We start from the raw sequence: 288,358 nt of genomic DNA, 5'->3' as shown, positions 1-288,358 counted from the left end.
AAGTATTGCAACTCTCAAATACCTTAAACAACATAGAAATATCATAAATCTTACCTTAGGTGTCGTAGGAACAAGCCTTCGTTGATAATACTCCACTTGAGCAAAAACCCTAGTTTATCTCCAATGAGATTTTTTGACTTGTATGATCTTTAATGGGTTTTCTTACACTTGATTCACTTGGTTTATGTTGTTGATCACTATTAATCCTTTAATTCATGTGGAATAAATGTAGAGAGATGTTTTAGAGAGAAGGGGTGAAGTGTGGAAATTAAAAAATAATAAACTTGGTCCCCTTTTTAATAACCCAAAATCTGATATGGAATGAACAGTCGTCGAAAGTGCAACAGTGGTCGTAAACTCAGTTTACGGTCCGTATTCCAGTTTACGGGCCGTATTTAATCATAACTTAACCAGAAAGTCAGGCTAAGACATGGTGATTTATGAACACAGTTTACGGGCCGTATTTCAGTTTACGGTCCGTATTTCAAGTCGTCTTTCACCATTCAAGCATTTGACAGAAAGTTGAAGTTTTGGAGGTTGAAATACGACATGGCAGTTTATGGGCCGTATACATCGTTACGGTCCGCATTTCATTTTACGTTCAACTGGCCAAAGTGCAAATCTACAACTTTCCACATTTTCAGAAACTATATTTAGTCATTATGGAGCATAACCTATCTCTTATTGCAAATGCCTTTGGAATCTTTCTTAGGGTCGTCAAACGTTGTTCCCTTCTTATTAAAACATCGTATACGCTATGCCCTTGTTAGCCTATCTAATGTACATTTGCGGGGAAAATTTCGCCAGAGTTTCCCCTGTAATTTGGCACTACCAACCTGCCACAACAACCCATATTATCATCACCTCACAGGGATACATCAGAATATCAACATATCTATGGCCACACATGGCCAAAAGCATGAAAAGTATGTATATATGCCTTATATCGTTAGCGTTTCATCTTGAATCTCTTCTGGGGGTTGGAATAAATGCGGGTATCTGGATCACATACTTTCTTCCGCCTCCCATGTCGTTTCCTCTCATTTACTACTCCTCTATCGAACCTTAACTGAGGTCACCTCTTTGTTTCTAAGCCTCCATACTTGCCTATCTAGTATGGCAATGGGTACTTCTTCATAAGTCAACTTTTCTGTCACCTGCACATCACTTATTGGCACGATCTTAGTAGGATCTCCAACACATTTCCGAAGCATCGAAACATGAAAAACTGAATGGACTGACTCCAAATCCGGAGGTAAATCTAGCTCGTAGGCCACTTTTCCTATCTTCCGTAGAATCTCGTAAGGCGCAATGTACCGGGGACTAAGCTTCCCCTTTTTGCAAAATCTCATGACGCCCTTCATTAGCGACACTTTCAAGAATACACAATCTTTAACCTTGAACTCCAAGTCCCTTCAACGATTATCCGCATAGGACTTCTGAAGACTTTGAGCTGCTAATAATCGATCTTGTATTAGCTTGACTTTCTCTATGGCTTGCTGGACCAAGTCTGGTCCTATCAACTTAGTCTCTCCTGGTTCAAACCAGCCAATTGGGGATCTACACTTCCGCCCATATAGGGCTTCATACGGTGCCATTTGAATGCTAGAGTAATAGCTATTATTGTAAGCAAATTCAATGAGCGGCAAATGGTCATACCAATTACCTCCAAAATCTAATAAACATGCCCGTACTATATCTTTAAGAGTTTGAATGGTGAGTTCAACTTGCCCATCGGTCTGCGGGCGAAATGTCGTGCTAAGGCTCACTTGGGTCCCTAAACCCTCCTGGAAAGACTTTCGAAAATTTGTTGTAAACTGAGTCCTCTATCAGAGATAATAGATGCAGGAATACCATGGAGTCTCACTATCTCTTTAATATAAAGCCTTGCATAATTTTCTGCCACATAGGTCATTTTGACCGGTAAGAAATGAGCTGACTTTGTGAGCCTATCCACAATCACCCATATAGCATCATACTTACGTTGAGAACGGGGTAAGCCTGCAATGAAGTCCATGTTAATTACTTCCAACTTCCAAGTTGGAATTTCTATGGTTTGCAACAATCCACCCGGCTTTTGGTGCTCGATTTTCACTTGCTGACAGTTGGGACATTGAGCTACGAATCCCGCTATATCTTTCTTCATTCCATTCCACCAATATATATACTTAAGATCACGATACATTTTCGTCGCAACTGGGTGAACAGAATAACGGGAACAATGAGCTTCTCTCAATATTTGGTGGCGTAAATCTGCCATATTGGGAATGCATAATCTGCCTCGACATCGGAGAACTCCTTCTCCTGAAAGCTCAAATGATGACTCCTCTTTCTGAGGGAGTGTATCCTTGTAATGCATTAGCATGGAATCTTCGTATTATCGCTTCTTCTTTTCTGCTACTAGCGATGAGACTGCTGAATTCTGAATAGTAGTTCCCTTGCTACCTGAGTCCACTACTCGAAATCCTAGACTAGCTAGTTGCTGGAGTTCACGAGCCATTTCTCTTTTCTCTGGTCGTACATCACATAAACTTCTGATGGATCTGCGGCTAAGGGCATCAACCACAATATTTGCCTTTCCGGGGTGATACATGATATCGACATCGTAGTCTTTTAACAACTCCAACCATTGTCGTTGCCGCAAATTCAACTCTTTCTGCTTGAAGATATACTGAAGACTCTTATGATCTGTATAAATATCCACATGGACACCATATAAATAATGTCTCCTTATTTTTAAGGCATGAATAACCGCGGCCAATTCTAGATCATGGGTTGGATAATTCCGCAATTGCCTTGAAGCATACGCAATCACTTTACTGTGTTGCATTAATAAACAGCCTAGCCCAGCACCTGAAGCAGCGCAATAAACAACATATCCTTCCAATGCCTCTGGAAGTGTCAAGACTAGGGCGGAAGTCAATCTACCTTTTAACTCTTGGAAGCTACGTTCACAAGCATCTGTCTATTGAAACTTTGATGATTTCTGGGTCAACTTTGTGAGCGGGGCAGAAATAGAAGAAAAACCTTCAACAAATCTCCTATAATAACCTGCTAAGCCCAGAAAGCTATGAACCTCCGTAGGAGTTGTGGGCCTTGGCCAAGTCTTCACGGCCTCAATCTTTTGACTATCCACTCGAATACCATCTGCGGCAACACCGTGCCCCAAAAACGTCACTGAGTTCAGCCAAAACTCACACTTAGAAAATTTTGCAAACAACTCTCAAGTTCGAAGAACTCTAAGGACAGTATGCAAATGATCTGTATGTTCTGCATCGGATCTAGAATACACCAAGATGTCGTCGATAAATACAGTCACAAATAGATCTTGGAAGGCCTGAACACATTGTTCATCAAATCCATAAATACTGCTGGTGCATTAGTTAGCCCAAACGACATTACTCGGAACTCGAAATGACCATATCTTGTTCTGAAGGCTGTCTTAGGAATATCTTTCTCCCTAACTCTCACTTGATGATACTCGGACCTCAAATCAATCTTTGAAAATCATTTGGCACCTTGTAATTGATCAAATAAGTCATCAATCCTCGGGAGAGGATATTTATTCTTAATAGTCACCTTATTCAATTGCCGATAATCAATGCACATTCTTAAGGAGTCATATTTCTTTCGGACAAACAATACGGGTGCTCCCCATGGGGATGAACTAGGCCTAATAAAGCCTTTCTCAAGCAAGTTTTTCAACTGCTCCTTCAACTCTTTCAATTCTGCGGGAGCCATTCTATAAGGAGGAATAGATATAGGCTTAGTGCCTGGCAGCACATCAATAGCAAAATAATCTCCTGCTCGGGAGGAAGGCCGTGAAGTTCTTCCGGGAACACATTCGGAAATTCATTTACTACAGGAACTGACTGAAGGGTCGGTGATTCAGCTTCTACATCTTGAACCCGAACTAGATGGTAAATGCAACCTTTCGTGATCATTTTCTTTGCCTTTAGATAGGAAATAAACCTACCTTTTGGTGACGCCGTATTTCCTTCCCATTCTAAAACTAGTTCTCCCGGAAATCGGAAACGAACCATTTTCATTCTACAATCAACATTGGCGTAGCAAGAAGCCAACCAATCCATGCCCATAATAACATCAAAATCCACCATTTCTAACTCATGCAAGTCAATCATGGTACGACGATCACAAATCACAACTACACAATTTCAATATACTCGGCTAGCTATTACCGATTCACCAACGGGTGTAGACACCTCAAAAGGTTTGATCGACTCCGGTTCGACTCTAAATCGACCCGCAATATATGGAGTAACATATGATAATGTGGAACCCGGATCAATTAAAGCATATACATCACAAGGGAATACCGATAATATACCTGTGACCACGTCAGGAGAACACTCAAGATCTTGGCGTCCAGTCAAAGCATAAACACGGTGCTTGTCACGACCCAAACCCCGTGGGCCGCGACTGGTACCCTAACTGGGTACCCATACGTACCTACCTGATCGAATTCGAACCATACAATTTTTTTTTTTATTTTTTTTTGTGTTTCAAAACAGAAGTACAGAAGTAGGCCGATACAAGTACGGCACGCGCGTAACATACGTATATATACATATATACCTGAACATACAAATATTTACAAGTAAGCCGATAAGGCTAACATACAGACGAAACCCGTAACCCACACATCTATCTACAGGCCTCTACAGACATACAAAATCATATGGCGGGACAGGGCCCCGCCGTACCCAGAATATACACACATACGGAGTACACAGAAGACAGAAAATATATACCAAAAGATATGCTCCGGGTCAAAGGAGCTCTTCAAAAAGCAGAGTCGGAAACCTACGCGGGCGGCGTATCACCTGGTGCGTCTGTACCTGCGGGCATGTAGCGCAGCCCCCGAAGAACGGGGGTCAGTACGGAAAATGTACCGAGTATGTAAAGCAGAAACGTAACAGATATAAACATAGTCCGAACTAGAGTCACAGAAATATAACGGGCAAAATCATAAGTCAAACTAACGGACAGAGTTATGATCCAGACAGACATACAGAATCGTGTTACACACAAATGAACAGAATTATAGTTCGGACAGACAGAGGGAATCATAATACGGACAGACGAGCAGAATCTGAATCCATACGGACAGACGAGCAGAATCTGAATCCATACGGACATACAGAAGCAGAAGCCATACGGACATACAGAAATAGTCGTAACACAGACGGACAGACAGTAGTATGACGGACAAAATTATGCATGCAGAGTAGCACAGAGTCATACAAAATCATACAAAGGCGTGTGCTTTATAAATACAGATGGCACACACATATATTCATACAGATCCTGGCCCTGTCTGGGGGCGCGGTAACAGAACCCGGCCCTCTTAGTACGGGACGCGGTGGACAGACAGAATCAAATCAGATCATATGCCATCCTGGCCGCCATCCCCATACACAGATCATACAGACATACAGATCCCGGCCCGTACGCCGAGGGACGCGGTGAACAATGCAGAGAATTATGCACGATAACAGAACCTGGCCCGGGTCGCAGTGAAAGAATGCATTGAGACAGACACGAATCGATAAATGAGAAACCACCTACCTACAGACTCAACATACAGACTCGATAAAATTGAAGGGTGCCAAACGGCGAGCCAAAATCAGAATATCCAGATAGTATGCATAGTACGCGCCTATATCCTAGTTGGGAAGGCACGACAGATTATTATCAGAATGGGATTCTCAACTGTTCAGAAATCATATTGTATAAATTACACAAAAATAGCCATAATATACATAAAACAATAGTTCAGAAGTTTTTGGAGAACATCGGACCAAAACAGATGTATTTTAAAATCGTACCGGGAGTATCGGGCCTTGTGGGCCCACCTCGGACCCACCCGAGACTACATACGTAAATTATTGATAATTGACCTTATGAGGTCACCCACCCATACTCATTCGGAAGTGTTCCGACTCCGTTTGGGGAAATGTTTGTGCAAAATCTCACTTTAAGGACAATTTGTAAGAAAATAGGTTCAATTGAATTGAAGGAATTGGAGCGGTTTTCCGTCTCGAATTCCGGGGAACGGAGTCGGACTTAAGGCTCGCGGCCGAGCCTACCACATCCAGAACATGCCTAGGAACGTAGAGAAGTGCTTCACATACCTTGATGGCGCCTTATGCTCGCTTGGCGTCAATCCAAATTTCGTCCAAAATCTGGAAATGGTCAAGTTTACCATTTGGTTAGTTCCATTCTTTCAATACTCTAACTTTACACATAATTGCCTACCGAAATTTTGGCAGCATTTCCTCTGTATATACGACATCCCCGAGGCTTAGCTCGGCTCAATTTAGCAACACAACAACCCAGAGGAGACATCCAAACAACAACAAACATCAATAAACACTAAATCATACGCTATGGCATTATTAGCCACCTTTCGACACGACGAATCATCTTTCGTTTCAAGCTTACATTTCCAACCAAAACTTATTATTTTCATATCCATTATCCATCAAAATCATTACGACACACATCGGAGGAATCCATAACATGTTCACATAATATTCATAAGATATTCATAAAATTCACAAACATTCAACTTTCCATCAAGTCACTACTTTTCCAATCCCTTCCTAACTTTCAACAACTTAATAACCAATCTTCCATAACAACACAATTAACATGCTAACAAGATTCAATTCACCTTCCAACACCAACACACACCACACGGCCACACCTCAAAATTCTCAACTTTCCTTAATTCATTCAACTTTCATTTCTAATACAATTCCTACCACACTACAACTAGATTTCAACATAGTTTCAAGTCACCATAGATATGCAATATACATATATGCATTTCGGCCACACACCCCAAATTCCAACACACCAAATTTCCATATTTTTCATTCATTCACACATACTACAACATACATACATCATTTTTAACACAACAAAAGCATGAAATCCTTACCTTTCTTCAAGTTCTACACTTGGAAGATGAAATTGTTTTCTTGCCACAATCTTTATATCAACTTGTAGAGAATCTTGTGCTTAGCAATAATCTCTCAAGAGATGAACTTTTTAAACCAAAGGATTGGCTCCAAAAATTTTTCTTTCTTTTCTTTCTTTTTTTCTCTCCAAACCCGAAATGCTCTCTCTTGCTCTCTACTCTTTCTCTTTGATATTTTTCTTGAATGTTCTTAAGGATATGGATGATATATATTTAGCACATGGAAATTAATTAATTCCATGGGCCTTGGGTTGGTCTTGGCCGAATGGGCCTCTTAAAATTGGGCCTCACTTCACTTATTTTTTTTGAGCCCAAAATGGTTGGTTACATATGGTAATTCATGGAACAAGTTTCCAAAATTTCAATTTTGCCCTTGGCCACCTTTCGTAATGCCACCCCATTGAATTCATAACCTACACATGCATACCAAGTAAGGCCCAATTGTGGCCTTATTCATCACAAGTCAATTTATCTTGAATTTTTTGAATAAGCGAAAATGTCGGATGTAACATCCTCCCCCCCTTTAAAAACATTCGTCCTCGAATGTTAAATTGACCTTATGGGGCGTCATACTACTTCGGGAGGGTTCCCTTTATAGTCGTCCTTTACTGACTTTCCGACATGGCTTCTTTACCAACATCATGGGGTAATTTTTCACATCACTGATTCAAATGCCTTCGTAATATATTTTCTCGTACCCCACGTAATTGTCGAACCATAAGCTATATTCTTGTAACAGACGAACGCTTTCCAGACGTCATAGTCCATACTATTCCTTGTTACACTCCTGAGATCCCTACCGCATCAATATAATCCCACTTCATACCAGACACTTCTTACCAACAGATTCAGGACTGGAACCGGACGCGTAGAAGCATATCGGACGGATTCGTAATCGGAAGCAGACATGCCAAACTATGGCGGATAGATTCATACTCAAAAGAAGAGATACGGAAGTATGTCAGACAGATCTGAGATCAGAGTCAGATGTATAAAAAGGTATCGGACGGATTTCGAAATCGGAATCAGGCTTACAGAAATGTATCATACAGAGTCACACTTAGAATCAGACATGCGGAGATGTATCAGACAGATACGTGACCAAAATTAGACGTACGGAGGCACACCAGACGGATTTATATCCAGAGTCAGACATACAGAGGTGTGTCAGACAGATTCGTAATCAGGGTTAATCGTACAGAGACATGTCAGACAGGAACGTATTCAGAATCAATCATACAAATCGTCTTGGGTGTCGCTTATCGACTTTTTTCAAAGTTTCTGCTTACTCGCTCTACTTATCTCTCTCCTTCCCTACTATCCATACTCTCTTTCCTTTTACAACCATCGCCATACCAGACTAACTTATGATGTAATTGGGCTTTTTCTATCCCCTGACAACATTCGGGTCGTCGCTGACTGTTATCCAGATTCGCTAAGTTTTCCGAGTGGTATCGCACCTTTCCTTTTTGCCCATTTAACCCGCGTCGGTCTGTGTGGTATCTGTAAAGGCGCTAATTACTCCATACATTCTCTTTTCCTTTAGATTACCCCAAGTTTTCATTTATATCGGTCATACCTACACTTGAGCAAAACTTTGCATTACTTCCCAGGGGGTCACCCATCCCAGAATTGCTATGGCCTAAGCACGCTTAACTCCGAAACTTTCATGCATTTCGACACGTTAGGGCTAATATAATTTCGTCGATTGCCCTCACGACCTTTGTCACGTAATTTTAGAGTAAATCGGGGTCTTCGCAGATTTTCTGAAAATTTTTGGTAGCGGGTCCCACCCCCGGCTAAGTCATACCATTACCATATTGCTTTTCTGAATCTCGGTATCCACCAAATTAACATTTATCTTACTATTTCCAATACCCAGAAGTATAAGATCACGTAATTCAGCAAAATACAAACTTATCCATACATACATTTCTCAAAAAGGATTGGCTGGCGTACCTGGGCGTGCACTCGAAGACGCTCCTGGGTCCTGCCGGCCGGTTAAAGCAAACACGCGGTTCGAAGGACCGCTGTAACCAGAAGCTGCACCACGTCCTCTGCCACGACCCGCTGGCGCTGGTGCGGGTGCTGGTGCTGGTGCTCCTCGCCCCGCAGGGCGCATGGCCGCTGAAGGAGAAGATGAGTCTGCAACGGACCCAGCAGGCCGGGCTGAACCCGAACTGCCCTTAAGTGGGCACTCTCTGACTCGATGGTCTGGGCTCCCACAAAAATAACAAGCGCCCGTAGCGCGGTAACACTCCCCCGGGTGGGGCCTCCCACAATAAGAACACGGGGGTATGGGTGGCCTCGACTGACCGGGACCTCTGGAGCTCTGTCCTGCGAACTGTGGGGGCGTACTGTAGGCTGGCTGGGACGAATACCTATTTCTCTGCCGCTGGGAAGGCTCGCTCTGAAATCCCTCTGAATACCCAGTCCATCTGGCTCTCTTAGGCTGGCCCCTGTCGTAACCCCTATCAGGCCGACGTTCCCTACGTCGGTCCTCCATGCCCTGGGCGTGTGCCTGTACCCGGGCTACATGCATCCCTGGCTGAGCAGCCACAGCCAAACAACCATCAATCAGATAAGAGTCCAGTCCCATCACATACCTGTGCACCCTGTCGGCCATCTCAGCTACTATGGTGGGTGCATACCTAGCCAGTGAATCGAACTCTAGGCTGTACTCGCGAACACTTCTACCATTCTGTCTCAAGTTCAAGAACCGATCGACCCTAGCTCTTCGTAGCTCTGGTGGTAGAAAATGGTCAAGAAAGGCCTTAGTAAATTCGGCCCATACCGCTGGGGGCGCGTCGTCGCCCCTGGAGAGCTGCCAAGACTCATACCAATTTGCTGCCACCTCATACAATCGATACAAAGCCAACTCCACAGACTCAGTCGGCGAAGCTTTAATCAATCGCAGTGTGCTCTCCATCTTTCTAATGAACTCCTGGGGGTCTTCCTCAGACTTGGTCCCGGAGAATTCTGGAGGACCACATGTCAGAAACTCGCGAGCCCTGGAGCTCTCATACCTGTCCGTACGACCACCCCCAAATCCATGCCTGCGAACCTGCTCCGCCATTAATGTGGTCAATAGCTGAACCGCATCTCGCATGGCCCTACCTTCCGCCCCTACCTGTGGAGATGGAGGCTCGGGCACTGGAACCTCAGGAGCTTGCGGTGGAGCCGTCTCCCGATTAGCAGCTCCTGCTGCTCTGATGTCCTCCCGCAAGGGGGGTGTAACAGACCCAGACGACGGGGGCACATCCTCAAGTGCAGGCTGTACACTGGCCCTGGTAACCCTCGGGGCCTGGCTGGTCTCTTCTGCCTCAATCCTCGCCTTGCCCTTCTGGGCAGCTGTTGCCTTCCTCGGAGGCATCACTGAAACATAACAGATCGTTAGGAAAGGATCATCCTACTAATACAGTTCTATCGCACGATCTAAGAATCCAAAGAAGGGTAACATCCTAAATGCCCTGTAGCTTCCTGTTTATAGATGTGGTGCACAACACATCGATAAACAAGACTCTACTAGACACGGCCTGTAGACATACCGAGGACTAACCGCTCTGATACCACTTTTGTCACGACCCAAACCCCGTGGGCCGCGACTGGTACCCTAACTGGGTACCCATACGTACCTACCTGATCGAATTCGAACCATACAAATTTTTTTTTTATTTTTTTTTGTGTTTCAAAACAGAAGTACAGAAGTAGGCCGATACAAGTACGGCACGCGCGTAACATACGTATATATACATATATACCTGAACATACAAATATTTACAAGTAAGCCGATAAGGCTAACATACAGACGAAACCCGTAACCCACACATCTATCTACAGGCCTCTACAGACATACAAAATCATATGGCGGGACAGGGCCCCGCCGTACCCAGAATATACACACATACGGAGTACACAGAAGACAGAAAATATATACCAAAAGATATGCTCCGGGTCAAAGGAGCTCTTCAAAAAGCAGAGTCGGAAACCTACGCGGGCGGCGTATCACCTGGTGCGTCTGTACCTGCGGGCATGTAGCGCAGCCCCCGAAGAACGGGGGTCAGTACGGAAAATGTACCGAGTATGTAAAGCAGAAACGTAACAGATATAAACATAGTCCGAACTAGAGTCACAGAAATATAACGGGCAAAATCATAAGTCAAACTAACGGACAGAGTTATGATCCAGACAGACATACAGAATCGTGTTACACACAAATGAACAGAATTATAGTTCGGACAGACAGAGGGAATCATAATACGGACAGACGAGCAGAATCTGAATCCATACGGACAGACGAGCAGAATCTGAATCCATACGGACATACAGAAGCAGAAGCCATACGGACATACAGAAATAGTCGTAACACAGACGGACAGACAGTAGTATGACGGACAGAATTATGCATGCAGAGTAGCACAGAGTCATACAAAATCATACAAAGGCGTGTGCTTTATAAATACAGATGGCACATGCATATATTCATACAGATCCCGGCCCTGTCTGGGGGCGCGGTAACAGAACCCGGCCCTCTTAGTACGGGACGCGGTGGACAGACAGAATCAAATCAGATCATATGCCATCCTGGCCGCCATCCCCATACACAGATCATACAGACATACAGATCCCGACCCGTACGCCGAGGGACGCGGTGAACAATGCAGAGAATTATGCACGATAACAGAACCTGGCCCGGGTCGCAGTGAAAGAATGCATTGAGACAGACACGAATCGATAAATGAGAAACCACCTACCTACAGACTCAACATACAGACTCGATCAAATTGAAGGGTGCCAAACGGCGAGCCAAAATCAGAATATCCAGATAGTATGCATAGTACGCGCCTATATCCTAGTTGGGAAGGCACGACAGATTATTATCAGAATGGGATTCTCAACTGTTCAGAAATCATATTGTATAAATTACACAAAAATAGCCATAATATACATAAAACAATAGTTCAGAAGTTTTTGGAGAACATCGGACCAAAACAGATGTATTTTAAAATCGTACCGGGAGTATCGGGCCTTGTGGGCCCACCTCGGACCCACCCGAGACTACATACGTAAATTATTGATAATTGACCTTATGAGGTCACCCACCCATACTCATTCGGAAGTGTTCCGACTCCGTTTGGGGAAATGTTTGTGCAAAATCTCACTTTAAGGACAATTTGTAAGAAAATAGGTTCAATTGAATTGAAGGAATTGGAGCGGTTTTCCGTCTCGAATTCCGGGGAACGGAGTCGGACTTAAGGCTCGCGGCCGAGCCTACCACATCCAGAACATGCCTAGGAACGTAGAGAAGTGCTTCACATACCTTGATGGCGCCTTATGCTCGCTTGGCGTCAATCCAAATTTCGTCCAAAATCTGGAAATGGTCAAGTTTACCATTTGGTTAGTTCCATTCTTTCAATACTCTAACTTTACACATAATTGCCTACCGAAATTTTGGCAGCATTTCCTCTGTATATACGACATCCCCGAGGCTTAGCTCGGCTCAATTTAGCAACACAACAACCCAGAGGAGACATCCAAACAACAACAAACATCAATAAACACTAAATCATACGCTATGGCATTATTAGCCACCTTTCGACACGACGAATCATCTTTCGTTTCAAGCTTACATTTCCAACCAAAACTTATTATTTTCATATCCATTATCCATCAAAATCATTACGACACACATCGGAGGAATCCATAACATGTTCACATAATATTCATAAGATATTCATAAAATTCACAAACATTCAACTTTCCATCAAGTCACTACTTTTCCAATCCCTTCCTAACTTTCAACAACTTAATAACCAATCTTCCATAACAACACAATTAACATGCTAACAAGATTCAATTCACCTTCCAACACCAACACACACCACACGGCCACACCTCAAAATTCTCAACTTTCCTTAATTCATTCAACTTTCATTTCTAATACAATTCCTACCACACTACAACTAGATTTCAACATAGTTTCAAGTCACCATAGATATGCAATATACATATATGCATTTCGGCCACACACCCCAAATTCCAACACACCAAATTTCCATATTTTTCATTCATTCACACATACTACAACATACATACATCATTTTTAACACAACAAAAGCATGAAATCCTTACCTTTCTTCAAGTTCTACACTTGGAAGATGAAATTGTTTTCTTGCCACAATCTTTATATCAACTTGTAGAGAATCTTGTGCTTAGCAATAATCTCTCAAGAGATGAACTTTTTAAACCAAAGGATTGGCTCCAAAAATTTTTCTTTCTTTTCTTTCTTTTTTTCTCTCCAAACCCGAAATGCTCTCTCTTGCTCTCTACTCTTTCTCTTTGATATTTTTCTTGAATGTTCTTAAGGATATGGATGATATATATTTAGCACATGGAAATTAATTAATTCCATGGGCCTTGGGTTGGTCTTGGCCGAATGGGCCTCTTAAAATTGGGCCTCACTTCACTTATTTTTTTTGAGCCCAAAATGGTTGGTTACATATGGTAATTCCTGGAACAAGTTTCCAAAATTTCAATTTTGCCCTTGGCCACCTTTCGTAATTCCACCCCATTGAATTCATAACCTACACATGCATACCAAGTAAGGCCCAATTGTGGCCTTATTCATCACAAGTCAATTTATCTTGAATTTTTTGAATAAGCGAAAATGTCGGATGTAACAGTGCTCAGGACCGCTAGAACTGGGAATTCTCCCTCTGCCTCTACCATGGCCGATTGGCGCATGTAAACCTGGCCCCATAGGGCGCACAGATGCTAAAGACCCGGCTGCCGACCCTGAAGGCTCGGTCCTACCTCTACCATGAACTGAGGGGCAATCACGCATGATATGGCTTGGTCGACCACATGAATAGCAAACATCTGAACCCAATCAGCATCGACCCCAATGAAACTTCCCACACTGGGAACATCGTACTGCCGGTGGCCTCCCCTGACCCGAATCATCTCTGAACTGAGACCCCGAATAACTCTGACTCGGCCCGGAATGAATGGATCTATCGAATCTCTAGCCGGAAAACCGGGGAGGCGCACTAGTCATAGAATAGCCTGTGTTCCTGGACATTTGCTGTCTGTGCCCACCTCTGAACTCACTCATCGGTCCAGATGATCTGGACCTCCTGCCATGACCCCTATCCTGCTCGCGTTCACTTTTCTGCTGTTGTAAACTTTCTTCTAAGTTTCTGAGCATGAGCCAGAATGCGTGCAATATCCATGTTGTCCTAAAGGGACGCAGTCAAGCACCTATCCATCAAATGCGGCCCTAGGCCTATCACAAATCGGTGCACTTGGTCACCCATATCCGCTACAATGGCCGAAGCATACCTAGCCAAGGAATTGAAGCGGAGACTATACTCTAGAGCACTCATGCTACCTTGCCTCAAATTTAAAAACTTATCGGCTCTAGTTCGCCGAACTTCTGGAGGCATATAGTGTCGGAGGAAAGCATCAACAAACTCTTGCCATACCGAGGGAGGTGCATTGGCCCCACGTGAAGCCATCCAAACCGTGTACCACTGGATCGAGACATCTCTCAGCCTATACGACGCTAACTCCACCGATTTGGTGTCCGAAGCATGTATCAAATGAAGTGTCCTCAACATACCATCAATGAAGTCCCGAGGCTCCTCCTCTGGCTTGGATCTAAAGAATTCCGGAGGGTTTATGGTAATGAAGTTACGGGCCCTTACACTAATAACCCTATCACCCTGCCCTGTACATTGCCGCTGAGTCTGGGCAGCAACTAACTGAGTAAGCAAATGTATGGCCTCTTTTACATCTTGGCCTGAAGCATCCGGTGGAGGAGTTGGAGGTGCTCAAGCTGGGGCTAAGGCTTCCTCATGCTCTTCTAATATAGGTACTGAACGAGAGGACTGAGATTGAGCCGCACTCTGGGACTCACTTTCCTCTACTACCGGTGGCGGTGCTCTTTCAGCCCGCTTTTCTGCCACCGTCTTGCCCTTTTGGGTTGCTGTAGTCATTCTCTTTATAGGCATTTCTGAAATACACAACACACGGTTAAGGAACAAGAAGTTCTTATATCATAGCTCTATCGCACGATTCTTATGAAGAAAGAAGGTAATTTATTCCTAAAATGCCCGCAACCTCTTGTTTATAAGTGTGGCACGCAACATACCCATAACCAAGATTCTACTAGACACGGCTCGTAGACATACCCTAGGACTGAACTGCCCTGATACCACTTTTGTCACGACCCGTCTAAGGGGGCCGCGATGAGCACCCAGTGCTAGCCCACCCAGGCACCCCTAGACTTACACTTACTTTTATATATACGTGAGCCACATAATTAAACATACATTTCTATTCATCAGTCATACTAGTCCCATTGGACGACAATGCCTTTATATCATCATTGGCATCTATACCACGTCAATGTACATGAGCCGACAAGGCTAACAAAATGATTCCAAACACATCTAACCACGTACACATGTCTACGAGCCTCTAAGGAGAGTATGTCATATCACATAAACGGGACAGGACCCCGCTATGCCCATAATTATGTACACAAAAGAATAAGTACCCAAAAGCTATAGCTCCGAATGAAATGGAGCTCCGCTATATAGTCCCTGAGAATGTAGCTATGGATCAAGTCTGTCTCCCTGCGCACCTACGGGCATGGCGCAGAGTCCACAAACAAAAGGACATCAGTACGAAGAATGTACTGAGTATGTAAGGCATGATCAATATCAATGTAGAAGAATAATAAGCCACATGAAAAATAGCACAGGATGGGAGATGGTAATATCATCGTCATAAGCACTTACTTGCCTTTCATTGCAACTTTCCATTCTAATGCGTATTTGTGTACATATATCTGTATTCGTATCCATTCCATATTTATACTCATATTCACATACATACTCGTATCTATATCATATACATATTCATATCATATACATAGCATTTACAGAGCATACCCGACCATGCCGGATCGGTGTTTCATACATACTTGGCAAACCAAGGCTCAAGGTTACACATACCTGGCCCTACCAAGGCGTTAGGGTTACATATACCTGGCCCTACCAAGGCGTCAGGGTTATATCTACCTGGCCCTACCAAGGCGTCAGGGTTATCCGTACCATCTGCAGAGGTGTGCGCGTGTTACATAATCATATACATACTTATTTACATATCCTACCCGGCCTCATAAGCTCGGGGTTCCATAATAATCATACATAGATACATATACATAATAGCTCATAAGCATCTTTACTATTATCATTACTATCATCATCGTCATCGTTATCATCATCGCTACTGCCATCATAGTCGTCATCAATATCATTATCTCTATTACCGTCATTCATCTCATCTGCCTTAATAGGCCTACTCGGCATACGAGGAACTTAGTACAATCGTAACATATCGAGAATCATAAGCTTAGTAGCTTTGAAGATAGAGGCATTTGGAGAATGTCATAAGCTCGTAGAAGATTTAGATGATTGGCTAAAGAACCATGCCTTATGAAAGAAGGGTTAGCCTTATATACCTTTCCATTGAACTACTCTACACTTGCACGTTCTCCTCCGAAACTCACGTCTCTACCTTCATTAAAGTCATATTATCATTAAAATCGATAGCTAGCATACATGACAAAAACTAGAGAAAATCGGGCAACGTCTCCTCCATTTATACGTCATTCCTCTATAGCGTATATCAACTCTCAAACGTCAATAATACATTCACAATACTATAACAATAGTCATTAGTCATCTACATTATCCATATTTCTAGACTTACTTTCAATCATCCATATCCATGGCCATAACGCACGACGACGTCTATTCTCATACATTTCTTATCTCATGTTCTCAACATCATTTATAACATATTTACATCACAACACATCAAGAATCGTAACTCAAGTTAACCTATTTCTCAAAATTGCACTATTCCACATTCATGACCCATTTTTCTATACCCTTCTACAATCCAAGTATTGCAACTCTCAAATACCTTAAACAACATAGAAATATCATAAATCTTACCTTAGATGTCGTAGGAACAAGCCTTGGTTGATAATACTCCACTTGAGAAAAAAACCCTAGTTCATCTCCAATGAGATATCTTGACTTGTATGATCTTTAATGGGTTTTCTTACACTTGATTCACTTGGTTTATGTTGTTGATCACTAATAATCCTTGAATTCTAGTGGAATAAATGTAGAGAGATGTTATACAGAGAAGGGTTGAAGTGTGGAATTGAAATAATAAACTTGGTCCCCTTTTTAATAACCTAAAATCTGATCTGGAATGAACAGTCGTCGAAAGTGCAACAGTGGTCGTAAAATCAATTTACGGTCCGTATTCCAGTTTCCGGGCCGTATTTCATGGACGTATTTAATCATAATAGAACCATAAAGTCAGGCTGAGACATGGTAATTTACGAACCCAGTTTACGGGCGTATTTCAGTTTACGGTCCGTATTTCAAGTCGTCTTTAACCATTCAAGCATTTGACAGAAAGTTGAAGTTTTGGAGGTTGAAATACGACATGACAGTTTACGGGCCGTATACCACTTTACGGTCCGTATTTCATTTTACGTTCAACTGGCCAAAGTGCAAATCTGCAACTTTCCACATTTTCAGAACCTATAATTAGTCATTATGGAGCATAACCTATCTCTTATTGCAATTGCCTTTGGAATCTTACTTAGGGTCGTCAAACGTCGTTCCCTTCTTATTAAAACATCGTATACGCTATGCCCTTGTTAGCCTATCCACTGTACGTTCGCGGGGAAATTTTCAAGGTGTAACATAGAGTGTATGTAGGTGTGAACTCTAAGTCACATGGCCAATGGAAGCCTTTTAAAGGCACCTTAGAGTAGGGATTGGGAAGAACCAAGGAAAACTCGGCTCATATTACCTTTCCCTCAAATAAAAGGTGTCGTGGTATGTCTTATGGTCTATGGGATATGTGTTTTCTATGAGCACCTCTCTGGTTCTTACTCTTATCAATAGACCAAAGATAAAAGGGGTGAGACCAAAGCTGTCTTTGTGTGAATTATGCTTGTCAAATCCTAATAAAGAAACTGCGTATATAGAGCTGGTTAATTTTAAACTAAAAAATGAGAAGAGATTAATTAAGGATGGGATCTGAATGCTAACCTCATTTTGGGATAAGGGACTAGATGACCAAGAAATCACGGAAACCTCTTGAATTCCTCATGTTGTTATTTCTGATATGAGATCTTGCTAAAATTTGAAAACATGATTGTTGTTCCTTTTCTTTGCACTTTCTCAGAATTATAGCATGCCATGAGCTTTGAATGTTTGTTTATGCATTGTCCCTCATTCACTCAACTTGATTATGCTTTAAAGATCATGTCTATGCCATTTCTGAAAAAACTCAAGCATGTCTATATTCTGTCATTGCTAATACTGCATTCTACCTGTTCAAACTATATGTCCCATGTTATTATATCTTGTTTCTGAACATCTGGTTAGCTCAAAATATAGTATTGGCATATGTTGTGCTTCCCTATTCAAATCATAGGCTTAATAACTGCGAATGCTGTTGTTGGTTAGCATGACAAATCCCTCCCAATGATTCCCTCTTTGTTCTTTCTTGAAGTTTGCCTTCTCTATGTGTATGTGTCCATCTGTACCCTCATCATGAAAATGGTTAATACATCAAACTAATATGCCTATATGTGTTAACTGCTAATGCCTAGGAACCTGATAGTTGTTGATATACAGTTAAGTAGCCTCATAAATAAGAGGGAAGAATCTGATCAAAAGAATAGAATCTGACTTAAAATAGTATAATTGTATCAATAGAGACAATTAGAACCATGTGGATCCCCAGAGATTCTGCCAAAAAAACATGTTCTTTTCCCTCTATATTCTCTCCATCTCCCCCGAGTTGCATTTATGTATAAGTCCTACACATTTTTCTATACGGTGTCATCACAATGTTAAATTTAACAGGATTTGAAGAGTAATCCTGTATCATCTTTATGGATCTAACCCTGCATGCCTTTTATCTTGTCTATACTGCTCTTGTTTAATTCAAGCTAAATCTGCTCTATACGTGTTTGGTATCTTGCATATTAACACATACACTCATAAAGAGCCCTGCTCTGTCTGTGTGATGCTTGTTTGTTTAGCTTGTAAATCCTGTTGTCTTATATGTTTCATTCCTGATTAGCATGATGACTGTTTCCTATGGTCTCCCCTATTTGGCGTTTGGTGTCTTGTATGAGTATGTGATTCTCCTTTCCATCCCTCGCATCATTCAGAGTTGAGAGGTAATCAATGTGTCCAAATTAAATTCTCCTCTCTTTCTGTCACGACCCAACCAGAGGGCCATGACGGGCACCCGGAGCTAACCTACCGAGCGCTACTGAACATACATCTCATATTTATTTCTAGGTGGGACACAAAGCTAGCTCATGGGTGTCATAATCTATAAGGGCATATATCATAAGATAATGAGACATCGCTATATAATTGTCAATAACTATGCCTATAAGCATAAGCTAACAAGGCTGCTAAAATATAATACAACAATATGAACTGATAACGATATAATACAACAGTATGAACTGATAACGATATGGGACTTCTAGCTACACACATCTATCTACGAGCCTCTATATAGAATACATGAATCCATGAAAATGGGGCAGGACTCTGCCATGCCTAAATATATATATACACAAGAGTAGTACCAATAAACTGGAGCTCCGAAGCAACTGGAGCGCTTTTGAAACTCCGCTAATGAAGCTCCTAAGGGTCAGATCCATCACCCTGCTTTCCTGCGGGCATGAACGCAGCGTCCACAAGAAGGGACGTCAGTACGAATAATGTACCGAGTATGTAAGGCATGAATAACGACATAACAGGATATATGGAATATAACATGAGTCAAAGAGATAACCTGCACATTTGATTTCCTCTTGAGGTGAATATCATGCATGCTTAGCTTTGTTTTATAGAAAAAAATATTTTTTATACATATATAACTTAATAGTGCTACGGAACGTGCATCGATCTATATATCATATCATCATTACAAATGTTGTCGCGGAACGAACGAACCGATCCATTTAACCATATATCCCGCATCCGGGACGATATCATAGTATACCAGCTGATCAGGTGGTTATGCATATATAACGCCTCACCTTTCCCCATATACCATATATACATATATAATATAAGTAGCATGCATGAGAGCCCAAATAAAAGCTACAACTTTATCAGAGAGACATAAGGTCGGTAACCTCCGATTTATATTATGGAACAATCATTATCGCTATATCTCACCTTAAAGGAACAAGTAACACAAGGTGAGATCAACAACAATGAATAAAATCAAGAAAGTCATGAAATAAACTCAATAATCTCATAATAGCATTAAAACCATAAACGTTAGAATCTCCAAAAATGGAATCATCATCATCATCATTATCATCATGGAACATGCTTATCTTTAGCTTCATAAGAAACTCTAAGAATCATGAACTTCTACCTTTTTGGGAACAAGGATGTTATGGAAAACATGTATGGAATCATAACATAGGAATCATGCCTTTTGAAAGAAAGGGACGACCTTAACATACCTTTTGGGTCTCCTTAACTACTTAACGCTTATCCTCCCAAGATCGTAAATCTACATTCAAGAGAATTCATATTATTGTTAGGCTTATCGTCATATGCTTGTCTTAAGCCTTCAAATTAAATCCTCTTAGAATCTGCCAGAATTCGGGCAGCATCTCCTCTGTTTATATGCCTAGCCCGAAATCACCAATACCAACAAAACAATAATAATAGCAACACCAATATCAACAACAAAATCATCAACATTTATATGCTCAATAAAACATCCCACACGATGTTTCCCCAATTTTTGAACCAATCACTAGACTTTACGAAGCTTTAATAACTAAATTTCCATGATACAATTCATAATATCCATAGTAAAGAATATCCTTACATCAATCAAGGTTGTTAGAGCTTGAAATCTTATTTATCTTCGGTGGCCTCCTTTGATTCGTCGAGATTCGTTGTTTAGAACAAGAACTACAAGACCTTATACGCTTCGTGAGCCTAATTCTCGGGGTTTCACTTGATTTGGGCTAAAATTTTATTGAGGAAGTTGGGAGAATGTTCTAGGGGGTAGGGAAGGTTTGGAGAGGTGGTTGAATGAAAATAGGGGTAAATCCCCTTTTTATATTGTTCTAGGGTCGGCTTGCACTGACCTAGAGCGTGTCGCGCACTGTAGCTGCGCGTTTCTGCTCTTCCCGCCTGACTTGTAACGTCTATAACTCTTTACTCTGATGTCATATCGATGAGCGATTTGTTGCGCTGGAAACTAGACTCAATGAACTTCAATTTAGGTTTTTGTTTTACCTCAAAACTCCTGATATACTAGGAGATATACTTCTCTAAAGTTGACCCAAAATTTCTGCCAAATTCTCCCAAATTTTTGACAAACTTATTTTCTTCGATTTGCTTAATCCCAGAACCTTTAGAAACTTGCTTAACACTTGTTAAGAGTATTCCTTAACCTTATAAGGGTTCCATGACCTCTCCGAGATTAAGTTAGTTTACTCACGACGCAAACGACGTAAAAAATTTTGAGGTGTAACATTCTCCCCCCCCCCCCCCCCCTTTAAAAACATTCGTCCTCGAATGTTAAACTCTCAGAGATCTTATAGAAGTTTGGTTCCACAATCCTAGAACTTTGGTGATTTGAAGGTGTTGTAGGGACTTCCCCATACGATATTTGTTCTACACTCCAATTATCATTAATTGGTACAACAATGGGGGGATTTCTCAATACCCTTGCGAAGCATAGACATGTGAAAGACTGAATATACAGATTTCGATTTTGAGGGTAAATCTAGTAGGTCCTTCGACCATCATCTTGTGAAGTCTAAGATATCCAAGGGTCATACTTACCTTCCTTATTACTTTCGTAAATTTCTTTAGGATGAGATTCCAAATTTCAAACAATCTGACATTCTCCTATTCTTATAGAACTTCATATGAGCCATATGGATAGTGGAATGATGACTATGCAACTTCAATCCATACTAACTAGTCATCCTAATTTTCTTCGAGGTTCTAATACACATGCTCATGACATATCCTCGGACGTTAGAAATGTGTGCTCTACTTACCCACTTATCTCAAGGTGGGAAATAATACTGGAGTAATCTATATTCTTTAGTTTTCTCTGTAGATACTGATCCTCATGTGCTAGTAGAGAACTGAACATCTTAATCGGGTAACCAAAACTACTAGATAATCGAATAATTCCATGCTGATAATTTCCTAAATATTCTATGCTTGGAATTCTTATATCATCATCATACACATTTGTATCATCAAATAATCACGTTCCTCTGAATAGTTCATTTTTATTTTAGTCCTTCTCAATTGATAACTCCACCTCTTTCCATTGACAAGATGTTACTAGATTCTGGCTCGAATACTTTTCCCTTGAAGGTTTCCCTGTACAATGCTTTCCTAACTGTTCTGTGATGCTTGAACTTTTTATTCACACAACTAGCTCGCGGTGGCTATTTCACTTAACTTTTGTCTTACTCAACTATCTACTTCGAATACCATCATACTCAATCCTCCTCTGCTTCTTCCTTTCTGAATTTCCTATTACACTCTTATATTGAAATTCTGAGTAATTTCCTACTTTGTGTACTCCCTTTCAAACTTTACTTAGTCATGCACATGACTGACTGGTTATGCTTATCATCAAATCTTCCTCACATCTTATCGGTCCGTTAGTGTAATATCCCTTTGAGGTAGTTTCCAATTCCTTTATTATCATATTTTCATCTTTTAACAAGGCCTGCTGCTGATCCAATACTTGTTTGTCTCATTTTCCCCCTTTAGGGTGTTAGCCCATTATTCTATATTTAACATCCCACTAGCCGCTGTCTGGCCTGAGTGCATGGAATGCTGCTTTCTTTGCCCTCCTCTGTACCCACTGGCAGCACCGGAAGATCTAGCTCTTTTTATATACCCTCTATCAGAATCACGCTCACCCCTTTTCGGCCGTTGTTGTTCTTCTAAATTTTGGGCATGGGCCTGAATACGAGAAATATCCATCCCATCCTGAAGTGAGGCCGTCAAGCATTCCTTAATCAAGTGTGGCCCCAAAGCGCTCACAAATCGATGTACGCGGTACCCCATATCGGCTACCATGGCTGGAGCATACCTTGCCAAGGAATTAAAGCGAAGACTGTACTCTCGAGCACTCATATTCCCTTGTCTAAGTTTCAAAAACTTGTTAGCTCTAGCCCGTCGGACGTTTGGTGGCAAATAATGTCGGAGGAAGGCATCTACGAACTCTTGCCACAACCGAGGAGGTGCATTTACCCCTCTAGAAGTTATCTAAGCCGTATACCAATGAACTGCCATAATCTATAGGAGGCCAACTCTACTGACTCTACATATGAAGCATGCATTGTTCGCAAGGTTCTTTAAATTTAATCTATAAAGCTTTGCGGGTCCTCATTCGGGTTTGACCTAAAGAATTTCGGAGGGTTCAGACTAAGAAAATCACGGGCTCTTGCACTGACCGATCTATCACCCTAGTCTGCACCCTGCCGCTGGGCCTGGGCGGTGACTATCTAGGTCAGCAACTGGATGGCCTGTCTCATCTGCTGGCCTAAGGCATCTGGTGGAGGGACAGGGGGTATTCGAGCTGGAGCTGAGGCCCCTTTATGCTCCTCTAAAACGGGTAGAATATGAGAGGTCCGAGATGGAACCTCATTTTGAGACTCACCCTCCTCTATATATACCGGCGGCTCCCGTTCAATCCTCCTTCCGGCCACTGCCTTGCCCTTTTGGGCCGCTGTTGCTTTTCTGTTCATAGGCATCGCTGAAATCATAGCACATGATTAGGAAAAAGGGAATCCTGATAGCATAGCTCTATCGCACGATCTAAGATGCGAAAGAAAGGTTAATTATTCTTGAATGCCCTGTAACCTCCTGTTTATAAGTGTGGCGCGCTTCACACCCATAAACAAGACTCTACTGGACACAGCTCGTAGACAAACCCTAGGACGAACTACTCTGATACCATTTTTGTCACGAGCTAACTAGAGGGCCATGACGGGCACCCGGAGCTAACCTACCGAGCACCACTGAACATAAATCTCATACTTATTTCTAGGTGGGCCACAAAGCTAGCTCATGGGCATCATAATCTGTAAGGGCATACATCACAAGATAATGAGACATCGCTATATAATCGTCAATAACTATGCCCATAAACATAAGCCAACAAGGCTACCAAAATATAATACAACAATATGAACTGATAACGATATAGGATTTCTAGCTACACACATCTGTCTGCCAGCCTCTATATAGAATACATGAATCCATGAAGATGGGGCAGGACTCCGCCATGCTCAAGTATATATATACACAAGAGTAGTACCAATAAACTACAGCTCCGAAGCAACTGGAGCGCTTTTGAAACTCCGCTGATGAAGTTCCTAGGGGTCAGATCCATCACCCTGCTTTCCTGGGGGCATGAACGCAGCGTCCACAAGAAGGGACGTCGGTACGAATAATGTATCGAGTATGTAAGGCATGAATAAAAACATAACAAGAGATATGGAATATAACATGAGTTAAAGAGATAACCTGTACATTTGATTGCATCTTGAGGCGAATATCATGCATGCTTAGCTTTCTTTTTTAGAAAAAACTTTTTTCATATATATATAACATAATAGTGCTGCGGAACGTGTAGCGATCTATATATCATATTGTCACGCCCCAAAACTTACCCTAGACGTGACCGGCATCCGACGTCATGAATAACATCGGAAGAACCTAAAAGATGCAATAATAACACTTGAACCCGCGAGGTTCAATAATCACCTCTAACCGTTTATAAAATAAATTCAAACGAATCATGAGATATGAATTAAATTAGCGAAAGTCTTTAATATTATAAAACTAAATCAAACGTATCACGTGCCCCAGAGTTAAATAACATGACAACTACCCACAAGAATGTATACTATCTATGGAGCTTCTAAGATAATAAAGAGTGTCTAAAACATCGGAACGCAGCCCGAAACTAAAATTCGAAAAAAATAAAGATAGAATGGTGCCCCACGAACAATCATGTGGGCTCTCCGAATAGTCTCGAAAGCAGCAAGTTCTCTTAAGTCGTCGGCTTATCACGATCCTGCTCGTCAATGATACCTAACATACCATAAAAAAAACAACCTGGGGGCATGAACGCAGCATCCACAAGAAGGGACGTCGGTACGAATAATGTATCGAGTATGTAAGGCATGAATAACAACATAACAAGAGATATGGAATATAACATGAGTTAAAGAGATAACCTGTACATTTGATTTCCTCTTGAGGCGAATATCATGCATGCTTAGCTTTCTTTTTTAGAAAAAACTTTTTTCATATATATATATATAACATAATAGTGCTGCGGAACGTGCAGCGATCTATATATCATATCGTCACGCCCCAAAACTCACCCTAGACGTGACCGGCATCCGACGTCATGAACAACATCGGAAGAACTTAAAAGATGCAATAATAACACTTGAACCCGCTAGGTTCAATAATCACCTCTAACAGTTTATAAGATAAATTCAAATGAATCATGAGATATGAATTAAATTAGCGGAAGTCTTTAATATTATAAAACTAAATCAAACGTATCACGTTCCCCAGAGTTAAATAACTTGAAAACTACCCACAAGAATGTATACTATCTATGGAGCTTCTAAGATAATAAAGAGTGTCTAAAACATCGGGACGCATCCCGAAACTAAAATACGAAAAAAAATAAAGATAGAATGGTGCCCCACGAACAATCATGTGGGCTCACCGAATAGTCTCAAAAGCAGCAAGTTCTCTTAAGTCGTAGGCGTATCACAAACCTGCTCCTCAATGATACCTAACATACCATCAAAAAAACAATGGTATGCCTGAGTACTGGGTACTCAGTGAGTGTCTAAGGGGCAGTTAACAAAACAAGATATGATGAATAAAATCAATAAAATGATATCATTGAAAATAGCAGTTCCAAACCCAGGAATAAAGTAAGTCAGCAACATTAAAGAGTCATCAAAGTATCCAACAACGACGGACACATTAACTTAACTCCTTACAATTTACCAGGCCAAGTATTTCACTTACGAATTCACTATCACCATAAGCCACTCACAGGCAACAAGATTCAAAACAAGCCACTCAAGGCTAATCGAAGTGCGAAACAAGCCACTCACAGGCATATCAATCAATCGATACTCCGGATTAGGAAACCACGGAGGCTAATCATCCTCTGGACTACCACAACAATAGATACTCCAACGGAGGCTAATCGTCCTCTGGACTAGCGCAGTAACAAATGCACCGGGCGACATACCTGTAACGACCCATTTTGTTGTTACCGTGATTCTTCCATTTTTTCCATCGTTGACCAGTTCCTAAGTCTCGTTAGAACTATTTTGACCTGAGAAGACAGTTGGCATGACTTCCTGGGCATCCTTTTGGGCTTTGGAATGTTTTCTAGGAAAATTTGGCTTTAAGCGAAAACAATTTGACCGCGAGTTGACTTTTGGACGAACGGATTTCATTCGGAGATCCATCAATTTTGAGAGGTTCATAGACTGATTTATGACACATTCGTGGGACTGGTTTGGCTCCCAATGCACTCGGGTGCATTTTGGGACTTGGTTTGGGAATGGTTATTGAGGTTTGTGAGTTGACATAGTCAATGGTATCTTTGTTGGGAAATCCTAAGTTATGGGTGCGTTCATAGCGTGTTTTTACATATGGATGCATATTTCGTTTGTTGAAATCGGACCTCGGATAATTATCGAAAATCAGGTTGGAAAGTTGGTTTTTGGCCGCTCGGGAGTTGACTTAGTCAACGGCATATCCGTTGGGAATTTCAAGTGATTTAATGAGTTCGTAGCGCATTTTTATCTATATCTACATATTTGGTTTGTCAAAATCGGGTTCCGGATGAGCTTTCAGAGTACCGGGGGGAAAAACCGAAAAACCGGGGCCTTTGGTGTCTGGTGACCGCTTCAGCGGACCCTTTACCGCTCAACGGACCCTTTACTACTGGGGAAGCACTGCTACAGTGCCCTTACGACTGCTGCAGCAGTTTGACCTCCGAAGCAGTAGTGGTTGCCGCTATAGTGGTCCCGCAGAAAACTGAAGTCGGGTCCAATATAAAAACCCTCATATCTCCCTCATTTTAAGTCCAAATGAGGCGATTCAAAATCCAAAATTGAAGGAAATTTCATTAGGAATACAATGATTCCATCCAATCATCATTTTGAGGTCATATGGGCACGAAACACGAGGAAAAACAGAGGCAATGTCGGATTTGGACCTCATTTAGGATACCTTCTCTCTTGGAAGCTTGGGGATGAATGGATTCTTGGTTATTTATCATTATTGTTCCAAGGAGTAAGGTATGAAACTCATGCTTAATAGTTTCCATTAATTAATACATCATTTTTGTTTTGTAAAACCTTTCCTCTTCCAAAAATCTCTAGGCAAAACCTAGGGTTCTTCGACCCAAAATTGGGGTTTTTCATGAAAGTGTTCTAAAAATAAATTGGCTTCCTAGATTGTGAATAAATGATGTTAATGTTGCTATTTATTCTAGATAATGATATATCTAGGCTTGTTAACCAATAATCTTCCATTCTAGAGTTGAAATTCTTGAATCAAAGTTAGGGTTCTTAGACCCAAATTTGGGGGTTTTCTTAACAATGATGATTTTAAGAATTAGCTGAGTATTCCTATGATTAAAGTAATGGGTTTTTCCCTTTTGGTATTGAATTTGGTATTTTGGTCACAAAATTCCCGTTTTGCCCTTGAGACCCGTTTTTCCTAAATTAAGTGTTGGAATTTGACCCGAATAGAAAGTAGCCAATATGGGTATCATTATTCATGGTTTCTTACATAGAATTCATATGTGATAGATTTTGGTTATTTGGAGACGCTTCGAAAGACAAGGCAACATATGTTTGTGTCACCTGTTCGGCTGCCGGGTAGGTTATGACTTCCCTTTCAGTAGACTCTGGTTAGTTTCGTATATTCGTGTATTAGAAGGTATGGAGAATGCATATATAGGGATTGGAAATTTGGGATGGAATCTTAGGATGGTGTTGTTGTGTGATTTGTGTGATCGGGCTTATGGCCTGTAGATTCCTTAGGTTGTTGGATGTGGTTTTTCGTTAATATCAGCGGATATATGTGACTTGGAAGTAGCAAGTAAACCCTATTATTGTGTCTAATGATGAGAAATTCTCGTAATATGTGATTATTGTGTTATGCCATTACTAGTGAATCTCGTGGATAAACGGGAGGGTAAAATACACCCACGATTGTGATTGAGTTCTAAAAAGAGTTGTGACAAATTATTGTAAGTGTAAGGTGAGATTTCTTATTCTAAAATAATAGGCTTATTTAAGGAAGTGGTAATAATGTAAATTGACTTGTTGTGTGTTTGGACTAGCAACCCTGTTGTGTTGTGCTTGATAATTCTATTGTGTTAGCTCGATGCCCTGATTTGTTGATAGAGATTAGACCTCGTTATCCGTCTTGGTTAGGATATATTATTGGCATACCCACTGTGGTATTTGTGATATTGATATATTGTTGGCATACTCACTATTGGTATTGTGATATTGGCATATAGTTGGCATATCCAGTGTTGGAATTGTGATATGATACATTATTGTCGTATCCGCTGTTGGTACTTGATCTATATATGTTGGTATACCCATTTTTGGTATTGTTATGTGATGCATTATTGGCATACCCCGTTGAGGTACTTGTGATATTAAGCTTGCTTGCTGATGATTGACATATGCATTGCACGCATTCTCTCATAATTATCATGCATGGCCGATACTCGGTGATGATCCGGTATTGTTGATTGAGCTAAATAGATATTTGATAAACTCGTTTACTTGAGTGATTGTGAAAAAGGCCGATGTCCGAAGATCCATTCCGAAATTGTTGTTTATATGAAACTGACACTTGATAAACTCTTTTACTTGAGTGATTGTGAGGAGGCCGATGTCCGAGGTTCAATTCCGAAATCGTTGATTTATGAAACTGATATTTGACAACTCTTTTGAGTGATTGTAAGGAGGCCGATGTCCGATGGTTATATTCGGGCATCGTTGTTGCATGACCGATTCCGATGTTTTTCCGGAATCGATTGTAGTGCATGGGCTCCGCGGGTCCCCCATAGTGGTGCCGGTGAGAATTCCCCTGTGAGTACTTAGACTTCGCGAGTTACACTGGGTTGTGCTGTCGAGACGTCGATATTTCCGTCTGCAGTGAATGTGTACACCTCATTTGCATGGCATTGCATTGCATCCATACATCTTGCATTGCGTTGTATTGATACATCTTGCATTGTATTGCATTATGGCTTGTTTGAGATGATTTGGTGTTTACTTGTGATGATTTGATTCAGATTGATTTATTCAGACTTGGCACATTTGGGACTAGATGCTTTACTTAGGCAATGACGTGTACTTGGATTTGGATTTATTAATTGAACTTATTGAGGTATCCTATAGACCGTCCGTAAGATTAGTTATATGTTTGGTCTCTACGTGTTGTAGGATAACGAGTGTCTTAATGATGAATTGACTACTAGACTGAGACAATTGATTTAATGATATGTGAGTTTCGATATCCTTGTGATTTTGACTGGTGAATCATTAGAGTGAAATTAATGCTTAAGGGTATTGATATACAGTGTGTGGTAGATAGCCGTATAACTTGATTGAGTTGTTATCATGTTTATCTATGAATTCTTTTACTGATATGTGTTACTAACCATTGTCGGCCTATGATACTTTCTCAGTACGTATGGTTGTACTGATGTTGCACTTGCTACACCCTTTTTGTGGTGTAGATTTGTTTCAGGTGTTTGATCGAAGCATATGTGGAAATACGCGGTGCTTATCTGGAAGACCTCCTCCCATTTCATTTCGGGACGGAGATTGAGTCTTAGAATGTAGTGGTAATTCTGAAATCATTAGTGCTCTTGTACTAGTCTAGACCAGGTCATGGGAAGTGGATCAAGTCTGTATGTGTTACATCGTTGTAAATATATTAAATCTTGAGTTTATTGAACGTACTATGAAGTTTCCTGTGAATTTCTATGTATCTATTGATTTAAATGAATCGCCTTTACTTGATTGATGTGTAATCAATGAGACGGTTTGCCTACCAGGGTGGAAAAGGTTGGTAGCCGCGCGACCCCGAAATGGGTAGTGACAATACCTCGTAGGTCGATCGTCCTCTGGACTAACACAAAATAGATACTCCGGGCTAGGAAGCAACGGAGGTCAATCATCCTCTGGACTGACACAACAATACTCGTATTGATACGTTACAATCCATAACGGCTAATCGTCCTCTGGACCAGCACAACTTGCTCATACTGGCCCAAACACAAACAAAATACAAATCATGGCATATTACTGAATCATCAATCATGGCTTAGAGCCGAATCTCACCCCTCAAGTCATCATCTCAAAATTGGGACATTTCAAGTCATAACTGATTTAGAATCTTATTCAAATCTCTTATTCAATTTTCAAGTTCAAGAAATCCATTCAACAGCAAAACAAGTTTAAGGTCCAACCTTTAGAAAAGTGAGTTCAAGCATTCAATAATGGGAAAACAATGAGTTTAACAAGTAGCATAAATCGTATAAGATTCGATGCGGGCTTTACCCTACACACGCATGACGTTGTCTAAAAGCAATCATCTTTAATTCCAAAAGAACTTCCACCAAACAAGAGTAATATTCATGTTCATCTTCCAAAGGAAGATTTCAAGTCACAAACCATCATCCACACGTTTCAAGCAAGATAACATACTTCAAAGAAGGGTTTTGAAAAGTTGACATACTTCAAGAAAGATTTTTGGGAAAATCTAGACATACTTGAAAAGACGATTTTTAAAATATAGACATACCTCAAATACCGCTCAAACGCGCTTTCCTTGATTCAATAATCGCACTACAATGGTTTTAGATGATAAAGATTAGAACTTGAATAGTTTCTTGAAGTTTTCTTGGAATTTCAAAAACTAGGGTTTTTCGCAAGCCTTAAATCTTGTTCTTGAATCTTATGGAAATCATTGGTGGATTCTAACCTCTTTGTTTATTCTATACTAGTTCAAACATCAATAATAATCTCATAAAATCAAGAGTCTTACCTTTTGATGGAATCCCACACGCCTCTCTTCTTCCTCTTCTTGGATTTGTCAAGAACCTAGGGTTTGGAGAGATGATTGTTGATCAAGAAGAGATGAACTTGGTGTATGATAAATGGAGATTGAGTATAGACTCACCTTAGGGATGTTTTCTCTCAAAAGGTCACCCCTCAATGGTTTCCTATGAAGTTGGAATGTTTGATAAATGAATTTTTGAGTTAAGTGCTGAATTTATAACATTGGGTAATTGGACCCCCTAGCTCGCCTAGCGAGCCCCAAATCCAGGGGTGACCTCACTATGGGCCGCGCTCAGCGAGGTCCTACCTTGATTTGAGTCGCGCTCAGCGAGTTCCCCTGTCCATTCACACCTAGCCAAAATTTTAAGATTTTTGATTGCTTCGACACCGCTCAGTAAAATGGTAATAACTTCTAGCACAGAGCTTTCTTTGGGCTTCACAATATACCTTTTGAAATCTATTTCAAAGGGCTACAACTTTCATGTTTTATGTTTTCTCAAATTCGTAACACATGTTCACGAAAATGTCCTAGAAGACAGACCTACTGAAACTTAGGCGAGTTTAAGAGCCCTTCAGCACTTCACTAGTTGGTCTGACTTCAAAACAACTACCTACCACCCGAATTCATCCCGAATGGATTCATATGGATAAAATATCATCTTAATACTAGTTTTTACACATTCACACCTAACTTAAATTTACGGGGTGTTACACATATCATCATTAAATATGTTGCCGCGGAACGAACAACCTGATGCATTTAACCATATATCCCACGTCCGGGCATCCCGCATGCGGGACGATATCATAGTTTACTAGCTGATCAGGTTGTTATGCATATATAATGCCTCACCTTTCCCCACATCCCATATATACATATATAATATAAGTAGCATGCATGAGATCCCAAATAAAAGCTACTACTTTATCGGAGTGACGTAAGGTCGGTAACCTCGGATTTATATTATGGAACAATCATTATCGCTATATCTCACCTTGAAGGAACAAGTAACATAAGGTGAGATCAACAACAATGAATAAAATCAAGAAAGTCATGAAATAAACTCAATAATCTCATAACAGCATTAAAACCATAAGCTATGGAATCTCCAAAAATGGAATCATCATCTTCATCATTATCATCATGGAACATACTGGAATCATTATAATCATGGAACATACTTGAATCATCATCATCTTCATCATTATCATCATGGAACTTACTTATCTTTAGCGTCATAAGAAACTCTAAGAATCACGAACTTCTAGATTTTTGGGAACAACCCTACCTTAGTCCTATTTTGTGTTATGAAATGAAAGTGAAGAGGCATAATAGAACCTAGAGCAGGTTTAATTTTGCATCTACTTACCTAGATCAGGACAATGTGATAATCCAACTTCTTCCCTCATTCCTAGTTATTCTCTTAAGATAACGTATCGTTCACTTCACCTTACCTCCTTATCTTTGAACAAGATCTTGTAACGCGCAGACGTCCCTCATCGGTTCATTAGGCTGTAATACTCCTGGGGCATTGCAAGCTTCTGGTAACCTGTAGACCCTTCGCAGGTGCTACGAGTAAAATGAAACTTCCCAGAAGGTGATATTTTTCCACTCCAATATCCTTGCTTCACTCTGTTGTCATAGCCCGTATTCGGGAATCCTCAGCATCATGTGTCACTTTCTGACTTTCTTTTAAAGGTCTTCAACTATCACTCATCTTTACTTCTTGATCTTGATCTTTAGGGTTGGCTATCGAATAGCGCTAGGGTCCTCTTATGTTATAGCTTTACTGTCATCCCGTCATCAGTAACCTGCTTGTTCCGATCGTCTCGGTTAGATCATTTCGTAATTTCCTTTACTCTAACTGGTAATACTTTAGGCATATTATCTTGTGGTTTCTTTATTTTTGACTCAAATTCTTCTATTGCCCCTTTGCTCAAATTTACTCTTAGCTCTCCTTTCACGCATCCTATTGCAATCTTTACACAAGTATGTGTAGGTGTTCAAATCAGCCCGAAAAATACCTTAGCTTTGCCTCGCTAGTCTTTATGCAGACCCTATATTCTTCTCTTATATCTTTCCATTGATATCAAGGCTCAACTATGGCTTTAGCCCTTAGTACTAATCTCACCTCTGTAGTCTTGCTTCAAACCCTCTTACACCTTTCTTTGATGCACCCAAAATATTGCAACTGCATTGTTGTTACTGAATTCGTACTCTTCTTATCAAGTACTCACTTGGTCTCATTCTTAGTATACAAGTATTCGTATGTTGCATAACTATTCCTGTACAATTTGTACAAAATGCATCCAATCTTGGTCATAGTCTTTCCTTCTCCTGGCTTATTCTGCTCTACATATCTTATTGTACTATCAGTCACTTGCTGTCTATTTCGCCATACTCTTTCCCCTTCCTCTATTCATCATTTAGTTTTCTCATATCCCACTATAGGAGAGATTTCCTATCATTTCTCCTTTGCTACTCGTGTGTCACAATATCATTAGCCAATAATTCCGTTGTCAACATCTTAACCTCTAATCCAGTACAGCCTGGCTATTCTTTATAACATCCTTTTAAGTTATATGTCACCATTCTCTTGTCGTATTCCTCATCTTTGTAAGACTCCACCTTCTGATGTCATATTATCCAAGGTCCTTATCCATAATTCTCAGCACTGTCTCAATTACCGACTTGGCTTCTATCTGTTTATTGCTGGCTTTCAAATCTTACTAACTTGTCTCAGCAAGGGATCTCACTTGAAGTTAAAATATCCACATTAAATGTGTTGTAGTGTCAGTTGATTGCATCTTACACTTGCATTTCTCTTATCTGCTTCCCCCCTTTTGGGTGTACTCACATCATTATCTATTTATATTCCGCTTTATGCCCCCATTTCCAATTTTTAAATTCCTATGATTTTTTTTCCAATACATTTGGTATACTGCGCCATATCCATGTCTTTTCTTTATCATCTATAACTTAGATTACCCATGTACGAAACCTTAACACAATCACGAGGTGATGAGAACTCTCGATATATAGTGCAAAATCTCGTTTGACGGTTGGTACGCGAGTAATATAATTAATGTAGCAATTTATCCAAAGCCACATTCCATTCCTTCCGGTCAGTAATTAATTAGTACTTGTAGTCATTCCAATTCTCAATTAGGTAGCACTTATATTCTGACGATAAGTGTCCCAAGCTTTCCTATAAAACCGTCTTTTATCCCAACGGATATCATCTGTTCTTTGTAGTAAATTCACAATACATCAGTTGTTTCACAATTCCACAATCCTTGTCCTTAAATGATCTCACTATTCCCGAGGTGAAGTCACATACACGCAGTACTCCTTTATGTCTCATGCTCTTTCACCCTTGTTGTATATCCAACGCTAATTACTAACTTACTCAAAATCATATCAAATTCGTTTTAATAATGGTCTTGTCTTATCACTTTTTCATCGTACTACACCTTAAGTTTGTAGCTATACACTTTCCCTTTCATCCTATACTCATACTCAATTAATTACATCTGTCTTGAGTGCTTCCTTTAGTATTCTTTTCATTTCTCCAATCTGTGTCCATATTATATTCTGTGCACGAGGAATCCCATGCTACCTCTATATCCTTCGAAACACTACTTGCACATAATCTCTTTCTCATTTTCAAAACGCATTCTGTTCATCCCTATTTATTCTTATCATCCCAGTCATTTCTGGCACTCATTCTGCCTCGTTGCTCATCTTCCTTTAGGTTGGTCTTTCACCATTCTATCACTTGTATTACTCGTTTTTGAAGCTATATATGTTATAGCGTATCGCTACACTGTAATCCGACTCGCTTTCACTTTTGTTACCACTTGACTTTTATTCTAGACTTTCCCTATTGAACTTTGTAAGTCTTTCTTGTTCGTTCTACATTTTCTTTTGCTTTTCACACTAATCACATCGTATTCTTTAGCTACTTCCTTGCTAGGCTTAACTCATTTCTATGGCAATCCTTATGGTGTTCACATTACATCCTGTTCATCATCCATCCGATAACGTAACACTTCTTAACCTTATTCACGATTCTTAACATGTTTTAATTACACTCTGTGAACTAGGCGTACTTAACCCTTCGCCCTTTCTGATCGATTTTACTCTTAGTATCTCACAAGCTGTCTTATCAATACTTTCATGACTTGTCATAACTCTTCCTTCTCCGTACTTTTATCTCAATCATACTACTACTTCTTTTAACTGTAAACTCGCCGTAATTTATCCCCACTTATCGATTCACTCGATATCTCAATAAAATGTTCTGTTACGAGTTACCACCTTTTCCAAATCATCCCTTAGTATCACAAGCCCTTCCAAATACATGATCCTAGACAGCCCACAAGTTTAAGTTTTCCTTCCACAGATTCCATCTCCAATTAGTTGGTTAATGAACTAATAAAAGGTTACTATGAAATATTCTCCAACCACCAGCAGAAGAAAACTAGAACCACAGGACTTCTTAGTGCTTGATTCGCATAGTTTACCTCCATATTTGTCCTGGGGTCGTGAGCGAACCATTTAGTTCACCAACTACTTGTTATACGCTTTGTACTCTTCCAATAAAGTGAAACTTAATTGCTAGGCGTTTTTGCCCTTCAACATGAGCCTTTTTCCTAGGCAAAATGTGGTTCGAAGATATTCTGGTCCGTCCAAATGAATTCTAAACTTTGCTGCTCATATATGCTTTTTCGAAATAAGGTTTTCCAGATAAGAACGGTGCCTCTTACGGATGACATGGAGGGTATCTCTTAAAGCTTGAATCCAACATAATAAATTTTCCCCAGTCGGTATCGACTTTCAAGACATATTATGGACTCATATCTCATTCTTTCCTTTTTCTATTTCTGGGAAATTTTGGGCAGAGTTTCCTCTGTACTTCTTACTATCCCAAAACTTGCACGCAGGAAATACCAACAATGCCTCACAGGGCCGACATATATACACATATATCATATCGTATCATAGCCACACAGGGCTCCCAACTTCGAGTAAAAGGTATAAAGGTGTCGGAACTTACCTCACATATCGCACCTCGAGACGTACCTGATCCTTTAACGATTTGTTCTGTTATACTTTCCTATCCACCTTTCCTTTCATTCTCCAACTTTACATTTAAACCATATTTCAATATTCCTACCTTATCCGACATGCCTCTTCCGCACCCTTGCTTACCTGCGTACTGGGTAGCTTCCAATATCATCAGTCATTTTCTTCTGTCGATGTCGTTCTTCACCTGAAATCAAAGATTAGTATAAGGAATTTCATTTCCTATGGTTGGGCTTTATCGCAAGATCTTAGATATGAAAGAAAGGTAACATCCTAAATGTCCTGTAGCTTCCTGTTTATAGATGTGGTGCACAACACATCGATAAACAAGACTCTACTAGACACGGTCTGTAGACACTCCGAGGACGAACTGCTCTGATACCACTTTTGTCACGACCCAACCCCATAGGCCGCGACTGGTGCCCGAACTGGACACCCGTACCTGAACCAGTTAAATATAACCAAACTGAAATTACGACAATACGGAAACTTATAAAGGAACTCCAAGTTCGTAACATCGTCATATATATATATATATATATATACTTCCAGATCAACGGTCTCCTGAGGAGTCACAACTAATCATATCATGAAATAATACGCAAGCCGACATGGCTGCCATCACAAATCAATATCGTATGCAAGCCGACTAGGCTGCCATCACAAATCAATATCGTATGCAAGCCGACTAGGCTGCTACTAGAGACGAACATCATACCACAACACATCGTATAGACACAGCTGAACAGAACCCATACACAACCCACACATATGTCTATAGACCTCTAAGAGTACGTATATCGAAATATGACGGGACAGGGCCCCGTCTTACCCCTGGATATCATATACACACACACACACACACACACACACACATATATATATATATATATATATATATATATATATATATCATAAGATCTGTACCACAATCTAGGCTCCGGAACAATGGAGCTCTCCAAGACAGCAGGAAGGGAATCCTAAGCTAGCGGATCACCAAAGCGAGTATCTGCACCTGCGGTCATGAAATGCAGCCCCTCGAAGAAAGGGGGTCAGAACGGAATATGTACTGAGCATGTAAAGCATAAAAAAATAATAAACAGGATCATTTCTGAAACAAAAGTATAGAAAATAGGTACAATGTCCAGAATACCAAAACACTTGCCTTTGAAACATAAATCATGCATGTCAATATCATATATCATATATATACATACCGTACCCGTCCCTCTAGTGAGGGACTCTGTGAATGAAGTCATCATATGCCCTTCTGGCCGCCATAACATATCATCATATCATTATATATATATATATATATACATACCGTACCCGGCCCTCTAGTGAGGGACTCGGTGAACAATGCAGTGAAACTGTGCACGAAAACATACCCGGCCCGGGACTCGATGAAAGACATATTGGGGCATGCACGAGCAGAGTAGTGAGAAACCATATGCAATTTAAATCATTATCAAGACTCAACAGAATAAGAAGAAAGACTAGCGCCTGAGTGTCAATAGCGGCAATCATATCAAGTATCCCTCGGATATCATTATAGAATATATCAAGAGGCTTAGGAATCATAGACATGTATCAAGATCATATGAAACAGTTTATAGAAGTCTAGACATTAGTTATTACAGATTTCCTGAGAATAGGAGCTTATGTATCGACAGTTATCCAACGTACAAAAAACTGAAGAGGAAGGCTCAATCACTTGAGAATTGTAATATCAAGAAGCGAATAAGGATCATAAATATCACTCGAAGTCTATGAATGGAATTACCCCAAAGTTCTTATCATTCATCACTTAAATCTAAGACATGCCAAAAGAAAGAAGGGACAGCTTTACATACCTGTTAGCGGCTATTCGTAACCTGTTCGTCTCGTCGCTCTTTTAGCCTATTTAATATAAGAGTAACGTTATCGTTAGTAACTATATTTTCTAGTCCACAAGTCTATAGCCAATTTATTATAGAACCTATATTTCAGCTTATATATTCTCATTTAGGGTTTTTGTTAGTTAGGGACTTAATGAAAATCGGGCAGCATTTCCCCTATATGTTCGCCTAACCCGAATTTCTAATTGTCCTCCTGTCAAAACAGAAATACCAACAACAACAATACTTATAATAAATTCTCCCAATTCAGCCCATAACAATTCTAACAACCCAACAACTTTTCTTAATCCATTTCAACCCACAATTTCGCATAACAACGATTTTATGCATTTTTTCTTCTTCCAATTTCGTCCAATCCAATTTTAATAGCTCCATTACAATACTATTAACACAATTACACCATAAAACAAGAAAATCTTACCTTAATTTTCTCGGAGGAATTTCTACTCTTAATTGCTCCAATTTCGCAATTTCTTCTTCTCCAACTTAATGTCCAATGTTGCTATCACCTCCTTAAACTTGCATATTACTTGGGACTTGATCAATGAGCAACAAAATCAATTGTTTTCCTCCAACCATGGCTGGCCGAGCAGCCATGGAAATGTTTCTTTCCTTTCCTTTTTTTTTTTCCTTGTTGTTCTTGTTTTTTTTTTTTTTCAAATGAATGCATTTGTGAATCACTCTCCTTGCTTTATATATTTTCTCCCTAGAGGTTACACGTGTTCCTTTATATTGACTCATCATTTGCTGCCCTTTTTTTATTTATTTAAAAATCGGGTGGGCCCCACTAGATGATATAATTAATTAACATAATTCCTTTTAATTAATAATTAATTCCCACTTAACAATCTAATCACAATTAATTAATCCCCAATCTCCAATAATAATATTTTTACACTAAATAAAATTTATAAACAATTTATGTTTTTAATTAAAATTGAAAATTAAGGATTTCTATCTCGTGTCCGAAAATAATTCTGCCTTTAACTTGAGTCGATTTGCTTGCGGATAATTCGACGTATAAATATACGGGGTATAACGTACTTGAAATTGAAAGTGGTTTTCCTTATGACTAGAAGTGTGAGGGTAATAGATAATTGCAGTATGAGTGGTGCTCGGTAGTCAGCTGCGGGTACCGGTCATGGCCCCCTAGTCGGGTCGTGACAAAAGTGGTATCAGAGCAGTTCAGTCCTAGGAAGTGTCTACGATTTGTGTCTAGTAGAATCTTGTTTATGGTGTGTTGCGCGCCACATCTATAACAGGAAGCTACAGGGCATTTAGGAAAAATGACCATTCTTCATCTTATTAGATCGTGCGATAGAGCTATGCTATGAGGTTTTCCTCCCTAATGGTGTGTTGTGATTTCAGCGATGCCGGTAAAGTGAAAAGCTACCGCCGCCCAGAAGGGCAAGGCTACGATAGAAAGGCGGGTAGAAAGGGAGTCGCCAACCATTGTAGAAGAAGGTGAATCATAGAATGAGGCTCCATCTAATAGCTCTCTCACTCCGCCTAACTTAGAAGAACAAGAAGGGGCTTCAGCTCCAGCTCCTATGCCTCCAGTCCCTCCACCGGCTGCTTCAGGTCAACAAATGGCCGATGCTATTCATCTATTGACACAGTTGGTTCCCACTCAGGCACAACGGCAGAGTGCAGGTTCAAGTGACAGGGCAGTTAGTACCAGAGCCCGTGACATTATAAGTTTAAACCCTCCAGAGTTTTCCGGGTAAAAGCCGGATGAAGACCCGCAAGGTTTTATTGATGAGATGTTGAGGACATTGAAAATTATTCATGCCTCCGAAACCAAATCTATGGAGTTGGCATCTTATATACTCCGGGATGTGGCAGTTCTTTGGTATAACAATTGGGTATCTTCCAGAAAGGAAAATGCACCTCCCCCGGTTTGGCAAGAATTTGTAGATGCCTTTATCCGCTACTATTTTCCACCCGAGGATCGTCGGGCTAGAGCAGATAGATGCTTAAATTTGAAGCAACGAATTATGAGTGTCCGGGAGTATAGCCTTCAATTTAATTCGTTGGCTAGATATGCTCCGACCATGGTGGCTGATATGGGAGATACAGTGCACAGGTTTGTGAGGGGCCTAGGGCCGCATTTGTTTAAGGACTGCTTGACAGCTTCATTGCAAGAAGGGATGGATATTTTATTACACCTTGAAAATTTCCCTGCGAACGTACAGTGGATAGGCTAAAAAAGGCATAGCGTGTACGATGTTTTAATAAGAAAGGAACGACGTTTGACGACCCTAAGTAAGATTTCAAAGGCAATTGCAATAAGAGATAGGTTATGCTCCATAATGACTAATTATAGGTTCTTAAAATGTGGAAAGTTGCAGATTTGCACTTTGGCCAGTTGATCGTAAAATGAAATACGGAGCGTAAAGTAGTTTACGGGCCGTAAACTGCCATGTCGTATTTCAACTTCCAAAACTTCAACTTTCTGTCAAATGCTTGAATGGTTAAAGACGACTTGAAATACGGACCGTAAACTGAAATACGGACCGTAAACTGTGTTCGAAAATCACCATGTCTCAGCTTGACTTTCTGGTTTTGTTATGATTAAATACGTCCATGAAATACGGCCCGTAAACTGGAATACGGACCGCAAACTAAGTTTACGACCACTGCTGCACTTTCGACGACTGTTCATTTCAGATCAGATTTTGGTTATTAAAAGGGGGACCAAGTTTATTATTTCATTTCCACATTTCACCCCTTCTCTCTAAAACATCTCTCTACATTTATTCCACAAGAATTCAAGGATTATTAGTGATCAGCAACATAAACGAAGTGAATCAAGTGTAAGAAAACCCATTAAAGATCATACAAGTCAGGAAATCTCATTGGAGATGAACTAGGGTTTTTGCTCAAGTGGAGTATTATCAACCAAGGCTTGTTCCTACGACATCTAAGGTAAGATTTATGATATTTCTTTGTTGTGTATGGTTTTTGAGAGTTGATATACTTGGATTCTAACAGGGTATAGAAAAATGTGTCACGAATGTGGAATAGTGCCATTTTGAGAAATAGCTTGACTTGAGTTATGATTCTTGATGTGTTGTGACGTAAATATGTTATAAATGATGTTGAGAGCATGATATGAGCAATGTATGAGAATAGACGTCGTCGTGCGTTATGGCCATGGATATGGATGATTGAAAGTAAGTCTAGAAATATGGACAATGTGGATAAATAATGACTATTGTTATAGTATTGTGAATGTATTATTGACGTTTGAGAGTTGATATACGCTATAGAGGAATGTCGTATAAATAGAGGAGACGTTGCCCGATTTTCTCTAGTTTTTGTCATGTATGCTAGCTATCGACTCTAATGATAGTATGACTTTAATGAAGGTAGAGACGTGAGCTTCAGAGGCGAACGTGCAAGTGTAGAATAGTTCAACGGAAAGGTATGCAAGGCTAACCCTTCTTTCGTAAGTTATGGTTCTTTGGTCAAACGTCTAAATCTTCTATAAGACTATGATATCCTTCAAATGATTTTATCTTCCGGGCTTGTAAGCTCACGATTCTTGATACGCCACGATTGTGCTAAGTTCCTCGTATGACGAGTAAGCCTATAAAGTTACATGTGATGAATGACGATAATATTGACAATGATATGGAAGACGACTATGGTGGTAATAGCGATGACGATGATGATAGTAACTATAATAGTAAAGACGCCAATGAGCAATTATGTATATGTATCTATGTATGACTATTATGGAACCCCAAGCTTATGAGGCCGGGTAGGATATGTAAATAAATATGTCTATGATTATGTAATGTGGGCACACCTCTGCAGATGGTACGGATAACCCTGACGCCTTAGTAGGTCCAGGTAGATGTAACCCTGACGCCTTGGTAGGGCTAGGTATGTGTAACCTTGAGCCTTGGTTGGCCAAGTATGTATGAAACACCGATCCTGCATGGTCGGGAATGCTATGTATACGAATATGAGTACAAATATGGAACGGAAACGATTATGGATATGGATATGGATATATGTACACAAATACGCATTAGAATGGAAAGATCCTATGAAAGGCAAGTAAGTGCTTATGACGATGATATTGCTATCTCCCATCCCGTGTTATCTTTCATGTTGCTTATTATGCTTCTACATTGATATTGATCATGCTTTACATACTCAGTACATTCTTCGTACTGACGTCCTTTTGTTTATGGACGCTGCGTAATGCCCGCAGGTGCACAGAGAGACAGGATTGATCCATAGCTACACTCTCAGGGACTACATAGCGGAGCTCCATTTCATTCGAAGCTATAGTTTTTGGGTACTTATTATTTTGTGTACATAATTAAGGGCATAGCGGGGTCCTGTCCCGCGTCTGTGATATGACATACTCTCCTTAGAGGCTCGTAGACATGTGTACGTTGTTAGATGTGTTTGGCCTTGTCGGCATATATTTTGTATATCATTTTGTTAGCCTTGTCGGCTCATGTACATTGATGTGGTATAGATGCTAATGATGATATAAAGGCATTGTTGTCAAATGGGACTAGTATGACTGATGAATAGAAATGTATGTTTAATTATGTGGCTCGCCTAGATGTAAGTGTAAGTGAAAGCTAAGGGGTGCCCGGGTGGGCTAGCACCGGGCACTCATCGGGGCCCCCTCGTCGGGTCGTGACAAAAGTGGTATCAGAGCAGTTCAGTCCTAGGGTGTGTCTACGAGCCGTGTCTAGTAGAGTCTTGGTTATGGGTGTGTTGCGCGCCACACTTATAAACACGAAACTGCGGGCATTTTAGGAATGATTGACCTTCTTTCCTCATAAGAATCGTGCGATAGAGCTATGATATAAGAAATTCTTGTTCCTTAATCGTGTGTTGTGTATTTCAGAAATGCCTGTAAAGAGAAAGGCTACAGCAGCCCAAAAGGGCAAGATAATGGCAGAAAAGCGGGCTGAAAGAGCACCACCACCGGTAGTAGAGGAAAGTGAGTCCCAGAGTGCGACTCAATCTCAGTCCTCTCGTTCAGTACCTATATTAGAGGAGAGTGAGGGAGCCTCAGCCCCAGATCTATCACCTCCGGCTCCTCCACCGGATGCTTCAGGCCAGAATGTGAAAGAGGCCATACGTTTGCTTACTCAGTTGGTTGCTGCTCAGACTCAGCGGCAAAGTGCAGGGCAAGGTGATAGGGCAGTTAGTGCAAGGGCCCGCGACTATATTACTTTGAACCCTCCGGAATTCTTTGGATCAAAGCCGGAGGAGGATCCTCAGGATTTTATTGATAGTATGTTGAGGTCGCTTCGACTGATACATGAATCGGTGGAGTTAGCGTCGTATAGATTAAGAGATGTCTCGATCCAATGGTACATGGTTTGGATGGCTTCATGGGGAGCCAATGCACCTCCCCCGGTATGGCAAGAGTTTGTTGATGCTTTCCTCCGACACTATATGCCTCCAGAAGTTCAGCGATCTAGAGCCGATAAGTTCTTAAAGTTGAGGCAAGGTAGCATGAGTGCTCTAGAGTAGAGTCTCCACTTCAATTCCTTGGCTAGTTATGCTTTGGCCATGGTAGCGGATATGAGTGACTGAGTGCACCGATTTGTGAAAAGCCTAGGGCCATATTTGATGGATAGGTGCTTGACTGCGTCCCTTCAGGAAAATATGGATATTTCACGCATTCAGGCTCATGCTCAGAACTTAGAAGAAAGTTTACAATAGTAGAGAAGTGAACGCGAGCAGGATAGGGGTCATAGCAAGAGGGCCAGATCCTCAGGTCCGATGAGTGAGTTTAGAGGTGGGCACAGACAGCAAATTTCTAGGCACTCAGGCTATTCTATGACTAGTGCACCTCCACGGTTTTCCGGCCAGAGATTCGATAGATCTATTCGTTTCGGGCCGAGTCAGTGTTATTCGGGGTCTCAGTTCAGAGATAATTTAGGTCAGGCGAGACCACCCGCACTGCAATGTTCCCAGTGTGGGAAGTTGCATTGGGGTCGATGTCGATTGGGTTCAGATGTGTGCTATTCATGTGGTCGACCAGGACATATCATGCATGATTGCCCCTCAGTTCATGGTAGAGGTAGGACCCAGCCTTCAGGGTCGGTAGCCGGATCTTCAGCATCTGTACGCCCTATAGGGCTAGGTTCACATGGGCCAGTCGGCCGTGGTAGAGGCAGAAGGAGAATTCCCAGTTCTAGCGGTCCTCAGCACCGTGTTTATGCTTTGGCTGGACGCCAAGATCTTGAGTCTTCTCCTGACGTGGTCACAGGTATATTATCGGTATTCTCTCATGATTTATATGCTTTGATTGATCCGGGATCCACATTGTCATATGTTACTCCATATATTGCGAGTCGATTTAGAGTCGCACCGGAGTCGATCAACCCTTTTGAGGTGTCTACACCCGTTGGTGAATCGGTAATAGCTAGCCGAGTATATAGGAATTGTGTAATTGTGATTTGTGGTCGTCGTACTATGGTTGACTTACATGAGCTTAAAATGGTAGAATTTGATGTTATTATGGGCATGGATTGGTTGGCTTCTTGCTACGCTAATGTTGATTGTAGAATGAAAATAGTTCATTTCCAATTTCCGGGAGAACCTGTTTTAGAATGGAAAGGAAATACGGCATCACCAAAAGGTAAGTTTATTTCCTATCTAAAGGCAAGGAAAATAATCAGGAAAGGTTGCATTTACCATCTAGTTCGGGTTCAAGATGTCGAAGCTGAATCATCGATTCTTCAATAAGTTCCTGTAGTAAATGAATTTCCGGATGTGTTCCCGGAAGAGCTTCCAGGCCTTCCTCCCGAGCGGGATATTGATTTTGCTATTGATGTGTTGCCAGTCACTAAGCCTATATTTATTCCTCCTTATAGAATGGCTCCCGCGGAAATGAAAGAGTTGAAGGAGCAGTTGAAAGACTTGCTTGATAAAGGCTTTATTAGGCCTAGTTCATCCCCGTGGGGAACACCCGTATTGTTTGTCCAAAAGAAAGATGGCTTCTTGAGAATGTGCATTGATTATCGGCAAATGAATAAGGTGACGATTAAGAATAAATATCCTCTCCCGAGGATTGATCACTTATTTTATCAATTGCAAGGCGCCAAATGGTTTTTGAAGATAGATTTGAGATCCGCATATCACCAAGTGAGAGTTAGGGAGAAAGATATACCTAAGACGGCTTTCAAAACAAGATATTGTCATTTTGAGTTCCGGGTAATGTCATTTGGGCTAACTAATGCACCGGGAGTGTTTATGGATTTGATGAACAACGTGTTCAGGCCCTTTCTGGATTTATTTGTGATCGTATTCATCGATGATATCTTGGTGTATTCTAGATCTGAGGCAGAACATGCGGATCATTTGCGTACTGTCCTTGGGTTCTTCGAACTCGAGAGTTGTTTGCAAAATTCTCCAAGTGTGAGTTTCGGTTGAACTCAGTGGCATTTCTAGGGCACATTGTTGCCGTAGATTGTATTCGAGTGGATAGTCAAAATATTGAGGCCGTGAAGACTTGGCCAAGGCCCACAACTCCTACGGAGGTTTGTAGCTTTCTGGGCTTAGCAGGTTATTATAGGAGATTTGTTGAAGGTTTTTCTTCTATTTCTGCCCCGCTTACAAAGTTGACCCAGAAATCAGCAAAGTTTCAATGGACCGATGCTTGTGAACGTAGCTTCCAAAAGTTGAAAGGTAGATTGACTTCCGCCCCAGTCTTGAAACTTCCAGAGGGATTGAAAGGATGTGTTGTTTATTGCGATGCTTCAGGTGTTGGGCTAGGCTGTGTATTGATGCAACATGGTAAAGTGATTGCCTATGCTTCAAGGCAATTGCGGAAAAATGAGAGGAATTACCCTACCCATGATCTAGAATTGGCCGCAGTGGTTCATGCAATAAAGATATGGAGACATTATTTATATGGTGTCCATGTGGATATTTATATAGATCATAAGAGTCTTCAGTATATCTTCAAGCAGAAAGAGTTGAATTTGCGGCAACGACGATAGTTGGAATTGCTAAAAGACTACGATGTCGACATCATGTATCACCCCGGAAAGGCAACTGTTATAAATGATTCCCTTAGCCACAGATCTATGGGAAGTTTATGTGATGTACGACCAGAGAAAAGAGAAATAGCTCGTGAGCTCCAGCAACTAGCTAGTCTAGGAGTTCGAGTAGTGGACTCGGGTAGCAAGGGAACTACTATTTAGAATTCAGCAATCTCGTCGCTAGTAGCAGAAGTGAAGAAGCGACAATACGAAGATTCCATGCTAATGCATTACAGGGATACACTCCCTTAGAAAGAGGAGTCATCATTTGAGCTTTCAGGAGACGGAGTTCTCCGATGTAGAGACAGATTATGCGTTCCCAATGTGGCAGATATACGCCACCAAATATTGAGAGAAGCTCATTGTTCCCGTTATTCTGTTTACCCCGGTGCGACGAAAATGTATCATGATCTTAAGTCTATATATTGGTGGAACGGAACGAAGAAAGATATAGCGGGATTCGTAGCTCAATATCCCAATTGTCAGCAAGTGAAAATCGAGCACCAAAAGCCGGGTGGATTGTTGCAAGCCATAGAAATTCCAACTTGTAAGTGGGAAGTAATTAACATGGACTTCATTGCAGGCTTACCCCGTTCTCGACGTAAGTATGATTCTATATGGGTGATTGTGGATAAGCTCAGAAAGTCAGCTCATTTCTTACCGGTCAGAACGACTTATGTGGCAGAAGATTATGCAAGACTTTATATTAAAGAGATAGTGATACTCCATTGTATTCCAGCATCTATTATCTCTGATAGAGGGACTCAGTTTACAGCAAATTTTTGGAAGTCTTTCCAAGAGGGTTTAGGGACCCAAGTGAGCCTTAGCACGACATTTCACCCACAGACCGATGGGCAAGCTGAGCGCACCATCATACTCTTGAAGATATGTTACGGGCATATATGCTATATTTTGGAGGTAATTGGGATGACCATTTGCCGCTCATTAAATTTGCTTACAATAATAGTTATCACTCTAGCATTTAAATGGCACCGTATGAAGCCCTATATGGGCGGAAGTGTAGATCCCCAATTGGGTGGTTTGAACCAGGAGAGACTCAGTTGATAGGACCAGACTTGCTCCAGCAAGCCATAGAGAAAGTCAAGCTCATACAGGATCGGTTATTTGCAGCACAAAGTCGTCAGAAGTTCTATGCGGATAATCGTCGAAGGGACTTGGAGTTCCAGGTTAAAGATTGGGTATTCTTGAAAGTGTTGCCAATGAAGGGCGTCATGAGATTTGGCAAAAAGGTAAAGCTTAGTCCTCGATACATTGGGCCCTATGAGATTGTACGAAAGATAGGCAAAGTGGCCTATCAGCTAGAGTTACCTCCGGATTTGGAGTCAGTCCATCCAGTTTTTCATGTCTCGATGCTTCGGAAATGTGCTGGAGACCCTACTAAGATCGTGCCAATAAGTGAAGTGCAGGTGACAAAAAAGTTGACTTATGAAATAGTACCCATTGCCATACTAGATAGGCAAGTACGGAGGCTTAGAAACATGGAGGTGACCTCAGTTATGGTTCTATGGAGGAGTAGTAAACGAGAAGAAATGACATGGGAATCAGAAGAAAGTATGCGATCCAGATACCCGCATTTATTCCAACCCCCAGAAGAGATTCAAGATGAAACAATAACGATATAAGGTATATATACTTACTTTTCATACTTTTGGTCGTGTGTGGCCATAAATATGTTGATATTGTGACGTAGCCCTGTGAGGCAATGATATTATGGGTTGTTGTGGCAGGTTGGTAGTGCCAATTACAGGGGAAACTCTGGCGAAATTTTCCCAGGTTACTGAGTGTTTAACATTCGAGGACGAATGTTCCAAAGGGGGGGGGGGGGGGGGGGGGGAGAATGATACACCTTGCCCCGCGAACGTACAGTGGATAGGCTAAAAAAGGGCATAGCGTGTACGATGTTTTAATATGAAGGGAACGACGTTTGACGACCCTAAGTAAATTTCAAAGGCAATTGCAATAAGAGATAGGTTATGCTCCATAATGACTAACTATAGGTTCGGAAAATGTGGAAAGTTGCAGATTTGCACTTTGGCCAGTTGATCGTAAAATGAAATACGGACCGTAAAGTAGTTTACGGGCCGTAAACTGCCATGTCGTATTTCAACTTCCAAAACTTCAACTTTCTGTCAAATGCTTGAATGGTTAAAGGCGACTTGAAATACATACCGTAAACTGAAATACGGCCCGTAAACTGTGTTCGTAAATCACCATGTCTCAGCCTGACTTTCTGGTTCTGTTATGATTAAATACGTCCACGAAATACGGCCCGTAAACTGGAATACGGACCGTAAACTTTGTTTATGACCACTGTTCATTTCAGTTCAGATTTTGGTTATTAAAAGGGGGACCAAGTTTATTATTTCATTTCCACATTTCACCCCTTCTCTCTAAAACATCTCTCTACATTTATTCCACAATAATTCAAGGATTATTAGTGATCAGCAACATAAACCAAGTGAATCAAGTGTAAGAAAACCCATTAAAGATCATACAAGTCAGGAAATCTCATTGGAGATGAACTAGGGTTTTTGCTCAAGTGGAGTATTATCAACCAAGGCTTGTTCCTACGACATCTAAGGTAAGATTTATGATATTTCTTTGTTGTGTATGGTTTTTGAGAGTTGATATACTTGGATTCTAACAGGGTATAGAAAAATGTGTCACAAATGTGGAATAGTGCCATTTTGAGAAATAGCTTGACTTGAGTTATGATTCTTGATGTGTTGTGACGTAAATATGTTATAAATGATGTTGAGAACATGAGATGAGCAATTTATGAGAATAGACGTCATCGTGCGTTATGGCCATGGATATGGATGATTGAAAGTAAGTCTAGAAATATGGACAATGTGGATAAATAATAACTATCGTTATAGTATTGCGAATGTATTATTGACGTTTGAGAGTTGATATACCCTATAGAGGAATGTCGTATAAATAGAGGAGACGTTGCTCGATTTTCTCTAGTTTTTGTCATGTATGCTAGCTATCGACTCTAATGATAGTATGACTTTAATGAAGGTAGAGACGTGAGCTTCGGAGGAGAACGTGCAAGTGTAGAATAGTTCAACGGAAAGGTATGCAAGGCAAACCCTTCTTTCATAAGGCATGGTTCTTTGGCCAAACGTCTAAATCTTCTATAAGACTATGATATTCTTCAAATGATTTGATCTTCCGGGATTTTAAGCTCACGATTCTTGATACGCCACGATTGTGCTAAGTTCCTCGTATGACGAGTAAGCCGATAAAGTTAGATGTGATGAATGAAGATAATAGTGACAATGATATTGAAGAAGACTATGGTGGTAATAGCGATGACGATAATGATGACGACGATGATAGTAACTATAATAGTAAAGACGCCTATGAGCTATTATGTATATGTATCTATGTATGACTATTATGGATCCCCGAGCTTATGAGGCCGGGTAGGATATGTAAATAAATATGTATATGATTATGTAATGTGCGCACACCTCTGCAGATGGTACGGATAACCCTGACGCCTTGGTAGGGCCAGGTAGATGTAACCGTGACACCTTGGTAGGGCCAGATATGTGCAACCTTGATCCTTGGTTGGCAAGTATGTATGAAACACCAATCCTGCATGGTCGGGTATGCTATGTAAATGTTATGAATATGATAGGAGTGTGTATATGACACAGACACGAGTATGTATACGAATATGAGTACAAATATGGAACAGATACGATTATGGATACGGATATGGATATATGTACACAAATGCGCATTAGAATGGAAGGTTCCTATGAAAGGCAAGTAAGTGCTTATGACGTTGATATTACTATCTCCCATCCCGTGTTATCTTTCATGTTGCTTATTATGCTTTTACAATGATATAGATCATGCTTTACATACTCAGTACATTCTTCGTACTAACGTCCTTTTGTTTGTGGATGCTGCGTCATGCCCGCAGGTGCACAGGGAGACAGGATTGATCCATAGCTACACTCTCAGGGACTACATAGTGGAGCTCCACTTCATTCGGAGCTATAGTTTTTGGGTACTTATTCTTTTGTGTACATAATTATGGGCATAGCGGGGTCCTGTCCCGCTTATGTGATATGACATACTCTCCTTAAAGGCTCGTAGACATGTGTACGTAGTTAGATATTATTGGCCTTTTCGGCCTATATTTGGTATATCATTTTGTTAGCCTTGTCGGCTCATGTACATTGATGTGGTATAGATGCCTATGATGATATAAAGGCATTGTTGTCCAATGGGACTAGTATGACTGATGAATAGAAATGTATGTTTAATTATATGGCTCGCCTAGATGTAAGTGTAAGTGCAAGCCAAAGGGTGCCCGGGTGGGCTAGCACCGGGCGCTCGTCGGGGCCCCCTAGACGGGTCGTGACAAAAGTGGTATCAGAGCAGTTCAGTCCTAGGGTGTGTCTACGAGCCGTGTCTAGTAGAGTCTTGGTTATGGGTGTGTTGCGCGCCACAATTATAAACAAGAGGCTGCGGGCATTTTAGGAATGATTGACCTTCTTTCCTCATAAGAATCGTGCGATAGAGCTATGATATAAGAAATTCTTGTTCCTTAATCGTGTGTTGTGTATTTCAGAAATGCCTGTAAAGAGAATGGCTACAGCAGCCTAAAAGGGCAAGACGGTGGCAGAAAAGCGGGCTGAAAGAGCACCGCCACCGGTAGTAGAGGAAAGTGAGTCCCAGAGTGCGGCTCAATCTCAGTCCTCTCGTTCAGTACCTATATTAGAGGAACGTGAGGGAGCCTCAGCCCCTGCTCCAACACCTCCGGCTCCTCCACCGGATGCTTAAGGCCAAGATGTGAAAGAGGCCATACGTTTGCTTACTTAGTTGGTTGTTGCTTAGACTCAGCGGCAAAGTGCAGGGCAAGGTGATATGGCTGCTAGTGCAAGGGCCCGCGACTTCATTACCTTGAACCCTCCGAAATTCTTTGGATCAAAGCCGGAGGAGGACTCTCAGGATGTTATTGATGGTATGTTGAGGAGGCTTCGACTGATACATGCTTCGGCCACCGAATCGGTGGAATTAGCTTCGTATGGATTGAGAGATGTCTCGATCCAATGGCACATGGTTTGGATGGCTTCACGGGGAGCCAATGCACCTCTCCTTGTATGGAAAAAGTTTGTTGATGCTTTCCTCCGACACTATATGCCTCCAAAAGTTCGGCGAGCTTGAGCCGATAAGTTCTTAAATTTGAGGCAAGGTAGCATGTGTGCTCTAGAGTAGAGTCTCCACTTCAATTCCTTGGCTAGTTATGCTTCGGCCATGGTAGCGGATATGGGTGACCGAGTGCACCGATTTGTGAAAGGCCTAGGGCCGCATTTGATGGATAGGTGCTTGACTGCGTCCCTTCAGGACAATATGGATATTGCACGCATTCAGGTTCATGCTCAGAACTTAGAAGAAAGTTTACAACAGCAGAGAAGTGAACGCGAGCAGGATAGGGGTCATAGCAAGAGGTCCAGATCCTCAGGTCCGATGAGTGAGTTTAGAGGTGGGCACAAACAACAAATTTATAGGCACTCAGGCTATTCTATGACTAGTACACCTCCACGGTTTTCCGGCCAGAGATTCGATAGATCTATTCGTTCCGGGCCGAGTCAGAGTTATTTGGGGTCTCAGTTTAGAGATGATTCGGGTCAGGCGAGGCCACCCGCACTATGATGTTCCCAGTGTGGGAAGTTTTATTGGGGTCGATGTCGATTGGGTTCAGATGTTTGCTATTCATGTGGTCGACTAGGCCATATGATGCGTGATTGCCCCTCAGTTCATGGTAGAGGTAGGACCCAGCCTTCGGGGTCGGTAGCCGGATATTTAGCATCTATACGCCCTATGGGGCCAGGTTGACATGCGCCAGTCGGCCATGGTAGAGGCAGAGGGAGAATTCCTAGTTCTAGCGGTCCTCAGCACCGTGTTTATGCTTTGGCTGGATGCCAAGATCTTGAGTCTTCTCCTGATGTGGTCACAGGTATATTATCGGTATTCTCTCATAATGTATATGCTTTGATTGATCCGGGTACCACATTGTCATATGTTACTCCATATATTGCGGGTCGATTTAGAGTCGCACCAGAGTCGATCAACCCTTTTGAGGTGTCCACACCCGTTGGTGAATCGTTAATAGCTAGCCGAGAATATAGGAATTGTGTAATTGGGATTTGTGGTCGTCGTACTATGGTTGACTTACATGAGATAAAAATGGTTGAATTTGATGTTATTATGGGCATGGATTGGTTAGCTTCTTGCTACGCCAATGTTGATTGTAGAATGAAAATGGTTCGTTTCCAATTTCCGGGAGAACCAGTTTTAGAATGGAAAGGAAATACGGCGTCACCAAAAGGTAGGTTTATTTCCTATCTAAAGGCAAGGAAAATGATCACGAAGGTTGCATTTACCATCTAGTTCGGGTTCAAGATGTAGAAGCTGAATCATCGATTCTTCAGTCAGTTCCTGTAGTAAATGAATTTCCGGATGTGTTCCTGGAAGAGCTTCCAGGCCTTCCTCCCGAGCGGGAGATTGATTTTTCTATTGATGTGTTTCCAGGCACTAAGCCTATATATGTTCCTCCTTATAAAATGGCTCCCGCAGAATCGAAAGAGTTGAAGGAGTAGTTGAAAGACTTGCGTGATAAAGGCTTTATTAGGCCTAGTTCATTCCGTGGGGAGCACCCGTATTGTTTGTCCGAAAGAAAGATGGCTCCTTGAGAATGTGCATTGATTATCGGCAATTGAATAAGGTGACGATTAAGAATAAATATCCTCTCCCGAGGATTGATGACTTATTTGATCAATTGCAAGGCGCCAAATGGTATTCGAAGATAAATTTGAGATCCGGATATCACCAAGTGAGAGTTAGGGAGAAAGATATCCCTAAGACATCTTTCAGAACATGATATGGTCATTTTGAGTTCTGGGTAATGTCATTTGGGCTAACTAATGTACCGACAGTGTTTATGGATTTGACGAACAACGTGTTCAGGACCTTTCTGGTTTATTTGTGATTGTATTCATCGATGATATCTTGGTGTATTCATCGACGGAGTTCTCTGATGTTAAGGAAGATTATGCGTTCCCAATGTGGCAGATTTACGCCAACAAATATTGAGAGAAGCTCATTGTTCCCGTTATTCTGTTCACCCCGGTGCGACGAAATTGTATCATGATCTTAAGTCTATATATTGGTGGAACGGAATGAAGAAAGATATAACGGGATTCGTAGCTCAATGTCCCAACTGTCAGCAAGTGAAAATCGAGCAGAATAATCCGGGTGGATTGTTGCAAGCCATAGAAATTCCAACTTGGAAGTGGGAAGCAATTAACATGGACTTCATTGCAGGCTTACCCCGTTCTCGACGTAAGTATGATTCTATATGGGTGATTGTGGATAGGCTCATAAAGTCAGCTCATTTCTTACCGGTCAGAACGACCTATGTGGCAGAAGATTATGCAAGGCTTTATATTAAAGAGATAGTGAGACTCCATGGTATTTTAACATCTATTATCTTTGATAGAGGGACTCAATTTACAGCAAATTTTCGGAAGTCTTTCCAAGAGGGTTTAGGGACCCAAGTGAGCCTTAGCACGGCATTTCACCCGCAGACCGATGGGCAAGCTGAGCGCACCATTCAGACTCTTGAAGATATGTTACGGGCATGTATGCTAGATTTTGGAGGTAATTGGGATGACCATTTGCTGCTCATTAAATTTGCTTACAATAACAGCTATCACTCTAGCATTCAAATGGCACCGTATGAAGCCCTATGGGCGGAAGTGTAGATCCCCAATTGGGTTGTTTGAACCAGGAGAGACTCAGTTGATAGGACCAGACTTGCTCCAGCAAGCCATAGAGAAAGTCAAGCTCATACAGGATCGGTTATTTGTAGCACAATGTCGTCAGAAGTCCTATGCGGATAATCGTCGAAGGGACTTGGAGTTCCAGGTTAAAGATTGGGTATTCTTGAAAGTGTCCCCAATGAAGGGCGTCATGAGATTTGGCAAAAAAGGGAAGCTTAGTCCCCGATACATTGGGCCCTATGAGATTGTACGAAAGATAGGCAAAGTGGCCTATGAGCTAGAGTTACCTCCGTATTTGGAGTCAGTCCATCCAGGTTTTCATGTCTCGATGCTTCGGAAATGTGCTGGAGACCCTACTAAGATCGTGCCAATAAGTGATGTGCAGGTGACAAAAACGTTGACTTATGAAGAAGTACCCATTGCCATACTAGATAGACAAGTACAGAGGCTTAGAAACAAGGAGGTGACCTCAGTTATGGTTCTATGGAGGAGTAGTAAACGAGAGGAAATGACATGGGAAGGGGAAGAAAGTATGTGATCCAGATACCCGCATTTATTTCAACACCCAGAAGAGATTCAAGATCAAACACTAACGATATAAGGTATATATAGCGCGTGTGTGGCCATAGATATGTTGATATTGTGATGTAGCCCTGTGAGGCGATGATATTATGGGTTGTTGTGGCAGGTTCGTTGTGCCAAATTACAGGGGAAACTCTGGCGAAATTTTCCCAGGATCCCGAGTGTTTAACATTCGAGGACGAATGTTCCAAAAGGGGGGGGGGGGGGGGGGGGGGGGGGGGGGAGAATGATACACCTTGAAAATTTTCCCGCGAACGTACAGTGGATAGGCTAAAAAAGGGCATAGCGTGTACGATGTTTTAATAAGAAGGGAACGACGTTTGACGACCCTAAGTAATATTTCAAAAGAAATTGCAATAAGAGATAGGTTATGCTCCATCATGACTAACTATAGGTTCTGAAAATGTGGAAAGTTTCAGATTTGCACTTTGGCCAGTTGCTCGTAAAATGATATACGGACCGTAAAGTAGTTTACGGGCCGTAAACTGCCATGTCGTATTTCAACATCCAAGACTTCAACTTTCTGTCAAATGCTTGAATGGTTAAAGACGACTTGAAATACGGACTGTAAACTGAAATACGGCCCGTAAACTGTGTTCGTAAATCACCATGTCTCAGCCTGACTTTCTGGTTTTGTTATGATTAAATACGTCCACGAAATACGGCCCGTAAACTGGAATACGGACCGCAATCTAAGTTTACGACCACTGCTGCACTTTCGACGACTGTTCATTTCAGATAAGATTTTGGGTTATTAAAAGGGTGACCAAGTTTATTATTTCATTTCCACATTTCACCCCTTCTCTCTAAAACATCTCTCTACATTTATTCCACAAGAATTCAAGGATTATTAGTGATCCGCAACATAAACCAAGTGAATCAAGTGTGAGAAAACCCATTAAAGATCATACAAGTCAAGAAATCTCATTGGAGATGAACTAGGGTTTTTGCTAGAGTGGAGTATTATCAACCAAGGCTTGTTCCTACGACATCTAAGGTAAGATTTATGATATTTCTATGTTGTGTAAGGCTTTTGAGAGTTGAAATACTTGGATTGTAGAAGGGTATAGAAAATTTGTCACGAATGTGGAATAGTGTCATTTTGGGAAAAAGCTTAACTTGAGTTACGATTCTTGATGTGTTGTGATGTATATGTTATAAATGATGTTGAGAACATGAGATGAGCAATTTATGAGAATAGACGTCGTCGTGCGTTATGGCCATGGATATGGATGATTGAAAGTAAGTCTAGAAATATGGACAATGTGGATAAATAATAACTATCGTTATAGTATTGTGAATGTATTATTGACGTTTGAGAGTTGATATACCCTATAGAGGAATGTCGTATAAATAGAGGAGACGTTGCCCGATTTTCTCTAGTTTTTAGCTATCGACTCTAATGATAGTATGGCTTTAATGAAGGTAGAGACGTGAGCTTTGGAGAAGAACGTGCAAGTGTCGAATAGTTCAACGGAAAGGTATGCAAGGCTAACCCTTCTTTCTTAAGGCATGGTTCTTTGGGAAAACTACTAAATCTACTATAAGACTATGATATCCTTCAAATGATTTGATCTTCCGGGCTTGTAAGCTCACGATTCTTGATACGCCACGATTGTGCTAAGTTCCTCGTATGACGAGTAAGCCTACAAAGTTAGATGTGATGAATGATGATAATAGTGACAATGATATGGAAGACGACTATGGTGGTAATAGCGATGATGATAACGATGACGACGATGATAGTAATTATAATAGTAAAGTTGACTATGAGCTATTATGTATATGTATCTATGTATGACTATTATGGAACCCCGAGCTAATGAGGCCGGGTAGGATATGTAAATAAATATGTATATGATTATGTAATGCGCGCACACCTCTGCAGATGGTACGGATAATCTTGACGCCTTGGTAGGGCCAGGTAGATGGTACCCTGACGCCTTGGTAGGGCCAGGTATGTGTAACCTTGAGCCTTGGTTGGCCAAGTATGTATGAAACACCGATCCTGCATGGTCGGGTATTTTATGTAAATGTTATGAATATGATATGAGTGTGTATATGACATAAACACGAGTATGTATATGAATATGAGTAAAAATATGGAACGCATACGATTATGGCTACGGATATGGATATATGTACACAAATGCGCATTAGAATGGAAAGTTCCTATGAAAGGCAAGTAAGTGCTTATGACGTTGATATTACTATCTCACATCCCGTGTTATCTTTCATGTTGCTTATTATGCTTCTACATTGACATTGATCATGCTTTACATACTCAGTACATTCTTCGTACTGACGTCCTTTTGTTTGTGGACGCTGCGTCATGCCCGCAGGTGCACAGGGAGACAGGATTGATCCATAGCTACACTCTCAGGGACTACATAGCGGAGCTCCATTTCATTCGGGGCTATAGTTTTTTGGGTACTTATTCTTTTGTGTACATAATTATGGGCATAGCGTGGTCCTGTACCGCTTATATGATATGACATACTCTCCTTAGAGGCTCGTAGGCATGTGTACGTGGTTAGATGTGTTTGGCCTTGTCGGCCTATATTTTGTATATCATTTTGTTAGCCTTGTCGGCTCATGTACATTGATGTGGTATAGATGCCAATGATGATATAAAGGCATTGTTGTCCAATGGGACTAGTATGACCGATGAATAGAAATGTATGTTTAATTATGTGGCTCGCCTAGATGTAAGTGTAAGTGCAAGCCAAGGGGTGCCTGGGTGGGCTAGCTCCGGGCGCTCGTCGAGGCCCCCTAGACGGGTCGTGAAAAAAGTGGTATCGGAGCAGTTCAGTCCTAGGGTGTGTCTACGAGCCGTGTCTAGTAGAGTCTTGGTTATGGGTGTGTTGCGCGCCACACTTATAAACAAGAAGCTGCAGGCATTTTAGGAATGATTGACCTTCTTTCCTCATAAGAATCGTGCGATAGAGCTATGATATAAAAAATTCTTGTTCCTTAATCGTGTGTTGTGTATTTCAGAAATGCATGTAAAGAGAAAGGCTACAGCTGCCCAAAACGGCATGACGGTGGCAGAAAAATGGGCTGAAAGAGCACCGCCACCGGTAGTAGAGGAAAGTGAGTCCCAGAGTGCGGCTCAATCTCAGTCCTCTCGTTCAGTAGCTATATTAGAGGAGCGTGACGGAGCCTCAGCCCCAGCTCCAGCACCTCCGGCTCCTTCACCGGATGCTTCAGGCCAAGATGTGAAAGAGGCCATACGTTTGCTTACTCAGTTGGTTGCAGCTCAGACTCAGCGGCAAAGTGCAGGGCAAGGTGATAGGGCTGTTAGTGCAAGGGCCCGCGACTTTATTACTTTGAACCCTCCGGAATTCTTTGGATCAAAGCCAGAGGAGGACCCTCAGGATTTTATTGATGGTATGTTGAGGACGCTTCGACTGATACATGCTTCAGACACCGAATCGGTGGAGTTAACGTTGTATAGATTGAGAGATGTCTCGATCCAATGGTACATGGTTTGGATAGCTTCACGGGGAGCCAATGCACCTCCCTCGGTATGGCAAGAGTTTGTTGATGCTTTCCTCCGACAATATATGCCTCCAGAAGTTCGGCGAGCTAGAGCCGATAAGTTCTTAAATTTGAGGCAAGGTAGCATGAGTGCTCTAGAGTAGAGTCTCCATTTCAATTCCTTGGCTAGTTATGCTTCGGCCATAGTAGCGGATATGGGTGACCGAGTGCACCGATTTGCAAAAGGCCTAGGGCCGCATTTGATGGATAAGTGCTTGACTGCGTCCCTTCAGGACAATATGGATATTGCACGCATTCAGGTTCATGCTCAGAACTTAGAAGAAAGTTTACAACAGCAGAGAAGTGAACGCGAGCAGGATAGGGGTCATAGCAAGAGGGCCAGATCCTCAGGTGCGATGAGTGAGTTTAGAGGTGGGCACAGACAACAAATTTCTAGGCACTCAGGCTATTCTATGACTAGTGCACATCCACGGTTTTCCGGTCAGATATTCGATAGATTTATTCGTTCCGGGCCGAGTCATAGTTATTCGGGGTCTCAGTTCAGAGATGATTCGGGTTAGGCGAGGACACCCGCACTACGATGTTCCCTGTGTAGGAAGTTTCATTAGGGTCGATGTCGATTGCGTTCAGATGTTTGCTATTCATGTGGTCGTCCAGGCCATATGATGCGTGATTGCCCCTCAGTTCATGGTAGAGGTAGGACCCAGCCTTCAGGGTCGGTAGCCGGATCTTTAGCATCTATACGCCCTATGGGGCTAGGTTCACATGCGCCAGTCGGCCATGGTAGAGGCAGAGGGAGAATTCCCAGTTCTAGCGGTCCTCAGCACCATGTTTATGCTTTGGCTGGATGCCAAGATCTTGAGTCTTCTCCTGACGTGGTCACAGGTATATTATCGGTATTCTCCCATGATGTATGTGCTTTGATTGATCCGGGTTCCACATTGTCATATGTTACTCCATATATTGCGGGTCGATTTAGAGTCGCACCGGAGTCGATCAACCCTTTTGAGGTGTCTACACCCGTTGGTGAATCGGTAATAGCTAGTCGAGTATATATGAATTGTGTAATTGTGATTTGTGGTCGTCGTACTATGGTTGACTTATATGAGGTTAAAATGGTAGAATTTGATGTTATTATGGGCATGGATTGGTTGGCTTCTTGCTACGCCAATGTTGATTGTAGAATGAAAATGGTTCGTTTCCAATTTCAGGGAGAACCAGTTTTAGAATGGAAAGGAAATACGGCGTCACCAAAAGGTAGGTTTATTTCCTATCTAAAGGCAAGGAAAATAATCATGAAAGGTTGCATTTACCATCTAGTTCAGGTTCAAGATGTCGAAGCTGAATCATCAATTCTTATGTCAGTTCCTGTAGTAAATGAATTTCCGGATGTGTTCCCGGAAGAGCTTCCAGGCCTTCCTCCCGAGCGGGAGATTGATTGTCCAATTGATGTGTTGCCAGGCACTAAGCCTATATTTATTCCTCCTTATAGAATGGCTCCCGCAGAATTGAAAGAATTGAAGGAGCAGTTGAAAGACTTGCTTGATAAAGGCTTTATTAGGCCTAGTTCATCCCCGTGGGGACCACCCGTATTGTTTGTCCGAAAGAAAGATGGCTCCTTGAGAATGTGCATTGATTATCGGCAATTGAATAAGGTGACGATTAAGAATAAATATCCTCTCCCGAGGATTGATCACTTATTTTATCAATTGCAAGGCGCCAAATGGTTTTCGAAGATAGATTTGAGATTCGGATATCACCAAGTGAGAGTTAGGGAGAAAGATATCCCTAAGACGGCTTTCAGAACAAGATATGGTCATTTTGAGTTCCGGGTAATGTCATTTGGGCTAACTAATGTACCGGCAGTGTTTATGGATTTGATGAACAATGTGTTCAGGCCCTTTCTAGATTTATTTGTGATTGTATTCATCGATGATATTTTGGTGTATTCTAGATCCGAGGCAGAACATGCGGATCATTTGCGTACTGTCCTTGGAGTTCTTCGAACTCGAGAGTTGTTTGCAAAATTCTCCAAGTGTTAGTTTCGGTTGAACTCAGTGGCATTTCTGGGGCACATTGTTGCCGTAGATTGTATTCGAGAGGTCAAAAGATTGAGGCCGTGAAGACTTGGCCAAGGCCCATAACTCCTGCGGAGGTTCGTAGCTTTCTGGGCTTAGCAGGTTCTTACAGGAAATTTGTTGAAGGTTTTTCTTCTATTTCTACCCCGCTCACCAAGTTGACCCAGAAATCAGCAAAGTTTCAATGGACAGATGCTTCTGAACGTAGCTTCCAAGAGTTGAAAGGTAGATTGACTTCCGCCCCAGTCTTGACACTTCCAGAGGGATTTGAAGGATATGTTGTTTATTGCGATGCTTCAGGTGTTGGGCTAGGCTGTGTATTGATGCAACATGGTAAGGTGATTGCGTATGCTTCAAGGCAATTGCGGAAACATGAGAGGAATTACCCTACCCATGATATAGAATTGGCCACACTGGTTCATGCATTAAAGATATGGAGACAATATTTATATGGTGTCCATGTGGATATTTATACAAATCATAAGAGTCTTCAGTATATCTTCAAGCAGAAAGAGTTGAATTTGCGGCAACGACGATGGTTGGAATTGCTAAAAGACTACGATGTCGACATCATGTATCACCCCGGAAAGGCAAATGTTATGGCTGATACCCTTAGCCGCAGATCTATGGGAAGTTTATGTGATGTACGACCAGAGAAAAGAGAAATGGTGTGTGAGCTCCAGGAACTAGCTAGTCTAGGAGTTCGAGTAGTGGACTCGGGTAGCAAGGGAACTACTATTCAGAATTCAGCAATCTCGTCGCTAGTAGCAGAAGTGAAGAAGCGACAATACGAAGATTTCATGCTAATGCATTACAGGGATACACTCCCTCAGAAAGAGGAGTCATCATTTGAGCTTTCAAGAGATGGAGTTCTCCGATGTCGAGGCAGATTATGCGTTCCCAATATGGCAAATTTACGCCACCAAATATTGAGAGAATCTCATTGTTCCCATTATTCTGTTCACCCCGGTGCGACGAAAATGTATCATGATCTTATGTCTATATATTGGGGGAACGGAATGAAGAAAGATATAGCGGGATTCGTAGCTAAATGTCCCAACTGTCAGCAAGTGAAAATCGAGCACCAAAAGCCGGGTGGATTGTTGCAATCCATAGAAATTCCAACTTGGAAGTAGGAAGTAATTAACATGGACTTCATTGCAAGCTTACCCCGTTCTCGACAAAAGTATGATTCTATATGGGTGATTGTGGATAGGCTCACAAAGTTTGCTCATTTCTTACCGGTCAGAACGACCTATGTGGCAGAAGATTATGCAGGGCTTTATATTAAAGAGATAGTGAGCCTCCATGGTATTCCAGCATCTATTATCTCTGATAGAGGGACTCAGTTTACAGCAAATTTTTGCAAGTCTTTCCAAGAGGGTTTAGGGACCCAAGTGAGCCTTAGCACGACATTTCACCCACAGACCGATGGGCAAGCTGAGCGCACTATTCAGACTCTTGAAGATATGTTACGGGCATGTATGCTAGATTTTGGAGGTAATTGGGATGACCATTTGCCGCTTATTAAATTTGCTTACAATAATAGCTATCTCTCTAGCATTCAAATGGCACCGTATGAAGCCCTATATGGGCGGAAGTGTAGATCCCCAATTGGGTGGTTTGAACCAGGAGAGACTCAGTTGATAGGACCAGACTTGGTCCAGCAAGCCATAGAAAAAATCAAGCTCATACAGGATCGGTTATTTGCAGCACAAAGTCGTCAGAAGTCCTATGCGGATAATCGTCGAAGGGACTTGGAGTTCCAGGTTAAAGATTGGGTATTCTTGAAAGTGTCGCCAATGAAGGGAATCATGATATTTGGCAAAAAGGGGAAGCTTAGTCCCCAATACATTGGGCCCTATGAGATTGTACGAAAGATAGGCAAAGTGGCCTATGAGCTAGAGTTACCTCCGGATTTAGAGTCAGTCCATCCAGTTTTTCATGTCTCGATGCTTCAGAAATGTGCTGGAGACCCTACTAAGATCGTGCCAATAAGTGATGTGCAGGTGACAAAAAAGTTGACTTATGATGAAGTACCCATTGCCATACTAGATAGGCAAGTACGGAGGCTTAGAAACAAGGAGGTGACCTCAATTAAGGTTCTATGGAGAAGTAGTAAACGAGAGGAAATGACATCGGAAGGGGAAGAAAGTATGCGATCCAGATACCCGCATTTATTCCAACCCCCAGAAGAGATTCAAGATGAAACACTAACGATATAAGGTATATATACTTACTTTTCATGCTTTTGGTCGTGTGTGGCTATAGATATGTTGATGTTGTGATGTAGCCCTGTGAGGCGATGATATTATGGGTTGTTGTGGCAGGTTGGTATTGCCAAATTGTAGGGGAAACTTTGGCGAAAATTTCCCAGGATCCCGAGTTTTTAACATTCGAGGATGAATGTGCCAAAAGGGGGGGGGGGGGGGGGGGGGGGAGAATGATACACCTTGAAAATTTCCCCGCGAACGTACAGTGGATAAGCTAAAAAAGGGCATAGCGTGTACGATGTTTTAATAAGAAGGGAACGACGTTTGAAAACCCTAAGTAATATTTCAAAGGCAATTGCAATAAGAGATAGGTTATGCTCCATAATGACTAACTATAGGTTCCGAAAATGTGGAAAGTTGCAGATTTACACTTTGGCTAGTTGATGGTAAAATGAAATACAGACCGTAAAGTAGTTTACGGGCCGTAAACTGCCAAGTCGTATTTCGACTTCCAAAATTTCAACTTTCTGTCAAATGCTTGAATGGTTAAAGACGACTTGAAATATGGACCGTAAACTGAAATACGGCCCGTAAACTGTGTTCGTAAATCACCATGTCTCAGCCTGACTTTCTGGTTCTGTTATGATTAAATACGTCCACGAAATACGGCCCGTAAACTGGAATACGGACCGTAAACTGAGTTTACGACCACTGTTTCACTTTCGACGACTGTTCATTTCATATCAGATTTTGGGTTATTAAAAGGGGGACCAAGTTTATTATTTCAATTCCACATTTCATCTCTTCTCTCTAAAACATCTCTACATTTATTCCACAAGAATTCAAGGATTATTAGTGATCAGCAACATAAACCAAGTGAATCAAGTGTAGGAAAACCCATTAAAGATCATACAAGTCAAGAAATCTCATTAGAGATGAACTAGGGTTTTTGCTCAAGTGGAGTATTATCAACCAAGGCTTGTTCCTATGACATCTAAGGTAATATTTATGATATTTCTATGTTGTGTAAGGTTTTTGAGAGTTGAAATACTTGGATTGTAGAAGGGTATAGAAAAATGGGTCACGAATGTGGAATAGTGCCATTTTGAGAAATAACTTAACTTGAGTTACGATTCTTGATGTGTTGTGATGTAAATATGTTATAAATGATGTTGAGAACATGAGATGAGCAATGTATGAGAATAGACGTCATCGTGCGTTATGGCCATGGATATAGATGATTGAAAGTAAGTCTAGAAATATGGATAATGTGGATAAATAATGACTATCGTTATAGTATTGTGAATGTATTATTGACGTTTGAGAGTTGATATACGCTATAGAGGAATGCCCTATAAATAGAGGATACGTTGCCCGATTTTCTCTAGTTTTTGTCATGTATGCTAGCTATCGACTCTAATGATAGTATGACTTTAATGAAGGTAGAGACGTGAGCTTCGGAGGAGAACGTGAAAGTGTAGAATAGTTTAACGGAAAGATATGTAAGGCTAACCCTTCTTTCATAAGGCATGGTTCTTTGGCCAAACGTCTAAATCTTCTATAAGACTATGATATCCTTCAAATGATTTGATCTTTCAGGCTTGTAAGCTCACGATTCTTGATACGCCACGATTGTGCTAAGTTCCTCGTATGACGAGTAAGCCTATAAAGATAGATGCGATGAATGATGATAATAGTGACAATGATATGGAAGACGACTATGGTGGTAATAGCGATGACGGTAACGATGACGACGATGATAGTAACTACTATAGTAAAGACGCCTATGAGCTATTATGTATATGTATCTATGTATGACTATTATGGAACCCTGAGCTTATGAGGCTGGGTAGGATATGTAAATAAATATGTATATGATTATGTAATGCGCGCACACATCTGCAGATGGTATGGATAACCCTGACGCCTTGGTAGGGCCAGGTAGATGTAACCCTGACACCTTGGTAGGGCCAGGTATGTGTAACCTTGAGCCTTCGTTGGCCAAGTATGTACGAAACACCGATCCTGCATGGTCGGGTATGCTATGTAAATGCTATGAATATGATATGAGTGTGTATATGACATAGACACGAGTATGTATACGAATATGAGTACAAATATGGAATGGATACAGATATGGATATATGTACACAAATACGCATTAGAATGGAAAGTTTCTATGAAATTCAAGTAAGTGCTTATGACGTTGATATTACTATCTCACATCCCGTGTTATCTTTCATGTTGCTTATTATGCTTCTACATTGATATTGATCATTCTTTACATACTCAGTACATTCTTCGTTTTGACGTCCTTTTGTTTCTGGACGCTGTGTCATGCCCGCAGGTGCACAGGGAGACAGGATTAATCCATAGCTACACTCTCAGGGACTACATAGCGGAGCTCCATTTCATTCGGAGCTATAGTTTTTGGGTACTTATTCTTTTGTGTACATAATTATGGGTATAGCGGGGTCCTGTCCCGCTTATGTGATATGACATACTCTCCTTAGGGGCTCGTAGACATGTGTACATGGCTAGATATGTTTGGCCTTGTCGGCCTATATTTTGTATATCATTTTGTTAGCCTTGTCGGCTCATGTACATTGATGTGGTATAGATGCCAATGATGATATAAAGGCATTGTTGTCCAATGGGACTAGTATGACTGATGAATAGAAATGTATGTTTAATTATGTGGCTCACCTAGATGTAAGTGTAAGTTCAAGGCAAGGGGTTCCCGGGTGGGCTAGCACTGGGCGCTCGTCGCGGCCCCCTAGACGGGTCGTGACATATTTCCCGTAGTTAGGCTCATGCACAGAATTTAGAAGAGCAACAACATCTGCAAAGGGGTGAGCGCGATAGTGATATAGGGACGAGCAAAAGGGCCAGATCTATGGGTACCGGTAGTGAATTTATAGGAGGATCAATGCAGACACATTTTAGATATTAAGGCCAGTCAGTGACTAGTGTACCTCCTCGAATTGCCGGCAGGAGATTTGATCGCTCCATTCATTTAGGACACTGTCAGATTCGAGAGCCTCAGGTTCTTAGTTTGGGGGTGATTATGGTCAGAGGAGACCACCAGTACCGCGATATAGCTAGTGCGGTAAGTTGCATTCTGGTCAGTGTCACCAAGGTTCAGATTCTTGTTATGCCAATGGCAAGGTCGGGCATATGATCCGAGATTGCCCATCTGTGAGCGGTAGAGTTGGGGTTCCGCCCACAGGATCAGCGGCTGGTTCTTCTTCTGTGCGCCCGATAGGGCAGACTCCCCATGTCACGACCCAACTGGAGGGCTGCGCACCCGGTGCCAGCCCACCCGGGCACCCGGTGCTAGCCCACCCGTGCACCCCCTTAGCATACCTTTACATTCACATCTAGGTGAGCCATATAATAAATCATACAGTTCTATTCATAAATCATACTAGTCCCATTGGACAACAGTGCCTTTATATCAACATTAGCAACTATGCCCATATCAATGTACATAAGCCGACGAGGCTAACAAAATGACATCCCAAAATATAGACCAACAAGGCAAAACACGTCTAACTGTATACATATGTCTACTAGCCTCTAAGGAGAGTATATCATATCATATAAGCGGGACAGGACCCCGCTATGCCCTTAATTATATACACAAAAGAATAAGTACCGAAAGCTTTAGCTCCGAAAGAAATAGAGCTCCGCTATGTAGTCCCTGAGTAATGTAGCTACGAATCAAGTCTGTCTACTTGGGCACCTGCGGGCATGACGCAGCGTCCACAAACAAAAGGACGTCAGTACGAAGAATGTACTGAGTATGTAAGCATGATCAATATCAATATGGAAGCATAATAAGCAACATAAGGAATAGCATAAGATGGGAGAAAGTAGAATCATCGTCATAAGCACTTACTTGATTATCATAAGGACTTTCCATTTCTAATGCGAGGTTGTGTACATACATCCATAACCGTTTCCGTATTCGTATCCGTACTCATTTACATTTCGTATCCATAATCGTATTCATATGCCTATTCTTATTCCTATTCGTATCATGACCGTATTCATACTCTTTTACATACCATATACTTATTTATTGTTATACCCTGTATGTTTATACGTCGAATTATTCGCAAGCAAATCGACCCAAGTTAAAGACGGAAATATTTTCGGACACGAAATAGGAACATTTAATTTCCAAGTTTAATTATCACATAAATTGTTTATAAATTCTATTTAGTATAAACATATTATTGGAGATTAGGGATCAATTAATTGTGATTAGATTATTAAGTAAGAATTAGTGATGAATTAAATTAATTAATTTAATTTTTAGTTTGTGGGTCCCACCCGTTTTAATAAAACAAAAGAGGAAAAAAAAAACAAAAAAACAAAACAAATCAGCAAAATGTTTGGTGAGTCATGGTAGTGGACAAGGACACGTGTCCAATAAATGGACACCATATAAAAATACATGGCAATGATCAAATTGTTGTCATTTTTCATTTGCAAGTTGAAAAGAAAGAAAATAAAAGGGGCAACACTTCCATGGCTGCTCGGCCAGCCATGGATGGAGGAAAAAATTCACTTTGTTGCTATGTTGGATCATGTTCAAGTGATATAAAAATTCAAGGAGGTGATAGCAACATTGGATATTGAATCGAGGAAGAAGAAATTGCGAAATTGGAGCAATTAAGAATAGAAATTCCTCCGAGAAAAATAAGGTAAGATTTTCTTGTTTTATGGTGTAATTGTGTTAATAGTGTTGTAATGGAGTTATTAAAAATTGGATTGGCCGAAATTGGAATTAAGAAAATGCATGAAATCGATGTTATAGGGAATTGTGGGTTGTTGTTATTGTTATGGGCTGAATTGTGAGAATTATATATATATATATATATATTTCTATTGTTGGTATTTCTGTGTTAACAGGAGAATAATTGGAAATTCGGGTTAGGGGAAATGCTGCCCGATTTTCGTTAAATCCTTAATAATGAAAAACCCTTAACGAGGAATTATAAGTTAAAGAATAAGTTCTATAAACGATGGGCTACGGACTTATAAACTAGAAGGTGTAGTTACTAGCGATAACGTTACTCTTGTATTAAATAGGCTAAAAGAGTGACAAAGCGAACGGGTTTGCGAATAGTCGCTAACAGGTATGTAAAGCTGTACCTTCTTTCTTTTGGCATGTCTTAGACCTAAGTGATGAATGATATGAACTTTGGGGTAATCCTATTCATAAGTTTTGAGTGTGATTTATGATTCTTATTCACTTCTTGATGTTAGAACTCCCAAGTGATTGAGCCTCCCTCTTCAGTTTTCTGTACGTTGGATAATAGTTGATATGTATCTATTCCTATTCTTAGGAACTCTATGATAACTAATGTTCAGACTTATATAAGATGTTTCTTACTATATTGACCTATGACTAGGATTCCTAAGGCTCCTTGATATACTTTATGATGACATTCGAATGATGGTTGATATGGTACCGAGTGACATTCGAAAGATATTTGATACGACTATTGTCTTGATTTTCAAATGATAACTCGTCTTGATTATTCCATTGAGTCTTTGGAAATATTTTAAATTGCATATGGTTGCTCACTACTCCACTCGTGCATGCCTCAATATGTCTTTCACTGAGTCCCGGGCTAGGACATGTTTTCGTGCACAGTTTCACTGCATTGTTCATCGAGTCCCTCACTAGAGGGCCAGGACACGTTATATATATATATATATATATATATATATATATATATATATATATATATATGATATGATGATATGGTGAGGGCTAGGGAAACTAGGCCCGAGGCAGAGGCCTCAGAAGCTATGATCTCAGGTACCATTTCTATCCGTCATAGAGCAACATCTGTGTTATTTGATCATGGATCCACTTATTCGTTTGCATCTGCATTTCATGCCGTTGGTTGGGATTTTCCATGTGATAGCATAGATATACCTGTTCATATATCTACTCCGGTTGGAAATTCAGTGGTTATTGATCGTGTCTACCAGTCATGTTTAGTTACTTTTATGGGGTACGACACTTGGGTAGATTTGATGATTCTGGATATGGTGGACTTTGATATTATATTGGGTATGTCCTGGCTTTCTCCTTATGATTCTGTTATATCCCGCATTTTTCGCATTCGGATAATTTAACGTAATTGCGGGAGATTAAGAGCAAGATTATAATTTTGATCTTGTTTGGTGTACAAGTTGTTTATAAAAATTTTGAAGTGGAAATATGGAGAAAGGCGAACGGAAAATTTGGAAGCTGGAAAAATGCTTCATGAATTACATAAACTAGCTAAAAATTCAAGTGGGCTTGAAACATTTTTTTAAGACAAAATTGAGGCCCAACCGGCCATGGCAAGCAAAAATTGGCCCAAGCCCATGTCTTGATTTAATCCAAGTGAATAAATAAATTAAGGGAGGCTTATCACTTAACATTATTCAAGAACTTTCAAGAAAGAAGAAAAAAAAAAGAATTGAGAGCAAAAGCCTTGGAGGCTTTCGGCCATAGAAAATTTTTCCAAGAAGAGTTGATAAGAATTTCTCCAAAAATCATTTCCTACCAATCTAAGGGTGCTTAACAAAGTGGAGTGGTTATTGAAGCAAGAAAAACACATATTCATACAAGATGTGGATTCTAGTCAAGTGGAGAATTGAGGAAAAAGGTAAGGTTTAATCTTTTTTATGTTATGGAGGCTTGTCCATGTTGTAGTGTATGAAAATGAATGGAATTCATGAAGAACATGAATATAGAGGTGGTGGCCATGTGGTGTATATTATATGTATAGACGTGTGTGTGTGTTGTGTGTTGTGTGTTGTGTGTTGTGTTGTGATATGTTGTGTGTTGGTTATTGTTGTAAAGTATAGAAAATATGAAAATTCATGAAAATATGTATATGGGGTGTGTTGGCCGAATGGTGTATGCTATGGAAAGGTGTGGTGAATTAATTTTACTTAGTATGGTAATTGTTGTTATGGTTGTAAATGATATGCGGAAAATGGAAGTTGAATGAAATTGGATAGAATGCAGCTGTGTGTGCATGATATGGCCGTGTAGTGTGTGGTGTGTATGTGGTTGTGTATACTTAATGTATAGTCGTGTATATTGGTGAGTTGTGAAAGAATAATGAGCGAGTTGTAATTAATATCTTAGTCGTTGTGTTGTAGATGTTATATCGCAAATAAAGGGTTGATAACTTTGGTGAAGTATTGATAATTGGGAGATTATGTATATTGAAGGAAATATGTGAATTGTTAGTGCGATTGTTGAATTATGTTGATAGTTTGGCCGGGTTTGAATTCCCGGATTGTGTTTGATGAGAATTTGACTAAATTGCATGTCGAGGATGGTATATTTACAGAGGAAATGCTGCCGAAATTTCGGTAGCAAAATGTTTCCTTAAGGTTTTGACTCTAAGTATACTAATGGAAGTTTTGGTAAAAATGACCAATTCGCAGATTTTGACGAAATTGTGACGTGAATTTGGAATAGCTAAAGGAGCGGAAAGAGGTATGTAAGACTTCACCTTTCTTTCTATGGCATGTCTTAACTAAAAGAAGTCGGGTACGAGTCTCGGGGACAACCCTAATCCTCGGAATCCGTACCTAAAGTTTTCAACTTCTCGTTCAATTGAATTGAAGTAAAAAGTGTGCAAAATGATGAAAAGACCTTCTAGACCCCTATAACTTGCCTAAGTGGGACCCGATTACCCTAAGACTTATACAAGTAACGCTATGACACGTAATATGGGTAAATTGTATACGCTACCTCGTCCGGCCCGAAGTGGGCCCGTTACTCTCGGATCTTCCTATAATCTTGGTTAACGTACTTGAAGTGAATCCAAACGGGGCCTTCGATCCCGATTTCGTCACCAAGTGATAAGTACTATGACTACTCCAGCGGGAGTGTTTCTATGATGATAATGATGATGACAATGTCGGACAAGAGAATGTAGCTATGATAAGTACGACCGGAACGACTCTACGACTAAGCCAAGTACTTCATATAAACATGAAAGCGATAAACTAATTTTTGAATCATATTTATATTTTCTAGTTATAACTTTATTTTCTAAAATACCGAAGATTTCATTTTCGGTTACTGTAACACTATTTTCCGTTGACAGTTTCGCCTTAAAATACTTGTTCCTTCAAGGTGAGACAAAGCTATCACTAGCATTCCGTAATGTAATCGGAGGTCACCGACCTTATGTCACCCCGATGGATACATGATTTTCCTTGGCTCTGTTGTGCGCTTATATGACATATATATATAAAACGGGTATACGTGTATGGGTATGTATATATATGTTATGTCCCGTGTTTTCGTATAATTGGAAATCGAGGAATAATTACGACTTGTGTGTTATAAGGACATAATTTGATTTTAGTGAATATGACTATGTTGGTTATGGAATCTTTAATGTTAAGACATCGGGAAAGGCCGAGGGTAAATTTGGAATTTCGGAAATTAGTTTCGGGAATTACAAAACGGGACGTTTAGTGAATTGGGCCAAGAAAGTTGAAGCAAAAATTGAGGCCCAAAGTAGTGGGGTGGCCGGCCAAAGGCCAAAGCCCAACCCATTTTTAATGTCATGTGTTGAGCACATGACTTACACAATTGGATATAAATCACTTCACACATAGAATTTTCAAGAACAAAAATCAAATTCAAGAACACCACAAAAAAGAGGGTTCGGCCGAAGCTAAGAAAAAGGAGAAAGAAAAAAAAAATTCAAGCTTTGTTGTGGATCAAAAATTCTTGTCCTTCCCATAGTTGTGAAGTGCTCAAGACCCTCTTCAACGGGGTATAATTAGTTTGGCACAAGAACCTCGTTTGCGACAAGTCGGAAATTCAAGAAAAGGTAAGAATTTTGCCCCTCTAATGTTATAGAATTGACATGAATGTGTTAAGGATTGGGAATAGACGAGAATCCCGTAACTTTGGGGTATATAGAAAGTCGTGGGTGTGTGTGTATATTGTATGTTGGCCGTGAGCCTAGGAAGAAGAAAGTGGTGTGAATTGATCTTGTTTAGTTTGTATAATGTGTTGTTGTGATCTTTATGTCGTAAATGATTGATTGATGAATTAAATTGGCGTTGGAAAATGATTTCGGACATTATCGGAAAGTGCATACCTTTGGTATAATTGTGTATGTCATTGTATATTTAGGGTGCTAAATACTTTAAATATGAGTTATAGTTGATATTAATGAATTCGGAATGAAACGACGCAAGTTAGAATGTTCGTCGTGAATTTTCGATGTTTTGAAGAATTATGGAAAGTAATGGATTTTGGGGCAATTTCGTGTATGGCTTGGATTGTATTTGGGATGTGATTGTATAAGTTTGAATGAGGAAATGAATACAATTATGTAGATATAGAGTTGGAGTTTTGGAAGTTTGAATGAAAGTTGCCAACTTAGGTAACAAAGTAGAACTTTGAAGCTAGAGTGGTTTGATTATTACTTGTGTTGTTTGTTGATGTGTGGGCTGTTGTATTGATGTATTTTGAGCCGAGCTAAGTCTCGGGGATGTTAGATTTTTAGGGGAAATGCTGCCGAAATTTCGGTAGACAAAAATGAAGTTAAGGCATTTTTAAGCCTAAGAATCTCAATTGGTAACTTTGACCATTTGCAGATTTCAGACGAAACGGGACTTGACTTTTGGGAGAGCGTAAGACGTCTGTAAGGTATGTAAAGCTTCCCACTCCTTCGTTTGGCATATCTTAGTATGATAGGCGAATATGAGAACTTCCGGTGCATTTCTGCTCCTCGAAACCCGATCCAAAGAAAAGTTACTATTCATTCAATTCAATTGAAGCCTAAGGGCTCTATTTTGGCTAGAATGCCACCACTCGTCCGAAACCTATCGAAATGTGGTCGGGTAACTTAGAAATGATTATGTATGACCCTTTGGCCTATAAATGTTCGGAAAAATATGTTCGCCACCTCAATTTGACTCGAGGTGGGCCCGCTAACCCCGAGACGCCCTATTTGTCTTATTGGGCTGTCCTTTTGAATAAAGTTTGAAATGATACTTTCGAATTTGGAACTTCCTCCTACGGGATATGTTTTGAATATTACGATACGCTAAGTTACGTTTTGAGCTATACGTACTATTTTGGAAATGTTTTGTGAAATGAAACTTTATATCGACTAAGTATGCGATTATTTTGTATTATGAAATGATTTATGAGATTACTATGTTTTGAAAGACTATTTTGAAATACGATTTGCATTTGTCTGCTCACGACTCCGCTCGTGCCTTGTTATGACTTCGTTCACCGGTTCCCGGGCCGGTTTTGATTCGTGCGCCTTATGATAATTCGGCCGTATGCTGTGTTACGGTTCCCGAGGCTTCGCCATAGGGCCGGGTTCCGTTTGGAGTTATGCTGTGATATGGCTCGTGATGCGATACGCTCACCTATGATTATGTTTGTGTTCGGGGATGTACGGAGATTTGAAACCTTCTGGTGTTATGCTGTGTGTGGCGCCAGCGTCGGAGTGGCGACCACGTTCTTAAGCGTTTGCATGATTTCGTTTGCATTATGTATACGTATATGATTTTGATACGGATTTGTACTCCATTTTGTCATCTGATTTGCTTTTGGTTTTGATCTATATTTCTGTACTCCGTGCTTTACATACTCAGTACATATTTCGTACTGACCCCCATTCTTCGGGGGCTGCGTTTCATGCCCGCAGGTGCAGATATTGGTGATCCTCCACTGTAGGCTTCCCCCTTTGCTACTTCGGAGTACTCCTTCTTGACTCGGAGTCCCCTTTTTGTACAGACTCCTTTTTGCTATGTATACTCTGTGCATTTGACTATTTGGGTACGGCGGGGCCCTGTCTCGCCATATGTCTTTGTTTTGAGTTCGTAGAGGCCTGTAGTCATATATGTGGGGCGAGGGTCCTATATATGTTTGTTTGATTTTGTTTTCTGGTCTAAAAGCGGTCCGTTTGTTTTGATGGCCCGGAATGTCCCTTATGCTTATGATTGCACTTTTGACCGGCGATGTCTATTCCGCCGCTCAGTTTGGATCCGATATGACATTTTGATTTGTGCGACCGCTTAAGACATATTTTGATATAAACTATGTTTGATATAACTTTTATGAGATTCTGAAATAAGTTGGATTTGGTAATGAATATATAATTTGGTCTGGGTACCCAAGTAGGGTGCCAGTCGCGGCCCACGGGGCTGGGTCGTGACAAAAGTGGTATCAGAGCGGTTTGTCCTCGGAATGTCTATAGGCCGTGTCTCGTAGAGTCTTGTTTATCGATGTGTTGTGCACCACATCTATAAACAGGAAGCTATAGGGCATTTAGGATGTTACTTTCTTTGGAATCTTAGATCGTGCGATAGAGCTGTGCTACTAGGATGATTTTGATCTGACTCGCTATTGTGCTTGCAGTGATGCCTCCAAAGAAGGCAACGGCGGCCCAGAAGGGCAAAGCGAGGATGGGAGAGACTAGCCAGGCACAGCGAGCTACCCGGGCTCGTGTTTATTATTTGCCTGAGGATGTGCCTCATTCTGAGGGGTCTGCCACACCCCCACCAGTACAGCCTGGAGCAGGACCTTCAGCAGCTCCAGAGGTCCGTGTACCCGCACCTGAGACTCCAGCTCCTCAGCCAGGGGCGGAGGATAGGACCCTGAGAGAGGCTGTACAGTTGCTGACTACACTGGTAGCAGGACAGGCTCGCAGACGTGGGCGGAGGGACGATGATGACGATGACAGGCGGGACAGACTGAGAGTTCGGGAGTTTTTGTTATGTGGCCCTCCAGAGTTTTTCGGGTCTAAGCCCGATGAGGACCCCCATGACTTTATTCGGGGGATGCGGCGCTCACTGGACTTAGTCACGGCTTCAGAGACCGAGTCGGTCGAGCTGGCTTCGCACAGACTTCGAGATGTTGCTACCCACTGGTACGAGACTTGGGAGCTGTCTAGGGGAGAGGGTGCCCCTCCAGCCACTTGGGATCAGTTTGTGACAGCATTCACCCGCCACTTTTTGCCCCCAGAGTTACGACGGGAGCGAGCTGATCGGTTTTTACATTTGCAGCAGAGGGGTCGAAGCGTTCGTGAATATAATTTGGAGTTTGATTCCCTGGCCCGGTATGCCCCTGCCGTGGTAGCTGATATGTCTGATCGGATGCATAGATATGTTATGGGGTTGGATCGTTACCTGATTGACGACTGTATGGCGGTGTCATTGCAGACAGATATGGACATTGCCCGTCTACAGGCCTACGCCCAGGGGATGGAGAACCGGCACCGAGCAGATCGGCCCAGTAGAGAGTATGATGGTAGGCGGCCCAAGAGGGCCAGATCAGTGGGGTATTCTGGAGATTCTCGGGGCGGGCAGCCTCAGTATCAGTCCAGTGGATACTTCTCTCCGTCAGGCCAGGATACACAGTCTGCTAATAAGCGATTTGATAATGCGGGACCGTCTGGGGCCGGTCAGAGCCCCAGAGTGGCAGGTTCACAGGTATCCAGGGGTCCCAGCCAGGCCAGACCACCCAGGCCCCGTTGTTCTCATTGCGGGAAGTCTCATCCTGGGGAGTGCTATCGAGCGATTGAAGCTTGTTTTTCTTGTGGTGGTCAGGGCCACTTTATGAGAGACTGTCTGTTGGCTAGCAGTTCTAGTAGTGTGGCTCAGCCGACAGGGTCAGCCGCCGGTTCATCATCTGCTCCATCTGTTGCACGCCCTGGAGGGCGAGGTATGCCAGCACCGGTAGGACGCGGTCGAGGCCGCGGTGGCGGTTCAGGTTCTAGCGGTCCCTCGAACCGCATATACGCTTTGGCTGGTCGGCGTGACCCAGAGGCATCACCAGACGCAGACCCAGGTATACTACTAACCGTTTTCTGAATGAACGTGTGCAATGATAGGTCTGTATTTCAGTATATTATGCGATATCCTCTTTCTGCGTGTCAGTAAAAGTAGGGTAAGAATCCGAATCAATGAAAATATTTGAGGCGGCTATCTATGCATGTGGGGGGCGAATATAGGGAGTTTGGCAGGCTAAAACGAGAAACCACATAGCCAGGAGGGCAAACGACCTATTAGGGTCGGAGTGGGACCCGCTACGAAAACTTCCCGAAAAATTTGCTAAAACCCCGATTGGCCCTGAAATTACGTGACAAAGGTCGTGCGGGGCAATTGATGAAATTATATCAGCCCTAACGCGTCAAAATGCATGAAAGTTCTGGGGTTAAGCGTGCTCAAGCCAGAGCAATTCTGGGATGGGTGACCCCTTGGGAAGTAATGTAAAGTTTTTCATAAGTGAGAGTGCGATAAATATAAATGGAAATTTGGGGTAACCAAAAGGTAAATAGAATGTGTGTGGAGTAAGTAGTGCCCTTTCGGGAGTCGCGCAGAACGAGGGGGACTAAATGGACAAAAAAGAAAAGGGTACAACACCGCTTGGGAAATTGAACGAATTTGAATAACAGTCAGAGACGTTCGCCAGTAAGGTATTAGTAAATGTGTATATGTATGTGTATGTGTGTGTGTATGATTTTCGTTTGGTGCCCATGTGGGTTGAGAGTCGAGCCCCGATAACTAATGTTATGATAGACGAAAGGTTTTACTAAACCGAATACATGAAGCGAAGCGGGGGCGACGATCCGAATGTTGTCAAGGGATAGAAAATCCCCAATTACATTATAACTCAGTTTAAAATGACGATGTCTGAAGGAGAAAATGAGTATGGAGGGTAGGAAAGATGAAAGATAGGCAGTGTAAATAAGTGGAATCTTTGAAAGAGTCGATACGTGAGACACAACACAAATTGTGTGACAATTGGGCGAATAAGTTTACCAATAAAGGGGAAATTCTCATGAATTATTGGAGCCTTAATAGGAGCGATTTGATTCTAATTCGACACTCTATCTGTTGTGCGTTTGCACTCCCGATTCCGATAAGGCTCTGTCTAGTACGCCTCTGTATTTCTGAGTTCGATTATGTTCCCGTCTGATGAATCTTTGTGCGTCTGATTTTGGATACGTTTCTGTCTGGCACACCTCTATATGTCTGACTCTGGATATAAATCCGTCTGATATGCTTCTGTGCGTTTGATTTTGATCACGCGTATGTTCGCTACATTTCGGTCTGTTTGATCACGACTCTGTATAATACGATTCGGTACATTTGATTCTGATTTCGAATCTGTCCGATATGATCTTGTACGTCTGACTCCGATCTCAGATTTGTCTGATATACTTCCGTACCTCTGATGTTGACTATGAATCTGTTCGATATGCTTATACGCGTCTGGCCCTAGTTCTGAATCTGTTTGGCATAAAGTATCTGGTATGAAGTAAAGTGGGATTACGACGATGTGGTAAGAAACTCAGAAGGGTAACAAAAAAAAATGATATTGACTATGATGTCTGGAAAGCGTTCGTCCATTACAAGAATATAGCGTATGGTTCGGTGATTACTTGGGGTATGAGAAAATGTATTGTGAAGGCATTTGAATCACTGATGTGAAAAATTTACCCCCCTAAAGTTAGTAAAGAAGCCGTGTCGGAAAATCAATAAAGGACAATTATAAAGAGAACCCTCCCGGAGCACTATGACGCCCCATAAGGTTGATTCAACATTCGAGGACGAATGTTCTAAAGGGGGGGAGAATGTTATGTCCCGTGTTTTCGTATAATTGGAAATCGAGGAATAATTACGACTTGTGTGTTATAAGGACATAATTTGATTTTAGTGAATATGACTATGTTGGTTATGGAATCTTTAATGTTAAGACATCGGGAAAGGCCGAGGGTAAATTTGAAATTTCGGAAATTAGTTTCGGGAATTACAAAACGGGACGTTTAGTGAATTGGGCCAAGAAAGTTGAAGCAAATATTGAGGCCCAAAGTAGTGGGGTGGCCGGCCAAAGGCCAAAGCCCAACCCATTTTTAATGTCATGTGTTGAGCACATGACTTACACAATTGGATATATATCACTTCACACTTAGAATTTTCAAGAACAAAAATCAAATTCAAGAACACCACAAAAACGAGGGTTCGGCCGAAGCTAAGAAAAAGGAGAAAGAAAAAAAAATTTCAAGCTTTGTTGTGGATCAAAAATTCTTGTCCTTCCCATAGTTGTGAAGTGCTCAAGACCCTCTTCAACGGGGTATAATTAGTTTGGCACAAGAACCTCGTTTGCGACAAGTCGGAAATTCAAGAAAAGGTAAGAATTTTGCCCCTCTAATGTTATAGAATTGACATGAATGTGTTAAGGATTGGGAATAGACGAGAATCCCGTAACTTTGGGGTATATAGAAAGCCGTGGGTGTGTGTGTATATTGTATGTTGGCCGTGAGCCTAGGAAGAAGAAAGTGGTGTGAATTGATCTTGTTTAGTTTGTATAATGTGTTGTTGTGATCTTTATGTCGTAAATGATTGATTGATGAATTAAATTGGCGTTGGAAAATGATTTCGGACATTATCGGAAAGTGCATACCTTTGGTATAATTGTGTATGTCATTGTATATTTAGGGTGCTAAATACTTTAAATATGAGTTATAGTTGATATTAATGAATTCGGAATGAAACGACGCAAGTTAGAATGTTCGTCGTGAATTTTCGATGTTTTGAAGAATTATGGAAAGTAATGGATTTTGGGGAAATTTCGTGTATGGCTTGGATTGTATTTGGGATGTGATTTTATAAGTTTGAATGAGGAAATGAATACAATTATGTAGATATAGAGTTGGAGTTTTGGAAGTTTGAATGAAAGTTGCCAACTTAGGTAACAAAGTAGAACTTTGAAGCTAGAGTGGTTTGATTATTACTTGTGTTGTTTGTTGATGTGTGGGCTGTTGTATTGATGTATTTTGAGCCGAGCTAAGTCTCGGGGATGTTAGATTTTTAGGGGAAATGCTGCCGAAATTTCGGTAGACAAAAATGAAGTTAAGGCATTTTTAAGCCTAAGAATCTCAATTGGTAACTTTGACCATTTGCAGATTTCAAACGAAACGGGACTTGACTTTTGGGAGAGCGTAAGACGTCTGTAAGGTATGTAAAGCTTCCCACTCCTTCGTTTGGCATATCTTAGTATGATAGGCGAATATGAGAACTTCCGGAGCATTTCTGTTCCTCGAAACCCGATCCAAAGAAAAGTTACTATTCATTCAATTCAATTGAAGCCTAAGGGCTCTATTTTGGCTAGAATGCCACCACTCGTCCGAAACCTATCGAAATGTGGTCGGGTAACTTAGAAATGATTATGTATGACCCTTTGGCCTATAAATGTTCGGAAAAATATGTTCGCCACCTCAATTTGACTCGAGGTGGGCCCGCTAACCCCGAGACGCCCTATTTGCCTTATTGGGCTGTCCTTTTGAATAAAGTTTGAAATGATACTTTCGATTTTGGAACTTCCTCCTACGGGATATGTTTTGAATATTACGATACGCTAAGTTACGTTTTGAGCTATACGTACTATTTTGGAAATGTTTTGTGAAATGAAACTTTATATCGACTAAGTATGCGATTATTTTGTATTATGAAATGATTTATGAGATTACTATGTTTTGAAAGACTATTTTGAAATACGATTTGCATTTGTCTGCTCACGACTCCGCTCGTGCCTTGTTATGACTTCGTTCACCGGTTCCCGGGCCGGTTTTGATTCGTGCGTCTTATGATAATTTGGCCGTATGCTGTGTTACGGTTCCCGAGGCTTCGCCATAGGGCCGGGTTCCGTTTGGAGTTATGCTGTGATATGGCTCGTGATGCGATACGCTCACCTATGATTATGTTTGTGTTCGGGGATGTACGGAGATTTGAAACCTTCTAGTGTTATGCTGTGTGTGGCGCCAGCGTCGGAGTGGCGACCACGTTCTTAAGCGTTTGCATGATTTCGTTTGCATTATGTATACGTATATGATTTTGATACGGATTTGTACTCCATTTTGTCATCTGATTTGCTTTCGGTTTTGATCTATATTTCTGTACTCCGTGCTTTACATACTCAGTACATATTTCGTACTGACCCCCTTTCTTCGGGGGCTGCGTTTCATGCCCGCAGGTGCAGATATTGGTGATCCTCCACTGTAGGCTTCCCCCTTTGCTACTTCGGAGTACTCCTTCTTGACTCGGAGTCCCCTTTTTGTACAGACTCCTTTTTGCTATGTATACTCTGTGCATTTGACTATTTGGGTACGGCGGGGCCCTGTCTCGCAATATGTCTTTGTTTTGAGTTCGTAGAGGCCTGTAGTCATATATGTGGGGCGAGGGTCCTATATATGTTTGTTTGATTTTGTTTTCTGGTCTTAAAGCGGTCCGTTTGTTTTGATGGCCCGGAATGGCCCTTATGCTTATGATTGCACTTTTGACCGGCGATGTCTATTCCGCCGCTCAGTTTGGATCCGATATGACATTTTGATTTGTGCGACCGCTTAAGACATATTTTGATATAAACTATGTTTGATATAACTTTTATGAGATTCTGAAATAAGTTGGATTTGGCAATGAATATATAATTTGGTCTGGGTACCCAAGTAGGGTGCCAGTCGCGGCCCACGGGGCTGGGTCGTGACAATATATATGACAAAGTAACTGTATATAAGACATGTATATGCATAAGGGATGAGTAAATGTACGTGTATGTGGGGAAAAAGGGAAGGGCCACTGTTATATCACCACCTGATTCAGCTGGATTCCATCCTGGACGCGGGATGCCCGAACGCGGGATATGGGAAGAGCCGTACGCGGCGACTGTATACATATATATATGATGTATGGTACATATGTAATGTAATGTGTTGGGTCACCGTTGGGGAGGGGGTTGGGAGAGCCGATGTATTCGGCGCCTGTAAATGTGAATGAAAGATACCGTTATTGAAATGTACTGTTTTCTGCACACGAGAATAAGAAATATAAAAATGTTGACCCCTGTGCCCATGAAAAGAAACGTTTCAAAGATGAAAAGACAAGCCTACATGACAGCCGGCCTAAAGAGGGGCCTTCCTATGTACAGGTTACGTTCTTGCCTCGTTATACACCCTATGGCTCCGTGATATTATTATTGATTGTACTCTATGTTACTGCTTGCATTGTTTTCCATGCCTTACATACTCGGTACATTATTCGTACTGACGTCCCTTCTTGTGGACGCTGCGTTCATGCCGCGCAGGTTAGCAGGTATACGGACCGGGTTTCTAGGGCTCTATCTACAGCATTGGGCAGCGCTCCAGTTGTTCCGGAGCCTCATATCATCGGTACTATTTTGTGTATGTATTTTCGGGCGCGACAGTACTCGGCCCTTCCTATGTATAAATGTACTATGTCTAGAGGCTCGTAGACAGATATACACAGTCAGCTATGTACAGTTAAACGTATTGTGTTTTGAATGGTTCGCGTCCCTGTGTAACGCGATATTAGAAAGTTTACTGCTAATGTTAATGCAAAAAAAATGTGCCACTGTTCATACAGGATAGCGAACGGGTGCTCGGTACAAGTATCGGGTACTCGTCACGGCCCCTAGTCGGGTCGTGACAGAAGTGGTATCAGAGCAGTTCGGTCCTAGGGTTTGTCTGCGAGCCGTGTCTAGTAGAGTCTTGTCTATGGGTGTGTAGCGCGCCATACTTATAGACAGGAGTCTACAGGGCGTTTAGGAAATATGACCTTCTTTGTGTCCTAAGATCGTGCGATAGAGCTATGCTATCAGGCTTCCACATTCCTTTCCTAATCCTATGCTATGGTTTCAGTAATGCCGCCGAAGAGAAAGGCTACGCCGGCCGAGAAAGCCAAGAGGGTGGCGGGCAGCAGAGTCGAGCGGGAGCTAGAAGAAGGAGAATCTCATAATGAAGCTCCCCCTCAGACTTTTCCTGCTCCCCCTGCACCGACAGAGCAGGGAAGAGCTCCAGCTCCAGCCCCCGCACGTCCAGTTCCGCCGCCAGCAGTTCCGAGCCAGCAAGTGGCAGAGGCCATCCAGTTACTGACCCAGTTAGTCGCCACACAGGCTCAGCGGCGAGATGCAGATCCGGGAGATAGGGCGGTAAGTACAATAGCCCGTGACTTCATTACCCTGAAGCCGCCAGAGTTTTATGGGTCAAAAAACCAGAGGAAGACCCGCAGAGCTTTATAGATGAAATGCTGAGGACTCTGGGGATAATGCATGCTTCAGATACAGAGTCAGTAGAATTGGCATCGTACAGGTTGCGGGATGTAGCAGTATTGTGGTATAACAGTTGGATATCCTCTAGGGGAGTAAATGCCCCTCCCCGGGTCTGGCAGGAGTTTACGGAGGCATTTCTACGACATTTCCTACCACCAGAGGTTTGACGGGCTCGAGCCGACATGTTCCTGAACCTTAGACAGGGAAATATGAGTGTTCGGGAATACAGCCTTCGTTTCAACTCGCTAGCCAGGTATGCCCCCGCCCTGATAGCGGATAGGGGAGACCATGTGCACCGGTTTGTAAGTGGGCTAGGGCCACATTTGGTTAAGGAGTGTTTGACGGCCTCACTCCAGGACGGGATGACTATTACCCGCATCCAGGCCCACGCCCAAAATCTGGAAGAGCAGTATCAGACACGGAGAGAGGAGAGCTATCCAGATAGGGGTTCTAGAAAAAGAGGCAGATTTTCCAGGGGTAGGAGCGAGTATAGAGGGGGGCAGGCACAAGAGCAATCTGGGTATTCGGGCCAAACAGCGGCCAGTGCACCTCCTCGATTTGCGGAATGGGGATTTGACCAACCTACCAATTCAGGAACAGGACAAGGCTCTAAGGCTTCAAGACTCCAGTACAGAGCCGATTCTAGCAGGACGGGGCTTCCCCCACCACGATGTGCTTGGTGTGGCAAGCCACACTCTGGGCAGTGCTACCTAGACACCGGTGGTTGTTTTTCCTGTGGTCGGACTGACCATTTTGTACGTGATTGCCCACTAAAGGACGGAGGAGGCCAAACTCAGCCAGCCGGCTCAGCGATCGGTTCATCGTCGACCGTGCGCCCTCGTGGACAGATTTCTCAGGCCCTAGCGGGCCGCGGCCGAGGTAGAGGAGGGGCACCCAGTTTAGCTGGTCCTCCGCACCGCCTATATGCACTGACAGGACGACAGGACCCTGAGCCTCCCGCAGACGCGGCCACAGGTACTTTTTCCGCATTTTCTATGATATGTGTATTAATTGATTCAGATTCTACCTTATCCTACCCTGCCCTTTGTATTGTCGAACATACCAAGAATTTGGAAATTTGAGTGAAGGGTAGCCACCCGCACAGGTAAAAAAAAACGTGAATATTTGTGATCACGAAAGCTAAAATAGTCATTAAAAGAGAAATACGCGCTATGAGTGCGTTCGAATATTGCCGAGACCCCAACTTGCCCCATTTTATGTGATATAGGTAAAACGGGGAAGCGGAAGTAAAAATGCTAATACCGAGAAACTGAAATGCATCAAAGTTCCAAGGTTAAGCGTGCTCAGGTGGGAGTAATTCCATGATGGGTGACCCCCTGGGAAATAAGCTGAAAATTTCATAGATGCGGAAACAAGAGACGAGTGTAAAAGTAGGTAGCCCAGAGTAAATTGGGGTGTGGGTTAGAAACCCCACACGAGTCACATAGGCCGAGCCGGACTAGACTAACAGAAAAAGGGAAGTCGTGACAACGGAAAGCTTTGGGAACGAAGGAGAAAAGTACAAATGTCACAGGGTGAGGCCAATATTGAGTCCACACTAGCTAAGGCAAGGAATCCCTAATATGGCGGTATACGGGGACATGTCTAGTGAGGGGATAGACGCGGCAGACGCCACGAAGGAGGAATTACAACTGTGAAGATCGCAAAGAGAGCAACCTAAGCTCCGAAGATGGACATGCTAAGTGACATGAGGTATCTACAAGGGAGACCTCCCCGAAGTACTATACTATGTTATGAGGCCAGTTTAACATTCGAGGACGAATGTTCTAAAGGGGGGGAGGATGTTATATCTCGCATTTTTCGCATTCGGATAATTTAAGGTAATTACGGGAGATTAAGGGCAAGATTATAATTTTGATCTTGTTTGGTGTACAAGTTGTTTATAAAAATTTTGAAGTGGAAATATGGAGAAAGGCGAAGGGCAAATTTGGAATTTGGAAAAATGCTTCATGAATTACATAAACTAGCTAAAAATTCAAGTGGGCTTGAAACATTTTTTTTAAGACAAAATTGAGGCCCAACCGGCCATGGCAAGCAAAAATTGGCCCAAGCCCATGTCTTGATTTAATCCAAGTGAATAAATAAATTAAGGGAGTCTTATCACTTAACATTATTCAAGAACTTTCAAGAAAGAAGAAAAAAAAAAGAATTGAGAGCAAAAGCCTTGGAGGCTTTCGGCCATAGAAAAATTTTCCAAGAAAAGTTGATAAAAAATTCTCCAAAAATCATTTCCTACCAATCTAAGGGTGCTTAACAAAGTGGAGTGGTTATTGAAGCAAGAAAAACACATATTCATACAAGTTGTGGATTCTAGTCAAGTGGAGAATTGAGGAAAAAGGTAAGGTTTAATCTTTTTTATGTTATGGAGGCTTGTCCATGTTGTAGTGTATGAAAATGAATGGAATTCATGAAGAACATGAATATAGAGGTGGTGGCCGTGTGGTGTATATTATATGTATAGCCATGTGTGTGTGTTGTGTGTTGTGTGTTGTGTTGTGATATGTTGTGTGTTGGTTATTGTTGTAAAGTATAGAAAATATGAAAATTCATGAAAATATGTATATGGGGTGTGTTGGCCGAATGGTGTAGGCTATGGAAAGGTGTGGTGAATTAATTTTACTTAGTATGGTAATTGTTGTTATTGTTGTAAATGATATGCGGAAAATGGAAGTTGAATGAAATTGGATAGAATGTAGCTGTGTGTGCATGATATGGCCGTGTAGTGTGTGGTGTGTATGTGGCTGTGTATACTTAATGTATAGTCGTGTATATTGGTGAGTTGTGAAAGAATAATGAGCGAGTTGTAATTAATATCTTAGTCGTTGTGTTGTAGATGTTATATCGCAAATAAAGGGGTGATAACTTTGGTGAAGTATTGATAATTGGGAGATTATGTATATTGAAGGAAATATGTGAATTGTTAGTGCGATTGTTGAATTATGTTGATAGTTTGGCCGGGTTTGAATTCCCGGATTGTGTTTGATGAGAATTTGACTAAATTGAATGTCGAGGATGGTATATTTACAGAGGAAATGCTGCCGAAATTTCGGTAGCAAAATGTTTCCTTAAGGTTTTGACTCTAAGTATACTAATGGAAGTTTTGGTAAAAATGACCAATTCGCAGATTTTGACGAAATTGTGACGTGAATTTGGAATAGCTAAAGGAGCGGAAAGAGGTATGTAAGGCTTCACCCTTCTTTCTATGGCATGTCTTAACTAAAATAAGTCGGGTACGAGTCTCGGGGACAACCCTAATCCCCGGAATCCGCACCTAAAGTTTTCAACTTCTCGTTCAATTGAATTGAAGTAAAAAGTGTGCAAAATGATGAAAAGACCTTCTAGACCCCTATAACTTGCCTAAGTGGGACCCGATTACCCTAAGACTCATACAAGTAACGTTATGACACGTAATATGGGTAAATTGTATACGCTACCTCGTCCGGCCCGAGGTGGGCCCGTTACTCTCGGATCTTCCTATAATCTTGGTTAACGTACTTGAAGTGAATCCAAAGGGGGCCTTCGATCCCGATTTCGTCACCAAGTGATAAGTACTATGACTACTCCAGCGGGAGTGGTTCTATGATGATAATGATGATGACAATGTCGGACAAGAGAATGTAGCTATGATAAGTACGATCGGAACAACTCTACGACTAAGCCAAGTACTTCATATAAATATGAAAGCGATAAACTAATTTTTGAATCATATTTATATTTTCTAGTTATAACTTTATTTTCTAAAATACCGAAGATTTCATTTTCGGTTACTGTAACACTATTTTCCGTTGACAGTTTCGCCTTAAAATACTTGTTCCTTCAAGGTGAGACAAAGCTATCACTAGCATTCCGTAATGTAATCGGAGGTCACCGACCTTATGTCACCCCGATGGATACATGATTTTCCTTGGCTCTCTTGTGCGCTTATATGACATATATATATAAAACGGGTATACGTGTATGGGTATGTATATATATATGACAAAGTAACTGTATATAAGACATGTATATGCATAAGGGATGAGTAAATGTATGTGTATGTGGGGAAAAAGGGAAGGGCCACTGTTATATCACCACCTGATTCAGCTGGATTCCATCCTGGACGCGGGATATGGGAAGAGCCGTACGCGGCGACTGTATACATATATATATGATGTATGATACATATGTAATGTAATGTGTTGGGTCACCGTTGGGGAGGGGGTTGGGAGAGCCGATGTATTCGGCGCCTGTAAATGTGAATGAAAGATACCATTATTGAAATGTACTGTTTTCTGCACACAAGAATAAGAAATATAAAAATGTTGACCCCTGTGCCCATGAAAAGAAACGTTTCAAAGATGAAACGACAAGCCTACATGACAGCCGGCCTAAAGAGGGGCCTTCCTATTTACAGGTTACGTTCTTGCCTCGTTATACACCCTATGGCTCCGTGATATTATTATTGATTGTACTCTATGTTACTGCTTGCATTGTTTTCCATGCCTTACATACTCGGTACATTATTCGTACTGACGTCCCTTCTTGTGGACGCTGCGTTCATGCCGCGCAGGTTAGCAGGTATACGGACCGGGTTTCTAGGGCTCTATCTGCAGCATTGGGCAGCGCTCCAGTTGTTCTGGAGCCTCATATAATCGGTACTATTTTGTGTATGTATTTTCGGGCGCGACAGTACTCGGCCCTTCCTATGTATAAATGTACTATGTCTAGAGGCTCGTAGACAGATATACACAGTCAGCTATGTACAGTTAAACGTATTGTATTTTGAATGGTTCGCGTCCCGGTGTAACGCGATATTAGAAAGTTTACTGCTAATGTTAATGAAAAAAAAAATGTGCCACTGTTCATACAGGATAGCGAAGGGGTGCTCGGTACAAGTATCGGGTACTCGTCACGGCCCCTAGTCGGGTCGTGACAGATTCGATCTTGGAATGTCACGCCAAGACAGTCACTTTGGCAATGCCGGGCATTCCTAGGCTTGAGTGGAGAGGTACTCCTAGTCCCGCTCCGAAGAAGATTATTTCTTTTCTTCGAGCGAAGGAGTTAGTAAGTAAGGGGTGTTTAGCATATTTGGCGTATGTTCGTGATACGACTTTTGTATCTCTACCCCTTGAGTCTATCCCTATTGTGAGCGAGTTCGCGGCGGTGTTTCCGTCAGATTTACCGAGTAGGCCACCTGATCACAACATTGATTTCTGTATCGACGTGGACCCAGGCACTCGTCCTATTTCCATCCCACCATATCGGATGGCACCTGGCGAGTTGACGGAGCTTAAGGAACAATTGTAGGATCTATTGAGCAAAGGGTTCATTAGACTGAGCGTCTCTATTGGGGTGTCCCAGTGTTACTTGGAAAGAAGAAAGATGGGACCACGAGGAAGTGTATTGATTACCACTAGTTGAACAAGGTCACCATTCGAAACAATTGCCCTATGCTTCGTATTAATGATCTGTTTGACCAACTTCAGGGTGCTTCGGTGTTTTCGATGATTGAATTGCGTTCCGGCTATCAATTGAAAATTAGGGCGGAGGATATTCTGAAGAAAGCATTTCGGACGAGATATGGCCACTATGAGTTTTTAGTGATGTCTTTTGGGCTTACCAATGCCCCGACTGTATTTATTACTTTGATGAATGGCAATTTTAGGCCGTTCCTTGATTCATTTGTGATTGTATTCATTGATGACACCTTGGTGTATTCCGAGAGTATGGGGGGGGGGGGCATGAGAGCCATCTTCGCACCGTTCTTGGGTTGTTGAAGAAGCATAGCTTGTTTGCTAAATTTTCCAAGTGTGAGTTCTGGTTGGAGTCAGTAGCATTCTTAGGCCAAGTGGTGCCCAAGGAGGGGATTATGGTTTATCCATAGAAGATTGAGGCTGTGAGGGGTTTTGTGGGTTTGGCAAATTATTACTGTCCCTTTGTGAAGGTTTTTGCTGCCATTGCTTCATCTTTGACCAGATTGACTCAGAAGCATGTTCCCTTCCAGTGGACAGATGATTGTGAGGAAAGCTTCCAAAACCTCAAGCTTCTTTTGACCACACCCCCGATCCTAGCCTTACCGGTGGAAGGTAAGGACTTTGCTGTCTATTGTGATGCTTCTTGTATGGCTTTCGGTGCGATGTTGATGCAAGAGGATAGAGTGATAACTTATGCTTCCCGTCAATTGAAAGTTCACAAGAAGAATTACCCTACCCATGATTTGGAGTTGTTGGCCGTAGTCTTTGCCTTGAAGCTTTGGAGACATTACTTATACGGTGTCCATTGTGAGGTTTTCACTGATCACCGTAGCCTTTAGCAGGTGTTTACCCAGAGAGATCTTAATTCCAGGCAGCGCCGATGGATGGAGATCCTGAAAGACTATGACATCTCTATTTTGTATCACCCTGGTAAAGCCAATGTGGTGGCCGATGCATTGAGTCACAAGGCAATGAGTATGGGGAGTTTGGCTTGATTGATTGTTTTCGAGCGTCCGTTGGCCATGGAGGTTCAGACTCTGGCCAACGGTTTTGTCCGTCTTGATATTTCAGCCCCAGGCAGGATTTTGGCTTGTATAGAGGCAAGGTCATCGTTATTGGATCGGATCAAGGCTCATCAGTTTGAGGATGATCAGTTGAGCAAGATTCGAGATAGGGTTTCGAGGGGTGATGCCAAGGAGGCCGTGATTGATTCTAAGGGCATACTGAGGATTAGAGGATGCGTGGGTGTTCCTCGTGTTGGTGATCTGATTCAGTTGATTTTATCTGAGGCCCATAACTCTCGCTATTCCATTCATCCAGGAGCGACCAAGATGTACCGTGATTTTAGACAGCACTAATGGTGGCGTCGTATGAAGAGAGATATAGTTGATTTTGTGGCTAAGTGTGGAAATTGTCAGCAAGTAAAGTATGAGCACCAGCGACCCGGTGGAGTGCTTCAGAGGATGCCCATTCCCGAGTGGAAGTGGGAGAGGATTACTATGGATTTTGTCACGGGTCTTCCAAAGACCCTCGGCAATTTTGATTCTATTTGGGTGATAGTTGATCGGTTGACTAAGTCCGCTCACTTTGTTCCAGTTCAAGTTTCCTATATCGCGAAGAAGTTAGCCAAGATGTATATTCGGGATATTGTGAGATTACATGGGATCCCTATTTCGGTTGTATCTGATCGGGGTACTATCTTCACTTCCCAATTCTGGAGAGCCTTTTATGAGGAATTGGGTACCCGATTGGACTTTAGTACAACTTTCCATCCCCAGACCGATGGCCAGTCCAAGCGGACCATTCAGGTGCTCGAGGACATGTTGAGAGCATGTGTTATTGACTTTGGTGGTCATTGGGAACAACACTTTCCTTGGTAGAGTTTGCATACAATAACAGTTATCATTCGAGTATTGGTATGGCGCCTTTTGAGGCCTTATATGGTAGGAGGTGTAGATCTCCAATTTGTTGGTTTGATGGGTTTGAGGCACGACCTGGGAGCACGGATCTATTGAGAGAGTCCCTTGATAGAGTGAGAGTTATTTAGGCCAAGCTCGTGGCAGCTCAGAGTCGGCAGAAGATGTATGCTGACTGGAAGGTTTGGGATTTGAAGTTTGCTATTGGTTACCAAGTTCTATTGAAGGTTAAGGGTGTTGTGAGGCTTGGTAAGAGGGGCAAGTTAAGACCCAGGTGCATTGGTCCGTTTGAGATTGTAGTTTGTATCAGCGAGGTAGCTTATGAGTTAGTATTACCGCCAGGCTTGGCAGGAGTTCATCCAGTCTTTCATGTTTTGATGCTGAAGAAATACCATGCTGATGGTACCTACATTGTTTGTTGGGATTCTATATTGCTTGATGATAATTTGACATATGAGGAGGAGCCTATCGCGATCTTAGATAAGCAAGTTCGAAAGTTGAGGTTAGAGGAGATTGCTTTTGTGAAGGTGCAACGGAAGCACCGTCCTGTTGAGGAGGTTACCTGGGAGACTGAGTCCAATATGCGCAGCCGTTAGCCCTAGTTGTTCACTGATTTATGTATTTCCCTACTTTCCTTTTTTCCTTTGCTCGACGATGACCAACAGTTCAATTTGTATCTGATGTAACGACCCATTTGGTCGTAATAGTTATTTCGGCATTTTCGCCCATTCCCGAGCATTGATTTTCTCGCTTTTGACCCGAGGGCACCGTTGATATGCTTTCCAGGGCACCTAGACCGAATTCGGGCAACTTTGGTGAAAATATAGGCTTAAAGTGAAAAATGGTTGACCTAAAGTTGACTTTGGGCAAACAAACCTTTTTCAAAATTTTGTCTATTTCGAGTGGTCTGGAAGGCCGTTTAGAACCTGTATGAGTATTTAGTTCAGTTCCTAATACATTCGGATGCATTTCGGGACATGGAATGGGAAATTGGAATTAAGGCATTGGGGGTTGACTCGGCCACCGAGGGCTCTGTTGGAAATTTCGATACCACGAGCGCATTCGAAGAGTAATTTTGTGTGGGTTTGTGAGCAGATGGTCTCGGGAATGACCCAGGATTTCAATTGAAGACTTTGAAAATTCGGGGATTTCCGGTGTCTGGTACCCGCAATAGCGGCACCAGAGTAGCCCCAGCTGCACCGTTGTGGCGGTGTCATGACCACTGAGCAGCCATGTGTAATGTTGACCCTACCGCTGTGGCAGCATCGGGCAGTTAATTTACATTTAATGTGTCTTAAATAATTCCTAGACCCTCATTATTTCTCATCTCAATATTTGAGTTTGGAGAAACTTTTCTTGGAGATAATTTGAAGAAATTCTTAGAGGTAAAACTTGCCTAATCCTTTACCCTTCCTTAATCACAATCATCTCAGATTTCCCCCTTCCTTTTAACAATCCCTTAGAGATGGAATTTGAGAGAGGGTTTTGGAAGAACATTTTCCTAGATTATTAATGATAAATTGATGATGGTTATGCCAAAACTTGATGAATCTAAGCTTATTAATCACGTCTCTTCCACTTTTAACGTTGAATTTCGAATATGGAGATTTAGGGTTTATACCTAATTTGAGGGTTTTTGCTTGAAATCAGATTTTGCCCTATCCTTGAGTTAAATCAACAATTAGTGGTTGGGTTATGACCACCTCATACTTAATTTGGTATTTTGCCCCCGAATTTCCCGTTTTGCCCCTGTGGGCATGTTTCCCCAAATTCTAGGGTTAAAGTTGACCTAATTGATACCATAGCAATATTAGTATCATTCTTCATGATTTCTAATATAGAATTCGATTATGCTTAGAATACTTTGATTCGGAGCTTCAGAGGAAGGGAAAGGCAAAAGAGTGGCTTGTTGGGGTTGCGGTTCGACAGTCCAGGTAGGTTATGGTTTATCTTTGGTGAAACTTCGTATACTGAATCATATATTTAGATTATAATGTCAGAGAAAGCATGTGAACCTTCAGGTATGAATTTGGGATTGATATTACCTTAGGTTGGGCCCTGATGTGTGTTGGGACTACCCACCCCGTTATGTGTGCTTTATTATTTATTTGTGTTAGCTTAATGCCATGTGTAGTTGGTAGATATCGAGTTATGTTTTTTCGTCTTGATTTGGTTAGAATTGACATACCCGTTGTTGGTATTTGTACTCGATATATGTTGGCGTACCCACTGTTGGTACTCGAGTTATTGATATATGTTCGCGTACCCACTGATGGTACTTGACTTCATATATGTTGGCATACCCACTACTGGTATTGTGATGTGATACATTGTCGGCATACCTCGTTGTCGTACTTGTGACATTGAACTTGATTGTTGATGACTGACATATGCATTGCACGCATTCTCTCATATTCATGCATGGCCGATACCCGGTAATGCTCCCGTACCGCTGACTGAGGGAAACTGATATTTGATAAACTCTTTTACTTTAGCGATTGTGAAACGGCCAATGTCCAAAGATCAATTCCAGAATCGTTGATTATATGATACTGATATTTGATGAACTCTTTTACTTGAGTGATTTTGAGAAGGTCGATGTCCGAGGTTCAATTCCGAAATTGTTGATTTGTGTGAAACTGATATTTGACAGACTCTTTTATTTGAGTGACTGTGAGGAGGCCGATGTCCGATGAGCTAGTTTGGGCATCGTTGTTAGTGCAGGGACTCCGCGGGTCCCCCAGGGTGGTGCTAGTGAGATTTTCCTCCTGTGACCAATTAGCCAGGATCCTGTCTGCCTGTTGGGAAAATATCCGGGATCGGTGGCTTTATGACTTTGAGAGTCACGCTGGGTTGTGCTACTGAGACGTCGATATTTCCGTCCAGAGTACATGTGTAAACCTCATTTGAATGGCATGGCATCACATTCATACCATTATTGCACTGCATTACATTATGACGTGATTGAGATATTGTGCTGACTCTGTTGTGATGATTGGATTGTGATGATTCTATTGTGGTGATTGGATTGGATCGGATATACTCAGACTTATCATATTTGGGTTTAGATGCTTACATAGGTGATGATGGATATTCGATCGCGATTATATTGTCTCATGCTTGGTTGGATTATTTGCTTATCCGCTTTATTTTCTGAATTGTGTTAACTATGCTTATCGGCCGATGATGCCTACCCGTACTGTTGTTTTCACTTACCTGCACTTGTTGCATTCTTTTATTAATACAAAGTACCAGGTTGGATCTACTTCTCTGACCCATGGCTGATCTAATCTTCCGTTCCGCTCGAGTTTCCAGGTTGAGCATGGCGTCTGCTGACCTTGAAGACTTTCCTATTAAATGTCTTACTTTTATTCCAGAGACATAGACATTATGTATTAGTACTTCCAGACTGTATTATTCTTCTTAGATGCTCTTGTATTATTCAGACTAGACCTTGGGGGTATTTGTTGTCTTCCGCACTTTTTACTACTATCTATCTATATATATATATCGAGACTTGCGTATTTATTGACTTTCGCTACTTAACTCTCTTCAATTTATGTATTAGTTCGTTGTTGAGATGAGGGTTCGCTTACCGAGATGGGAAGGTAGGTGCCCATACGGCCCAGGTTAAATAGGCCCTGACTGACCAAGTCCTGTTAGCTGCATATGAGGTAGGAAACAAATGTTGGATTGTCTCTTCCTTAGGATTACAACAACACCAATACCAACATCTGGATGCTAGATTATAATGCATTTTCTTCAAAACATCATCCAATGGTATCTTGTATTTCAAACATCTCCATAAGAAAAAAGATATCTTGAATGGAAACCCTATAATCCATATGTTCTTATAAACATCCATAGTTTTCCCTCTCAATATAATATACTCCCATGCTGATTTTACAGTAAGTTCACCCGTAGTATCCATAATCCACCATGGCCCGTCCATTTCCCTTTCTATCATTATAGGTCTAATTCTGTTGCTCATATGCTGCACTATATCATCGGGAAGTAATTCTGTTAATCTCTCAAAATTCCACTATCCCTGATCCACCACATCAGTAACATTTTGGACATTCTCATCATAACCTTCTACAGAGTAGTACAGAGCACCCATTCCTGTCCAATTATTAAACCAAAATTGAGAATTTCCTATACCTACTTGCCACTAAATGTGCTATTCTATCTGATCTTTAGCTTGCAACAAGTTCTTCCAGGTTTGAGATCCATATTTCCATTGAATAATAAGAGGATTCTCTTTTGTACAATATTTATTGATCATAAAGGCACTCCATAAAGAAGGTTTTGATCTCAGATTCCACAACAATTTACAAAATAAAGCCACAGATACATCATGTAAATATTTAAAACCCATCCCACCTTCCACTAATGGTAAACATAGGTGCTTCCATAAATTCCAATGTCTACTTTTAACTCCCACTGTACTGCGTATTGCTAAAAAAACGGAGCAAACATTTTATGCATTTGCCTGATTACACCTATAGGAGGATTAACTACTGATAATAGGTGGATTGGCATACTTTGAAGCACATGCTTAATAAGGATAGCTCTAACCCTAAATGATTAATGTTTTCCTTTCTAACTCTGTAGTCTATTCATTATTTTCATCAAGATGTGAGTGAAAATATCTTTCTTTCTCCTACTATGGTACATAGGACAACCTAAGTAAGTGAGAGGAAAATGTTTCCTCCTAATTCCGGTAACAATTTCTATAGTAATGCTTATATCACCGGGTACATTTTATGCAAGTAAACTGCACTCTTCTCCCTATTGATCTTCTACCCTGATGTTTTCTCATACTTCTTCAAAATTTCCATAACAACCTGTAAGGATAACGCCTCTGCTGAATAAAAAATGATCATATCATCAACATAAGTTAGATGATTCACTTTAGGACTCCATTTAGGCATACGATAACCTTTAAATTGATGAATCTGACGAAGAGCATTAAGTTTTCTAGTCAAAACCTCTGCAGCTAGAATGAACAAAGTAGGAGATAAAGGATCCCCGTGTTGGACACTTCTGGAAGATTGAAAGAATCTTTGTTGTTGCCCATTAATTAAAACAGAATACCAATTGTTGCTAACCAGCCTTAAGATCATGTCTATCAAGACTTCTGAAAATCCAAACTTTCTTAATATCCTTCTTAGGCAGTAAAACCAGATTAGTATGTGTAATAAATCTAGGTAACTCAGCTCCACAAAAAAATGACTTCACCATGTTTGTGACATATTCCATTATGATATCCCAACAAGTTTGATAGAAAACTACAGTGAAGCCATCTGGCCCAACTGCACTTTCTCCATTGAAACTAAAAACCACTTTCTTTACTTCCTCCTCAGTTGGTAATCCACTCATGAAGATATTTTGTTCTGTAGTAATCATTTATGGAACATGATCCAATATTTCAAAATCAGTTGGATCTTGTTCCTTAGTAAACTGGTCTAAGTAAAATCTGATTGCCTTTTATGACAATTCCTCCTTAGCTTCTATCCAATTACCATTCTGATCCTATATTCTCCTCTATTGCATCCTGTTCCTTCTTCCCTGTACATAAACATGAAAAAAGCTAGTGTTTTTCTCCCCATCCTTGAACCATTGCATTCCTGCCTTTTGCTTCCAAAATTCCTCCGCTAAGTGCAAGCACTTGTTTGAGTGTGAAGTACTTGTTTAAGTCATCTTGTACTCTGTGTAATCTCTCCCTATTTGCTGGTGTAGGTTGAAGTTCAACCTAAAATTTCATGCACTTTAACCACATTCTCAAAGTCTCAATCGCCTAAAAAATATTCCCATAAGTGTCTTTGTTTTTACTCCATTTAGTTAAAGCAGCTTTCACTTTCTTCAACTTGTAGCTAAACAAATAAAAAGGATTAGCCATAAAATAAGCTTTCCAATGCTTCTTCACAGTTTCAACAAAAGTACCGTGTTTAGCCCAGAAGTTGAGAAACTTAAAAGATTTTCTTAAAGTTTCAGTCTCTCCAGAATAGGAAATTAATAGAGGTGCATGCTCTGATCCTATTCTTGTTAAATGTGACACCTCCTGGCTAGGGTATTTATCCTACAAAGCCTGATTCCCCAAACATCTGTCTAATCTCTTAAAAATACAATCTTCTCCACTTTGACCATTCCACCAAGTAAATTTTCCCCCTTTAAATCCCAGGTCAAATACTGAACAATTTTGAATACAAGTTTTGAAGTCATGTACTTCATTCTTGGTGACTGTTAAGCCTCCATATTTTTCTTCTTCAGAGGTGATGACATTAAAATCCCCACCAATCATCCATGGTACATGAGTTGTAACAGCCAGATTCTCTAAAGAGTCCCACATTTCCAATCTTTTAACTTGAGTACACTTTTCATACACCAATGAAATAACCATCTTATCCATAGTACCTTGAATCTTCAATTTGAGAGTTAATTGTTGTGGATGAACTGCAATTGATACCTCAAACATATCATCCATAAAAGCCCAAATTTTAGTTGTACAGTTAACAAAAGCATGTTCCAAACCTGTTCTCCTACTGTACTCTTCTACCCTGTCAGCATCTTGAAAAAGTTCAAATAAACCAATGAAACCAAAATTATATTTTGATGCATCTTCATTAACCTTGTATAAGCCTCCATACTATTCATAGATCTAATATTCCAAATGATAGCATTCATAAGGCAACATTAGGTTTCTGCATAGTTCTTCTTATTTAAACCCAACCACTTGGTGCAACATTATTATCTCTTACATGCTTCTTCTTACCTCTCTCTATTGCTTTTTCCACCCGCTTAGGAGAAATAACTACAGCTCTAGCGGCTTCTTGTATGTTATGATCAATTGTATGAATATCCAGATCCTTTCATCCTAAAGTTTATGTTCGTACAGGTCCTGTATCATGCTGAGTATCAATCACTTCTAAAGCTCTACTTTCACCTTTGTCTCCACTTACAACCTTCACCCCTTTTGATCCACCATTTGTTTTATTGGTAGATTCTCTAGCTTTGTGTGGTGTGGTAATAATATACTACTTACTTTTAGTTGAAGAATGTGTAGAATTATTTCCTTAGGGTTGACTTGCATGCTCCTGAACTTGAATTACTACTTCTGGCCTAACATTCTCCTTATGTGTACTGGTTATATCATTTGGATGCTTGCAACTTTCCCTATTAATTGTACCTTCACTGAGCTTTTGTTGCTTGCTGAACTAATGTCCGCTTCTTCTCTTATTCTATGCTCTGTGTTATTGCTTTCAACTAAATTTTTCTTAGGTGTTACCTTCTCCTGTTCCATTATTGGATTTTTTACTCTTCACTGGACTTATTACTGGAGATTTATCATCTTTCTTTTCTTTTTCTTCATCATGCTGGGCTGCTATGCTTTTCTTCTGACATATTACTTGATCTTTTTGTGTCCCAGCTGCTTCATGTTCATCAAGTGTCTTCTCTGCTGCAAGTCTATCTGCATCCAGCTCTTGCTCTTCATTTTCATAATTTGCCAAGATATCAAAGGTTTTATGAGTGTCTACCTTGTCTTTATTCTCTTGTGACCTCGTCCCTTATTTCTCCTAGTATGACTCCACTTGAATCCTTAATATATTTATTCTTCCTTCTCGGCATCCATTCTGGTTTTGCCTGATAATAATCTCTACCTCTTTTCCTCCATGTGCACCATTCTTCTGATCATGTTAATCTCGTTAGAGTTGTCCTCTTTTTTGTTTTCCTATCTCAGTTCCTCCCTATATTATTTTCCGACTCTTGATGTAAAGCTCTGGATTCTACCTCATCAGGGCCTTGTAATTTGAAATGCTTGCAGTATTTATGTAAGAAATCATAATTGATTTGCACCCATTTTGAAAGAGCTTTCCCAGTTTGTTCATCTCTCTCTGTTATATGAATTCTCTGAGGGCGTGTTGCTAACAAATCTAATTCAACTACCAAGGGCTTGCCAACTGCAGATGCCAAAGAGAAGACAGCTTCCTTAGTAAAAAGGTTTGGAGGACGTTCAGGAAAACTTATCCATGCAACTACCACAGAAGTGTCCACATCTTGCTTAAACCAAGGGTATAATGACCCGTTCGGTCGTTATAGTTGTTTTGGCACTTCCGCCTACTTCCGAGCATTTATTTACTCATTTTGATCCAAGGTTGACTTTTGGGCAAACTGATAATTTTCGGAGTTTCGTCAACTCCGAGAGGTCCGGATAATTATTTAGAACTTGTATGTATGATTGGATCGGTTCCCAATGCATTTTGGTGCATTTCGAGACTTTGGATGGGAAATGAGAAGTAGGCACCAGTGGTTGAATCGGCCAACGAGACCTCCGTTGGAAATTTTGAGACCACAAATGCGTTCGTAGCGTATTTTTGTATGGGTTTAGGCGGTCGGATTATGAGCAGATGGCCTCGGAAATAACCCAAAAATTCGATGGAAGACTTAGGGAATTTAGGGGATTTCTGGTGTCTGGTATCTGCAACGGCGGCACCAGAGCCGCCCCGGCGGTACCCCCGTGGCGGTGTAGTTACCGATGGGGCGGTCATTAGTAAAAAGGGCCTTCACCGCTGCATCGGTGTCCCCGACGCCACAGCGGCGCCGCTGTAGTGGCAATACCTTCGCTGTGGCGGTCACGAGCAGGGGAATTTCATTAAAGGTGTCTTAAAATAAGACCTAGTCCCTCATTATGTCATAACTAAATATTGGAGCTTGGGAAGGCTGTGTTGGAGGGTAAATTGAGGAATTTCTTAGAGGTAAAGCTTTGTCTAATCACTTTCGTCTCTTTAATCATTATCATATTAGAATCATTCCTTCCATTTCGAAGTAGAATTTGAAGAAGGGGTTTGGGAGACTTCTCCCTAGTGTTATAATTGATAAAATTGATGATTCTAATACTAAAATGTGACGAATCTAAGCTTGGTAACCCCATATCTTCTACTTTTAATGTTGAATTTCAGATTTAGGGAATTAGGGTTCATACCTAATTTGGGGGTTTTACTAGAAATCAGATTTGGGGATAGTTTTTGAGCTAAATCAATAATAAATGATTGGGTTATGATTAACTAGGATTCAATTTGGTATTTTACTCGTGAATTTCTTATTTCGCCCTTGTAGGCCCGTTTTTTCAATTTCTAGGGTTAATTGGACCTAATTGATATCATAGCAATATTAGTATCATTATTCATAATTTCTAACTCAGAATTCGATTATGCTTAGACTACTTTGGTTCTGAGCTTCAGAGAATGGGCAAGGCGATAGAGTGACTTGTTGGTGTTGCAGTTCAGCAGCCTAGGTAGGTTATGATTTAGCTTTAGTGAGACTCAGTATAGTGAATCACATATTTAGATTATGATGTCAGAGACAGCATGTGAACCTTCGGGTGTGAAGTTGGGATGGATATTGCCTTAGGTTGGGCCCTGATGTGTGTAGGGACTAGACACCCCGTTATATGTGTTTAATTGTTTAATGGTGTTGGCTTGATGCCATGTGTAGTTGGTATAAAGCGAATGTCTCTTGTTGTCCTGATTGGGGAGAGGATTGGCATACCCTTTGTTGGTATTTGTACTATGATACGTTATTGGCATACCTACTGTTGGTACTTGAGTTATTGATGTATGTTGGCATACCCACCGTTGGTATTGTGATGTGATGTATTGTTGGAGTACCTGTTGAGGTACTTGTGATATTGAGCTTCTTGTTAATGATTGACATATGCATTGCATGCATTCTCTCATATTATCATACATGGCCAATATCCGGTTATGATTCGGTATCGTTGATTGAGCGAAACTGATAGGTGATTAACTCTTTTACTTGAGTGATTATAAAAAAGGCCGATGTCTGAAGATCCATTCCGGAATCATTGTTAATATGAAACTGATACTGAATAAACTCTTTTACTTGAGTCTATTCGCCCTGGTGATGGATGAATTAATGCGACAAATACAAGGTGAGGTGCCGTGGTGTATGTTGTTCGCGGATGACATAGTCTTGATTGATGAGACTTGCAGCAGAGTTAACGATAAGTTGGAGGGCTGGAGACAGACGTTGGAGTCTAAAGAATTTAAATTAAGTCAGACCAAGACAGAATACTTGGAGTGCAGGTTCAGTGGCATACCGCATGAGGTTGACGAGGAAGTGAGTCTTGGTACCCAGGCCATTCAAAAGAAAGTAAGTTTCAAGTATCTTGCGTCTATTATACAGGGAGATTGGGATATCGACGATGATGATTCACATCGTATTGGTGCAGGGTGCATGAAATGGAGGCTCTCTTTCGGAGTGTCGTGTGACAAGAAAGTGCCACCAAAACTTGAAGGCAAGTTCTACAAAGTGGTGCTTAGACCGATTTTATTGTACGGGGCGGAGTGTTTGCCAGTCAAGAACTCTCATGTTCAAGTTGAAAGTCGCGGAATTGCGAATGCTGCGATGGATGTGTGGGCACACTAGGAGGGATAGAATTAGGAATGAAGATATTCGGGACAAGGTGGGAGTGGCATCGGTGGAGGACAAGATGCGGGAAGTGAGGTTGAGAAGGCTTGGGCATGTGAAGAGGAGAGACACAGATGCTCCAGTGCGGAGGTGTGAGAGGTTGGCTGTGGATGGTTTCAAGAGAGGTAAAGGAAGGCCGAAGAAGTATTGGGGAGAGGTGATTAGACAGGACATGGCACAGTTTCAGCTTACCGAAGAAATGACCTTAGATAGGAGGTTGTCGAGGACTCATATTAGGATAAAAGGCTAGGTTGCTTATCCTTTCACCCTAGTAGTTGTAGTTTTGCTCATTCATTTATTGCCATTTGATTTCTGCTTATATTTGTTAGGCCTTGTACTTTGATTATCTTATTTATCTATGGTAGCTAATGCTCCTTTCTTTCCAGACTTTTCTATCATGACTTTCTCGCTTTTGTTATTTCTCATTTTCATAGTGCTTTTGATATGCTTGTCCCTATCTGACTTTTTCTCTTGTTTTCTCTCTTGAGCCGAAGGTCATTCGAAAACAGCCGCCCTACCTTTCAAGGTGGGGTTAGGTCTGCGTACATTCTACCCTTCCCAGACCCCACATTGTGGGATTCTACAGGGCATGTTGTTGTTATTGTTGTTGATTGTGAAGAGGCCGATGTCCGAGGTTCAATGCCGAAATTGTTGATTTATGAACTGATATTTGACAACCCTTTTGAGTGATTGTGAAGAGGCTGATGTCTAATGGTTATATTCGGGCATCGTAGTGCATGACCGTTTATGATGTTATCCCGGATTCGATTGTAGTGCATGGTCTCCGCGGGTCCCCCAGAGTGGTGCCGGTGAGACTTCCCCTATGAGCAATTAGCCAGGGTCCCGTCTATATGTTTGCCAAAGATCCCGAATTGGTGACACTTAGACTTCGCGAGTCACACTGGGTTGTGCTGCGGGGACGTCGATATTTCCATCCGGCGTACATGTTACAGTTATATTGTTCCATGCGTGATTGGTTTACTTGTTTATCGGCGTTATTTTCGGAATTGTGTTAACTATGCTTAGTCGGCCTATGATGCCTACCAGTACTGTTTTTTGTACTGACCTGCACTTACTGCATTCTTTCATGAATGCAGAGTATCAGGCCGGATCTTCTTCTCTGACTCATGGCTGATCGATTCCTCAGTTTCTACTTGAGTTTTCCAGGGTGAGCATGGCGTCCGCTGACCTCGAAGACTCTTCTATTGTTTGTCTTACTTTTCTTTCAAGACATGATATGAGACATTTTATGTATTATTATTCAGACCAGAGTTGTTTGGATTTAGATGCTCTTGTATGACCAGACTAGATACTGGGGTGGTTTCATTTACTTCCGTACAAATCTATGTTATATTATATTGTGAGACATACATCATTTACTCTTCTACTATTTTATTATATTTATTAATTATGAACGATGAGTTAAGGGTTCGCCTACCTAGAGGGGAATGGTAGGTGCCCATATGACCTAGGATAATATGGGCTGTAAAAAGTTGGTATCAGAGCCCTAGGTTATCCGATTTTAATACAAGAGTGTGTGTAGTAGAGCCTCGTGGATCGGTATGATCAGCTCCGTGCTTATCTGCAGGAGGCTATGGGACATTTAGGAAATCTTATCTTCTTTCTTTCTATCATGCTACTTTATTCAAATTTATTCAAATTGGTACTCGTCCTGTTTCCATCCCACCATATCGGATGGCACCTGCTGAGTTGAGAGAACTTAAGGAGCAATTGCATGATTTATTGAGCAAGGGGTTCATTAGACCGAGTGTCTCCCCTTGGAGTGCTCCAGTGTTATTTGTGAAGAAGAAAGATGGGACCATGAGGATGTGCATTGATTATTGCCAGTTGAACAAGGTCACTATCCGGAACAATTGCCCTATGCCTTATATTGATGATCCCTTTGACCAGCTTCAGGGTGCTTCAGTGTTTTCTAAGATTGATTTGTGTTCCGGCTATCAACATTTGAAGATTATGGTGGAGGATATTCTGGAGACAGCATTTCGGACGAGATATAGCTACTATGAGTTTCTAGTGATGTATTTCGGGCTTACCAATGCCCGGCTGCATTTATGACCTTGATGAAAGGCATCTTTAGGCCGCTCCTTGATTCTTTTGTGATTGTGTTTATTGATGACCTCTTGGTGTATTCCAAGACTAGAGTGGAGCATGAGAGCCATCTTCGTACCGTCCTTGGGTTGTTGAAGAAATATAGTTTGTTTGCTAAATTTTCTATGTGTGAGTTGGGTTAGAGTCTGTAGCATTCTTGGGCCATGTGTTATCCAAAGAGGGGATTATGGTTGATCCACAGAAGGTTGAGGCTGTGAGGGGTTGGGCGAGGCCTACTACTGTTACCGAGATTAATAGTTTTGTGGATTTGGCCAGTTATTACCATCGTTATGTGAAGGGTTTTTCTACCATTGCTTAGTCGTTGACCAGATTGACTCAAAAGGATGTTCCCTTCTAGTGGATGGACGATTATGAGGAGAGCTTTCAAAAGCTCAAGCTTCTTTTGACCACAGCCCCGATCCTAGCCTTACCTGTGGAGGGCAAGGACTTTGTGGTCTACTGTGATGCTTTCCGTATGGTTTTTGGGTACGGTGTTGATGCAGGATGGTCGGGTGATAGCTTATGCTTCCCGCCAATTGAAATTTCATGAGACGAATCACCCTACCCATGATTTAAAATTGTTGGCCGTAGTTTTCGCTTTGAAACTTTTGAGGCATTACTTGTACGGTGTCCATTGTGAGGTTTTTACCGATCAACGTAGCCTTCAACATGTGTTTACTCAGAGAGATCTTAATTCCAGGCAGTGCCGATGGATGGAGCTCCTGAAGGATTATGACATCTATATTCTCTATCACCGAGGTAGTGAGTATGGGGAGTTTAGCTCGATTGATTATTTTCAAGCGTCCGTTAGCCATGGAGGTTCAGACTTTGGCTAACTATTTCGTTCGTCTCGACATCTCGACCTCGAGGAGGATTTTGGCTTGTATAAAGGAGATATTATCGTTATTGGATCGGATCAAGGCCCATCAGTTTGAGGATTCTCAGTTGAGCAAGATCCGAGATAGGGTGTCGAGAGGTGAGGCCAAGGAGGTCGTGATTGATTCTGAGGGAATTCTGAGGATTAGGGGACGCGTATGCATTCCTCGTGTTGGTGATCTGATTCAGTTGATCTTATCTGAGGCCCACAACTCTCGCTATTCCATTCATTCGGGGTGACTAAGATGTACCGTGACTTGAGACAGCACTATTGGTGGCGCCGTATGAAGAGGGATATAGTTAATTTTGTGGCTAAGTGTGGAAATTTTCAATAGGTAAAATAAGAGCACCAGCGACCCGGTAGGGTGTTTCAGAGGATGCCCATTCCCGAGTGGAAGTGGGAGAGGATTACCATGGATTTTTTCACGGGTCTTCCGAAAACCCTTGGCAAGTTTGACTCTATTTGGGTAATAGTGGATCGATTGACTAAGTCCTCTCACTTTTTTCCTATTCAGGTTTCTTATACCGCGGAGAAGTTATCCAAGATGTATATTCGGGATATTGTGAGATTACATGGAATCCCTATTTCTGTTGTATCTGATCGGGGTACTATATTCACTTCCTGATTCTGGAGAGCGGTTCATGATGAGTTGTGTACCCGATTGGACTTTAGTACAGCTTTCCATCCCCCTACCAATATCCAGTCCGAGCGGACTATTCAGGTGCTCGAGGATATGTTGTGAGCGTGTGTTATTGATTTTTGTGGTCATTGGGATCAGCACTTGCCCTTGGTGGAGTTTGCGTACAACACCATTTATCATTCGAGTATTGGTATGGCGTCTTTTGAGGCATTATATGGCAGGAGGTGTAGATCTCCGATTGGTTGGTTCGAGGCTCGACCTGAGAGCACGGATCTATTGAGAGAGTTCCTTGATAGAGTAAGATTTATTCAGGCCAGACTCGTGGCAGCCCAGAGCTGGCAGAAGATGTATGCGGACCGGAAGGTTCGGGATTTGAAGTTTGCTATTGTTGATTAGGTTCTATTGAAGATTTCACCCATGAAAGGTGTTATGAAGTTTGGTAAGAGGGGCAAGTTGAGCCCTAGATACATTGGCCCGTTTGAGATCGTGGATTGTATAGGTGATGTAGCTTATGAGTTAGTATTGCCACCAGGTCTGGCGGGATTTCACCCAATTTTCCATGTTTCGATGCTGAAGAGATACCATGCCGATGGTACCTATATTATCCGTTGGGATTCTATATTGATTGATGAGAATTTGACTTATGAGGAGGAGCCTACCGATCTTGGATAGGCAGGTTCGAAAGTTGAGATCCAAGGAGATTGCTTCTGAGAAAGTGGAATGTAAGCACCGTCCTGCGGAAAAGGCTACTTGGGAGACTGAGTCTTATATGCATAGCCGATATCCCCAGTTGTTCACTGATTTAGGTATTTTCGTACTTTCCTTCTTTACTTGCTCGAGGACGAGCAACGGTTCAATTGGCATTTGATGTAATGACCCGTTTGGTCGTTATAGTTCTTTTGGCACTTTCGCCTGCTTCCAAGCGTTTGTTTACTCATTTTGACCCAAGGTTGACTTTTTTCAGAGTTTCGTCTACTCCGAGAGGTCTGGATAATTGTTTAGAACTTGTATGTATGATTGGTTCTGTTCCCTATGCATTTTGGTGCATTTCGGGACTTTGGAAGGGAAATGGGATGTAGGCACCGGTGGTTGACTCGGTCAATGAAACCTTCGTTGGAAATTTTGAGACCACGAGCGCGTTCTTAGAGTATTTTTGTATGGATTTAGGTAGTTGGATTATGAGCAGATGGCCTCGGGAATAACCTGAAAATTCGATGGAAAACGTAGGGAATTTGGGGGATTTCAGCTGTCTAGTGTCCGGAACGGCGGCACCAGAGCAGCCCCGGCGGTATCGCCGTTGCAGTGCAGTGACCGCTGGGGTGGTCATGAGTAAAAAAGGCCTTCACCGCTGTAGCGGTGTCCCCGACGCCGCAGCGGCGCCGCTGTAGCTGCAATACTCTCGCCGTGGCGGTCACGGGCAAGGGAATTTCACTAAAGGTGTCTTAAGATAAGACCTAGTCCCTCATTATGTCGTAACTCGATAATGGAGCTTGGGAAGGCTGTTCTTGAGGGTTAATTGAGGAATTTCTTGGAGGTAAAGCTTTGTCTAATCACTTACTTCTCTTTAATAATTATCATTTTAGAATCATTCCTTCCCTTTTCAATCCCTTATAAGTAGAATTTGAAGAAGGGTTTTTGGAGACTTCTCCCTAGGGTTATAATTGAAAAAATTTATGATGCTAATACTAAATTGTGACGAATCTAAGCTAAGTAGCCTCGTATCTTCCACTTTTAATGTTGAATTTCTGATTTAGGGAATTAGAGGTCATACCTAATTTGGGAGTTTTTCTAGAAATCAGATTTCGGGATAGTTTTTGAGCTAAATCAACATTAACTGATTGGGTTATGATTACCTAGGATTCAATTTGGTATTTTACCCGTGAATTTCCCGTTTCGCCCTTGTGGGCCCGTTTCCCCAATTTCTAGGGTTAAATTGGACCTAATTGATATCATAGCAATATTAGTATCATTATTTATGATTTCTAACTTTGAATTCCATTATGCTTTGACTACTTTTGTTCTAAGCTTCAGAGAAAGGGCAAGTCTATAGAGTTACTTTTTAGTGTTGCAGTTCGGCAGTCCAGGTAGGTTATGATTTACCTTTGGTGAGACTCAGTATAGTGAATCACATATTTAGATTATGATGTCGGAGACAGCATGTGAACCTTCGGGTGTGAAGTTGGGATGGATATTGCCTTAGGTTGGGCCCTGATGTGTGTTGGGACTAGCCACCCCGTTATATGTGTTTAATTGTTTAATGGTGTCGGCTTGATGCCATGTGTAGTTGGTAGATAGTGAATGTGGATTGTTGTCCTGATTAGGGATATTCGGGCATCGTTGTGTATGGTCGTTTCCGATGTTATCCCGAATTCGATTGTAGTGCATGGGCTTCGCGTGTCCCCCCAGAGTGGTGCCGGTGAGACTCCCTCTGTGAGCAATTAGCCAGGCTCCCGTCTGTCTGTTTGGCAAAGATCCGGGACGGGTGGTACTCACACTTCGCGAGCAACACTGGGTTGTGCTGTTGGGACGTCGATATTTCCGTCCGGAGTACATGTGTACATCTCATTTGCATAGCATGGCATGGCATCACATTGATACCATCATTGCGTTGCATTGCATTATGACTTGAGTGAGATGTCGTGATCACTGTATTGTGATGGATTGATTTTTTGATTCTATTTTGTTAATTGTTCCAGGATTAGATATACTCAGACATATTATCTTGGGGGTTTGATTCTTACATAGATGTTGATGGATGCTCGGTTACAGTTATATTGTTCCATGCGTGATTGGTTTACTTGTTTATCTGCGTTATTTTCTAAATTGTGTTAACTATGCTTAGTCGGCCTATGTTGCCTACCAGTACTGTTGTTTGTACTGACCTGCACTTGCTGCATTCTTTCATGAATGTAGAGTATCAGGCCGAATCTATTCTCTGACTCGTGGCTGATCAATTCCTCAGTATATACTTGAGTTTTCCAGGGTGAGCATGGCGTCCGCTGACCTCGAAGACTCTTCTATTGTTTATGTCTTACTTTTCTTTCAAGACATGATATGACACATTTTATGTATTATTATTCAGACCATAGTTATTTGGATTTAGATTCTCTTGTATGACCAAACTAGATACTGGGGTGGTTTCATTTACTTCCGCACTTATCTATATTATATTATATTATATTGTGAGACATACATCATTACTCTTCTGCTATTTTATTATATTTATTAATTGTGAACGTTGAGTTAAGGGTTAGCCTACCGAGGGGGGAATGGTAGGTTCCCATATGACCTAGACTAATATGGGCCGTAACAAGTTGCTATCAGAGCCTTAGGTTATCCGGTCTTAATACAAGAGCGTGTCTAGTAGAGCCTCGTGGATCGGTACGATGAGCTTCGTACTTATCTGCGGGAGGCTATGGGACATTTAGGAAATCTTATCTTCTTTCTTTCTATCATGCTACTTTATTCAAATTGGTATCTGGAAAGATCAATTGTTATCTGACTCTTATCTCTTCTCTCACAGATGGTGAGGACTCCAGCTGCTATAGCTCGAGGTTAGGTGCCGGAGCCCGCAGCTACGGCTGGCACCAGAGGGTGCGCTATAGTCAGAGGACGCAGCAGAGCGAGAGGCCGCGGGACTACCCCAGCTTGGGGTAGAGGTCCGACGGTGGGTTAGCTATAAGAGAGGTCTACATCTCCCAAGCCTGAGTACCAGCCGGGTAGAGACCAGACCGTAGCGGATGGCGTGACCCCAGCACGGACACAGCCGGAGGTTACTTATGACCAGGCTGTGCATGACACTATGGCCAGCATCCTACATCACCTTGATGCTCAGCAGGCGGCTGTCGGTGCTACAACTCCCGGTGGGGATTCACAAACTAGAGTTGGGGCGCAGACCCCTGAGCAGGGACCTACACGGGTAGCACATCCCGCCGTAGGTATGGCTCCCCGCATTGATGCTATACCCTCCCCTGGGGAGGATATTAGGCCCATGGATGGCGCCGTTATGACTGCTGCTGATCAGGACCTAGTGGGGAGGTTCAGGAAGTTAGAGCCACTGAGGTTCTCTGGTACTTCGTCTGAGGATGCCCATGAGTTTATTCTTGATATGCATGAGTTGCTGCACCATATGGGGATAGTGCAGACCCACAGCATTTATTATGTGTCTTACCAGTTTCGCGGTGACGCGAAGACGTGGTGGAGGTATTTCGTGTCATGCAGACCTAAGGCTTCTTCTCTGTTAACTTGGACTCAGTTCTATCAGGCCTTCCTTGAGAAGTATGTGCCCCGGTCATTGAGAGAGGCTCGTAGGGAGCAGTTTCTAATCCTTGACCGGAGGGGCATGTCCTTGGAGTCTTATGTGACCTGTTTTCTCTATTTGGCCCGATACTCTACTCCGTTGATTCCTACTGAGGCGATAGGATCAGACGCTTTGTTGGAGGACTAGTGGGCTCTCTACAGATTCCTTGCCTTCTGATGGAGTCTATGGGGGCTTCTTTCCAGTCCATTATTGAGCAAGCTTTAATGGTTGAGGGCGCCAAGGCCCGTGTTTTTAGTGGTAGTGACAAGAGGCCACTTCAGACTGGCAACTTTGGGGGTTCTGGTATAAGGGGCGTCGGTTAATTTTCGAGGCCACCGCAGCCCTATTCCGTCCATCCCATACATTCAGCATTACCGGCTTCCTCTAGTGAGCCACCTAGACAGAGACTTCCTGAGAGCTCGTCCACTAGACCAGTGGACAGGACTGCTTCATCCGGGTCTTCAGTTTTCATGTTTCAGCATTCGACTCCACTTATCTCTTTCACTTATGGGGAGGTTAGGCATATTGCCAGGAGATGTCCCCGACCTAGGCGAGATTATCAGTCGCCGAGGACTCCTGTATCATCCGGTGGTTGGGAGGACTTCTCAGAGAGGTGAGTCCCAGTCAGCTAAAGGTGGTACTCAGAGTTTGAGATGGGGATCCCAGAACTAGGCTGGTGGAGCCCATTATTACTCATATCCTAGTAGGCCCGAGGTAGAGGCCTCAGATGTTGTGATCTCAGGTACTATTGTTGTCCGTCATAGAGCAGCATCTGTGATATTTGATCCTGGATCCACTTATTCGTATGTATCTGTATTTCATGTCGTTAGTTGGCGTTTACCCCGTGATAGTATATATATACCTGTTCATATGTCTACTCCAATCAGAGATTCTGTGGATGTTGATCGAGTCTACCGATCTTGTCTAGTTCTTTTATGGGGTATGACACCTGGGTAGATTTGATGATTCTTGATATGGTGGACTTTGATATTATATTTGGTAAGTCCTAGCTTTCTCCTTATCATGCGATCTTGAACTGTCACGTCAAGACATTCACTTTACCCATACCAGGCATCCGTAGGCTTGAGTGGAGAGGTACTCCCAGTCCCACTCCGAAGAAGATTATTTCTTTCCTTTAGGCGAAGAAATTAGTAAGTAAGGGGTGTTTAACATATTTGGCGCATATTCGTGATATGACTGTTGCATCTCCATCCCTTGAGTCTATTCCTATTATGAGCAAGTTCGCGAAGGCATTTTCATCAGATTTGCCGGGTATGCCACCCGATCGTGACATTGATTTCTGTATTGACATGGACCTGGGTACTTGTCCTGTTTCCATCCCACCATATCGGATGGCACCTGCCGAGTTGAGAGAACTTAAGGAGCAATTGCAGGATTTATTGAGCAAGGGGTTCATTAGACCGAGCGTCTCCCCTTGGAGTGCTCCAGAGTTATTTGTGAAGAATAAAGATGGGACCATGAGGATGTGCATTGATTATTGCCAGTTGAACAAGGTCACTATCCGGAACAATTTCCCTATACCTTATATTGTTTATCCCTTTGACCAGCTTCAGGGTGCTTCAGTGTTTTCTAAGATTGATTTGCGTTCCGGCTATCAACAATTGACAATTAAGGTGGAGGATATTCTGAAGACAGCATTTCGGACGAGATATAGCTACTATGAGTTTCTAGTAATCTCTTTCGGGCTTACCAATGCCCTAGGTGCATTTATGACCTTGATGAATGGCATCTTTAGGCCGTTCCTTGATTCTTTTGTGATTGTGTTTATTGATGACCTCTTGGTGTATTCCAAGACTAGAGTGGAGCGTGAAAGCCATCTTCGTACCGTCTTTGGGTTGTTGAAGAAATATAGTTTGTTTGCTAAATTTTCGAAGTGTGAGTTCTAGTTAGAGTCTGTAGCATTCTTGGGCCATGTGGTATCCAAAGAGGGGATTATGGTTGATCCACAGAAGATTATGGCTACGAGGGGTTTGGCAAGGCCCACTACTGTTACCGAGATTCATAGTTTTGTGGGTTTGGCTAGTTATTACCGTTGTTTTGTGAAGGGTTTTGCAGCCATTGCTTCGTCGTTGCCCAGATTGACTCAAAAGAATGTTCCCTTCCAGTGGACGGACGATTGTGAGGAGAGCTTTCAAAAGCTCAAGCTTCTTTTGACCACAACCCTGATCTTAGCCTTACCTGTGGAGAGCAAGGAATTCACGGTCTACTATGATGCTTTCCGTATAGGTTCGGGTACGGTGTTGATGCAGGAGGGTCGGGTGATAGCTTATGCTTCCCGCCAGCTGAAAGTTCACAAGAAGAATTACCCTACCCATGATTTAAAGTTGTTGGCCATGGTTTTCGCTTTGAAACTTTAGAGGCATTACTTGTACGGTGTCCATTGTGAGGTTTTAAGTGATCACCGTAGCCTTCAACATGTGTTTACTCAGAGAGATCTTAATTCCAGGCAGTGCCGATGGATGGAGATTCTGAAGGATTATGACATCTATATTCTCTATCACCCAGGTAAAGCCAATGTGGTGGATGATGCCCTGAGTCGCAAGGCAATGAGTATGGGGAGTTTAGCTCAATTTATTATTTCTGAGAGTTCATTAGCCATGAAGGTTCAGACTTTGGCTAACAGTTTCGTTCGTCTCAACATCTCGACCTCGAGAAGGATTTTGGCTTGTATAGATGAGATATCATCGTTATTGGATCAGATCAAGGCCCATCAGTTTAAGGATTTTCAGTTGAGCAAGATTCGAGATAGGGTGTCGAGAGGTGAGGCCAACGAGGCCGTGATTGATTCTGAGGGCATTCTGAGGATTAGGGGACGCGTATTTATTCCTCATGTTTGTGATCTCATTCAGTTGATCTTATCTGAGGCCTACAACTCTCGCTATTCCATTCATTCGAGGGTGACTAAGATGTACTGTGACTTGAGACAACACTATTTATGGCGCCGTATGAAGAGGGATATAGTTGATTTGGTGGCTAAGTGTTGAAATTATCAACAGATAAAGTAAGAGCAACAGCGACCCGATGGGGTGTTTCAGAGGATGCCCATTCCCGAGTGAAAGTGGGAGAGGATTACCATGGATTTTTCACGGGTCTTCCGAAAACCCTTGGCAAGTTTGACTCTATTTGGGTGATAGTACATCGATTGACTAAGTCCGCTCACTTTGTTCCTGTTCAGGTTTCTTATACTGCGGAGAAGTTAGCCAAGATGTATATTCGGGATATTGTGAGATTACATGGGATCCTATATTGTGAGAATTTGAATAAAGTATCTGATTGGGGTACTATATTCACTTCTCGGTTTTGGAGAGCGGTTCATGATAGTTGGGTACCCGATTGGACTTTAGTACAGCTTTCTATCACCCTACCTATAGCCAGTCTGAGAGGACTATTTAGGTGTTCGAGGACATGTTGTGAGCGTGTGTTATTGATTTTGATGGTCATTGGGATCAGCACTTGCCCTTGGTGGAGTTTGCGTACAACAACAGTTATCATTCGAGTATTGGTATGGCGTTTTTTGAGGCATTATATGGTAGGAGGTGTAGATCTCTGATTGGTTGGTTCGATGGGTTCGAGGCTCGACCTGAGAGCACGGATCTATTGAGAGAGTCCCTTGATAGAGTGAGAGTTATTCAGGCCAGACTCATGGCAGCTCAGAGCCGGCAGAAGATGTATGCGGACCGGAAGGGTCGGGATTTGAAGTTTTCTATTAATGATCAGGTTCTATTGAAGATTTCACCCATGAAGGGTGTTATGAGGTTTGGTAAGAGGGGCATGTTGAGCCCTAGATACATTGGCCCGTTTGAGATCGTGGATTGTATAGGTGATGTAGCTTATGAGTTAGCATTGCCGCCAGGTTTGGCGGGAGTTCACCTAGTTTTCCATGTTTCGATGCTGAAGAGATACTATGCCGATGGTACCTACATTATCCGTTGGGATTCTATATTGCTTGATGATAATTTGACTTATGAGGAGGATCCTATCTCGATCTTGGATAGGCAGGTTCGAAAGTTGAGATCCAAGGAGATTGCTTCTGTGAAAGTGCAATGCAAGCACCATCCTGCAGAAGAGGCTACTTGGGAGACAGAGTCTGATATGCATAGCCGATATCCCCAGTTGGTCACTGATTCAGGTATTTTCGTATTTTCCTTCTTTACTTGCTCGAGGACGAGCAACGGTTCAATTGGTATCTGATGTAAAGACCCGTTTGGTCGTTATAGTTCTTTTGGCACTTTCGCCTGCTTCCAAGCGTTTGTTTACTCATTTTGACCCGAGGTTGACTTTTGGGAAAACGGACTTTTTTCAGAGTTTCTTCTACTCCGAGAGGTCTGGATAATTGTTTATAACTTGTATGTATGATTGGTTCAGTTCCCTATGCATTTTGGTGCATTTCGGGACTTTGGAAGGGAAATGGGATGTAGGCACCGGTGGTTGACTCGGTCAATGAAACCTCCGTTGGAAATTTTGAGACCAGGAGCGCGTTCTTAGAGTATTTTTGTATGGGTTTAGGTAGTCGGATTATGAGCAGATGGCCTCGGGAATAACCTGAAAATTCGATGGAAGACTTAGGGAATTTGGGGGATTTCTGCTGTCTGGTGTCCGCAACGGTGGCAACAGAGCTGCCCCGGCGGTACCGCCGTTGCAGTGTAGTGACCGCTGGGGTGGTCATGAGTAAAAAGGGCCTTCACCGCTGCAGCGGTGTCCCCAACGCCGCAGCGGCGCCGCTGTAGCGGCAATTCTCTCGCCGTGGCAGTCACGGGCAAGGGAATTTCATTAAAGGTGTCTTAAAATAAGACCTAGTCCCTCATTACGTCGTAACTCGATATTGAAGCTTGGGAAGGCTGTTCTTGAGGGTAAATTGAGGAATATCTCAGAGGTAAAGCTTTGGCTAATCACTTACTTCTCTTTAATCATTATCATTTTAGAATCATTCCTTCCCTTTTCACTCCCTTAGAAGTAGAATTTCAAGAAGTGTTTTGGGAGACTTGTCCCTAGGGTTATAATTGATAAATTTCATGATGCTAATACTAAAATATGATGAATCTAAGCTTAGTAACCTCATATCTTCCACTTTTAATGTGGAATTTCATATTTAGGGAATTAGGGGTCATACCCAATTTGGGAGTTTTACTAGAAATCAGATTTCGGGATAGTTTTTGAGCTAAATCAACATTCACTGTTTGGGTTATGATTACCTAGGATTCAATTTGGTATTTTACCAGCGAATTTCCCGTTTCGTCCTTGTGGGCCCATTTCCCCAATTTTAAGGGTTAAATTGGACCTAATTGATATCATAGCAATATTAGTATCATTATTCATGATTTCTAACTTAGAATTCCATTATGAAGACTACTTTTGTTCTAAGCTTCAGAGAAAGGGCAAGGCTATAGAGTTACTTTTTAGTGTTGCAGTTCGGCAGTCCAGGTAGGTTATGGTTTACCTTTGGTGAGACTCAGTATAGTGAATCACATATTTAGATTATGATGTCGGAGACAGCATGTGAACCTTCGGGTGTGAAGTTGGGACGGATATTGCCTTAGGTTGGGCCCTGATGTGTGTTGGGACTAGCCACCCCGTTATATGTGTTTAAATGTTTAATGGTGTCAGCTTGATGCCATGTGTAGTTGGTAGATAGTGAATGTGGATTGTTGTCCTGATTAGGGATATACGGGCATCGTTGTGTATGGTCGTTTCCGATGTTATCCCGGATTCGATTGTAGTGTATGGGCTCCGCGTGTCCCCCAGAGTGGTGCCGGTGAGACTCCCTCTGTGAGCAATTAGCCAGGTTCCAGTCTGTCTGTTTGGCAAAGATCCAGGATGGGTGGCACTCAGACTTCGCGAGCAACACTGGGTTGTGCTGCCGGGACGTCGATATTTTCGTCCGCAGTACATTTGTACATCTCATTTGCATAGCATGGCATAGTATCACATTCAGACTAGATACTGGGGTGGTTTCATTTACTTCCGCACTTATCTATATTATATTATATTTTGAGACATACATCATTTACTCTTCAGCTATTTTATGATATTTATTGATTGTGAACGTTGAGTTAAGGGTTTGCCTACCGAGGGGGGATGGTAGGTGCCCACATGACCTAGGCTAAAATGGGTCGTGACAAAGGGTTTCATATGATAGGTCTCATTTGGAAATATCTTTAATGCACTTTGCTATAATATGCTAGTGTAGATAATATTTTCACATAATCCTCCAACAAAGATAATCTCATCAAAATGTATTTGTCCTTTATTAGTCCAATTCACAATTACCTTTGATGCCATATTGATCCGAAATAGTAGTCCTTAGTTCCTTAATGTTTATTCCATTCCACATGGCATTCTCCATTGATGAAAGTAATAGGTTTTATAGGTATCAAGGGTTGATTTGTTCCTACATTTGGATGTAACAGATTAGCAAAAGTCATTTTTCTAGGCAACTGTTAGGAACATTTTGTTTTGGGGTTTGGGTAGTGGATGTTGAGGCTTTAGTTGTAGGATTTGATAAACAAAATTGTGCAGGATTTTGTTGTTCTATTTTCTATTTCGTATCTGGAGTTGGATTTGGTGGAACAACCCCAGGCGGGGGCTATCCACCGGCGAAATTGGCCACAGTCAGCGGCCGATTCGTAGGTTTAGGGTTTTAATTTTTGAAGAGAGAGAAGTTTTCAAAAGTATTTTGTTGGATTTGATCCCTTGCATAAATAGCACAACATTCAACCAAGTGGATCATTTAGCTCTCTTATTTTTTTTTAAAATTGTTTTATTACATAGGGGGTAGGGAAAGGGGAAGGGGATATGGGGAGGCGATTACAAGGTGGGAATCGAACCTAATCTAAATTGACTAAGTACTTATAAGCTGTATAATTTTTTACTAACGAAGTGTGGAGGTGAGCATCAGAAGGATCAACCCTCGTCATTGCTTCAGTTTAGGGTCATTCAATGATGCTACTGAGTACATGTGTTTCCCCGTACTCACTCTACCCTTGTTGCACCTTGTTGTAGGTTTTGTTCCAAGTTCGAGTAGTGGATGAGTTCTCGCCAATCGTTGTGGCATTTCTTGGAGTTTAGGGTGAACTGTTGGTTGCTCCACAGCACTGGACTCCATTTCTATCTTACTTGTTTGTCTTTACCTTTCAGACATTATCTGTAGTATTTCAGATTGTATTCTGGATTTAGAAGCTCTTGTTCTTATAACTTCAAGATTTTATGGAGATGTATGACTTACTCATTTATATAATAAGATATGAGACTTATTACTAACTAATGGGTTGTGTTTCTTCAAATTCTGCTTTTAATTTATGTGGTGAGACTTTAGCTTTCATTTGGGTTTGCCATCAGGTTCTAGATAGGTTCCATCACGACATGTTGGGATTTTGGGTTGTGACAAATTTAGTATCAGAGAGTTAGGCTCACTCATCTCATAAACACTAGAGAAATGTCTAGTAGAGTCTTGCATATAGGTACAATGACGGTTGCATCTATCTTCAAGAGGCTATAGGGCATTTAGGGAATTTTTCTTCTTTCATTCTTATAGTGCGTTCATGACTTTATTGAATTCTCAGTTTCCATTTTCATTCTTTCTCATAGATGGTGAAGACTTGGTCTACCGCTGCTAGAGAGCAAGAGCCAACAACCGCACCTGCACCTGCTGCCGGGACTTCTATACTGGGCAGTGGTAAAGAACGAGGTAGGCGTAAAGCTTGAGCTGCACCACCAGCCTGAGGCCAAGCACCAGGGGCTGTCCAGGGTCGTACTAGGTTGTATCTCCTTAACCGGATGCTATTAACAAGGATGAGCCCCTTTAGACTGAGGAGATTTGATCGGGAAGGGCACCTCAGAGTTTCATTGCTACACCTCTACTTCGTGATATTTTCCTTTGTCTTCTGTTATATCCCGTATTTTTGTGCATTCGGATAACTCAAGATAATTGCGGGAAGTTAAGGACAAAGTTATATTTTAATTTTGTTAAGCACACAAGTTGCGTATGAAAACTTTGATGTGGAAATATTAAGGAAGGCTAGGGGTAAAAAGGGAAATACGCAACATGACTCATGGAAATATGGAGGAAGGCTGAGGGCAAATCCGAAATTTGGAAAATTATTTTTCATGAATTACAACACTAGATACAAAAAAAAAATGTGGGCTTATTGAATGGGCCAAAGTGGCCGGCTAAACATGGGTGGGCATTAGCCCACATGGATGTTTAAAAAGATGATTAATTCATCATAATTTTCATCTTCAACTTAAGAAGGTTCAAGAAGTTTGGAGAGGAGAAAAAAATAAGAGGCCTATTCGGCCATAGAGCAAAAAAATTGAACCATTGGAAATCTTGATCAAAAAATTATTTCTTCTAGTATTCCTACTAATTCAAGGGTCCTCTTTAACGTGGTATAATCATTGGAGCAAGAAAAACATCTATTCTTGCAAGGAGCAACTTTAGCCAAGAAGGAAGATAAGTGGAAAAGGTAAGATTTAATCTTCTTTTATATGTTATGGAAGGTTTGTGTATGTTGTAGTATGTAGAAATGAATGAAATTCATGAAAACATGGAAGTTGTGTGGTGGCCGTGTGTGTGGGTGTTGGCCATGTATGTATTGTAATGTGTAGGGATGATGAACTAATTTTATCTAGTATTTTGGTTGTTGTGGTCATGAATTCTATGATGAAAATGAATGCTTAATGATTCTAGTGAAGTTGTAATGGTTGGAGAGTTGTTTTAGAAGTTAATGTGATTTGAATATAGCCTTCTTGTAATTATGGAAAACAATGTTGTTGGTGTACGAATTGTTGGTATAATTCATGAATTTGAAAGGAGAAAATGTGTTGTTGTTGTTGTTGTTATTGCATGTGGGAAGTTTCGGGTGGAATGGCATTTTGGTTGGATTATTTTGAATATAGTATGGATTGTTTGAAGTATCCTTGAATATTGTTTGAATGGTTTCAGATTAATACTTGAATATGTGAGCAATTATGAATTGAACTTAAATGGAAAGTCGTCAAAGTTTGTAGAAAGAAGTTGCTAATGTTAGTATGCGTTTTGAATCGATTGTGGATATTGCTAGAATAATCGTTGGTATTGTTGTTGATAATTTGGCCGAGTTAAATTCTCGGATTTGTTGTTGATGATATAGCCTAGTTGGATTCTCGGGGATGGTAGTATTTACAGGGGAAATGCTGCCGAAATTTCTGTAGACAAAGTGTTAGTTAAAGATGAGATTCTTGGATATCTATAGCTAATGTTTGTTATTCACTAACATTGTTATAGATTTTGGAAAGGCCAAGACCTAAGTTGGATTAGCTAAGGAAGCGGGCAAGGTATGTAAGGCTTACCCTTCTTTCTTTTGGCATGATCTTTATGAAACGAACAAATGACGTATATGTATGATTTCAAAGAAACTCCTATTCTTAGAGCCACTAGGATGGCTACTATCCTTGATTTCCATAAGTTGTTTCATATGATTTTGATGCGTATCTATGTTGTCCGAAGATCTACTTGATATGTTTCCGATTGGCATTCAAGGGATAAGTGATACGGCTAATGTCTTGGTTTTCAAATGATAGCACGTCTGACTATTCCGTTAAGTCTTTGATACATTTTGATATGTACATATGATTCCAAAAGGTATATTTTATTTGATCCATACGATATCTGAAAGGTACCTGATATGATTGTTGCCTCGATTTTCAAAAAACGACTCCTGAAACGTTCATAGAAGGTTCTGTACTTCAAACGCTCATAACTTTCTTATACTAAATCGGATTGACCCAAAACTTGTCTCTGAGCCTTCAGGTGTTGGAAAGTATACGTGTCCATCGAGCCTTAGAATTGACACATTATGACATATGGATCGATCCGTACGTTCCACGGCATTATATTAATACGTTATGATAAATGGATCGTGCCGTACGTTCCACGGCATTATATTGATACATGACTTTCATTTATAATTTATGCTGATGACATACATGATTTTCGTTTTTTTTTTTTAAAAAAGGCAAGTGCTTTGATGTTTGTAAAGATCATGCTTGGTTCTGGTAAATCTCTGTTTCAGTTATGATCCTCAAGTGTCAATTTGCGCACCTATCTATCGAGTCTTGATTTATATGCATATAGTTTCTCACTACTCTGCTCGTGCACGCCTCAATATGTCTATTCACCGAGTCCCGGGCCGGGTATGATATCGTGCGCACTCCACTGCATTGTTCACCGAGTCCCTCGATAGAGGGCTGGGTACGGTATATGCATATGATTATGTGATGAGATGATGATACGTTATGGTGGCCAGGAGGGCATATGATGATTTGATTCACCGAGTCCCTCACTAGAGGGCCGGGTACGGTATGTATACATGTATATGCATGATGATATGATGGCATACTGATATGATGATATGACTTCACTTACCGAGTCCCTCATTAGAGGGCCGGGTACGGTATATATATGATATATAATGTTGACATGCATGACTTTGTTTACCGAGTCCCTCACTAGAGGGTCGGGTACGGTATATATATGATATATAATGTTGACATGCATGACTTTGTTCACCGAGTCCCTCAGTAGAGGGTCGGGTACGGTATATGTATACATGTATTCATGATGATACAATGACATGATTTCATTCACCGAGTCCCATAATGGGCCGGGTACGGTATGCGATATGAAAATGTTTGATTCTGTTCCGTACTACACAGGTACAGTGGTTTCCTTATTATGATACTTGACTCCCGGAATCTCTATTTCAGTTATGATCTTTCCAGTTGTATTTCATGCCTTACATACTCAGTACATATTCCGTACTGACCCCCTTTCTTCGGGGGCTGCGTTTCATGCCCGCAGGTACGGATGCGCACGTGAGTGGTCCGTCAGGTTAGGCCATCCATTCTGCTGTGTTGAAGTGCTCCCTCGTTCCGGAGCCCATACTTTTGGTACAGATCTTTCTGTTGTACATGCTTATGTATATATGACTATTTAGGGGTACGACGGGGCCCTGTCCCGTCATATGATTCTGCTGTATTTGTTAGAGGCCTGTAGACATATATGTGGGTCATGGGTCGCTATTGTTCGGCTATGTCTGTGATTTGCGTCTAAGCGGTCCTATTTGCTATGACAGCCTTTACGGCTTCTATGTATATATATACTTATGTATATGCTTTGGACGATACATTCTACGACAGCCTTGGTGGCTCCTGTATGTTGTGCTTGATATATGCGACCGCTTAAGATAACATCTGCCTTTAATATCTGTAATAATTAATATATGTTGGATATGGATAAGTCGTTGATATGCTGATTTGGTATGTAAGTGTGTATGGGTGTCCAGCTCGGGTACTAGTCACGGCCCACGGGGTTGGGTCGTGACATATTCTAGTATCAGAGCGGTTTGTCCTCGGAATGTCAACAGGCCGTGTCTAGTAGAGTCTTGTTTATCGGTGTGTGGTGCACCACATCTATAAATAGGAGTCTACAGGACATTTAGGATGTTACCTTTCCTTCGCTCTTAGATCGTACGATAGAGCTGTATTTATTAGGATGGTTCCCTTCCAACGAATTGCTGTGTCTACAGCGAGGCTCCAAAAAGAGCGATAGCATCAGTATTTTGGGAAATTGTTTCTGATCCTTTTCCTGCAGGTGATTGTAGATTGACGAAATATGAAGAGGACAACTTCTGATAGTGGGGGTGCTAAGAAGGCCCCTAGGATATCTCTAGGACCGAGTAAGAGCAGCCTCATCTATTCGATTGAGACTGATCCTTTGGAGGACCCAGCAACAATTCCTCCAGAGTTTTTGACCCCAGGGAAGAGGACCCTGCGGAGGGTAGTTACGATACAGATCCCTCGGAGGACCCGGCGACAATACCTCCAGAGTTTCTTACCCCTAGGGAGGGGGATAGTTATGATACAGATCCATCAGAGTATTCTTCTGGGACACCGGAGGAGGAGATTTCTGGGGCCATGCCAGCTGCCCGTGTGGTGGAGCACTATGTTAGACAGGCCTCCCCGGTGAGTGTTACGAACTACTCCAGTCCCTTATCCTGGCCGTCAGTAAACCAGGAATTGCCTGGTTATCTATACTCCTCCGATTCAGATGCAAGCTGTTATATCCCGTAATTTTGCACATTCGAGAATTTCGAAACAATTGTGACTTGTAGGAGATAAGGCGATATTTTGACTTTAGTTAACATGCATATGTTGTTCATGAAAAGTATTGACGCGGAAATATCGAGGAAGGTTAAGGGCAAAATTGGAATTTGGAAATTTGTTCCGTGAATTACAAAATAAAATCCATAACCAATTGGGCTAAAAAAAATGAAAAACAAAGGCCCAATTAGGAGAGGTGGCCGGCCATGGAACAAAATAAAGATGCCCAAGCCCAAGTTGTAACATTATGTGATAAATATAAGAAAGGAGGGGCTAAGTCTTCATTTTGTAAGAAGCTTCAAGAACAATTGAGAGAAAAAAAATAAGAAAGGCCTACGGCCAAGAGAAAGAGAGAAAGGAAAGAAAAAAAAAATTCTAGCTTCCAATCTTGATTCAAAAATCTTGTTCCTCTTGAATTCCTAACAAGTTCAAGACGCACTTCGACATGGCATAATTAGTTAAGCAAGAGGACAACGTTTGCGGCGAGTTGAAATTTGAAGAAAAGGTAAGAATCTTACTCTTTTATATTGGAAGAATTATATATATATGTTGTAGCATGTGGAAATGAATAAAAGTGTGAAATTGATGTGTTATGGGTGTGCTTGTATGTGGCTGAATGTGGTGAGTGTTGGAGAGAAGATGAATTTATTTTATTTAGTATGTTAATTGTGTTGTTGTAGTCCTGTGATGAAAATGGAAGGTTAATGGTTCTAGTTGGCATGAGAAAATTGTTGTTAAGTGGTTGTCGGAAAGTATGTGATTTTATTATAATTTATGTAATTATGAGAATGAAGTTGTAAGATGCAATTTGTTGTGGTTGTAAATGAAATTGGAAGATAAGAATATGTTGTGGATGTTTATGTTGAAGATTGGAAGTTTAGGTGGATTATGGTTTTGGTGGAAAGTTTGTATATTTTGTATATCTTGTGAATAGTTTGTAGAAATGATATGAAATGCTTCCAAAGCGTATTGTAATGATCTTGAATTAGTTAATGGATATGGAAAATGTTGATATTAGTTTGATAGTGTGAAGTTGGAATGGAAGTTGTTGAACTATATAGAAAAGATGATTATTTATGTTATAGTGTGTTGTGTGGTAATTGTTGGTGTTGTTGGATTGTTGGGTTGTTGTTGTTGATATATTGGGCCGAGCTAAGTCTCGGGGATGCTATATGTATAGGGGAAGTGCTGCCGAAATTTCGGCAGACAAATATAGACTTAAGTTTGAATTCCTAAAAACTAGCAACTCATAATTGGTAACTACGACCAATTGTAGGTTTTGGGCGAAACGGGAATTGAATTTGAGCAAGCGTAAGGTGCAACTAAGGTATGTAAAGCTACCTTTTTCTTCTCTTGGCATGTCCTAGGTGTACTAGATTCGGATTTGAGCCTCGTGGGTTATTCTGCTCATAGAAATGCGAGTCTGAATTTTGGTACTATTCATTCAGCACAATTGAATTATAGCCCTTAAGTTTTGTTGGAAAACTGTTCAAACATCCATAACCCGTACAGACGTGATAGACTCGCTTTGAAACCTTCATGGATGACTCCATAGAGTCCAATGTTTGTAATTTATATCTGCCACCTCGACTTGACCCGAGGTGGGCCCATAAGTTCCGAAACTTCCTTCGTTTGTCTCACTTGTGCTATTCTTGTATGATATAAAAGTAAGTATTCTGATATTCTGGATAAGCTACTCACCTTCTGTATTTTTTCCTGATATACGATTCTTGTGTGATGCATGATTCTGGCATGTGTGATTTATATTTGGAAAGTAATAAAGTTGGCATTTATATTATTGTGCGCACTATGTGATATTGACCGCTGGACCCCTGACCGCGGTGTGTGCGACATTGACCGCTGGACCCCTGACCGCGGTATGCAGCACTATGTGATGTTGATCGCTGGACCCCTGACCGCGGTATCTGCGACATTGACCGCTGGACCCCTGACCGTGGTATGTCGAGTTTGGGATGCTAACCGCTGGACACTTGGTCGCGGTATGTGTGATAGTGACCGTTGGACTTTTGGCCGCGGTAATTGTGTGTTTGATTTTCTGTGTGTATGAGACGGAAATGTTTTTCAAAAGAAAGCAAAGTATTTTGGCATTTTGATTGCCGTATTTGTCTTCCGGAACCTTTTATGTACGATTTGTACGTCAGATGCAACACTTTGGTATTCTGGCTATTGTGCTCACCTTCTATACATTTTACTTCGGTTATGTCTTCGTTTTCTGTACTTCATGCTTTGCATACTCAGTACATCTTTCGTACTAACCCCCTTTCTTCGGGGGCTGCGTTTCATGCCTTCAGGTACAGATTCACGTTTTGGTGACCCACTGGCGTAGGATTTCCCTTTTGCGGTTCGGAGTGCTCCCTTTGTTCCGGAGCCGACGTTTTGGGTACATACTCTTCCGATGTATATGTTTATGTTTATTCAGGGTACGGCGGGGCCCTGTCCCACCATCTGATTCTGTTGTTCCGTGTTAGAGGTCTGTAGACATAGACGTGGGTAATGTACAGTTTTGTTTGGGCGCGTTGTGTGAATTGTGTTTGGGCGGCCCATCCGCCGTGGCAGCCCTATCGGCCGCGTGTATGTATGCTTTGGTAAGTTATGTATAGTATGATAGCCTTGCCGGCTTCTGTGCAGTATATATGATTGTAGGCACCAGTGTGGAGCCACGTCTGATATTTATTTGTGTACGAGTCGTCTGTATGCTGAATCTGGTAAATGAGTGCGTAGGGGTGCCCAGTTCGGGCACTAGTCACGACCTACGGGGATGGGTCGTGACAGAAGTGGTATCAGAGCGGTTCGTCCTCGGATTGTTTACAGACCATGTCTAGTAGAGTCTTGTTTATCGGTGTGTTGTGCACCACATCTATAAACAGGAGGCTACAGGGCATTTAGGGTGTTATCTTTCCTCCTGGTCCTAGATCGTGCGATAGAGCTGTGTTATCAGGATGGTTCTTCCCTGACGAATTGTTATATTTTCAGCGATGCCTCCGAAGAAGGCCACAGCCGCCCCGAAGGGCAAGTCTACAGCGGTAGGTGAGACCAGCCGAGCTCAGGTGACTACTAGGGCTCGTGCCCAGATTGAGCCAGATGTTGCGCCTTCGATGGCCAGTTCTGCTACGCCACCAGTATCGGAGGGATTTGGAGCAGCCACAGCTGCAGCACAGGGGGCGGCTCCACCGCCAGCTCCCGCGGCACCAGTACCTGTACCTCCAGCCCCTCAGCCAGGGGCGGATGATGGGACCCTGCGAGAGGCAGTCCAGTTATTGATTCAATTGGTAGCGGGGCAGGTTTACAGACAGGGAGCAGGGGATGATCGTGTAGACAGGCGCGATAGTCAGAGGGCCCGTGATTTTCTGCTTTGTCACCCACCAGAGTTTTCCGGGTCAAAGCCCGCAGAAGACCCTCAGGAGTTCATCCGACAGGTGCAGCGTACCCTCCGATTGATTAGTGCCTCCGAGACAGAGTCGGTTGAGTTGGCGTCGTACCGGTTGCACGATGTAGCGGCTAATTGGTATGAGTCTTGGATGTTGTCCAGAGGCAAGGGTGCCCCTCCAGCCGTATGGGGAGAGTTTACAGAGGCCTTCCTGGCCCATTATCTACCTCCGAAGGTCAGGCTGGCTAGAGTAGACAGATTCCTGCTATTGAGACAGAGGGGCAGGAGTGTCAGGGAGTACAGTCTGGAGTTTGATTCGCTGGCCAGATATGAGCCCGCTTATGACGCCGATATGACTGACCGGATGCACCGGTATGTGATAGGGCTGGATGATAATTTGGTTGACAGCTGCACCGTGATGGCGGCCCAGACAGGGATGGACATTGCCCGTATACAGGCGCACGCCCAGAGTATGGAGGACCGATACCGAGGGCGTCAGCCTGACAGAGATTATGACAGGGGTCCGCCCAAGAGGTCCAGATCCGCGAGATAATCGGGGGAATCGCGAGGCAGGCAGCCCCAGCAGCAGCAGAGCAGATATCCTCCCCAACCAGCATAGAGCACGCCCCCACAGTTCCTCGGCTGGGGACCGGATGGTGCAGAGTATTCAAGGGCAGGCCAGAGCTCTAGGGCTTCAGGCTTACAGACGGACAGAGGTTCCAGCCAGTTGAGGCTACCCTACCCCGATGTCCTCACTGTAGGAGACACCACCCGGAAGGGGAGTGTCGTCATGCCACGGGTGCTTGCTTTACCTGCGGCCAGCAGGGCCACTATATGAGAGATTGCCCACTCAGGGACAATGCCGGGGGAGCAGCTCAGCCTACCGGGTCAGTCGCCGGTTCGTTTTCCCCTTCCGTAGCTATGCGCCCGATGGGACGGGGCACACCGGCACCAGCAGGCCATGGCAGAGGCCGTGGCGGAGCCTCCAGTTCCGGCGGTCCATCGAACCGCCTATATGCTTTGACCAGCCGGCAGGACCCAGGAGCGTCACCAAGTACAGACCCAGGTATATTATTAATCTTTTCTTAAGAGATATGTGTATGGATAGATCTGTACTCTACCATATTACGTGATTTTCTTCTTCTGGGTATTGGTAAAAGTAAGGTAATTCAACCCAATAGAACTATATGAGATAGCCATAAATATACAGATGGAAATGGACATTGAGGATGCAGAAGGACGATATGATAACTGTATGGTTTAGACCGGGGTGGGACCCGCTACGAGAACTTTTCAAAAATTTACTAAGACCCCGATCTACCCTAAATTGTGTGACAAAGGTCGTGTGGGGCAGTCGACGTAATTATATTAGCATTAACACATCAAAACGCATAAGAGTTTTGAGGTTAAGCGTGCTGGGGCCAGAGTAATTTTGGGATGGGTGACCACCTGGGAAGTACCCCGAAAGTTTCATAAATGTAGATATAAAAGACAAATGGGGAATTTGGAGTAACCTAAAGGAAATTAGATGTACTGAACGGTTAGAAACCCTAAATAGGTCGAGTAGGCTAAGGCGGACCCAGCCGGTAACGAAAAAAAAAAGGGGAGCGCAACACAGTTTTGTGATCAGAGTAAGTTTGAATAAGTGTTCGGAAATGTCTTGTGAGCAGAATGATAGTAAATATACGTGCATGCGTACGACATCCCATTTATGACCAAGTCGATCGACGGTGGGCCCCAGCAGTCGGTGTTGTAATACATGAGAGACAATGACTAAACGGAATTTACAAGACAAAGCGAAAAATATGGTATGGCTGTTATGAGTAGACGGATGCTAGTTCCACCATCAGGAAAAGCTGAAAGGTTTTAGTATAGCGATACTCGGGAATAGAAGGAAATGAGTAAGGGAAAAAGGGAAAATAACTATGGTAGCGTTTAAAAATTCTTGAAGGAAAGACAGAGACCTCCCCGAAGTATGACGAAACCCCATGAGGTTAGTCGAACATTCGAGGACGAATGTTCTAAACGGGGTGAGGATGTTATATCCCGTAATGTTGCACATTCGAGAATTTCGAGACAATTGTGACTTGTAGGAGATAAGGCGATATTTTGACTTTAGTTAACATGCATATTTTGTTCATGAAAAGTATTGACGCGGAAATATCGAGGAAGGTTAAGGGCAAAATTGGAATTTTGGAAATTTGTTCCGTGAATTACAAAATAAAATCCATAACCAATTGGGCTAAAAAAAAAAAAGAAAAACAAAGGCCCAATTAGGAGAGGTGGCCGGCCATGGAACAAAATAAAGAGGCCCAAGCCCAAGTTGTAACATTATGTGATAAATATAAGAAAGGAGGGGCTAAGTCTTCATTTTGTAAGAAGCTTCAAGAACAATTGAGAGAAAAAAAAAATAAGAAAGGCCTACGGCCAAGAGAAAGAGAGAAAGGAAAGAAAAAAAATTCTAGCTTCCAATCTTGATTCAAAAATCTTGTTCCTCTTGAATTCCTAACAAGTTCAAGACGCTCTTCGACGTGGCATAATTAGTTAAGCAAGAGGACAACGTTTGCGGCGAGTTGAAATTTGAAGAAAAGGTAAGAATCTTACTCTTTTATATTGGAAGAATTATATATATTTGTTGTAGCATGTGGAAATGAATAAAAGTGTGAAATTGATGTGTTATGGGTGTGCTTGTATGTGGCCGAATGTGGTGAGTGTTGGAGAGACGATGAATTTATTTTATTTAGTATGTTAATTGTGTTGTTGTAGTCCTGTGATGAAAATGGAAGGTTAATGGCTCTAGTTGGCATGAGAAAATTGTTGTTAAGTGGTTGTCGGAAAGTATGTGATTTTATTATAATTTATGTAATTATGAGAATGAAGTTGTAAGATGCAATTTGTTGTGGTAGTAAATGAAATTGGAAGACAAGAATATGTTGTGGATGTTTATGTTGAAGATTGGAAGTTTAGGTGGATTATGGTTTTGGTGGAAAGTTTGTATATTTTGTATATCTTGTGAATAGTTTGTAGAAATGTTATGAAATGCTTCCAAAGCATATTGTAATGATCTTGAATTAGTTAATGGATATGGAAAATGTTGATATTAGTTTGATAGTGTGAAGTTGGAATGGAAGTTGTTGAACTATATAGAAAAGAGGATTATTTATGTTATAGTGTGTTGTGTGGTAATTGTTGGTGTTGTTGGTGTTGTTGGATTGTTGGGTTGTTGTTGTTGATATATTGGGCCGAGCTAAGTGTCGGGGATGCTATATGTATAGGGGAAGTGCTGCCGAAATTTCGGTAGACAAATATAGACTTAAGTTTGAATTCCTAAAAACTAGCAACTCATAATTGGTAACTATGACCAATTGTAGGTTTTGGGCGAAACGGGAATTGAATTTGAGCAAGCGTAAGGCGCAACTAAGGTATGTAAAGCTACCTTTTTCTTCTCTTGGCATGTCCTAGGTGTACTAGATTCGGATTTGAGCCTCGTGGGTTATTCTGCTCATAGAAATGCGAGTCTGAATTTTGGTACTATTCATTCAGCACAATTGAATTATAGCCCTTAAGTTTTGTTGGAAAACTGTTCAAACATCCATAACCCGTACAGACGTGATAGACTCACTTTGAAACCTTCATGGATGACTCCATAGAGTCCAATGTTTGTAATTTATATCCGCCACCTCGACTTGACCCGAGGTGGGCCCACAAGTTCCGAAACTTCCTTCCTTTGTCTCACTTGAGCTATTCTTGTATGATATAAAAGTAAGTATTCTGATATTCTGGATAAGCGACTCACCTTCTGTATTTTTTCCTGATATACGATTCTTGTGTGATGCATGATTCTGGCATGTGTGATTTATATTTGGAAAGTAATAAAGTTGGCATTTATATTATTGTGCGCACTATGTGATATTGACCGCTGGACCCCTGACCGCGGTGTGTGCGACATTGACCGCTGGACCCCTGACCGCAGTATGCCGCACTATGTGATGTTGACCGCTGGACCCCTGACTGCGGTATCTGCGACATTGACCGCTGGACCCCTGACCGCGGTATGTCGAGTTTGGGATGCTAACCGCTGGACACTTGGTCGCGGTATGTGTGATAGTGACCGCTGGACTTTTGGCCGCGGTAATTGTGTGTTTGATTTTCTGTGTGTATGAGACGAAAATGTTTTTCAAAAGAAAGCAAAGTATTTTGGCATTTTGATTGCCGTATTTGTCTTCCGGATCCTTTTATGTACGATTTGTACGTCAGATGCAACACTTTGGTATTCTGGCTATTGTGCTCTCCTTCTGTACATTTTACTTCGGTTATGTCTTCATTTTCTGTACTTTATGCTTTGCATACTCAGTACATCTTTCGTACTGACCCCCTTTCTTCGGGGGCTGCGTTTCATGCCCGCAGGTACAGATTCACGTTTTGGTGACCCACTGGCGTAGGATTTCCCTTTTGCGGTTCGGAGTGCTCCCTTTGTTCCGGAGCTGACGTTTTGGGTACATACTCTTCCGATGTATATGTTTATGTTTATTCAGGGTACGGCGGGGCCCTGTCCCGCCATCTGATTCTGTTGTTCCGTGTTAGAGGTCTGTAGACATAGACGTGGGTAATGTACAGTTTTGTTTGGACGCATTGTGTGAATTGTGTTTGGGCGGCCCATCCGCCGTGGCAGCCCTATCGGCCGCGTGTATGTATGCTTTGGTAAGTTATGTATAGTATGATAGCCTTGCCGGCTTCTGTGCAGTATATATGATTGTAGGCACCAGTGTGGAGCCACGTCTGATATTTATTTGTGTACGAGTCGTCTGTATGCTGAATCTGGTAAATGAGCGCGTAGGGGTGCCCAGTTCGGGCACTAGTCACGACCTACGGGGATGGGTCGTGACACGAGCAATGACGGAAGTCAGACGAGCGGATGGCAAATAGACGATGATGAGGTGCACACTTCACATGGCAGCTCCCCAGATCAGACCCGAGACCGATCGGCTACAGGTATATGAGTTTTCTTGGAATTTTCTATGTATGCGTAACTTCCGTAGAGTCTCATTTAATGACGGTAAACGGAAATCTAAAAAGGGCCGATGACCCAGTGGTTATAAGTAACGGCGACTGAGATGTCTCCACCACCAGTGGGAATTTAGGAACCCCGGATGAAAGGTAATTATATGTACAGATAGAAGTGAATATTGAGGATTCAAAAGGGCAACACGATAATTGTATGGTTAGAAAAATAAAAGACCCTCTCTAGATCGGAGTGGGACCCGCCACGAGAACCTTCCGAAAATTGTTAAGACCCCGACTTGCCCTAGATTACGTGATTAATTAAGGTCGTGCGGGGAAGTGGATGCAATTATACCAGTATTAACACATCGAAATTCATCAAAGTTTCGAGGTTAAGCGTGCTAGGGCAAGAGCAATTTTGGGATGGGTGACCCCTTGGGAAGTATACTAAAAGTTTCACAAATGTAGATATAAGAGACAAATGGGAATTTGGGGTAACCTAAAGGAAATTAGAGTATGTGGAGTGGTTAGAAACCTTATAGAGGTCGCGTAGGCTGAGACGGACTAGATTGGTGAAAAGGAAGAAAGAGCAATGCAGCTCTGGAATCAGAGTAAGTTTGAATAAGCGTTTGGAAGTGTTTTGTAAAAGAAATGGCAGTAATGTATATGTATGCATAGGACATCCCATTTATGACTATATCGATCGATAGGTGGACCCTAACCACCAGTGTTGCAATGTATGGAAGACATTAACTGGACGGAATTCAAGAGACAAAGTGAAAGGTATGGTACAGATGTTATGAGATAAACTGATACTGATTTCACTACAGGTTAAGATTGGAAGATTCTAATACAACGACATTTGGAAAGAAAAGAGAGTAAGTAAATCGAAGACAATGAGATCAAAATGTCGGAAAAAGTGAAAAAGGTAAGAAATATAATTAAGCAAAGCCTCTAAAAGAACCGATGGACAAAGCATGAAATTATTTGCGTAGAAATTTGAAGGACAGATCTGTAAAGGAATTAGAATGTAATAGTATAGGACAAAAAGAGGGACAAACCTGAAAAAGGTTAACGGTGGAAATAGGACAAGCATATGGGAGTACGGAGGATACTCTAATAAGTTGGCGATAGCCGACTGATTACTTATCAAAGGAAGGACTAAGATAATGAGTTGACGCAGTTGATAAGAAAACCTACGACATAGAATGAGAATTCATATGAAAACTAAGAAATTCGATTATCGAGAAAATGGAACGAAAGATAAGGAACGGGCATGAAGGAAAGGAAAGCTTGGCCGAATCCTCTATTGTAGAAGGGTATAATTACAAAAGGAGAATTTCATAGCCATGTTGGTATAGTTGTTTTGAACATAGAGAAGCCTTCCTGGAGGGTGACTTAAGAAGGGAACCGATGGCTGGATAGAAGGAAAATGAGGGTGTACGCCATGGGAGTGTAAAAATAATTAACATGAAGCTATGCCAATTATAACTATAAGGAGTCTACGCAGGAGAGCCAGCAAGGAATAACGGTTAATGGAGCGATCACCAATCCAAGGAAGTTATAGACAAGTATACTGGCTTCGAGGAATGTGAGGAAAGGAAACAAGGAAAAAGTTGCGGCAAGAACCCAAAGATGTTGCGAGTTAAGAAATTAACTGAACTAGAATCATAAGTTTCCATGAGTATCGTTGAGCTGCGAAGGATAAGAAATGGCAAGGCAATATCATGTATATACGTTTTGGGTAGTGATAAACTGGCCTTAGAAAGGAACATAACCATCTTGTTCATTAGCGACAAAGTCATGACTGGATAAACATTTAGAATGTAGAATTTGGAGGGAAAGCCCGAAAGGGATACCAAAAAGATAAACACAAGAATATGTCATATATGAGTAGGGTAATTGCCCATTAGCAAACAACAAGGAGTGAGAAAAGAAGAATACTTAAAGACCGAAAATCAACGTCGACACTTAGAGTCCCAGATTGGCAAATGGCTATTCCTGAAGACGTCACCTATGGGAAGTATAATAAGATTCGGCAGGAAGGGAAAGTTCAATCCGAGATACAGTAGACCTTATTAAATTGTCTGTACTATTGGCAAAGCCACCCGTGAATCAAAGTTACCACCTGAATTAGAAGCAGTACGTCCAGTCTTCCACGTGCCTATGCTTCGCAAATGTGTTGGTGACCCTTCCCAAGTGTTGCATATAAATGATATCTAAGTGATAGAGAAGCTACCATATAAGGAATAATCTGTGTCCATAGCGGGTGGTCAGGTGATAAAGTTATACGCCAAAGACGTGGTTCCGGTTAAAGTATTGCGGACAAACAATAATAAAGAGGAGACGATCTGGGAAGCCGAAAGAAGAAATGAAGAGGAAATATCCCCAATTGTTTTCTACGCCACAGGCAACTTAAGCCTTTAAAACGAATATGTTAAATGATCGTATGTAGCAACCATAAAGGAGACCCTCGAAGTATCACAATACCCCATGAGGCCAGTTTAACATTCGAGGACGAATGTTCTAAAGGGGGGTAGGATGTTATATCCCGTATTTTTGTGCATTCGGATAACTCAAGATAATTCCGGGAATTTAAGGACAAGGTTATATTTTAATTTTGTTTAGCACACAAGTTGCGTATGAAAACTTTGATGTGGAAATATTAAGGAAGGCTAGGGGTAAAAAGGGAAATATGCAAGATGACTCATGGAAATATGGAGGAAGGCTGAGGGAAAATCCGGAATTTGGAAAATTATTTTTCATGAATTACAAAACTAGATACAAAAAAAAAAGGGAAGAAGTGGGCTTATTGAATGGGCCAAAGTGGCCGGCTAAACATGGGTGGGCTTTAGCCCACATGGATGTTTAAAAATATGATTAATTCATTATAATTTTCATCTTCAACTTAAGAAGGTTCAAGAAGTTTGGAGAGGAGAAAAAATAAGAGGCCTATTCGGCCATAGAGCAAAAAAATTGAACCATTGGAAATCTTGATCAAAAAAAATTATTTCTTCTAGTATTCCTACTAATTCAAGGGTCCTCTTTAACGTGATATAATCATTGGAGCAAGAAAAACATCTATTCTTGCAAGGAGAAACTTTAGCCAAGAAGGAAGATAAGTGGAAAAGGTAAGATTTAATCTTCTTTTATATGTTATGGAAGGTTTGTGTATATTGTAGTATGTAGAGATGAATGAAATTCATGAAAACATGGAAGTTGTGTGGTGGCCGTGTGTGTGGGTGTTAGCCATGTATGTATTGTAATGTGTAGGGATGATGAACTAATTTTATCTAGTATTTTGGTTGTTGTGGTCATGAATTCTATGATGAAAATGAAAGTATAATGATTCTAGTGAAGTTGTAATTGTTGGAGAGTTATTTTAGAAGTTAATGTGATTTGAATATAGCCTTCTTGTAATTATGGAAAACAAAGTTGTTGGTGTGTGAATTGTTGGTATAATTCATGAATTTGAAAGGAGAAAATGTGTTGTTGTTGTTGTTATTGCATTTGGGAAGTTTCGGGTGGAATGGCTTATTGGTTGGATTATTTTGAATATAGTATGGATTGTTTGAAGTATCCTTGAATACTGTTTGAATGGTTTCGGATTAATACTTGAATATGTGAGCAATTATGAATTGAACGTAAATGGAAAGTCGTCAAAGTTTGTAGAAAGAAGTTGCTAATGTTAGTATGCGTTTTGAATCGATTGTGGATATTGCTAGAATAATCGTTGGTATTGTTGTTGATAATTTGGCCGAGTTAAATTCTCGGATTTGTTGTTGATGATATAGCCGAGTTGGATTCTCGGGGATGGTAGTATTTACAGGGGAAATGCTGCCGAAATTTCTGTAGACAAAGTGTTAGTTAAAGATGAGATTCTTGGATATCTATAGCTAATATTTGTTATTCACTAACATTGTTATAGATTTTGGAAAGGCCAAGCCCTAAGGTGGATTAGCTAAGGAAGCAGGCAAGGTATGTAAGGCTTACCTTTCTTTCTTTTGGCATGATCTTTATGAAATGAACAAATGACGTATATGTATGATTTCAAAGAAACTCCTATTCTTAGAGCCACTAGGATGTCTACTATCCTTGATTTCCATAAGCTGTTTCATATGATTTTGATGCGTATCTATGTTGTCCGAAGATCTACTTGATATGTTTCCGATTGGCATTCATGAGATAAGTGATACGGCTAATGTCTTGGTTTTCAAATGATAGCACGTCTGACTATTCCGTTAAGTCTTTGATACATTTTGATATGTACATATGATTCCAAAAGCTATATTTGATTTGATCCATACGATATCCGAAAGGTACCTGATATGATTGTTGCCTCGATTTTCCAAAAACGGCTCCTGAAACGTTCATAGAAGGTTCTGTACTTCAAACGCTCATAACTTTCTTATACTAAATCGGATTGACCCGAAACTTGTCTCTGAGCCTTCAGGTGTTGCAAAGTATACGTGTCCATCAAGCCTTAGAATTGACACATTATGACATATGGATCGGGCCGTACGTTCCATGGCATTATATTAATACGTTATGATAAATGGATCGGGCCGTACGTTCCACGACATTATATTGATACATGACTTTCATTTATAATTTATGCTGATGACATACATGATTTTCGTTTAAAAAAAAAAAGGCAAGTGCTTTGATGTTTGTAAAGATCATGCTTGGTTCTGGTAAATCTCTGTTTCAGTTATGATCCTCAAGTGTCAATTTGCGCACCTATCTATCGAGTCTTGATTCATATGCATATAGTTTCTCACTACTCTGCTCGTTCACGCCTCAATATGTCTATTCACCGAGTCCCGGGCCGGGTATGCTATCGTGCGCACTCCACTGCATTGTTCACCGAGTCCCTTGATAGAGGGCCGGGTACGGTATATGCATATGATGATGTGATGAGATGATGATATGTTATGGTGGCCAGGAGGGCATATGATGATTTGATTCACCGAGTCCCTCACTAGAGGGACGGGTACGGTATGTATACATGTATATGCATGATGATATGATGGCATACTGATATGATGATATGACTTCACTTACCGAGTCCCTCATTAGAGGGTCGGGTACGGTATATATATGATATATAATGTTGACATGTATGACTTTGTTTACCGAGTCCCTCACTAGAGGGTCGGGTACGGTATATATATGATATATAATGTTGACATGCATGACTTTGTTCACCGAGTCCCTCATTAGAGGGCCGGGTACGGTATATGTATACATGTATTCATGATGATACAATGACATGATTTCATTCACCGAGTCCCATAATGGGCCGGGTACGGTATGCGATATGAAAATGTTTGATTCTGTTCCGTACTACACAGGTACAGTGGTTTCCTTATTATGATACTTGACTCCCGGAATCTCTATTTCAGTTATGATCTTTCTAGTTGTATTTCATGCCTTACATACTCAGTACATATTCGCTACTGACCCCCTTTCTTCGGGGGCTGCGTTTCATGCCCTCAGGTACGAACGCGCACGTGAGTGTTCTGTCAGCTTAGGCCATCCATTCTGCTGTGTTGAAGTGCTCCCTCGTTCCGGAGCCCATACTTTTGGTACAGATCTTTCTGTTGTACATGCTTATGTATATATGACTATTTAGGGGTACGGCGGGGACCTGTCCTGCCATATGATTCTACTGTGTTTGTTAGAGGCCTGTAGACATATATGTGGGTCATGGGTCGCTATTGTTCGGCTATTTCTGTGATTTGCGTCTAAGCGGTCCAATTTTCTATGACAGCCTTTACGGCTTGTATGTATATATATACTTATGTCTATGCTTTGGACGATACGTTCTACGACAGCCTTGGTGGCTCCTGTATGATGTGCTTGATATATGCGACTGCTTAAGATAACATCTGCCCTTAATATCTGTAATAATTAATAAATGTTGGATATGGATAAGTCGTTGATATGCTGATTTGGTAAGTAAGTGTGTATGGGTGTCCAGCTCGGGCACTAGTCACGGCTCACGGGGTTGGGTCGTGACATATTCTGGGTTTTCTCAAAAGTATGGCACATACAAGTATTCTACCAGCTACTTCTGATGGTTTATAGACCATAGTTTGAGGACAGACTCCCAATCATATGACTACTTCCGAACATCAGACACTAGATGCTAGGCCAACACTTGTGGTGGCTCCCCGTTTCTTGGATGTGGCAGTGCCTGCCTTTGGTTCACCCCTAGCAACTCATCCCACAATGACCATGAAGGAACAGAAAATATTTGATCGATTTAGGAAGATAAATTCCAATAGATATGATGGAGACCTAGAGGATAACACTTATGATCTCTTCGGAGATGTTGCATACTTCGAGTTAATGGAGTCTGATTTAGTGGGATACACCACTTTTCAGATGATTGGACCCGCCAAGCAGTGGTGGAGGTGAAAGTGAAAACCTATACTTCATGGCAATTAAAGATACATGAGAAGAACTACCCTATTCATGACTTTGAATTGACAGCGGTAGTGTTCCCTTTGAAGATTTGAAGGCATTATCTTTATGGAGTGCATTGTGAGGTATTCATAGATCATCGCAGTATTCAATACATATTCAACTAGAGGGATCCTAATTTGAGGCAATGTAGATGATTAGAGTTTCTCAAGGATTATGACATGACTATTCTTTATCACCCTGGCAAGGCCAATATTGTAGTGGATGCCTTGAGATTGGAAGGCAGTGAGTATGGGTAGTCTATCATCGTTAAATATGGGGAAACGTCCTTCGCCTATGGATGTTAATTCTATGACTACCTGTTTCGTGAGACTTGATATTTCGTAGCCCGATAGGGTTCTAGCTTGTGTGGAAGCACAATCTTCCTTATTGGAAAAAAAAGGTTCAGCAGTTTGACAATGTGAAGCTGTGCAAGATTCATCACAAGTTATTACAGGAGAGGCTAAGGATATGATTCTTGAAGGTGATGGTATATTGAGAATCAAAGGTCGGGTTTGTGTTCCTAGAGTGGGTAATTTGACTCGATTGATCATGGAGAAAGCTTATAGTTCAAAGTACTCCATTCACTTAGAGGCTACAAAGATGTATCATGACTTGAACAAATGTTAGTAGTGGTGTTGGGTGACGAGGTATATAGTGGAGTTTGTATCTCGGTGTTTGAATTGTTAACAAGTGAAGTATGAACACCAGAAGCCTGGTGGTGTGATTCAGAGGATGCCCATGCCCTAGTCGAAGTGGGAGCGAATTGCTATGGACCTCATGGTAGGATTTCCATGGATGTTGGGTATGCTTGATGCTATTTGGGTCATTGTAGATAGTTTGACCAAATCTGCACATTTCATTCCGACTCAGACTACTTGTAATTTTGAGAAGCTGGCCAAAATCTACATTTGGGAAATAATTCATATTCATGGTATGCCCATTTCTATCATTTCAGATCGAGGCATGCAATTTACATCCATTTCTAGCAGTCCATGTAGAAGGGACTGGGTACTATAGTGGAGCTCAATACAGCCTTTCACCCTCAGACTTGTGGCCAGTCTGAACAAGCTATTCAGGTTCTCGAGGCTATGTTGCAATCTTGTGTGATTGACTTTGGAAGTCATTGGGACAATTTTCTACCCTTGGCGGAGTTTGCTTACAACAATAGTTATCATTCAAGTATTCATATGGCATCATTCGAGGCATTATATAGTTGGAGGTGTCGCTCTCCATTTGGTTGGTTTTACGTCTTTGAGGTTAGGCCGTGGTGTATGGATTTGTTGAGGGATTCCTTGAATAAGGTTAAGGTAATTCAAGAGAGGCTTTTCACAACTCAAAGTTGGCAAAAGATTTATGTAGATCGGAAGGTTCCAGAGTTAGAGCTCATGGTTAGAGAGCGGGTTCTGTTGAAAGTTTCACGCGTGAAGGGTATGATGAGCTTTGGAAAGAAGGGCAAGTTGAGCTCGAGGTATATTGGCCCATTTAAGATAGTTCATCGTATTGGTGAGGCGGCCTATGAGTCGTCTTTACCTCACAATTTGTCTAGTGCTTTTCCAATCTTTCGTGTTTCGATGTTGAAAAAGCATCATTTAGATGGTTCACATATACTTCAGTGGGATTCAGCACTGCCTGATCAGAACCTGGCTTTTGAGGAAGACCCGATAACCATTTTAGATAGGCAGGTTCAGAAGTTGAGATCAAAGGATATACCTTCAATGAAAGTGCAATAGAGGCATCATCCAATTGAAGAGGCTAACTGAGAGACCGAGTCGTATAGTGCTAATGACCCTTTTACCCCTGTTGACCCTTCCCTAGGTTATCGGGCGGGTTTTAGAGTGACTTTTGGAAGTTTGAGCCTCAAAGTGGAATCCGTTTGACCCAAAGATATTTTTTGAGTTAACGCGCCTTTTTCTGAATTCTATAGATTTCGGGAGATCCGGATAGTCATTTATGGCTTGACAGTGTGTTCAGTTCGGTTTCCAATGCAGTTGGGAGTGCTTTGGAACTTGGGTTGGGAACTTGGCTTTACACCATTAAGGGTTGACTTGGTTAAATAGACCTCCGTTGGGAAATTTGAGGCCACAGGTGAATTTGTAGCACACTATTATGTGTGTTTGCATATTTTTTTGGTGTCCGTGGGGCCTTGGGTGATAGTCAAATTTCGGGATGAGATTGGTTGATCTGGTGTAGGCGCTGCAGCAGTACCATAACCGTTATAGCGGTCATGCTATAGCACCTAGGAGATAGCTATAGCGGACTGGAATGTTTGGTGATTAACCGTCATAGCAGGTTTCTTGCTGCTATAGAGGCATACTGATTTTTGACTGGAGGCCGCCATGGCGAGCCTATGGCGCCATAGCGCATGCGCTGCAGTGGCTCCTTGACCGCTGCATCCGTAGTCGGGTAGAATTATTTCTCTTTTCTCTAGTTAAGTCCCTTTAACCCTATCACTTCTTCACATCAATTCTCTAAGCACCCTTTGGGGGAATAGAGCAAATTGTGGACTGATTGTTCCTGGAGGTAAGATCTATGACCCTAGCCTTCATCATTGCCTTCTTATATTCCTATTCAATGCTTAGAATCACTAGAAATCTAGATAGTGAAGATGAGGTAAAATTCTTGAAATATGAGTCGTGTGGTAAAATTCATGAAATGGGTTTATACTTATAAAATAGAAATTAGTGGTGAAATTGACTAGAATAACCATTGAGTTTGATGAATTCCTTGTTGTTTAGCTTTTTTCTTCCATTATTAATGGTTAATTTTAGGATTGAAGAATTAGGGTTCATACCCAAATTTAGGGGTTTTGCTTTAAATCCGAATTAGGCTTCATCTTGAGTTGTTTTAGCAAATGATTAGTGGGTTTTATTACCCAGAGCTTGAATTGCATGTTCCATCTTTTAATTTCCCGTTTTGCCCTTATGGGCCCATTTCCCCAATTTTCCTGGGTTAGAATTTGACCTAGCTAGAAGTATAGAAATATGGGTGTCATTTCTTATGGATTTTAATATAGAATTCGATAATGACTAGACTTTGAGTACTTGGAGGCATTATGGAAAGGCAAGGCCAAGGTGTGACAGTTCGAGGCTCTTGCTCGGCTTTCCATGTAGGTTACAACTTACCTTTCTATTAGATTTCGTTTAGCTGATTATATATATAGTTAGTGATTACTAGAGAAAGCATGTAAACCTTCGGGTATGAAGTTGGATAGAAGACTTAGGTTGGTATTATTGTGATTTTTGGCTTGTTACCTCATTGTGTTCTTCCTTATTGTGAGTAGTTGGTCGGGCACCACGTGATTGATTCGAGAGAGTTGATGCTTAGCGATTACTTATGTGTCAAAAAAAATATTTATCATGAATGAGGTTGTTGGAAAGGAAGTAAGGATTACGTTATTGTTATTATGAGTGAGATTTGTGTCCATGTGTGCCACCATTGATTATATATTCTTATTGGCATTGTAATCATGCATCGGGTTGCACGTACCGCAACACTGACTGGGATCGGGTTGCACGTTCTGTAACACTAACTATTTGATCAAGCCGTGCGTTCCGCAGAATGTACATGGACTTAGCAGTCCCCTATGGATCATGACTGTCGAGGCGACGAGATATTCTGCCCGAAGCGTGTGTGTATCATTGAATATGCATTGCATTCATCTCATACTATTTATGGCATTGTTTAGGACTCGTTGATTGATTATTAGTGACTCATGTACTTGATAGTAGTTCTTGAGATGTGGATCAGAATTATAGCACACTTGAGGTGATTGATTTGACTTGGTGGTTTGGTATTGGATTCAGTAATTGGATTGTGTTGAGTTTATTCTGATTGTGAGCATGCCTACTGTTTCAGTCTCTTCCAATTATATATGATTTTCTAACTGTTTTCGGCCTATGATGCCTACTCAATATCGTGTTTGTACTAATGCTACCTTGTTGTACTCTTTTTATGAGTGCAGAGTTTGCTGTTGGAGAGACTTCCACACCTTGCGATTGATCTTGAGGTGACGTCCCTAGAGTTCTGAGGGTGAGCTACTGATGATCCACGTAGCCTGAGACTTTATCTTCTTTATTGTCTCATTTCTATTTCGAGACAATACGTATTTCAGATATTCAGACTTGTAGTAGTATTTAGTAGCTCTTGTACCGATCCGACAAGATTTTAGGATTTGTCGATCTTCCAGACTTATTGTATTATTCTTGGGTTTTAATTTATTTAGTTATTGTTGGTTGCTTGCATAAGTAAAGGGTTCGCCTACCGAGGTGGAAAATAGTAGGTGCCCGCACGATTCCCCAAGTTAGGGTGTGACAAGTTGGTATCAGAGCCCTAGGTTACCCAGTCTATGAGTACAAGAGTATGTCTAGTAGAGTCTTGTGGATTAGTACAATGAGCTCCGTATTTATCTGCGAGAGGCTATGGGACATTTAGGAAATTTAACCTTCTTTTATTTCTTCGTGCTACTTTATTCAAATTGGTATATTGCTTTTTCTAATTGGTATCTTACCTACCTCTATTCTCTAACAGATGTTGCGGACATAAGCAACCATCGCGAAGGACGAGGTGCTCAAGCCCGCTGCTGGAGCAGGCACCAGATGACTAGCGAAGGCGAGAGGTCGCGGATGAGCTCAAGGCTATGGAGCTACATCGGCTAGGGGTGGGGCCCCTATGACTGGATAGAGGCGAACACATTCATGTTCTCCCGAGCGTCAGCTCGAGAGAGCACAGGCAGCTGGGGGAAGTGAGGGGCCAGAACTGACTCATCCTGATGTTATGTCTGATTAGGCATTCTAGGATATGATGGCCTGTGTACTTCTTCATCTTGACGGACAGCATACCGTAGGGGGTGCCACTACTACAGGTGGTTCCCAGACTCGATTGGGGGTACAGACTCCCGAGCAGGGCCAGACTATAGGGATGCATCCTGTTGCTGCTATGGCCCCAAGTTTAGATTGCTTATCAGTTCCTGAGGGTGCTCCCAGACCCGTGGCAGTTCAGCCTTTGACCGTTGAGGATCAGAAGCTTGTTGGGAGGTTCCTGAAAATGGAGCCGCCCAAGTTCTTTGGCTTGTGTAGTAAGGATGCTTATGAAATCATTATGGAGATACATGACAGGCTCTATAAGATGCGCATTTTGGAGATGTGTCATTTCAATTTCGCGACGACGGGAAGACTTGGTGGAAGACTTTTATTGATAGCAGACCCATGAGTGCACCTCCACTTACTTGGATCCAGTTCCACCAGGCTTTCTTCGAGAAGTATGTGCCGCGTACTTTGAGGGATGAGCATAGAGATGAATTCCTCTATTTGCGACTGCGAGGTATGATTGTGTCCGAGTATGAGGCCAAATTTCTATTTTTGGCTAGGTATGTTGTTCAGTTGGTCCCCACGGATGAGGAGAGGATTCATAGGTTTGTGTGTGGACTTTCATATTCACTCCATGTTGTTTGTCTCCAGTTGTTGGCCTTGGGATCTTCATTCCAGGTGGTTGTTGATTATGCCGTGAGTGTCAAGTTTGCCAAGACTCGTTCTTTGGAAGAGTTTATCAAGAAGAGGCCGCGTCATCTTGGTGGTTATAATAGTTCTGGCTACAGAGGTGGGGGACAATCATCGAAGTCTTATCATTCAGCCCCCAGCCGCCCTGTTCAGTCAGCCTTATAGGCTTCGTCAGGTCGTCCTTCTAGACCCAGTGGTTATGGCGCTGGACAGTCCCATGGTGGTTATTACTCTCGTCCAAATGATCGTGATGGCCTCTCTAGTTCGTTGCCTCCAGGCCTAAGAGCTTGCTATATTTGTGGTGATTTTGTCCACTTTATGAGATATTGTCCCAGAGCCGGATAGTATGGATTCCAGTAGGGTTCCTGGTTCCAGACTTCGATGGCTCTGGCACCATCTAGTTGCTGGGGTGGTTCGTCAACCAAGGGCGATGCTTAGTCAGGCCGTGGTGGATCTCAGCAGTCCGGGGTGGATACTAGTCTAGTATAGGTACTTCTCAAGCCTCTAGAGGTGGGGCACAGTCAGGCTAGAGTGGCCGCGGTGGTGGTCTTTGCTATTCCTTTCCGAGTAGACCCGAGGTAGATGTCTCTGATGCTATGATCTCAGGTACTATTCTGTTCGTCATCGACCTGCTTCGGTATTGTTTGATCTGGGTCTACTTTCTCCTATGTATCTGCCTATCATTCTAATTGGTTGGGATTTGATGAGGGACCATGTTGGTATGCCTATTCATGTATCTACTCCAGTTGGAGACTCAGTCGTTGTTGATCGAGTCTTTCGGTCTTGCTTGGTCACGTTTATGGGGTAGGATACTTCGGTAGATTTGATGATATTGGATATGGCAGACTTTGATATTATTTTGGGTATGAATTGGTTTTTGCCATACCATGCAATCTTGGATTGTCATGCCAAGACAGTCACATTAGCCATGCTTGGGATTCGTAGATTAGAGCGGAGGGGTACTCCGAGCCCCGCTCCAAAGAAGATCATTCTCTATCTCTGCCCGAAAAATTTAGTTAGCAAGGGGTATTTTGCTTACTTTGCCCATGTTCATGATACCAGTGTTGACTCTCCGCCCCTTGAGTCGGTGCCTATTGTATGTGAGTTCGCAGAGGTCTTACCTTCTGATTTATGGGGAATGCCACCCGATAGCGACATTGATTTCTGTATTGATTTGGATCCGAGCACGCACCCTATTTCTATTCCTCCCTATTGGATGGAACCCGCCGAGTTGAGGGAGCTTAAGAAGCAGCTACCGGATCTTTTGAGTAAAGGGTTCATTAAACTGAGTGTCTCTCTTTGGGGTGCTCCTGTTTTATTTGTGAAGAAGAAGGACGGTACGATGAGGATGTGCATTGATTACCGTCAGTTGAATAAGGTCACACCATTCGTAATAAGTATCCCATTCCTCGCATTGATAAATTTTTCGACCAGCTTTAGGGTGCTTCGATATTTTCAAAGATTGATTTGAGGTCAGGCAACCATCAGCTGAAGATTCGGGCCGAGGATGTTCTGAAAACGACCTTTAGGACTCGTTATGGTCATTACGAGTTCCTTGTGATGTCATTTGAGCTTATGAATGCCCCAGTTGGTTTTATGACTTTGATGAATGGAATCTTCCTGCCATATCTTGATTCCTTCATCATTGTGTTCATCGATGATATATTGATGTATTCGAAGAGTAGGGACGAGCATGAGCGTTATTTGAGGAACTTCCTCGGGTTATTGAAGGAGAAGGAGCTTTATTCCAAGTTTTTGAAGTGTGAGTTTGGGCTTGAGTCTGTGGCATTCTTAGGCCACATTATGTCTAAGAAGGGGATCATGGTTGATACAAAGAAGATTGAGGTTGTTAGAGATTTGGCGAGACCCACTATAGTGACTGAGATTCGTGGCTTCGTGGGGTTGGCTAGCAATTACTGTCAATTTGTGAAGGGTTTCACATATATTGCCTCTTGGTTGAATAGATTAACTAAGAAGGAAGTTCCCCTTTAGTGGTCTGATGCTTGGGAACAGAGCTTTCAGTAGCTCAAGACTCTTCTGACTTCAGCCCCGATTCTAGCATTACCTGTGGAGGGTAAGCATTTCTAAGTATATTGTGAAGCATCCCGTGTTGGTTTAGGTGCCATATTGATGTAGGAGAATAGAGTAATTGCCTATGCTTTCCATCAATTGAAGATCTACGAGAAGAACTACCCTACCCATGATTTAGGGTTGCAAGTTGTGGTCTTCGCTTTGAAGATCTGGAGGCATTACTTGTAAGTTATCTATTATGGGGTTTTCACCGACTACCATAGCCTTCAGCATATGTTTACTTAGAGAGATCTTAATTCCAGGCAGCGCCGATGGATGGAGCTCCTAAAGGACGATGACATCTCTATTCTTTATCATCCAGGGAAGGCTAATGTTGCTGTTAATGCCTTGAGTCACAAGGCAGTGAATATGGGAAGCATAGCCCGATTGGTTGATTTTGAGCGCATGTTAGCCATGGAGGTTCAAACTTTAGTAAACAGCTTTGTATGCCTTGACATCTCAGTTCCGGGCAGAGTCTTAGCTTGTGTTGAGGTGAGGTCGTCCCTCTTGGAGCAGAATAGGGCCCAGTAGTTTGAAGATGCCCAGTTGTGCCAGAATCGTGATAAGGTTCTGAGAGGTGAGGGCAAGGAGTCCATTCTTGATAGTGAGAGCATTCTGAGGATCAAGGGACATGTGTGCATTCCTCGTGTTAGTGATTTGATTCTTTTGATTTTGACTGAGGCCCATAGTTTAAGGTAATTCATTCATCCGGGTGCCACGACGATGTATCGACATTTAAGGCAGCACTACTAGTGGGGGAGGATGAAAGGAGATATTGCAGATTTTATAGTTGGGCGTGGGAATTGTCAGCAAGTATAGTATGAGCACCAGACACATGGAGGGGTGCTTCAGAGGATGCCCATTCCCAAGTGAAAGTGGAAGAGGATTGCCATGCATTTTTTGGTGGGTCTTCCGAAGACCTTGGGCAAGTTTGACTCAGTTTGGTTTATTGTTGACTAATTGACTAAGTCCGCTCATTTCATACCAGTTCAATTTACTTACACTGCGAAGAAGTTAGCCAGGATTTATATTCGTGATATTGTGCCATTTCATGGGGTCCCTATTTCCATTGTTTCGGATCGAGGTCCCTAGTTTACTTCAAGTTTTCGGAAGGCTTTTCAGACAGAGTTAGGTACTCAGTTGGACCTCAGTATAGCTTTTCATCTCCAGACTGATGGTCAGTCCGAAAGGACTATTCAAGTGCTCGAGGATATGTTGAGAGCATGTGCCATTGATTTTTGTGGTCATTGGGACAAGTTCTTGCCCCTAACGAAGTTCACATACAATAATACCTACCATTGGATTATTCATATGGCGCCGTTCGAGGCTTTGTATGGTAGGAGGTGTCAATCTCCTATTGGTTGGTTTGATGAGCTTGAGGTTCGTCCATGGGACACAGATTTGTTAAGAGAGTCCGTGGATAGAGTGAAGCTTATTCAGAAAAAGCTTCTAGCAGCTCAAAGTCGACAAAAGATGTATGCATACTGGAAGGTTTGGGGCATAGAGTTTTGACTGGGCGAGCAGGTGTTTCTGAAGATCTCACCCATGAAGGGTGTTATGCGATTTGGGAAGAGGGGCAAGTTGAGTCTGAAGTACCTTGGCCCATTTGAGGTTCTCTTAGAGTTTGAGATGTTGATTATGAGTTGGCATTGCCACCGGGCCTGTCAGGTGTTCAATAGGTTTTTCATCTATCCATGCTGAAGAAGTATCATTCTGATGGTTCCTATATAGTTCGTTGGTATTCTGTGTTGCTTGATGAGAATTTGTCTTATGAGGAGGAGCCTATAGCGATTCTAGATAGGCAGGTTAGAAAGCTGAGGTCGAAAGAGATTTCTTTGATCAAGGTTCAGTGGAAGCTTCATCCCGTTCAGCAGGCTACTTGGGAAACCGAGTCCGATATGTGCGAGAGATATCCCTAGTTGTTTGCTGATTTAGGTACTTTAGCCCATTTGTACTACTTGTCGCTCAAGAATGATTGATTGTTTAATGGTATCATATTACACCTCGGAAAATTTTCTGTTCAAGTACAGTGAATAGACTGACGAAGGGCGCGACGTATGCGATGTTTTGATAAGTAAAAGATGGCAATTAATGATTCTAATCAAGGTTCAACACATTAGACGTAAAGGAAGAAGTTTGACAAAGAAGGTAAAACAATATGTTGCGCGTCGGGTAAGAATTATGAGCGACGAGTTAATGATGGCATAATGATGTCTTGGAGATGAGCGGTAACGTCCCTTAGATTGGTATTGATGTGTTAAAAAAGTGTCAAGAAGGTTCCACAAGGGTTGGAGATCAAACGAGTCGACGAGAACAAAATCAGAACAACTGGGCACTATACGGCCCAACATACAGACCGTATAAAATATACTGGCCGTATGTTAGGCCGTATATTTAGCCAAGGGGACATGAACTACTGGACCAAACATACGGCCACACATACGGCCCGTATAAAATGTAAGGACCGTATGTTGGTCCGTATAACTTGGTCGGGACAGGTCTCAATTTAATATAAGGGACCCTTTCTCATTTCATTTCATTTCATTTCCACTCTCCTCTCTTCAAGAAAACTCTAGAACACTCTAATATTCATCCACAAGAATTCAAGGGAAAACCAACATCAACTACACCAAATCCATGAAAACAAGTGTGTGAAACCTAGCAAAAGCTCATCTACACCAAGAAAACTCAAGGGAAGTGAATTAGGGTTTTAGTGCAAGAAGAAAAGTTCCACTCAAGGGTTGTTCATCCATCATCTAAGGTAGGTTTCATTACCATATCATGTTGTTTAAGGTATTGGAAGGCTAAGACACTTGAATTGTAGAAAGACATAGAAAATGGGTCATAAATGAGTGAATAGTGTCATTGTTGAATAGTGGTTGGGGTGAATCATGAATGTTGGTATGTTGTGATTGTGAATATGTTATAAATGAAATTTAGACCATGGAATAAGTATTATATATGAGAAAACGCGATAACGAGCTATAACCATAATTGTGGAGAAATTGAAGGGAAATGGTGCATTGTGGTAAATGTAGATAAACGATGGTTGTTGCTTGCGAAATTGTGAATGTTGTTATGAACGTTTGGGAGTTGATATACTATATGAGGAAATTTGTATAAACAAAGGAGATGCTGCCCAGATTTTCCTAGAAATAGTAAGCACGCTTAAGTAATCGATTGACTAACGTTCGTACGACTTCTCTTGAAGGTAGGAACGCAAATATTGAAGGGGAACGATCAAGCGGTGGAATAGCTAAAGGAAAAGGTATGTAAGGCCAGTACCTTCTTTCTAAGGCATTAATCCTATAGTATGATGTCCCCTCCTTCTTCATGATTTTCCTACGTATCAAAAACTATGAGTCTACGATTATAAAAAAGTATCACAAGATAAAGAAAAGAGACACGTTATGAGCATGACGATATTGGTGATGAATCTAAGTCTAGGAGTCCTACACCTTATGAACGACATTACTACGAAGATGGCAATCCTTATACGATTCCTATGATACTATTTCTCTACCTCTCCCTGACTTTCTTATATTCCGAAACTACGAGTCAACATTGATAGAGATCTTCTTATGAGATAAAGATGAGGAATGCGATATGAATATGATATTGAAGATGATAAGCTGAAGTCTAAAGATTATAGAGTTCATGGTATAATGTTTCTATCAAGCTAACGACATTAACTATAATCTATTGGTGTTACTTGTTGTACACACTCACCTTATATACTAATTCCTTCAAGGTGAGGCGGAATACCTATGAATGCTGCATAATGTAATCGGGGGTTCTCGACCTTATGTCACCCTGACATTGTTATAGATTGTACGTAAGCCTTATTGCAAATCTTATGACCAATGTTCCGCAAAGTTGCGAGTCTATGTCCATAGAGGATATCATATGAGATAAAGGTAAGAGATATGCTATATAAACGATAATGGTAATTTTGAGCTTAAGCCTAGAGATTATAAAGTCTATCCTACAATATTTATACGAAGTCCATGCTACGGATATGATGTGATTTTCATAGATTGTCTTTAAATTTAAAGGTGAAAATGCCCCAGTGCGAAGGTGCGAGAGGTTGGCCAGCGACGGTTTCAGAAGAGGTAGAGGTAGGCCGAAGAAGTATTGGGGGGAAGTAATTAGACAGGACATGGCGCATTTCCTGCTTACCAAGGACATGACCTTAGATAGGAGGGTATGGAGGACTCATATTAGGGTAGAAGGCTAGTAGGTAGTCGCGTTTATCCTTTCTTACGAGTAGTTATGTTGCTCTATAATTTCTTGTCTCTTTATTTCTGCAAGTATCTATTTGTTTATAATGGCTATTTACTTTCATTGTTTTCATTTTCATAATTGCTTTGATTTGTTCGCCCGTATCTGACCTTTCTTAGGCTTTTTCTTGAGCCGAGGGTCTTCCGGAAACAGCCTCCCTACCTAAGGTGGGGGTAAGGTCTGCGTACACTCTACCCTCCCCAGACCCCACGTTGTGGGATTCACTGGGTATGTTGTTGTTGTTGCTGTCTTTAAATTTAAAGATATGCATTAATGAAAGGTTACGATATGCTTATAAGATGTATGTGATGACAATGATGATGATGAGATATACTGATCCTTGTTATGATGTATGTGATATGGTCGAGCCACTACGTGGCCGAATACGGAAGATATGTATGTGATACTGTCGAGCCACTGCGTGGCCGAATACGGATACTGTCGAGCCACTACGTGGCCGAATACGGATATTGTCGAGCCCCTACGTGGCCGAATACGGATAATGTTTTATGTGTATGAGCAGATATGATACTACAATGATGAATTATATGACATAATAATGTATACGCTATGATGATTCATGTACGACGATTATGTATATATGATATATGTATGAAATATATTCATCCACAAAGGTCTCGCAGGTTTTGCCTTCACCCTATGACTTATGATTTCTCTATTATGTTTATTTCATTCATCCCTTACAAACTCAGTACAATATTCGTACTAACGTCCGTTTTCTTTGGACGCTGTGTTCATGCCCACAGGTAGACAGGGAGACGGCGCAGACCTTTAGGAGCTATCAGCAGATTTGCAGGAGCACTCCATTATTCCGGAGGTGCTAATCGGGTTTATACTTTTTTGTATATATATATACATGTATATGCATTTTGGGCACGATGGGGTCTTATCCCGTCCCTATGTCTAGCACTCCAGTAGAGGCTCGTAGATTCGCAGTGTGGGTTATATGATCTCACGAGGATGCTATTATGTAAATATATATTATTTTGATGGTCGAGAGATATGTATATGAAAGTAATTATGTTTCAAAATGAAAGATGATTTTCTTATAATTGGGTATAAATTTGATAAAAGAGCATTAAATTAGTATGATGAGTAATAGAATGAGCGGTGCTCGGTGGTTAGCCCCGGGTACCCGTCGCGGCCCCTAGCTGGGTCGTGACAAAAGTGGTATCAGAGCAGTTCAGTCCTAGGAAGTGTCTACGAGCCGTGTCTAGTAGAGTTTTGTTCATGGTGTGTTGTGCACCACATCTATAAATAGGAGGCTACAAGGCATGTAGGATGGTTATTCTTCTTTCATCTCAAAGATCGTGCGATAGAGCTAAGCCATAGGAAATGAGATTCCTTGTACTAACCCTTGATTGCAGCAGAAGAACGATAATGATAGAAGAAAGAGATTGATGACATTGAATGTTATAGAGGTAAGTCAGTGTTCATATGATGGAGAAATTGATTAAATGTATCTCTTGATGATAAGTTCAGTTATAAGTAGAGGGCTAAGCAAATTGAATGAATCAGAACAAAGGTAAACGATGGTACGAAAGATGTGTGTCGAATAAAGTAAGAATATTGAGATATGATCGAAATGTAAAGTCGAAGAATGAAAGAGAAAGTAAATAGGAAGAGGTAACAGGGCAGATCGCTAAAGGATCAGGCACATCTTGAAGCGTGCTATATGAGGTAAGTTTCGACATCTTTGTGTTTTTACTTGAAAGTGGGAGCCCTGTGTGGCTGAGATATGTCGTGTATATATATATATATATATATATATATATATATATATATTGGCCCTGTGAGGCATTGTTGGTATTTGCTGCGTGCAGGTTTTGAGATAGTAAGAAATATAGAGGAAACTCTGCCGAAATTTTCCTAGAATCTAAAGGAGATAAGATATAAGCTTGCAATATGTCCTGATGGGAAAATATGTTGTGCAAAAAGTTAGGGCAGGACGAGATTAAGTTAGGAGTATCATTGACGATTATAAGAGATGAGCTAAATGTTGTTGAATTGATAGTAATGGCAGTTATAAGAGCGACATTGATACGGTAAAGAGAAATGCTAGAGTAAATTTAGGAGATTGGTAGCACTAAAGCATGACATATAAAAGAAAGGGTAACTCCAATAGAGTGTGATACTGAAGTATTGATTGGAGGGATAAGCACGAGAAGGAAGGAATGTAAAAGGATAAGAATGGGATTAGAAAGAGAAGGAAAATGCGCCGCAAAGTACGCGCGCTTAAGAAGTAGTCGTGTTATGATTAAAGGAAGATGCATCTCCTACGAATATCCGATACCAAGTTACAACGAGTAAGGTATATGAAGAATGAGTTGGAAGGAAAAAGATGATCATAAGTTATAAGTTTACCGTACGACGACAAAACGATAGAATAAAGATATCACCAATGACAAACGCAATATGATCATGATTGGTTTTGAAACTAATGTGGAGTACAAAACAAGAGTAAAAGAGTATGAGGCATAAGGAGTATTAATTGCACATGAGACTTAGGTCCTGGAAAACAAAGATGACGTTACAAGTGAATTTTGAGCACCGAAGAAGCGGGCAAGTGACATTATATGGAGGGTGTGGATAACTATACCTACTACTCTTGTGGGCATCCCTATGGGGCAAAAAGTTGTGAATTGGAGCGGATTTAAACATTGACTTATAACTACCAAATGAACTAAGTAAAATACATTCTTGTTCGGATTGCTATGCCGGTTGTATTACTTGATTACAAAACTGCAAGATGAGTATGTTAAGACCTCCCACATGAATTATCGTAGTTACAAATGATGGGAAATAGCACAAATGAGATGTAGTATAGTAAGGGATATATGAATTCAAGATTTGAAGGTGAGGCAACAGATTTGAGAATAGTACAAGTAAAACCCTTAAAGGGGGGAAACGAGTAAAGAGAATACGACTGTATAGATTGAAATGATGGACTCTAAGATGTCACAGATATAGACTCTCAAACAAAGAGTGAGAGTTATGCAGAAATGAGTCTAATGACTAGTAAATGAATGAACACGAATTGAGCAAGCATCTGAGACCGTACGGGAGATCATTCATACAGACCTTGAAACACGTGACATTGAGAGCAAATAACTCAAGGGGTATTCCAAAGGATGGCGATGTGATACTAGAATGGAGGCAAAGGCACTAACGGTAGAGTCGTTGTTAATGATATTGCTATTTATAAGTGATAATGAAGGAAGAGACTTAAAGTATCTATAGTAGAACATAAGATATAATAATCAAGGAAAGATAAAGGAAGAAAAAGAGTATGACGAGATAAGTTATTACGGATAGACAAAAGAGTTTAGGTATATATGATCACCGACCTTAGTCATGGTCGGGCATGCGAAACACCGAACCTTCGTGGTCGGGCATGCTATGTAAATGATAGGCATAAGAATATGACTATGGATACGATAAGTAAATGAGTACGATTATGAATACAGATACGGATGTGGATACTTGTATATGTATAGAAATGTACGTACACGAATCACACAAGAACGATTATGCGGCTTGCAAGTGTTTATGCGTCGCCAATGAAACCAAGTGGGTACTCAAAAAGAGGAATAAGAGGTAAGAAAGAATAGTGTGGTCATGGTACTCCGGGTCAGTTGAAGGAAAATACATGGTGAAATTTTCATAGAATCCCGGATAGCTTAACATTCGAGGACGAATGTTCCTAAGGAGGGAAGAATGTTACACCTCGAAAAATTTTCCGTTCAAGTACCGTGAATAGACTAACGAAGGGCGCGACGTATTCGATGTTTTGATAAGTAAGAGATGGAAATTGATGATTCTAATCAAGGTTCAAGACATTAGACGTAAAGGAAGAAGTTTGACAAAGAAGGTAAAAGAATATGTTGCGCGTCGGGTAAGAATTATGAACGACGAGTTAATGATGGCATAACGATGTCTTAGAGATGATCGGTAACGTCCCTTAGATTGGTATTGATGTGTTAAACAAGTGTCAAGAAGGTTCCACAAGGGTTGGAGATCAAACGAGTCAACGAGAACAAAATCGGAACAACTGGGCACTATACGGCCAAACATATGGACCGTATAAAATATACTGGCCGTATGTTACGCGGTATATTTATCCAAGGGGGACATGACCTACTGGGTCAAACAAAACGGCCACACATACGGCCCGTATAAAATGTAACGACCGTATGTTGTTCCGTATAACTTGGTCGGGACAGGTTTTAATTTAATATAGGGGACCCTTTCTCATTTCATTTCCACTCTCCTCTCTTCAAGAAAACTCTAGAACACTCTCTAATATTCATCCACAAGAATTCAAGGGAAAACCAAGATCAACTACACCAAATCTATGAAAACAAGTGTGTGAAACCTAGCAAAAGCTCATCTACACCAAGAAAACTCAAGGGAAGTGAATTAGGGTTTTAGTGCAAGAAGAGAAGTTCCACTCAAGGGTTGTTCATCCATAATATAAGGTACGTTTCATGGCCATATCATGTTGTTTAAGGTATTGGAAGGCTAAGATACTTGAATTGTAGAAAGACATTGAAAATGAGTCATAAATGAGTGAATAGTGTCATTGTTGAATAGTGGTTGGGGTGAATCATGAATGTTGGTATGTTGTGATTGTGAATATGTTATAAATGAAATTTATACCATGGAATAAGTATTATATATGAGAAAACTCGATAATGAGCTATAACCATAATTGTGGAGAAATTGAAGGGAAATGGTGCATTGTGGTAAATGTAGATAAACGATGATTGTTGCTTGCGATATTGTGAATGTTGTTATGAACGTTTGGGAGTTGATATACTATATGAGGAAAGTTGTATAAACAAAGGAGATGCTGCCCAAATTTTCCTAGAAATAGTAAGCACGCTTAAGTAATCGATTGACTAACGTTCGTACGGCTTCTCTTGAAGGTAGGAACGCGAATATTGAAGGGGAACGATCAAGTGGTGGAATAGCTAAAGGAAAAGGTATGTAAGGCCAGTCCCTTATTTCTAAGGCATTAATCCTATAGTATGATGTCCCCTCCTTCATGATTTTCCTACGTATCAAAAACTATGAGTCTACGATTATAAAAAAGTATCACAAGATAAAGAAAAGAGACACGTTATGAGCATGACGATATTGGTGATGAATCTAAGTCTAGGAGTCCTACAGCTTATGAACGACATGACTACGAAGATGGCAATCCTTATACAATTCCTATGTATGTGATACAGTCGAGCCACTGCGTGGCCGAATACGGATACTGTCGAGCCACTACGTGGCCGAATACGGATATTGTCGAGCCCCTACGTGGCCGAATACGGATAATGTTTTATGTGTATGAGCAGATACGATACTACAATGATGAATTATATGACATAATAATGTATACGCTATGATGATTCATGTACGACGATTATGTATATATGATATATGTATGAAATGTATTCATCCACAAAGGTCGCGCAGGTTTTGCCTTCACCCTATGACTTATGATTTCTCTATCATGTTTATTTCATTCATGCCTTACATACTCAGTACAATATTCATACTGACGTCTGTTTTCTTTGGACACTGTGTTCATGCCCACAGGTAGACAGGGAGACGGCGCAGACCTTTAGGAGCTATCAGCAGATTTGCAGGAGCACTCCATTATTCCGGAGGTGCTAATCGGGTTTATACTTTTGTGTATATATATATATATATGTATATGCATTTTGGGCACGACGGGGTCTTGGCCCGTCCCTATGTCTAGAACTCCAGTAGAGGCTCGTAGATACACAGTGTGGGTTATATGGTCTCACGAGGATGCTATTATCTAAATATATATTATTTTGATGGACGAGAGGCATATGTATGTGAAAGTAATTACGTTTCAAAATGAAAGGTGATTTTCTTATAATTGAGTATAAATTTGATTAAAGAGCATTAAATGAGTATGATGAGTAATAGAACAAGCGGTGGTTGGTGGTTAGCCCCGGGTACCCGTCGCGGCCCCTAGCTGGGTCGTGACATATCAGATGTACTGACCTTGTTGGTCGTGATTGTGCGAATGAACCTTTTACCGCTGTTGACCCTTCCCTAGGTCATCAAGTGGGTTTTAGAGTGACTTTTAGAAGTTTGAGACTCAAAGTGGAATCTGTTTGACCTAAACATGACTTTTGAGTAAACAGACTTTTTTTGAAATTTTGTTAATTCCCAGACGTCCGGAAAGTCATTTATGACTTGGTAATGTGTTCGGTTTGATTCCTAATGCAATTGGGAAAGTTTGGGAACTTGGGTTGGGGACTTGGCTTTAGGCCATTAAGTGTTGACTTGGTCAAATAGACCTCCGTTGGGAAATCCGAGGCCACGGGTGAATAGATAGCGCGTTTTATGTATGTTTGCATGTTTGTTTGGTGTTTGTGAGGCCTGGGGAGATAGTCATATTTCGGGATCAGATTGGTCAAAACCAGAAAATTCTGGTTCTGGTGTAGACGCTGCAGCAGGACCATAACAGCTGTAGCGGGCACGCTATAATGCTTGAGAGACGGCTATAGCGGACGGGGAAATTTTGTGATTAGCCGCCGTACGGGTTCCTTGCCGCTATAGTGACATACTAATTTTTTAGTGGAGGATGCCGTGGCAAGCCTTATGGCGCTGCAGCGCACTCCTTGACTGCTGTAGCCATAGTCGGGCATAATTATTTCTCTTTTCTCTAGTTAAGTCCCTTAAAACCTATCACTTCTTCTCATCACTTCACTAAGCACTCTTTGGGGGTAAGATCTATGACCCTAGCCTTCATAATTTGCCTTCTTAAGTTCATATTTCATGCTTAGAATCACTAGAAATCTAGATAGAGAAGATGACTCTTGTGGTAAAATTCTTAAAATGGGTTTGTGGTAAAAATTTTAAAATGGGTTTAGACTTCTAAAATAGGGTTTGATGAATTTCGTGTTGTTTTGCTTATTGCTTCCATTATTAATGGTTAATTTGAGGATTAAAGAATTAGGGTTCTTACCCAAATTTGTGGGTTTAGCTTTAAATCCTAATTAGGCATAATCTTGAGTTGTTTTCGCAAATGATTAGTGGATTTAATTACCTAGAGCTTGAATTGCATGTACCATCTTTTAGTTTCCCGTTTTACCCTTGTAGGCTTGTTTCCCCAGTTTTCGTGGGTTAGAATTTGGCCTAGCTAGAAGTATAGAAATATGGGTGTCCTTATTCATAGTTTGTAATATAGAATTCGATTATGACTACACTTTGAGTACTTGGAGGCGTTATGGAAAGGCAAGGCCAAGGTGTGATGGTTCGAGGCTCCTGCTCGGCTTTCCAAGTAGGTTACAGCTTAGCTTTCGGTTAGACTTCGGTTAGCAGATTATATGTATAGTTAGTGATTGTTGGAGAAAGCATGTAAACCTTCGGGTATGAAGTTGGGATAAAAGACTTATGTTGGTATTGTCGTGATCTATGGCTTGTCGCCTTATTGTGTTCCATTATGTTGTTGCTTATTGTGAGTTGTTGGCTTGCCGCCACATGATTGATTCGAGAGAGTTGATGCTTAGCGATTACTTGTGTGTCAGAAAACATATTTATCTTGAATGAGGTTGTTGGAAAAGATGTAAGGATTATGTTATTGTTATTGTGAGTGAGATTTGTGTCCATGTTTGGCACCATTTATTATATATTCTTGTTGGCATTGTTATCATGCATTTCACTTATTCATGTATATATATTAGGATCGATTTGCACACCGCAACACTAATTAGGATCGGGTTGCACGTACCGCAACACTAATTGGGATTGGGAACTGTGTGTGTATCATTGCATATGCATTGCATTCATCTTATACTTATTGTTGGCATTGTTTTGGACTCGCTGATTGATTATTGGTGACGCGTGTACTTGATAGTAGTTCTTGAGATGTGTATCATTTGACTTTGTGGTTTGGTACTGGATTCGGTAATTGGATTGTGTTGAGTTTATTCTGATTGTGAACATGCCTACATTTTCAGTCTCTTCCTAATATATGTGATTTTCTAATTATTGTCGGCCTATGATGCCTACTTAATACAGTGTTTGTACTGATGCTACCTCTTACAGTTCGCTTTTACACGAGTTAAGCCATAAAAGTTACTACGAGGTTGTTGGTGCTCTAATTTGATTTTAGTATTTTTAGAGTCGCCACCGAATTTATTTATGGAAGACAGGAAAGCCGGGTTTAAAGATTTTTTCCAAATAAGAAAAAATCTTTTGGACCAAAGTTCAAGGTAAGGGTTCTGGTGATCCCCTAGGGAAGATATTACACACTCTAGTATTAATGATCCGTAGAATACGGTTGACCTGCGAGCTTCAGTGTGTGATTAATGCACTTATTTGTTGAAAAGTGTTTAGTTTTCCGACAAAAATGTCATTTATGTATCACATCATAATTTCAAGAAAAATTAGGCAAAAAGTCCCCTTATAAAAAGGGGTTTAGGTTTAGAAAATCCGCACAAGTGTTCAAATCACTTTGTTGCCAGACTAGGACACACTCGGGATTTCTCCCGAGTAAAGTCACTATTATTTTAATCCTAACAAAATGGGTTTAGTACCTACCGGTTTTTATATGTATATATGAAAATGTGGAGTATATCTCCATTTTTATATACATATATGAGAAAACAAATCACAAGTTATATTAAGTCCAAATTTTAATCATTTTGAATCCCATAGGTCAACTTGTATTCCAACCAATTTCCATCTCATCTTTAAGTCCGGTCCAAGTAGATTTCACCCTGATTTCATCCAGAAAGTTTTGGGCTTCGGCCCAAAAGGTGTCGCTTTTCTGAAAAATTATTCAAGTCCCAACCATAACATTTTCATTGCATTTTCTGGAAATTTCCTAAGTTTCGATCTCTTATTAAAAATCTTAGCGCAAGACCCAAGACCACTTTCACAAAAAACTATCCAACAACCATTTTTTTCTGTTTAGTTCAAATTAGATTTGAAGTCCAATAAGCAGTTGCAATTCTTAGTGGCGGGCCTAAGACCCAAGACCACTTTCATTTCCAACTATTTCGTTGCAGATTTTTGCCAAAGGGGCGAGAGGCCCAAAATTTTACCACTTAGTTCTTTTTAGAAATCATTTAGCTTTATTAAAATGTTGAACCAGTTTTCAACCTCAAAAAATCAAAATAAGTATCAATTTCATGCAATTTTGAGAATAGCCAAATTTTGAAAATGTTTTAGGTGACTTCTTAAATATACTAAGTGTTTTTTCCTAAGTTCTAAACATACATAAGGGTTCCAATATTTTCAAGATTTTTTACATATACAACATATATACATGCAATATATATGTGAAGTAAAGAAGAGAAGAAAGTAGATTTCAACTGATGGGCCTACCTAAGCCCATCAGTGCCATTTTCACCCATGGCTGGGCCTTCAATCTGTTAGCTTCCCTTGCCATTTTTTCTCACGGACTCGATCGAAATAAGGAGAGTTGGACCTCTGGCCCAACTGGTATAGTGCAGGAAAGTGTCTCGAGGATGCTATCACATAAACACACAAAATGATAAGGATTAGTATCTACTTCTAAGTATTCAAACAATCACATAATCAGCTAGGGTGAAACACATAAGTTCAATAAACATGCGGATGAATAAAGAGTATATCACAAAACAAATTCCTGGTTAACATAAACAAAGCCCAAACTTAAAATAAGTCATCGAAAGAGAGGGGAGTATGAGTAGATTGGGCCAAATACTTATTCCATTAAAACAGAGGCCCAACGGTCATGAAATGGCATAATCACACACAACACCAATTATATTTGTAAGGTAATGAAGGAATATACACTTCTGTATACCAAATATATCACTTCATATACGCTGGAGTGTATATGGAGTTAAATATACCTTGTATATCAAAGGGTATACCTCCCATATATGGGGAGTTCAACAAGGAAAGGCAAAGAGAGTTAAAAAATATGACACTTAACGCCAACTCCATGCATACATAGGAAATAAGGTAAAGTGCACAGACACAACATTGAATTTAGGTCTACTTTTGACATTTTTCTAAGCATAGACAAGCAGTCATTTAAGGTCATGGAAGATTGAAATAGGTATGTACGGCAGATTCAGGTGAGGTACAAAGTGCAAATTTTCCCAACAGGGCACCCCAAAGAAACTAGCAGAATTCCACAACAAAATACATAGTTACTAAATTCAGAATCTCCTAAACCTTTCTTGCAGACCATTTTACTTTGACACTTAAGATACTAAATCAGCAATAGAATATAAGTCCCTTAACTTAGAACAGACATCATAGGAGCATACAAAGGTCTAGCTCACTAGGTTCATCTCAATAATATTTCTAAGTAAGGCCACATATAACTTTAATCATGCACTACCAAAACAGGTATTAAGGGCAACAACATATGCACATAAGTTTCTGGCCTTCCTCATTACTTTAAAATTGCCAAACTAATCACTTTAAACATGGGACAGTATTACCTTTAAGGTTTAAAAGGGCATTTTTTAGAGGTTCAGACAGATTTAGGTTCAGTCATAGGGAGTTATAATCACATGCTTTTGACTAAATAAAGGACTTGTCATACAACACTTAACCATAAAGCAACAGTTTAGGTGATAGATGATCATTGGACTTAATCAAACATACTTCATAGCCATAACTGGTTTCAAAATAGAATAAGACAAGTAGGGATAGGCCCTTCCAAAATTATGTTTAATATACTACATGCCGATAGCAAGCAGGGGACAATATAGGGGTTCAAGCCAAAGTTCATAGACTCAAGGAGATCACAGGCTCAACCAGCTAAGATCAAAGCCAAACAATACAGAGTAACAACTTACTTTAGACCCTTCTACTCACATGAAAGCAACTGACAGGGACTTAAACAAACTAATCCATATAAGCATTTCCAATAGACTACACTGGGGCAACCTATTTAGGCCAATAGAGTTTTATTGAACACATTAGTGACAGGATTTGAGTGATATTGAATATAGGCAAGCAATCACAAAAGGTTCACATGTATAAAAATGGTTATCAGACATACAACATAGTTTGAAAAGTCTTTTATAACACAAGTAGATCTTAATAGGTACCATACTCAAATAAACATGGCTTAAAGCAGCTGCTCTTAAGGTCTTAAGATAGTAAAGATAGATTCAAGCAAATGACAACAGGACACAACTTCAACATGAAAAAAAGAAAGAATAAGAACTAAAAACAAGCATGATATCAAATAAGTTGTCCATTTATATACTGAATCTGCCTTAGTAGTCCTTACCCTTTATCAGACAACACATGTGAACAATCTAAATAGCTTAAATATTTACTAATGGATCAAGGAGTACATGGAGAACTCAGATAGGTCTACAGATGCTTCTTAGACAAAATTATGGCCATTTGAGATTAGGAAACTATCTATATTAGGCCAAACTTCAGATTAACCGTGAAGGCAAATAATGAGTGTTCATTGAGAGACTAAAACATGCTGACTCTATGCAAGACGTTCGAAATAGTTTCTATGCCAAGTTAAATGGGAATAGGTTCAAATAATCATGTTAAAGCTTTTCAATGCTACTTAAGTTTAATTTACATATAAGGACTCCATATAATCTGTTGGACCCTCAATTCTGCCATTTATTTTGGACTTAAGCTATTCAGGAATCATTCAATGACAAACTAGTGCAATATTTCAAACTAATGAAGTATTGAAAAGTTTTTTAAATACATACTGATGTATTAATCAGACTGCATTAAACCAAACCTAAAACAAACATGGCATTCACTATGATTGATGACCCTTTGGCCAACAACAAACACCACCCAACCGCAGTTACACTTAACAAGCATAGAAAATCAGTATTGCCCTAATCTATGACCATTTCCTAAAATAACGCATAAGAAGGAGATTTACACCTATTAATGGCCTCAAGTAGTACTGTTTAACCTCTAGTTAACAAGAATTAAACAAAACTTAAATATGCTTAAGCCACTTTAAGCAAACACATCATTGACCATGAACTGAATTAGATCAGGCTATACAATATGCATAATGACCATGCTAGATAGTGATTTAAGCTAAGTTGCAAGTATGTTAAGTAATTAATCATGATGAGAGATTACAACAGGCTAAAGACCAAATTAATCTTATCTAATAACTAAAGTTAAGCTAACTCCAATATCACATTAACACATCTATTAACATATATTGACTGAGGAACAACATATTGCTTACTCCACTTGAAAATAATATAATCTAACTAAAAAAATAGATCATTACATGTTTGTAACTAATCTGGGCTAACATATAACTAGGCAGGAAATCAAGCATAAATAAGCATGTACACAGGCTCATGTCTAGCCTAGTCCAAGCATATCACTAAAGTAGAAATTAAACTAAATGAAACCATACAAATAAGGATAATATCTAAACTATTCTAAACACCTAACCACATAAATAACAAGAAATGAAAATAGAAAGGATAAGCAATTACCTTTTCTAGGTGCAGCCCTTTGTCGAGAATGGAGTTGGAGATCTTCTTGCTCCTCCACCACACGAACTCAGCCACAAATAAAAAAATCAAAAATTAGACTATTACTCGATAAAGACTAAGTAAATTCAACTAAGTGTCCAATTCTAATGTCAGTTACTACTATTTTTTTTTTTTTTACCCTTTTTCGGTCTCGCCGGCGGCGATCCGTTTCTCGTCGGAGCTCCGACTTATCCACCTTCCCTCTCCTCTCTTTATCTAAATTATAAAAAAACAAAAAAAAGCAAAAAAGAAAATCTATCGGAAAAAATATCAAAATTTCTAGGGTTTCGGGTTTCAGTATCTAAATTTCTCAATCTCATCGAGTTCGATAGATATCGACTTTTTTTTATTTATTTGTATGAGATTTTGTTGTATCTGCGAATAAAAAGAGGAGAGGGAAGTCAGAAAAAAAAAATAAGAAAAAAGAAAATTATTGTTTTTTTTTTTTTTTTTTTTGGTGTTGAATTGTGATGGCGCAGGTTCAGGTGCAGCAGCAGGCACAGGGACAACAGGGTGGGAATGCAAACCCTAACCAGTTTGTGACGTCACTGTATGTGGGTGACCTTGATGTGAATGTGACTGATTCACAGCTGTATGATCTGTTTAATCAGTTAGGACAAGTTGTTTCTGTTAGGGTTTGTAGGGATTTGACTAGTCAACGTTCCCTCGGTTATGGTTATGTCAATTATGGCAACCCACAAGATGCTGCAAGGGCTTTGGAAGTGCTTAACTTTACTCCTCTCAATGGAAAGCCCATCAGGATAATGTACTTAAACCGAGACCCAACTGTACGAAGAAGTGGCACTGCGAACATATTTATTAAGAATCTGGACAAGGCAATTGACCACAAAGCACTACATGATACATTTTCTGCATTTGGAAACATTCTATCTTGTAAGGTAGCTGTGGATTCATCAGGTCAGTCCAAGGGGTATGGGTTTGTGCAGTATGACAGTGAGGATGCTGCCCAAAAAGCTATTGAGAAACTGAATGGTATGCTGCTGAATGATAAGCAAGTATATGTTGGACCCTTCGTTCGTAAGCAAGAAAGAGATATGGCTGTGGATAAGACAAGATTTACCAATGTATTCGTGAAAAATTTATCTGAAGCAACATCAGAAGAAGATCTCGAGAAAACCTTTGGTGAATTTGGTGCTATTACTAGCGTCGCAATTATGAAGGATGAAAATGGAAACTCCAGGTCCTTTGGATTTGTCAACTTTGAGAATGCTGAAGATGCTGCTAGAGCTGTTGAAGCTCTGAATGGTCACAAATTTGATAACAAAGAGTGGTTTGTAGGAAGAGCTCAGAAGAAATCAGAGAGGGAAATGGAATTGAAACATCGATTTGAGCAAAGTGCCAAGGAGGCAGTTGATAAATCACAAGGTTTAAATCTATACATTAAAAATTTAGATGACAGCATTAGTGATGACAAGCTCAAGGAATTGTTCGCTCCATTTGGCACAATCACTTCATGCAAGGTTATGAGAGATCCTAGTGGGGTAAGCAAAGGATCAGGATTTGTTGCATTCTCAACCCCTGAAGAGGCTTCAAGAGCGCTCTCAGAGATGAATGGAAAGATGATCGTTAGCAAGCCTCTGTATGTTGCCCTTGCGCAACGCAAAGAAGAGAGAAGAGCAAGGTTACAGGCTCAGTTTTCTCAGATGCGTCCAATCGGAATGGCATCTTCAGTCGCTCCTCGAATGCCTATGTACCCTCCTGGCGGTCCTGGTCTAGGTCAACAAATATTCTATGGCCAGCCACCACCATCCATGCTTCCCCCACAAGCTGGTTTTGGATATCAGCAGCAACTTGTACCTGGAATGAGGCCTGGTGGGGGACCTATGCCGAATTTCTTTATGCCCATGGTTCAGCAAGGGCAGCAAGGCCAACGTCCGGGTGGCCGACGTGGAGGTGCTGTTCCATTGCAGCAAGGCCAGCAGCCAGTTCCACTGATGCAGCACCAGATGTTTCCGAGGGGGCGTGGGTATCGATATCCTCCAGGACGTGGCCTTCCTGATGCTGGCTTTCCAGGCGTCGGTGGTGGCATGTTCTCTGTCCCATATGATATGGGTGGCATGCCTGTGCGTGATGCAGGAGTTGCTCAACCAATTCCAGTTGGGGCTTTGGCTACTGCTCTGGCTAACGCTTCTCCAACAGAGCAAAGGACGATGCTCGGCGAAAATTTGTATCCCTTGGTCGAACAGCTTGAGCCAGAAACAGCAGCCAAGGTGACTGGTATGCTTTTGGAGATGGACCAGACAGAGGTATTGCACTTGCTTGAGTCTCCTGAAGCCCTGAAAGCCAAGGTTGCAGAGGCGATGGAGGTTCTGAGGAATGTTCCTCAGCAGCAGTCCAGCAATCCTGCTGATCAGTTGGCTTCATTGTCACTCAATGATGGTCTGGTTTCTTAAGTTAAAAAATATCCCGTTTGCTTCACCAACAAATACTAGTTCGTTTCTAGTGTGATTTTACTTCTGGATTTTCTTCACTTAGAAAATCGCTCTTGCATTTTGGTTCAGTTTGGTATTTGTTGGACAACCGGTTTATCAGAACCTTTGAGCTGGTACTTTTATTTATGGATTTTTGATAGACTTTGGATTAAAAAAAAAAAAAAAAAAAAAAAAAAAAAAAAAAAAAAAATGTCAGTTACTCGTTAAAAACCCTAGTATCGAGTTTTTTATGTGAATATATCTTATCTTCCCCTTTTTTTTGTAAATTAAGGTCCATTTATATAGAAACCCCCAAATCCTTGAAACCCTAGCCGCATCGATGTGGCACAAGTCCATTTTTTAGTCTTGCTTACTCAGAATTATCAACGTGCAGTGCGGATTGATTGGGAAAATCAAACAAAGGGTTAGATTCAAACCCAAATCAGATCTATCCGTTGAGCACTGATCAAACCAATGAGAAACCTTGATTCAAAAATTGATCAAGACAAACCCCATTAACGGATTCATCCTTGTTTGACCTCAAAACGCTGAAAAAGTAAGAGAGAGAAAGAGTTTTACCTCTTTGGTGGTGGTATCATGGTGGTGTGGAGGAGAAAGGTTGAGAACAATTAATGTTCTCACACAAAACGGCCACACAATACTGTAAGAGGCTAATACGCCTGAGGTCTTTGCCAAATTCGGCGTATGACGTCCTAGACAGAGGAAAAGGGGAGGGGTGGCGGCTAGGGTTTTCCCCCACCCCCCTCTCATCCATGTTTGACACAAATGAGACCTTAGGGTCTGTTTGTGTTCGTTGTTGTTTGGATATGAGCGACGAGTTGGGCCGAGTCGGGCCTTGTTGGGCTGGACTCGACTAAAGATTTAAATAATTAATAAAAAGAACCTGATTTGTTATATATGTACATGACATACATGGTATACATGTATACTCATGTATATTCATTTATATATGGGCGGGGAAAATATGCAAAATTTAACAAGTAGCCAAAATTTAAAACGATTCCCACTAGTTGGATATTTAAAATAAGACCCTATTTAAACTAATTGGTAAATTTAAAAGAAATAATAACAACAAAAATAAATAAAAATTTTCAAAAGTGACCTTAATTAAATTGAGCCATGAGCTTGGCTAGTTCAAATTATTTCCATAATTGGCTAATAACTGATTATTTCAATTATAGCCGCTTAATGGCAATTTTCATAATCAATTATAGTTAAAACTTAAGTAGTTATGAAACAATTCTAATAATTTTATAAATAAGAATTGAGGGGTATAAATTGTTAATTTACTTAATTCAACATATTCCTTATACTAAACGGAGTAAAATACTTAGCAAATTGACATTTTAGCAATTTAGACAATTAAGTGAATAATTATGGAAAATTATTCTCTCTTCTGGTTAATTTAGCAAAAGTATTATAATTGTGAAAATACTTAAATTAATTTATAATATTATAGAAATTATTTTATCAAACAAAATTAGTAAAATATTATCTAAATAATTTTATAAAATTATTTTGACTTCTAAAAAAATACATATTTCACTCTGTTTAGTATTCAAGGACTCTAGGTAATTAAAGAAAATTATGGGAGGTCAAAAATTAGGAGTCAACAACTACCCCTTCAGTGATCGGGGATGGCGGGACCATCCCTGAGTAATGAATTTTGACTAACCTTGATTTTTGACTGACCCAACTTATACTACCTCTCATTTTTATGCAAATTTCAAAACATGTGGCCGGATCCTGGTTTTTGGGTTTCCTACATATCTCAAGTTTCATGAGAAGTGAGGCCATTTAGGAAATCTCGCTTTCTATCTTTCCGTCGTTCCACTTCATTCGAATTGGTATCTAGAAAGATCAAATTGGTATCTGACTCTTATCTCTTCCCTCACAATGGTGAGGATCCGCGACACGCCTGCATAGAGGATGTACATGAGGTTGACCACACCGATTTTTACGGGGGCACCAGATGAGGATTCCTACGAGTTCATCGTAATCACGCACGAGCTACTCTATGCAACAAGGATTACGGATACCCTTGTAGTTAGGTATGTTACTGTTCGACTCAACGGTGGCGCGAGGTCATAGTGGAGAGACTACCTTACCAGCAGGCGCGCGTCCACCTACTTGGAGCAATTCTATGGGGTGTTCCTGGAGAGATACTTGCACTGTTCGCTAAGAGACGAGCGCCAGAGGCAGTTCCTCGAGCTCCGTCAGGAGGGCATGCCAATCGCTACCTATGCACTGTCTCCTATCTGGCTCACTACTCCTATCCCTTGACTCCGATGGAGGCCAGTAGAATCTGTTTGTTCATTAGCAGACTGGATGGTCCGTTCTGGCTACCCTCTATCCAGCTGGAGCCCGAGGGCACTTCATTCCAGGCCATTATTGATTCTGCAGTGAGAGTTGAGGCTGTGAGGGCTAGGGCAGCTAGGCCCGAGGCAAAGGCCTCAGAAGCTGTGATCTCAGGTACCATTTCTATCCATCATAGAGCAGCATCTGTGTTGTTTGATCCTGGATCCACTTATTCGTATGCATCTGCATTTCATGCCATTGGTTGGGATTTTCCATGCGATAGCATAGATATACTTGTTCATATGTCTACTCCGGTCGGAGATTCTATGGTTGTTGATCGAGTCTACCGGTCATGTTTAGTTACTTTTATGGGGTACGACACTTGGGTAGATTTGATGATTCTTGATATAGGGGACTTTGATATTATATTGGGTATGTCCTGGCTTTCTCCTTATCATGTGATCTTGGACTGTCACGCCAAAACAGTCACTTTAGCAATGTCGAGCATTCCTAGGCTTGAGTAGAGAGGTATTCCTAGTCTCGCTCCGAAGAAGATTATTTCTTTTCTTCGGGCGAAGAAGTTAGTAAGTAAGGGGTGTTTAGCAAATTTGGCGCATGTTCGTGATACGACTGTTGCATCTCTACCCCTTGAGTCTATCCCTTTTGTGAGCGAGTTCGCGGAGGTGTTTCCGTCAGATTTACCGGGTAGGCCACCCGATCGCGACATTGATTTCTGTATCCGCGAGGACCGAGGCACTCATCCTATTTCTATCCCACCATATCGGATGGCACCTGCCGAGTTGAGGCAGCTTAAGGAACAATTGTAGGATCTATTGAGCAAAGGGTTCATTAGACCGAGCGTCTCTTATTGAGGTGCCCCAGTGTTACTTGCAAAGAAGAAAGATGGGATCATGAGGATGTGTATTGATTACCGTTAGTTGAACAAGGTCACTATTCGAAACAATTGCCATATGCCTCGTATTGATGATCTATATGACCAGCTTCAGGGTGCTTCGGTGTTTTCGAAGATTGATTTGCGTTCCGGCTATCAATTGAAAATTAGGATGGAGGATATTCTAAAAATAGCATTTCGGACGAGATATGGCCACTATAAGTTTTTAGTTATGTCTTTTGGGCTTACCAATGCCCCGACTGCATTTATGACTTTGATGAATGGCAATTTTCGACCGTTCCTTGATTCATTTTTTATTATGTTCATTGATGACACCTTGGTGTATTCCAAGAGTAGGGGGAGCATGAGAGCCATCTTCGTACCGTTCTTGGGTTGTTGAAGAAGCATAGCTTGTTTGCTAAATTTTCCAAGTGTGAGTTCTGGTTGGAGTCAGTAGCATTCTTGGGCCAAGTGGTGCCCAAAGAGGGGATTATGGTTGATCCGTAGAAGATTGAGGCTATGAGGGGTTAGACGAGGCCCACTACAGTTACCGAGATTCATAGTTTTATGGGTTTGGCCAATTATTACTGTCTCTTTGTGAAGGTTTTTGCTGCCATTGCTTCATCTTTGACTAGATTGACTCAGAAGCATGTTCCCTTCCAGTGGACGGATGATTGTGAGGAAAGCTTCCAAAAGCTCAAGTTTCTTTTGACCACACCCCCGATCCTAGCCTTACCCGTGGAAAGTAAGGACTTTGCTGTCTATTGTGATGCTTCTTGTATGGGTTTCGGTGCGATGTTGATGCAGGAGGATAGAGTGATAGCTTATGCTTCCCGTCAATTGAAAGTTCACAAGAAGAATTACCCTACCCATGATTTGGAGTTATTGGTCGTAGTCTTTGCCTTGAAGCTTTGGAGACATTACTTGTACGGTGTCCATTGTGAGGTTTTTACCGATCACCGTAGCATTTAACACGTGTTTACCCAGAGAGATCTTAATTCCAGGCAGCGCCGATGGATGGAGCTCCTGAAGGACTATGACATCTCTATTCTGTATCACCCTGGTAAAGCCAATGTGATGGCTGATGCCTTGAGTCACAAGGTAGTAAGTATGGGGAGTTTGGCTTGATTGATTGTTTCCGAGCGTCCGTTGGCCATGGAGGTTCAGACTTTGGCCAACAGTTTCGTCCGTCTTGATATTTCAGCCCCAGGTAGGATTTTGGCTTATATAGAGGCGAGGTCATCGTTATTGGATCGGATCAAGGCTCATCAATTTGAGGATGATCAGTTGAGCAAGATCCGAGATAGGGTTTCGAGGGGTGAGGCTAAGGAGGCCGTGATTGATTCTGAGGGCATACTGAGGATTAGAGGATGCGTGGGTGCTCCTCGTGTTGGTGATCTGATTCAGTTGATTTTATCTGAGGCCCATAGCTCTCGCTATTCCATTCATCCGGGAGCGACCAAGATGTACTGTGACTTTAGACAGCGCTATTGGTGGCGTCATATGACGAGAGATATAGTTGATTTTGTGGCTAAGTGTGGAAATTGTCAGCAAGTAAAGTGCGAGCACCAACGACCCGGTGGAGTGCTTCAGAGGATACCCATTCCCGTGTGAAAGTAGGAGAGGATTACTACGGATTTTTTCACGGGTCTTCCAAAGACCCTTGGCAAGTTTGATTCTATTTGGGTGATAGTGGATCGGTTGACTAAGTCCGCTCACTTTGTTCGGGTTCAAGTTTCCTACACCGCGGAGAAGTTAGCCAAGATGTATATTCGGGATATTGTGAGATTACATGGGATCCCTATTTCGGTTGTATCTGATCGGAGTACTATCTTCACTTTCCAATTCTGGAGAGCCTTTCATGAGGAATTGGGTACCCGATTGGACTTTTGTACAACTTTCCATCCCCAGACCGATGGCCAGTCCAAGTAGACCATTCAGGTGCTCGAGGACATGATGAGAGCATGTGTTATTGACTTTGGTGGTCATTGGGATCAGCACTTGCCCTTGGTAGAGTTTGCATACAATAACAATTATCATTCGAGTATTGGTAGGGCGCCTTTTGAGGCCTTATATGGTAGGAGGTGTAGATCTCCGATTGGTTGGTTTGATGGGTTCGAGGCACGATCTGGGAGCACAGATTTATTTAGAGAGTCCCTTGATAGAGTGAGAGTTATTTAGGCCAAGCTCGTGGTAGCTCAGAGTCGGCAGAAGATGTATGCTGACCGGAAGGTTCGAGATTTCAAGTTTGCTATTGGTGACCAAGTTCCTTTGAAGGTTAAGGGTGTTATGAGGCCTGGTAAGACGGGCAAGTTGAGACCCAGGTACATTGGTCCGTTTGAGATTGTAGACTGTATCGGCGAGGTAGCTTATGAGTTAGTATTATCTCCAGGCTTGGCAGGAGATCATCCGGTCTTTTATGTTTCGATGCTGAACAAATACCATGCTGATGGTACCTACATTGTCTGTTGGGATTCTATATTGCTTGATGAGAATTTGACTTATGAGGAGGAGCCTATCGCGATCTTAGATAAGCAAGTTCGAAAGTTGAGGTCAAAGGAGATTGCTTTTGTGAAGGTGCAACGGAAGCACCGTTCTATTGAGGAGGCTACCTGGGAGACTGAGTCCAATATGCACAGCCGTTATCCCCAGTTGTTCACTTATTTAGGTATATCCCTACTATCTTTTTTTTCTTTGCTTGACGACGACCAACAGTTCAATTAGTATCTGATGTAACGAACCATTTGGTCATTATAGTTCTTTCAATATTTTCGCCCATTCCCGAGCATTGATTTGCTCCCTTTTGACCCGAGGGCACCGTTGATATGCTTTCCAGGGTACCTAGACTGAATTCGGGGAACTTTGGTGAAAATTTAGGCTTAAAGTGAAAAATGGTTGACCTAAAGTTGACTTTGTGCAAACAGACCTTTTTCAAAGTTTTGTCAATTTCAAGCGGTCCGGATGGCCGTTTAGAACCTGTATGAGTATTTAGTTCAGTTCCCCATGCATTCAGATGCATTTCGGGACTTGGAATGGGAAATTGGAATTAAGGCATTGGGGGTTGACTCGGCTAACGAGGCCTCTGTTGGAAATTTCGAGACCACGAGCACATTCGAAGAGTAATTTTGTGTGGGTCTGTGTGTTTGGTTTGTGAGCAGATGGCCTCGTGAATGACCCAGGATTTCAATTGAAGACTTAGAAAATTCGGGGATTTCTGGTGTCTGGTGCCCGCAACAGCGGCACCACTGTGGCGGCCATGTGTAGTGTTGGCCCTACCATTGTGGCAGCATCAGGCAGTTAGTTTTCATTAAATGTGTCTTAATTAAGTCCTAGACCCTCATTATTTCTCATCTCGTTATTTGAGTTTGGAGAAACTTTTCTTGGAGATAATTTGAAGAAATTCTTGGAGGTAAAACTTGCCTAATCCTTTACCCTTCCTTAATCACAATCATCTTAGATTTCCCCCTTCCTTTTACCAATCCCTTAGATATGGAATTTGAGAGAGGGTTTTGGAAGAACATTTTCCTAGATTATTAGTGATAAATTGATGATGGTTATGCTAAAACTTGATGAATATAAACTTATTAATCACGTATCTTCCACTTTTAACGTTGAATTTCGGATTTGGAGATTTAGGGTTTATACCCAATTTGCGAATTTTTGCCAATCCTTGAGTTAAATCAACAATTAGTGGTTGGGTTATGACCACCTCATATTTAATTTGGTATTTTCCCCCCGAATTTCCCTCTTTGCCCTTGTGGGCCCGTTTCCCTAAATTCGAGGGTTAAAGTTGACCTAATTGATACCATAGCAATATTAGTATCACTCATCATGATTTCCAATATAGAATTCGATTATGCTTAGACTACTTTGATTCTGAGCTTCAGAGGAAGGGAAAGGCAAAAAAGTGACTTGTTGGGGTTGCAGTTCGGCAGTCCAGGTAGGTTATGGTTTATCTTTGGTGAAACTTCGTATAGTGAATCATATATTTAGATTAAAATGTCGGAGAAAGCATGTGAATCTTCGGGTATGAATTTGGGATTGATATTGCCTTAGGTTGGGCCCTGATATGTGTTGGGACTACCCACCCCGTTATGTGTGCTTGATTGTTTATTTGTTTTGGCTTGATGCCATGTGTAGTTGGTAGATATCGAGTTCTGTTTTTTTGTCTTGATTTGGATAGAATTGAAATACCCGTTGCTGGTATTTGTACTTGATATATGTTGGCGTACCCACTGTTGGTACTCGAGTTATTGATATATGTTGGCGTACCCATTGATGGTACTTGACTTCATATATGTTAGCATACCCACTACTGGTATTGTGATGTGATACATTGTCGGCATACCTCATTGTCGTACTTGTGACATTGAACCTGATTGTTGATGACTGACATATGCATTGCACACATTCTCTCATATTCATGCATAGCCGATACCCGGTAATGCTCCCGTATCGCTGACTGAGCGAAACTGATATTTGATAAACTCTTTTACTTGAGTGATTGTGAAACGGCCAATGTCCGAAGATCCATTCCATAATCGTTGATTATATGAAACTGATATTTGACGAACTCTTTTACTTGAGTGATTTTGAGAAGGCCGATGTCCGAGGTTCAATTCCGAAATCGTTGATTTGTGTGAAACTGATATTTGACAGACTCTTTTATTTGAGTGACTGTAAGGAGGCCGGTGTCCGATGAGCTATTTTGGGCATCGTTGTTGCATGGCCGATTCCGATGTTATCCCGAAATCGTTGTTACTACATGGACTCCGCGGGTCCCCCAGGGTGGTGCCGGTGAGATTCCCCTTGTGACCAATTAGCCAGGGTCCTGTCTGCTTGTTGGGCAAATATCCGGGATGGGTGGCACTATGACTTCGCGAGTCACGCTGGGTTGTGCTACTGAGACGTCGATATTTCCGTCCAGAGTACATGTGTACACCTTATTTGCATGGCATGGCATCGCATTCACATTATTATTGCACTGCATTACATTATGACGTGATTGAGATATTGTGATGATTAGATTGTGATGATTCTGTTGTGATGATTGGATTGTGGTGATTGGATTGGAACGGATATACTCAGACTTATCATATTTGGGTTTAGATGCTTACATAGGTGATGACGGATACTCGATCACGATTATATTGTCTCATGCTTGGTTGGGTTATTTGCTTCTCCGCTTTATTTTCTGAATTGTGTTAACTATGCTTATCGGCCGATGATGCCTACCAGTACTGTTGTTTTTACTTACCTGCACTTGCTGCATTCTTTTATTAATGCAAAGTACCAGGTTGGATCTACTTCTCTGACCCATGGCTGATCAAATCTTCCGTTCCGCTCGAGTTTCCAGGGTGAGCATGGCGTCCGCTGACCTTGAAGACTTTCCTATTAAATGTCTTACTTTTATTCCAGAGACATAGACATTATGTATTGGTACTTCCAAACTGTATTATTCTTCTTAGATGCTCTTGTATTATTTAGACTAGACCCTGGGGGTAATTGTTGTCTTCCGCACTTTTTACTACTATCTATCTATATATATCGCGAGACTTGCGTATTTATTGACTTCCGCTACTTAACTTTCTTCAATTTATGTATTAGTTCATTGTTGGGATGAGGGTTTGCTTACCGAGATGGGAAGGTAAGTGCCCATACGGCCCAGGTTAAATGGGTCGTGATTGACCAAGTCCTGTTAGCTGCATATGAGGTAGCAAACAAATGTTGGATTGTCTCTTCCTTAGGATTATAACAACAACAACACCAACATCTGGATGCTAGATTATAATGCATTTTCTTCAAAACATCATCCAATGGTATCTTGTATTTCAAACATCTCCAAAAGAAAAAAGATATATTGAATGGAAACCCTGTAATCCATATGTTCTTATAAACATCCATAGTTTTCCCTCTCAATATAATATACTCCCATGCTGATTTTACAGTAAGTACACCCGTAGCATCCATAATCCACCATGGCCCGTCTGTTACACCTCGGAAATTTCCAATCTTGTACAGTGAATAGACTAACGAAGAATACAAGTATACGATGTTTTAATCAGAAGGGAATGATGTTTGACGACCCTAAGTAAGATTTCAAAGGAAATGGGAATAAGAGGTAGGTTACGATCCCAACGACTATTTATAGGTTCTGAAAATGTGAAAAGTTGCAGATTTGCACTTCGGCCCAGTCGATCGTAAAATGAAATACGGACCGTAAATTAGTTTACGGGCCGTAAAATGTCATGTCGTGTTTCAACTTACAAAACTTCAACTTTCTGCCAAAGACTTGAATGGTTAAAAACGACTTGAAATACGGACCGTAAACTAAAATACGACCCGTAAACTGAGTCGTAAACCACCATGTCCTCAGCCTGACTTTCTGGTTCTATTATGCTTTAATACATCCACATAATACGGGTCGTAAACTGAAAATACAGACCGTAAACTGGGTTTACGACCACTGTGCACTTCAACTACTGTTCATTTCGGATCAGATTTTAAGTCATTAAAAAGGAGACCCAAGCTCATTAATTCATTTCATTTCCACGATACTTCTCTCTAGAAACCTCTAGAATATTCTCCACTCTTCATCTATAAGAAAACAAAGGAAATCAAAGATCAATATCAAGAATCCAAGTGAATCAAGTGTATGAAACTCATCAAAGTTCATCCAAGTTAAGAAATTTCAAGAGAAGTAAACTAGGGTTTTGGTGCAAGAAGAGTAATACCACTCAAGGCTTGTTCCTACACCATCTAAGGTAAGTTTTATGGCATTACATATTATTTAGGGTATGGAAGAGTTGAAACACTTGGATTATAGAAGGATGTAAGAAATGGGTCATGAAAGTGTGAATAGTAGCATTGTTGAGTAAAGGTTTGAATTGAGCCATGATCATTGATAATTTGTGATTATAAAAATGTTATGAATGACATTTAGAACATGGAATAAGTATCCTATGTGAGAAAATGCAACAATGAACCATGGCCATGATTATGGAGAAACTGAAGACAAATTGTGAAATACGGATATTGTAAATGAATGATGAGTGTTGTCTATCATATTGAGAATGTTATTATGAACCCTTGAGAGTTGATATCGAATATGGAAAGAGTTGTATAAACGAAACGAAATGTTGTCCAATTTTCTCTAGCGTTAGTAAGCTGTTTTTATAATCGCTAGCTAATGTCGATATAAATTCTCTTGAAGGTAGAACATACGCACTAAAGAAGAACAAGCAAGCGATAGATTAGTAAACGACAAAGGTATGTGAGGCTATTCCTTTCGTTCTAATGGCATGAATCCTATAACATGACTCGTTTTCCTCTTCATGAGTTCCTATATTCCAGAAAGCTAAAAGCTAGGTCTATGAATAGCTATATAAGATAAGAGACATGTGATGATCCTACAGTGATAATGATGTTATTTATTGCTCACACTCACCTTATATGTTAGTTCCTTCAAGGTGAGGCAGAATGTAAAAGAATGCCCCATAATGAGATCGGGGGATCACGACCTTACGTCACCCCGATAAAATATAGTTGTTCTTGAGCCTTATACATGTACTATGATAAGCATATTATGATGAGAATACCATGATGAGCATGTTATAATGCTGATATACGCCGCGCCTATATAGCCAGGCAGTAACTGCTAAGGTGGGAAACGTATACACCATAGCCAGATGGCATGGGCAGACACCACTAGTGGGCGGCATGAGATGATACCCCGGATGCGGCAGGCCTAGACGCAGGCTAATGTTATGATTATCACGCCGATCCGATATGGACGGGCAGTTTATACACTATCACACCGTACCTATATGGGCGGGCAGCTTATACATTTATGCATATATGATTTGACGATGAGTATGAGTAAGACAGTATGCATTACTTCTTTTGTATTTGACAGTCAGATACAGATGTTCCATATTGATATTTCTTTTATATCATTTTCTTATTTCATTGTTTATGCCTCTCATACTCAGTCCAATGTTCGTACTGACGTCCATTTTCTTTGGACGCTGTGTTCATGCCCACAGGTAGACAGGAAGGTAAGCTTGATCCTGATTCGTAGAAGCTAGTAGTTGATTGAGAGCACTCCATTGTTCGGAGGTGCTTATGATGATTCTTTTGTGTATATTCATGTATATGTATTTTGGGCATGACGGGGTCTTGTCCCGTCTTCATGTTAGCACTCCAGTAGAGGCTCGTAGATACGCAGTGTGGGTTAGATGGTCTCACGAGATTGTTACTATGTGTATATATATACTCTTTTGATGGCCGAGAGGCTTATGCATATAAAAGTATTTTATGTTCTCAAATGAAAAGATGATTTTCTTATATCTTGATTAAAAATTGATAAAAGAGCATTAAATGAGTAAGATGAGTAGTAGAACAAGTGGTGCTTGCTGGCCAGCGCCGGGTACCCATCGCGGCCCCTAGCTGGGTCGTGACAAAAGTGGTATCAGAGCAGTTCAGTCCTAGGAAGTGTCTATGAGCCATGTCTAGTAGATTCTTGTTTATGGTGTGTTGCGCGCCATATCAATAAACAAGAGGCTACAGAGCATTTAGGAAAAATGACCATCTTTCTTCCTATGAGATCGTACGATAGAGCCGTGTATAAGATTTTATCCTCCCTAATAGTGTGTTGTGATTTCAGAATGCCGCCAAAGGGAAAGGTTATAGCCGCCCAGAAGGGCAAGACTACGACAAAGAGGCGGGTGGAAAGAGAGCCTCCGATGAATGTATAAGAGGGCAAGTCACATAATGAGGCCCCATTTAATACTTCCTCCACCCCGCCTAATGTGGAAGAACAAGGAGGAGCTCCAGCTCCAATCCCTCCACCAGTTGCATCAGATCAACAAATGACCGAGGCCATACATCTATTGACACAGTTGGTCACCGCTCAGGCACAACGGCAAAATACAGGCCCAAGTGATCGATCGGCCTGTACTAGAGCCCGTGATTTCATGACTTTAAATCCTCCAGAGTTCTTCGGGTCGAAGCCGGATGAAAATTCGTAAGGCTTTATTGATGAGATGTTGAGGACCCTAAAGATTTTTCATGCCTCCGAAACTGAATCCGTGGAGTTGGCATCTTATAGACTCCAGGACGTGGCAGTCTTATGGTATAATAACTGGGTATTATCGAGAGGAGAAAATGTGCCTCCTCCGGTTTGGAAAGAATTCGTGGATGCTTTTATTCGTAACTATTTGCCACCCGAGGTCCGCCGAGCTAGAGCGGATAGATTCCTAAATTTTAGGCAAGGGAATATGAGTGCCCGAGAATATAGTCTTCAATTTAATTCATTGGCTAGGTATGCCCCGACTATGGTGGCCGACATAGGAGACCGGGTACATAGATTCGTGAGTGTCTTAGGGCCCATTTATTCAAAGATTGCTTAACAGCTTCGCTACAAGATGGGATGGATATTTCCCGGATACAGGATCATGCTCAGACCTTAGAGGGGCGACAACAACCACAAAGGAGTGATTGCGACATTGATTGGAGGCAAAATAAGAGGGCCAGATCTATGGGAGCAGGCAGTGATTATAGAGGGGGATCAAGGCAGACATATTCAAGGCATTCAGGCCAGTCGGTGACTAGTGCACCTCCTCGATTCGCAGGTAGAAGATTTGATCGCTCCTTCCGTTCAGGACAGGGCCAGTGTTCGAGGGCCACAGATTCCTAGTTCAGGGAAGATTATAGTCAGAGGAGACCCCCCGTACCGCGATGCAGCCAGTGCGGTAGATTACATTCCGAACAGTGTCGCCAAGGTTCGGATGCTTGTTATACTTGTGGCCAAGTTAGGCACATGATGGGAAATTGCCCGTCGATGAGTGGTAGAGTTGGGGTTCATCCTACAGGTTCAGCAGCTGGTTCTTCCTCAGTGCGCCCGGTAGGGCAGACTCCCCAGATGTCAGCAGGCTGAGGTAGAGGCAGAGGGGCAGCATCTACTTCAGGTGCCACTCAGCCCCGTGTATATGATTTAGCCGGACGGCAGGATCTTGAGTTCTCCCCGGATGTGGTTATAGGTACATTGTCAATATTTCCCTGTGATGTATATGCCTTGATAGATGCGGGTTCTACTCTTTCCTATATTACCCCATATGTTGCTGGTTGTATTGGGGTGAAACCTGAGCCAGTCAAAACTTTTGAGGTATCTACTCCGGTTGGTAATCCCGTGATAGCTAGGCAAGTGTATAAAAACTGTGTGATAGTGAAATGTGATCGCCAAACCAAAGCTGATTTGATTGAATTGAAAATGTTAGATTTCGATGTAATTAAGGGTACAGATTGGTTGGCATCATGTTATGCTAATGTCGGTTGCCGGTTGAAAGTAGTTCAATTCCAATTTCCGGGAGAGCCCGTGCTTGAATGGAAGGGTAATGCAGCATCTCGAAGAGGTAGGTTTATTTCCTACCTTAAGGCAAGGAAGATGATAGCCAAGGGGTATATTTATCATCTAGTCCGAGTTCATGACACCGAGGCAAAGTCGCCAACTTTCCAATCAGTTCCGGTAGTGAATGAATTTGCGAATGTGTTCCCGGAAGAGCTTCCAGGCCTTCCTCCCGAGCGGGAGATTGATTTTGCTATTGATGTGTTGCCGGACACCAAGCCTATTTCTATTCCTCCGTATCGAATGGCTCCGGCAGAATTGAAAGAGTTAAAGGCCCGGCTGAAAGATTTGCTTGAAAAGGGGTTTATTAGACCCAGTTCATCACCGTGGGGAGCCCCAGTCTTGTTCTTGAGAAAGAAAGACGGATCCCTACGAATGTGCATCGATTATAGACAATTAAACAAGGTGACAATAAAGAACAAATATCCTCTTCCGAGGATTGATGATTTATTTGATCAACTACAGGGTGCCAAGTGGTTTTCAAAAATAGACTTGAGATCGGGTTATCATCAAGTGAGAGTTAGAGAAGCGGATATTCCCAAAACAGCCTTCAGAACGAGATATGGCCACTACGAGTTCCAGGTGATGTCGTTTGGATTAACCAATACTCCGGCCGTGTTCATGAATTTAATGAACAATGTATTCAGGCCTCTCTTGGATTTGTTTGTGATACTATTTATTGATGATATTCTGGTGTACTCTCGCACAGAGTCAGAACATGCAAACCATTTACGTATTGTACTTGGTATCCTTCGAGCCCGAGAATGGTATGTAAAATTTTCAAAGTGCAAGTTTTGGCTGAATTCTGTAACATTTCTGGGCCATGTTATTTCAGATGATGGCATTCGAGTCGACACTCAGAAAATTAAAGTTGTGAAACTTGGCCAAGGCCTACAACGCCTACGGAAGTTCGTAGGTTTTTGGGTTTGGCGGGTTATTATAGAAGATTCATAGAGGGCTTTTCATCTATTTCATCCCCATTGACGAAGATAACCCAGAAGTCGGCTAAATTTCAATGGAGCGATGCTTGTGAGCGCAGCTTCCAAGTGTTGAAAGACAGATTAACCTCAGCTCCGGTCTTAACACTTCCAGAAGGGTCAAATGGCTATGTTGTGTATTGTGACGCTTCCGGTGTTTGATTAGGGTGTGTCTTAATGCAGCAAGGTAGAGTTATTGCGTATGCTTCAAGACAATTGCGGAAACATGAAAAGAACTATCCAACTCATGACCTCGAATTGGCTGCGGTTATTCATGTCTTAAAAATGTGGAGACATTACTTGTATGGTGTGCATGTTGACATTTACACCGATCACAAGAGTCTTCAATATATTTTCAAGCAAAAGGAGTTGAACCTGCGGGAAAGGCGGTGGTTAGAATTACTGAAAGATTATGATTTTAGCATTTTATACCACCCCGAAAAAGCGAATATAGTAGCCGATGCACTTAGCCGCCGATCAATGGGCAGTTTATGCAAAGTCCCTCCGGAAAAGAAAGAGATAGTTAATGAGCTCCATCTACTAGCTAATCTTGGAGTACGTGTAATTGATTCGGGTAATGCAGGGATTAGTATTAATAATCCCACAGTCTCATCCTTGAACATGGAAGTGAAAGAGCACCAGTATGAGGATCCTAAACTGTGCCATTACAGAGACATATCTCATGGAAAAGAGAAGTCTCCATTTGAAGTTTCTATGGATGGAATTCTTAAATACCGAAGTAGGCTATGTGTGCCGAATGTGGCAGAATTACGCCGACGAATTCTAGAAGAAGCCCATTGTTCTCAGTATTCTATTCACCCAAGTGCAACCAAAATGTATCATGATCTCAAGATGATGTATTGGTGGGATGGCATGAAGAGAGACATAGCAAAATTTGTAGCACAATGTCCAAATTGCCAACAGGTAAAGATTGAACATCAAAAGCCAGGAGGCTTATTGCACGCAATGGAAATCCCAACTTGGAAATGGGAAGTGATCAACATGGATTTTATTGTGGGGTTACCTCGTTCCCGAGGCAAGTATGATTCTATATGGGTGATCGTGGATAGATTGACAAAAGCAGCCCATTTTCTTCCAGTTAAAACCACGTACTCAACAGAAGACTATGCAAGGTTTTATCTCAAAGAAATTGTGCGACTTCATGGTATTCCATTTTCTATTATCACAGATAGAGGAGCACAGTTTACAACCAAGTTATGGAAGTCCTTCCAAGAAGGTCTAGGCACTCAAGTGAAGCTTAGCAAGGCATTTCATCCACAGACCAATGGACAAGCCGAGCGTACTATTCAGACCTTGGAAGATATACTACGAGCATGTGTCCTGGATTTCGGTGGTAGTTGGGACGACCATTTGCCGCTAATCGAATTCGCATACAACAATAGCTATCATTCCAGTATTCAAATGGCTCAATATAAAGCTTTATATGAGAGGAAATGTAGATCCCCAATCGGATGTTTTGAAATAGGAGAAGTACAGCTAGTAGGAATTGATTCAACAAGCGGTGGAAAAAGTTAAGGTAATCCGAGATCGATTGTTGACAGCCCAAAGTCGCCAAAAGTCTTATACGGACAATTGCCGACGAGACTTGGAATTCCAGGTTGATGATTGGGTATTTTTGAAAGTGTTGCCAATGAAAGGGGTGATGATATTTGGCAAGAGAGGGAAGTTAAGTCCTAGATATATTGGACCACATAAAATTATCCGCAAGGTGGGTCATGTTGCTTATGAATTGGACTTGCCTTCGGAGCTTGAATCAGTCTATCCAGTCTTCCATGTTTCGATGCTCCGCAAGTGTATTGGAGATCCCACAAATATTGTCCCGATAGATGACGTGCAAGTAACACAAAAGCTAACCTATGAAGAAGTGCCTATTGCTAATCTAGACAGGCAAGTGCGAAGACTTCGAAATAAAGAGGTAGCTTCAGTTAAAGTCTTGTGGCGAAACAATAACCGGGAAGAAATGACTTGGGAGGTGGAAGAGAAGATAAAATCCACGAACCCGCATTTATTTCAACCCCCAGGAGAGATTCAAGATGAAACGCCAACGATATAAGGTATATATGCTTACTTTTCAGGCTTCTGGTCGTGCGTGGCCATAGATATGTTGATATTGTGATGTAGCCCTGTGAGGCAATGATATTATCGGTTGTTGTGACATAATGGTAGTGCCATATTATAGGGGAAACTCTGGCAAAATGTTTCTATAATCCCCGATAACTTAACATTCGAGGACGAATGTTCCAAAAGGGGGGAAGAATGTTACACCTCAGAAATTTCCAATCTTGTACAGTGAATAGACTAACAAAGAATATGAGTATACGATGTTTTAATCAGAACAGAATGACGTTTGACGACCCTAAGTAAGATTTCAAAGGAAATGGGAATAAGAGGTAGGTTATGAGCCCAACGACTATTTATAGGTTTTGAAAATATGAAAAGTTACAGATTTGCACTTCGGCCCAGTCGATCGTAAAATGAAATACGGACCATAAAGTAGTTTACGGGCCGTAAACTGTCATGTCGTATTTCAACTTGCAAAACATCAACTTTCTGCCAAAGACTTGAATGGTTAAAAACGACTTGAAATACGGACCGTAAACTGAGTCGTAAACCACCATGTCCTCAGCCTAACTTTCTAGTTCTGTTATGCTTTAATACGTCTAAAGAATACGGGTCGTAAATCGAAAATACGGACCGTAAAATGGGTTTACGACCACTGTGCACTTCAACTACTGTTCATTTCGGATCAGATTTTAAGTCATTAAAAAGGAGACCCAAGCTCATTAATTCATTTCATTTTCACGATACTTCTCTCTAGAAACCTCTAGAATATTTTTCACACTTCATCTATAAGAAAACAAAGGAAATCAAAGATCAATATCAAGAATCCAAGTGAATCAAGTGTATGAAACTCATCAAAGTTCATCCAAGTTAAGAAATTTCAAGAGAAGTAAACTATGGTTTTGGTGCAAGAAGAGTAATACCACTCAAGGCTTGTTCCTACAACATCTAAGGTAAGTTTTATGGAATTTACATGTTATTTAGGTTATGGAAGAGTTGAAACACTTGAATTATAGAAGGATGTAGGAAATGGGCCATGAAAGTGTGAATAGTAGCATTGTTGAGTAAAGGTTTGAATTGAGCCATGATCATTCATAATTTGTGATTATAAAAATGTTATGAATGACATTTAGAACATGGAATAAGTATCCTATGTAAGAAAATGCAACAATGAACCATGGCCATGATTATGGAGAAACTGAAGACAAATTGTGAAATACGGATATTGTAAATGAATGATGAGTGTTGTCTATCATACTGAGAATGTTATTATGAACGCTTGAGAGTTGATATAGAAAATAGAAAGAGTTGCATAAACAAAAGGAAATGTTTTCCAATTTTCTCTAGCGTTAGTAAGCCGTTTTTATAATAGCTAGCTAATGTCGATATAAATGCTCTTGAAGGTAGAACGTACGCTCTAAAGGAGAACAAGCAAGCGATAGATTAGTAAACGACAAAGGTATGTGAGGCTAGTCCTTTCTTTCTAATGGCATGAATCCTATAGAATGACTCTCTTTCCTCTTCATCAGTTCCTATATTCCAGAAAGCTAAAAGCCTATGTCTATGAATAGCTATATAAGATAAGAGACATGTGATGATCCTACAGTGATAATGACGTTATTTATTGCTCACACTAACCTTATATGTTAGTTCCTTCAAGGTGAGGCAGAATGTCAAAGAATGTTCTATAATGAGATCGGGGGATCACGACCTTACGTCACCCCGATAAAGTATAGTTGTTCTTGATCCTTATACATGTACTATGATAAGCATATTATGATTATCATACCATGATGAACATGTTATAATGATGATATACACCGTGCCTATATGGCCGGGCAGTCACCGCTAAGGCCAGATGGCATGGGCCGACACCACTAGTGGGTGGCATGAGATGATACCCTGGACGCGGGAGGCCTGGACGCTGGCTAATGTTTTGATTATCAACCGATCTGATATGGACGTACAGTTTGTACACTATCACACCGTACCTATATAGGTGGACAGCTTATACATTTATGCATATATGATATGATGATGAGTATGAGTAAGACAGTATGCATTACTTCTTTTGTATTTGACAGTCAGATACAGATGTTCCATATTGATATTTCTTTTATATCATTGTCTTATTTCATTGGTTATGCCTCTCATACTCATTACAATGTTCGTACTGACGTCCGTTTTCTTTGGACACTGTGTTCATGCCCACAGGTAGACCGGGAGGTCATCTTGATCCTGATTAGTAGAAGCTAGTAGATGATTGAGAGCACTCCATTATTTTGAGGTTCTTATGATGATTATTTTGTGTATATTGATGTATATGTATTTTGGGCATGACGGAGTCTTGTCCCGTCTTCATGTTAGCAGTCCAGTAGAAGCTCGTAGATACGCAGTGTGGATTAGATGGTCTCACGAGATTGTTACTATGTATATATATATATATATATTCTTTTGATGGCCGAGAGGCTTATGCATATAAAAGTATTTTATGTTCTCAAATGAAAAGATGAATTTCTTATGTCTTTAGTATATATTGATAAAAGAGCATTAAATGAGTAAGATGAGTAGTAGAACGAGTGGTGCTCAGTGGCTAGCCCCGGGTACCCGTCGAAGCCCCTAGCTGGGTCGTGACACTGTCCATTCCCCTTTCTATCATTATAGGTCTAATTCTGTTGCTAATATGCTGCACTATATCTTCGGGAAGTAATTCTCTCATTCTCTCAAAATTCCACTGTCCCTGATCCACCACATCAGCAACATTTTTGACATTCTCATCATAACCTTCTACAGAGTAGTACATAGCACCCATTCCTGTCCAATTATTAAACTAAAATTGAGAATTTCCCATGCCTACTTGCCACCAAATGTGCTATTCTATCTGATCTTTAGCTTGCAACAAGTTCTTCCAGGTTTGAGATCCATATTTCAATTGAATAATAAGAGGATTTTCTTTTCTACAATATTCATTGATCATAAAGGCACTCCATAAAGAAGGTTTTGATCTCAGATTCCACCACAACTTACAAAATAAAGCCACAGATACATCATGTAAAGATTTAAAACCCATCCCACCTTCCACTAATGGTAAACATAGGTGATTCTATAAAGTCCAATGTATACTTTTAACTCCCACAGTACTGCGTATTGCTTCAAAAAAAACTAAGCAAACATTTTATGCATTTGCCTGATTACACCTATAGGAGGATTAACTACTGATAATAGGTGGATTGGCATAATTTGAAGCACATGCTTAATAAGGATAGCTCTAACCCCAAATGATTAAAGTTTTCCTTTCCAACTCTGTAGTCTATTCATTATTTTCATCAAGATGTGAGTGACAATATCTTTCTTTCTCCTACTATGGTACATAGGACAACCTAAGTGAAAGGAAAATATTTCCTCCTAATTCCGGTAACAATTTCTACAGTAATGCTTGTATCACCAGGTACATTTTTATGCATGTAAACTGCACTCTTCTCCCTATTGATCTTCTACCGTGATGTTTTCTCGTACTTCTTCAAAATTTCCATAACAACCTGTAAGGAAAATGCCTCTGCTGAATAAAAAATGATCATATCATCAACATAAGCTAGATGATTCACTTTAGGACTCCATTTAGGCATACCATAACCTTTAAATTGATGAATCTGACGAAGAGCATTAAGTTTTCTAGTCAACACCTCTGCAGCTAGAATGAACAAAGTAGGAGATAAAGGATCCCCGTGTTTGACACTTCTGGAAGATTTAAAGAATCTTTGTTGTGGCCCATTAATTCAAACAGAATACCAATTGTTGCTAACCAGCCTTAAGATCATGTCTTTCAAGACTTCTGAAAATCCAAACTTTCTTAATATCCTTCTTAGGTAGTAAAATTAGATTAGTATGTGTAATAAATCTAGGTAACTCAGCTTCACAAAAAAATGCCTTCACCATGTTTGTGACATATTCCTTTATGATATCCCAACAAGTCTGATAGAAAACTCCAATAAAGCCATCTGGCCCAGCTGCACTTTCTCCATTGAAACTAAAAACCACTTTCTTTACTTCCTCCTCAGTTGGTAATCCACTCATGAAGATATTTTATTCTGTAGTAATCGTCTGTGGAACATGATCCAAAATTTCAAAATCAGTTGGATCTTCTTCCTTAGTAAACTGCTCTAAGTAAAATATGATTGCCTTTTATGACAATTCCTCCTTGGCTTCTATCCAATTACCTTTCTGATCCTAATTCTCCTCTATTGCAGCCTGTTCCTTCTTCCCTGTACATAAGCATGAAAATATCTAGTGTTTTTCTCCCTATCCTTGAACTGCTGCATTCCTGCCTTTTTCTTCCAAAATTCCTCTGCTAAGTGCAAGCAGTTGTTTAAGTGTGAAGTACTTGTTTATGTCATCTTGTAATCTATGTAATCTCTCCCTATTTGCTGGTGTAGGTTGAAATTTAACCTAAATTTCATGCACTTTAACCACATTCTCAAAGTCTCAATCGCCTAAAAAATGCTCCCATAAGTGTCTTTGTTTTTACTCCATTTAGTTAAAGCATCTTTCACTTCTTTAACTTGTAGTGAAACAAATGAAAAGGATTAGCCATAAAATAAGCTTTCCAATGCTTCTTTACAGTTTCAACAAAAGTACCATGTTTAGCCCAGAAGTTGAGAAACTTAAAAGATTATCTTAAAGTTTCAGTCTCTCCAGAATAGGAAATTAATAGAGGTGCATGCTCTGATCCTATTCTTATTATATGTGACACCTCCAGGCTAGGGTATTTATCCTACAAAGCCTGATTCCCCAAACATCTGTCTTATCTCTTAAAAATACAATCTTCTCCACTTTGACCATTCCACCAAGTAAATTTTCCCCCTTTAAATCCCAGGTCAAATACTGAACCATTTTGAACAGAAGTTTTGAAGTCATGTACTTCATTCTCGGTGACTGTTAAACCTCCATATTTTTCTTTTTCAGAGATGATGACATTAAAATCCCCACCAATCATCCATGGTACATGAGTTGTAACAGCCAGATTCTCTAAAGAGTCCCACATTTCCAATCTTTTAACTTGAGTACACTTTGCATACACCAATGAAACAACCATCTTATCCATAGTACCTTGAATCTTCAATTTGAGAGTTAATTGTTTTGGATGAACTACAATTGATACCTCAAACATATCATCCATAAAAGCCCAAATTTTAGCTGTACAGTTAACAAAAGCATGTTCCAAACTTGTTCTCCTCCTGTACTCTTCTACCTTGTCAGCATCTTGAAAAAGTTATAATAAACCAATTAAACCAAAATTATATTTTGATGCATCTTCATTAACCCTGTATAAGCCTCCATACTGTTAATAGATCTAATATTCCAAATGATAGCTTTCATAAGGCAACATTAGTTTTCTGCATAGTTCTTCTTATCTAAACCCGACCACTTAGTGCGACACTATTATCTCTTATATGCTTCTTCTTACCTCTCTCTATTGCTTTTTCCACCTGCTTAGGAGAAATAACTACTGCTCTAGCAGCTTCTTGTATGTTATGATCAATTGAATGAATATCCAGATCCTTTCATCCTAAAGTTTGTGTTCTTATAGGTCCTGTATCATGCTGAGTATCAATCACTTCTAAAGCTCTACTTTCACCTTTGTCTCCACTTACAACCTTCACCCCTTTTTATCCACCATTTGTTTTATTGGTAGATTCTCCAGCTTTGTGTGGTGTGGTAATAATATACTGCTTACTTTTAGTTGAAGAATGTGTAGAATTATTTCCTTGGTGTTGACTTGCATGCTCCTGAACTTGAATTACTTCTTCTGGCCTAACATTCTCCTTCTGTGCACTGGATATATCATTTGGATGCTTGCAACTTTCCCTATTAATTGTACCTTCACTGCACTTTTGCTGCTAGCTGAACTAATGTCCGCTTCTTCTCTTATTCTCTGCTCTGTGTTATTGCTTTCAACTGATTTTTTCTTAGTTGTTACCTTCTCCTGTTCCATTATTAGATTTGTTACTCTTCACTGGACTTATTACTGGAGATTTATCATCTTTCTTTTCCTTTTCTTCATCATGCTGGGCTGCTATGCTTTTCTTCTGACCTATTACTTGATCTTTTTGTGTCCCAGCTGCTTCATGTTCATCAAGTGTCTTCTCTACTGCAAGTCTATCTACATCCACCTCTAGCTCTTCACTTTCATTATTTGCTGAGATATCAAAGGTATTATGAGTGTCTACCTTGTCTTCATTCTCTTGTGACCTTGTCCCTTATTTCCCCTAGTATGACACCACTTGAATCCTTAATATATTTATTCTTCCTTCTCGGCATCCATTCTTGCTTTGCCTGATAATAATCTCTACCTCTTCCTCCATGTGCACCCTTCTTCTGATCATGTTAATCTCATTAGTGTTGTCCGCTTTTTTGTTTTCCTATCTCAATTCCTCCCTATATTGTTTTTCCGACTCTTGATGTAAAGCTCTGGATTCTACCTCATCATGTCCTTGTAGTTTGAAATGCTTGCAGTATTTATGTAAGAAATCATAATTGATTTGCACCCATTTTGAAAGCACTTTCCCTTTTTGTTCATCTCTCTCTGTTATATGAATTCTCTGAGGGCGTGTTGCTAACAAATATAATTCTACCATAACGTTTGCACACCTGGGCCTTGATTTGTTAGCAGTGGCTAAATCAACTACCAAAGGCTTGCCAACTGCAGATGCCAAAGAGAAGACAGCTTCCTTAGTAAAAAAGTTTGGAGGAAGTTCAGGAAAACTTATCCATGCAAGTACCACAGAAGTGTCCTCATCTGTCTTAAACCAAGGGTGTAACGACCCGTTCGGTCGTTATAGTTCTTTTGGCACTTTCGCCGCTTCCGAGCATTTATTTACTCATTTTGACCCGAGGTTGACTTTTGGGCAAACAGACGTTTTCCGGAGTTTCGTCAACTCCGAGAGGTTAGAATAATTATTTAGAACTTGTATGTATGATTGGTTCGGTTCCCAATGCATTTTGGTGCATTTCGAGACTTTGGATGGGAAATGGGAAGTAGGCACCAGTGGTTGACTCGGCCAATGAGACCTCCGTTGGAAATTTTGAGACCACGAATGCGTTCTTAGCGTATTTTTGTATGGGTTTAGGCGGTTGGATTATGAGCAGATGGCCTCGGAAATAACCCGAAAATTCGATGGAAGACTTAGGGAATTTGAGGTATTTCTGCTGTCTGGTGTCCGCAACGGCGGCACCAGAGCCGCCCCGGCGGTACCCCTGTGGCGGTGTCGTTACCGCTGGGCCGGTCATGAGTAAAAAGGGCCTTCATCGCTGCATCGATGTCCCCGACGCCACAGAGGCACCATTGTAGCGGCAATACCTTCGTCGTGGCGGTCACGAGCAGGGGAATTTGATTAAAGGTGTCTTAAAATAAGACCTAGTCCCTCATTATGTCATAACTCAATATTGGAGCTTGGGAAGGCTGTGCTTGAGGGTAAATTGAGGAAGTTCTTAGAGGTAAAGCTTTGTCTAATCACTTACTTCTCTTTAATCATTATCATCTTAGAATCATTCCTTCCATTTCAATCCCTTAGAAGTAAAATTTGAAGAAGGGTTTTGGGAGACTTCTCCCTAGTGTTATAATTGATAAAATTGATGATTCTAATACTAAAATGTGATGAATCTAAGCTTGGTAACCCCATATCTTCTACTTTTAATGCTGAATTTCATATTTAGGGAATTAGGGTTCATACCCAATTTGGGGGTTTTACTAGAAATCAGATTTGGGGATAGTTTTTGAGCTAAATCAATAATAAATGATTGAGTTATAATTAACTAGGATTTAATTTGGTATTTTACTCGTGAATTTCTCGTTTTACCCTTGTAGGCCCGTTTTCCTAATTTCTAGGGTTAAATTGGACCTAATTGATATCATAGCAATATTAGTATCATTATTCATGATTTCTAACTTAGGATTCGATTATGCTTAGACTACTTTTGTTCTTAGCTTCAGAGAAAGGGCAATGCGATAAAGTGACTTGTTGGTGTTGCAGTTCGGCAGCCCAGGTAGGTTATGATTTAGCTTTAGTGAGACTCAGTATAGTGAATCACATATTTACATTATGATGTCAGAGACAGCATGTGAACCTTCGGGTGTGAAGTGGGGATGGATATTGCCTTAGGTTGGGCCCTGATGTGTGTTGGGACTAGCCACCCCGTTATATGTGTTTAATTGTTTAATGGTGTTGGCTTGATGCCATGTGTAGGTTGTATATAGTGAATGTCGCTTGTTGTCCTGATTGGGGAATGGATTGGCATACCCTTTGTTGGTATTTGTACTATGATACATTATTGGCATACCCACTGTTGGTAGTTAACTTATTGATATATGTTGGCATACCCACCGTTGGTATTGTGATGTGATGTATTGTTGGCGTACCTGTTGAGGTACTTCTGATATTGAGCTTATTGTTAATGATTGACATATGCATTGCACGCATTCTCTCATATTATCATACATGGCCGATATCCGGTGATGATCCGGTGATGATCCGGTATCGTTGATTGAGTGAAACTGATAGTTGATAAACTCTTTTACTTGAGTGATTATGAAAAAGGCCGATGTCTGAAGATCCATTCCAGAATCGTTGTTTATATGAAACTGATACTGAATAAACTCTTTTACTTGAGTCTATTCGGCCTGGTGATGGATGAATTGACGCGACAAATACAAGGCGAGGTGTCTTGGTGTATGTTGTTCGCGGATGACATAGTCTTGATTGACGAGACTTGCAGCAGAGTTAATGATAAGTTGGAGGGCTGGAGACAGACGTTGGAGTCTAAAGGATTTAAATTGAGTCGGACCAAGATAGAATACTTGGAGTGCAGGTTCAGTGGCGTACCGCATGAGGCTGACGAAGAAGTGAGGCTTGGTACCCAGGCCATTCAAAAGAAAGGAAGCTTCAAGTATCTTGGGTCTATTATACAGGGAGATGGGGATATCGACGATGATGTTTCACATTGTATTCGCGCAGGGTGGATGAAATGGAGGCTCGCTTCTAGAGTGCCGTGTGACAAGAAAGTGTCATCAAAACTTGAAGGCAAGTTCTACAAAATGGTGCTTAGATCGATTTTATTGTACGGGGCGGAGTGTTGGCCAGTAAAGAACTCTCATGTTCAGAAGTTGAAAGTCACAGAAATGCGAATGTTGCGATGGATGTGTGGGCACACTAGGAGGGATAGAATTAGGAATGAAGATATCCGGGACAAGGTGGGAGTGGCATCGGTGGAAGATAAGATGCGGGAAGCGAGGCTGAGATGGCTTGGGCATGTGAAGAGGAGAGACACAGATGCTCCAGTGCGGAGGTGTGAGAGATTGGCTATGGACGGTTTCAGGAGAGGTAAAGGAAGGCCGAAGAAGTATTGGGGAGAGGTAATTAGACAGGACATGGCACAGTTTCACCTTACCGAAGAAATGACCTTAGATAGGTGGTTGTGGAGGACTCAAATTAGGATAAAAGGCTAGGTTGCTTATCCTTTCACCCTAGTAGTTGTAGTTTTGCTCATTCATTTATTGCCATTTGATTTCTGCTTATATTTGTTGAGCCTTGTACTTTGATTATGTTATTTATCTATGGTAGCTAATGCTCCTTTCTTTCCAGACTGTTCTATCATGACTTTCTCGCTTTTGTTATTTCTCGTTTTCATATTGTTTTTGATATGCTTGTCCCTATATGACTTTTTGTCTTGTTTTCTCTCTTGAGCCGAAGGTCTTTCGAAAACAGCCGCCCTACCTTTCAAGGTGGGGTTAGGTCTGCGTACACTCTACCCTTCCCAGACCCCATATTGTGGGATTCTACTGGGCATGTTATTGTTGTTGTTGTTGATTTTAAGGAGGCCGATGTCCGAGGTTTAATGCCGGAATTGTTGATTTATGAACTGATATTTGAAAACTCTTTTGAGTGATTGTGAGGAGGCCGATGTCCGATGGTTATATTCAGGCATCGTTGTGCATGGCCGTTTCCGATGTTATCCCGGATTCGATTGAAGTGCATGGGCTCTGCGGGTCCCCCAGAGTAGTGCCGGCGAGACTTCCCCTGTGAGTAATTAGCCAGGGTCTCGTCTGTCTGTTTGGCAAAGATCCAGGATGGGTGACACTTAGACTTCACGAGTCACACTGGGTTGTGCTGCCGGGACGTCGATATTTCCGTCCGGAGTACATGTGTACATCTCATTTGCATAGCATGGCATGGCATCACATTCATACCATTATTGCATTGCATTGCATTATGACTTGAGTGAGATGTCGTGATGACTTTATTGTGATGGATTGTTTTGTTGATTCTATTGTGTTAATTGATGCGGGATTAGATATACTCATACTTATTATCTTGGGGGTTAGATTCTTACATAGGTGTTGATGGATACTCGGTCACAGTTATATTGTTCCATGTGTGATTGGTTTACTTGTTTATCTACGTTATTTTCTGAATTGTGTTAACCATGCTTAGTCGGCCTATGATGCCTACCAGTACTGTTGTTTGTACTGACCTGCACTTGCTGCATTCTTTCATGAATGTAGAATATCAGGCCGGATCTACTTCTCTGACTCATGGCTGATCTATTCCTCAGTTTATACTTGAGTTTTCCAAGGTGAGCATGGCGTCCGCTGATCTCGAAGACTCTTCTATTGTCTATGTCTTACTTTTCATTCAAGACATGATATGAGACATTTTATGTATTATTATTCAGACCAGAGTTATTTGGATTTAGATGCTTTTGTATGACCAGACTAGATACTGGGTGGTTTCATTTTGTCACGACCCAACTAGGGGCCGCGACGGATACCCGATACTTGTACCGAGCACCCCTTATCTATCATTTTACCTCTATTTCTGAGTTGGCCGTATGAACTATACCATTTTTTTTTTTACTTAACAGTAACATTAGTAGCATAATTATAAACATAGGCTAATAAACTTTGCTAGCACATTATACCGCGATACGGACAATCAAAAGTACAAAACATCTAACTGTACATATCTGTCTACGAGCCTCTAAACAAAGTACACATATACATAGGAGGGGCCGGATTCTGCCGTGCCTGAATATATACACAAAATAGTGCCAAGGAACCGAGGCTCCGGAACAACTGCAGCGCTGCCAAGTACTGCTGATAGAGCTCCTAGGAATCAAATCTGCCTACCTGCTGACCTGCGCGGCATGAAACACAGCGTCCACAAGAAGGGACGTCAGTACGAATAGTGTACCGAGTATGTAAGGCATGGAAGATAATACAAACAACAACTTAAAGTATGAATAACAGTATCATGGGATCATCGGAGATATAATGAGATAAGAAGTAACCTGTACATAGGAATACCCTTTCAGGCCGGATACCATGCATGCTTGTTTTTCCCTTTCTAGAAACATTTCTTTTTCATAGACATAGAAAATAGAACTTATATCATGTCATGTCTTATCATATCATATCATATCGTATCATATCATATCATATCATGTCATATCATATCGTGTTATATCATAGCATGTTATATCATAGCACCGAACAATGTCGGCTTGCCCACATAGCACAGAAATACGTCGGCTCGCCCATATATCCCGCGTTCGGACATCCCGCGTCCGGGATGATAACGCCAGCTGACCAGGTGGCAATGAAACATGTGTCCCTTCCCATCCCCCATGTACATATTCATATATCGTATACATATGTCACATAAGCATGCAGGAGAGCCCAAAGAAAATCATATATCTATCGGAGTGACGTAAGGTCGGTGACCTCCGATTACATTATGGAATAACCGTGATCGCTTTGTCTCACCTTGAAGGAACGAGTATTTATAAGGCGAGACTATCAACGGAGAATAGCGTTGAAAGAAACATAGAATGAAGTCATGGATGTCATAGAAATCAATTCATCTGCTTTGGAATCATTAGAAGATAGTGTCATAACCAAGGAATGGAATTAAAGATCAAGAACTAGTTTGATACTTTCATACTCATATTGAATCCTTAGCTTAAGACTCTTAGTCATGGAATCATTCTTGTCATACTTATCATAGGCATATTCTCTTTCTTAACAACATCGTTATCATTATCATCATAGATGTATTCTCATTAGGATAGTTACAGTACTTATCGTTTGATAAACGGAACAAGGATCAAAAGTTTCCTTTGGATTCTACTCCAAAATAAGTCAAACGGAACAATAAGTAAAATCCGGGAACAATGGGCCCACCTCGGATCAAATGAGGCGGCGTACCAAATTTACGTACATTACATTTCATGACGTCACTTGTGAGGGTTTTAAGGTAGTCGGGTCCTATTTATGCAAGTTCTAGATGTTTAGGAAGTTTTTCCAATATTTCACACAATTTCTAATTCAATTCTACTGAATGAAAAAGGGGTAACTTTAGGTGCGGATTCCGGAGAATAGAGTTGTCCCCGAGGCTCGTATCCAACCTAGTATGCCTAAGACATGCCAAGGAAGAAAGAGTAAAACCTTACATACCTTTTTCCGCTCCTTATGCTATTCCAAATTCAAGTTGCAAATCCGCCACAATCTACAATTTGGTCACATTCACCAAACATTGATTAGAGCATTTAGAAGTTGAATCTTAAGATAACACTTGTCTACCGAAATTTCGGCAGCACTTCCTCTATAAATACACCATCCCCAAAACTCAACTTAGCCAATTTTTAATCAACAACAATCCGGGAATTCAACCCGGCCAAACTATCAACATAATGTCAACAACCATACTAACAATTTCCATATTCAATCCAAGATACATTATAACAACTCAATCAATATACTACTTCCTTCAAAGCCTTCCAACTCCAATAAAAACAATAACAGCTTAATAATTTACGCAGTAACAACTTCACACTAACAACATTATATTTCCATACATGCATGAACATCATATTTAATTTACATAATTTTCCAAGACAAGCCTCCAACTACTAATACTTCACTAAGCTCATTAGGCTTTCATTTGCAATATAAAATTCACAACACAACAACCAACATACTAAATAAAACTTACTCACCATTCATTCATGATTCACCAAATATACACGGCTATACATGTGATATACAACTCACGGCCAACATCATACACACATGGCTACAACTTCACTAAAATCATCCAACTTCCATTATTAACATAGCATTCATTACAACCACAACTAACCACGAGATAAAATAATTAAGACATGATTCCTACACACACACATACATGCACGGCCACACCCCCATATTCATATTCCTCATGAATTTCATCCATTTTTGTACACTACAACATGAACCAATATCCATAACATATAAAGAAAGGAGAAGAATGAATTCTTACCTTCTTCCTTAACTTCCCACTTAGTTAAGACTTGTAACTTGCAAGAATATGAATTTCTCTTGTTCCAAGAACCACTCCACCTTGCTAGGAACCCTTCAATTGGTAGAAAATGATTTTTGAAGAAACATTTTTCCAAGGTTTTGTTGGATCTTACTATGGCCGAATGGCCTTGGAAATTTTTTTTTCTCCTTCTTCTCTTCTTGAGACTTCTCAAAGTTTCTAGGAGATATTATGAGGATAAAGATGACTTAGTCATCTTTTAAGTCTTGTCCATTAAGCCTTTAATTGGGCCAAGCCCACCCACTTGGATGGCCAACATTGTCCAATGACCCAAGCCCATTATTTTTTGTTCTATTTTGCACTTCATGAAAAATAAATTTTTCTGAATTCCAAATTTACCCTTCGTCTTCCTCCATATTTCCACGAGTCATGTTGCGAATTTCCCTTTATACCCTTGACCTTTCTCAACATTCCCACTTCCAAATACTTCATAAACAACTCATATGCCAAACAAAAATAAAAATGAAGCCTTGTTTGTCATCTTCCCGCGATTATCTTGAGTTATCAGATTGCACAAAAATGCGGGATATAACATCCTCCCCCCCTTTAGAACATTCATCCTCGAATGTTAAACTGGTCTCATAATGTATTATAATGCTTCGGGGAGGTCTCCTTTGTAGATATCTCACACGTCGCTGAACATATCCTTTTTAGGAGCTTGGGTTGCTTGTAGGTCAATTGACTTAACTCCGCTAATACCAATCCAACCGATTAATGACTTACTCTTCCTAAGATACAAATCCCCACCTAGTACCGTCTCATTTGTCGTTTATATACGGCGACCTTTCCAGGTATCCCTCGTATGGCCTCCTGGTTTCTACCTCATATTACATCCGTTGCCAACTTATTTCTACGCTCTTTCATGACCCTCACGATATGCCAACATACTTAGAACTCTGGCCCTACGTTAATAAGCCCTGTTTATTGGAAATTGAATCGTCATAGTCCATTTTAGGCCTAACATGTTCCCCCCCCCCCCTTTATTAAGAGGGTCTACACACGCCTATGCCCTTTAAATAATTGTCGCATTCCGCGATCTTTTACAATTGTAATCCCTTTTTCGCGGAGTCTGCCGCGTCTATTCCCTCGCTAGATATGTTCCCATATATCACCGCATTAGGGCCTTCTAGCCTTAACTAGTGTGGGTTCGGCATCGGTCTTACCCTGTGACATCCGTACTTATATCCTTCATCACGTCTTTTGAATTTCATTCAGCTAGCATATTCTATGTATCGCGACACTGTTTGTTAGTGTTCTACAGTCACAGATAAGATGTCATATACATATATACATTTCCACCACTACTTTACTTACAAACACTTTCAAACACTAATCAAACCTTCTCTAGTCCTGAAGCTCTGTCATGCTTTCTCCCCTTCTGCTAGTCTAGTCCGTCTCAGCCTACACGACTTCTACAGGATTCTTAACCACTTCACACACTCTAATTTACTTTAGGCTACCTCATTTCACATTCGTCTCTTGTTCCCACATTTATGAAATTTTCAGCATATTTCCTAGGGGGTCACCCATCCTCCCACCTTAGCACGCTTAACCTCGAAACTTTGGTGCATTTAAATGCGTGAATACTGGTATAATTATATCGACTGCCCCGCACTACCTTTGTCACATAATTTAAGGTAAGTCGGGGTTCTAACAACTTCCCAAAACGTCCTCACAGCGGGTCCCACTCCTATCTTCACTTTCCTGACCATACAATTACCGTATTGCCTTTGTTTAAGTCTTCACTATTTACTCCCATCCATACATATGATTATCTTTTATCCGGGGTTTCTAAATTCGCACTGGTGGCGGAGACATCTCAATTGCCATTATTCACAACCGCTAAGTCTTTGGCCCCTTTTGAATTTCTGTCTGCCGTCACTAATTAGTATTTTGCAAAGATTACGTATACATAGAAAGTTTCAAAGAAAATCTCATATACCTGTAGCCGATCAATCTCGGGCCTGGTCCAGGGAGCTGCCATGTGAAGTGTGCTCCTCATCCTCATCTGTCTGCTCTCCATTAGTTTGACTCCCGTCATTTCCTGCATCCGAATCGGAGGCGTATAGATAACCAGGCGATTCCTGGTTCACTGATGACCAGGACAAAGGACAGGAGTAATCCGTAGCACTTTCCGGGGAGGCCTGTCTGACATAGTGCTCCATCACAGGAGCAACTGGCATATCCCCGGAAGTCTCCTCCTCCGGTGTCGTAGAAGAATGCTCCGATGGGTCTGTGTCATAACTATCCTCCTCCCTGGAGGTAAGAAACTCTGGAGGAATCGTCGCCGGATCCTCCGAGGGATCCGTATCATAGCTACCCTCCGTGGGGTCCTCTACTCTAAGGGTCAGAAACTCTGGAGGAATTGTTGCTGGGTCCTCCGACGGATCTGTATCATAGCTGTCCTCCGTGGGATCTTCTGCTCTGGGGGTCAGAACCTCTAGAGGAATTGTTGCTGGGTCCTCCGACGGATCAGTCTCAATCGAATAGCCGAGGCTCCCCTTACTCGGCTCTGGAGATACTCTAGGGGCCTTCTTGGTGCCCCCACTATCTGAAGCTGCTATCTTCATCGACATTACTGAAACCATAACATAGGATTAGGAAGAGAATATGGAAACCTGATAGCATAGCTCTATCGCACGATCTAGAATACAAAGAAGGTCATATTTCCTAAATGCCCTGCAGCCTCTTGTCTATAACTGTGGCGCGCTACACACCCATAAGCAGGACTCTACTGGACACGGCTCGTAGACAAACCCCTAGGACCGAATTGCTCTGATACCACTTCTGTCACGACCCAACTAGGGGCCGCGACGGATACCCGATACTTGTACGGAGCACCCCTTATCTATCATTTTACCTCTATTTCCGAGTGGGCCGTATGAACTATACCATATCTTTTTTTTTTTACTTAACAGTAACATTAGTAGCATAATTATAAACATAGGCTAATAAACTTTGCTAGCACATTATACCGCGACAAGGACAATCAAAAGTACAAAACATCTAACTGTACATATCTGTCTACGAGCCTCTAAACAAAGTACACATATACATAGGAGGGGCCGGATTCTGCCGTGCCTGAATATATACATAAAATAGTGCCAAGGAACCGAGGCTCCGGAACAACAGGAGCGCTGCCAAGTACTGCTGATAGAGCTCCTAGGAATCAAATCCGCCTACCTGCTGACCTGCGCAGCATGAAACGCAGCGTCCACAAGAAGGGACGTCAGTACGAATAGTGTACCGAGTATGTAAGGCATGGAAGATAATACAAACAGCAACTTAAAGTATGAATAACAGTATCATGGGATCGTCGGACATATAATGAGATAAGAAGTAACCTGTACATAGGAATACCCTTTCAGGCCGGATACCATGCATGCTTGTCTTTCCCTTTCTAGAAACATTTCTTTTTCATAGACATAGAAAATAGAACTTATATCATGTCATGTCATGTCTTATCATATCATATCATATCATATCGTATCATATCATATCATATCATGTCATATCATATCGTGTTATATCATAGCATGTTATATCATAGCACCGAACAATGTCGGCTTGCCCACATAGCACCGAAATACGTCGGCTTGCCCATATATCCCGCATCCGGGCATCCCGCGTCCGCGATGATAATGCCAGCTGACCAGGTGGCAATGAAACATGTGTCCCTTCCCATCCCCCATGTACATATTCATATCTGATATACATATGTCATATAAGCATGCAGGAGAGCCCAAAGAAAATCATGTATCCATCAGAGTGACGTAAGGTCGGTGACCTCCGATTACATTATGGAATAACCGTGATCACTTTGTCTCACCTTGAAGGAACGAGTATTTATAAGGCGAGACTATCAACGGAGAATAGCGTTGAAAGAAACATAGAATGAAGTCATGGATGTCATAGAAATCAATTCATCTACTTTGGAATCATTAGAAGATAGTGTCATAACCAAGGAATGGAATTAAAGATCAAGAACTAGTTTGATACTTTCATACTCATATTGAATCCTTAGCTTAAGACTCTTAGTCATGGAATCATTCTTGTCATACTTATCATAGGCATATTCTCTTTCTTAACATCATCGTTATCATTATCATCAGAGATGTATTCTCATTAGGATAGTTACAGTACTTATCGTTTGATAAACGGAACAAGGATCAAAAGTTTCCTTTGGATTCTACTCCAAAATAAGTCAAACGGAACAATAAGTAAAATCCGGGAACAATGGGCCCACCTCAGATCAAATGAGGCGGCGTACCAAATTTACGTACATTACATTTCATGACGTCACTTGTGAGGGTTTTAAGGTAGTCGGGTCCTATTTATGCAAGTTCTAGATGTTTAGGATGTTTTTCCAACATTTCACACAATTTCTAATTCAATTCTACTGAATGAAAAAGGGGTAACTTTAGGTGCGGATTCCGGAGAATAGAGTTGTCCCCGAGGCTCGTATCCAACCTAGTATGCCTAAGACATGCCAAGGAAGAAAGAGTAAAACCTTACATACCTTTTTCCGCTCCTTATGCTATTCCAAATTCAAGTTGCAAATCCGCCAAAATCTACAATTTGGTCACATTCACCAAACATTGATTAGAGCATTTAGAAGTTGAATCTTAAGATAACACTTGTCTACCGAAATTTCGGCAGCACTTCCTCTGTAAATACACCATCCCCAAAACTCAACTTAGCCAATTTTTAATCAACAACAATCCGGGAATTCAACCCGGCCAAACTATCAACATAATGTCAACAACCATACTAACAATTTCCATATTCAATCCAAGATACATTATAACAACTCAATCAATGTACTACTTCCTTCAAAGCCTTCCAACTCCAATAAAAACAACAACAACTTAATAATTTACGCACTAACAACTTCACACTAACAACATTATATTTCCATACATGCATGAACATCATATTTAATTTACATAATCTTCCAAGACAAGCCTATAACTACTAATACTTCACTAAGCTCATTAGGCTTTCATGTGCAATATAAAATTCACAACACAACAACCAACATACTAAATAAAACTTACTCACCATTCCTTCATGATTCACCAAATATACACGGCTATACATGTGATATACAAGTCACGGCCAATATCATACACACATGGCTACAACGTCACTAAAATCATCCAACTTCCATTATTAACATAGCATTCATTACAACCACAACTAACCACGAGATAAAATAATTAAGACATGATTCCTACACACACACATACATGCACGGCCACACCCCCATATTCATATTCCTCATGAATTTCATCCATTTTTGTACACTACAACATGCACCAATATCCATAACATATAAAGAAAGGAGAAGAATGAATTCTTACGTTCTTCCTTAACTTCGCACTTAGTTAAGACTTGTAACTTGCAAGAAAATGAATTTCTCTTGTTCCAAGAACCACTCCACCTTGCTAGGAACCCTTCAATTGGTAGAAAATGATTTTTGAAGAAACATTTTTCCAAGGTTTTGTTGGATCTTACTATGGCCGAATGGCCTTGGAGATTTGTTTTCTCCTTCTTCTCTTCTTGAGACTTCTCAAAGTTTCTAGGAGATATTATGAGGATAAAGATGACTTAGTCATCTTTTAAGTCTTGTCCATTAAGCCTTTAATTAGGCCAAGCCCACCCACTTGGATGGCCAACATGGTCCAATGACCCAAGCCCATTTTTTTTTTCTTCTATTTTGCACTTCATGAAAAATAAATTTTTCTGAATTCCAAATTTACCCTTCATCTTCCTCCATATTTTCACGAGTCATGTGGCGAATTTCCCTTTATACCCTTGACCTTTCTCAACATTCCCACTTCCAAATTCTTCATAAACAACTCATATGCCAAACAAAAATAAAAATGAAGCCTTGTTTGTCATCTTCCCGCGATTATCTTGAGTTATCCTATTGCACAAAAATGCGGGATATAACACATTTACTTCCGCACTTATCTATAATATTTTATATTGTGAGACATACGTCATTTACTCTTCTGCTATTTTATTATATTTATTGATTGTGAACGTTGTGTTAAGGGTTCGCCTACCGAGGGGAGAATGGTAGGTGCCCACATGACCTAGGCTAATATGGGTCGTAACAAGTTGGTATCAGAGCACTAGGTTATCCGGTCTTAATACAAGAGCGTGTCTAGTAGAGCCTTGTGGATCGGTTTGATGAGCTCCGTACTTATCTGCGGGAGGCTTTGGGACATTTAGAAAATCTTATCTTCTTTCTTTTTATCATGCTACTTTATTCAAATTGGTATCTAGAAAGACCAATTAGTATTTGACTCTTATCTCTTCTCTCACAGATGGTGAGGACTCGAGCTGCTATGGCCCGAGGTCAGGTGCCGGAGCCCGCAGCTACGGCTGGCACCAGAGGGTGCGCTACAGTCAGAGGACACGGCAGAGCGAGAGGCCGCGGGGCTACCCCAGCCAGGTGTAGAGCTCCGACGATGGGTCAGTGATGAGAGATGTCTCCATCTCCCCAGCCCGAGTACCAGCCGGGTGGAGACTAGACCGTAGGGGATGGCGTGACCCCAGCACGGACACAGCCGGAGGTTACTTTTGACCAGGACGTACATGACACTATGTCCAGGATCCTACTTCACCTTGATGCTCAGTAGGCGGCCGCCGGTGCTACTAGTCCCGGCGGGGATTCACAAACTAGAGTTGGGGCGCAGACCCCTGAGCAGGGACCTACACGGGTAGCACATCCCGCCGTAGCTATGGCTCCCCACATTGATGCTATACCCACCCCTGGGGAGGATATTAGGCCCATGGATGGTGCCGTTATGACTTCTGCTGATCAGGACCTAGTGGGGAGTTTCAGGAAGTTAGAGCCACCGAGGTTCTCTGGTACTTCATCTGAGGATGCCCATGAGTTTATTCTTGATATGCATGAGTTGCTGCACCGTATAGGTATAGTGGAAACCCACAGCGTTGATTATGTGTCCTACCAGTTTCGCGGCGACGCGAAGACATGGTGGAGGTATTTCGTGTCATGCAGACCTAAGGGTTCTCCTCCGTTGACTTGGACTCAGTTCTATCAGTCCTTCCTTGAGAGGTATGTGCCCCAGTCTTTGAGAGAGGCTCGTAGGGAGCATTTTCTACACCTCGAGCAGAGGGGCATGTCCTTGGAGTCTTATGTGACCTGTTTTCTCTATTTGGCCCGATACTCTACTCCGTTGATTCCTACCGAGGCTGCTAGGATCAGACGCTTTGTTGGAGGACTAGTGGGCGCTCTACAGATTCCTTGCCTTCAGATAGAGTCTATAGGGGCTTCCTTCCAGTCCATTATTGAGCATGCTTTGATGGTTGAGGGCACCAAGGCCCATGCTTTTAGTGGTAGTGACAAGAGGCCACTTCAGACTGGCAGCTTTGGGGGTTCTGGTACGAGGGGCGTCGGTTAATTTTCGAGGCCACCGCAGCCCTATTCCGTCCATCCCATACATTCAACATTACCAACTTCCTTTAGTGAGCCACCTAGACAGAGAGCTCCTGAGAGCTCGTTCTCTAGACCAGTGGACGGGACTGCTTTATCCGGGTCTTCAGTTTTTGTGTTTCAGCATTCGACTCCTCTTACCTCTTTCACTTGTGGGGAGGTTGGGTATATTGCCAGGAGATGTCCCAGACCTAGGCTATATCATCAGTTGCCGAGGACTCCTGTATCATCTGGTGGTCGAGGGGACTTCTCAGAGAGGCGGTGCTCAGTCAGGCCGCGGTACTTCCCATAGTTCTAGAGGTGAGTCCCAGTCAGCTAAAGGTGGTACCCAGAGTTTGAGAGGGGGATCCCAAAACTGGGCTGGTGGACCCCATTATTACTTATTTCCTGGTAGGCCCGAGGCAGTGGCCTCAGATGCTATGATCTCAAGTACAATTGTTGTCCGTCATAGAGCAACATTTGTGTTATTTGATCCTGGATCCACTTATTCGTATGTATCTGCATTTCATGCCATTTGTTGGGATTTACCCTGTGATAGTATAGTTATACCTGTTCATATGTCTACTCCAGTCAGAGATTCTGTGGTTGTTGATCGAGTCTACCGATCTTGTCTAGTTACTTTTATGGGGTATGACACCTGGGTAGATTTGATAATTCTTCATATGGTGGACTTTGATATTATATCGTGTATGTCCTGGCTTTCTCCTTATCATGCGATCTTGGACTGTCACGCCAAGACAGTCACTTTAGCCATACTAGGCATCCCTAGGCTTGAGTGGAGAGGTACTCCTAGTCTCACTCCGAAGAAGATTATTTCCTTCCTTTGGGCGAAGAAATTAGTAAGTAAGGTGTGTTTACCGTATTTGGCGCATATTCGTGATACGACTGTTGCATCTCCATCCCTTGAATCTATTCCTATTATGAGCGAGTTCGCGGAGGTATTTTCATCAGATTTGCCGGGTATGCCACCCGATCGTGACATTGATTTCTGTATCGACATGGACCCGAGTACTCGTCCTATTTCCATCCCACCATATCAGATGGCACCTGCCGAGTTGAGAGAACTTAAGGAGCAATTACAGGATTTATTGAGTAGGGGGTTCATTAAACCGAGCGTCTCCCCTTGGGGTGCTTTAGTGTTATTTGCGAAGAAGAAAGATGGGACACTGAGGATATGCATTGATTATTGCCAATTGAACAAGGTCACTATCCGGAACAATTGCTCTATGCCTTATATTGATGATCCCTTTGACCAGCTTCAGGGTGCTTCAGTGTTTTCTAAGATTGATTTGCGTTCCGGCTATCAACAATTGAAGATTAAGGTGGAGGATATTCTGAAGATAGCATTTCGGACAAGATATAGCCACTATGAGTTTCTAGTGATGTCTTTTGGGCTTACCAATGCCCCAGATGCATTTATGACCTTGATGAATGGCATCTTTAGGCCGTTCCTTGATTCTTTTGTGATTGTGTCTATTGATGACCTCTTAGTGTATTCCAGGACTAGAGTGGAGCATGAGAGCCATCTTCGTACCTTCCTTGGGTTGTTGAAGAAATATAGTTTGTTTGCTAAATTTTCTAAGTGTGAGTTCTGGTTAGAGTCCGTAGCATTCTTAGGCCATGTGGTTTCCAAAGAGGGGATTATGGTTGATCCACAGAAATTGAGGCTGTGAGGGGTTGGGCGAGGCCCACTACTGTTACCAAGATTCATAGTTTTGTGGGTTTGGCCAGTTATTACCGTCGTTTCGTGAAGGGTTTTGTTGTCATTGCTTTGTCCTTGACCAGATTGACTCAAAAGGATGTTCCCTTAGAGTGGACGGACGATTTTAAGGAGAGCGTTAAAAAGCTCAAGCTTCTTTTGACCACAACCCCGATCCTAGCCTTACCTGTGGAGGGCAAGGATTTCGCGGTCTATTGTGATGCTTTCTGTATGGGTTCTGGTACGGTGTTGATGCAGGAGGGTCGGGTGATAGCTTATGCTTCCCGCCAGTTGAAAGTTCACGAGAAGAATTACCCTACCCATGATTTGGAGTTATTGGCCGTAGTCTTCACTTTGAAACTTTGGAGGCATTACTTGTACGGTGTCCATTGTGAGTTTTTTACCGATCACCGTAGCCTTTAACATGTGTTTACCCAGAGAGATCTTAATTCCAGGCAGCGCCGATGGATGGAGCTCCTGAAGGATTATGACATCTATATTCTCTATCACCCTGGTAAAGCCAATGTGTTGGCTGATGCCTTGAGTTGCAAGGCAGTGAGTATGGGGAGTTTAGCTCGATTGATTATTTTCGAGCGTCCGTTAGCCATGGAGGTTCAGACTTTGGCTAACAGTTTCGTTCATCTCGACATCTCGACCTCGAGGAGGATTTTGGCTTGTATAGAGGAGATATCATCATTATTGGATCAGATCAAGGCCCAGCAGTTTGAGGATTCTCAGTTGAGAAAGATCCGAGATAGGGTTTCGAGAGGTGAGGCCAAGGAGGCCATGATTGATTCTGAGGGCATTCTGAGGATTAGGGGACGCGTATGCATTCCTCGTGTTGGTGATCTGATTCAGTTGATCTTATCTAAGGCCCACAACTCTCGCTATTCCATTCAATCTGAGGTGACTAAGATGTACCGTGACTTGAGACGACACCATTGGTGGCGCCGTATGAAGAGGGATATAGTTGATTTTGTGGCTAAGTGTGGAAATTGTCAACCGGTAAAGTAAGAGCACCAGCGACCCGGTGGGGTGTTTCAGAGGATGCCCATTCCCGAGTGGAAGTGGGAGAGGATTACCATGGATTTTGTCACGGGTCTTCCGAAAGCCATTGGTAAGTTTGACTCTATTTGGGTGATAGTGGATCGATTGACTAAGTCCGCTCACTTTGTTCTGGTTCAGGTTTCTTATACCGCGGAGAAGTTATCCAAGATGTATATTCGGGATATTGTGAGATTACATGGGATCCCTATTTCTGTTGTATCTGATCGGGGTACTATCTTCACTTCCCGATTCTAGAGAGCGGTTCATGATGAGTTGGGTACCCGATTGGACTTTAGTACAACTTTCTATCCCCCAACCGATAGCCAGTCCGATCGGACTATTCAGGTGCTCAAGGACATGTTGTGAGTGTGTGTTATTGATTTTGGTGGTCATTGGGATCAGCACTCGCCCTTGGTATAGTTCGCATACAACAACAGTTATCATTGGAAACTAGACTTCCCGAACTTCACTTTAGACTTTTGTTCCACTTCAAAACTCTTAATATACTCGGAGATATACCCCTCCAAAGTTGACCCAAAATTCTGTCCATAATTCTGCCAATTTTTTTCCAATTTTTCGACAAATTTATTTTCTTTCGATTTGCTTGGTCCCGGAGTTTACCATAGCTTATTATATCAACGTAAACCGTCATGACCATAGGATTACTTTGTATAATATCATATATCCTTGAAGGGAGCTCCAGTATCCATAATTAGAATGTGCAACACTTATAAATTTCCACGTACGAAACTACGGGGTGTAACATTAGCGATTACTTGTGTGTCAGAAAACATATTTATCTTGAATGAGGTTGTTGGAAAGGAAGTAAGGATTATGTTATTGTTATTGTGAGTGAGATTTGTGTCCATGTTTGGCACCATTGATTATATATTCTTGTTGGCATTGTTATCATGCATTTCACTCATTCATGTATATATATTAGGATCGGATTGCACACCGCAACACTAATTGGGATCGGGTTGCACGTACCGTAACACTGACTGGGATCGGGTTGCACGTTCTACAATACTGACTATTTGATCGGGCTGTGTGTTGCACAACAAGTACATGGACTTAGCATTCCCCCATGGGTCATGATTGCCGAGACGATGAGGTATTCCTCCTGAAGCGTGTGTGTATCATTGCATATGCATTGCATTCATCTTATACGTATTGTTGGCATTGTTTTGGACTCGCTCATTGATTATTGGTGACGCGTGTACTTGATAGTAGTTCTTGAGATGTGTATCATTTGACTTGGTGGTTTGGTAATGGCTTTGGTAATTGAATTGTGTTGAGTTTATTCTGATTGTGAGCATGCCTATATTTTCAGTCTTTTCCTAATATATGTGATTTTCTAACTGTTGTCGGCCGATGATGCCTACTCAATACATTGTTTGTACTGATACTACCTCTTACAGTTCGCTTTTACGCGGGTTAAGCCATAAAAGTTACTACGAGGTTGTTGGTGCTCTAATTTGATTTTAGTATTTTTAGAGTCGCCACCTAATTTATTTATGGAAAACAGGAAAACCGAGTTTAAAGATTTTTTCCAAATAAGTAAAATCTTTTGGACCAATGTTCGAGGTAAGGGTTCTGGTGATCCCCTAGGGAAGGTATTACGCACCCTAGTATTAAAGATTCGTAGAATACGGTTGACCTGCGAGCTTCAATGTGTGATTAATGCACTTATTTGTTGAAAAAGTGTTTAGTTTTCTGACAAAATGTCATTTATGTATCACATCCTAATTTCAAGAAAAATTAGGCAAAAAGTCCCCTTACAAAAAGGGGTTTAGGTTTAGAAAATCCACACAAGTGTTCAAATCACTTTGTGGCCAGACTAGGACACACTAGGGATTTCTCCTGAGTAGAGTCACTACTATTCTAATCCTAACAAAATGGGTTTAGTACCTACGGGTTTTTATATGTATATATGAAAATATGGAGTATATCTCCATTTTTATGTACATATATGAGAAAACAAATCACAAGTTATATTAAGTCCAAATTTTAATCATTTTGAAGCCCATAAGTCAACTTGTATTCCAACCAAATTCCATCTCATCTTTAAGTCCGGTCCAAGTAGATTTCACCCTGATTTCATCCAGAAAGTTTTGGGCTTCGGCCCAAAAGGTGTCGCTTTTATGAAAAATTATTCAAGTCCCAACCATAAAATTTTCATTGCTTTTTCTGGAAATTTCCTAAGTTTCAATCTCTTATTAAAAATCTTAGCCCAAGTTTAAAGAATGCTCATTATCCTTTACAATCACGAAAAACTGTCCAACAACCATTTTTTTCTGTTTAGTTCAAATTATATTTAAAGTCCAATAAGAAGTTGCAATTCTTAGAAGCGGGCCTAAGACCCAAAACCACTTTCATTTCCAACTATTTCGTTGCAGATTTTTGCCAAAGGGGCGAGAGGCCCAAAATTTTACCACTTAGTTCTTTTTAAAAATCATTTAGCTTTATTAAAATGTTGAACCAGTTTTAAGCCTCGGAAAATCAAAATAAGTATCAATTTCATGCAATTTTGAGATTAGCAAAATTTTGAAAATGTTTTAGGCGACTTCCTAAATAAACTAAGTGTTTTTTCCTAAGTTCTAAACATACATAAGGGTTCCAATATTTTCAAGCATTTTTACATATACAACATATATACATGCAATATATATGTGAAGTAAAGAAGAGAAGAAAGTAGATTTCAACTGTTGGGCCTACCTAAGCCCATCAGTGTCATTTTCACCCATGACTGGGCCTTCAATATGTTAGCTTCCCTTGCCATTTTTTCTCACGGACTCGATCGAAATAAGGAGAGTTGGACCTCTGGCTAAAACTGGTATAGTGCAAGAAAGTGTCCCGAGGATGCTTTCACATGAACACACAAAATGTTAAGGATTAGTATCTACTTCTAAGTATTCAAATAATCACATAATCAGCTAGGGTGAAACACATAAGTTCAATAAACATGCAGATGAATAAAGAGTATATCACAAAACAAATTCCTGGTTAAGATAAACAAAGCCCAAACTTAAAATAAGTCATCAAAAGAGAAGGGAGTATGAGGAGATTGGGCCAAATACTTATTCCATTAAAATAGAGGCCCAACAGCCATGAAATGGCCTAATCCCACACAACACCAATTATATTTATAAGGTAGTGAAGGAATATACACTTCTGTACACCAAATATATCACTTCATATGCACTGGAGTGTATATGGAGTTAAATATACCTTGTCTATCAAAGGGTATACCTCCCATATATGGGGAGTTCAACAAGGAAAGGCAAAGAGAGTTAAAAAATATGACACTTAACGCCAACTCCATGCATACATAGGAAATAAGGTAAAGTGGACAGACACAACATTCAGTATGTTGGTTAACACTAAGCTAGATGAAGAAGATTCCTAAAAAGTTACATATACAGAATGAACAAACTCAGTCCTTCACACAAAAGATGCTATCAAACAAGAGAGAGTGAATGAATGCAGTTTTATTACAAGCATCATACGATTTATGCTTTGTTACTTTATCCCTCAACATTCATTTACACACATCTGTAAGTATTAGTGTAATTTCAGCTAAAGCGTAGGCTAAACAACAAATAGTGTGGTTTTTATAACCCCAAGCAAGAATCAATTAGGGAACACATAGGTCAATGGTTTTAATCTGGTCTACTTGATGTGTCTTGCTGATTTGAATAAGTGTCCATTCAGATTCAGCAAATGTAGAGGCTTCAATTTTGACATTAAAATGAAAGCAATAATGTTTAGTTTAGAGATAGGGGAAGTATACATACCACAGGAAGATAGCTTGACATCTTAAACATCATGAATCACATAAGTCCTAGAAAACACTCATTTTCAGTCTAGGTCCCTCCTCATTGCTAGTTTACATTGAACTTAGGTCTACTTTTGACATTTTTCTAAACATAGACAAGCAGTCATTTAAGGTCATGGAAGATAGAAATAGGTATGTACAGCAGAGTCAGGTGAGGTACAAAGTGCAAATTTTCCCAACAGGGCACCCCAAAAAACTAGCAGGATTCCACAACCAAATCCATAGTTACTAAATTCAGAATCTCCTAAACCTTTCTTGCAAACCATTTTACTTTGAGACTTAAGATACTGAATCATCAATAGAATGCAAGTCCCTTAACTTAGAAAGACATCATAGGAGCATACAAAGGTCTGGTTCACTAGGTTCATCTCAATAATATTTCTAAGTAAGGCCACATATAACTATAATCATGCAATACAAAAACAAGTATTAAGGGCAACAACATATGCACATAAGTTCCTGGCCTTCCTCATTACTTTAAAATGGCCAAACTAATCACTTTAAAAATGGGATAGTGTTACTTTTAAGGTTTAAAAGGGCATTTTTTAGAGGTTCAGACATATTTAGATTCAGTCATAGGGAGTTATAATCACATGCTTTTGACTAAATAAAGGACTTGTCATACAACACTTAACCATAAAGCAACAGTTTAGGTAATAGATGATCATTGGACTTAATCAAACATGCTTCATAGCCATAACTAGTTTCAACATAAAATAAGACAAGTAGGGATAGGCCCTTCTAAAATTATGTTTAATGTACTACATGCCGATAGCAAGCAGGGAACAATATAGTGGTTCAACCCAAAGTTCATAGACTCAAGGAGATCACATGCTAAACCAGCTAAGATCAAAGCCAAACAATACAGAGTAAAAACTTACTTTGGACCTTTCTACTCACATGAAAGCAACTGACAGGGACTTAAACAAACTAATCCATAGAAGCATTTCCAATAGACTGCACTGGGGAAACCTATTTAGGCCAATAAAGTTTTATGTAACACATTAGTGATAGGATTTGAGTGATATTGGATATAGGCAGGCAATCACAGAAGGTTCACATGTATAAACATGGTTATCAGGCATACAACATAGTTCAAAAAATCTTTTATAACACAAGTAGATCTTAATAGGTACCATACTCAAATAAACATGGCTTAAAGTAGCTGCTCTTTGGGTCTTAAGACAACAAAGATAGATTCAAGCAAATGACAGCAGGACACAACTTCAACATGAAAAAAGAAAGAAAAAGAACTAAAAACAAGCATGATATCAAATAAGCTGTCCATTTATATACTGAATCTGCCTTAGAAGTCCTTACCCTTTTATCAGACAACACATGTGAACAATCTAAATAGCTTAAACCTTTACTAATGGATCAAGGAGTACATGGAGAACTCAAATAGGTCTACAGATGCTTCTTAGACAAAATTATGGAAATTTGAGATTATGACACTATCTATATTAGGCCAAACTTCAGATTAACCATGAAGGCAAATAAAGAGTGTTCATTGAGAGACTAAAACATGCTGACTCTATGCAAGCAGTTCAAAATAGTTTCTATGCAGAGTTAAATAGGAATACGTTCAGACAATCATGTTAAAGATTTTCAATGCTACTTAAGTTTAATTTACATATAAGGACTCCATATAATCTGTTGGACCCTCAATTTTTCCATTTATTTTGGACTTAAGCTATTCAGGAATCATTCAATGATAAACTAGTGCAATATTTCAAACTAATCAAGTATTCAAAAGTTTTTTAAATACATACTGATGTATTAATCAGACTGCATTAAACCAAACCTAAAACAAACATGGCATTCACTATGATTGATGACCCTTTGGCCAACAACAAACACCACCCAACTGCAGTTACACTTAACAAGCATAGAAAATCAGTATTTCCCTAATCTATGACCATTTCCTAAAATAACGCATAAGAAGGAGATCTACACCTATTAATGGCCTCAAGTAGTACTGTTTAACCTCTAGTTAACAAGAATTAAACAAAACTTAAATATGTTTAAGCCACTTTAAACAAACACATTCCTGACCATGAACTGAATTAGATCAGGCTATACAATATGCATAATGACCATGCTAGATAGTGATTTAAGCTAAGTTGCAAGTATGTTAAGCAATTAATCATGATGAGAGATTACAACAGGCTAAAGACAAAATTAATCTTATCTAATAACTAAAGTTAAGCTAACTCCAATATCACATTAACACATCTATTAACATATACTACCTGAGGAACAACATATTGCATACTCCACTTGAAAATAATCTAATCTAGCTAAACAAATAGATCATTACATGTTTGTAACTAATCTGGGCTAACATATAACTAGGCAGGAAATCAAGCATAAATAAGTGTGTACACAAGCTTATGTCTAGCCTAGTCTAAGCATATCACTAAAGCAGAAATTAAACTAAATGAAGCCATACAAATAAGCATAATATCTAAACTATTCTAAACACCTAACCACATAAATAACAAGAAATGAAAATAGAAAGGATAAGCAATTACCTTTTCTAGGTGCAGCCCTTTGTCGAGAATGGAGTTGGAGATCTTTTTGCTCCTCCACCACACGAACTCAGCCACAAATAAAAAAAAATAAAAAATTAGACTATTACTCGATAAAGACTAAGGAAATTAAACTAAGTGTCCAATTCTAATGTCGGTCACTCGTTAAAAACCCTAGTACCGAGTTTTTTGTGTGAATATATCTTATCTTCCCCCTTTTTTGTAACTTAAGGTCCATTTATATAGAAACCCCCAAATCCTTCAAACCCTAGCCGCATCGATGTGGGAGAAGTTTATTTTTTAGTCTTGCTTACTCAGAATAATCAACGTGCAGTGCGGATTGATTGGGAAAATCAAACAAAGGGTTAGATTCAAACCCAAATCGGATCTATCTATTGATCATTGATCAAAACAATGAGAAACTTTGATTTAAAAATGGATCAAGACAAACCCCATTAACGGATTCGTCCTTGTTTGACCTCAAAGCGCTGAAAAAGCAAGAGAGAGAAAGAGTTTTACCTCTTTGGTGGTGGTATCGTGGTGGTGTGGAGGAGAGAGGTTGAGAACAATTAATGTTCTCACTCAAAACGGCCACACAATACTGTACAAGGCTAATACGCCTGAGGTCTTTGCCAAATTCGGCATATGAGTTCATAGAGAGAGGAAAAGGGGAGGGGTGGCGGCTAGGGTTTTCCCCCACCACCCTCTCTTCCATCTTTGACACAAATGAGACCTTAGGGTCTGTTTTTGTTCGTTTTTTTTTGGATATGGGCGACGAGTTGGGCTGCGTCGGGCCTTGTTGGGCTGGACTCGACTCAAGATTTAAATAAATAATAAAAAGAACTTGATTTGTTATATATGTACATGATATACATGGGTATACATGTATACGCATGTATATTCATTTATATATGGGCGGGGCAAATATGCAAAATTTAACAAGTAGCCCAAATTTAAAACGATTCCTACTAGTTGGATATTTAAAATAAGGCCCATTTAAACTAATTGGTAAATTCAAAAGAAATAATAACAACAAAAATAAATAATTTTTTTCAAAAGTGACCTTAATTAAATTGAGCCATGAGCTTGGCTAGTTCAAAATATTTCCATAATTAGCTAATAATTGATTATTTCAATTACAGCTGCTTAATGGCAATTTTCATAATCAATTACAGTTAAAACTTAATTAGTTATGATAAAATTCTAATAATTTGATTAAATAAGAATTGAGGGGTAGAAATAGTTAATTTACTTAATTCAACATATTCCTTATACTAAACGGAGTAAAATACTTTGCAAATTGACATTTTAGCAATTTAGACAATTAAGTGAATAATTATGGCAAATTATTCTCTTTTCTGGTTAATTTAGCAAAAGTATTATAATTGTGAAAATACATAAATTAATCTATAATATTATAGAAATTATTTTGTCAAACAAAATTAGTAAAACATTATCTAAATAATTTTATAAAATTATTTTGACTTCTAAAAAATACATATTTCACTCTGTTTAGTATTCAAGGACTTTAGGTAATTAAAGAAAATTATGGGAGGTCAAAAATTAGGAGTCAATAACTACCCCTTCAGTGCTCGGGTATGGCGGGACCATCCCTAAGTAATGAATTTTGACTAACCCTAATTTTTGACTGACCCAGCTTATACTACCTCTCATTTTTATGCAATTTTCAAAACATGTGGCCGGACCCCAATTTTTGGGTTTCCTACATATCTCAAGTTTCATGAGAAGTGAGGCCAGTTTTAGTTCGACTCAATTATGACTTCTTAATGCAACTTTAAAGGAATCTCAGATCTCCCGTCTATCAAACTGGGAAGTCTGGGGTGATTAGTTCGAGTGTGAATGACTCTCTGCATTGAGTCTGACTACATGTCCTTGTTTTTGGGACTTAAGTCACTTATAGTTCGACTCAATTGGAGGAAAAGTGTATTTGTTATGCGGGAATGCCTTTGTGTGTACCGGTGTGTGTCCGATCAGTGGCCGAATAATAAAAACAAATAAAGCACATAAGCAAATAAGAAATCGTGTATGGCTGAGCATGGTGAGGAATGATCTTCCGAGTCCTAGGAACCTTATCTCGTCTGACAGCCTAAGAAAAAGCTCCATGTTTGCTCCGCAATTTGTCTGGATTTGATTTGATCAGACTGCTCTATTTGGTGGCTCCAAATCTGCTTCCATCTGTTGAGTAACGTTGATTTTCTGGTGATAAATATTGCGGTCTTCTGACCGAATTTGCATCGTCTTGTCATCTTGAGCGAATATTGCGGTCTCTTGACCGATTTTACATAGTTTTGCCTTTTTTGAGCGAATACTGCAGTCTCTTGACCAGTTATACATCACTTGTCGTCTTGCTATATCTGGTAGTTTGTATGCATGGCCCTCTTTAGCACGTCTATACGAATGGCCCTCTTGGCATGTTTGTATGAATGGCCCTCTCGGCACGTCTGTATGAATGGCCTCTTTGCATGTTTGTATGAATGGCCCTCTTGGCATGTTTGTATGAATGGCACTCTTGGAATTTTTTTAGGAATGGCCCTCTTGGCATGTTTGTATGAATGGCCCTCTAGGCATGTTTGTATGAATGACCCTCTTGGCATGTTTGTATGAATGGCCCTCTTGGCATCTTTGTACGAATGGCCCTCTTTGAATGTTTGTATGAATGGCCCTCTTGGAATATTTGTATGAATGGCCCTCTTGGCATGTTTGATGACTGGCCCTCTTGGCAGTAAGAAAAATAGTTATAGCATATCTGTATGAATGGCCCTCTTGGCAGCCGGAAAAATAGTTATGCAATGGCCCTCTTGGAAAATAAGAAGAAGTGATGGAAATCACAGATATGGCCCCTTCGGCTGAATCGTGTCTCTTTTGCCCTTTATGCCAGCTGTAGCCCTCTTGGTCTGGTATGCCGTGTTATTTTACTATGACCCCATTGGCCGGTGTCTTTGCTATTATGGCCTTTTGCCTTTTGGGGACCCTTATGGCCAGATATTTGCCCGTTTAAATCCTTATAGCCTTGTTGCTAGATATTTTGCTCTTATGGCAGTCAGATCTTCGGATTGCTTCGATATCTTCGTAGGAGTTTGTATGGCATATGATGAGTATGTTCTCCATTGGCGGGCCCGGCTCGGGTCGATACCCGTCCGTGGGTCCCGCGACTTTCCTTTATGTAATTCGGAAGACTTTTGAAAGAATTTGGTATGACTATTATTTCGATTTTCAAGTATGGTCATTTTACTTATATTTGAGTCCATGATAATGATTTTATGCATATGGTTACTCACGATTCTGCTCGTGCGTTCTGTTATATCTTTCGCCAGATCCCGGGCCGGTTCTGTTGTCGTGCGCACTTTTGATATACTCCGGTGTTATGCTGTGTTTATGGTTCACCGAGCCACTAGCTGGAGGGTCGGGTTCCAGTTATATTGGTGTTATGCTGTGTATGGTGTTATGCTGTGTTGTGATATGCGATGGGGATACGGAGATTTGAAACCTTCTGGGGTTATGTTGTGTTATGGCGCCATCGACGGGCGGGCGACAATATTCTCTGTGCCCTAAGCATGACTTATATTTTGAGAGTAAACATTTTGGTATTTTGGGTTTGCACTTATGTTCTGTACATCTATTTCGTTTATGCATCAGATTTGTTTTCTGTATCTTCTGCTTTGCATACTCAGTACATATTTCGTACTGACCCCCTTTCTTCGGGGGGCTGCGTTTCATGCCCGCAGGTGCAGACGCACAGTTTGGTGATCCAGCCGTTTAGGATACCCTCTTCTGCTGTTTGGAGTGCTCCTCTTATACCGGAGCTTACATTTTGGTATATATCTTCGTTCGTTGCATATGTATGTATTTGTTCAGGGGTACGGCGGGGCCCTGTCCCGCCATATGATTCAGTCTGTCTGTTTAGAGGTCTGTAGACGTATATGTAGGTTTTGTGCCTACTTCTGTACAGGTGTGTTTGTATGATCCCACTTACCATGGCAGCCTTGTCGGCGTGCGTTTGTATATGTTTTGGGCCGTTACGCCATTTGATAGCCTCGTCGGCTTCTGATATATATGTACATATATGGTTGTGTTTGAAATGTGTCTGAGACAGTTTGATATAATTTGAGGCAGCGTGTGATATTTGTGCCCGTATACGCTATCTGTATGTGATTCGGATTTGATGAGTGTGTTCGGGTGCCCAGTTCGGGCACTAGTCACGGCCTATGGGGTTGGGTCGTGACAATTCCAATATCTTATCAATCTTTGTCCCCTCCTTATCCTCCCTTCTTTACCGTAACTTGTCCATATTTTTACATATCCCTCGTATATTCATCCTATTTACTTTGTGATCGAATTTCCGTACTTTTTATCAAGACTCTTATCCCCTGTTATTGACATGTTTTCTCTTGCCAGACTTGTTAGCTTATTAACCTTCATCTTATCCTTCGTGGCTATTTCACTGAACTTTTATCTTAGTCTACCATCTACTTCGAATACCATCATACTCAATCCTTCCCTGCTTCCTCATTTCTGAACTTCCTATTACCCCCCCCCCCCCCCCCCCCCCCCCCCAATTTTTTTTTCTTTCGAATTCTTGGGTAATTTCTTCTTTCTTAGTGTACTCCTTTTCAATCTTTATTTAGTCATGCACATGACTGGCTGGGTATTGTCATCATCAAATCGTCATTTCATCTTATCGGCCTGCTAGTGTAGTTCCCTTTGTGGTGGTTTCCAATTTCCTTTATTGCCATATTTCTATCTCTTAACAAGGCCTACTTCTGGTCCAATACTTGTTTGTCTCATCTTTCCCCACTTCCTTATCGTGATGGTATCTGGCGCCAATTTTGATTCTCAAAATCTACCCTGATTGTTAAGGTTCCTCCTTCTGTTTGCCACATAAACACTCGGTCTTTAGACAAACCTATTTTAAACTACAAATTCATCTTCTCAATGGAGGGTACATCTTATATCAATTCGTGATTTCCAACTCATTCGCCTACCATTACATAACCAATCTCTTCAACACATCATTCACACCCTTCATTGTTCATTCAACCTTATATTACTAATTCAATAGTCGTATAACAAGAAGACTTCTAAAAAAGAATATTTTTGCACCTTAGTCTTAACTTTGTCTCATATTCGTATATCCCTATACTCATACCTCCATACAACATCCTTGCTAATATACTTTATATGATAAAAAGGCTCTTATCGATATCTAGCTTTATTGGCATGCATATCGTCCTCTTACCTCTTCTACCGCTTCGTACTCATAACTTATTAGCTTATTTATGCTTAAGGGTCATTCCTAAATATATACTTATCCCTTCCACTTCATACTTCAAGCAGAAGTTACAACTCCTATCTAATCGTATTTACGTCTCACTAATGGAACACTTTGAAAGATATAATCAACTCAAGTTTCTCTCCGGTCCCACGAGTAATATAAGAAGTAGTAGCAATGTAGAACTCGGTTCAATCAACGCACATATATCATGGGAGAATATTGGCAATATACCTGTGTCTGTATCAGGGGAGGACTCAAGATCCTGTCGTCCAACTAGTGCATAGATACGGTTTTGAGGGCCACTTGAACTGGATGCTCCTCCCCTACTTCTACTGTGACCTAGTGGCACTTGCGAACCTTTCCTCACCGGGCGTATGGACATTGAAGAGCCAACCGCTGATCCTGTGGGCTGAGACTTATTTTCGCCATTCCTTAATGGAAACTCGCGCATCATATGACCAATCCAACCGCAGGCGTAGCAAGCGCCTGAACCTATGCAGCACTGCCCAGAGTGTGGCCTGCCACACTAAGCACATCGGGGTGAAGGTGGTCTCACCCAGCCTGAATCATCCCTATACTGGGAGCCAAAAACTCTAGAGCTTTTGCCTTGTCTAGAATAAATAGGATGATCAAATCTCTTGCCCGCAAATCGAGGGGGTGCGCTGGCCACTGATTGACCTGAATACCTCGAATATTATTGTTTATGCCCTCCTCTATACTCACTGCTAGCATTACAAGATCTGGCACTTTTACTGCGCCCTTTACCAGAATCACGTTCACCACTTTGTGGCTGCTGCTGCACCACCAGGTTCTAGGCGTGGGCCTGAATACGGGAGATGTCCATCCCCTCCTGTAGTGAAGCTGTCAAGCAATCCTTGATCAAATGCAGCCCTAACCCGCTTACAAACCTATGCACATGGTCTCCCATGTCGGCTACCACAGCTGGTGCATACCTAGCCAAGGAATTAAAGGGGAGGCTATATTCCCGGGCACTCATATTCCCTTGCTTGAGATTTAGGAAATTATTGGCTCGGGCCCGTCGAAGCTCCGGTGGTAGGTAATGTCGCACAAAAGCGTTTGAGAATTCTTGCCAAGCTGGGCGAGGTGCATTTTCCTTCCTTAAAGATATCCAATTATTGTACCATAAAACGGAAACATCCCGAAACCTATAGGATGCCAACTCCACTGACTCTGTATCTGAATCATGTATTATCCTTACTGTCCTCAGCATCTCATCTATAAAACCTTGCGGGTCTTTATCTGGTTTCGATCCATAAAATTCTGAAGGATTTAGACTGATAAAATCGCGGGCTCTTGCACTCACCGCCCTATCACCTTGGCCCCCACCTTGCTGCTGAGCCTGCGCGGTAACCAACTGGGTCCGCAACTGAATAGCATCTGTCATCAGCTAGCTCGGAGCTCCTGGCGGTGGAACTGGAGGTGCTGAGGCTGGAGTTGAAGTTCTTTCCTACCCCGGTGACGAGGGTGAAGCATGAGAGGTCTAGGAGGGAACCTCGTTATGAGACTCACCTTCTTCTACCTCCACTGGTGGCTCCCGTTCAACTCTCCTTTTGGCCACCGTCTTGCCCCTTTGTGCCGTCGTAGCTTTCCTCTTCACAGGCATTGCTGAAATCATAACACACGATTAGGAAGGGGGGGGGGGGGGGGGGGGGGGAACCTGATAAGATGGCTCTACCGCACGATCTAAGATAAGAAAGAAGGTCAGTTATTCCTAAATGCCCCGCAACCTCCTGTTTATAAGTGTGGCGCGCTTCACACCCATAAACAGGACTCTACCGGACACGGCTCATAGACATGCCCAAGGAGAACTACTCTGATACCACTTTTTCACGACCCCGCTAGAGGCCATGACGGGTACCCATTACTAGCTTACCGAGCACCTCTGATCTAACATTCCTTTCTCACTACTAGGTTGGTCACACGGACAATTTACGAACATCTCACTTAATATAGCTATCCATAGTTATACCCGCAAGCATATATCAATAAGCTTAACCAAAATATTAATCAACAACAAGGACGGACAAAGTTACGAAACATCTACCAATAATACGTCTGTCTATGAGCCTCTAAATAAGATACATAAATCCACGAGGACGGGGCAGGGTTTCACCGTGCCCAAATATATACATAAGAGTAGTACCAATAAGTTGTAGCTTAGGAACAACTGGAGCACTTTCGAGATGCTGCTGGTGGAACTCCTAGAAGCCCGACGCGTCTACCTATTTACCTGCGGGCATGAACTCATCGTCCACAAGAAAGGACGTCAGTACGAACAGAGTACTTAGTATGTAAGGCATGAATAATAATATTATAAGACACATAGAGCATATCATGAGGGAAAAGGGTAACCTGCACATCTGAGTGCCTCTTAAGGCGGATACCATGCATACTTAGCTCTCTTTTTGAAAAACATTCCTCATACATGTATACATAAGATGGAATTGCTGCGGAACCTGCAGCCCGATCCAAAAGCATATCATTTTGCCGTGGAATGAACGACCCGATCTATCTACATATTATATACATAATAGTGCTGAGGAACGAACGGCCCGATCCATTTAAATGTATATCCCATGTTCGGGACGATATCATAATATACCAGATTATCAGGTTGCCATGCGTCTATAACGCCTTGCCTTCCCCCATATCGCCCATATATATATATATATATATATATTATAACATAAGTAGCATGCATGAGAGCCCAAAGAAAGCTACAACTCTATCGGAGTGACGTAGGGTCGGTAACCTCCGATCATTTTATGGAATAAGCATCATCGCTATATCTCACCTCGAAGGAACGAACATTTTGAGATGAGACCATAAAAAATGAATAAATTTGAGAAAGTCAAGAAGATAGCTCAATACTCTCACATCATCATTGAGCTCACAACTTGAGACTTTTAACCATAAAATCATCATCATCATAATCATCATAGAAAATATTCTCATCTTTGACATCATCATTATCATTGTAAAAACATGTTCATCGATGTTATCATGAGAGCTTACATAATCATGCATCTCTGTTTCGGAACATACGAACATTTTGGAAAACATTTATGGATCATCAAGAAATGAGTCATGCAGTTGAGTCGTGAACTTCTAGATTTTGAAAACCAAGAGGTCATGGATACATTTATGGAATCATAACTTAGGACTCATGCCTTTTGAAAGAAAGGGGACTAGCCTTAACATACCTGTTCAACCTCCTATTAGTTATGTTTATCCGTCCGAGCTCGTAAATCTACATTAAAGAGGATTTACACTAATGTACTCATTATCGCACCCTTGTTCCAAGTTTCAAATCAAACCATTTTATATTCTGCCAAAAATCGGGCAGCATCTCCCCTGTATATATGCCTAGCCCGAAATCTTAATTCAGCAACTAACAACAACAACAACAATACAAACATCAACCATAATATTATCAATACCAAAATACTTCATAAACATCCCATATGGTTTTTGTCCCATATTTCCACCAACAAAATTATTTTATAACTATTTAATACCTCTATCTCCATAACAGAACCAAGATTAATATTAATAATAGGAGATTCATACCTTCCTCTCGATAATATTGCTGTATCTTCACTTCTTCACCTTAAGCTTAGGCCACAACGCGCTGCTATATGATTTTGTAATCGTAACTATACGCTATCCGGACCGGGATTCGGGAATTATACCTGGTTTTGGCTTAAAAGTGGGTGTTGGGAGTTTGGGGACATTTCCAGAAGATTAGAGAGGATTTGGGGTGTTTTGGCTGAGGAAATGAAGGGGGTGATGCCTTTTTATAACGGTCCAGGTTCTGCCTAGACTGACTTAAAATTTACTCAGCGCGAAGAGGGTCTTGCCCTGCGCATTCGCGTCACCTTCTAGCGCGTTCGCGTAGGGTTAATTTCCTGCCCTGACAACCGATCTTAAAATGCGCATAACGTGTGATACCGATATTGTATAAGGGCCCACGACCTATGGTTGGAAAGATATTTCAATTATTTACAACTTTCATTTTTGGTGTGTTTCCAAACTCCAAACTTATAATGGTGTTTTGACCTCTTCAAGTCAGATTATCGGAAAGCACCTCCTTAAATTATCCTTTTGGAGGGCCTATGCCCATATTTGTCTTAAGGGTTCTTCTTAAGACTTGCTCAACTTTCTATATACTACTCATATAAAAAGTTAAAGTTGGCATGCATGGTATCCGCCTTAAGAGGAAATCAGATATACAGGTTATCTCTTTATCTCATGCTTCTTTATTCTTGTTTATGTTGTTATTCATTCCTTACACACTCAGTACACTATTCGTACTGACGTCCTTTTGTTTGTGGACGCTGCGCTCATGCCCGCAGGTAGGCAGGGAGACGGATCAGATTCGTAGGTGCTTTATCAGCGGATTCTCAGAAGCACTCCACTTACTTCGGAGCCGTAGTCTATTGGTATTGGTCCTTTTGGTCACTTGTATTCTCTGTAAAGGCTCGTAGATATGTGTGTACAGTTAGACATTTCATAACCCTACCGGGTCATATCGTTGTATAACATTTTAGTAGCCTTGTCGGCTGGTGATGATGAGCATACTTGTTGAAGATTATATAGAGATATGTCGTTATGTTGTGACATATGTCCTTACCAATTATGATATCCATGAGCTATCTTTATGGTCCACCCAGAAATGATTATGTGTTACACCTCGGAACTTTGGGTTGCTGAGCGGTGGATGGACTAACGTAAGTTAAGGTGTACATGATGTCCCTACAAGTAAGATGGGATGCTTAATGATTCCAATTAAGATTCCAAAGAAGTTAGAGGAAAGGGAGAAAAGTTCGTCAAATGAAACTCCACTGCAGTTCTACAAAAGGGGGTTCGACGGTCGTTCTTTGTACCGTTGGACGGGCCGACGATTCGTCGATTGTGCCGTAGAATTGAGTTAGTGCGAAGACCATTCGACAGATCAGATCGACGCTCCATCGATTAGTTCGACGGACCGTCCTTCTTATCGTAGAATGAAAGGAAACAAAAGGTTGCTCACTGGAAATTCAACGACTTCGACGATCAGATTGACGCCCCGTTGATCCGATCGACGCTTCATCGGTCGTACCGTATATCTCGGTCGGGACTAATTTCAAGATTTTATATAAGGGCCTTCTCTCATTTTAATTCATTTTATTTCCACTTCTCCACACACCAAGAAGCCTCTAGAACTTTCTCCATCATTCATCCACAAGAAACTAAGGGAAACCCATGATCAACTACACCCAATCCATGAAATCAAGTGTATGAGACCTAGTAAAAGTTCATCTACACTAAGAAAACTCAAGGGAAGTGAGTTAGGGTTTTGGTGCAAGAAGAGAAGTTCCACTCAAGTGTTGTTCATCCATCATCTAAGGTAAGTTTTATGATATTTTCATGATGTTTAAGATATTTAGAAGTTGAAACACGTGGATTGTAGAAGAATATAGAAAGTGGGTCATAAATGTGGGAATAGTGCTCTTGTTGAGTAGTAGTTTGGAATGAATCATGAATACGGATATGTTGTGATTGTAAGTAGGTTATGAATGATATTTAGAACATGGAATGAGTATGACATGTGAAAGAACGTAATAGTGAATTATGACCATGATTATGGGGAAATTGAAGTGAAATTGTGAAATGTGGATATTATGGATAAATGATGATTGTTATTTATGATATTGTGAATGATGTTACGGGTGTTTGGGAGTTGATATAGAATATGGGAAAAGTTGTATAAATAAAGAAAATGCTGCCCAATTTTCTTTAGCTCTAGTAAGTACGTTTAAGTAATCGATTAGCTAATGTTAATGCGAATTCTCTTGAAGGTAGAAACGTGGGCATTGACGGAGAACGAGCAAGCAATAAATTAATTAAACGCAAATGGTATGTCAGGCTAGTCCTTTATTTCTATGGCATGAATCCGATGGTATGATTCTTCTTTCTTCTCCATGAATCTCCTACATTCCGGAAAGCTAATAGTCCATGTTCCCGAATAGCTATATGAGATAAGAGATATGTTATAAGCCCAATGATGATGATGATGATAAGCTTGAGTCTAAAGATTCTAGAGTTCATGATATGATGTCCCTATAAAGTTAATGCTATTTTATGTTGTACACACTCACCTTACATAATATTTCCTTCAAGGTGAGGCAAAATACCATTGAGCTAATGATTTCATTATTGCATACACTCACGTTATACATATAGTTCCTTCAAGGTGAGGCAGAATACTATTATGTTAATGATGTCAGTTATTGTATACACTCACCATATATATTATTTCCTTTAAGGTGAGGCAGAGTACTTATAGATGTCCATAATGGAATCGGGGGTTCACGACCTTATGTCACCTCGATAAAGTATAGCTATCTTGGAGTTATTATACATGCATTATGATGAGTATATATTGATGATATGACACCATACCTATATGGACGGGCAGACACACACCACTATAGTGGGCAGCTTATACCCCGGACGCGGGAGGCCTTGACGCAGGTTAATTATTATCACACCGTACCTATATGGACGGGCAGCTTATACTTATACACTTATACATTTATGCATTTATGACATGATGATGAGTATGAGTAAGACAACATGATTTATTTCCTTTATAATTGACAGTCAGATATAGATGTTCCTTATTGATGTTTCCTTTATTTCATTGATGTATCATTATCGTTTATGCCTCTTATACTCAGTATAATGTTCGTACTGACGTCCGTTTTCTTTGGATGCTGTGTTCATGCCCACAGGTATACAGGGAGGTGATCCTGATCCATACTCGTAGGAGCCAGTAGCTGATTTGATAGCACTCCATTATTCCGGAGGTGCTTATGATTATTCTTTTGTGTACATGTATATTTTGGGCACGACGGGGTCCTGTCCCGTCTATATGTCTAGTACTCTAGTAGAGACTCGTAGATACGCAGTGTGGGTTATATGGTCTCACGAGGTTGCCATTATGTATATATACATATACTATTTTGATAGTCGAAAGGCTTATGTCTATAAAAGTATCTATGTTTTCAAATGAAAAATGACTTGCCTTATGACTTGAGTATGTATTTGATAATAGAATGTTTAATAAGTATGATGAGTAGTAGATTGAGTGGTGCTCGGTGGTTAGCCCCGGGTGCCCGTCGCGGCCCCCAGTCGGGTCGTGACATTATGAGACGTATGTTTAGAGGTGCTCGGTATGTTACCTCCGGGTGCCCGTCATGGCCCTCTATTTGGGTCGTGACACTAAAAAATAATTTGAAAAAAAAATTGAATCGTTCCTGATATGAAGAAAATTACTAGTGAAAATAATTGATGAATAAAGGGCTGAAATATAAAGTGAAGCGGTGAAAATAATGGGCAATGAAGTCTAAAAGTGCAAAGTGCTTAGGGAAGTGTAAGTCACTATTATATAGTTATCCTACCCATACCCTAGCCAACATTGCAACCCGTTAAAGTCCTATTTGATTCTATCCGAACACACTTAATTAATAGAGATGTACATAATGGGCAAGCCTATGGTTTTGTGTGCATATATGTGAATTTCTTTGTGAGTGCGAGAGTAGCGCTTTGATGTTAAGTTCTTAAATTACATTCGATTCATTTATTTGAGTTTGTGGACTATTTCTTCTTGTGAGGGCACTTGTTTCATGATAGATAGGTGATGTTATTAACTTCTTTGATAGACTAGGTGAGCGAGCTTAAATTTTATGAGTTAGAGTCCGTCTCTAAGAGGAGGTTAGAAGTTAGTTGTTTGTTTGTTGACTTGTATATCTTGTATGAGGATCAGGAAGTGTATGTTTCATGTGCTGAGTTGCTATAGGGCCTAATTGTTGGTATCAACTAGAGTGGTGGCGTTCCTAGGATTGATTTATTGAGAGTGAGTTAAATGCTTACTCGAGGACGAGCAAGAGTTTAAGTGTGAGGTGGTAATGTTCGGTCAAAAATTTATATAGTTACCCATTGTTGCCTCACATTTTAGTACTTTTAATCATTTTTTGAGTATAAATTATTTTACTTTATGCTTAATATTATATTTTTACTATGTAGGAATAAAACGGCGTGAAGATGAAGAGATTTGAAATAAAAGGAGGAAAGTTATAACATTGGAGGAAGCTTAAGCTGAATTTGAAATCACAAAAAAAAAATGAAGAAAAAGTAAGGTATAGGGAGTACAGAATGATTACGTGTGATGATTAGGCTTAAAATTCTGCAAAAGAATTAAAGGAAGGAATGAAGTCTTACCTAACAGCAGATGGAATTGAGGTGGCAGCAAGGCAAGAAAGTTCAACAAATATTGAAGACGTTCAGTTGATGTTGTTGTGCACTCACGACACACAGCCAACACAGAAACTTGCTGCCTTTGAACTTAATTTAGCTTAGCCCGCTATTATTCCTGGTCTGAGTTGGATTTGGTTTTAAAAATCCCATGCCTTTTGGTACTCTATAAATACATATTCTACACGGTTTTTACATAACTTTGGAAAACTTGAAACCCTTAGTTCATAACTTTTGACCTAGAGAGAGATTAGAGCCGCCGTGAAGGACGGAGTTACGGGGTTTTACCTTCTCTTCTCTATAATGCTTATTTTGATATTTTTATTCGGATGATTTGTTGTTTTTTTTTCCATGTCTATGTGGAGCTAAACTCTTTAGTTCTAGGGTTTGGACGCAAACATGAAAGTTGACGTTTGATTATCGTTTCTGTCTATTAAATTTCCATATTTTTTGGTTGCTTATTTATTCTTGTGCTTAATTGTTTAATTACTTGATCACTAATTAGACACTATCTGTGGCTTCTGAATTGAAATAGGGATAGGAAATTTGTATGCGTAATAAGAATAAATAGAGCTTGTTCGATTAATTGTTTCGCTAATGAGGATAGGAATATACCCTTTAGCCTTGCTTAGTTGAATACGGAGAAGTAAATGCGTTCTTATTACCTCTGACGACCATAGGAATATAGGCGTTATTGTAGCATCTGCAGGCTTGTGAGAAACTCGGAAGATACTCATAAAGTTAACATCAACCCGTTAACTAGTAACCCGTAGGTAGAACGATTTGAAGACTCAACTGGATTGTTAGTGGTCATAGCCCTAGATCTATCTCTTATCCGATAAAAATCCGCTCTTTCTTGGTTGAAGTTCATTATTTGATTTCTCTTATTTTTATTTACTTTATAAATATAAATTTGGCTTTTAATTCTTGTTTAGATAATTAGCATTAGTTTAATTTAGTAAATAGTTAATCATAAGTACCGGTGGGTACAATATCTGGACTTTAAATCCTATATTACTTGTACAACCACGTATACTTGTGTGTGCATTTGGGAGCAACAATCTTGTTCTCCGAGCTTATGTCTATTAACTTGCGACGTAATTTAGCATACGAAAGTACGAGTGTAACAATTACAAGGCCATTGAAATGAGGAATGTAGAATTCTTCATCCCGAATTGTGTAAACCAATAGAAGAAGAGTTTGCATGTTACACCTCGGGAATTTCCCCGTGAACGTACAACGAATAGACTACGAAGAATACGGGTATATGATGTTTCAAAAGAAGGGAATGACGTTTGACGACCCTAAGTAAGATTTCAAAGGAAATGGGAACAAGAGATAGGTTATGCTCCACAATGACTAATTATAGGTTTTGAAGATGTGGAAGTTGCAGATTTGCACTTTGGTCCAGTCGGTTATAAAATGAAATACGAACCGTAAAGTGGTATACGACCCGTAAACCACCATGTCGTATTCCAACTTACAGAACTTCAACTTTCTGTCAAATGTTCAAATGGTTAAGTACGACTTGGAATACGGACCGTAAATTGAAATACGGCCCGTAAACTGCGATTGTAAATCACCATGATCCTCAGCATACCTTTCTGGTTTTGATATGCTTAAATACGATCATGATATACGGCCCATAAACTGGAATACGGACCGTAAACTGGGTTTACGACCACTATGCACTTCAGTCACTGTTCATTCCGAATTAGATTTTTAGTCATTAAAAGGAGACCTAACCTCATTCAATTCATTTCAACTCCACGATATTTCTCTCTAGAAACCTCTAGAATACCCTCTACTCTTAAACTACAAGAATTCAAAGGAAATTAGTGATCAACTACATGAAACCCACGAAATCAAGTGTAAGAATCACACTAAAGTTCATCTTTCTGAAGAAAACCCAAAGGGAGTGAAGTAGGGTTTTGGTGCTAAAGGAGTAATTCCATTCAAGGATTTTTCAACCATCATATAAGGTAAGTTTCATGACTAAACCATGTTGTTTAAGGTATTGGAAGATTAAGATACTTGAATTGTAGAAAGACATAAGAAATGGGTCATTAAGGAGTGAATAGTGTCATGGTTGGATGGTAGTTGGGTTGAACCATGAATGTTGGTGTGTTGTGATTATGAATGCGTTATAAATGACATTTAGATCATGAAATAAGTATTATACATGAGAAAACACGATAGTAAGCTATAACCATAAATGTGGAGAAATGGAAGAGAAATGGTGGATTGTGGTCGATGTATACAAATGACGATTGTTGATTTCAATATTGTGAATGTTGTTGTGAGTATGTGGGAGTTGATATAGAATATGGGAAAGTAGTATAAACAAAGGAAGTGCTGTCCATTTTTCCCTAGAATTAGTAGCGCATTCTTATAGTCGAATTAACTTACGATAGTGCGAATTCTCTTTTGAAGGTAGAAGCGTGAGATTTAAGGAGAACAAGCAAGCGATAGCTTAGTTAAACGTCAAAGGTATGTGAGTCTAGTCCCTTCTTTCAAATGGAATGAATCTCATAGCATGATTTTCCTTCCTCTTCATGAGTTCCTATATCCCGAATAGCTAAAGGCCTATGCTCATAATTGGCTATGTAAGATAAAAAGATATGATATGATGATTCTATAGTGCCAATGATGTTATTTATTGCTTACACTCACCTTATATGCTAATTCCTTCAAGGTGAGGTAAAACATCCATGATTGCTCCGTAATAAAATCGGGGGATCACGACCTTACGTCACCCCGATAAAGTAAAGTTGTCCATAAGCCTTATGCATGTACTATGATAAGCATATTATGATGAGCATGTATAATGATGATATAACACCGCGCCTAGTTGGCCGGGCAGTCACCGCTAAGGCGGGCAGCTATACGATACACCATGGCCAGATGGCATGGGCAGACACCACTAGTGGGTGGCATGAGATGATACCCCGGATGCGGGAGGCCTGGACGCAGGCTAATGTTATGATTACCACACCGATCCGAAATGGTCGGGCAGTTTATGCATTATCACACCGTACCTATATGGGCAGGCAGCTTATACATTTATGCATATATGATATGACGATGAGTATGAGTAAGAAAGTAGGCATTACTTCTTTTATATTTGGCAGTCAGATGCATGTGTTTCATATTGATATTTCCTTTGTATCATTGCCTTATTTCCTTTCTTATGCCTCTCATACTCAGTACAATATTCGTACTGACGTCCGTTTTCTTTGGACGCAGTGTTCATGCCCACAGGTAGACAGCGAGGAGAGCTCGACCCAGACCAGCAGTAGCTGTCAGCTGATTGAAAGCACTCCCTTGTTCGGAGGTGCTTATGACGATTCTTTTGTGTATATTCATGTATATGTATTTTTGGGCATGACGGAATCTTGTCCTGTCCTTATGTATAGCACTTCAGTAGAGGCTCGTAGATGCGCAATGTGGGTTAGATGGTCTCACGAGATGCTATTATATGTATATATATTTTGATGGCCGAGAGGCATATGTATATAAGAGTATTTATGTTTCCATATAAAATATGATTTTCCTACAATTTGAGTATAAAGTTGATGAAAGAGCATTAAATGAGTAAGATGAGTAGTAGAACGAGTGGTGCTCGGTGGCTAGCCCCGGGTACCCGTCACGGCCCCTAACTGGGTCGTGACATTGCAAATACTACTCTAGAAGTTAATGTGGATAAGGAAAAACAATAGGGGCACAGAAGACATTATGGAAGGAGTTATAATATGCAAAAATATTTGCCTGGAGTACTGTCACGACCCAACCCGTCATGATGGCACCCACACTAACCCCCCTGGTAGAAGAACCAACTCCGTAACAAAATTCTCATTCATTACCCAATTGCAAATCAATAACAATGGAGATAATCATAAACTATCTAGTCATGCAATACAAAAATAAAAGTGTGGAATTCTAAACTATTACAACCCCGAAGATCCGAAAATCATTGTACAAGCACTTTAAACATAAAGTTATCTAAAGAATAAATAATTGCCTGAAATAGCATAAGTGTCTAGAAATGAAATAGACATCAACATGGAAAGAGCTTCCGGCAGCATGGCATGGATAGGAGCTCACCCTCTAATCTGAACGGAAAATGGCCTCAGGCTGAACGTGAGTGGCTATGATACCATAGTGACCATGGAGCAGAAGAAACCCCAACATTAATAGATAGGAAGGTAAGCTCTTTGTGTCGTTTGCTTCTGCACATGATTTGATTGGTCTGGACGAAGTCTCTAGTACACAATCTACACTCAAAAAAGGTATAGCAAAGTAGTATCAGTACAAACACTATGTACCGGTAGATATTATAGGTCGACTAAGATTAGTATCATGCATACGTTCATTAAATCAACATAATAGGTAGATAGGAGCAACAACGCAACAACCAAAATAATCAACAACAGTCATCAACCCATCACAAGAATAAGATAAGTCCAATGCAATACAAGGCAACCAATGATAGTATCTCAACCGTACACACATGCTAAAGGCAATTTTCGCACAATAGTCATGACCTGCAGAGGACCTATAGTGTCCATGTACCACTCACTCTGGAACTGACCTCAGATCACCAGCCCATAACTAAGCCACTTCCTCACCCCCTGTCAAATGTGCCTTAAACTAGGCCACATCTTCACCCCTGTCAAATATGCCTCACATATATATACAACAACAACAAGCTAGTGGAATCCCACAACGTGGGGTCTGGGGTGGGTAGAGTGTACGCAGACCTTACTCCTAGCAAGGTAGGACGGCTATTTCCGAAAGACCCTCGGCTCAATAGAAAGCATAAAAAGAGATCAGATAAGGCCAAGAAATTCAAAGCGATATGGAAATGAAAATAACGAAAGCGACTAAGCCATGATGAAGCAGTTTGCAAAGGGGCAGTAGCTATCACCGATAAAATAAGATAATCAAAGTACAGAAAATAACAGATAGTAGCAGAAATTGTTATACCCCATATATTTATACGTCGAATTATTTGCAAGCAAATAAACTCAAGTTAAAGGCGGAATTATTTTCGGACATGAAATAGGAACTTTTAATTTTCAATTGTAACTAGTACACAGATAGTTTATAAATTTTATTTAGTGTAGAAATATTACTAGAGATTAGGGATTAATTAATAGCCATGCTCAGGTCATTAGTGGGGATTAAGGATTTATTTAAGTTAATTACACCATCTAGTGGGCCCCACCCGATTTGCAAATAAAAAAAACAACAAACAAAAAAAATAATTATAAAGAATTAAGTGGGGCACGTGTAAATAGAATAAGCAGCATATATATGCATTTGTTGGTGACTAATGTTGATCATAAACTTCATTTGTAATTTCCATTTCAATGGAGAGAAAAGAGATACATAGCCATGGCTGCCACTGTTCACGGCCAGCCATGGTTGAAGGAAAAAAATATTTTTGTTTCTATTTAAATTAAGTTCCAAGTAATTTGCAAGTTCAAGGAGGTGATAGCAACATTGGATATTGAATTGAGGAAGAAGAAATAGTGAAATTGGAGCATATAAGTGTAGAAATTCCTCCGATTAAATTAAGGTAAGATTTTCTTATTTTGTGGTATAATTGTATTAAGGGTGTTGTAATGGAAGGATTAAAATTGGGTTGCATTAGATTGGAAGTAAGAAATTACATGAAATCGTTGATATTAAGAGTTGTAGTTGTTATATGGAATTGTTGAGTTGAAAAGATTAAAAGTGTGGTTTATGTTCATATGTTGTTGTTCGTGTTGTTGTCGTGTTGTCGTTGATATGGCTTCTAAATTTGGAAGAAAGAAGTGTATAGCGTATTGTATACAAAGCATATGTTGGTCTGTTTGGTTTATAATCTTAAATGTTAATGATTTGGATTGGAAAAGGATTAAGAAAGGTTATTGGGTTGTTTGAGTTTTTTATGGACTGGATTGTAAGGATATGATATGAATATTTCTATTACTGTCGTTGTTGGTATTGCTGTGATAACAGGATATTAATTGGAAGTTCGGGTTAGGCGAGTATATAGAGGAAATGCTGCCCGATTTCCGTTAAGTTCTTAACTAATAAAAATTCTAACCAAGGAAGTAGTAACTGAAGAATGATTCCTATAAGCGATTAATCGTAGATTTATAAGCTAGAAAGTATAGTTTACTAACGATAGCGTTACATTCATATTAAATAGGCTAACGAAGCGATGAAGTAAGCTTGGTTACGGTTGATCTACGACAGGTATGTAAAGCTAACCCTTCTTTCTTTTGGCATGATCTTGATGAAACAAACAGACGACGTATATGTATGATTTCAGAGAAGCTCCTATTCTTAGAGCCACTAGGATGGCTAATGTTCTTGACTCCCAGAAGCTATTTCATTATGTCTTGATATGTGTATATGATTCCAAAAGTTCTATTTTGATATAATCCATAGTGATATTCGAAAGGTACTTCATATGACTATTGCCTTGATTTTCAAATGATAGCTCGTTTTGATTATTCTATCGAGTCTCATATGTGTTTTAACTTGCATATGGTTTCTCACTATTCTGCTCATGCATGCCTCAATATATCATTCAATGACTCCCGGGCCAGGACATGTTTTCGTGCACAGTTTCACTGCATTGTTCACCGAGTCCCTCACTAGGGGGCCGAGACACGTTATATATATATATATATATGATATGATCTGATAATATGATGATATGGTGATGTGATTATGGCGCCAAGGATGACTTTATTCACCGAGTCCCTCACTAGAGGGCCGGGACACGTTATATATATATATATATGATGATGATATGATTATGTCACCGAGTCCCATAATGGGTCGGGTATGATATATGATATTGACATGCATGATTTATGTTTCAAAAGGCAAGTGTTTTGGTATTCTTGATGTTATCCTTGTCTCTTGTACTCCCTATTTCAGTTATGATCCTTTTTACTGTATTTCATGCTTTATATACTCAGTACATATTCCGTACTGACCCCCTTTCCTCAGGGGGCTGCGTTTCATGCCCGCAGGTACAGATAGTCGGTTTGGTGACCCTTCGGCATTGGACTTCTACTCAGCTGTCTTGGAGGGCACCGTTGTTCCGGAGTCTAGACTTTTGGTACAGATCTTATGATGTATATATGTATGTTTATCCAGGGTATGACGGAGCCCTGTCCCGTCATATTTCACTGTTAGTACTCTTAGAGGTCTGTAGACATATGTGTGGGTTGTGTATATGTTCTGTTCAGCTGTGTCTATCCGATGCGCTATGATATGATGTCCATCTGTAGTGGCAGCCTTGACGGCTTGCACATGACATGATGTTGATGTGTAGTGGCAGCCTTGTTGGCTTGCGTATCATTTTACGATTTGGTCAGTTGTGACTCCTCAGGAGACAGTTTATCTGAATATACATATATGATGACGTTATGAACCATTGGAATTCTTTTGCAAGTTTGCATATTGTTCATGGATTCAGTGATTATATTTTAACAGGTTCGTATGCGGGTGTCCAGTTCGGGCACTAGTCATGGCCCACGGGGTAGGGTCGTGACAAAAGTGGTATCAGAGCAGTTCATCCTCGGAGTGTCTACAGACTGTGTCTAGTAGAGTTTTGTTTATTGGTGTGTTGTGCCCCACATCTATAAACAGGAAGCTACAGGACATTTAGGATGTTACCTTTCTTTCATATCTAAGATCGTGCGATAGAGCCCAGCCATAGGAAATGAAATCCCTTTCACTAACCCTTGATTTCAGCTGAAGAACGGCATCGACAGAAGAAAGTGGCTGATGATATTGGGAGCTACACAGTACACAGGTAAGCAATGGTGCGGAAGAGGCATGTCGAATAAGGTAAGAATATTGAAATATGATTGAAATGTAAAGTTGAAGAATGAAAGAAAAGGTAGATAGGAAGGTATAACAGGACGGATCGTTAAAGGATCAGGTACGTCTCTAGGTGCGATATGTGAGGTAAGTTTCGGCACCTTTATACTTTTATTTGAAATTGGGCGCCCTGTGTGGCTATGAGATTATATGATATACACGTATATATGTTGGCCCTGTGAGGCATTGTTGGTATTTCCTGCGTGCAGGTTTTGGGATAGTAAGATGTACAGAGGAAACTCTGCCAAAATTTTCCCAGAAATAGAAAAAAAAAAGAGAATGAGATATAAGTTTATAATATGCCTTGAAAGTCGATACCGATAGGAGAAAATTTATTATGTTAGATTAAACCTTTAAGAGGTACCCTCCATGTCATCCGTAAGAGACACCATTCTTACTTGGGAAGTTTTATTTCGAAGAAGCATATATGAGCACCAAAGTTTGGAATTCATTTAATGGACCAGAATACTTTCCAACCACATTTTGCCTTAGAAAAAGCTCATATTGAAGGGCAAAAACGTCCAGCAATTAAGTTTCACTTCATTGGAAGAATACAGAGTATACGGCAAGTAGTTTATGAACTAAATGATTCAGACACGACTTAAGAATAAATCTAGGGGTAAACCATGTGAATCAAGCACTAGAAGTCCTGTGGTACTTATCGGATTCTAGTTTTCCTTCTGGTGGTGGTTGGAGAATGCTTCATGGTGACATTTTATTAGTTCTTAACCAACCAATTGAAGATGGAATTTGCGGAAGGAAAACTCAAACTTGTGAGCTGTCATGGATCATCTGTTTCATATGTTGTTGATGAAATGCTAGGGTAATTTGGAAGGGCTTGAGATACTAAAAGATGATTTAGAAAAGGTGGCAAATCTTAACACATATTTTTGAAGTATCGAGTGAACTGATAAGTAGGGATAAATTACGACGAGTTTATAGTTAAAAGGAGTGATAGTATAATTGAGATAAAAGTACGGAGAAGGAAGAATTATGAAAAATATGAAGGTATTAATAAGACAGCTCGTGAGATGTTAAGGATAAGATTGATCAGAAAGGGTGAAGGGTTAAGTACGCCTACTCCCCAGAGTGTAATTAAAACATAGTAAGAATCGCGAATAAGGTTAAGAAGTGTTACGTTATAGGATGGATTAGGAACAGGATTTAAGGTGAATACCATGAGGATTGCTATAGAAATGAGTAAAGCCTAGCAAGGAAGTAAATAAAGAATGTAATGTGACTGGTGTGAAACGGAAAAGCAAATGTAGGACGAATAAGAAAAACTTACAAAGTTCTATAGGGAAAGTTCAGAATAAAAGTCAAGTAGTAACGAAAGTGAAAGCGAGCACAGGAAGAAAAGGAGTTAAGAGGAAGATAAGAAGAAAGCGAGTGGGATTACAGTATAGCGATGTGTTATGACGTGGATAGCTAAGGAAACGAGTAATATAAGCGACAGAATTGTGAAAGATCGAACTAAAGGGAGATGAGCAACGAGACAGAATGAGTGTCAGAAATGACTGGTATGATAAGAACGAATAGGGATGAACAGAATATGTTTTGAAAATAAAAAAAGAGTTATGTAGAAGTGGTGTTCTCAGAAGGATACAGGAGTAGCATGAGATTCCTCGCGCACAAATAAAAGATGGACATAGACTGGAGAAATGAAAGGAATACTAAAGGAAGCACTTACTACGGACGTAACCAATTGAGTATGAGTGTAGGGTAAAAGGGAAACATATAGCTACGAACTTAAGGTGTAGTACGACGAGAAGGTGATAAGACAAGACCACTATGAAGACGAATTTGATATGATTTTGAGTAAGTTAGAAGTCAGCGTTGGGTATACAATAAGGGTGAAAGCGCATGAGGCATAAAGGAGTATTGCGTATATGTGACTCCACCTCGGAAAATAGTGAAATCCTTAAAGGACAAGGATTGTAGATTTGCGAAACAACTGATGTATTGTGAGTTTATTAGAGGAAACAGGTGATATCCGTTGGGATAAAGATAGTGTCATAAGAAATCTTGGGACACTTATCATTAGAATATAAGTGCTACCGAATGGAGAATTTGAAACGACTATAAGCACTAGCTAATTACTGATTGGAATGAATGGAATGTGGCTTTGGATAAATTGCTACATTACTTATATTACTCGAGTACCAACCATCAGATAAAATATTGTACTATATATCGAGAGTTCTCATCGCCTCATGATTGTGTTGGGGTTTCATACATGGGTAATCTAAGTTATAGGTGATATAAAGGAAGACATGGATCTGGTGCAGTATACCAAATGCATTGGAAAAGAATCATATGAATTTGAAAATTTGAAATGGGGACATAGAGTAGAATATAAATAGATAATGATGTGGGTACACCCTAAAGGGGGGAAGCGGATGAGAGAAATGCAAGTGTAAGATGAAATCAACTGACACTGCAATACATTTAATGTGAAAACTTAAACTTCAAGTGAGATCCCATGTTGAAACAAGTTGGTAGGATCTTAAAGCCAGCGATAAACGAATAGTAGTCAAAACGGTATTTGAGACACTGCTGAGAATTAATTGTAAAGACCTTGGATGATATGACATTAGAAAGTATATGCTTATAAAAAGGGAGAATGCGACAAGAGAATGGTAGCGAGTAACTTAAAGGATATTATAAAGGATAGTAAGGCTATACCAGATTAGAGGTTAAGATGTTGGCAACAGAGCCATTGGCTAATGATATTGTGACATACAAGTAGCAAAGGAGAGAGGATAGGAATCTCCTGTAGTAGAATATGAGAACATTTAATGGTAAGTAAAGGAAGGGAAAGGAGTATGACAAAATAGACGGCAAGTAAGTTTTAGTACAATAAGATATGTAGAGCAGAATAAACCAGGAGAAGGAAAGACTATGACTAAGATTGGATATATTTTATACAAGTTGTACAAGAATCTACGAATATTTATATGCTAAGAATGAGACCAAGTGAGTATTTGACAAGAAGAGTGAGGATTCAGTAATAACTATGTGGTTACAATATTTCGGGCGCATTAAGGAAAGGTGTAAGATGGTTTGAACCAATGTACCGAGATAGGATTTGTACTGAGTGCAACTAGGACGTGGCCATAGTTGAGCCCCAATACCGATTGAAAGATACAAGAGGAAAATGCAAAAGTAAAGCATAAAGACTAGTGGAACGACGCTAAGGTATTTGAGCACCTTCGTATATTCTTGTAAGGATTGCAACATAATGTGTAACAGGAAAACTAAAAACAAAACCTGAGCTAAGGGGCAATAGAATATGCCTAAAGTGTTACAAGTTGGATTAAGAGAAATTATGGAATAGCTTAAGCGAGACGAGCAGGACGAGCTGGTTACTAGAAGACAGTGAATTTATATGTCAAATCAAGAACTCTTTCGGAGTTATACCGATTGATAATAGACAGACCACAGAGCGGCTATGTGAAGTTATAAAATGAGGAAACTCTAGCGCTATTTGGTAACCCACCCTAAGGATCGATATTAAGAGCTAAAAGCAAAATGACAGTTAAAAAGAAAGTCGAGAAGTGATACCTGAGGCTGAAGATTCCAGAATATAGATTGGAATAGCAGGGCGATATAAGGTCATTGAAGTAAAATTGCACCTTGGAAAATTTCATTTTATTCGCAGAGTTACGAAGGGTCTACAAGTTACCAGAGGTATAAGTACTCCATGGATTTCAAACTCTAACAAACCGATGAGGGATATCCGCGCGTTATAAGAGCTTGTTTAAAAATCAAAAGGCAAAGTGAAGTGAACGATACATCATCTTAAGGGAGTAACTGTAGAAAAAGAAAGAGTCGAGTTATGACTAAGTGCACCATGGATACACGTCCGAATCAATTAGTGACAGTACAACTGAACAGTATGCAAACAAGAGAGAGAGTAACGCTCCCGCAGAAGAGCTGGTAATACAAATGTCAACCATAAAAACAATGACGTGGAATTATTACTTCAAGAAGCAACAGAAAGAGGAAATATTACAGAAATGGTTACTTAGAGATCTGGGGTGCATTATAACAAATTGAAGGGAATCGACCGACGAAAGAGGCATGTGAACGGTATAATTCAATAAAAAAAAATGGCATTTCAGGAAGTATTGGAAGCGCAGGACTAGTTCAACATTCGGGGACGAATGTTCTAAAGGGGGGACGAATGTTCTAAAGGGGGGAAGGATGTTATACCCCGTATATTTATACGTCAAATTATTCGCAAGCAAATCGACTCAAGTTAAAGGCGGAATTATTTTCGGACATGAAATAGGAACTTTTAATTTTCAATTGTAACTAGTACACAAATTGTTTATAAATTTTATTTAGTGTAGAAATATTACTAGAGATTAGGGATTAATTAATAGCCATGCTCGGGTCATTAGTGGGGATTAAGGATTTATTTAAGGTAATTACACCATCTAGTGGGCCCCACCCGATTTGCAAATAAAAAAAAACAACAAACAAACAAAATAATAATAAATCATTAAGTGGGGCACGTGTAAATACAATAAGCAGCATATATATGCATTTGTTGGTGACTAATGTTGATCATAAACATCATTTGTAATTTCCATTTCAATGGAGAGAAAAGAGATACATAGCCATGGCTGCCACTGTTCACGGCCAGCCATGGTTGAAGAAAAAAAATATTTTTGTTGCTATTTAGATCAAGTTCCAAGTAATTTTCAAGTTCAAGGAGGTGATAGCAACATTGGATGTTGAATTGAGGAAGAATAAATAGTGAAATTGGAGCAAATAATTGTAGAAATTCCTCCGAGTAAATTAAGGTAAGATTTTCTTATTTTGTGGTATAATTGTATTAATGGTGTTGTAATGGAAGGATTAAAATTGGGTTGGATTAGATTGGAAGTAATAAATTACATGAAATCGTTGATATTAGGAGTTGTAGTTGTTATATAGAATTGTTGAGTTGAAAAGATTAAAAGTGTGGTTTATGTTCATATGTTGTTGTCGTGTTGTTGTTGATATGGCTTTTAAATTTGGAAGAAAGAAGTGTATAACGTATTGTATACAAAGCGTATGTTGGTCTGTTTGGTGTATAATCTTAAATGTTAATGATTTGGATTGGAAAAGGATTAAGAAAGGTTATTGGGTTGTTTGAGTTGTTTATCGACTGGATTGTAAGGATATGATATGAATATTTCTATTACTGTCGTTGTTGGTATTGCTGTGATAACAGGATATTAATTGGAAGTTCGGGTTAGGCGAGTATATAGAGGAAATGCTGCCCGATTTCCGTTAAGTTCTTAACTAATAAAAATTCTAACCAAGGAAGTAGGAACTAAAGAATGATTCCTATAAGCGATTAATCGTAGATTTATAAGCTAGAAAGTATAGTTTACTAACGATAGCGTTACTTTCATATTAAATAGGCTAAAGAAGTGACGAAGTAAGCTTGGTTACGGTTGATCTACGACATGTATGTAAAGCTAACCCTTCTTTCTTTTGGCATGGTCTTGATGAAAAAAACAGACGACGTATATGTATGATTTCAGAGAAGCTCCTATTCTTAGAGCCACTAGGATGGCTAATGTTCTTGACTCCCAGAAGATATTTCATTATGTCTTGATATGTGTATATGATTCCAAAAGTTCTATTTTGATATAATCCATAGTGATATTCGAAAGGTACTTGATATGACTATTGCCTTGATTTTCAAATGATAGCTCGTTTTGATTATTCTATCGAGTCTCAGATGTGTTTTAACTTGCATATGGTTTCTCACTACTCTGCTCGTGCATGCCTCAATATATCTTTCACTGAGTCCCGGGCCAGGACATGTTTTCGTGCACAGATTCACTGCATTGTTCACCGAGTCCCTCACTAGAGGGCCGGGACACGTTATATATATATATATATATATGATATGATAATATGATGATATGGTGATGTGATTATGGCGCCAAGGATGACTTTATTCACCGAGTCCTTCACTAGAGGGCCGGGAAACGTTATATATATATATGATGATGATATGATTATGTCACCGAGTCCCATAATGGGTCGGGTATGATATACGATATTGACATGCATGATTTATGTTTCAAAAGGCAAGTGTTTTGGTATTCTGGATGTTATCCTTGTCTCCTGTACTCCCCATTTCAGTTATGATCCTTTTTACTGTATTTCATGCTTTATATACTCAGTACATATTTCGTACTGACCCCCTTTCCTTTGGGGGCTGCGTTTCATGCCCGCAGGTACAGATAGTCGGTTTGGTGATCCTTCGGCATAGGACTTCTACTCAGCTGTCTTGGAGGGCTCCGTTGTTCCGGAGTCTAGACTTTTGGTACAGATCTTATGATGTATATATGTATGTTTATCCAGGGGTACGACGGGTCCCTGTCCGATCATATTTCACTGTTAGTACTCTTAGAGGTCTGTAGACATATGTGTGGGTTGTGTATAAGTTCTGTTCAGCTGTGTCTATCCGATGCGCTATGATATGATGTCCGTCTGTAGTGGCAGCCTTGTCGGCTTGCACATGACATGATGTTGATGTGTAGTGGCAGCCTTGTCGGCTTGCGTATCATTTTATGATTTGGTCAGTTGTGACTCCTCAGGAGACAGTTTATCTGAATATACATATATGATGACGTTATGAACCGTTGGAGTTCTTTTGCAAGTTTCCATATTGTTCATGGATTCAGTGATTATATTTTAACAGGTTCGTATGCGGGTGTCCAGTTCGGGCACTAGTCATGGCCCACGGGGTGGGGTCGTGACAGAAATCAAAGCACAAGAACTTATATTGCAATAGTGCGACTACTAATATGAAAGGATAAACGATACTATCTACTAGCCTTCTAACCTAATATGAGTCCTCCATACCCTCCTATCTAAGGTCATGTCCTCGGTAAGCTGTAACTGCGCCATTTCCTATGTAATGACCTCTCCCTAATACTTCTTCGGCCTACCCCCACCTCTTCTGAAACTATCCATGGCCAACCTCTCACACCTCCGCACTGGGACATCTGTGTCTCTCCTCTTCACATATCCAAACCATCTGAGTTTCGCTTCTCGCATCTTGTCTTCCACCGAGGCCACTCCCGTCTTGTCTTTCACACACACAGACATGTATATGTATATGTATCTGATCACAAGATGAATCTCAACATACCTCAAATTCAACACTTAGTATGCAACATGATCAGTCACTAATATCAATGTCAAGAATACAGGGCACTATGCCACACGTCACAACAAGTCTCAGTAAATCAACTCAATAATAGCATAAATGCAGAAGTCATCTCAATCAACAAGAAGAGTATATATATCAACTCCTTCCTTCCCATAACACAACAAATACACCTCAGGTTTCAGTACATAAAGTAATGGCGACAAACCCACATAATCAGCAATCATACCAACCTAAGTAATATCCAACCAGATGTTATGTCCGAAGACCTAATCATGCTTTCTCTCATAAATTCTACTACATATACAGTAAACTAATCAAAGTATAGCTCAAGTAAACCATAACCTACCTCAGATGCAGAACTGGAACAAGTACAAGCTACTCCGCTAGAGCTTTCCCTTTTCGTAACGCCTCGGAAAGCTCAAAATCTAGCAACATAGAAGTCAACATTGGAAAAGAGTGCCCTAAACCACCCATAACCATTCGAATGGGCGAAGCCAGCATTTATGGGTGAATTTATCTTACCCTCAGTCCCAACAATCATAATTCTCCAATTTATAGGTTTCTAATCAATTTAACCCTTTCAAATAAGATTTAAGTTAAAATCCCTATTTGGGTGGAACCCTAAGTCTCAATACATAATTCTCACCATAATTAATGAATTTCCCATCCTAGAAAGTGATAACCAACAATGCTAGATGATAGAAAAGTAATAAAGTCAACAATCCACAATTCATTCAAGGGTTTACTAATTCTAGGGTTTTAGGACTGTCACCAACCATTAATGGACCTTAAACTAGCCATGGAACTTATAGAAGAAAGGTAAAGGAATAATTAAAGGTTAGGACTTACCCTCAAAGATGCTTTCACCAAACAATGGAATAAATTAGCCTCTTTCTCCCTTGGAAACTTCAGTTTTGTGACTAATGACTCGAAATTTGCAATATAAAAGTGGGTTTCTGCCTCCCGTCAACCGCTGCAGGGGTCTAGCTGTAGCGAAAATAATCACCACTACGGCAGACCTCATTAATTGTCCATACTCACCATAATGGTCAAGACCGAGCCGTAGCGGTCCCGCTACGGCAGTCCACCACCCGCTATGGCGGACTTTCCCCTAAGTCTCAGATCTCGCAATGGAGAACTCACTGTAGCGGTCCCATCTGCTTCAATAGTCGCAACAGAACCAGTAACCTCTGGTTTTTCACCATGTTTTTACCCAAAATCCCAACATCAATCCGAGACCCTTCATACACAAACCGAACATGCACCCATATGTAAAAACGCGCTAAGGACTCATTTGTGGCCTCGAAATTCCCAAAAGAGATCTAATTTACTAACTCAACCCCTAAACGGAATAAAACAAGTCATCAAACAAGTGCACATAATAAAATCAAATGCCTTCGTTTTAGAATTCTAAATCTTTAAGTTTCCTCTAGGCTCGTTCCTAGTCTTGGAAATGAACCAATAGGGATAAAATGATCAAAATGCACATGGATCAGATACCTTAAACAACCGTTCGTCCTCGAATGGATAAAAGGAAGGAAATAAAAGGAAATATACCTAACTGGGTGAAAATCTAGGGATACTTATTTCGTATATCAGACTCGAGTTCCCAAGTAGCATCCTCAACTGGATGATTCTTCCAATGAACCTTCATTGTCGCTATTTTTTTAGACCTCAACTTTCAAACCTCTTTATTTAAAATGGCAATAGGCTTTTCCTCATAAGACAAGTTCTCATCCAACAAGACTAAATCCCAACGAATAATGTAAGAACCATCACCGTGATATCTCTTCAACATAGAGACATAAAACACCAGGTGAACACCTGACAAACTTGGAGGCAGAGCCAACTCATAGGATACCTCTCCCACACGGCTAAGAACCTCAAATGGACCGATGAACCTTGGACTGAGCTTGCCTGTCACGACCCAACCCCGTAGGCCGTGACTAGTACCCGATCTGGGCACCCAAACACATCTATCCAATGCTATCTCAAAGGTTATCGAACGCATTCAAGTATAAAGCAGAAGCCGTCAAGGCTATATTTCAAATTTGGATAATTTCCAGAAAATTTTGGCAGAGTTTCCTTTGTTTTACAGACTATCCAAAATAACCCTGCGCACAGAAAATACCAACAAAGGCCACACTGGCCAACAAAGCAACATATAAACATATGCGGACCGGCCGCCGCGGCGAATGGGATCGCCCCAAACACAACCTATACACACATCCGTACAGAAAGTCCCTAACCCACAAACATGTCCATAGACCTCTAAACAGACATACAAAATCATATGACGGGACAGGGCCCCGCAGTACCCAGAATTACCATACGTACAGAATGTACAGATGTCAGAAGATATATACCAAAAGTACACGCTCCGGATCAAAGGAGCTCTCCAAAATAGCAGAATCTGAGCCCTAGACTGGCAGCGTGTCTCCAGGTGCGTCCGTACCTGCGGGCATGTAACGTAGCCCCCGAAGAACCGGGGGTCAGTACGAAATATGTACTGAGCATGTAAAGCGGAAACATAACAAACATAATCATGGTCTGAATCAGAAGCACAGAAGTATAGCAAACGGAATCGTAATCCAACGAACAGACAGAGATATACCGGACAGAGTCGTAGTTCAGACAGACAGACGGAAGGATACCGGACAGAATCATAATAGGGCACAAGAACGTGGTCGCCACTCCTGCCTTTGGCGCCACAACATATCATATTTTAGAAGATTTCAAATCTTCGAACATCTCCGTCACATAACACATCATATCAAAACCACGGTAACCCCGGGGACAGATCACACGCCGGGAAACCGGACACATCATACTTCGTAACATATACACGGTAACCGGGAACGACATGTACCACAGTACCCCGGAACCGAACACATCATACTTCGGAATTCATACATGGGACCCGGCCCCCGACAAGGGACTCGGCGGCCCATCCGCACGATATCAACCGGCCCGGGATCCGGTGAAAGGAATCATAGCACATGCACGAACTGATTAATGAGAGACCACACACACACAGATCATTATACAGACCCAATCAAATTGAGGAAGGCCATATGGCGAGTCAACTCAGAGTATTCGGATAGTGTTCATAATACGCGCCTCTATCCTACTTGGGAAGGCACGACAGATTATCACCGAAATCAGATTTCCAGATACCAAAACCATTTCGTAGGATTTATATAAAAATAGTCATATCATGATCAGGATAATAGTCCAGATGTTACTTTTGAAAAACGGACATGAATAAGGCAATTTAGGTCATACAAGAGATATCGGGGCTCCGTGGCCCACCTCGGACCAACCCGAGGCGACATACGTAAATATACTGATAATAGACCTTATGAGGTCATCCATACTCATTTGGAAGTACCCCGACTCCGTTTAGGAAGGTTTCGTACAAAAGTTCACTTTAAAGGCATTTTATAAGGAAATGGTTTCAATCGTACTGAAAGAATTGGAGCGGATTTCCATCTCGAATTCCGAGGAACGGAGTCGTATCTAAGGCTCGCGGCCGAGCCTATTATGTTCAGGACATGCCTAAGAATGAAGGGGTAAGCTTTACATACCTCGATTGCGCCTTGCGCTCGCTTGGCTTCGATTCCAATCTCGTCCAGAATCTACAAATGGTCATGTTTGCCAAATGTCAAATTCAAGCTTTTCAATAATCCAAACTTATTACATACTTGCCTACCGAAATTTTGGCAGCATTTCCCCTATACATATAACATCCCCGAGACTTAGCTCGGCTTAATATATCAACACAACAACCCAATAACAACATCAATAACAACAACAAGTATCACAAAACACATAGTATGGCCTACTAGCCATCTTTCCGTCATAACATAACATCCTTCATTCCGACCTTGCATTTCCAAACCAATCTTACCATTTTCATATTCAATACTTATCAAGGTCATTACAACATACTTCGGGGGCATATCATACCATTTTCACAAAATATTCATAAGGTATACACAATATACAAGCTTACTACCAAAGTCATGTTTCACCCACAACTTCCAATCTTTAGCATATATGTTCATGATATATTTCTATCTTTCGACTTCATCAATGATAATCATAATTTGCATCTTCCTACGTTCATTTTCACATTTACATAAACCACAATAAAGTTACATAATTTCCAACAACATCTTAACAACGATTCTTCCATAACAACAAAACCCATTATTCTTCCATTCCCTTCACAATAACACAATTAACATACTAAAGAAAATTTAATTCACTTTCCATAATCCACATCACACCACATCACACCACACGGCCACACACTATGTTTCCAACTTCCACAATTTCATTCAACTTTCATTTCTAATACAAATTCCACCATAACCACAACTAGATTACCACATAAAATTCAATTCATATTATTCATATTTCTACACATACTCACGGCCAACATGCACATACCCTTAATACATAAAATTTTCATGCTTTTTAATCATTTCCACACACTACAACATGCATACATCTCCCACAACATAACAAAGGCACAAAATTCTTACCTTTCCTCCAAGTTCTTCACTTGCCACTAGGGTTGTCCTCTTGCCAAGATAATTATACCAAGTTGTAGAGAATCTTGCACTTAGTAATAATCCCACAAGAAAGGAATTTTGAACCAAAGGATTTAGCTCCAAGATTTTTCTTTTCTTTTTCTCTTTCTCTTTCTCTCTAGCCGTGACCTTCTTTCTTTTTTTTGTTCTTGCTTTTACTTTGTTTTTTTCTTGAATGTTCTTAGGATATGGATGAATATATCATCACATGGAAATTAATCCCATGGGATTGGGCTAAGTGTACATGGCCGGTTGGGCCTTCCCTTGTTGGGCCTTATTCCTCTTATTTTTTTTGAGTCCAATTTGGTTAGAATTCTTGTTTTGTAATTCCCGAAACTAATTTCCAAAATTTCAATTTTTGCCCCTTGGCCTCCTTCCATATTTCACACCAATAATTTCATAGCCAACACATTCATACTAAGCAAGGTCCAAATTTGGCCTCATTCCATACGAATCAAAATTATTTCGCATTTTCCGAATATGCAAAAATGTCGGATGTAACATTGCCCTTCTTCGCAAACCTCATCACACCTTCATGGGTGAGACCTTCAACAAGACATGCTCCCCAACCATGAACTCAAAATCTCAGACCTTTTGATCCGCATATTCCTTCTATCTACTCTGAGCCGCTAAGAACTTATCCTGAATCACCTTAAACTTATCTCATGACTATTTTAAAAGGTAGTACCTCATGGCTTTACCTCAAATGCATCAAACCACCCAATAGGAGATGTATATCGCCTCTTATAAAGAGCCTCAAATAGAGCCATATCAATGCTCGAGTGGTAACTATTATTATAAGAAAACTCTGCCAATGGTAAAAAATGGTCCCAATGACCACCAAAGTCAGTCACAGAAGCTCGGAGCATATCCTCGAGAACCTGAATCATCCGATCAGACTGACCGTCTGTCTGAGGGTGAAAAGTTGTACTGAGATCCAATCAAGTACCCAACTCAGCCTGTAAAGTCCTCCAAAACTAGGACATAAACTGTGTGTCTCTTTCAAATAAGATGGAAATAGGGACCCTATGCAAATGAACAATCTCACGATTATAAATCTAGGCTAACTTCTGAGCATTGTAGGTAACCTAAACCGATAAGAAATGGGAAGACTTAGTCAACCTATCAACAATGACCCATATCGAATCAATCTTGCCCAAAGTCTTGGGAAGACCAATAAATACATCCATGGCTATCCTCTCCCACTTTCACTCCAGAATGGACATCCTCTAAAGCGTACACCCGAGTCTCTGGTGCTCGTAACCTGCTGAAAATTTTGACACTAGTAATCAAACTCAACAATATCATGCTTCATCCTATCCCACTAATAATGCTACCTCAGATCACGATACATCTTGGTAGCACCTGGACAAATAAAATATGTTGAACTGTGGAACTTCTCCAAAATCATCTGAATCAAGTCATCAACATAAGAAACACAAATATGTCCCTTGTGTAACGACCTGACTAGGGGCCATGACGGGTACCCGGGGCTAACCACCGAGCACCGCTCATATAATTACCCATCGAACGCATCAAGCGTTTGATCACTAATCTCATACCCAAATCATAGGAAAACCATTTTCACTTTGAAACATAATTACCTTTATATACATAAGCCCTTCGGCTATCTAAATATTACATATATACACGAGGGAGAAATAGTGAGACCATACTACCCACACATGCGCAACTACGAGCCTCTACTAGAGTACTAGACATATGGGCGGGACATGACCCCGTCATGCCGAAAACATATATATATATACACAAAATAATGAATCAATGGCACCTCCGAAACAATGGAGTGCTCTCAAAGTCTTCTAGTAGCTCCTACGAGTCTGGATCACCTCCCTGCCTTACCTGTGGGCATGAACACAGCATCCAAAGAAAACGGACGTCAATACGAACATTGTACTGAGTATGTAAGGCATGAATGAAATGAACATAACAGAGAAATGATAAGACATAAGGTGAAGATATAACCTGCGTAACTTTTAAGGGTGGATACATTTCATACATATATCATATATAATCATAGTACATGTATCATCATAGTGCATACATCATCGTATCATATATATATCATCATCTTTAACCCGCGTCCGGGTAACCATCATATGCTGCCCACTAGTGGTGTCTTGCCCGGCCCTCTAGGCTAGGTGTAAACATAGCAGCCCGCCTTAGCGATGACATGCCTGACCATTTAAGCACGGTGGAATCGTATGCAGCCTGCCTTCACGGTGACATGCCCGGCCATTTAGGCACGGTGGAATCGCATCGTCATATACCCATTGTAAACTTAACATTTTCATACATTGCATAGGCATATCATAAGCTTAGCGTCATTATACATTTATCATCAAACATACATTAGAACTTGAAGGAAACTATGGCTATGTTGGGGTGACATAAGGCCGTGAACCCCCGATTACATTATGGAGTGATCATAATCATTATGTCTCACCTTGAGGGGACTAACATTTTAAGGTGAGTGTACACAAGAAAAGCATCAATGGAACCATATTTAGGATTATTAACCTCATGGACATCGTATGTTACTCTAGGATTCTTTATACTTAAATTCATCATCATCAATATCATGCTCGTATTGTATCTCTTTTCTTTATCATGTGCGTATGTAGCTCTTTATAGTCATGGACTCATAATTTCCATTATTCAGGAAGATCACGGAAAAATAGGAAGATTCATGTCATAGGATTCATGCCTTAGGAGGAGAGGATTAGCCTTACATACCTCTTTCGTTTAGCTATTCTATCGTTTGATCGTTCTCCTTCGATGCTCGCGTTTCTACCTTCAAGAAAGTTCGTATTAACATTAGCTAATCGATTATAAGAACATGCTTACTAAAGCTAGAGAAAATTGGGCAGAATTTCCTTTGTTTATACAACTTTCCTCATGTTACCTATCAACTCCTAAACATTCATAACAAATTTCACAATATCATAAGCAACAATCATCATTCATCTACGTTAACCACATTTCACAATTTCACTTCAATTCCTCCATAATCATGGTCATAGCACATTATTACATTTTCTCACATATAATGCTTATCCCATGTCCTAAATGTCATTTATAACATAATTTTAATCACAACATATCAATATTCATGACTTATTCGAAACTACCACTGAAAATGTCACTATCCTCACATTCATGACCCTTTTTCTATATCCTTCTACAATCCAAGTCTTTCAACCTCTCATTACTTTAAACAAAATGGAATGATCATAAAACTTACCTTATATAGTATAAGAATAAGCCTTGAGCGGAGATAATCCTCTTGCGTCAAAATCCTAGCTTCACTTCTACTTAGATTCCTTGTCTTGGATGAACTCTAGTGAGCTTCTTACACTTAACTCTCTTAGTTTGATGAAGTTGATCTTGAATATCTCTTGAGTTCTTATGGAAGAAGTGTGTGGAACCCTCTAGAAGCCTTGAGAGAGATGAAGAAGTGTCGAAAATGAAATTAGTGAAGTGGGATCACATTTATATAATTGAACTTAACTCAGCCCGTCGGGACTTCCACGGACACTTATATGGTCTGTATAACATTGCACGGCCCGTATAAGTGGTCGTGGCTCACCACCAGGCAAACATCATCTCTACTGGGTGTTATATGGTGTTATAGCCCGTATCTTGTACGATTGGAAATTCCGGAGTCGTCGTGGAAAGTCAAGGGCGAGACCATTTTTGAAAATTATTTTAATGCACAAATTGGTTATGAATATTATTTATGAATATCATTGCATGGAAATATTGAGAAAGGTTAAGGATAAAAATGGGAATTCGAAAAGTGGTCAATGGAAATAATGTGGAAGGCTAGGGGTAAAATGGTAATTTCACAAGTATTCAAGAAAATGGAAGAATTCTCTAGGAAATAAAGAAAGAAGCATGTGGCCATTTCATATTAAGTGAGGGGCTAAAGTGTACCATGGAAAAATATTTGGTCTTCTTTGACCAAATAAGGCAAAAAAAAAAAGGGGGAGAAGACACTTGGTCTTCTTTGACCAAGTAAAACAATTCAAGAAAAATCAAGAAATTGGAAGAAAAGTCTAGAAGAGAAAGAAAGGGGGCATGTGACCATAATTGAGGGACTAGGGTGCAAATATGAGAAGATGACTTGTTCATCTTTTATTTAAAAGTTGGAGAATTAGAAAGAAAGGAAAGAAAACAAAGAACAAAAAAAAAAAAAAAAAAAGATGGAAACGGAAATAGGGGCTGGCCGAACCAGCCCCATAAATTGTTCATGGAATTTTTTTTTTCTTCAAGCTTTCATACCAATTGGAAGGTCCTTTATCATATGGAGTAGTTGTTGGAATGAGAAAACCATTTATCTTGCAAGGAAACACTTCTAGCCATGTGGAAGAATAGGGTGGAGAAGGTAAGATTCAATCCTTTCTTGTGTGTTTTATGGATGTTGAAACACGTTGTTATGTGTTGGAATAGGTAAAACTCATGAAAATAAGGATGTTGTGTGTTGGAAGTTGAGGCCGTGTGTATGTCTCCTTGGTGTAAACATGATGAACAAATTTTATTCAATGTTATTTGATTGTTGTATATGTTGTGGAGTGTGGAATGAATGAAAAATCATGGAATTTGTGTGTTGAAGGGGCTGGCCGAAAATGGACTGTTTTGCATGTCTAAGAATGAACTAATTTATTTAGTATGTTTGGGTTATTGTGTTGTGGGTTATGTGATGTAAATGAGAGTTTAATGATCCTAGTTGGTGTCGTAATTGTTGTGGGCTGTTTTGGAAGCTAATTTGAATCAAGTGTAGTTTCTTGTAATTATGATAATAATGTTGTTAAAGTATGGTTTGTTGGTGTAGTTTGTGAACTTTGAAGAAAGAAATGTGTTGTGATGGCTCCTATGGAAGTTGGAAGATTTCGGGTTCTATGGTGCGTTATTGGATTGTTTGGAGAATTGTGTGAATTGTTTAAAGCATTCTTGAATATCGATTGAATGGTCTTGGATTAGTAATCGAATGTATAAACGTTGATATTAGTTGAAATATTGCGAACGTTGTTGGATTATGTAAAAAGAGCGCTTAATGTTAAAACGTATTCTTGAATTGATTAATGATGCTATAGTTTGCTTGTTGGTTGGGTTGTTGTTGATTTGGGGCCGAGCCTTATTCTCGGGGTTAGTAGATTTACAGGGGAGATGCTGCCGAAATTCCGGCAGAACATAAGTAAACGTGTTTGAAAGGTTAAGGCAAGTATGTGACAACGAGTCTAACGAATGAATGAATCCTTTTGGACGTAGATTGACAAGATGGATAAACTCTCTTGCATGTAAGCAAACAAGTTGGATGCGTAAGCGCAACTAGTTGGTCGTCACTCAGGTATGTGAGGCTTACCTTTCTTTCCTTGGCATGCCCTAGAGCCATGTAGGATATGATATGATATGTATCTTGAGGTTACTCCATTCTGAAATTCTGAGTCTGTCTGTGATCTGTATGTTTTCCCTAACTTAAGTGTCAAATGAGCCTGATAGGCGAATCGTGATCTAAGTATTTTGATGTAAACCTTCTGGGCTAATCATGCCAACACAAATGTTCTGACGTAAGTATTTGGCATAAGTGTTCCGATATGAGAAATTCCGATACAAGTAGGTACTCTGATCTGAACATTCCGATATAAATATGTGGAATTAAGTATCCTGGCATAACCCTTTTGATATATTTATTCTGACTTAAGTGTTCCGACGTACGTATGATTCCAAGAGTTCTATTTGGTTTGATCCACAATCATGTCTAAAAGGTAGTTAACCTAATTACAGCTTTGGTTTTCCAAGAAAAGCTTCTGAAATGATTATAGAGCGTTTTGTACTTCGAACGCTCGTAACTTTTGTATACTAGCTCCGATTGACCCGAAACTCGTTCTGGACCCCCACATGTCTATAAGCATTCCGTCATAACCCTTCTGATATATGTATTCGGACATAAGTAGTCGGTTATGGGTAATCCGATGCAAGCAATTTGGAACACGTATTCTGATTGAGTAAAAGTGATAAGTACTTTGATAGAAATAGTCTTTTAAAAGTAATTTGACATAAAGTATTCGGTAATAAGAAATCTGTTATGGATATTCCGAGAATATGTTTGAATAATCTATAAGTAATCTGTAATAAGTGATATGTATGGACATTCTGAGAATACGTTTGATTAACTTATTGAGCTTGAGTTATGCGCATTTGATTCTTCACGACTCTGCTCGTGCATATGCTATGACTTCCTTCGCCGAGTCCCGGGCCGGTATGTATCGTGCGGATGGTTCGCCGGGTCCTCTGTTGGGGGACGGGTTCCATATATGAATTCCGAAGTATGATGTGTCCGGTGCTGGGGTACTGTGTTATATGTCCGTCCCCGGTTACCGAGGTTATGTTACGAAGTATGATGTGTCCGGGCTCGGGGTGCTGTGTTATCTGTCCGCCCCCGGGTACCGTGGTTATGTGTGATGTGTGACGGAGATCGGAGAAAAACTTCTGGAAGTTAGATGTGCTGTGGCGCCAAAGGCAGGAGTGGCAGCCACGTTTCTATGCTACCGTGCGCATTCATTGGCACTGTTCATCAGTTCCTCGGCGTGCTATTTGTCCCCGAGGTTATCGTCTGTATGATATGGCACTTGTCCCGGCGTGTTAATTGTCCCCGGGGTTGCCGCGGATGTGAAACGATATCCGATTCTGATATGCATGACTTATGTGGGAAAGTAAGTATTCTGACCTTCCGTACATTCTGTATTCCGTCTACTATGTGATGTCATTCAAGCAATTTGTACGTTCTGTAATCTGTCTGGTATACGAGATGAGTAAGTATGATTCGTGTCTGGAAAAGAAAAATGATAAGCGTTTGATATTTCTGAATAAGTTTTTGTATGTTGTTCTGTCTATATTAGTCATGGTTTCGTTTTTTGTACTTATGCCTTACATACTCAGTACATATCCGTACTGACCCCTTGTTCTTCGGGGGCTACGTTTCATGCCGCGCAGGTACTCCCAGACGAGATGAAGACATTATAAAAGCTATTTCAGTGCTGGCGAACTCCAATTGCTCCTGGAGGACTGTCGAGTCAGGGTTTGACATAGCATATACGTTATGGATTCTGTATGATGTTAGAGACTTTGCAGACAGAGTCGTGGGTGTGGTATGTCAGTTTAGTAAGTGGCTCCAGCAGCCAATGTGTCGTTCTGTGTTATGCTATGACGTCTGTGGGATTTACAGACCCCTTTTGATTTGAAAGCTAAGAAAAAAAAATATATGTGTATTTTTCTGTAAGATTTGCTATGTATTGTGTTTTATGAAGTTTAAGAGTCCGGAAAGATTTTGTACGAATGAATGTCTGTGGGTTCGCTCGGCTCCGGATATGGGGTCGGGTGCCCATCACACCCTAGGGGAAGCAGGGTGTGACATATGGACCCTCATATGGACCGTATAATGTTATACGAACCGTATATGTCGGTCGTATAATCCCATTTCCCTGAAATGATCTCCGTCGTTCGTTTGATCTCCAATCCTTATGGAACCTTCTTGACACTTGTTTAACACCTTGTTAACAATATAAGGGACATTATAACTCTTCTCCCAGACATCATTAAATCATCGCTAACTTATCACTTGTAAATCCTTTCCTATTCGTAACGTATACCTTGCCTTTCTTAGCAAACTTTCTTCACTTACTTCAAATGCCTTTGAAATCTCAATTAGGATCACCAAGTGCTATTTCTTACTTATCAAAACATCATATACTTCGTGCCCTTCGCTAGTCTATTCACTGTACATGAACGGAAAATTTCTGGGGTGTAACATTCTTCCCCTCTTTTGGAACATTTGTCCTCGAATGTTAAGCACTCGGGAATTCTACGAAAATTTCGCCAGAGTTTCCCCTGTAATATGGCACTACCAACCTGTCACAACAACCCATAATAACATTGCCTCACAGGGCCACAACACAATAGCAATATATGTTGGCAACACACGACCCATATGCATAAAAATAAAACATACATACCTCATAATCCCGATGTTTCATCGTGGATCTCTTCTGGGGGATGAAATAAGTGCGGGTATTTGGATTTCATACTCTTTTTTTCTTCCCAAGTCATTTCTTCTCGGTTGTTATTTCGCCATAAGACTTTAACTGAGGCAACTTCGTTATTTCGAAGTCTCCGTACCAGCCTGTCTAATATGGCAATGGGCACTTCTTCATAGACTAGCTTTTCTGTCACTTGAACATCATCTACTGGAACAATCCTCGTAGGATCTCCAACACACTTGCGGAGCATTGAGACATGAAAAACTGGATGGACTAATTTAAGTTCTAGAGGCAAGTCCAATTCATAAGCTACTTGACCCACCTTGCGGATAATCTTATAGGGTCCAATGTATCGAGGACTTAACTTTCCTTTATTACCAAATATCATAACTCCTTTCATTGGTGACACCTTTAAGAATACCCAATCATCAACTTGAAATTCTAAGTCTCGCTGGCGGTTGTCCGCATAAGATTTTTGGCGACTTTGGGCTGTCAATAATCGATCTCGGATCACATTGACTTTTTCTACTGCTTGTTGAATTAACTCAGGCCCTATTAGTTGTACTTCTCCTATTTCAAACCATCCAATTGGTGATCTGCACTTCCTTCCATATAGAGCTTCATACGGAGCCATTTGTATACTGGAATGGTAGCTATTGTTGTATGCAAACTCAATTAGAGGTAAGTGGTCATCCCAACTACCACCAAAATCTAGAACACATGCTCTTAGCATATCCTCCAAGGTCTGAATGGTACGTTCGGCTTGCCCATCAGTTTGCGGATGAAATGCCATGCTGAGCTTTACTTGAGTACCCAATCCTTCTTGGAAGGATTTCTAGAACTTGGCTATAAATTGCGATCCTCTATCTGTGATAATGGATATCGGAATACCATGGCGTCGCACAATATCTTTGAGATACAACCTTGCATAATCTTCTGCTGAGAATGTGGTTCTAATAGGAAGAAAATGAGCTGCTTTCGTCAATCTATCCACAATCACCCATATAGAATCATACTTGCTTCGGGAACGAGGTAATCCCACAATAAAATCAATATCTATCACTTCCCATTTCCAAGTAGGCTCCATTGTCTGCAATAATCCTCCTGGCTTTTGATGTTTGATTTTCACTTGCTGGCAATTTGGACATTGGGCTACAAATTCTGCTATGTCTTTCTTCATTCCATCCCACCAATAAATTAACTTGAGATCATGATACATCTTTGTCGTTCCTGGATGAATAGAATACCGAGAATAATGAGCTTCTTATAGAATTTGGCGACGTAATTCTGCAACATTCCGAACACATAGCCTGCCTCGGTATCTAAGAATTCCATCTATAGAAGTTTCAAATGGAGACTTCTCTTTTTCATGAAATGTGTCTCTATAATGGCTCACCTGAGGATCTTCATATTGACGCTCTTTCACTTCCATATTCAAGGACGAAACTGTGGGATTATTAATACCAATTCCTGCACTACCTGAATCAACTAGACGTACTCCAAGATTAGCTAGTTGGTGGAGCTCATGAATTACTTCTTTATTCTCCGGAGGAACTTCACGTAGGCTGCCTACCGATCGGTGGCTAAGCGCATCAGCTACTACATTTGCCTTTCCGGGGTGGTATAAAATACTCACATCATAATCTGTCAATAATTCTAACCACCGCCTCTACCGCAGATTTAAATCCTTCTGTTTGAAAATGTATTGAAGACTCTTGTGATATGTATAAATATCAACATGTACACCATACAAGTAATGTCTCCACATCTTTAATGCATGAATAACTGTAGCCAATTCGAGACCATGAGTTGGGTAGTTCTTTTCATGTTTCCGCAGCTGTCTCGAAGCATAAGTGATGAATTTACCGTGCTGCATTAACACACATCCTAACCCAATACCGGAAGCATCACAATATACAACATAACCATCTGGCCCTTCTGGGAGTGTCAAGACTGGGGCTAAGGTTAATCTGTCCTTCAACTCTTGGAAGCTGTGTTCACAAACATCATTCCACTGGAATTTAGCTGACTTTTGGGTTAGCTTCGTTAATGGGGCTGAAATAGAGGAAAATCCTTCTACGAATCTTCTATAATAACCTGCCAATTCCAGAAAACTACGGACATCTGTAGGCGTTGTAGGGCTTGGCCAAGTCTTCACAGCTTCAATTTTCTGAGTATCAACTCGAATGCCATTATCCAAAATTACATGACCCAAAAATGTCACAAAATTCAGCCAAAACTCGCACTTTGAAAATTTTGCATACAATTCTCGAGTTCGAAGAATTCCAAGAACAATATGTAAATGATCCGCATGTTCTGATTATGTGCGAGAGTATACCAGAATATCGTCAATGAATACTATTATAAATAAATCCAAGAGAGGCTTGAATATGTTATTGATCAAACTCATGAACACTGTCGGAGCATTACTTAACCCAAATGACATCACCCGGGATTCATAATGGCCATATCTCGTTCTGAAAGATGTTTTGGGAATATCTTCTTATTTAACTCTCACTTGATGATAACCTGACCTTAGGTCTATTTTGGAGAACCACTTGGCACCCTGTAGTTGATCAAACAAATCATCAATTCTCGGAAGAGGATATTTGATATTTATCGTCACCTTATTCAACTGCCTATAATCGATACACACCCATAAAGAACCATCCTTCTTCCGCACAAATAGGACTGGTGCTCCCCACGATTATGAACTAGGCCTAATGAATCCTGTTTCAAGCAAATCATTCAATTGTGCCTTTAGCTCTTTCAATTCTGTAGGAGCCATTCGGTAAAGAGGAATAGAAATAGGCTTGGTATCCGGCAACACATCAATGGAAAAATCAATCTCTCTTTCCGGTGGAAGACCTGGAAGTTCATCTGGAAATACATTCGGAAATTCATTCACTACCGGAACGGATTGGAAAGTTGATGGCTTTGCTTCGGTGTCATGAAGTCGAACTAGATGATAAATATAGACTTTAGCTATCATTCTTCTGGCCTTAAGGTAGGAAATAAACCTACCCCTTGGAGATGTTGCATTTCCCTTCCATTCAAGTACGGGCTCTCCCAGAAATTGAAATCGAACTACTTTCATTCGGCAATCAAGATTAGCATAACATGAGTCCATGCCCATAATTACATCGAAATCTAGCATTTCCAGCTCAACTAAATCAACTTTAGTCTGGCGGTCACATATCACAATTACACAATTTTTGTACACTTGTCTAGCTATCACGGGATCACCAACCAGAGTAGATACCTCAAAGGTTTAATTGGCTTGGGTTTCACCCCAATACGACCAGCAACATACTGAGTAATATAAGATAGGGTAGAACCCGGATCTATCAATGCATACACGTCATGGGAAAATACGGATAATATACCTGTAGCCATATTCGAGGAGGACTCAAGATCCTGTCGCTCGGCTAAAGCATACATACGGGGCTAAGTGGCACTTGAAGTAGATGCTCCCCCTCTGCGTCTACCTCGACCTGCTTGAATCTGGGGAGTCTGCCCTACCGGGCACACTGAAGAGGAACCAACTGCTGATCCTGTGGGCTGAACCCCATTTCTACCATACCTCGAGGGACAATCACGCATCAAGTGCCCAGTTTGTCCACAAACATAGCAAGCATCTGTGCCCTGGCGACATGGCCCCGAATGTAATTTACCACACTGACTACATCGCGACACTGGTGGTCTCCTCTGACTATGATCACCCCTAAACTGAGAACCTGAAGCTCTCGAACTTTGACCCTGTCCTGAAGGAAAGGAGTGATCAAATCTCCTACCTGCAAATCGTGGAGGCGCACTAGTCGCTGACTGGCCTGAGTGTCTAGAATATGCCTGCCTTGATCCCCCTCTATAATCACTACCTGCCCCTATAGATCTGGCCCTCTTGCTTTGCCCTCTATCAATATCACGATCACCCTTTTACAGATGTTGTTGTCCTTCTAAATTCTGGGCATGGGCTTGAATGCGGGAAATATCCATCCCATCTTGCAACGAAGCCGTCTAGCAGTCCTTGAACAAATGTGGCCCTAATCCATTCACGAATCTGTGCACTCTATTCCCCATGTCGGCCACCATAGTCGGGGCGTATCTAGCCAATGAATTAAACTGAAGGCTATACTCCCGAGCACTCATATTTCCTTGTTTCAAATTTAAAAATCGATCCGCTCTAGCTCGGCGGACCTCGGGTGGCAAATAGTGGCGGATGAAGGCATTTATAAATTCTTGCTAAACGGGAGGAGGCGCGTTCTCTTTTCTTAATGATATCCAATTATTGTACCATAATACCGCCACATCTCGGAGTCTATAAGATGCCAACTCCACAGATTCAGTTTCAGAGGCATGAATAATCTTCAATGTTCTCAACATTTCATCAATAAAATTTTGCGGGTCTTCGTTCGGCTTTGACCTGAAAAACTCCGGACGATTCAAACTCATGAAATCACGGGCTCTAGTACTAACGGCCCTGTCACTTGAACCTGAACCCGGCCACTGCACCTGGGCGACAACAAACTGCGTCAATAGATAAATAGCCTCGGTCACTTGTTGACCTGAAGTAGCTGGTGGAGGCACTGGAGGAATAGGAGCTGGAGCTGAAGCCTCTTCCTATTCTTCTACAATATGTCACGACCCAACCCCGTAGGCCGTGACTAGTTCCCGAGCTGGGCACTCGTATACACCTGTTATTATAATCGTTCACAACTAGCATAATAAAGAACTTATATATATACAAAGGCAGGGCGGCATCCCAAAACTGTCACATATATATATAGCATAGCTGTCACGACCCAACCCCGTGGGCCGTGACTAGTGCCCGAGATGGACACCCATACACACTTACATACCAAATCAGCATATCAACGCCTTATTCATATCCAACATATATTAATTATTACAGATATTAAGGGCAGATGTTGTCCCAAGCGTCGCATATATCAAACACATCATACAGGAGCCACCAGGGCTGCCGTAAAACATATCGCCCAAGCATATGCATAAGTATATGTACATACAAGCGTAGCAAATAGGACCGCTTAGATGCAAATCACATAGACATAACTGAACCATAACGACCCATGACCCACATACATTTCTACAGGCCTCTAACAAAGACAACAGAATCATATGACGGGACAAGGCCCCGCCGTACCCCTAAATAGTCATATATACATAAATATGTACAACAGAAAGATCTGTACCAAAGTATGGGCTCCGGAACAAGGGAGCACTTCAACACAGCAGAATGGAGGTCCTAAGCTGACGGACCACTCACGTGCGCGTCTGTACCTGCGGGCATGAAACGCAGCCCCCGAATAAGAGGCGGTCAGTACGGAATATGTACTGAGTATGTAAGGCATGAAATACATCTGGAAAGATCATAACTGAAATAGAGATTCCGGGGGTCAAGTATCAGAATAAGGAAACCACTGTACCTGTGTAGTACGGAACAGAATCAAACATTTTCATATCGCATACCGTACCCAGCCCATTATGGGACTCGGTGAATGAAATCATGTCATTGTATCATCATGAATACATGTATACATATACCGTACCCGGCCCTCTAATGAGGGACTCGGTGAACAAAGTCATGCATGTCAACATTATATATCATATATATACCGTACCCGGCCCTCTAGTGAGGGACTCGGTAAGTGAAGTCATATCATCATATCAGTATGCCATCATATCATCATGCATATACATATATACATACCGTACCCGGCCCTCTAGTGAGGGACTCGGTGAATCAAATCATCATACGCCCTCCTGGCCACCATAACATGTCATCATCTCATCACATCATCATATCCATGTACCGTACCCGGCCCTCTATTGAGGGACACGGTGAAAAATGCAGTGGAGTGCGCACGATAGCATACCCAGCCCGGGACTCGGTGAATAGACATATTGAGGCTTGCACGAACAGAATCGTGAGAAACTATATACATACAAATCAAGACTCGATAGATAGGTGCGCAAATTGACACTTGAGGATCATAACTGAAACAGAGATTTACCAGAATCAAACATGATCTTTAAAGACATCAAAGCACTTGCCTTTTTAAAACGGAAATCATATTTGTCATCAACATAAATCAAAAATGAAAATCATGTATCAATATAATGTCGTGGAACGTACGGCCTGATCCATATATCCTATTATGTTAATATAATTCCGTGGAACGTACGGCCTGATCCATATATCATAATGTATCAACTCCAAGACTCGATGGATACGTATACTTTCCGACACCCGAAGGCTCCGAAACAAGTTTCGGGTCAATCTGACTTAGTATGAGAAAATTATGAGCGTTTGAAGTACAGAACGTTCTACGAACATTTCAGAAGTCATTTTTGGAAAATCGAAGCAATAATCATATCAAGTAGATCTTCGGACCACATAGATACGCATCAAATGCATATGAAATAGCTTATGGAAATCAAGGACATTAGCCATCCTAGTGGCTCTAAGAATAGGAATTTCTTTGCAATCATACATATACATCATCTGTTCGTTTCATAGAGATCATGCCAAAAGAAAGAAAGAAAGGTAAGTCTTACATACCTTGCCCGCTTTCTACGCTAATCCGAACTTAAGCCTTTCGCTTCGCAAGATCTACAACAATATTCATATATACCAAACATTAGCCATAACACTTAAGAGTCCATTTCTAAACCAACACTTTATCTACAGAAATTTCGGCAGCATTTCCCCTGTAAATGCAACATCCCCGAGAATTCAACTCGGCTATATCATCAACAACAAATCTGAGCATTTAACTCGCCCAAAATATCAATAACAATACCAACAATTATTCTAACAATATTCACAATCGATTCAAGACGCTTACTAACATTAGCAACTTCTTCCTACAAACTTCAACGGCGTCTCATTTATATTCAATTCATATTTCCTCACACATTCAAGTATTAATCCGAAGCCTTTCAAACAATATTCAAGAACGTTTCAAACAACCCGCACAATATTTAAAATAATCTGACCATTATTCCACTCTACCCGAAAGCTTCCAATTGCAACAAGAACAATAACAACACATTTTATTCCTTCAATTTCATGAACTACACCAACAATTCACCCATTAACAACATTGTTTTCCACAAATACAAGAAGACTATATTCAAATCACATTAACTTCTAAAACAACTCTCCAACCATCACAACTTCACTAGAATCATCAAACTTTCATTATCAACATAGCATCCACAATAACCACAACCAAAACACTAGATAAAATAAGTGACTCATTATTCTTACACACACACACACATACACGGCCACACACACCACATATACACGGCCACCACACACTTCCATATTTTCATGAATTTCATTCATTTCTACATACTACAACATACACAACCATCCATAACATATAAAAGGTGATTGAATTCTTACCTTTTCCACTTATCTTCTCTCTTGGCTAAAGTTGCCTCTTGCAAGAATGGATGTTTTTCTTGCTCCAATAATTACTTCACTTTGCTAGGGATCTTCCAATTAGTAGGAAAATAATTTTTGAACAATTTTTTCTCAAAGTTCTTCTCCCACCATGTATGGCCGAATGGCCCCTTATCTCTTTCTCTTCTCCAAATTTCTTGAATGTTCTTTAGTTGAAGATGAAATAATACATGGGTTATCTTTTACACTTATTTATTTTGCTCCCTTATGGGCCTTGGCCCATTTAGTTTTTTGGACGGCCAAATGGCCCCTTATGTCCAAGCCCACATTTTTTTTTGTTTTGTAATTCATGAAAAATTATTCTCCAGTTTCCAAATTTGCCCTTAGCCTTCCTCCGTATTTCTATGAGTCATCTTGTGAATTTCCCTTTTTACCCCTAGCCTTTCTTAATATTTCCACATCATTAACTTTCATAAACAACTTGTGTGCTAACAAGATCAAAAATATAGCTTGGCTCTTAACTTCCCACAATTATCTTGAATTATCCGAATACGTAAAATGCGGGATATAACATCCTCCCCCCCTTTAGAACATTCATCCTCGAATGTTGAACTTGCCTCATGGTGCATTATAATACTTCGGGGAGGTCTCCTCTATAATTGTCACATACGATCATTTAACATATCCATTTATATAAACACTTGGGAAAGGTCACCAACACATTTTGGAGGCATAGGCGCGTGGAAGACTGGATGTACCGCTTCTAATTCGGTGATACCCCTGATTCATGGGTGACCTGCCAATCCTACGGACAATTTGTTAAGGTCTACTATATCTCGAATTGAGCTTTCCCTTTTAACTTTACATTCTAAGTGTTTATCCAATCATGACTTTGTCGCCAACGAGCATAATGGTTATGTTCCTTTCCAAGGCCAGTTTATCAATATCCAAAACGTATATACATGATATTGCTTTGCCATTTCTAATCCTTCGCAGTCCAACTATACTCATGACAACTCATGATTCGAATTCAGTTAATTTCTTAACTCGCAACATTTCTGGGTTCTTGCCGCAACTTTTCCTCGTTTCCTTTCCTCACATTATTCGATGCCAGTATCCTTGTCTGTAACTTCCTTGGATTGGTGATCGGTTCATCAATCGTCATTCCTTGTTGGTTCTCCGGCGTGGAATCCTTATAATTGTAATTGGGTATAGCTTCATGTTAATTATTCTTTCAATTACCTTGCGTATACCCCCATGTTCAATATGATTCATGGTCCATGAACTATCTTTTAATAACCGGTGGCTTCTTTTATCATTTGTTCATATAAGCAGTGCGCTTCCTTTCTTCGGGAAGTTATCAACTACCAACTGTTGTTACTTCATTAAAACTGTTGTCACTCGAGGCGTCTTTTGGATCTGTTATCCTCTTCATTGACCTTGTGGATTCAGCCTGTATACCTTTCTTGCTCTCTTTATCACTTTCTTCTGGGACTTAGATAATCATAATTCATTTCAAATCTAGTATGTTCTCCCCCCCCCCCCCCCTTTATTAAGAGGGTCTATATATGTCTATGCCCGTTAAGTAACCATCGCTTTACGCGATCCTCCTTACATTTGAAGCTCCTCCATCGCGGAGTCTGTCACGGCTATATCCTTGTTAACTACGTTCTCATATTTAGTCGGAATACTCATAAGAGCATCTATTTCTGGCGCTTACTTGTTTCCATTTTGACATACCTCTGTCCCTTATGTCTAATAATGTCACTAACCTCTTTTGTGCATATCTCTTTCCAGTCACTTTCTTCCTAACCACTCTCCCTTTCCTTCTATCAAGCCATCGGTATCTGTAATCCTTCTTAGGGAGTAGCTCCCTTCTCTTATCGTTTGTAGCATCGGCTCTGAGGTTCGTAAGATATTACTTTTATTCGTGCGAATCGGTTCCATTCTTAAGTCACCCTCCAGAAAGGCTTCTCTATGTTCAAATCAACTATACCAACATGGCTGTGGAATTATCCTTCCTTTGATAAGTGGTCAGTCGGCTATCGCCAACTTATTAAAATATCCTCCGTACTCCCATATACTTGTCCTATTTCCACCGTTAACCTTCCTCAAGTTTGTTTCCCTTTTTGTCCTATACTATCACATTCTAGTCCTTTTACAAACCTGTCCCCTAAATTTCTACGCGAATAGCTCCATGCTTTGCCCGTCGGCTCTTCTAGAGGTTTTGCTCAATCATATTTCTTACCTTTCACTTTTCTCGACATTTTAATCTTCTTACCTTCCATTTGCTCACTCTCTTTATTTTCCAACTATCGTTGTATTAGAGTTTTCCAATCTTACTTGTAGTGAAATCAGTATCAGTCTATTTCAGAACCTCTGTACCATACCCTTCGCTTGTCTCTTGGATTCCGTCCAGTTAATGTCTTCCATACGTCGCAACACTGGTTGCTAGGTTTCACCTATCGATCGAGACAGTCATAAATGAAATGTCATATACGTACATATATGTTTACTACCATTTCGCTTACAAAATATTCCCAGACGCTATTCAAACTTACTCTGATTCCAGAGCTGCATTGTGCGTTCTTCTCTTCACCAATCTGGTGTGCTTTTGCCCACGCGACCTCTGTAAGGTTTCTAACCGCTCCGCATATGCTAATTTCCTTTAGGTTACCCTAATTTCACATTTGTCTCTTATATCTACATTTGTGGAAATTTTAGTACATTTCCCAGGGGGTCACCCATCCCAAAATTGCTCTGGCCCTAGCACGCTTAACCTCGAAACTTTAATGCATTTCGATGCGTTAATGCTAATATAATTGCATCCACTACCCCGCACGACCTTTATCCCGTGATCTAAGGCAAGTCGGGGTCTTAACAACTTTCAAAAGGTTCTCGTAGCGGGTCCCACTCCGATCTAGAGAGGATCCTTTATTTTTCTGACTATGTAATTATCGAGTTAGCCTTTTAAATTCTCAACATTCACTTTTCATCTGTACGTATAGCTATCCCAGACGGTCCTATCAATTTCGGGTTTTTATCCCAGTTCTTCTAGCAATCAGGGGGAAATATATAATAAAATAGAGTCTGAATCTATCAATGCATATACATTTCAGTAGAAGATCAACAGTATACCTGTAACCCCGTCTAGTGACGCCTCCTTATCCTATCGGCTGGCCAAAGCATATAAGCGGTTCAAAGGACCGCTAGAACCGGGAGCTCCGCCTCGACCTGTACCGCGACCTGCCGGTGTCAGCCGCATAGCTACAGAAGGGGAAGATGAACCAGCAACTGATCCCGTGGGCTGGGCTGAACCACCTGGACCACCCCAAAACGGACACTCCCTCATAATATGGCCTGGACGGCCGCAAGTAAAGCAAACATCTGTAGCAAAACGATACTCTCCGAAATGGGGCCTACCACAACGGGAACACCGAGGCAAAGGTGGCCTCGTCTGACCGGAACCTCTGTCCACCCGCGAACCCGAGGCCCTGGAACTCTGGCCTACTCCTATGTGCCCAGTACTGTCGAATCGCCTACCCGTGAACTGTGGAGGCGTACTACGGAATGGCCAAGAAAAATACCCGCTATGCTGCTGCTGAGGCTGCCCGCCTCGAAATGCATTAACCAGCTGGCCTAGCCCTCTTGGGTTGTCTCCTATCACGATCCCTATCGGGCTGACGCCCTCTATGTCGGTTCTCCATTCCTTGTGCGTGTGCCTGCAGCCGGGCAATGTCCATCCCAGGCTGAGATTCCACCGCCATACATCTATCCACCAAATAATGATCCAGTCCCATCACATACCGGTGCATCCTGTCAGTCATATCGGCTACAATGGTAGGTGCATATCTGGCCAGGGAGTCAAACTCTAGGCTGTACTCCCGAACACTCCTGCCCCTCTGTCTCAGCTGTAAAAATCTGTCAACCCTTGCTCGCCGCATCTCGGGAGGCAGAAAATAGCCGAGAAAGGCGGCTGTAAACTCGTCCCACACAGCTGGAGGGGCATCCTCGGCTGTGGACAGCTCGCAGGACTCATACCAATTAACCGCTACATCACGCAGTCTATATGAAGCCAGCTCGACAGACTCAGTCTCAGAAGCTCTGACTAATCTCAGCGTACGCTGCATCTGTCGAATGAAGTCCTGGGGATCCTCCTCGGGCTTGGACCCGTAGAACTCTGGGGGATTACAGGTCAAGAAATCACGAACCCTCAAACTGTCACGTCTATCCACATCATCACCCCCTAGGTCGCGTCTGCGAGCCTGCCCTGCGACTAGCCTCGTCAATAACTGTACAGCATCTCTCATCGCCCTGTCCTCTGCTCCTGGCTGAGGAGCTGGTGGCTCGGGCGCTAGGGCCTGTGGAGTTAATGGTGGAGCCGCCTCCTGATCCATGGTGGCAGCGGCTGCTGCTCCAGGCTCCTCTAATGGTGGGGGTATAGCAGAACCCGCTGACTGGGGTGCAATATCGGGCATGGCCTGGGCACGGGCCCTGGTAACTCTCTGGGCCTGGCTAGTCTCTCCAACTGCTGCTGACTTGCCCTTCTGGGCAGCCGTCTCTTTTTTTGGAGGCATCGCTGAAAACATAACATTTCGTCAGAAAGGAACCATCCTACTAATACCGCTCTATCGCACGATCTAAGATCGAAAGAAAAGGTAACACCCTAAATGTCATGTAGCTTCCTATTTATAGATGTGGTGCACAACACACCGATAAACAAGACTCTACTAGACACGACCTGTAGACATTCCGAGGACAAACCGCTCTGATACCACTTTTGTCACGACCCAACCCCGTGGGCCGTGACAAGTGCCCGAGATGGACACCCATACACACTTACTTACCAAATCAACATATCAACGCCTTATTCATATCCAACATATATTAATTATTATAGATATTAAGGGCAGATGTTGTCCCAAGCGTCGCATATATCAAACACATCATACAGGAGCCACCAGTGCTGTCGTAGAACATATCGCCCAAGCATGTGCATAAGTATATGTACATACAAGCCGTTAAGGCTGTCATCGCAAATAGGATCGCTTAGACGCAAATCACATAGACATAACTGAACCATAACGAACCATGACCCACATACATTTCTACAGGCCTCTAACAAAGACAACAGAATCATATGACGGGACAGGGCCTCGTCGTACCACTAAATAGTCATATATACATAAATATGTACAACAGAAAGATCTGTACCAAAAGTATGGGCTCCGGAACAAGGGATCACTTCAACACAGCAGAATGGAGGTCCTAAGCTGACGGAAAACTCATAATAAGATCATAACTGAAATAGAGATTCCGGGGGTCAAGTATCATAATAAGGAAACCACTGTACCTGTGTAGTACGGAACATAATCAAACATTTTCATATCGCATACCGTACCCGGCCCATTATGGGACTCGGTGAATGAAATCATGTCATTGTATCATCATGAATACATGTATACATATACCGTACCCGGCCCTCTAATGAGGGACTCGGTGAACAAAGTCATGCATGTCAACATTATATATCATATATATACCGTACCCGACCCTCTAGTGAGGGACTCGGTAAGTGAAGTCATGTCATCATATCAGTGTGCCATCATATCATCATGCATATACATATATACATACCGTACCCGGCCCTCTAGTGAGGGACTCGGTGAATCAAATCATCATACGCCCTCCTGGCCACCATAACATGTCATCATCTCATCACATCATCATATCCATGTACCGTACCCGACCCTCTATTGAGGGACTCGGTGAACAATGCAGTGGAGTGCGCACGATAGCATACCCGGCCCGGGACTCGGTGAATAGACATATTGAGGCTTGCACGAACAGAGTCGTGAGAAACGATATACATACAAATCAAGACTCGATAGATAGGTGCGCAAATTGACACTTGAGGATCATAACTGAAACAGAGATTTACCAGAATCAAACATGATCTTTAAAGACATCAAAGCACTTGCCTTTTTAAAACGGAAATCATGTATGTCATTAGCATAAATAAAAAATAAAAATCATGTATCAATATAATGTCGTGGAACGTACGACCCGATCCATATATCCTATTATGTTAATATAATGTCGTGGAACGTACGGCCCGATCCATATATCATAATGTATCAACTCCAAGACTCGATGGACACGTATACTTTCCGACACCCGAAGGCTCCGAAACAAGTTTCGGGTCAATCCGACTTAGTATGAGAAAGTTATGAGCGTTTGAAGTACAGAACGTTCTACGAACATTTCAGAAGCCATTTTTGGAAAATCGAAGCAATAATCATATCAAGTAGATCATCGGACAACATAGATACACATCAAATTCATATGAAACAGCTTATGGAAATCAAGGACATTAGCCATGCTAGTGGCTCTAAGAATAGGAATTTCTTTGCAATCATACATATACGTCATCTGTTCGTTTCATAGAGATCATGCCAAAAGAAAGAAAGAAAGGTAAGCCTTACATACCTTGCCCGCTTTCTACGCTAATCCGAACTTAAGTCTTTCGCTTCGATAGATCTACAACAATATTCATATATACCAAACATTTGCCATAACACTTAAGAGTCCATTTCTAAACCAACACTTTATCTACAGAAATTTTGGCAGCATTTCCCCTGTAAATTCAACATCCCCGAGAATTCAACTCGGCTATATCATCAACAACAAATCCGAGCATTTAACTTTGCCAAAATATCAACAACAATACCAACAATTATTCTAACATTATTCACAATCGATTCAAGACGCTTACTAACATTAGCAACTTCTTCCTACAAACTTCAACGGCGTCTCATTTATATTCAATTCATATTTCCTCACACATTCAAGTATTAATCTGAAGCCATTCAAACAATATTCAAGAACATTTTAAACAACCCGCACAATATTCAAAATAATCTGACCATTATTCCACTCTACCCGAAAGCTTCCAATTGCAACAAGAACAATAACAACACATTCTATTCCTTCAATTTCATGAACTACACCAACAATTCACCCATTAACAACATTATTTTCCACAAATACAAGAAGAATATATTCAAATCACATTAACTTCTAAAACAACTCTCCAACCATCACAACTTCACTAGAATCATCAAACTTTCATTATCAACATAGCATCCACAATAACCACAACCAAAACACTAGATAAAATAAGTGAGTCATTATTCCTACACACACACACATACACGGCCACACACACCACATATACACGACCACCACACACTTCCATATTTTCATGAATTTCATTCATTTCTAAATACTACAACATACACAATCATCCATAACATATAAAAGGAGATTGAATTCTTACCTTTTCCACTTATCTTCTCTCTTGGCTAAAGTTGCCTCTTGCAAGAATGGATGTTTTTCTTGCTCCAATAATTACTTCACTTTGCTAGGGACCATCCAATTAGTAGGAAAATAATTTTTGAACAATTCTTTCTCTTCTCCAAATTTCTTGAATGTTCTTTAGTTGAAGATGAAATAATACATGGGTCATGTTTTACACTTATTTATTTTGTTCCCTTATGGGCCTTGGCCCATTTAGTTTTTTGGACAGCCAAATGGCCCCATAAGTCCAAGCCCACATTTTTTTTGTTTTGTAATTCATGAAAAATTATTCTCCAATTTCCAAATTTGCCTTTAGCCTTCTTCCGTATTTCTATGAGTCATCTTGCGCATTTTCCTTTTTACCCCTAGCCTTTCTTAATATTTCCACATCATTAACTTTCATAAACAACTTGTGTGCTAACAAGATCAAAAATATAGCTTGGCTCTTAACTTCCCGCAATTATCTTGAATTATCCGAATACGTAAAATGCGGGATATAACAATAGCAACCTGTCTCCTGAGGAGTTACAACTTTCAACAGATAATATCGCACATAAGCCGGCAAGGCCATCACAATATAGGGGGGAACGCCCCAGCCATACACGAGCCAACAAGGCTACCATAACACACGGCTTCCAAAACACATACGTATATATATCTACGCAAGCCATCAAGGGTGCCACTACACACAACATCCCAAAACATATATATACGCAAGCCGACAAGGCTGCCACTACGAATGGGTACTCCCAAAACATATGTCATATCCACACAACTAAACAACAACTATATACAGACCCACACATATGTCTACAGACCTCTAAGAGTAACAACAGTATCATATGACGGGACAGGGCCCCGCCGTACCCTTGGGTAAACATATATATACAGCAGGAGAATCTGTACCACAAATCTAGGCTCCGAAACAAGGGAGCACTCCAAGATAGCTGAATATATATCCTAAACTAGCGGATCACCAAAACGAGCGTCTGTACCTGCGGGCATGAAACGCAGCCCCCTGAAGAAAGGGGTGGTCAGTACGGGATATGTACTGAGCATGTAAAGCATGAAATATAGTGAACAGGGTCATACTGAGATAAGGAGTGCAAAAAACTAGTACAATAACCAGAAAAACCACAAGGCTTACCTTTGAACATAAACCATACGTGTCAATATCATATCCAACCAGTTATAGGACTTAGTGACATAATTAGATAATCATCCTGTACAAATGCATATCAAACGTGTCGCGGCCCTTTAGTGAGGGACTCGGTAATTAAAATCATCATATACATGCACATATAACGTATCACGGCCCTCTAATGAGGGAATCGGTGAATAAAGTCATCATATGCCATCCTGGCTGCCATCCCCATATCATCATATGCATATACATATAACGTGTCCCGGCCCTCTAATGAGGGACTCGGTGAATAATGGAGTGGATCTGTGCACGAGAAAATGTCCTGGCCCGGGACTCAGTGAAAGATATATTGAGGCATGCACGAGCAGAGTAATAAGTAACCATATACACATAAATCATCTTTTGAGACTCAATAGATAAGTAGACTAGTCAACGCTCGAGTATCAAAATAATGGTCACACTCAGTACTCTTTGAAAATCATTACGAACTATGTCAGATAACGTCTCAGGAATCATAGACATGTATCAAGTCAATCCGAGGCAACTTATAAAATTTATGGTCATTAGGCAATATGGAGTTTTTCAGGAATAGGAACTTTCATGAATCATTTACTATTCGATCATATAGAAAGCTCGAGGGCAGTAGTTCGACTATTTTAAGAACTCTAATATCAAGAAATGGATAAGAATCATAATACATGCTCGGAACTTATGAGTAGAATTACCCCGAATCTCATATCGTGTCATACTTACATCTAGGACATGCCAAAAGAAAGAAAGGATAGGCTTTACATACCTTTAGCGTTTACTCGCAACACAACCCATATACGCTGCCCAATAGTACTTTATTCTATATTAAGATGTCAAGAACTACTATTAGGCTATGAGGGAATTCAATACGCATTCTAACGTTAGTAACCCTTTCTAAATAATTTGACGACCTTCCCTTTACATTCAAATCTACCACATACAATCAAGCCAACACCAATGATCACGCGTTCAAGTGTTAACCCGAGGCTATTCAAACAATACTCGAGAACACTTCGGACAACCCGCACAATATTCATAACAGCCCGACCAACATACCATACAACCCGCAATCCTTCAAACTCAACAAGAACAACAACAACACATTCTTTTCTTCCAATTTCACAAATCCTACCAACAACCACACGTTTAGCAACATTATTTATACAAATGCAAGAAACTATATTAACATCGTATTAGCATCTACCACAGCCCACAAACAATTACAACTCTAGTTTGAACCATTAAACTTTCATTTTCATCATGGAATCCACAACAACAACAATAAAAAATACTAAGTAAACTTAGTTCATCATTCCTACACAAACAGCCCCTACACGGCTTCAACACTAACACACATTATTCAATGATTTTCATTCATTTCTACACACTACAACACATTCAAACCATCCACAACACATGCAAAAGAAGATTAAACCTTACATTTAATACTTGGCTTTTCAACGTGGCTCCAATTTGTGTCTTGAATTTTTATACTTGTTCTTGTTGCCCTAGAATCAATTCCACGTTATTATACACCTTCTAAGGAGTTGAATTGCTTGGAAAAAATATTTTTGATCAACTTTCAATGGCATCAATCTCGGCCAGCCATGGTCGAGAGTCTCTCACTCTATCTCTAAGGTTTCTTAGGTTTGTGAAGATGAAGAAATGAAGTGGATAGTTGATGAATGAATCATCAACATACTATATATAGGATGTCCATGGGCTGGACATGTGTCCCACCCAAAGTTTGAGCCAATTGCACTTGGCCATGTCACGGGTGGGGCCCACACGGCCACTTATGGTCAATTAATGAAGTAATTAAATTTTAATCCCACTTAATAATCTAATCATGATTAATTAATCCCTAATCTTAATTAATAATTCCATACCACATAAAATTTATAAACAACTTGTTCAATTAAACAAACTCGGAGATTAAAAATCTCTACCTCGGATCCCAAAATAGTCTTGTCCTTAACTTGTCGCGACTAGCTTAAAATATCCCAATGTACAAAAATACAGGATGTAACATCCTTCCCCCCTTTAGAACATTCGTCCTCGAATATTAAATCGGTCTTAAGGGTCTTATAAGCACTTCGGGGGAGTCTCTTTCATAGTTGTCACATATAACTTTATTTACCAATCAATATAATCAACGAGGAGTTTAGATTACCTTTAGGCATAGGAAACAAGTGAGGATATTTCTTCTTCATCTCCTCTTCAGCTTCCCAAGTCATTTCATCCCTGTTATTATTTCGCCACAATACTTTAACAGAAGCCACGTCTTTAGTACGCAACATTCTCACCTGACAATCTAGTATAGCTATAGGCTGCTCCTCGTAAGATAACTCCTCCGTCACCTGGATATCATCTATGGGAAATACTTTGGACGGATCGCCTATACATTTGCAAAGCATTGACACGTGGAAGACTGGATGCACTGTCCCCAAATCAGCTGGTAGGTCTAATTCGTAGGCAACTCGGACAACCTTACGGATAACCTGATAAGGCCCAATGTACCTCGGGCTTAACTTTCCTTTCCTGCCGAATCTCATAACACCCGTCATGGGTGACACCTTCAAGAACACCCAGTCACCAACCTGAAATTTCAAGTGTCGACGTCGATTATCTGCATATGATTTCTGCCGACTCTGGGCTGCCAGTAATCTTTCCTGAATAAGCTTCACCTTATCGATAGCCTGCTGAACCATATCTGGGCCTATCAACTTAGTCTCACCAACATCAAACCAGCCTATATGTGATCTGCACTTTCTGCCATATAGAGCCTCGTACGGTGCCATCTGGATGCTAGAATGGTAGCTGTTATTATAGGTGAACTCAATAAGTGGCAAGTGATCATCCCAGCTACCCCCGAAATCAATAACACAGGCCCGTAACATATCTTGTAGTGTCTGAATGGTACGCTCGGCCTGTCCGTCAGTCTGAGATTGAAATGTTGTGCTGAGACTCACTTGTGTCCCCAATCCCTCTTGGAAGGATCTCCAGAAGTTAGCTGTAAAATGGGCTCCTGTATCGGAGATAATAGCTGTGGGAACCCCATAAAGTCTCACTATCCCCTTAAGGTACAATTTGGCATAATCCTCAGCTGAATATGTAGCCCTGACTGGAAGGAAGTGGGCTGATTTTGTCAATCTATCAACGATGACCCAGATAGAGTCATATTTTCGCGGAGTGCGAGGTAGACCTGTGACGAAGTCCATATTGATTACCTCCCATTTCCAGGTCGGAATCTCCATCTCCTGTAACAGTCCCCCAGGCTTCTGGTGCTCGATCTTAACTTGTTGACAATTCGGACACTGAGCAACAAACTCTACTATATCCTTCTTCATGCCATCCCACCAATACAAGCATCTGAGGTCATGATACATCTTTGTTGACCCTGGATGAACAGAATAACGGGCATAGTGTGCCTCCCCCATCACTTGTTGTTGTAACCCTGTAACCTCAGGTACACATAATCTGCCTCTGTATCGTAGTACCCAGTCGGGTGCAATATCGAATGGGGTCTCCTTCTTTTGAAGAGCTGCATCTCTATAATGTAGAAGAATAGGGTCCTCGTACTGATGTCTCTTTACCTCTTCTATAATAGAGGACTCAGCAACACCTCGCATAGAAATCCTACCATTATCAGAATCAGCCAAACGGACTCCCAAACTAGTTAACTGACGAACCTCACAGACTATCTCTTTCTGCTCTGGTTGTACATCTGCCAAACTACCCATAGATTTACGGCTGAGTGCATCTGCTACAACATTGGCCTTTCCTGGGTGATATAAAATGTCAACATCATAGTCCTTCAACAATTCTAGCCATCTCCTCTGCCGCAAATTTAACTCCTTCTGCTTGAAGATGTATTGGAGACTCTTGTGATCTGTATAAATATCAACATGCACGCCACATAGATAATGTCTCTATATCTTCAACGCATGAATTGCCGCTGCTAACTCCAAATCATGTGTAGGATAATTCCTTTCATGTTTCCTGAGCTGTCAAGAGGCATAGGCTATAACTCTGCCATGCTGATTTAATACACAACCTAGCCCAACACCGGAAGCATCACAATAAATGTCGTAGCCATCTGGTCCCTTGGGAAGGGTTAGAACTGGAGCTGTAGTTAACTTCTCTTTCAGCAACTGGAAGCTTCGTTCACAAGCATCAGTCCACTGGAATTTAACTGCTTTCTGAGTTAGCCTTGTTAAAGGCGCTGAAATCGAAGCAAACTTCTCTACGAATCTCCTGTAATATCCTGCTAGCCCCAGAAAACTACGTACCTTAGTAGGTGTCGTAGGTCTAGGCCAAGTCTTTACGGCCTCAATCTTCTGTGTATCTACCCGTATGCCGTCAGCTCCAATAATATGCCCCAGGAATGCTACTGAAGTCAACCAGAATTCACATTTAGAGAATTTAGCATATAATTTCTGGTGCTGGAGAACCCTAAGTACCGTCCTCAAGTGGTCTGCTCGCTCATCTCCTGATCGTGAATAGACCAGAATATCATCAATGAATACAATCACGAACAGGTCAAGGAATGGCTTGAACACTCGGTTCATCAAATCCATAAATAATACTGGAGCATTGGTCAACCCAAAGGACATCACTCTAAACTCGTAATGCTCGTATCGGGTCCTGAATGCAGTCTTCAGAATGTCTGCCTTCTTTACCCGCACCTGGTGATTACCTGACTGCAAGTCTATCTTCGAGAAACACTTAGCACCCTGCAACTGGTCAAATAAATCATCGATCCTGGGGAGGGGATATCTATTCTTTATTGTTACCTTGTTCAGCTGCCTATAATCAATACACATCCGCAGCGACCCATCTTTCTTTCTTACAAATAATACCGGTGCTCCCCAAGGTGATGTACTGGGCCTAATGAAGCCCTTCTCTAATAAATCCCTCAGCTGCTCCTTCAATTCTTTCAGTTCTACAGGTGCCATTCTGTAAGGAGGAATAGATATGGGCTGAGTGTCTGGCAATACATCTATAGTAAACTCTATCTCCCGCTCAGGAGGAAGACCTGGAAGTTCATCTGGAAATACATTCGGAAATTCATTGACTACCGGGACTGACTGGAGAGTCGGTGCCTCTGCTTTCAAGTCATGCACACGAACCAGATGATAAATATAACCTGTCCTAACCATCTTTCTTGCCTTGAGGTATGAAATAAACTTACCCCTCGGCGATGCCGTATTCCCAAGCCATTCTATGGTTGGCTCCCCTGGAAACTGAAACCGAACAATCTTGTTTCTACAATCAACGTTAGCATAACAGGAAGCTAACCAATCCATACCCATAATAACATCAAACTCAGTCATATCTAACTCTATCAATTCTGCTTTGGTGCAACGACTATATATGATTACCGAACAATTTCTATATACTTGTCTTGCTATAACAGAATCTTCTACTGGTGTAGCTACCTCAAATGGTTCTATCAATTCAGGTTTTATCCTAATTCTACTAGTAACAAATGGAGAAATATACGATAATGTGGAGCCTGGATCTATCAATGCATATAGGTCCCGAGAGAAAATCGATAATATACCTGTAACCACATTTGGTGACGCCTCCTGATCCTGTCTACTAGCCAAAGCATATATGCGGTTTGAAGGACCGCTAGAACTGGAAACTTCGCCGCGGCCTCTACCACGGCCTGCTGGTGTCTGAATACCCTGCCCCATAGGGCGCATAGCCACAGAAGAATATGAACCGGCAACTGACCCAGTAGGCTGAGCTGCACCACCTGAACCATGCCCAAATGGACACTCCGTCATAATATGGCCTTGACGGCCGCAAGAAAAATAACCACCAGTAGTGAGACGACATTCCCCCGGATGGCGCCTGCCGCATCGAGAGCACTGAGGCATAGATGGCCTCATCTGACCTGAACTCCTGTGCATCTGTGAACCTGAAGCCATGGAGCTTTGACAAGCTCCTGAATACCCCGTGCTATCAAATCTCCTACCAATGAATCGTGAGGGTGCAATCTGTGCTAGCTGAGAAGGATATCTACTATGCTGCTGTTGGGGCTGCCCACCTCGAAACTCGCCAGAATACCCAGCTGATCTAGCTCTCTTATGCTGACCCCTATCATGATCTCTATCAGGTTGATGTCCTCTATGTCAGTCCTCTACCCCCTGTGCATATGCCTGCACTCGAGCAATATCCATACCGGGCTGAGAAGCCATTACCATACAACTATCAATCAAGTAACGATCCAACCCCATCACATAACGATGCACCCTATCAGCCATGTTAGCTACAATAGTAGGCGCATACCTAGCCAGCGAATCAAATTCGAGACTATAATCTCGAACACTCGTGCCATTCTGCCTTAGGTGTAGGAATCTATCAACTCTGGCTCGCCTCATCTCCGGAGGCAGAAAATGGCCCAGAAAGGCCTCCACGAACTCATCCCATACTGCTGGAGGAGCATCCTCACCCCTAGATAACTCCCAGGACTCATACCAATTAACAGCTACATCACGCAACCGATATGAAGCCAACTCAACAGACTCAGTCTCGGAAGCTCTAATTATCCTCAATGTATGATGCATTTGTCGAATAAAATCCAGTGGATCCTCTGCGGGCTTTGACCCATAGAACTCTGGGGGATTACAAGTCAAGAAATCACGGGCCCTCAAACTATCATGTATGTCCGCATAGTCGCCTCCTAATCCGTGCCTGCGAGCATGCCCTGACACTAATCTGGTCAGCAACTGAACTGCATCTCTCATGGCCCTATCCTCCGCCCCTGGCTGAGGAGCTGGAGGATCGAGTACTGGGACCTCGGGAGCTGGCGATGTAGCCGCACCCTGATCTGCAGCTGCTGCTGCCCTATGCTCCTCTGGTAACGGCAGTGTAGCAGAGCTCGCTGACTAGAGCACAACCTCAGGCATAAGCTGGGCATGGGCCCTAGTAACTCTCCGAATCTGGCTGGTTTCTCCAGCCACTGCCTTGCCCTTCTGGGCAGCTTTCGCTTTCTTTGGAGGCATCGCTGTAAACATACCAATCCGTTAGGGAGGAATTATCCTGATAATACAGCTCTATCGCACGATCTAGAGTAAAAAGGAAATATGACATCCTCAATGTCTTGTAGCTTCCTGTTTATAAATGTGGTGCACAATACATCGATAAACAAGACTCTACTAGACACGGTCTGTAGACACTCCCAGGATGAACCGCTCTGATACCACCTTTGTCACGACCCAACCCGGTAGGCCGTGACTAGTGCCCGAGCTGGGCACTCGTATACACCTGTTACTATAATCGTTCACAACTAGCATAATAAAGAACTTATATATATACAAAGGCAGGACAGCGTCCCAAAACTGTCACATATATATATAGCATAGCAACGTGTCTCCTGAGGAGTTACAACTTTCAACAGATAATATCGCACATAAGCCGGCAAGGCCATCACAATATAGGGGGAACGCCCCAGCCATACACGAACCAACAAGGCTACCATAACACACGGCTTCCAAAACACATACGTATATATATCTACGCAAGCCGACAAGGCTGCCACTACGAATGGGTACACCCCAAAACATAAGTCATATCCACAACACTAAACAACAACTATATACAGACCCACACATATGTCTACAGACCTCTAAGAGTAACAACAGTATCATATGACGGGACAGGGCCCCGCCGTACCCTTGGGTAAACATATATATACAACAGGAGAATCTGTACCACAAAGCTAGGCTCCGGAACAAGGGAGCACTCCAAGATAGCTGAATATATATCCTAAACTGGCGGATCACCAAAACGAGCGTCTGTACCTGCGGGCATGAAATGTAGCCCCCCCCCCCCCCCCCCCCCCCCCCCCGAAGAAAGGGGGGTCAGTACGGGATATGTACTGAGCATGTAAAGCATGAAATATAGTGAACAGGGTCATACTGAGATAAGGAGTGCAGAAAACTAGTACAATAACCAGAAAAACCACAAGGCTTACCTTTGAACATAAACCATACGTGTCAATATCATATCCAACCAGTTATAGGACTTAGTGACATAATTAGATAATCATCCTGTACATATACATATAAAACGTTTCCCGGCTCTCTAGTAAGGGACTCGGTAATTAAAATCATCATATACATGCATATATAATGTGTCCTGGCCCTCTAATGAGGGACTCGGTGAATAAAGTCATCATATGCCATCCTGGCTGCCATCCCCATATCATCATGTCATCATATCATCATATGCATATACATATAACGTGTCCCGGCCTTCTAATGAGGGACTCGGTGAATAATGCAGTGGATCTGTGCACGAGAACATGTCCTGGCCCGGGACTCAGTGAAAGATATATTGAGGCATGCACGAGCAGAGTAATAAGTAACCATATACACATAAATCATCTTTTGAGACTCAATAGATAAGTAGACTAGTCAACGCTCGAGTATCAAGATAATGGTCACACTCAGTACTCTTTGAAAATCATTACGAACTATGTCAGATAACGTCTCAGGAATCATAGACATGTATCAAGTCAATCCGAGGCAACTTATAAAATTTATGGTCATTAGGCAATATGGAGTTTTTCAGTTATAGGAACTTTCATAAATCATTTACTATCCGATCATATAGAAAGCTCGAGGGCAGTAGTTCGACTATTTTAAGAACTCTAATATCAAGAAATGGATAAGAATCATAATACATGCTCAGAACTTATGAGTAGAATTACCCCGAATCTCATATTGTTTCATACTTACATCTAGGACATGCCAAAAGAAAGAAAGGATAGGCTTTACATACCTTTAGCGTTTACTCGCAACACAACCCGTATACGCTGCCCAATAGTACTTTATTCTATATTAAGATGTCAAGAACTACTATTAGGCTATGAGGGAATTCAATACGCATTCTAACGTTAGTAACCCTTTCTAAATAATTTGACGACCTTCCCTTTACATTCAAATCTACCACATACAATCAAGCCAACACCAATGATCACACGTTCAAGTGTTAACCCGAGGCTATTCAAACAATACTCGAGAACACTTCGGACAACCCGCACAATATTCATAACAACCCGACCAACATACCATACAACCCGCAATCCTTCAAACTCAACAAGAACAACAACAACACATTCTTTTCTTCCAATTTCACAAATCCTACAAACAACCACACGTTTAGCAACATTATTTATACAAATGCAAGAAACTATATTAACATCGTATTAGCTTCTACCACAGCCCACAAACAATTACAACTCCAATTTGAACCATTAAACTTTCATTTTCATCATGGAATCCACAACAACAACAATAAAATATACTAAGTAAACTTAGTTCATCATTCCTACACAAACAGCCCCTACACGGCTTCAACACCAACACACATTATTCCATGATTTTCATTCATTTCTACACACTACAACACATTCAAACCATCCACAACACATGCAAAAGAAGATTAAACCTTACCTTTAATACTTGGCTTTTCAACTTGGCTCCAATTTGTGTCTTGAATTTTTATACTTGTTCTTGTTGCCCTAGAATCAATTCCATGTTATTATACATCTTCTAAGGAGTTGAATTGCTTGGAAAAAATATTTTTGATCAACTTTCAATGGCATCAATCTCGGCCAGCCATGGCCTAGAGTCTCTCACTCTATCTCTAAGGTTTCTTAGGTTTGTGAAGATGAAGAAATGAAGTGGATAGTTGATGAATGAATCATCAACATACTATATATAGGATGTCCATGGGCTGGACATGTGTCCCACCCAAAGTTTGAGCCAATTGCACTTGGCCATGTCACGGGTGGGGCCCACACGGCCACTTTTGGTCAATTAATGAAGTAATTAAATTTTAATCCCACTTAATAATCTAATCATGGTTAATTAATCCCTAATCTTAATTAATAATTCCATACCACATAAAATTTATAAACAACTTGTGCAATTAAACAAACTCGGAGATTAAAAATCTCTACCTCGAATCCCAAAATAGTCTTGTCCTTAACATGTCGCGACTAGCTTAAAATATCCCAATGTACAAAAATACGGGATATAACACAATAGGCGGAGTGGGAGAAGTATTAGACGGTGCCTCATTATGTGATTCACCCACTTCTACATTCATTGGCGGCTCTCTTTCTACCCGCATTTTTATCGTAATCTTGCTGTCACGAGGGGCCGCGAGGGGCATCCGGTGCCAGCCCACCCGGGCACCCCTTAGCACACTTTTACACTTACCTCTAGGTGAGCCACATGATAAAATATATATTTCTATTCATCCATCATACTAGTCCCTTTGGACGGCAATAACTTTATATCATAATTGGCAACTAGCCCATGTCAAAGTACATAAGCCGACAAGGCTATCAAAATAATATCCAAAAATATAGACCGACAAGGCCAAACACATCTGACTATACACACATGTCTACGAGCCTCTAAGGAGAGTATGTCATATCATACAGGCGGGACAGGACCCCGCCGTGCCCATAAATATGTACACAAAATAATCTATACCAAAAGCTGCAGCTCCGAATGAAATGGAGCTCCGCTATGTAGTCCCTGAGAATGTAGCTATGGATCAAGTCTGTCTCCCTGTGCACCTGCGGGCATGTCGCAGCGTCCACAAACAAAAGGACGTCAGTACGAAGAATGTACTGAGTTTGTAAAGCATGATCAACATCAATATAGGAGCATAATAAGCAATGTGAAAAATAGCATAGGAGGGGAGATAGCAATATCAACGTCATAAGCACTTACTTGCTTGCCATAGGGACTTTCCATTTCTAGCGCGTATTCGTGTACATACACCCATTTCCGTATCCGTACTCATATCCGTATTCATTTATATATCCTTATTCACATTCGTATCATGTACATATTCTTATTCGTAACTGTATCATATTCGCATTCATTCTCATACTTGGCCAGCCAAGGCTCAAGGTTACACATACCTGGCCCTACCAAGGCTTCAGGGTTACATCTACCTGGCCCTACCAAGGCATTAGGGTTATCCGTACCATCTGCAGAGGTGTGCGGGCGTTATTTAAATAGATACATATCCTACCCGGCCTCATAAGCTTGGGGTTCCATAATAATCATACATAGATACACATATATAATAGCTCATAAGCATCTTATTATTATCATCATCGTCATCGTTATCATCATCGCTATTACCATTATAGTCGTCATCGACATCATTATCATTATTATCGTCATTCATTACATCTATCTTTATAGGCTTACTCGTCATACACGGAACTTAGTACAATCGTAGCATATCAAGAGTCTTGAGCTCAATAGCTCATAAGATCGAATCATTTGAAAGATATCATAGACTTATGGAGGATTTAGATGTTTGGCCAAAGAACCATGCCTTATGATAGAAGGGTTAGCCTTACATACCTTTCCGTTCAACTATTTACCACTTGCACGTTCTCCTCCGAAGCTCACGTTTCTACCTTCATTAAAGTCATACTATCATTAGAAATCGATAGCTAGCATACATGACTAAAACTAGAGAAAATCGGACAGCATCTCCTTTATTTATACGACAATCCTCCATGGCGTATATCAACTCCCAAACGTCAATAATACATTCACAATGGCCTAACAATAATCTTTATCCATCCACATTATCCGCATTTCTCAATTCACTTTCAATTACTCATATCCAGGGCTATAACACACGACTACGTTCATTCACTTACATTGCCTGTCCCATGTTCTCAACGTCATTTATAACATATTTACATCACAACACATCAAGAATCATTACTCAATTCAAGCTATTACTCAAAATGGCACTATTCCACATTCATGACCCATTTTTCTATACCCTTCTACAATCCAAGTATTTCAACTCTTAAATACCTTAAACAACATAGAAACACCATAAATCATACCTTAGATGTTGTAGGAACAAGCCTTGGTTGCTAATACTTCACTTGAGCAAAAACCCTAGTTCATCTCCAATGAGATTTCTTGACTTGAATGATCTTTAATGGGTTTTTTTGCACTTGATTCACTGAGTTTATGTTGTTGATCACTAATAATCCTTGAATTGTTATGGAATAAATGTAGAGAGATGTTTTAGAGAGAAGGGGTGTGATATGGAAGTGAAATGAAATAAAACTTGGATCCTTATTTAATGAACCATTTCAGTCTCCGACCCAATGTACGGACAACATACAGTCCATATATTTTATATGGGCCATATGTTTGGCCGTATATTTGTGTTACACCTCGGAACTTTTAGTTCTCTGAGCGTTAAAGGGACTAACGTAAGTTAAGGTGAACACAATGTCCCTACAAGAAAGAAGGGATACTTAACAATCCTAGTTAAGATTTCAAAGAAGTTAAAGGCAAGGGAGGAAAAGTCCGTTAAATGAAACTTCACTGCAGTCCTACAAAAAAGGGGTTCGACGATCGTCCTTTGTACCGTCGAACAAGTCGACGCCCGTCGATGGCGCCGTAAAACTGAGCTGGAGCGAAGACCATTCGACGAACAGGTTGATGCTTCGTCGATCAGTTCGACGGACTGTCCTTCTCACCGTCGAACGAGGAGAAATGAAAGATTGCTCACTGGAAATTTAATGGTTTCGACGGTCAGATCGATGCCCCGTCGATCGCACCGTACATCTCGGACGGGACTGATTTCATGAATTAATATAAGACCCCTCCTCCATTTTATTTCATTTCATTTTCCACTCTCTTCTCTCCAAGAACTCTCTAGAACCTTGTCCACCATTCCTCCACAATAAATCAAAGGAAATACATGGTCAACTACACTAAATCCATGAAATCAGTTTATGAAACCCATTAAAAGTTCATCTAAGCCAAGAAAACTCAAGAGAAGTGAGTTAGGGTTTTGGTACAAGAAGAGAAGTTCAACTCAAAGGTTGTTCATCCATCATTTAAGGTGAGTTTTATGACCCTTTTCATATGGTTTGAGTGGTTAAAGTTGAAACACTTGGATTGTGGAAAGACATAGAAATTGGGTCATGAATGTGTGAATAGTGTCATTGTTGAATAGTGATTGGGGTGGATGATGAATAATTGGTATGTTGTGATCGTAAATATGTTATGTACGACATCTAGAATATGGAATAAGTATTATTTGTGAAAAAGTACAATAATGAATTATGACCATAGTAGTGGAGAAATCAAAGAGAAATGGTGAATTGTGGGAAGTGTAGATAAATGATGAATGTTGTTATTAACGTTGGGCGTTGAAATATAATGTGGGAAAAGTAGTATAAACAAAGGAAGTGCTGTCCAATTTTCCCTAGAAATAGTGAAATGTTCTTTTAGCAAGGTAACTAATATTAATGCGATTCCTCTCGAAGGTTGAAATGCGAGCATCGAAGGGGGACGATCAAGCGATAAGATAGTTAAACGACAAAGGTATGTGAGGCTAGTCCTTTCTTTCTATGGCATGAATCCTATAATATGACTTTCTTTCTTCTTTATGAATCTCTTAAGTTCTGAAAGAGAAATACGAGCTGATACCCCTAATTTGCTACACAAGGTAATGAGTTAGAGTATAGGACTTCTAAATATTCATGATATGATGTCATTATTGCTTACATTTACCTCATATACTATTCCCTTCAAGGTGAGGCAGGATGTTAATGAGTGCTCCATAATGGAGTCGGGGATCACAACCTTATGTCACCCCGACAAAGCATAGTTAACCTTGAGACTTTATGTATGCATTATGATGAGTATATTATACTGATGATATCACACCGTGCCTACTTGGCCGGGCAGTCACCGCTAAGGCGGGCAGCTATACACCATGGCCAAATGGCATGGGCAGACACCACTAGTGGGGGCAGGAGATGATTCCCCGGACGCGGGAGGCCTGGAAGAAGGCTAATGATTATTAGACCGATCCGATATGGACGGGAAGTTTATATATTTATGCATATATGATATGATGATGACTATGAGCAAGCCAACATGCATCACTCCTTTCCTATTTGACAGTCAGATACATATGTTCCTTATTGATGCTCCTTTTACTTCGTTCATTTGATATTATTGTTTATGCCTCTCATACTCAGTACAATGTTCGTACTGATGTCCGTTTTCTTTGGACGATGTGTTCATGCCCACAGGTAGACAGGGAGATGATCCTGCTCAAGACTCGTAGGAGCTGTTAGCTGTTAAGAGCTCCTCATTGTTCCGGAGGTGCTTATGGTTATCCTTTTTGTGTACATGTATGTTTTTGGGCACGACGGGGTCCTGTCCCGTCCAAATGTCTAGTACTCTAGTAGAGGCTCGTAGATACGCAGTACGGGTGGTATGGTCTCACGGGGTTGCTATTACGTGCATGTATATATATATATATATATATATATATATATATCTATTATTTCGATGGCCAAAAGGCTTGTGCATATAAAAGTATTCATGTTTCCGAATGAAAGATGTTTTTCGTATAATTTAAGTACGATTTTGATAAATGAACGTTTAATAAGCATGATAAGAAGTAGAATGAGGGATGCTCGGTGGTTAGCCCTGGGTACCCATCACGGCCCCTAGTTGGGTCATGACAAAAGTGGTATCAGAGCAGTTCAGTCCTAGGAAGTGTCTACGAGCTGTGTCCAGTATAGTCTTGTTTATGGTGTGTTGCGCGCCACGCAAATAAACAGGAGGTTACAGGGCATTTAGGAAAAATGACCATCTTTCTCCTTATGAAATCATGCGATAGAGCTGTATATAAGATTTTATCCTCCCTAATAGTGTGTTGGGATTCCAGAATGCCGCCAAAGGGAAAAGCTACAGCTGCCCAGAAGGGCAAGACTACGACAAACAGGCGAGTAGTAAGAGAGTCGCCAACGGATATAGAGGGAGGTGAATCACATAACGAGGCCTTATCTAATACTTCCTCCACCCCGCCTAATGTGGAAGAACAGAGAGCAGCTCCAGCTCCAATCCCTCCACTAGTTGCTTCGTGTTATATCCCGTATTTTTATACGTCGAGTTATTCGCAAGAGAATCGACTCAAGTTAAAGACGGGATCATTTTCGGATACGAAATAGGAATTTTTAATTTTTAATTTTAATTACAACATAAATTGTTTATAAATTTTAATTAGTGTAAAAGAATATTATTGGAGATTAGGGATTAATTATTTGTGATTAGATTATTAAATAAAAATTAGCGATTAATTAAATTAATTAAGCTTAATTACCATAGTGGGCCCCACCCGAATTAATTAAAAAACAATAAGTGACACATTAGGAGGGCACGTGTAGAGCCTAGGGGGCACATATATAAACCATCAAGATGACTCATGAATCATCATTTCAACATTTTCAACTAAAGTGAAAGAGAGAAATTGAGATGGAGAGCAAAGGAGAGCTCTCGACCATAGCCATGGCTGGCCGAGAATGACCCTTGGTGAAAGTATGTTTGGAAACTTAATTTCTAAGGAGTTGTAGGTGTTTAAGAGAATTGCAACGTGAATCGAATCGTTGAAGGCGACAACCAAGATCGTTAAGGTGAGATTCAAACTTTTTTTTACACGTTTTGGAGGTAGTTTAAACTTGAAAAACTTGATAGATATGAGTTGAATGTAAAAGGTTGTAAGTGTTGATGTTGAAGTATGAGTTGCTGTTTTGGCCGTGAGTAGGGGCTGTTTTAACTTAAAATGATGAATTAATATTGATGTTGTTGTTGTTATGGTTGTTATTGATCGTTTGACGAAAGTAAGGGAATTAGATAATTAAAGTTAAAGTCGTGTTGTTACGAACATGTTGTTATCCTGGTTAATTTGAAAGGATTGGAGATATGATCATGTCCATATATTGTTGTTGGTATTTCTGTGTTAACAGGAGGATAACTGAAAATTCAGGTTAGGCGAACATATAGGTGAAATGCTGCCCGATTTTCATTAAGTCTCTAACTAATGAAAAACCCTAAACGAGAAAGTATGAGTTAAGGAGTAAGTTCTATAAGCGATAAGCTGCAGAATTACGAACTAAAAAGTATAGTTACTAACGATATCGATACTTTTATATTAATAGGCTAAAGGGGCGACGAAGCGAACGGGTTTGCGATTAATCGTTAACAGGTTTGTAAAGCTTTCCCTTCTTTCTTTTGGCATGTCTTAGATATAAGTGACGAATGATATGAGCTTTGGGGTAATTCTATTCCTAAGTTTCAAGTGTGATTTATGAGTCCTGTTCTTAGAGACTCTACGACAGTTAATATCCTTGACTTCTATAAGTTATTTTGTATTCATGTCTACGATTCCTATGGCTCTTTTGATATGATCTATAATGACATTCGAGGGATATTTGATATGATTGCCGCTACTAATACTCAGGTGTTAATCTCTTCTTCTTATTCTGTTTTAGTCTTGATAATGATTTAAATTGCATATGGTTACTCACTACTCTGCTCGTGCATGCCTCAATATGTCTTTCACCGAGTCCCGGGCCGGGTATGTTATCTTGCACAGTTTCACTGCATCTTTCACCGAGTCCCTCACTAGAGGGACGGGTTCGGTATATATATATATATATATATATATATGATATGATGATATGTTATGGCAGCCAGGAGGGCATATGATGACTTTATTCACCGAGTCCCATAATGGGTCTAGTATCATATATGATATTGACATGCATGATTTATGTTTCAAAAGGCAAGTGTTTTGGTATTCTAGACATTGTACTTGTTTCCTGCACTCCCTATTTCGGTTATAATCCTCTTTACTGTATTTCATGCTTTACATACTCAGTAGATATCTCGTACTGACCCCCTTTCTTCAGGGGGGGGGGGGGGGGCTGTGTTTCATGCCCGCAAGTGTAGATACTCGCTTTGGTGATCCGCCAGGTTAGGACTTCTATTCAGCTATTTTGGAGTGCTCCATTGTCCCAAATCCTAGATTTGTTGTTCAGACCTCCTTATGTATATATATATGTTTGTCCAGGGGTACGACGGGTCCCTGTCCCGTCATATTTCACTGTTGATACTCTTAGAGGTCTGTAGACATGTATGTGAGTTGTATATAGACTATGATCAGCCGTGTCTATATAGTTGTTGTGGATGTTTCTGTTTGTTGTAGCAGCCTTGCCGGCTTGCATATGTTATCGATATGTAGTGGCAGCCTTGTCGGCTTGCGTAATATATTGACATGTGGTGGCAGCCTTGTCGGCTTGCGTATTATATGATGTATAGTGGCAGCCTCGTCGGCTTGCGTATTTATTGCGTTATGATTGATTGGGAACTTTTGGGTCTACGCCGATTCCCATGTTGTCTATAGTGTCAGTCTGGTTTTGTCTAACAGGTACAAATGGGTGTCCAGCTCGGGCACTAGTCATGGCCCACGGGGCTGGGTCGTGACAAAAGTGGTATCAGAGCAATTCGTCCTCGGAGTGTCTACAGACCGTGTCTAGTAGAGCCTTTTTTATCGGTTTGTTGTGCACCACATCTATAAACAAGAAGCTATAGGTCATTTAGGATGTCATCTTTTCTTCTTATCCTGGATCGTGCGATAGAGCTATATTATCAGGATAATCCTTTCCTAACAGACTATTATGTTTACAGCTATGCTTCCAAAGAAAGCGACAGTTGCCCAAAAGGGCAAATTGGTAGCAGGTGATACTAGCCAAACTCGGAGAGTTACTAGGGCTCGTGTCACGACCCAACCCCATGGGCCGCGACTGGTGCCCTACTTAGGCACCCCAAACAGACTCACAACCGGATCATCGTATTCAGACTCATTCAGACTTAACGTACATTGTTCGAATTGAAAATTAACAACAGACGTCACACAAACATTTATCGAACACTTATCTTAAGCGGTCGCCCGTGCAGAACAGTCAAATCAAAATCAGAAAGGTGGCGGAATATACATCGCCCAAATGCACACACACACGTACAAACTCATGGGCCGTCCTGGCCATAGTAGCATACTGGCCGCTTAAGAACGCAAAACAGATCCACATACAAACACACCGGACCCACGACCCACAAATATGACTACAGGCCTCTAAAACAAAACAGAACATACGAACATATGACGGGACATGGCCCCGCCGTACCCACACTGCCACAAATGTACAGAATACACACACAACTGAATTGCTCTGGCTTGAGCACGCTTAACCCCGAAACTTTCATGCATTTTGACGCGTTAGGGCTGATATAATTTCGTCAATTGCCCTGCAGGACCTTTGTCACATAATTTTAGGGCAAATCGGGGTCTTAGTAAATTTTCGGAATATTTTTGTAGCAGGTCCCACCCCCGGCTAAGTTGCACAATTACCATATTGCCTTTCTGAATCACCGATATTCACTTTCATACACATACACATACAATTACAGACAGGCCACAAATTTAAGTCTTCGTCCCACGAATTCCGTCTCCAAATAGTCGGTGAAATCTGATAAAATATTACCATAAGGTGCTCTCCAACAAACGACAGAAGAAAACTAAATTCCGACAAGTATCGCGGAACCTGTTTGTACTTACTTTATATATATTTACTTCCATATCTCTGGAAAAAAAAATTTGGGCAGAGGTTCCTCTGTGTTTCTTACTATCCGAAACCTGTACACGAGAAATACCAACCATGCCTCACAGGGCCAACACATATACGCATCTATATACATCATATCATGTAGTCTCGTAGCCACACGGGGCTAACAATTACAGATAAAATTATACAGATGTCGAGGCTTACCTCACATGCCCAACTCGAACAACATTGGAGGCTCCTTCCTGTTCACTTTTCTGTTCAATCTTCAACCTTATATTTCTACCACGCTTCAAACAACTTCTCCGACACACAGCTTTCATATTATTGCTTACCTGAGTACTGTGCGGCCTCCAATATCATCAGCCATTGCCTTCTGTCGATGCCGTCCTTTGGCTGAAATTAAAAGTTAGTCGAAAGGAATTCATATCCTACAGCTGGCTCTATCGCATGATCTAAGATTCAAAGAAGGGTAACATCCTAGATGCCCTGTAGCTTCCTGTTTATAGATGTGGTGCACAACACATCGATAAACAAGACTCTACTAGACACGGCCTGTAGACTTTCCGAGGACTAACCGCTCTGATACCACTTTTGTCACGACCCAACCCCGTGGGCCGCGACTGGTGCCCTACTTAGGCACCCCAAACAGACTCACAACCGGATCATCGTATTCAGACTCATTCAGACTTAACGTACATTGTTCGAATTGAAAATTAACAACAGACGTCACACAAACATTTATCGAACACTTATCTTAAGCGGTCGCCCGTGCAGAACAGTCAAATCAAAATCAGAAAGGTGGCGGAATATACATCGCCCAAATGCACACACACACGTACAAACTCATGGGCCGTCCTGGCCATAGTAGCATACTGGCCGCTTAAGAACGCAAAACAGATCCACATACAAACACACCGGACCCACGACCCACAAATATGACTACAGGCCTCTAAAACAAAACAGAACATACGAACATATGACGGGACAGGGCCCCGCCGTACCCACACTGCCACAAAAGTACAGAATACACACACAACTGAAGGTATGTACCAAAAGTTAGGCTCCGGATCAAGGGGAGCTCTCCAACACATCAGAATAAGTAGCCTAAACCAGAGGATCACCCAAACGAGCTTCTGTACCTGCGGGCATGAAACGCAGCCCCCGAAGAACCGGGGGTCAGTACGGGAGAAGTACTGAGTATGTAAAGCAGAAGGTACAGAAATCACAAACACAACTGAAGTCAGAATGGAACAAACACAAACGTCAAGGTAGCAAAGCAAACCTGTGCGGAAGGCAAATGTACAAATGCAAATCAAATCATGTATAGGGTTTAGGAACGTGGTCACCCCCGACGCTGGTGCCACAACACATCATAACTCCAGAAGTTTTCAAATCTCCGTACAGTCTCCAGACACATCATATCACACATATATCACATCATCAGAACACATCAAATGCCATATCACATCATAACTCCATAGACGGTAACCGGCCCTATGGCGAGGCCTCGGAAACCGTAACACATCATAACTTCCGAATATGGTATAGCGCGCACGATCACAAAGCCGGCCCGGGTACCGACGAACAAAATCATAGTGAATGGCACGAACGGAGTAGTGCAGAAACCATATGCATATTATAAGTAAGTTACCGGACTCGACATATAGTTACATATAGGAATATACCGACGCCAGAAGGCTCGGAGTAGAAGTCAGGTCGATCAAAATTAATGTATAAAAGTTACGAAGTTCCAAACTGCAAAACCTTTGAAAAACGATTCACAGGTCATCCTCCGAAAATCTAACATCATTCAAAGTGCAAAACGTTCAATAACGGCATAGGGAATTTCAAACGAACCCTTAAGTCATAAACAAACGATTGCCTTTCATATCGGACGAAAATGAGCCAAACGAACCAAATAATGGAAGCCTCAGGGCTTGCGGGCCCACCTCGAGTCAAATTGAGGCGGCGGACACAAATCACAAACTTTCGGCTCCATAAAGCCGTCTACAAAAGTTTCGGAGGGATTCGGACACAACAACAAAAGTTATGAAGGTTCGAACATTCTTTCAACCAAATGTAAAGATTAGGTTTCAATTATGCTGAATGAATAGTGCCTAAACTTGAACCTAGATTTCCAAGAGCAGAGTTATCCCCGAGGGTCCGATCTTAACCTAGCGTAACTAGGACATGCCAAAAGAAGGATAGATAGGCTTTACATACCTGGATTGCGCCTTACGCTCATCAAATCTCAATTCCCGTTTCGTCCAAAAACTGCAAATGGTCACTTTTACCAGTTACTATTCATGAAAGTTAACATCCTAATCTTTGGGGTTATACTTGGCTACCGAAATTTCGGCAGCATTTCCCCTATAAATCTAACACCCCCGAGACTTAGCTCGGCTCAAAACATTCAACAACAACAACCCAACAACACCAAACGACGTCAAAGTTCACAACGAAATAGGTTTTAACATCAATGATCTTCTTTCTACATAAAATGAAAATTTTCGTACAAACTTTACAAGGTCAAACCAACATCAACATTATCATATTCATTATCCATCAAAATCATAATTTTCCTCTTGATACTTTCATCTCCATTTTTACATAAACCATAACAAAGTTGTATGTTTTCCTACAACAACTTAATAACCATTAAGTTCCTTCACTCTCCTCACATAGTCCATGATTAACACAACCAAAATATTAATTCAAATCAGTCCATCAATTTCAATTAAAACAGCCCCTCACCCATAAATTTCAACAAAACAACAAACGGGTTTATAATGTTGTTTTCTCCGTTCTAATTCGTTAAAACTCTAAATAAACACTTTAATAACATAAAAGGAATTTTATAAATACCTTATCAGAAGATCCACCACGAAAATTTCATCCCCCAAGACCAATATTTATCTCAAATTGAAGGCAACGCAACGTACAACGTTTTTCTCTTCATGAGCTTCGGGATTCGGAGCTCGGATTTTGATCAAAATGGCTTCCTTAGCCTTGAAGTTTTCTCTCTCTCTCTCTAATGTTCTTGGAAGATATTATCTGAAAATGATCAGCCCTCACATAATTTTTCCTTATATTTATGACGTTAATGGGCCTCATGGGCCGAATGTGAATGTTGGATCGGGTCACCATTTTCTGCCCCGCCAGCCCAACTTGCATCGTCCATATTTGCTTATCCAGATATCTTTTTGACGAGCGGTTTGTTGCGTTGGAAACTAGACTCGATGAACTTAATTTTAGGCTTTTAAAACACCTTAAAACTCCTCATATACTAGGAGATATGCCTCCAACAATATGGGCTAAAAATCTGGTCCGAGATTTTTCTGAAGTTGTTCGGATTCATTTCGTTCAGATTCGTTTAACTTCTAATCCTCTTCCGACCCTCGTGTAACCTCTTATACATGCATATACATAGTCATATACATACATAACAATCCATACACATCTCGAAGGGTCCGGAGAATCACAATAACCTTAAACGTAACTGGAGAACTTAGGAAGCTTCGACGAAACTCCAATCGCAAAAATATATTCATATCTTTTATCCATCTTCTATAACATTACTAATAATCTCAAATACTTTAAAAGGGCACTCACATTACCTCATATACGCTCATAACGCGATTTCAAATCCTTTAGGTTACGATGTCACCTCGGGATACTTAAGGCAACCATATATATATAACGATATTCTTACTAACTCGATTAACTTTCCTTGAACTTTCTTAACTCATTTTTTTCTTGTCTTAATTAAAATAGCACAGACTCTTACGGGGTGTAACATCCTCCCCCTCTTTAAAACATTCGTCCTCGAATGTTAAATTGACCTTATGGGGCGTCATACCATTTCGGGAGGGTTCCTTTCATAATCGTCCTTCGTGGACTTTCCGACATGGCTTCTTTACCAGCATGATGGGGTAATTCTTCACATCACTGATTCAAATGCCTTCATAATATATTTTCTCATACCCCACATAATTATCGGACCATAAACTATATTCTCATAGCAGACGAATGCCTTTCAGACATTATAAGTAATCATCACTTCTTGGTACACTTCTGAGTTTCTTACCACATTATCGTAATCCCACTTCATACCAGACACCTCATACCAAACAGATTCAGAACTAGGACCGGACGCGTAGAAGCATATCGGACGGATTCGTAATCGGAGGCAGACGTATTAAACTATGGCGGACAGATTCATAGTCAAAATCAGAGGTACGGAAGTATGTCAGACAAATATGAGATCGGAGTCAGACGTACAGAGAGGTATCAGACAGATTCGAAATCGGAATCAGACGTACAGAAATGTATCATACAGAGTCGTGATCAAAGTCAGACAGACAGAAATGTATCAGACAGAGTCGTAATTAAAATCAGACATACGGAGATGTATCAGACAGACGCGTGATCAAGATCAGACGTACAGAGGCGTAATAGGCAGAGCCTTATCAGAATCGGAAGTGCAGAAGTATAACAGATAGAATCCGAATTAGAGTCAGATCACTCCTATTAAGGCTCCAGTGATTTATAAAAA

The 288,358-nt window shown here is 40.8% G+C and overlaps 1 protein-coding gene across 1 annotated transcript; it reads left to right on the top strand.

The window, feature by feature from the left end:
* Nucleotides 1-159,013: 159,013 nt before the first annotated feature.
* On the top strand, nucleotides 159,014-161,471 carry LOC132636151 (polyadenylate-binding protein 8-like). Its single transcript, XM_060352857.1, has one exon. The coding sequence runs from the start codon at nucleotides 159,350-159,352 to the stop codon at nucleotides 161,291-161,293; it is 1,944 nt and encodes a 647-aa protein (XP_060208840.1). The 5' UTR covers nucleotides 159,014-159,349; the 3' UTR covers nucleotides 161,294-161,471.
* Nucleotides 161,472-288,358: the final 126,887 nt, after the last annotated feature.

Source organism: Lycium barbarum, chromosome 4, assembly GCF_019175385.1.
Source record: "Lycium barbarum isolate Lr01 chromosome 4, ASM1917538v2, whole genome shotgun sequence".
NCBI classification, from domain to species: Eukaryota; Viridiplantae; Streptophyta; class Magnoliopsida; order Solanales; family Solanaceae; genus Lycium; species Lycium barbarum.
Note: the sequence above shows the minus strand (reverse complement) of the source record. Positions and strands in the feature narration are given on the sequence as shown.

Coding starts and splice junctions, on each gene's coding strand:
- LOC132636151 (XM_060352857.1), top strand. CDS start 159,350: ATGGCGCAGGTTCAGGTGCAGCAGCAGGCACAGGGACAACAGGGTGGG.